Source organism: Crinia signifera, chromosome 9 (assembly GCF_055691185.1).
Source record: "Crinia signifera chromosome 9, ASM5569118v1, whole genome shotgun sequence".
NCBI lineage: Eukaryota > Metazoa > Chordata > Amphibia > Anura > Myobatrachidae > Crinia > Crinia signifera.
In genome coordinates, this window is record NC_139225.1 from 120702285 (window position 1) to 120990642 (window position 288358).

A 288358-nucleotide genomic window follows, 5' to 3' on the forward strand; every position below is an offset into this window, starting at 1 on the left:
CATGTGTCTAAAATTGGCCATATTAATTTTAGACACATGATCATAGATCATATCCCAGATGACGGGAGGGGAGGGGATAGAAACAGAAGGTTACTTCAGTGTGAAACTAAATGGATCCATCTTTTGGGGACCATGAAACCACGGGGTCTCAATGATCATCTGAATTTTAACATCTTCCTCTAAAATAACATCAACAATAGTGGGATTGCCAATAAATAAATATTGCTGTATCAAGATGAATTAAAATAGAATATACTGTAATAATATTTTGCAATCTGTTAGGCAGATCCAGCACCAATACACATGTATTTTACATGTTTTTAAGGATAAGCAGAAATGCTCTATATCTGTGAATGTAACTAATTGTTTGTAACATTGTATGTATTTATTGTTCACTTTTGTTTTGTTTCAGTGTGGTGTATTTGTAACATGGTCATCTGCACGGCAGCGGACCTCTCCTACGTCACCAGCAGTTGAGGGGAGAGTTTTTGCGGTACACAAACAGGAAGTACCATTGGAACGGGACGGGGGAGGGACACGCCGGCCGAGCAGATACCGTGAAGGTATTTAAGGTAAACTGTATTTGTGTTTCATTGTTCACTTGTATAAGTCTGAGGACCGGAAATAAAATCCCGAAACGTTGCTGATAACCTATATGGTTGGCTGAAATTATTTCATTGAGACAAGTCCGGTGTGTGCAGCTTGATCGTGACTACATATCCCTATACTGAAGCGGGCACCCCGGCGGATGAAACAGAGAGTGTGTGCACGCCACTTTGTTTGCTATATATATATATATATATATATATATATATATATATATAGATAGATAGATAGATAGATAGATACACATACATACATATACACATACATATATATACACATGCATATATATATATATATATATATATATATATACATATCTATATATATATGCTCACTGTGCTCTGGCACTCTGCGGTCCCCCCTGCACTCACTTTGCCCTGGTGCCCTCAAGAAGGATTGGCTCGTCCCAACAATAGGAATTTGTTGTGTGGCAAGTAGAAAACGTACTTTCATAAAAGACTCAACGTTTCGGGGAGCTGGTCCCCTTCGTCAGGATATATATATAAACCGGTTTCCTGTCTGGTTAATATGCGGGGAGTGCCACACCACCAAAAATTTTTATATATATATATATATATATATATGTCTATTGTCCGAGAGTCTCCGAAACACTGCCATCTGCTGGCAGAGAGTGAAACTACATCTCTTTCTCACACATGCACAAACACAGAAGACTAGCTTTCGAAGGTTTTGCTTCGAGCGGGCTTACTAGTATCTATCTATATATATATATATATATATATATATATATATATATATATATATATATATATAGAACTTCCAAATAAAGAACGTCACTTCGGGTCTTTTTGTAATCAAAAGTGCGGTTTACTGATGCCTACGGTGTTTCGGGCCAAGCCCGTCTTCAGGACATACTCCCGAGTATGTCCTGAAGACGGGCTTGGCCCGAAACGCTGTAGGCATCAGTAAACCGCACTTTTGATTACAAAAAGACCCGGAGTGACGTTCTTTATTTGGAAGTTCTGCATGTGGCCAGCAATTCAAGCTGACAGGTGGACGAGCACCCGGGCAGGTTTATTCGTGTACATGTAGAGGCAGTGCCGGACCTCGAGAAGGAATATATATATATATATATATATATATATATATATATGTATTCTCATAATGGATTTCTAAATATCTTATGAGTATTCAGGACAATGATGCCTGTTCTCATGCTGCAGTCTTTAGAATCAAACGTGGTTGTACAGACTCCTAAATGAAAGAGTTTACTATCTAATGTGTGCTATTTTTTACGTTTTTCCAAATGATCATACTGTATTTTATGGGCTGAGATCAATTTATGACCACTGACGAGATTCTCCTGTAACACATTTGAGAAGAAAGCATCCAGATAGCCTCACATCGTTAAGAAATAGTCATTTCTCTGAAGCAATAATGAAATGATCTGATCTGACTGCAATCCATGCTAATATCCGCAGAATGACTTCTGTTACCTACAGCAAGAACAGAGACAAGCGTTTGACTCCCTCTACTGACGCTGCTGTGTGATGCTGACTTTGGCAGGCAGGTAATAAAAGGGCACTTTAATTAGCAGCGAATGACATTCTTGTGCTTTACTGTGGACCAGACAGAACGAGAACTACTATACAGAACAGGGCATGAGTTCCTGTTCATCTGCGAGCCATAGATCAACTTTAAGATCTGGTTTGCTATTGTGATCATATACATTCTATAGTGGCAGGAATAGTCAGTCAGCGGCAGAGAGCTGCTTTGTTCTCCATACAATGTGACATGCTGTTCACCAGGGTTTTCACACTGTGCTGTTATGCCAAGGTATTTCTCACTGTGCTCTCCGCTACCCAATCACCTGTCACAGTGTCTCTCCCTATACTGTACCTGGTGCAACCTATAGTGACTGTTACCGTAACTACACACTGCAGCGCAGCAGTAACAGTAATAACATCAGTGTGGAGGCTGCCCGGAGCCATCAGACAGTAAGCAATATTGTAAGCACTTTACGCTGTATACAGTGCAACATGCTCTCAAATTATACAAATTCACAGATTATATATATATATATATATATATATATAGATAGATAGATAGATAGATAGATAGATAGATAGATAGATAGATATAGATATATAGATATATAGATCTACTGCAGTGGTGTCAAAATCATGACCCTCCAGCTGTTGTGGAACCAAACATCCCAGCATGCCCTGCATAGGATTTTATATAATGGATTGCTAAAACTAGTAGGGCATGCTGGGACATGTAGTTCCACAACAGCTAGAGGACCATGAGTTTGACACCATTGATCTACTGTATATACATATATGAAAGGGAGAAAGAGAGAGCTATATCAATATCTATCTATCTATCTATCTATCTATCTGTATATATATATATTTTTTTTTAACAGTTTCTTATATAAAGCCCAGTAAATTCAGTTGTGCTGTACAATTGGAAATATATAGATAGATAGATAGATAGATAGATTCAGATTGCAGCACAGGATCCCTAAATAAAATCTCTTCCTCCAAGCAATCTGAGCAGGGATATTCTTGACACAATAATACAAGTGATAAAGTTAACAGCAATCATACAGTACTACACAAAGTGACAGAGCTACAGCACAGTGCAGTACAGTAAACGCCTCTGCAAAGTGAGTTGAACTATTCGTGTGGCCCCATAGTGCTGCCAGTGGCCCTTTAATAAAATAACACATCCTAATTTGAACCATCCAGGAAAGCGGAGCTGGCAGTCCTATGTCAGTGTCATCACATCATCCCTCCTATAGAATTTATCCATAAAGGAAACTAGAAATAGAAATGGACAGTTTTCTGCAGTCCATAACCATTTACAGAATTACTAAAGAAAAGGAAACTTTATAGCAGGTGACTATACCAGAATGAAGCAGGTAGATGGGGAAAGGAATGGCTGATGTACTGTATAACTCCCAATACATGCTATATCTATGTATGTTGGCATACAGGTGAGCCTGGTGCTATTGCAATAGCTGATAGAGCGCTGTGCCCTGCAGTGTACCCCTCACACATTGTCAGGAGTGATGCACCATCCAGCCCCAGCTGCAGTTAGCTGATTGTGTGCCTCCTGGAAATACAGCACTGGATTTTCAGGGAAAAGAGGGACTTACCTGTAGACACCCAGAAAGTGAGCCATGCATCCATTCATCACACCTGCCTCCTCATCCTTCCTCTGAATGGAGTCATTCCTGTTCTCTCTGAGTACTCCAAAGCTTCTCTGCTTCTGATACAGTGCAGACTGTAATCCCTCTGAGAACAGCCCAGTCTAGTATCTTGTATCCTGCACACAGAGAAATGCAGCTTACCCGGATCTCATCTCCCTTACACTTCAGTCCTCAGATCTGGTGTGAATTTGGGATAACATGGGAGAGAGGGGAGACATGCTTCTCCTGCAGGCTGGAGACAAACTATAGGGGGCTACAGCTTTCATGCCACTAGCCCAAACTGCCCCCTCCTGCTACCAGCTGCTGATTTGCTCTAGTCATTCATGTACTGTATCTATCTCTGCAGAATAATCCTCACCGAGTGCTGCCCCACTGAAAAGGCAGGTACTCTATCTATAACCTTCCCTGACATCAGCTCAGCCATGTCCACAGCTGGAACAAAGGGACCAGGGTCCAACTGGGTCTTCTGCAATCAATTTTGATAAATATTAATGTCAGGTTTTTTTTTTGTGTGTTTTCAGATATCACTAGCTGTGAACCTAAGGCAATTCCAATACTCTCATGCGTTGGGTGTATTCCAAAACTAGCCATGACAGGAAAGTGATTTAAAAGCCATTGTGGAGCTTGCTGCTTGCATACATAATATTAGGAAATTTAGCTCATCGGAGACGATTTCAGGATCACACTTCCCGGAAAAAGGTGGGGAACGTGTCTGTACTGGGAAAGGAGAGAACAAGTACTGCATTAGCGATTCACAAATCGCATATGGCAATACATGTGCCTTACATAGGGGGTTATTTTGGTTCAATCTTTCTGACAAAACCAAGTGCACTGAGGGTGGGGCAGATATAACATGTGCATAGAGAGTTAGATTTGGGTGAGTTATCTTGTTTCCGTGCAGGGAAAATACTGGCTGCATTATTTGACACTGCAATATAGATCTCACTTTGATGTAAAACCCCACCCAAATCGAATTCTCTCTGCCCGTTACATCTGCCCCACCTGCAGTGCATATGGTATTGTCCATCTAAGAAGGAATTTGTCAGAAAGAGTGAACCAAAATAACCCAGGGTTGCCGACTTTAGAAAGCTCCTCTCCAGGAGAAGCCCGGAGAGGAGACTTTTCCGCAGGTGTTCGGGGGATGTGGCTTAAACGTTACACCATTAAGCCCCACCCCCATGAAGGAAAGTACATCAATTTGACGATCTCCGTGGAGGGGCGGGGCTTAACAACGCGATGATGACACTTTGGCCCCGACCCCTCTCCAGAGATCGTCAGAGAAGGTCATTTAAACGCCGCGGCTGAGGGGGGGAAAGCCGCAATCAGGGGGGAGTGGGGGTCCCCCAGAATCCGGGAGGGTTGCCCACCTTTCTGGGGGGCCGGGAGGGTGACCCGATTTTTGGGACCCTCCCGGCCATTCTGGGAGGGTAGGCAACCCTGAAATAACCCCCATAGACTCTTCATTATGCGTTAATTGTTATTACATATAAACATAAAACTGATATAAGAAATAACACTGACTTTGCTACATTTCTTGCATGACTTTCTACCACTGTAAACCTCTTCTTCATTATTTGCCTAGATCAGCTTTATACTTCCAGTCTCTGGCATCAGAACAATCATCTAGTGGTCTATTTACTAAATGGCGCTTTTACAAACCACATGGATTGCCTTAAAAATAAAAATCACTGCTTCAAATCCTGTGGCTCTTTGTAAATGTGCTTTTTCAGAGAATACATTGCCCAGTATTTTTGCTGATATCAGAGCACCAGAGAAACAATGTTGTTGTATTTATAGACATTATGGGGGACAATGCAGAATTGATCATGCACCCGTTTGCGCAGTAACTGGCATGATTTCTCACTGCGCGAGCTCAGAATGTGAACCCGCGCAAGCGTGAGGACATAGATTTAAATGTTTTGTGGACGCAACCATGGTCACGACTGAAGAGGGTTTAAAGAGATGAAGTTCAGAAAGGACTTGTGCATGCAAACTTGGGCCGTGCAGACCAGCATGCTGGTGTATGTACTCGGACTCCTTGAAGATAGCATTTTGCACAGCATATAAGATACGTGCAAGTACACTGATGATACTGACAAGTAGTAATGATGTAATAACATTGGGGAGTGATAAAGTGCAGAGAGATAAACTGCCCACCAATCCTAAATGTCAATTTTTAAACATAGGGGTCTATTTACTAAGCCTTAGTGAGAGATAAAGTAAGTGGAGATAAAGTATACAATCAGCTCCTATGTTAAGGCTGTGACATGAGCTGGTTGGCTGGTACTTTATCTCCTCCCACTGTAGCTCTCTCTTGGGATTAGTATATAGACCCCCTTTCTGGGAGATGTATCAATCCCAGGGCCAGTGATGCGCAGACGCTGCATAAAGGAGGGTGCTCTAGTTCAGCTGTGTCAGCAACATACATAAAACCAGCATATCCTTATATGCCCCATGTGCAGCATCTGCAGGGATAATTTCAGAGCAGACAGTTGGGATGGGATTGTCATGATGGGCTGGAAGGGGAGATCCTAGTTCTAGAATCTCTTTATATTTTGTGTGCAGATAGACTCTGGATGCATGGGCAGAGGGGCTTAGATGCAAATGGAAAATCAAGATTTTCTTAACATTAAATTTCTTTCTCTGATGCCACAGGAGTCTGGAGTTCTGCCTTACAGAGGGATATAGAAGTGTTGTCACTGGGAACTGGCGCTTTAAGAATTTAGAAGTGTGATTGCTCCTCCCCTTCTATATCCCTCCCCAAGCCTTAGTAAACATGCCCAAGGTGAGCTAGAAGAATACACATCAGAAAAGAGAGAAATCACTCCACACTACACGAAAAACACACAACAGGTGTGAAACATAAAGAACAGTGTAGGAAAGCTGAAAACAGTTTTATCACACACAGCAACAAACATGGCAGGAAGGAACAGGACAGGGTGGGTGTCAAGTGTCCCCTGTGGAATCGGAGAAAAGTATTTAACGTTAAGTAATTCCTGTTTTCTCGTTTATCCACTAGGGGACACTGGAGTTCCTCTTTACAGTGTGGACGTTCCAGAGCTCCTACCACGGGCAGGAGAGCGCTGAGAACCCTGCAAAACAGCGCAGCCATATTGTGAAGCAGAGGTCGCAGATCTATCAAACCGTTAGAAAAGCCAGAGAAATGTATGCCAGCCAGACCAAGTGGCTTCCCAGCAAAGCTGATTCATGAAAACCCCATGAGCAGCTGCCCATGAGGGACCCACCGATCACGTAGAATGCACCATAATGGAAGCCGGAGGCTCCCTGGAAGAGACCACATAGGCCTGCCTAATAGTCAGGCGGATCCATCTTGCAAATGTCTGGTTTGATGACGGCCACAAAGGATATGAAGCATCATATAGAACGAACAAGGAGACATATTTTCTCAGCAAAGTGGTCCGATCAACATAGATCTGAAGACCTCTGACAACACCCAGACATCTTGAAGCTGGATAGTCTTCAGGAAGAAATGGAACCACAATAGGTTGGATAATGTGGAAACCAGAAACCACTTTTGGAAGAAAAGACAACTTGGTGCACAGTTCAGTTCCATATTTATTTTAAGGTCAAGTATGGAGGACGACAGGATAAAGCACCTAGTTTAGGTATTCATCTGGCTGAGGCTAAGGCTAGCAGTAGTACCACTTTCCATGAAAGATACTCTAATTTCAAAGGCTCAAACAGAGAGGACCACAAGATCCAAATCCCCAGAGCTGTGGGCGGTGCAAATGGTGGTTGTAACCGTAGATCACCTTGGAAAAAGGTGTAAACATCTGGAATCAAAAACTTTTTTTCTGGAATAAAACTGACACCTCCACCTTCAATAATGAAGATGTAATCATGGAGAGAAATGCGATTGTAGGAAAAGGAGTTTCTGAGATGCCTTAAAAGCAATGGATTACGTACCGCACCATATACACCAAGATACATAGGCCCACCAGATGAGATGGTCATTTTTGGAAGTCACCTCCTTTTAGGCTCTGAGCATGGCAGGTATGACCACCAATGGAGTACCCCTTTATCTCAGGATTGCCCTCTCAACAGCCACACCATCAAACAAAGCTGCCATTAACAAATGTTGTAACAGATCCTCCCTTGGTGGAAGAGGCCACGGATTGTCAATGAGAAGAAGATGAAGGCTGGATTACTACACTCTGTGGGGCCAATCCGAGGCCGCCAGAAGAACTCTGACTTTCTCCCTCTTTATGCGTTGAAGAAGTCGTGGTATCAGAGGAAATGTAGGAAACAGGTAGACAACCTGGAACCCCCAAGGTATCGAAAGTGCATCTATCACCACTGCCGGCTGAAGACTGTGTTCAAGAACAAAACTGCGGCAGCTGGTGAATTTATCTTGGCGCAATAAGGTCTATTTGTGGAAGGCCCCACCATCGGACAAATTGCTGAAAAACCTGAGGATGGAGAGCCCATTCTCCCTGGTCTATGTCTTAGCGACATAGGTAATCAGCCTGTAAATTGTCCACACTAGTTATGAATATTGAGTGTCATTGCGTGTTGTTCTGTCCAGAGTATGAGGCGACTTCCCTCCCTTATGGCTTGACTTCTGGTGCCACCCTGTCAATTTATGTAAGAACTTGCACAAGTGAGAGACTTCTTGGATGCCTTAGGACCCTTCCCAGCCATGGTAAAACACACACTGACACCGTATAATAATAAAAGAGAGGACAGGCAGATAAGGCAGGAGAGAGGAGCACCAGAGGAGGATAATCACACTTTTGGCCGTACAACAGCATTAAAACAGCATTATCAGAAGTACAAACACTAGCTACAAAATATACAGTAACTAAAAGTGAAAGAAATTCCATTACATGTGCTCATGAACTCTCCTAACTTGCTATAGACCATTGTAACTCATGGTTATGGTGCAAGCCTTTAAGACTCAACACTGCCTGATAAGGTCAGCGCAATCCCCAACAACAGCAGCTTCTTTCAATGTACTCAGTCAAGCACTGCAGAGTGTCTTTCTGCTGGAGAAAATGGACACTGGCCTCCACATGACATGCTGGGGCCGCTGGGGGAGCAAGGAGGTGTATATGGGCTATATCTCACTGCCCCCTCACTTAGGAACTATTTTTTTTAAATGCTCTGAAGACCACCACTGGGACACCCTGAATGACCGCCACTTTTATTCCTGGTGTCCCTCTATTCGGGAGCCAGGTAGTAATAACCAAACTGCTTTTCATGCTGGTCAGTGGCGATGTAGGCTAGGGATCCATGATTCACACAGCATGCAGCAGCATCTAACAACCCCAGAGACAGAGGGCTCTGAGCCGTGGACCCCTGAAAGAACCGCTTGCAGTAGGGTCTCCCCCAGTAGATCCAATGATGCAGAGAGATAGGAGCAGCACTGCACTAGCTATTATAAAAACTAAAACTATTTGGTCTTTGAGGAGAAGCCAAGCATGACCAGCTCCCAAGGGCACTTACTGTAACTAAGACTGACTTGGCAAGGGGTATAGAAGGGGTAGAACAGTCATACTTCTAACTTCCTAACTGCCAGCTCCCAGTGACTACACTTCTATACCCCACTGTAATGTGTGTCTCTTAGTGGATGAAGGAGAAAGACAAAATTCGCTCCACTGAGTCTGACATCAACAGTGCGTCTGACTCAGAATCAAGGGCCTAATTCGAATTTGCCCAATTATCCTCAAATGGGCAAAACTATGTGCTCTGTATAACATGTACATTAGAGTTATTTTTTTCTGTGCAGGGAATATACTGTCTTCTTTTTGTTTTTACACTGCAATTTAGATTTCAGTTTGAACACGCCCAACCCAAATCTAACTCTCTCTGCACATGTTACATTTGCCCTGCCTGAGGTGCAACATGGTTTTGTCCATTGGAGAAAAAATGTGCTCTGCGATTCAGTCTGAATTATACCCTAAATCTGCAATTAGGATTGTTGAGACCTTGCACAAATGAAACTGACCCTCATTCAGATCCTGTTAAAGTTGCGGGTCATGCAGCAAGGAACCGATGTTCAGAACTTTGCACAAACGCTGAACATATACTACGCATGTGCAGTATGGGTCTGTGTTGGCGGTCGCACTACTGCATTAGACTGTCAGTGATTAACAGTCTGATGCTGTTTCAGGACAGGGAGGGGGCGAGATGGCCTCCATTCCTACAGAGACATGTTGCCGCCATTGTAGGGGAGGGACAAGGCCATGGTCTCTGTTTGGGGATGGAGATCACCTGGCCTTAAGGTGGTCACTTGTGTGACCACCTAGGTCACGCAGCATCCAAAGTGCATCCCTGAATGCAGATTGGATCAGTTAGCATTAGCATAATAGAGCTGCAGCATCACATCGCTACTGCGATGGCTCCTACAGCCAGGGCTATTTTTCTGCAGGCTCCAGCAGGAACTGTGGCCCTTATTCTAGTTCACTCTTTCTGACAAAATATGTCTTAGATGGACAAAACCATGTGCACTGCAGGTGAGGCAGGTGTTACTTGTGCAGAGATAATTAGATTTGGGTGGGGTTTTACACCTGCCTCACCTGCAGTGCACATGGTTTTGTCCATCTAAGAAATATTTTGTCAGAAAGAGTGAACTAGAATAAGGGCCACAGTTCCTGCTGGAGTCTGCAGAAAAATAGCCCTGCCTACAACCATATCTGAATGTGTAGAATATCAGTGTAGTAAAACCTTGCTTATTTTTGCCATATCCCATAGAAGGTTTTCCTAACAACCAGAAACATACTGTACACAGCTACACTGTCTGCATGAAGTGTCAACATACAGTATTCATCATTTCTATAGCCTGGCATAATGGTTAAAGAGTGTTCCCGTTTTTATATCTTATCTGCTTCAAATTTATTTCTATAATATTAGTGCTATTCTCTACTTTCTAGTTTATTACATTTTCTGGATGTATTTGGATTATCATTTTTTCTCTTTCCATTTCATACTACTTGGGAGACAGATATAAGAAAAATCTGTTCCTGATGTATCCAATAAAAGGAGTTCTAAAGACTTATTGATATGCCTGAGATGCAACAAAATTTTGGCGGGGTAGGACAACTTCTTCACATGTACACATGGGCTGCCCCTGTATCCGGTTGATAGATGTACAGTGTCTAGGTCGACAGCAAAAGGTTAAGAGGGTCAAAGGGTCGATAGGGTCAAAATGTTGACATTCAAAAGGTCATCTGCTTTGAGAGGTCGATATGGTGAAAAGGTCGACATCATTTTCCAATTTTTTTTTTTTTATTTTTGGACTTTTTTTTTTATACTTCACCATCCATGTTTGCATAAATAGTGTGCCAAGCATAGGAAGGCACCATGCCCAAAGAATGGCGAGGGTAAGCATTACACTAATTGAGTGTCCATGACGACATTGACACCCCCCCAAAAAAATTGGAAAAACTCATGTTAACCTTTTGTTTGTTGACCTTTTGTTTGTTGACATTTTGACCATGTCGACCTTTTGATACTCTTCGCCACCAGTGCCATTGTCTTGTGGTGTCCCACACGGTTCTATACTCTCTCCCATGCTTTTTGCAGTATACATGCTCCCACTGGGTGACATAATCAGATGACATGGCCTGGTCTACCACTGCTATGCAGATGATACACAACTGTACCTGTCCTTTGCTCCAGGCATTGATAACACAATAACAACCTTAAATGGCTGCCTAGCTGAGCTGAAGGAGTGGATGAGTGCCAGTTGGCTGAGACTGAACCCCAATAAAACAGAAGTCCTGATGATAAATCACAGGACAAGACGACAGCATAGCCAATTGACAGGTCTTATGCTGGGGGTCACAGCACTAAAAAACTCTAATTATGTTCTTTGTGTTGTCCTGGATAGTGGCCTGACACTTAAACATCAGGTGTCAGCCACAATCAAATCCTCATTCTATCATTTAAGGAACACTGTAGCTAGAATCAAGCACTTAATTCCCTCAGAAGATCTGCCTAAAGTCATACATGCATTTATATCATCAGACCTAGACTACTGCAATGCTCTCTACCTGGGTCTCCCATCAAAAGAATTGCACCGCTTGCAGCTGGTACAAAATGCAGCCGCCAGACTATTAACTAACCAGCCCCGCTCCAGCCACATAACTCCCATTCTCTACGCCCTTCACTGGCTACCTGTAAAATGGCGAATCGTTTTCAAGATTGGCTTACTCACTTTCAAGGCCCTACATGACCAGAGCCCAAGGTACCTGCAGCAGCTTCTGATTTCTTACTGTCCTACTCGATTTACTACGATCTGTTGAAGAAGGACTACTAACAGTACCCAGAATCTCCCTGAATTCATCTGGGTGTCGAGCTGTCAACTTTGTTGCTCCAACTCTATGGAACTCTCTTTCTCGCACAATATTTATTTTTCTGCAGTTAAAGAGTTTCTGGTACATTATGTGGCATCAGCGCTTCTCTCTGGCAATAGTGAACCAGCAGCCTGTCCTTGGGAGCCAGGATAGAGGCAGTGTTAAATATATTCATGCAACCACAGCTCCAGCGCAGCATGTATGTAAATTCTGCTGTTCTGTTACATATTATAACCTTTAAAATAATAAATTGGCCTTACACATTTTTTCATGCCTATCAATAATTCATGACAGGTTAAGGATACCACTAAATACCATTTGTCTTACATAATAATAATGCAAACCAGAATGGAACTCGGGTGCATTGAATTGAGATTCATGCTGTATCATAAATGAGCTGAAATACCAAATGAATTGGAGTGCCAAGTGAAATTATTATTGTATGCCAAAGTTAATTAAGTGTTGAGTTTTGCATTCCAATTATTTATTGTGGCTTCTTATAGATGGTATTGCTGTGGAGAACAGACAGACCATTGTTTACATGTAAATACAGTATTATAGTGTTTCCCAGACAATTATTTCATTTTTACTCTGTGCCTCTTAACACCACCCTGATGTAACTGATGTGACTCCTATTTACGGTACCTTCATTTGCTGTACATTCCCCTGTATAGCCTGGGGGGAAAGGCACGCTAAAGACACAATGGGCCTGATTCAAGTTCATGTGCATAACTGCAAAATCGCAAATCTAATTTGTATGCAGATTTGTGCATGCGCAAACGTGCTAGCATGGACCTTAAACTGCGGTGCAGGGGCAACGATGTGGTGGCAACAGACCACTGTGGGGGTGGCGATGCGGCATGCAGGGCACAATGGGCCTTATTCTAGTTCACTCTTTCTGACAAATTCCTTCTTAGATGGACAAAACCATGTGCACTGCAGGTGGGGCAGATGTAACTTGTGCAGAGAGAATTAGATTTGGGTGGGTTTTACTTCAAAGTAAGATCTATATTGCAGTGTAAAAATAAAGCAGCCAATATTTACCCTGCACAGAAACAAAATAACTCACCCAAATCTAATTCTCTCTGCACATTTTACATCTGCCCCCCTGCAGTGCACATGGTTTTGTCCATCTAAGAAGGAATTTGTCAGAAAGAGTGAACTAGAATAAGGCCCAATGCGTGTGTGACCATAGCATATGCAGGGCGGGCCACGGTGGCTGTGTGTGACGAACTATGGCCAGTTTGCGCCTGGATTTACAGCTAGGCTGTGCAGCCAGGAGGCTACGATAATGTGCAAGCGCTTTGCTGTATAGCAAGGTTCAGCCTTGCCCTGTATTAGGCAGCCCTCCACAGGGCAATTTGTGGTACTTGTGTATTATCACGGCGCCCATCGCATCGCATACCATAAGGCATGCGATGCGATATCGCACGATGTTCTACAATGTCATACAATTTTAAAATTGTATGGCATTGTATATGGCATACAATGCACATACAATGCGATGGAATGCGATTATAACTTGTATAAGAACCCCCCCCAGTATAAACGTGAACCCGAAGCGTGGCGAGCGGCGGTGGTACGCGTCCTCCGACCTTTTCATACCCCCACTATCCACGTCGGCGTGGAGTTGATTTTATAAAGTGTGGCGAGCACAGTGAGCCACCGAGCCCGAAGCGTGGCGAGCGCAGCGAGCCCCGTGAGGGGACGCGCATAACTTCACAGGTATACGCGTCCGCTCGCCACACTTCGGCTCGGTGGCTCGCTGCGCTCGCCACACTATATAAACTCAACTCCACGCCGACATGGATAGTGGGGGTATGAAAAGGTCGTAGGACGCGTACCGCCTGCGCTCGCCACGCTTCGGGTTAACGTTTATACTGGGGGGCGGCGTGGAGGTGCATTTAACAATGTAAGCACCCATTAGGGTGCTTATACAATTTTTCATCGCATAGGGGGCTAAAATCTCATCGCATCGGGTGTATGGCATGCGATGAAAAATCGTGCAATCACATATCGGGGGCGCCGTGATAATACACAAGTACCCAATTTTTATTGCAGTCCCATAGTGCCAGAGTCTCTCAAGTCAGACTTCAGACAAAAAAAAAGTGGGGTAGGGAATAGACTCACATGGGCATTAAAAGGGAGGCAGGAGGAAACTTTAAAATGTCTGTTTTACACTTGGTTAAAGTTAAAGTTATTCAGTTTAATTTTTTGTTGTTGAATTGGTCAAAAGGGAACTTTTGACCTTGGGGTGCCCTCTATAAAATTTTGATATTCTAGAGCGTAGTAATTCAAAAAAAGTGTGGGATCCACAGAAATAGAGCAAAAAAAAAAAGAATGAAATAAAATGTGAATTTCTGTAAATAGGCACATATTTGAGGCAGTTTATTATACCTGCACTAGTATTTATGGTAGACAGTAATTGCTTAATCTCCACTTTTATAAAATTGGATAATGAAAAATCCATTAGACTTTAAAACAAGTTTTTTTTTTAAATAGTTTGTCATTCTCTGGCAAATAACGTATCACTGAATAAACTAAAATCCTAACCTTTCAAAATGTCATCTAAACATACAGTATAACGTTATTTGTGCACAGGATGAATGGTATCCGGACCCTATGTCTACAGTTGGAGCCTTCTTCAACTAGCGTTCTCTGGATAGCCATGGCTCACCAAGGCCTATTGTTCTCAGCTGCAACACAATACATAGAACAATGCAGTAGGGGATTATCATAGGATTACGTCTGACAGCTCTGGCTCACTCAGGGGGTTATTTTGGTTCACTCTTTCTGACAAGTTCCTTCTTAGATGGTCAAAACCATGTGCACTGCAGGTGGGGCAGATGTTACTTGTGCAGAGAGAACTAGATTTGGGTGGGGTTTTACTTCAAAGTAAGATCTATATTGCAGTGTAAAAATAAGGCAGTCAGTATTTTCCCTGCACAGAAACAAGATAACTCACCCAAATCGAATTACCTCTGCACATGTTACATCTGCCCCACCTGCAGTGCACATGGTTTCGTCCATCTAAAAAGGAATTTGTCAGAAAGAGTGAACCAAAATAACTCCCTTAATCCTATTAAAGGGCTAGATGAGGATGGCTCTATCTGTAGGTTTACATTTATTAGGTCGACACATTATGGTCGACAGTGAGGTGAAAACCTTGTGTCTACCTTTTGACTGTCGACCTTCCCATGGTCGACCTAAAGCTTGTGTCAACCTTTAGACCCTTTCAACCATGGGTATGTCGACAATTCATCGGTGTCGACCTACTCACTGTCGACCAAGTAAATGTTGACCTAGACCTGATTGATCTAGCATACGGATGAATTGGCATTGAAACTTTCTATGTGTAAGTGAGTGAAATGATTACTGTGACCCCTTATGCCCCTTTCCCACTGCAGCTAAAAAACAGTAAATTGCCGATTTTCAGCGCAATTTACCGTTGTAAGGCTGCAGTGGGAAAGTGCCAGAGTTGAAATACCGTTTAAAGCTAAATGGTATTTCAACCTGTTTTTAAAGTTGAGTCCTACACGTTAAAATAACATTTAAGAGGCAGTGGGAATGCCTCTTAAACGTTATTTAGCCTCCAGGCAGTCCCAGTGCCTGATGAGACCTAGTAGTTCTCACTTTGTGCATGTGTAATGAGTGCACGTGCATAATAATGAGCCGCTCATTACATATGCGCATATGTAATGAGCGGCTCATTAGTATGCACGTGCACTCATTACATATGCGCAAAGTGAGAACTACTAGTTCTCATCAGGCACTGGGACTGCCTGTACCCTGCATGGACCCCCGCTGCCTCCCCACTGCCCAGCATCCCCGTGCAGGTAAGTACAAGGGGAGGGGAGGTGGGGGCACAGGGCAGGTACGGGGGTTAGGCACTCTTTACACTTGGGGGGGGGAGGGATTAGGCACTCTTTACACTGGGGGGGGAGGGTTAGGCACTCTACATTTTACACGGTTCACTGCAATGGGAATGGTACTTAAATGGTATTTAAAACGGTAATCTGCTGCAGTGGGAATGCTAATACCATTTTAAATACCATTTAAGATTACCAGTACTTTAAACTGGTCTACAATGGGAAAGGATATATTGCACTGTTATAATGTAGAATGAAATGTATAAACGTAAACGACTATTATAGAAAAAAATTATATTGATGGTTTCTCTAGCATTTTTGGTACTTGTTACCTAGAACGGCGCCGACTATTTTGATTCTAGGCATCGCAAGGAAAAAAATTGCGCCAGTCGCATCGCATGCGGCCAAAAAATCGCATGCGATGCGACCGACGCGATTACCGCGATTTTACATAGGGAACAATGTTAAATGGCCCAATTGACCCGATTTCACATAGGCTCCAATGTTAAATGGCCCACAGACCCCAAATAGCCACCCTGAAGTGTGAAATGGCCCCCCCTTCACAGGTATCCGCGTCCCCTCGCGGGCTTCACAGGTATCCGCGTCCGCTCGCCACGCTTCGGGCTCGGTGGCTCACTGCGCTCGCCACACTTTCTATTCTCAACTCCACGCCGACATGGATAGTGGGGGTATGAAAAGGTCGGAGGACGCTCGCCACGCTTCGGGTTGACGTTGATCGTGGGGTGGCGTTAACAATTGGGGGGGCCATTTCACACTTGGGGTCTGTGGGCCTTTTAACATTGTTCCCTATGTGAAATCGGGTCAATTGGGCCATTTAACATTGTTCCCTATGTAAATCACGGTAATCGCGTCGGTCGCATGGCATGCGTTTTTTTGGCCGCATGCGATGCGACCGACGCGATTTACCTTTTACCATTCATTTCTATGTGAAATCGCGGGCATCACATCGGTCGCATCGCATGCCATTATAATGGCATGAGATGTCCATGCGATGCCCGCGATGGGCGCCGTTCTAGGTAACAAGTACCGAATTTTTTTAATAGGGAATTTCGACGTTCAATTTATATCAGATGTAATAATGCCTATTTTCTTTAATGTTTTTGAGAACATTTCTCCGGGTTTGAGTTCTATCAGGGAAATGAGCAGAATAAATGTTAATTCTCCAACATGTAAGATATGCATGTGTGTCTCCTGAACTAATTATATTTGTTTTCCGAGAGAGAAAGTCAACATCAGGTTTGTATTCATTTCATGTCCGATGTGTCAAGTTTTCAATGTTCTTATTCCATTGGCAGACCTGCATGTCAAATGAGCCTCTCCAGATAAACTGCAGTCTGATGTCCAATTCCTGGCACTTTTCCGGACGTGGAAAGAAGACGCTGGGATACATCTTGTCCAGAAATACAGCATCTTGAATTTAGGTGGGGGTATAATAAGTACACTCACAAAAGGGTGTTTAGTATCCAGGTCCGCAAGCAAAGGCCAGAACTACTGAGTAACCCCCTGTATCCATGGAAACAACCAGTGCATCCCACAGTATTATATATCCATATTTATAGATGTTGCTAAAAGCGCAGTGTTTACAAACCTGAAACAAAACCAATAGCTATATGTTTCTGAGTTTTAAGTAAGGGATTTCAGCATTAATTCCTACCGCAAGCACCAAGATTCATGCTAGTAAATTCTAGTGCGTGGCAATTTTATATTTTATAAGCAAAATCACTTTTGAGTGTAGTTACTCTATAATGGTTGCTGTGTAGGGGCATCTAGGGCCGGTGCTAGGATTCTTGGCACCATAGGCAAAAATTCGGCCTAATGTCCACCCCCCTACCATTTTTCATACTCACCTAGTCTCCCTGCATCCATCTTCAGAGGCATTCCCGATCCCAATAATGCATTGCACGGGTGCACTGGTGATGTCATGATGTCACCCACGCAATGCACTTTTTGGGAACAGAGATGCCTCTCAGGATCAGCAGTGCTTCAATCTCACTCTGAGGCTAGACTCAGACTGTGCGGACAGCTGGGACAGGAAGCAGAGGAGGCAGGTGTGAAGCGACATTCTTGCTAGCTGGATACCTGATATAATGCCATCTGTGTTCGGCAGCCGTATTACATCCCACTAATAGATTGAGAGAGGGTGTCAGTGAGAGGGAGAGAAGGTGTCAGGTAGAGAAAAAGAGAGAGTGAGAAACATAGAGAGCGAGGAAAGTTAGAGGGGAAGTGTGAGGAAAGAGGAAAGGAGGAGAGAGATAAAGAGGTGAAACAGAGGGGAGTGTGAAAGTGTTGAGAGAAAGAAGGGTCCAGGAGGAAAAAAAGATGGGGGGTGAAAAAAAGATGAAGAAGATGGGGGGGGGGGGGGGTGTTTGAGAAAACAATGGGGAGATAGGTGACAGAGGGCAGGAGAGAGAATGTGAGGGTAAGAGAGAAGGTGTGGGAGGGGGAGAGAGAGATGAGGTGTGAGGGTAGGAGAGAAGGGGTTTCAGGAGAATGGGGGAGAGAGGGGGTGTGATGGTAGGGGAATAAATGGGAGTTTATGGGAGTGGGGGTAGGAAGGAGAGCAGAGCAGGGGTTTGGAAGGGTTTAAACAGGCATCAGTTTCTCGAATCCCCCACCCACCAGTAAAATATTTGCTGTATACATTTGGCAGCGGCAGGTGTCCCATTCACCAGCTATCCTGTGTAGCGCTGGGCCAACCTGTGTGGTGGCTGTGGGTCTCTGATGGGGCTGTAGGTCTTCTTGTATTTTGGCGGCTGTGGGCCTTTGATGCTGTGTGGGTCTCCTTGTGCGGCCGCTACTACCTGATACGACGGCGGGTCTCCTCGTGCAGCCGTGGCTGTGGGTCTCAGATACGGCCACCTGTATCCTTGTGTGGCCGCTGCTGCAGGTCTTTGATGGGGCCGGTCTCCTGTACGGAGGCGCATCTTAAGTACACAGAGTCTCCTCTCCTGTGCACAGTGTGGGTACAGTCACTGGTCATTGGCAGCAGCATGCAATGCCGCCCTTCAATGGCCGGTGTCCATAGGCAATTGCTTGAAGCTGCCTAGTGTTGGCACCAACACATGTCAAACAGGGCCTGTTTGACATGTGGATGTTTTTGGCTCACCACATTGAGGTGACCCTTCTAGATATATTTCTGTAGTATTTTATTGGAACAAAATACATTGAGAGGCCCCGCTTATTTTCAGGGATGTTTGTGTATATCATAGTTATGGAATAGACAAGTTTTTGACATATATTCTGTAATTGTGTATTAGCTCAGGGGACGTCTCTGTGGCCAAGGGTGCATACCGTCTGGGAAGTGTGATTGTACTGACATGAGGTAGATAAGAGCAATGCTGAGAGAATGAGCAGATTATCTAACACTGTTCATGGTTCCTCTTGAATTATGATTGACCTTTAACACTAGCTTAACGCTATTTTACCCCTAGAAATAAATCACCCGCGCACATCTTTTCACTAAAAATAAAGACATGGACAACAACTGCATAAGATAAAAGGTCATGAATATTTATTAACTGGTATGACCATAATCGTAAAGGGATGGCAAGGAAAGCGATAAACTACGCTGTGACGATCTCACTGCGTCTTCTATGGCATGCTGAGGACACTTCCAGGAAGTGCCCAACGTCACCCCGCAGAGGCAGGACTAATCCGCCATCCTGACAAAGGGGAGCAATGCCTCACAGTGACCACCAATACCTCAACATGACCGTTGTTCGAAAGTGCTTTCCCTCGACTGCCAGGTTCTAAAATTACCCCTCTGGGTAAACACTGCAGAACCACAGCTCGCCAACCCAAACAAATATCAACCTTTGCGTCTAATTAAACTACCCTAAACAAGAAAACAAATCCTGTAGCAAAACTGCTATGCCGGCATCAGACAAATGGACACCGACCTCCCTGTAATATCAGGGAGCATCACAGACTAGGTATGGGTGCCGCACAGCAGTGCCATCCAAAGATGTCACAACTTTGGAAACTGCAAAATTAACTTACCTGCTGACAAATCACAACAGCCTCTCCATAGGAAACAAGGTACAATGTCATACCACACAACATGCATCGCTGGCCAGTACGTAACTATCCTCTCCAAGTCGGCCCCACTTGCAAAATGAGACCTACATCGGTCACCTGGCCCAAATCATTCCCACTAAGGTGGATAAATAATACATCTGGGTGGTCCCACGGACACTCCTTAGCACAGAGCAAAATCCACAAACCACCCCAGCTCAGGCCCATGGCACCAAACCAATGCACCATCTGCGCTCCTAACAAAACAGCCAACCTTGCAGCTAAAGGATGTTTTGAAGCCCAGAAAATAAAAGAATGCCCAATGAACCAAACCTGAGTGCGTGCCATTGAGGACTGGGGGGCTGAAAAAGAGAACCTTAATCGGTTAACATCCACAAAAAAACTTAAACGGTAATGTTAGTTACAGAAAAAAGGACCCAAGTGAAGGTGAAAACCTTAAAAAACCTCCGGCGGACTTTTGTAATTAGTCCATGCCTCAGAGGAAAAATAAAAAGATTCCCTTCACACACCCCAATTCCGGAAAACTGGCCGTTCCAAAACTGGGCATAAACAACTGGTTTTGAGTCTGCACAATGGGCACCTTATCTAAGCGCACATAACATTTCAATGCGTAGGACTTCCAACACCCCATTCTTTGATTGGAAGACGCAGCAGGCATGGGTGCTGCCACGCTGGTGGCCGCCCCCCTCCTCTGCCGAGATAAGAGCCGCCTCTGTCAAAATGGCAGCTTGTGTTGTAATTATAATGAACATATTTAAGTCTCTGTGCCACACTCACACACAGATGTGTTTCAGGTACATTTTATTTGCATCATTTCTAACTTGGAACTGGAACAAAAAATACTGTAAATAGTGAAAAATACTTTTATGGAAATTACTTTGTTTTTAACACAAATCCAGTAATCATTTATAATTAGATAGTTAGCACTTCTAACCATACTTGTATCATAATGCAGCCATTGACGTCACTTGACAGAATCATTTTACATGCATTATACTGTTATGGTAATTATTCAAGTGTTAATTCGCATTATAGTTTAATTTACCCTGACATTATGGACTACTGAGAGAAAATCTGGAGAGGAAAGCACAGAAGATGAAATCGCTTATTTTTAACATAATTAGGAAGAAACTGATTTTCTTTCAAGGCCCTGTACTCATGGGTGGTTACGTCTTTCCAACACGCACGGAATGCTGAGCAGACTGTGGGCAGCAGCACAGCTTTCTGTATACAGTATATAGATTGATCAATTAAAATGCAGTGCGGAGTAAACTATCATGGGGTCTATATGTAAGCTTGCAGCAGGGCCCTCCTACCTCCAAGTCTGTCTGTTGTTACCCAGTTTGTCTTATCTCTGTCTACTATTGTAAAGCGCAATGGAATCTGCTGCGCTATATAAGAAACTGTAAATAAATAATAAATAAATGGGGTCATATACACATGTCACATGTACGCATTATATAATATCTTGGTACTTGTTTCCTAGTAGGGCGCTCACTTAGCTATTTGCTTAGTGGGCTATTCTGCGTAGTGAAATCACATCGCACATCGCATCGCATGGCATTTTGTGCCTTGCGATGTGTGCGATGCGATCTTAGTAGTTAATTTAGTTAATTTATTCACTGCACCCTGAGTGAAATCGCATCGCAGATGAGATGAGATCTCAGTAGTTCATATGGTAAAACACCTAAAACAGCACCACTCTCCACATCACCCTGAAGCGCGTCGAGCGCAGCGGAACGCGTCCTCCGACCTTTTCATACCCCCACTATCCACGTTGGTGTGGAGTTGATTTTATATAGTGTGGCGAGCGCAGCGAGCCACCGAGCCCGAAGCGTGGCGAGCGTATGCGGATTACTTTACATGTATTCCGCGTCCCCTTGCTGCGCGCGCCACACTATATAAAATCAACTCCACGCCGACGTGGATTGTGGGGGTATGAAAAGGTCGGAGGATGCGTTCCGCCGCCCCTCGCGGGGCTCGCCACGCTTCCGGGTGACGTGGAGAGTGGTGCTGTTTTAGGGGTTTTACCATATGAACTACTGAGATCTCATCGCATCTCATCTCACATCTCACGCCACAAAAAAGGGCCATGCGATGCGATTTCATTCAGGGTGCAGTGAATAAATTAACTAAATTAACTACTGAGCGTACGTAGGAAATCTGGGCGCCCTGCTAGGAAACAAGTACCAATATCTTTCTCAATTGAAGTACTATACCTAGTTAGATATCTCTCCAAGCCATTATCATACAGTTTTCAGTGAAGATGTAAACTAATCAAAAAGTGTGTGTTTTCAGAAGTCAAAGATGTTGCCCATACCAAACCATCAGATTCTATTTATTATTTATCTAGCAACTTTTAAAGGATTACGTGCCAGATGCACTAAGCTTCAAAAGTGATAAAATGGAGAGTGATAAACAGCCAGCCAATCAGCTCCTACCTGCCATGTCACAGACTGTGTTTGAAAAATATAAGGCAGGAGCTGGCTGTTATCACTCTCCATTTTATCACTTTTGAAGCTTAGTGCATCTGGCCCTATAGCTGGAATTTGACTGGTTGCTTTAGGCAACTTCTCTCACTTTGAAAACCTCACTTTTTAGTAAATTTACCCGTGACCTTGAACGAGGCTTGGTAGTACATTCCAGAGTAGTAGGTCATACCATTTACGAAATGAACCTGAAGTTGCATTTACATACGCAACAATTTCAGGTGTGTACTTCAACTACACAACTTCAAGAATGTGATCCAGAGCGTAGCATTGCTGTGGCCAACAAAAAACTGGCACACATTGTAACATCTGACAGCCATCTGTCTCACTGTCACTACCCTCAGGGCCGTAACTAGGGGGGGCTGGGGGGTCACGCGCACCGGGCGCTGGAGGGGGGGGGGGCGCTAGTGTGAGGTCCTGGCAGCGGGTTCGGGGACGGGCAGAGGGGTCCCGGGGACGACCAGCGGGGGTCCGGGGACTGGTGGGTTAACTCCAGCTCCTAGTGCTGCCGGGTGGTGGGCGGGAAGCAGATTTTGAAAAGAGTTACCGGACGCTGATTGGCTGAATTCAGCCAATCAGCGTCCGGCAAGTCTTTTCAAAGTCATCAGCGCTTCCCGCCGCCAGTCAGATAGCGCTAGGAGACGGAGTGAGTGGAGGCTACACCAGTCCCAGGACCCCTGGATGCTGCCTACCCCCGTTGGCTGCACACATATATGTTGGCAGCGGGGGTCCAGGGACTGGTGTAGCGGCAGCTTTCACTCACTCGTCACTCCGTCTCCTAGCGCTATTTGCCAAAAGTAGTTAACAAACTTCACCTGCAACAGTGTACTACACAGATATCTTGTCTCTGATGAATAGCTGTGACACTTCTTGAGATTCTTAAATAGATGCTGGATAAATTGGTCAAATCCATTATCTGTACCATAGTAGTGTATTTTTTTTTAAGCAATGCTAAATTATAGAACACAGAACAAGCACCACATATTGGCTATAAGGTAGAACTGAACATAAATGCAATTTGCAATATCTTTCCACTAAAAAATTGCACCTTCTACTACTGCACAATCACACTAAATGTTCTTATCTCCATGCAGCCATGGATACTGAGATGCATTTGGTATTTATGACTCCTTACACTTAGAGTGCCAGAAGCAAGTTTGGAGTGGAACTGTAAGTGCAGCAATGTACAGGAAGGTCAACGTTGACCAGAATGATGCCTTTGTGTCTTCAGTAATAGCAACGAAAAAAAGAGTCAAACAGACCTAGCAGCGGAGGCTCTTGTACTGGCGAAGAGAACTACTGTACAGTATGTCTTCATCACTCGTGGCAGTATACCACCCATGTCTCATTGGAGAAGAGGTCCGCATCTGCCTTAATCCTGGTTTAGAGGCCAGTGGACCCAAACCCTGGCCAAGAGGCCAGTGGATCAAAACCTTGGTATAGAAGCAAGTGACCCAATCAATGATAGACAGGCCAGCGGTATATCACAGATGTAAAGGCCAGTAGCCCATGGCCTGATAGATAGACCAGTGACTCATGCTCTGGCACAGAAGCCCAAACTCCGTCAGAGAGGCCAGCAGCCTTAACCTTCATGGACAGAGAGTGGATAAACTAATGGAGAGGCCAGTGCTCACGGTAAAGGTGTAGAGATGATCGCACTCAGCCTTGGTAGAAACACTAGTGCTCTCACCCTTTGCAGAGATACCAGCTCCAGGACTGCCACCATCAATACAGAGACCAGCACCCCAAGCACAGGTGAAGAGACTAGCACTGGCAGTGTGAAATGTCAATATGTCCAGCAATGGTGGAGAGGCTAGCACCACCACCGGTAAGATTACAGAGGATGCATTAGATAGGTCAGATATTGAGGAAAAAATCGAATAAGCAAAATGGGAAATGCAACTAAAACTGAGGGATGTCTCGCTGTTTCAGATCCTTTTCCGGCACACTGCGGGTGGTCTCCTGATTTCAGTGGTACCAGGGGTTTCCATAGCTTGTTCCCCATGGCATTCCATGTGGCACATGGAGTGGGTCCTACCATCTTGGTTTTCCTTACCCGATTGCTACATCACCAATGCAGCAGGTGGTGCAGACAGAATGCCAATCCATGGACAGTATAAAGGAAGCTTTATGGCCCCCATGCAGCCAGCACATGTGTGCTTACATCTGTCTCTCTGCTGCAAGTATCTGCCCAGCAGTTCCTGAATTGCTGGTTCAATTCCATTATCTTCCAAGCAGTTCTTCAATAGCTGGTTCAGTTCCATTATCTGCCCAGCAGTTCCTGAATAACTAGACAAGAAAAAATGAACTTTAAGTACCCTTGCGCACCCCCTTGCTGCTAAGGCTTTTCTTCTTGGTGTTTCCCAAAACACCCAAAATGGAAGCAAGAAATGGAGTAGGTAGAAGAAGGCCCTTAGCGCACTGGGTGACACTTTAAAAGATGTTTATTCCATACATATAAAACGAAAAACAACAGGTATGATACTTGACAAGCAGTTGATTAAAAACAATTGAAAACGAATCCCTCCTTACCCAGCTGAAAAGGTGGAGCCAGGGATGGTATAACAGAGTGTTTCCAAAAGAGGGCTCACCCTGTAGGCTCCACAGATTTCTGGGTTAGGATAGGTCCTCCTTGGTAAGTAGCAATCCTGGGCCAACGCATTTCGAGTCGTGGAGACTCTTTATCAAGGCTACTAGATTGCTGCCTTGGTTCATTATTTATAGAAGAAAATGGCGGGAAAAGCGGGGGGCGCGGAGCGTGTACATCATAGTCCATCCCCGGAAGTTCAAGTTCGACATCTATCTATGTGACCCGCAAGTCCTATTAATCTGACGGATCCCAGGCGCTACTTCCGGTTCCGGTACCGGAAGTGCGCATCAACGATTCACTAAGAAAAATGGAAGCTGGCTGATGGAAGTTTCCGCCAGAAGGTGAGCAATCGGCAACTCAGGTGTCAAGTGGCGGAAGTTGGCATCCATATTCCGCAGCCATCTTGGATGTGGAATCGCGGCAAACTAAGATGTGGAGTTGCCATCTTTGATGTGGTTCAGATGGAGTCGGAGCTAGAGCGGCCATCTTAAGTGTGGTATTGAGGGACCACTTGATTAAACTTCATTGGTAATATGTCTCAGAAAGAAGAAAAGGAGGAGATTAGGAACATAATATCATCACATTTGTCATAAAAAATGATTTAGGGAAAAAAGGTTAAAAAGATTAGAGAAAATTACCATTACAAAAACCATTTAAGTTCAAAGTCCTTGTTGAGACCATGTGGGACTAGCGTTTTTAATTTGAAGATCCACTCAATTTCTTTTTTTGCTAACATGGTCTCACAGTCTCTATGTTTCCACGTGGTCTTGATATTTTCTATTGCCATAAAGTCACGGATATGGTTGCTCGAACAGTTATGTGTGGTACTGAAGTGCTCCGCCAGGGAGTGGGTTTGTACGCCATTTTTTATGTTGCACAGATGCTCCATCATTCTTGTTTTTAAAGCTCTGCTGGTTCGTTCAATGTATATCAGACCACATGTACACTCAATTAAATAAATAACGTTGGGTGTATGGCAAGTTATGAACTGTGAGATTTTGAATTTTTTATTATTTATTTCAAAAGACTCTCTTTTAGATTGTTTAGATTTAACTGCTTTGCACATCCCGCATGTGCCACATCTGTGAAACCCTTGTGTTTGTATGCGTGATGTTTCCGTACCGGGGGGGGGCACTTTGGACCAGTTTCTTTTGTAGATTGTCTGATCTGCGGTAAATGAACTTTGATTGGGTGGGAAGAATATTCACCAAAATGGGATCTTTTTTAGGAGAGGCCAGTGCTTTTTCAAAATGGCTTTGAACTTCTTTTGATGGTTCCTGAATAACTGCTTCAGTTCCATTATCTGCCAAGCAGTTCCTGAATAGCTGTTTCAGTTCCATTATCTGCCAAGCAGTTCCTGGATATCTGTTTCAGTTCCATTATCTGCCAAGCAGTTCCTCAATAGCTGGTTCAATTCCATTATCTGCCAAGCAGGTTCTGGATATCTGTTTCAGTTCCATTATCTGCCAAGCAGTTCCTGAATAGCTGGTTCAGTTCCATTATCTGCCAAGCAGTTCCTGGATATCTGTTTCAGTTCCATTATCTGCCAAGCAGTTCCTCAATAGCTGGATTAATTCCATTATCTGCCAAGCAGGTTCTGGATATCTGTTTCAGTTCCATTATCTGCCAAGCAGTTCCTCAATAGCTGGTTCAATTCCATTATCTGCCAAGCAGTTCCTCAATAGCTGGTTCAATTCCATTATCTGCCAAGCAGTTCCTCAATAGCTGGTTCAATTCCATTATCTGCCCAGCAGTTCCTCAATAGCTGGTTCAATTCCATTATCTGCCCAGCAGTTCCTGAATAGCTGGTTCAATTCCATTATCTGTCAAGCAGTTCCTCAATAGCTGGTTCTTCAATTCCATCATCTGCCAAGAAGTTCCTGGATAGTGGATTTATTCATAGTAATCCTAATATTTTCTCAACCTGTGTAACATATTGCCATTCATCGTTGCTACTACAAATCTCGCTGCCCCAAGTCTGCATGAAGAAGAGTTACATGAAACCTCTCTGTTTCCTATCTAGCCTCACCAACCAAGTTCCTATTACAACACCTACTGTAGATCAGATCTATTATCATGTGCTGCACATGCATTAATGCCGACATTGCCGCCACTACCTCCATCCGCTTCCCCCACCTTCTGCTGCTCATACTCACCACTCTGGGATCTTTGATAGGAGCCTCCTGTAGGGCTGCTGGTCATCAGGGCTCTCTGTTTAAGAGTCCTCTGGAGCTGTAAAGTGAGTTGCCACTTTGCAGCATCACTTAACTGCACTAGGTGTCATAGGAGCAGCAGGGAGCCCTGGTGACCGGCAGCCCTGACTGGAGCACCGAACAGCGACCATGGGCAGGTGGGTATAATTCAAATTTTTTACACAGTGATCAGCCTGCGTGTTGGACACACCCAGCTGATTTGGCGCGGTGCCCGCGCTATCTCTCTATGGCCAGAGAACGCTGTGCCTGGGTAGGGAATTCACAGTGAGCTGTGTGTATTTGTCAGCTTCGGCTGCCGTTATTATCTCAGAGCTCACTGCATTTTTTTTAATAATATGGGGAGAATAAAAAATGTGAACGAAAGGGTTTGGAGTCATTTTTCACTACGCTAAAAAAAAGCCCTTTAATGCATTCAGGTAATAATAAAATAATCTGAAAAGGGTGTGAAAACAGAGTATTTGTTTCTTCTATAGGAGGTGTTTTTCTATGATACGCTGTATCAGTTCTACAAAGCAACAGATCTACGAGTTGAAGCGAAGTGAAAGGACTGAGATAATAGAGTATGTCATGCTTTAAACATTAGTTTCATGATTTTATATATGCTTGGTAAGGTTTTACATTTAAGCTGGAAACACACACTTTGAGCAGACCTGTTGCAAATGCCAAGAGACAAGTTATCTCAACTGTTTCTGACAAGACGCTGCATAACAGAGGAGAAACAACTGACACAATCAGAGGCATGATGCAACGAGTATGGAACATACAGCAAAGCAGCAAGTCTTTCATGTATTCTAGAACTCATACAATCTGGATCTGGTCTTTACCAAACAGATCTATGGGACTGATTAAGGTTGGATCGCATAAGCGCTTGAACACTCAGTTTCCCAAGTGCCCACCTGACACTGCCGGCCCTGGGCAGGACGCGGGACTGTCCCAAAATAACAGGATGGTCCAGCGAAAAATTGAACTGTCGGGAGGTATGGTGCTAGTAAGAGGCAGGAGTCGTCTAATTCAGCCAGATAGTTTCCAAAGATTGAATTGGTCATCATTGAATTAGGGCAGACTGTGCTGCATTCTGCTACCTGTTCTAGCAGTTCTCAGAACAAGCAGCAGGTTGTTCTAAAGGTGCCCGTACATCAGAAATCACAATTATCCATTTCAGTGGTAGGCTTTGAAACACTATCCACAGAAGGTGCACCGCTGCAGCCACTGACTTCTGCAGCAGCCCTTGCTCCCCTGCAGCTGCTGCTGATTCTGGCGGGGCCTGGTGTCAGCGGGGGACAGCCGCAGGCCAGGGGAGCCCCAGTGTACAATCCCTGGGGTGGTAAACATCTGGGGGGCGACGGGCACGATCGGGTGTTCGGGCGCTCATGTGTTTGGACGCCCGAACACATGAATGCCCAAGGGCTCCCGCGCGGCCACAAACTTCCGGGGCGGGGCCTGACGTCGGCGGGGAGCAGCTGCAGTGGAGCCAAGGCAATCCGGTGTAGATTGCCAGGGAAGGTATGCACAGGTGGGGGGGGGGGGCAGGTATGCAACGGTGGGGGCCAGCGATGCGATGGGTGTGTGTGTGCCAGTGGTGCTCAGCTGGAAATTTCTCAGGAGATTTTTTCCATCATGAGATTGCATCTTCACATCTTGAAAGTGCCCATAGATCACGTCAATCATTTTTCTAGTCACATGAAGAAAAAGATAATTAATTGGCGGTACTACTATAAATACTCACTCCCATTCTATTCTTGATTCTTGAATTACTACCACAATGAATCATTTTGTTAACAGCTCTAAATTAGCGGGGGGGGGGGGGGTATATGGACATCCACCCCCAAAGTATAACCAGAGCCAGGCTTTTGGAACCAGCTCTGATTCTAAAAATACAGGGGGAAAAGTGAGTAGGGGCCCCCCATATTATTAGAACCAGCACTGGGCTCCACTAACAGGGTGGTTAATGCTACAGCCAAGGGACACACTTGCCGATGGGGTCTCACACCAAGGGGACCCAGGACCACCGCCACCACAGATGTGGTTCCAAACCAAGGGGACCCCAGACAACCGCCCCAGCTAGCCTACCTGCCAATCCTCGCCATACACCTACAAAATGTAAACCCAATAAATCAGATTTTTTTTTTTTTTTTTTTAAATTCGATAATTTTTATTGAAAATTTTTTGTTCGTATAACAATAACACCCCATAACAGTACTATAGATAGCCAGAGCATTTAAAACAATAGCATATATAACAGGAGCAGAAATAGCTTTGACATGTATATATATAGGGACATTTTTCCAGTAGTAATATAGACAGTGGTATTGCATTATATCGGTAGGTGTATAACAGCCTTAGTATTGCATGGAGACATAGTCATGTATATCAAACATATGTATTTTCAGAAGCAAATAGCAGGGTTTTATAGGATTCTCGTCACTTCAGGAGAGAAAGAAATGTATACCAGTCAAGATACCCGGAGGCGCCATCCGGGTCCCTGGAAACGGATGGGTAAAGAGATACACTAATATAGATATATATTGTATAAGGTTCACTGCACCCCACCAACCTGCAACACAGAGTGGTTAGTTGCCACTGTCCACATGCAAATAAATATAAATGTATCCCAGAATAAATCATGTCTATGCATCAAAAGAAAACCCCAAACGTAGCCCAAATCAAACCTCCCTATAACCCCCCACCCTGTATGTCCCACCCCCAACCTGGGAATACCTGGAGCCCTAAACCTAACAACCTACCCTCTAAACCCCACTAAACTACATTAACTAGCCTAGAAAGTCCCCCCCCCCCCCAACCCAACATGTAGAGGATATTCAATAAGGATGGTTAAAACAGGATATGCCGAGGGCTATTTAGAATGGCAAAGAAATAATGACCTAGACTGGGTGAACCCCATCTCTCCCACAACAAGCAAGTATGAATGACCTTTTGGTTATAACATTAGACAAACATATAGCATACAGGAGGCAGAGTTAGGATGCAGTAAAATATAGAGTAGGGTATGAGAGACTTTTCCAACAGCGATTTTGAGGTAAGTCCTGAAACATTAGTCCGGCCAGGCCTCAGTGTCCAAAAATGATAGAAAAGGGCTGACGAGGTGCTTGATCCCAGCCCCTCCCGAATACTCGGGGCAATATTCAGGGCACACACACATGACAGTACAGGTATGCAAAGCGTCCAAGGCAAGTTTTCCAACTGACAAAGCCCCAAAGGTGTATGCATCCGGAACTGGTATAGGAACAAATAAGTGTCTGTCCCCAGCGTCTTGGGGACAATCCAGCCAGCGTTCAGGACATGCGGGCACAGCCTCCCAGAAATTTAAAGTGTCCCATACAGGTTCCACAGCAGACAGGGCCACAGGGGAATATGAGTCTGGGGCTGGCATAGGAGCAATAGAACTCACATAAGTAGTATGCATAGGCAGGCTGCCCAGGATGTCCCCCGCATCCTGTACCGCACTGTCAGGAGAGGAGGCAGGAGTCAGACCACAATGTTTAATAGCATCAAGCTTGTTTAAGAGCCTGGAAGCCGAGGCTTGAATCGCCAAGATAATTTTTTGAGTGGAGATTTCCATAATTTTGTATAGTCCTCCTTGGAAAGGAATATTATAGCTTCAATAGGACCTCAGGTGTAATGATCAGATTTGCATCAGAGGGAAAGTCCAGCATGTGCCAATTGAGACAGCAGCTCTGAAGTTTTAGCCCACCTTGCAGGTACCAGTAGGTGTGTGGCAGAAATAACCGCTGGGCCCAGCACAGGATCAGTTCTAGTATAGGTGCCTCACAGCTAGCCTAGAGACAGGCAAGCAAGATGGCGCCCGCCCCTCCGCGCGGCATGAGCGGCGCGTCTCAAGCGAGACGACTCCCACTCTCCCCCGCTACTTTACGGAGAGCCACCGGACGCCACAACCCACCCAGTCACCTGGCCAGCGGCAGCAGCACAGACGGTCACCAGGATCTCGCACACATCCAGTGTTCAGGAGGATCCAAGATGGCGGCCGCGTACGGAGAAGATATGCAGGGCGCAGCAGTCTCCGCCGACAGGACTCCACAAGCCGTCTATCAGAGCCGTAGGCAGCCCAGGGGAGACAGGAGCACCTCCGGACACAGCGGGTATATGTATTTGCCACCTGCGGGACCCGGGGCAGGATATATGGTCAGGATATGCACGGAGCTCACACTCCCCGCGTCCGCTTTCAGTGCTGGCCAAGCCACGCCATCAATAAATCAGATTTTTAAACATGTTGAAATTGATTGGGATCACCAGTAGGGCTAGCCAATTTATTATAACAATTATCGCCAGAATAGAGAATTTATCACAGGTGTATACTGTAGGTCCATCTATTAAGTTGCTGTTTGAATTAACATTGTGATGTTGGGACCCTGTTTGGAAAAAGGAAATTGACTTAAAATGTGGTAATCTGAGAAATTGCTGAACACACATTGTGTACATGCACAGCAGAAGAATTACGTGCAAAATGGCACCCGGAAACCTGCATATGAGCAGTAGACTGGCACGGCACCAGTAATGGGCATATCTATATATTGGGTGCAGAGTGCCCCCGACTGCACACATTCAAAATAATTTCCAAACAAAGGCGTCATCATTTGGGAGATCTGTGCCTACACACTATAGGACACATACCACTGCTTGGTCCATGACCTAGCCCTGTGCTCGATCACCCATCCTAGACCATATATGTAAATGCCCCTAACTGTCACCGGATATATCGGTTTGTTGAACAAAAGCCATATGCTCGCTCAATCAGGCCTTTCTTTCTATGTGGATGAATAGCTTAAGCCTGTTGCTTTTAAGTGTACAGAAGATCAGAGCAAGAAATTATGATGCACTTCACATGAAGCACTATCTGACAGCTTTCTGCAAGTGCCACCTCTAGGAAATAATTTACCTCGCCTCATTACAAACGTTGAATGTGCAACACTAATTCTGTTATCCTTTCCCAGTAAAATACTGCCTGACTGGGTTTTTCTTATGCTGTATGTGCTGCACTAAATTTATTGGTTACTTGTGACATTCATTTGCATTCTGCTGCCATCTCTATGCAGTGGTTGAAACAAATCTGTCCTGCAACCATCGCTATGTTAATAAATCAGCTTGTGCAATTCAGTAAATTACAAACAACCCTAGTCGCAACACAAGGGGTGCTTCTGGTTCCTGATTAAAGCATGATAATATATTTAATAATACTTATATACAAATGATAATTTTAACAACACAAGTGTTCAATTTCTTAAATATAGCAGGCACAGTAGACAGATGATGAACAATTCCTGTGCCAAATTGCAGTTAAACTGAGTTTATGTACGAGCAATGGTTTGCACAAAGTAATATGCCTTTTAGTAATATAATTTATATATATATATATATATATATATATATATATATATATATATATACAGTTGTACGATAGTACATATTAGAGCAGGGGTCCTCAAACTATTTTGCTCTGGGGCCTCATCAGGTAATGACAGGACCCCAGCAAGTTACTTCAGGTCATCACATCAGCAGACAGCACATACATGGCAGCATTGTGGAGGCATAAAATGATGGGAACAGTCTCTAACATAACAGACAATTCAACTGATTTTTCAGACTCCTTGAATCACTGACTGAGATTAGAAAAGTCATCAGCCTGATGGTCAGCAACATGGAGTCGCGACCCCATGCTGAGAAGGTTGGGACCCACAGTTTAAGAACCACTGTATTAGAGTACATCAGTGTATTTCTGCCTTTTTTTGTTATTTATTGGAATATTTATCAAAGCTTGAACAGAGATAAGGTGGAGAGAAAAAAAGTACCAATCAGCTGCTGTCATTTTAAACACAACCTGTAAAATGACTGTTAGGGGCTGATTGTCTGTACAGGTACTAAACCTTGGAGATAGCTAAAAATGGGTGGAATTACAGTAACAGCCAATCAGCTCCAAACTGCAGTGGTACAGGCTGGGAAAGCATACTGTATGGCAGGTGCCAGTTGGTTGGAACTTAAGGTGCCCACAGGCGCATCGATCCCGGCGTGCGTTCTGTGCTTAACTAGCACACATAGCATCGCATCGTATGCCTTGTGCATACGATGTGCATGCGATGCGATGCTATGCGATAAAAAGCTAGTACAAAAAGTATGTGCAGCACATACTTTTTGTACTGTGCGATGAGGTGCCGCGGGAGAGCGCACCCCATCGCATAGCATCGCACCGCCGGGATCGGTGCGTGTGTGGGCACCATTACTTTACCTCCATCTACTTTATCTCTCACTGAAGGGCTTAATACATTGGCCCGTTTATATCTCTCCACTTTATCTCTCTCCAAGCTTTGGTAATTTCCCCCCAAAGCATTATTTCCATATAGAGGTTTGGATTTATTTTGCATGATGCCTGTATAAATGGAATCATTATTTTATTTATATAGCACTCTTTCTTTAACTAGGACTCTAGGGTGACTATGAGCAACACTCTCAGAGTTTTTTGCAAACTGTTCCATAAACCCATTTGGCTTATGTACCCCTTGTGCAGTCTCCTGCATAAACTGCACCAAGGTTGATTCCCCCTGAGATGGGGTAATGGAGCCCAGTGAAGTCTGGGAGGAAGAAAAATGGCCAGGAGACTTTTCCAAGTCCTCTCTATGCCTATTTAAAGCCTTAACCAAGGCATCCATAGACCTCCCCAAAGCAGCTGTCCACGCAGGCTCAGATTGCTTAGACCTCTGGGCTTGTGCACCGCTGGGCACAGACTCACATGAGGGGCACAAATCCCCTTGATCCATCTGTTCACATGTTAATTTAACCCCACAGAATTTGCAGTTAACCAACATGGTCGTCACTCTCTCCCCTAAGGCAGCAGTGGCACACCCTTCAGTCATAACTAAAGCACAGTGCACAATGTCAGGCAAATGTACAGAATTGTGTAACAGTGTACGTATCTGTCTGCAAAAACGCCACCGGAGATCCTCTGGGATCAGCGGGTGGAAGTGCTGTCCAAGGAGAAACTTTTCCTCTGTGCTGTATCTGAGAAACCCTGCTTCAGCTCCGCAGCCTGGAGAGAAAAGGGCCCCAACACACAGAGCAGGAAGAGACCAAGTCTCTGCATCCGCAGATAAGATCAGCCTTTTGGCGCCTTACCCCCTTCAGCCGCTCCCACTGGTATATTCTCCTTCCTTCCAGTGCCTCTCCTTCTTGTTGGGTTGACTTAAAAGCGTCCAGCCCCACTGGACTCATGTAAAAGACTTCACCTCCCCTAGGGGATTTCAGTCTGTAAGCCCTGCAAGATAGCGGCCGGCATAGCGGGGAGCCCATCCCCCATGATCCCCCTCTACAAAGGGAGCCAGTTCAGGACCCCCCAGAGCCCAGGAAAAACCTCTTCCTAAGAGAGGTTTAAGTGCTGTGCAGAGGGAGCAGACCCAGTGGCGTAGCTACAATAAAGGCAGCCCCCGCGGCTGCTTGAGGGAGCCGCCTGCGGTGGGCGCCCAGCGTACTAACTAGTGTGCAGGGAGGGATGACAGGCAGCAGCGCCGGCTGTGATGAAAGCAGCAGCGCCGGCTGTGATGAAAGCAGCAGCGCCGGCTGTGATGAAAGCAGCAGCGCCTGCTGTGATGAAAGCAGCAGCGCCGGCTGTGATGAAAGCAGCAGCGCCGGCTGTGATGAAAGCAGCAGCTGCTGCTGGACGGGACTCAGGAGCCGGGGCTTACATAGGAGGGCAGCAGCAGCAGAGGAAGTCACTTTACTTTCAGTTTCCATGCTGCAGTTCTGAGCCCTGCCTCCTCCCTCCAGTCACTGCAAACTGAGAACAAGCATGGATTCCTGGAGCCGGAGCTGCTGCCTCTTCTCTGCCCTGGACAATTAAGCTGGCCCCTGCAAACACCTGCTGCTGGTCTCCCTAGAGCTGCTGCTGGCGGGCCCTCTACCCAGCGCCAGTGGTATGTTACTATTATTAATAATATATTGGGATATATGTATAGATGTCATTTTGGGGACATATGGATGTATGTATGTATGAGGGAGGCAGTGTATGTATGTATGCATAAGGAAGTCAGTGTATGCATGTACTGTATGTATGTATGTATGTATGTATGTATGTATGTATGTATGCATAAGGAAGTCAGTGTATGTATGTATGTATGTATGCATAAGGAAGTCAGTGTATGTATGTATGTATGTATGTATGTATGCATGCATAAGGAAGTCAGTGTATGTATGTATGTATGCATAAGGAAATCAGTGTATGTATGTATGTATGCATAAGGAAGTCAGTGTATGTATGTATGTATGTATGTATGTATGTATGTATGAGGTACGCAGTGTATGGATGTACTGTATGTATCAGGGAGACAGTGTATGTATGTATGTATGTATGTATGAGGTAGGCAGTGTATGGATGTACTGTATGTATCAGGGAGACAGTGTATGTATGTATGTATGAGGGAGGCAGTGTATGTATGTATGCATAAGGAAGTCAGTGTATGTATGAGGTAGGCAGTGTATGGATGTACTGTATGTATCAAGGAGGCAGTGTATGTATGTATGTATGAAGGAGGTACAGATATATATATATATATATATATATATATATATATATATATATATATATATATTTAGTTAGTGGGGGGGGGCGCCACAACTTTTTTGGCTTGGGGGAGCAAAATTTATAGTTACGCCACTGAGCAGACCACTTCCCTCTGCACACAGAGAGCGGACAGGACACGCTTCTATCAGCCTCTGCTGCGCTCTCAGTGTGTGGGAACTATTGTTAAGAAGTAACACACTGGTAAAAGCCTAACTAGTGCATTATTAAAAAAATAAACACCTAGCTATACTAATCCAATAAAAAGAACGGCTGCAGTCAGCAGCCAAGTCAGCAAAGCACCCACTCCGTTGGGCACCTAAGACGAACTGAAGCATTCTGGGATGCAGAAGGGAGGAGCCTGTGTCCAAAAGAAGTCAGCATAGGTGCCTTTGCTCCTGCGGACCCTACTACATCCCCAGGTTAGCTGTGTCGCCAGGATGCACGAAAGAGAAATGGAGTACAATTCTGGGCCACGCACTATAAAAAGGACATCATAGAACTGGAAAAAGTCCAAAGAAGAGCAACAAAGCTTATTAGGGGAATGGAGAATTTAAGCTACAGGGAGAGATTAAGCAATTTGGGACTATTTACATTAGAAAAGAGACGTTTAAGGGGGGACATGCTCAACATGTACAAGTATATCAAGGGCCAATATAAGGAACTGTCACACACCCTATTTTCTACTAGAAAGGAATCTAGGACGCGAGGGCATGAGTATAGATTAGAAGAAAAAAGATTTCATTCAGCTAGTAGAAAGAATTTCTTTACAGTCAGAACAGTCAAACTCTGGAACTATCTTCCCAGAGAGGTGGTAACGGCTGGCTCATTAAATGCGTTCAAGGCAAAGTTGGACAAACATTTACTGGAGAAAAACATCCATGGGTACAAATAAGAAATATAATTTGTCTGTAAAATACCAGAACCTACCAAATCAGCAATGGATATCTATACCAGGTTGAACTAGATGGATGCAAGTCTTTTTTCAGCCTTACCTACTATGTAACTATGTAACTATGTAAAACTAATAAAGGGAATGGAGAATTTAAACTATGAAGATATAACCATTTAGGATTGTTTACGCTAGAAAAGAGGCGTTTAAGGGGGATTTGCTTAACATGTAGTCAGGGCAGCCAAACTATGGAACTCTCTTCCTGGAGATGTGGTGTCGGCAGACACAATAAATACGTTTAAAATAAGGTTAAACAAACATCTTTTGGTTAAAAACATACAGGGGTACAAACAATAATCATAATCTGTCCTTGAACATATCAGTATACACTACGTATCAGGGATGAACTGAATGGACGCAAGTCTTTTTTCAGCCTTAAATTCTATGTAACTATGGGCCTTATTCTGGTCTGTGCGTACTTTCCCGCACTCTTTCGGATGGCGTTTTTTAGCCGTCTGCGCATGCGTGGGCAACGCTATGCGCATGTGCCACGCATGGGCTCCGTACTTGTTCGCACTAATACCGTACAGAAATGTGCACCGCAATCACTCGGGAAATATGGGCGTATTATGGGCGTCATTCGGAACTACACAGGGGCTTAGTTTCAAAGTGGGCTAAACTGGGCGTAAACATGGGCGTACACGAGGGAGTGCGCTCATTCTGGTAGGCGTGCATTCGGACAGCACACCGAATGCATCTTTGCGGACACCACTCGGTCATGCGCTAGGCAATCGGAACGCCCAATCACTACGGGCGCACCTAAACCAATGTCAGCTGAACACAATACAATCCACTCCTTTACTCATTACTCATTAATTACACGCTTCTCATTGCTTCAATTGGAACCATTGCAGCTTAAATGGACCATTACTAAACACACAAATATATGCTGCATTTTTATATCACTAATATAAATAGACATGTCACTTCTACATTTACCAATTATACCACACATTTGGGGATCAAAATATAAATTTATTACAATAAATTCAAAAAGAAAATGGAAAGCATGTTATTTGACACATGCAACAAATTAAAAGGTACCATGGCAGGAATGTACAAAAATAAAACAAAATAAAAAAATGTATTTTTGACATACATAGATACATACATAGCCACAGCAGAATCATTAGGAACACATCAGGTGGCTTCACAACAAAAGTATAGCACCAACACTTCAAGTACAGCAGACAGTAATGGCAGCCGAAAGAGGGCAACAGGGGAATCAAACAAGACATTCGAACCGAGGGCAAATGTGGGTACCCTCTGCACGGGATTGGACACAGGAAGCTGACACACACAGCTAAATGAAAGATTTGGGAAGACATAAGGGTGGAGATTAATGCGGACACAAGTTCATTTGCGGGCACGTTTGGCCCTGGTAGGCTCCTTGCCACGTGCAGCAGCTCTTCGGCCACGGCCACGTTGGGATGGTGGCCCAGGTGGAGCAGATGCTGGTGAAGGGGGGGATGGTGTTCCCCCTCTGCCAGCAGGGAGTGCTGGTGGTGGAAATGCACCAGAAACGGATGACAATAGGGCCCTATTGCTGGAAACTAGCTCCACCATAAGCTCATTATGGTGGAGGAGGAGGTCATTTTGGCGCAGAGCTTGATCTGCCAGCACCTGCTGGCTTGCAGCTATTGACTGCTGGGTGCCAGCCATGACCTGCTGGGCCTCAGCAATAGCCTGCAGGCTCCCAGCTATTGCCTGCTGGGTGCTGACCAAACCCTGCATGACCTCCTCGGTCCTACGCATCCGCTCTGATGCTAAGTCTCCCTGCTGGTGAATCTGCCCAAGCACCTGCACCCACCTGTCGTAATCCGGTTCGGCCGGTGGCTGCTGCTGCTGCACATGCCTGCCACTGGTGGCAGGTGGCACAGACTCCTCCACCTCCTCAAGAGATTCTTGACCAAGCGGTGGGGATACTGGTGAAATAGAAAATTAAAATTACAACACATTCCAAGCAAATTAGTACCAACTACTTATGCCATGCCAAATAATTACCTTCAACAAAAGCAGCAAAGACTTCCGCTGGGGCCTCGCTATCCATGTTGCTCACCCCCCGGACCTCCTCTACTGCAATACAGCACTCGGCCATCTCCTCCAGGGGAGTGAGCTTCAGGCGGCCTGGTATGGGGCCAGCCCCAGAGGAGTGGCTGTGTTCCCACCGTTTGGTCAGTTTCTTCTTGAGGTTGGTTTTGAAGTCGTGCCACCTGCAATCAAAGTTTACATATTACTACATGTCACTCCTGATGTTTGCTGTAGCAGCCATTGCAATCTGCAACAGATTACAACATGTGCTTCATTCCACATAACTTACATTATATTAAACTATAAAACCAACCCTTAAAAGATACATTCACACTCACCCTACAATAACTATCGACTAAGTGACATGGCAATCATGTCTGTGGCTCCTAGCAACGTGACCAACCATTTACCAACTCCATCTAATATCTAATTAAAACATTACTGGTCTTGTATTGCTCAAATGTAACACACATGAACTTGCCTCTTCTTGACGTGCTCCGCCTCACGAACTTGTAGAGCTACCGCATTAATCTCCACAGTTATGTCCTCCCAAATCTTCCATCTCCTTGTGTGTGTCAACCTGTCCTGTGGACACTCTATCCAATCCCGTGCATGGGGTACCAGTATGGCAAGCTCCTGTGGTTCGAATGCCATGTTCCTGCTGCTTGGTTCCTCTGTTGGCCTCTTTCGGCCACGGCCACGGCCACCTGTCGCTGTACTTGAAGTGCTGGCCAGGCTACTCTGTTGGGAAGCCACCTGCTGTGTTCCCAATGATTCTGCTGAGGCAGAAGATGGCCCAGCTGCAGATTGGGCTGATGTTGATGGGTCAGCTGCCTGCTCTTCTCCCACTGGCTGGTCTGTGGTGAGGGGCACATAGGAGGTGCTGGAGTCCAGGCGAGCAAAGAGTTACTGGCACTCCTGGTCTCCCTCAGATTGAGATCCAGCCATGTTTGCAACAACTTTTTAGTTTTCTAGCACACCTTTATATACTATTTCTGTAATTGGCGTACATCAGCGACACCCTGCGTTCCGTGCGGCAGCGTTTTGTACGGCAGCATTCCGTACGGCCGCGTAGACCCTGCGGGGCATAGGCCACGCCCATACCAGCGGACAAAAAATAGTACAAAACCAGGCATACTTTCAAAGTCTGATTTTGTACTTATTGGCAGATTTGAACACCAATAAACACTTACAACTGGTGCCAGACATGAAATCTATATGTGAATGTTCATTTGTACTGTGCACTGGTTTGGTATGTACAACAAATGACACTAACCCATTCCATATGTTAATCCAGTCCACCACTCAGGCAATAGTAATTAGTGCTTGCATCCAAATCACATGTGAAAGGTCTCTCAATACTGCCTTGCTGCTAGGTACATTTCATTCCACATATCTAGTGTGGCTCGGTAGAAGGTAAGTGTTTACATGGCACCATGGCCTAATTTTGGGAAAAGGTCTTGCACTATTTGCTATGTTTCTGGTGTATAGCTTTCACACTAATAAAGCTGTCTATTTTAGTACCTTGATGCACACTATTTCACCTGTTGTTTCCAGCCATGTTTGGTGAGTACAATGGTTTCCAAAATACTTTCACCCTGTCTGTTTTGGAGATACTAAGTAATGCCAAGGTCAGCTCAGCGATGCAAACCTACAGCAAGTGTTTGCGATGCAATGGTTTAGCCGTCTGTTTTGGCGCATACACGCTGTTAATGTAAAAATGAACAATAAAGTTAATACCAAATATCACTCAGAACAACCAATTACAGGACATGATTGCTTGAATTATGCCATTGCTAAGATGGCGGCCTATGGGAGAGCAGCCCCATTTTCGCCCGCGGAGCTCAGGGCACTGGTCTCCGTTATGGAGACCAGGCTGGGGCGTGCGGGCCCATTTATAACCAACCGCCAGAAGCGGCATGCTTATGCGGCGGCCCGACACCGCATATTCGCTCGCACCCAGGTGCTGAGGACCATCGCTCAGCTGGAGCGGCGATGGTCAGATCTGAGGCGACGACAGCCGATTTGCTCCAGCAAATCAGGGCCAGCATTGCGCGATGTGAGTGTTTACACATTAAATGGGCAATTGTACATTATTGCTTACATGACCTTTATTAAGCCAATAAGGTAACCTGGCTGATCATGAGTTAAACATGGCATACACTATATGTGTGCTACTTCCTGTTTGCAAGGGGGTTTATTGTGTGACAGAGTGGCACCAAAAACAGGGCTTTCTGGGACACAATTCCTGGTGCTCTGCAGTTCAAGATCTACTTCTTTGAAAAAATGTGTAAATATATAGATAATTAGCAGAATTTGCTACAGCTGCTGCAGTAACTCCTGTGGGCCCGTCAGACCCACAAAAAGAGAAAACTAAAGAAGAGGGTTGGAGTAAATTGCGCTGCTGTTTAGATGATTTTAATTTCTGCAACACATTGGCTGTCTAGAAAAGAATGAATTATGGACACACTGTTGCTTTTAGAAAAATATTTATCACAAATAAATAAAATATATTACATACAAATATACAGCATATAAAACAAGACAATTTTAAAAGGAAGAGAATGGGATCCCAATCAATTAATTATAATAGCTTTGATGTAATATCAGCAACAATTTTTCCACTGATAGAATTAGTGGATGTTATTCTCCTGCCATTTGATGAAGAGTATGTATAAGAAATCGGGCAATGAAACAAAGTTCCAGTTTGGGCAGAATAATATCACATTAGAAGCTGGTTGGTAACTTATAATAGATACAGTCACAAATTAGGTAGTATGCTCACCCGTATGGCAGACCTCGATTCCCTAGATGTATTATGGGGAGAGGAAGGTAGTGTGCAGCAGCTGATGGCCGGCAGCTCGGATGGAGGGAGAACTGCACTTCAGCTGGGATGTGTAGGTGCACCTTGCAGTGTGCCAGATTAAGTTTAGCCCAGTAGGGAATACTCAATCAGCGTGGAGCGTGAGATAGCTGACAACTTGTCGGCAGATGAAATTCTCTGCTCCTACTGTGGGCATACACTGGTGACGATACACCGCGGAGGTCTCGATCCCCTTGATGTGGCGTGGGGAGAGGGGCAAGGTGCAGCTGCTGATGTCCGGCGGCTCGGGACAAGGGAGATCCGCGACTTCCTGTTTGACATCCTGTAATGGGGATAAAATATGTAATTGTGTAGGATTATTGTTTGTGATGCATACAATGGGCCAAATGTCACATCATAACTGGCATGTTACAGCCTGTGTTTGATAAAAGCCAGTAAGGAGCTGATTGGCTGGACATTTATCTCTACTTATGACATTTGCATTTTTTGCTTGTTAAGGCTTAATACATCTGTCCAAATGACCCCTAATTGGCACTAATGTTTTTTTTTTCTCCAACACAGCACGGGATCGAACACGACAGGCACGGGAGGAGGCAGAGGCGGGCCAGGCCCAGGAGGAGGCCACTGATGAGATGGCCGAGGAGGCGGTGCCACAGGAAGGGGAGCAAGTGGAGGAGGAGGTGGTGGCACTGGAAGAGGAGGAGGTGGTGGCACTGGAAGAGGAGGAGGTGGTGGCACTGGAAGAGGAGGAGGTGTTGCCAGCTGAGGAGGAGGTGTTGCCAGCTGAGGAGGAGGTGTTGCCAACTGAGGAGGGCCAGGAAGAAGAGGAGGATGAGGAGGCCTGTGAGGTTGTGCAGGCGGGCGAAAGTGGTATGTATACATAAAGAATCATTATTCCTTTTCTCATCTACTATTTGCTATGTAGCACTGGTTATTCAATTGTGTTTTAAAATACTATAAAGTCATACAACAAACAGGGTAGCAACAGACACACTTAGGGGTTAGATAGGGTGCCCAAACCATCCCTTTCATCCTGGACACATATTAATGACACAGGTTGTGGGGATGGCTTTCAGGTTGATTTTAAGTGCCACTGAACCTGTGTAGTTAATCTGTATCCTGGAAGAAAGGGATGACGTGCTCATCTAAGGGTTACATGTCCCTGCTGCAAGCGTACAATCTGTAGCCTCATATAGGTGAATTGAGTTTACAGTTGATTGATATTTCTAAACTAGATTAAGTATGGCATAAATGGAGTATGGACAGGCGTGGCTTAGAATGGAGTCACAAGTGGTCAGTGCCCCTGGGCCCTCCTCTAGCTAACCACCCCCTGCGGTCTGCATGTATTGTTGGCACCATAATTGTTGGTTGATTTTGTCTTAATAATGATTTTGTGCATGGGAGTGGGTTAGTGCTGCAGCTTCACCTACCTGGCATTATGACAATGATTTATGACAATGATTTATGGAGCAGACCATCAGCAGGCAAGCCATGCTTGATTGCACAAATGTACTGTGCATTCCTGAGAGTTGACTAAGTCCCATGCCACGTTGCATCATAGAACAGACACTGAGCGCTTTTTGATGAGTTGCTATTGGTGGAGCTCATGACATGCTTCTCAGAGCTTAGTCATGGGTGGGTTTGGATTCAGAAGGAGCACTATGACTGTGAGGTGTTCTACAGAGTAAAGGGTAGAGGGAAAAAAACAGGCTTTCCATCTAGTATGTATGCATGTATGTATAGATGTATGTGTCATATATATAGTTATATATGTCTCTATATACATATATATATATATATATATATATATATATATACACACACACACACACCTGTCACCTTGCATTTATTTTATTTATGTATGACTATGTTAAATGTATGCATGAATATCATTACTAATTGTACCCTTTTTAACATGCCCACAGATGAGCCAACCCAAGCAGATGAGGGTGTCAGTGGGGCCCTCCTGCGATTAAGGGCCCACATCCAGCTGGTCGTGGCAGATCTCCAGGACCTCACGGACCTGCTAATGTTAATTTTTTTTTTTTTTTTTCATTTAAACAATTTTGTTAAATTATTAATAAATAGTTGAAAACAGTTAGAAGTTGTCTGTGTGTTTTTTTTACATTACACAGTATATGTGTAAATTTTTTCGAATATTTTTAATTAGCAAAAGGTACATACTGCATATAGATGTATGTTATGTTCACATGATGTAAGGGTTAATGTGTGTAATGAATGTAGTAGTAATGTGTTTAAGTATGTATTAGGATTTAATTGATTCCAATAGGAAACAAGCACCTTTTTAATGAGGTTGCCTAATTGCATAAGTGGGTCATGTGATCGATTTCTGTGTTCAGATAATAGTGTTGAATTGTGCGTAAATACACCGCATCGGTGCGTACGGACAGGTTCCCGTCCGTTCTGACGCGGTAAGACCGTGCTTACGCTGTAAGACCGTGCAGAATATGTGTGTTTCCACTGCACACGCAAGGTTTGGATGTCGTCCGTAAACACGCCCTGGTCTTGCAGTGTGAGTCCGTCCGTATGCGGAGGTCCGGTGGGCCGCACAGCGTGGCGTGCGGCCCGCTCCGAAAGATTTCGGAAATGTACGCACCGACCAGAATAACCTCCAATGTGTGCTGCCTTTCCCGCGTTCTAGGCCTCAGCACCCACTGCCCGGATGCAAGGTGACTTGCAGGGAAATCTACAGCATGAGCAAACAGGGAGGTTGGACATTATGTTACTGTACGTGCTGCTCGTCTGGCCTCCTGATCCGATCCGATTGTGGGCCCAAAGTGCCGAAATCAGGTGAAATAGGCCCAAAATCGCATAGTAACCTTTAGAGACACCTTTATGAATAGGATACAACTGATCATAAAGAAATAACCAAGTTTACTTGAAGTTCTCACTTTACAGGATGTTCTCTGAAAAATTGGGAAAAATATATACAATTCATATTGGTCTTGTTATAGTAGAGTCCATAGCATGGTAATTTAACAGAGAATAATATGTCACCTTATATGATTAGAAATCGCGTTTGAATAAAATAAGTTGACACCTTAATTATTTCCAGATAGCTACATTTTTAAATGATACGTACCTGCACCTTAACAACATCTACACAATAGAGTATCTAGTGTCAGCAGATTTTGAAACACATCATCCTTCACCCTTCTAATCTGTCATATACAGTACACAATCCCTCTTATTCCTCAAAGGAATGTTACAAATTCACGACATTTAGCACATTCCTTCTCCACCTTTTCTTACTTAACTAGTTTATGTCCTAGAGCAGGGGTTCTCAAACTCGGACCACGGGACCCGCCAACAGTTCACATTTCCCAGGTCATGCGTCAGTTGCACAGGTGCATTCATTACTCATTGACACATTTTAAAAGATCCACAGGTGGAGCTAATTATTTCATTTGTGATTTCTGCAAAATATACACTGTGTGGGGCAGCGGCGTAACTATAGCACCGCAGCCCCCGCTACCGCAGGGGGGCGCTGTGCATGTGGGGGCGCCGGGGGCTGCGGTGCTACAGTTACACCCCCCCCCCAATCCCCCACAGATTTACCTATCTCGCTGGTCCCGGCAGCTCCGTTCTTTTGCTGAGGACCGCCACAAAATTGCCGCCCCCATATAGCATACAGTTCTCTGAAACTGTCTGCTGTATGGGGGCTGCCATTTTGTGGTGGTCCTCAGCAGAAGAACGGAGCTGCCGGGACCAGCGCAAAAGGTAAGGCTGTGGGGGATTGGGGGGGGGGGGGGGTTTGCATGGGCAGCGGGGTGGGGGGTAGGGGTGCTTGGCAGGGTGGCGGCTGCAGGGCCCCCCCCCCCTAACGGCGGGGGGGCGCCCAAAACGTAGCTACGCCACTGGTGTGGGGTCCTGAGGACTGAGATTGAGATTGAGAACCTGTGTCCTAGAGATATGGGTAATAAACTTGCACTGTTAAATCAGGGAAACTTGCTGTTTATCTCTTTTTGGTAAAGCATTCCCCCTCATTGAAAAATGGTAATAGGGTTTATTCAGTTCTGATTGCTGGGCTGTGAATTCGCAGCCCAGCTGATTATCGATTGACTGCGTATGCAATCCAGGGGCTTTTTTAATCGCAAGCCGTTCACAAGTTGACTGATGGGGGTGTGACTTCATTGGTCCTGCCCTCAGCTGAGAAGTGGGTTACAGTGGATGCAGCTTCAGTGCAGTGTGCAGACTCCACTCCAAAGAAGGTTGAGGAGAGGACACCCTGCGAGAATGTGACTTATGATGTCACACTGTCTGATGGCCCTGCCGTGACGGCCCAGGCTGAAAAAGTGAAAACCAGCAGTAACGCTTGCACTGCGTTTACTGCTAGCACCACCAGTGTTGATCAGTAGAATGTACCTGCTCGAGCAAAATGAAGATTTCATGAATCCCTAAGCAAGATTCTTTGGGCAGACTTACCAAGTGCCAAATAGCCTACCCCGCTGAATACCCCTCCCCCCCATGCCGAGTCCCATCGCTACCATGTGAGGGGATGTGTAATGTCGCCGACCATCAAATGATTTTGCCTGCCTTCTTAAATAAAAGTCAGTGGACGAAGACAGGGCAGGCGGCTGATGTCATGTGATGTCAACCGCCCACCCCTGGCACACATCGTCCTGCCCGTGTACCCATGGGAATGCCCAGCATCTGACCCTTCCACCGTCCACCCCCATCCCACCCTGATCCCTGCGAACGGCTCGGCGACTGTGCAAGTTGCCAAAGCCAAAAGAAAAAAAAGGGATAGGAACCCTGCACTTCCTATTGGGGTAGATGAATAATTGAATGGTGATGGTCTCTTTCTGTGATGGATGGTTCTTGTTCCTCGGATTTGGTCCTCTGGTTTTTTACCTCAAAAATAAGATGGAGATAATCTCATGGTGCAGATTTCCCTCAGATATTTAAAACACACACGTCACAAGGCAGAACAAATGTGTGGGTACTCGTATCGTATCTGGGCCTCTCCTTTAGGCCAAGAATTTAGGTGTAGATCGGGGGTCACTTAGTAAATTCAAGGACTTTTTTCCACGTTCTTCCTAGTTTCCTCAGAAATGCATAAGGGAAACACTCATTTCGTAACCAACCAACCAATTTATTCACTTAAAAACAAACAATTTGAAAATATAAGAACAAAGCCTGGTACCGTATCTGGCCTTTCACCAAAGGCTGGTTATGGAGCATATGTGGGGGTCAGATGAAACAACCCGGGTGGACCCCTGCATAGATTCTCCAGAAGCAGATCCCAGTGTTAGGTTTCCAGATAAGGTTCCTAGGTGCCTCAAAAACAGCAACGCGTTTCGACTGCAAAGTCTTCCTCAGGGTGTGTGGAGGCAAACACACTGTGCCCATTTATATACCTAAGTTAGGACCTCCCACCCCATTTTCACTTCCTGGGGCGTGGGATTCCCATTTTATAACAACCTTAAATAAATGTCCAAGTCCATCTCTTATTCATTAAAAATATGGATTACATAATACGATTGTAATAAATGACCTTATTTTACATTTTCGACAGATAAATATAAATCGTTCCAAACCTGTGGAACGCACGGCCATTACAATTTTTTTCCTAAAATCAACAAAACTGCAAATATAAATGTGCTTTGCAGAGGTGTCCTTATAATCTCTATGTGGACTTAGATTGTAAGTCCGTTCGGCCATTCAGGGAGTCCCCTATTGCCGATACACGTCTATAACAGTCTCGGCAGGGCCGGAAGTGACAAATGCGTTCCATACATAGTAGTCCCTGGAAGGCATCCTCCCCCCACTGCCGGACATGATGCTACGTTGCCTGTGTCCATGTCAATGGAGTGCCGCGTCCCTGTATAACTCCGGGCTGGAAATTAAGTGTGCGGTCCACGTGTTCTAACATGTGGAACGCACTGACTACCTCTGCATAATTCTAATTGCGTTCCATCGCAGGTCCACCATTTAGTACAGCAGTGCATATATTATCATCACAATTTGTGCAAAATACTAATAAAGTGCTAAGTGCGTACATAAATAAACTTGATACAGATTATAAAACAGGATAACAGGATTTAAAGGAACCATTTTATCTCATAATCGGCGTTTAAGCCGTTTGGTTCTAGAGTGCCAATTTCATATATTAATTTCATTTCACTTTTTGCTAAGAAATGTTCACTTCCTTTTACTCTCCAATTACCTTCCACTTTTTTTATTCCTATTATACTCTTTATTCCCTTTATGGAACAATGATGTTTATCTTTAAAATGTTTGGACACAAAGTGATTTTCATATCCTTTTATAATGTTTCTGAGGTGTTCACCCCATCTGTCTTTTAATTTTCTACTAGTGCGGCCCACATATTGCAAATTGCAGGTACATTCTAAAATATACACACAGTTGGTGCTATTGCACAGAATAAAATCTAAAATTTAAAAATGCTGGCCATTTGAGTTTGATTGGAACTCCTCTACTTTAGTTGGGGTTTTTTTGTGTGAGCGACATACTAGACAATCTATACAGTGATAAAAACCTTTTGTTTTAATCCTATCCGATTTATTTTCTGTGATGGCACTTTTGACCATCTTTTCGTTTTTTTAGATTCGGTGCCCTCCTATATATATATATATATATATATATATATATATATATATATATAAAAGATGGTTTTTCAGGTAAAATCTCCTTTAAAATAGGGTCTTCTCTTAAGAGGTACCAGTGTTTTCTAAAAATGTTTTTAAACTGCTTTAAAATCGTTATTAAATGTAGATATAAAAGGAAGAGGTGGTTTCTTTACTGCCTCTTTTACCTTATATTTTAACAGGTCTTCTTGGGGGATGTTTTTCAAATTCATTAATCAATGCATCTATTTAGAATTTATTATATCCTTTGCTAACGAATTTCTACTTGTTCCTTAAAAGTTTTTTTCTCCGAACAATTCCTTCTTATTCTTTGTATTTGCCCTTTTGGGATGTTCGCCAACCATTTTGGGTGGTGGTGGCTGTTTATACTAATATATGAATTACGATCAGTGGGTTTACTGTAGTTTCTAGTCTTCACAACCGGGCCTTCAACATAAATATACAAATCTAAAAAATTGACCTCTTCTTTACTTTTATTAAAGTGAGATTGATATTATAAGGATTTGGATTTAAAATATCACAGAAATTGTCTAAATGCATGTCACTCCCCTTCCATATAAAAAAGATATCATCGATAAAACGTATCCATAAAAGAATATCATCTGTATGGGAATTATTTTGCCAAATATTCTCGTCCTCCCACCATCCCATAAAGAGATTGGCATAGGATGGAGCAAAACGAGTGCCCATTGCTCTACCCTGTATTTGCATGTAAAATTGTCCATTAAACCAAAAAAAAATATTATTTAGAATAAAATCAATAGATTCTTTTTGATAAAATCAATTTTAAAAGAATCAAGAATACCTCTTTTCTTTAAAAAATACTCAGTGGCTTGAATTCCTATATTGTGTTGGATAATTGTATATAAAGATGTGACATCTGCCGTTACATGAGTACAGTTCATAGGTAGACTAAGTACTTTCAGTTTGTAAATCACATCTATAGTGTCCTTGACATGGGATATAAATTTTTTTTACTTCCGGTTGGAGGAGTGAATCCACAAAATGGCTTAAATTTGCCGAGATTGAATCTGTGCCAGCAATAATTGGACGCCCAGGTGGATTTTGGACGTCTTTATGTATTTTTGGGAGTATGTACATCACCGGCAATACAGGATTTTCTTTAATGATGTATTTACTTTGTTGTTCGGTAATTGCACCTGTTTTTAAATGATTTTCAATCATCACTTTTTATTTATTTTCAATCTTTTCAGTTGGATTTCCTCTTAAGACTTTATATGTCTCCTTATCACCCAGGAGACGTAGAACTTCCTGATTATATTTTTCCATGTCCATTTCCACCTCTGCTCCTCCCTTATCAAGTTGCCTAAGCCGCTCGCAAAGGGGACATGCTCAGTCCCCCAACCATCTCGACTGAGTCGCCCCATTACGAGGGACTTAGAATCGAATCACCCCCTTTATACCTAGGGTCCAGGCTCCCCTAAGTCCCTGGTACCTTTAACAGTGAACCTCTCCCCCGCCCCACTGTAGTTACGCCCATGTGTGGAAACCAACCCACAACCCTATCTACAAATATACAGTATACAGTATGTTCAACCACACTCATTCACCCTTATGCTGGCCTCACGCAATCTCGCCTTTATGTTGGAATACCTATAAAGTTACTCCAAAGCCTATGAAGTTTGTAAATAAATATGTTAGATGGTAGGTAATGAAGGTCATGTAGCTCTTCCTCTTAAAGTCAAACACAACTGCTTTTTTATTTTATTTGGTTTTTTTTTAAGTGTTTTATATTGTTTTATAATAAGATAGAGTGTAACATTATAGAAAGCACACAAGCATTACTGAAAGCATACTGTATTGCACAAAAAACATTACACAGCAAAATAGGTTTTCATTTTTTGAATGTTCTATATCTGATCGCATGATACATTTATTATCACAATGGACAAAACCATGTGCACTGCAGGTGGGGCAGATGTTTCATGTGCAGAGAGTGTCAGATTTGGGTGAATTATTTTGATTCTGTACAGGGTAAATATTGGATGCTTTATTTTTACACTGCAATTTAGATTTCATCTTGAACTCAGCCCACTCAAATCTAACTCTCTCTGCACATCTATTGTACACCTGCAGTGCACATGGTTTTGACCATTAGAAAAAAAAAAGTGGAAGGGGATTTCACAGAGTGGCTGCAGCCAGAAGAAAGTCCTGTAATCATGAATGGGAGTGAATAATGAGTGTGGATGAGAGACGCAGATCTTGTGGAGTGAAGAGGTTGAATTGGAAGATATTTTGAGATAAAAGAACAGATGTAAGTTGGGGTAGTTTGGTCTATGGCCTTGTGTGTAAGTAAAAGTATTTTATATTGAATATGGTCAAATACAGGTAACCAATGGAGGGACTGACAGAGCAGTTTTGCAGATGATAAACCCCTGGCAAGGCAGAACAGAATGGATTGTAGTGGTGAGAGTCTGTATTGGCATAGACCAGTAAGGAAGCTATTGCAATGCAGAAGATAATGGCAGCATGGATTAGAGTTTTTGCAGTGTCCTGTGTAAGTTATGGTGTATTTTGGACGTTTTATGTTTTGGACATGCTTTTAGATGCATGTAACTCATGGTCGGTGCAATTTTTACTTGCATCCTAGGCAAACTGTCAGCCCCTATGCCCCCCTCCCCAACCCCCCATACCCTCCGTTGCACTCTCCACTAGATACAGAGGCAGCATAAGGGTTCATACAGGCTGGCGGGTGTGCGAGCAGGCAGGGGGCAGCAACCGACGGTGTCTGTGCCTGGTAAGGGTGGCACTGGCTGGAAGGCAGCAACAGCTGCTGTTGTTTATGTCCGGGACATTCGGCAGAAGCGGGCGGATGTATGGGCGGGCCGGTGTATGGGTGGTTGTGGGGGTGGGCAGCAGCCGCTGGTGGTGCCAGTGTAAGGCAGCGGCGGCACTCACCCACCAAGATAGGAGCTAGGGGAGCCTGCGGTGGAGGTCAGAGCAGGACCTGTTGGTGAGGGCTAGACTGGTTGACTGGAGTCACGTAGGGGGAGAGGCTACTTACTTTTAACTGATATTAGTGTCCTCCTGTTTGGGCTGCTGAGTTTCTTCCCTGCTATTCACCTCCTCAATACATTAACAGTGTATAGTGCTGCCCTCCAGTGGCCGGCGCCCAAAGACAATTGCCTAAAGCTCACAAAGCAAAAAGGGGGCTTAGGTGGATCCTCTGCGCACACTGGGAGCAGCAGTTTCCACTGAGTACGGCGTGAACACGCAAAGGGTCAATAGTGACAAGCAATAGGTTTATACAGAGTGAAAAAGCAGCGCTGTATAAACCTATTGTTTGTATCAATTGCCTTAAGCTGCCTAGTGGTGGCGCCGGCCCTGATGTAACGTGATTAACAGTTCCAGTACTCTGGCGTGATCTTTATATTCAGGACACTTGATGAATAAAAGTCACTTTATACTGGAACTTGTAAATAAGTTTATCTGAATACTGTTGGATGGCAAGTATGAAGGACAAGTGGAACCTTTTCTACATTTCCCAACTGAGCAGCGGTATGGTCTGCTTCCTGCTGCCTTACTCCCCTGCTGCTGTCTTCGTCCTCTAGGTGCTCACACTGCAGGACATCAGGAGAAATGTATAGGAAAAGCAACCCAGTTATCGAGGAGGAACATCTACCCATCTGAAAGTATGAAACTCCTGCAGCTGACAGAGATACCGTTTTACCTTATTTTCCAATGTATCAAAAATGATACCGCACTGAAGGGTATCGCCCCCTTTGGATGGCGATACCCTATAGAAGCCTATGGGCTTCTTTTCGCCGCCCGCCGACGCAAACCCACTGCCTCGCCGACCCCCCCCCCCCCCTCTGGCTTACCTTCCTGAAGTGTCCTCCTGGACCCCGGAAGGTAAGCCCTGCCTCCCCCTAGTGAAGCAGCCGGACATCCTTCCGGCTGCAGGGGGGAGGAGGAAGCGCCGGGGACAGCATGCATAGCTGTTCCCGGCGTGAGGGGAGAGCGTGGCGGCAGGGAGGTGACGAAGACCCCCGCACACCGGTGTACAGGTATCGCGGGGGGCCTCCGTCACCACACCGCGATGCCAGCCGCATATGTTAGTACATATGCGGCAGCATCGCGGCGGGGGGGCGGCGAAGGGCGGCGATGTATTTTAAACCATCCCTTCCCCCCTTTCTGTGTGCGTGCCTGCAAACTACCAATGAAGCTTTGATGCTTGCAGTTGTTTCATTTATTTATATTAATTAAAAGATGCACAGTTCAAAAAAACAAAAGGTTCTCAGAGTGGCTGAGTCACAAGGGATCCGGTGCTCTGAGAGGGGCTGATTTGCGATACTGATGCCATAGCAGATTTACTGACATAAAGGACACATAGAAAAAACCTCTGGAATTCCGAAATAGCTGATAACAGAGAACACTTCATTGTGTTCTGTTGCTTTTATGTAAAACAATAAGCTATATTACTTACACACTGGGCGTTAATGCCCCATAAGCTATGCTATGAAAATCGCTGGCCGATAAATCAATTTGTGCATACACACTGGGAGATTTTTACCCAGCCCAGTGATATTCCTGTGGTGTGAACCACTTTACATAATATGAGACTATGGGAAGTGGTTCACTCGGCCTCTAATACCAGCCCACAGACAGAGGCCGCCGGCGATGTGCATCAGTGCTCACCGCCCATAATCACTAGGCGAGTTTGAGCTCAAAATTGCCTAGTGTGAATGGGCCTATAGCCAACTAAATTGTACCACTTAACACCCCATACCAACAAGAAAAAGTAGCCCTCAACCTGCTACTATGTTGATGGAGGCTTCGCTCTGAATTATGCACCAAAACAGTTTCCAGGGCATCTATGTTAGATGAATGCTATAAGAATCTGATTTACATAAGGTGATATTTGTTAACTATTCTTCATTTTAATTGTATGTACCTATATTTGATCATTAGGAATGTTGGTGGTATAGGCGCCCATGAAACCTCCTTGGACATCGTACCTGTATATAAATCTGTGGTTGTTCAATAACGCTGTTATCCATTTCTTCTATTTCCCAGCTTACATTAGAACTCTCTATTAAGACATGACTTTATATTGGATGTATAAAAAGTTGTGTTAATGTTATCTGAAATGCAAATAAAGTATAATCAGAGAAACAGACGATGATGTGGCTTAGCAATAAAGAACATTCCCGCTGCCATTAGGTGTAATCATTTTCTGCACACGAAACACCTGATGAATATATTACAAGTGATCTTTTTATTTGCACTCTCTAGTTACACAGAGATGTTTTACATAAGCTGTGCTATTTCTTTTTCCTTAACAATGTATAAAATTAAGTAGTAATTATCTAGTAAAGCCGGGCAATTAAAGAATATTTCCATACACAAAGCACATTTTTATTGAACAGTCCCAGATTCCATACTAGAGGCCTAAACAGTTCAGTCACAACTTCTGCACTGACTGCTCTTCCCTGGCTGCAATTTCTGTATTGTGAGTTTACCTTGGGGGAACTGGCGCTGTTAGGGCGCATTGTCGCCGCAGACTCGTCCAAAAATGGCGGAGGAGACAGATGCTAGAGGTCCTACTAGGTGGTGTTTCTGGGTAGAGATGGAGATATATCTATATCTATATTTATAAAAGAAATGGGAGGAGGCGCGCTTGTGAGTAATAGGTATAACAAATGTACTAATTCATAAAAGCTCACGTACACAGAAATTGAAAAATATCAGTATAGTGTCACCAGCGTCCGTCATCCGGCACACTAAGGTTTTCCCAGACACAGCGGCTTCTGCAGCTTCTGTAGCTGTAGTTGGCAGGACAGTGTGAACTCTGCACGGTCAAGCTCCGTCACGTCTGGGGATGGGACCACCGGCTCAACGTCAAACATTAACACACCCTATATATATATATATATATATATATATATATATATATATATCCCCTGGACATGGGCATGCAACTCCCTGGCAGTGAGCATGTAATCCACTGTTAACAAGCAAAAAAACACTGGAAATAGATAAGAGAACCCTGAAAACTAGCATGATATTCATGGCTACCACCATGTAACCCCTGGCAATGAGCATGTATCTCCTGTCAATTAGCATGTAACTCCTGTCAATGAGCATGCAATCCCTGGCAGCCAGTAGTTACAGTACCTGTAAGTAAAAAACATATAATAAATGTATGGGGGGGGGGGGGCGCGTACCAGAATTTTTAGCAGGGGGATGCCACTGTGTCCTACAGGCTTGCTTTTGGGACATGGAACCTAGTGACTAAGTTATTCTGAATGTTTCTATATGATGCAAGAAACAATGAGATGTATTCCACCACCTGCAATAAGGTGCAGCTATACACTATGTTACAGTACATTCTTCTTAAGCTCAGAGATAGCTACATGCCTTAGTGAAGTTATGATTTCTGGGTTTATGCGCCAGGTGATGTTGTTGCAATATCTAGTTGCTACTATCGAAGTGTTACAGAACTGGAAGGTTAAAAATTATAGGATCCATGCCGCCTCCCCAGGTGCCCCTCGCTGCCCCGCTGTCCACCCTATCCCCGCCCATCTCCCTAAAGTGGAGACGGGCAGGGACCCGCAGCGGTGCCGTCCTGAAACTGAGAAGCACGTGCTTCCCAGTCATGTGGAGCACCTCTGCCCCGGCAATCGCCGGAGAGGACATTCTGGCGATCCCCGACCAAGGAAGAGAGGCGCTCCATCTGTATAGCTTCATACATATATGTGTACCTTCATACAGTCGACCCTATGACCCATACCCCACATATTGGCTATCTTTTCTATTAGAACAGGGCTGGGCAATTGCGGCCCTCCAGATGTTGAGGAACTACACATCCCAGGATGCTTTGCATTAGTTTTGCTATGTGGCCATGCTGAAACGGATGCGAGGCATGCTGGGATGTGTAGTTCCTCAACATCTGGAGGGCCGCAATTGCCCAGCCATGTATTAGAAGCTTTTATATTGTTATTCACTAAGATACAAGAGTGGAGAAGACATCTTGGATTTAATGACTTAAGGTGCCCATACACGCTGCGATTATCACATACGATTTGTACTTTTAAAGTACAAAACGCATTGCATGTGCGATAATTGCAGCGTGTACCTGCAGGGATGCGATGCGCGTCCCTGCAGTTACAATATTGTAAAGCGCAAAAAGTATCTGCAGGCAGTACTTATTGTGCTTCATTGCATCGCATCAGTACAGGAGTACATGCGATGCGATGTCCATTAGTACCTATTAACTTAAAAAATAAAAGTGGCTAAAATCACATCGCACCCACAAAGTACATTACATCGCATCGCATCCACTTCAAGTGCCAAAATCGCATGGCAGCTTGAAGTACAAAACGCACAGCACACAAAATCGATGCGTGTATGGGCACCTTAAGGTGACTACTGTAAAAATGAAACTGGGTCAGCAATGTTCCGACTGTATATTGCTCTGAATAATTTTCTTGCTTGCCCCTGTAAAGTCTTTGGACAAAGGGGGGGCCCTAGACTGAACACCCTGTAATGAGAGGTGCTACCTTGCTGAGATTTTTAGCTATATGCAAAACAGAGGGGGGTTGCAGGTGCACTATGCAATCATTACTGCTAACATGTATTCCTTTTATAATTAATTTCTGAGGATGTTAGCATACATTTGGCCAAATATATCTACCTGCTCACCACGTTAAGGTTTCCTCATTAGAGCAGGTCCCTAGCACTATGGGGTTCATGCCTGGGGCACAGGGCACCCCCAAGCCAGTCCAGCAAAACCACCCCAGGGCATCACATAAATAAAATATAGTTGTGAAGTGTAATAGAGTGTATAGTGTCATAGAATGTAGGGTACGTGTAAGCAACTAATAGTGATAAAGGGTGTGTCAAAAAGAAAAAAAATTGTGAAAAAATACATATAAATAAGACATACATAGAAAAATGATATGTTTATGTGAGCCTATGTGTAAAGTAGCGATGCCCTGGAGTGGTCCAGCCAGACAAGCCCAGGGGGGCCCAGCACCCAGACAATTACCCCAAGAAAACTGACATTTGTAAATTATTAGGACTTGGAATTATGCCTTCATCACAGTTGTGCAGTCATTGCTAGTCCCTGCTTAAAAACATTTGAGGGTGGTGGGGGAGGGGTGCTAATCTAGGCAGAAGCAATCTTAGGCTTCAGGTGTGTACGGATACACAATATAGAATATGGACAAAGGGGGGGCCCTAGACTGCACACCCTGTAATGAGAGGTGCTACCTTGCTGAGATTTTTAGCTATATGCAAAACAGAGGGGGGTTGCAGGTGCACTATGCAATCATTACTGCTAACATGTATTCCTTTTATAATTAATTTGGTCGGCGACCATCGAATGATTCTCCAGCACTTGCAGATCTGAGACACCTTCAGTGGTGTCTCAGATCTCTGAGCGCCCTGTGCGGTAAGCGGGCGAGCAGCTGACATCCGCTGACATCAGCTGCCTCACTGGGCCATTACCATAGGAAAGCCCAGCATTTTCATGGGAATGCCCATGAAACACTGGGAGTTCCCATGGGCTATGCCCCTCACCGCCACCCCATGCACCCCGCCCGCACTACAAGGTGTGAGCGGGACGGTGAACATGCAGTTTGCCATGCCTGCTCATACCCAGCATCTGCACATGCGCAGAAATGCTCATGTGCTGAACATCAGTCCCTTGTGCGATCATGCCGGGGACCGATGCAATTAGAATAACTCCCTTACATAGTTCCATAGTTACATAGTAGGTGAGGCTGAATAAAGACTTGCGTCCATCTAGTTCAACCTATGTTTATAGTAGTTTATCCCTTGTTGCATAGTATGTTCTAATATTTTAAAGACAGATTATGTTACTTTTTCGTACCCATGGATGTTTTTAACGAATTAATGTTTATCCAACCTTATTTTAAACGTATTTATAGTGTCTGCCGACACCACTTCTCCAGGAAGAGAGTTCCAAAGTTTGACTGCTCTGACTGTAAAGAAATTTTTTCTACTAGATGAACAAAATCTTTTTTCTTCTAATCTAAACTCGTGCCCTCGCGTCCTAGATTCCTTTCTAGTAGAAAAAAGGGTTTTGATAGTTCCTTATATTGGTCCCTAATATATTTATACACTAGCTGACCCGCCCGGCGTTGCCCGGGAAACCCTTGGGGTTTCTTTATTTCCAAAATTGCTGAAAAATGTAATCTTACAATATGCTGTGCCAAAGACCTAAGATTGTAATTTGTTATAGATTCCACCATAATGTTAGAATGTGTTAGCATTGATACTTAATGACGGCAATGAAATCAGGTGTGGTGTTGTTGTTGTTTGAAACACAACACTCCTGAGTTGATAACTTGTATGTGTTGATGAATTCCACATCCACTCCTGAGATTTAGCACCTACTGTATGACATATCCTCCAACATCTGAGGGTCAGAAATCGTTACAAAATCAGAAAGGGACGTGGCCACACCTCCATTTCTATACTTTCAAATTGTACAGTTTCTAGGGTGTGTAATTACAGGCGCTGAGTGCGAAGGGACCGGGGTGGGCATAATTAATTAAAAATTCACTGCTCCCTGCCACTGCCACTCCCCTCACCGAACCTGCAGCAGTCTCTGAGGTCTGGGGATCTGTAAAGCACATGCACCGGGCATCTCTACCAAACAGTGGGGCAGCCCCTGAGTGTGGGAGCAGGTCCACGGGCCTGGCCACATGATGTCATGACGCGACGCATGCTACCCGCACCACTGTAATGCCCCACTGGGAATGGGTGCAATGGGCCAAATTCTTCCCTACACCCGCCGAGCCAATCCACTGATCCAGCCATCACAATCATCAATGGGTGCATTGATAAGGTTTGAGTGTAAGAAGTTGAAGAATAAGACTGAGAAAAATAATTGCCATGTTACAAAGTGTACAATTTACTCAATAAATCGTGAGAAAAATGTAAGTGTACATAGAAGTACAATCAAGAAATGAAAGTAGGATTAAAAAATAAGTTCTGATTCAAACTGATAATTGTTTGGATGGGGTGGGTTGTGAAACCAATCTATAGGTGGGGGTATGGATATTGTGGGCATAATTGGTGTTTGTTACACCTACATGGGGCCCTCAATTGATGGGATTTTCACTACAGTGTCACGGTCACATTGTCACCATAGGGGGATTCCAAATTGGGGTCCAGGTGGTCTTTTAGGGACCCTTTACAATCCTGTAGGTCTCTTCTCCTTGAGCTTACGGTCTCCCTTAATGATAGTCAATCACTGAGGGAGACCATAGGCTCCAGGAGAAGAGACCAACGGAATTGTAAAGGGGTCCCTAAAAGACCACCTGAACCCCAATTGGAAATCCCCCTACGGTGACACTGTAGTGAAAATTTCTCATCATCTGGGTACCCCCTGTAGGTGTACCAAACACCAATTATGCCCACAATATCCATACCCCCTCCACCTATAGATTTGTTTCGCAACCCACCGCCATCCAAACAATTATCAGTTTGAATCATAATTGATTTTTTAATCCTACTTTCATTTCTTGATTGTACTTCTATGTACACATATTTTTTTCATGATTTATTAAGTAAATTGTACACTATAACATGACAAATCTTCATCTCAGTCTTATTCTTCAACTTCTTACACTCATAACATTCAAACAAATGCATGCAGCGCTCATGCCCATCAACCAAACATTATCTATGAACCAAAAGAGTCTGGGAAACCCTTAAGGCAGAGCAGTGCCTGATATCCAACTAACAGGGTGAGTGCAGTGTACCCACTTTGTATTGATCAATGGGTGCATTGGCCAGGACAAAGATTTCTCAGTGCAACTGGAGGACTGGAGAGACGGATATGGGGAACAAAGTAGAAATGGTACATTAGGTACAGCTTTTATTTGCCGATACAGACTGTTAAATAAACGGCAAATTATTTTTTATGTGTTCTGGGTGTTTGTGTGTGTTGTACTGTTTTTGTGTGTGTGTTGTAATGTATGTGGTTTTGTGTGTTATATTGTATGTATCTGTCCAATGCGTAAGTGTGTGCGGTGTGCTATGTATATACAGTATGTGTGTGTTGTGTCTTTGTGTATCTGTGCAAAGTTTAAATGTGTGTTTTGTGTGTGTTGTACTGTTTTTTGGGTGTGTGTGGTGAATGTGGGTGTGTGTTGTGCTGTTAGAGGTATGTTATGTGTGTGTATCTGTGCAATGTTTAAGTGTGTGTTCTGTGTATTGTACTGTTTTTGGGTGTGTGTTGTAGTGAATGTTGGTGTGTGTTGTACTGTGAGTTGTGTGTCATGTGTGTGTGTGTTGTGTTGTGTGTATATCTGCCGAATGTGTAAGTTTGTGAGGTGCACTACGTATATATGTGTGTGTAGTGTGCTGTGCATATCCTGGCAATGTTTAAGTGTGTGTGTTCTCAGTGGCGTAGCTTGGTTTGGGGCGCCCCCCGCCGTTAATGGTTTCCCAGATCGTCGATCTTTTCCCCAGATCATCAATGAAGGAAAATTATAACTTGGTGTTTTTTAAAATTCTAAGTGAAATTTCCCAAAAACGGCTTTGAGGTGCACACCACCGGGTCCAGAGGTATCTTGTTGCCAAATTTGGTGTCTCTGAGTGCCACGGTGTGTCCGCAATGCGACGGACACGCACACACACACACACACACACGCACACAGACTCTTCAACTTATTATATAGAAGAAGAAAAGATGTTGAGCATATCCCCCCTTAAACGTCTTTCTCTAGTGTAAATAGTCCCAAATTGTTTAATATTTCCTCATAGCTTAAATTCTCCATTCCCCTAATAAGCTTTGTTGCTCTTCTTTGGAAACAAACTAACTCACCCAAATCTAATTCTATCTACACCTGTTATATCTGCCCCCCTGCAGTGCACATGCTTTTGTCCATCTGAGAAGGAATTTGCCTCTAAGAATGAACTAGAATAAGGCCCTTTGTTCTCTATTACACAGCCAGTTCCCTACCCATCTACAGATATTTGCCCCTAATCCCATGTCATCCATTTTATTTATCAACCTCTTGTGTGGTACTGAGTCGAAGGCTTTAGCAAAAGTGTACTCCATGAACTGCTTTTCTCTGTATAGTAGCATTGCTCTCCCCTGGTAACATTTATGTATTGCAGTATGTGAAAAGGTAACAATGTCAATATGGGATCGATGAAAGAAAGAAAAGACTTACACTCAGGGGGTTTCTTTGTTTTGTACTTGGATGAAGTCGGTTTTACAGTTCTCTAGCCTAACATTTTATGTGTAAGGCAATAATGGGATAAACCAAGGCACGACCAAAAGAAAAAACGCTTCCTAAGGCAATCTAAATCCCCAGCACATCCCAATTCATTCTTAGAACGGAATTCCCAAGTCTCACCAGTGAGGAATGTACAAGTATTGTCATGTGGAAGATTTAGTACAGCTTTTATCACCCAAATGCTAGATGGCATGCACAATAAGCTATTACAGCCACTGATGCATGTAGACTTGCCTGTAACAGCCAGTGGTCGGTTTTAATAGTAGAAAATGTGAGGTTTTTGTGAGGTTTTTATTCATTCTTCTTCTGTCAATTATTATTGGCTAGGTGTCTATTATTGTGTTATACTATATATTTGTTATTATACTGATCACTCTGACCAACAATGATGTCCCGCTATCTATATTCTGTCTATCGTGAGAGCAATTTACTCTGGCTTCATCAGATAGGAGACATTGCTCTGACCATGGGGCTGATTGTGATCGGCATGGGTACAGCCCACAGTAAGCATGCACCAGCCGCTCGTATGAGGGGAGCTTGCGATGGCTAGCCATGCTGGTGTTTGAGGATGGAAATGCAGCGTTTTACAGGAGTGGCTTGGAAAAGGCAGGCATTTTCTGGCTGTTGGGTCGGAGGGCCGCTGGCGCCATCAGCTGTCTCTTTCTCCCCATGGCCATCACAGTGCTGAGAAGGCTAAACTTACACAACGCTGCAAGTAGGGGGGAAATCACTTGATGGTGAGTGATTTTTCTGTGTGCACAACTGCGAACGCGTTCATAGCCATGCACAGAGGCGAGGGGCGTGCGATTGGTGGGGCAGCAGGGTGGCTTTTACCAGATCTCTAGGCTAGGAAATCCCAACTGATCTGCTGTTTTATGGGGTTGCTTTTCTTGGTGGTACTTAATTTTATAAAGTTTTTTTAGGGTTTGATTCAATCAGCCACATGTCGTACAAGTAAAGGACCATACACACTGAGTTTACTTTTACCATTTGAGCTGCTTTCAGCTCAAAAGCCACCCATTGTGTACGGGCCATCACCAGTCACCGCCACTCATTCTTCACTTTCTGGAATGTATGGTTTTCTGAATAATTCGGATAACGGATATTCGGATACGGGATACTCGACCTGTACTACATACTGCAGGCTTTCCCAACCACGGTCCTCAAGGCACACCAACAGTGTAGGTATTATTAATATCCAGGTTTCAGCACAGATGGTTTAATCAGAATCCCTTAGATACTAATTAAGTCACCTGTGCTCAAGCCTGGATATCTACAAAACCTGCACTGTTGGTGTGCCTTGAGGACAGTGGTTTAGAATGCCTGGCATACTGTATCCTATTTCCATTTTTTTTCAATTCATGGATTAAAAATAATACTACAACAGACAGCACAAAACAGTGACATACAGTAGTACAGCAGCTAAAGTGCAGTGACGTGCGGTGAGATCAGTGGTTGGTGAGGCACTGGCAGCAGCATGACTTGGCGCAGGGGAGTGGCGGTTCCTACAAACATCAATGGTGCCATAGCAGCCGCATCCCCTGCACCTGTGGTAGTAATGCCACTGCACTCAACCTCCACAGTGAAACCCTTATACGCAGTACGCAACACTAATACACCTTATACACAGAATGCCTCACACTAGTAATGTCCTTATGCACATATTGGCACACAATAAAGCCCTTACACATATGGAACACCTTATTAATGCATTTTTACACATTATGCCACACTTTATTAATCCCCTAATACAAATAATTCCCGTTTGCTACACATTATTAATGCTCTCTCACATAATGCACCTTACACATATGTCCCACATTATTAATGCCCTTATGCACATAACACATAATGCCCCCCCCCCCATTATTAAATTGACATATACACACAATTCCCTTTACATATAATATTAATTGCCCTTATGCATATAATGCCTCTTACATACAGTATGCCCCACATTATTAAAGGTCCTTTTACACAGAATGCCCCTTATACTGTACATATCCCCCGGCCCCTACATAGCTTCAATACCAACTACTCTACCTTCCCTGAACAGCACAACAGTGACAGCTCCTGCGTGCAGTGATCTGAGCCAACAGTAAAAAGCCATTTGTCCTTCAGCCCCCTGCCACATTGCATACCCCCCCCCCCCCCCCCCCCCCCCCCCCCGCTCCTCGGGATCCAACTTCCAGCATACGGCACCCAGTACCTGATGCTGAGTTTCCATCTGCCCAGTCCCTGCCCTGGGGCTGTCACTTACTACTCATCTTTGCCCTCAGGCTCCCAGGCACGGCTACTGGGTTCTCCAGATGGATGCATGTCCCCTGCGTGTAGCTGACAGCGGACCCCACTTGGTGCACACAGAGGAGGTGTCCGTGCAGCCTCCGGGTGGGGAAGGGGGGGGGGGGGAAGGTTGCGGAGGTCCGTGCAGTCGCCGGGCGGGAAAGGGGGGTACAGACCTCCACCCCACAGGGGGTGTGCAGACCTTCACTCCGCACAGGGGGTGCGGAGGTTTTATCATGCGCACGTCGGTGGAGGTGTCGGTATTATCCGTGCAGCTGCCGGGTGGGAAAGGGGGATGGGGGTGCGGAGGTCCGTGCACCCGCCGGGTGGGAAAGGTGTGGGGTGGGGGGATGTGCGGAGGTTTCCATCATGCCCACGCTGGGGGAGGTGGAAGGTGTGAGTGTCCGTGCAGCCGCCGGGTGGGTAAGGGAGGGGGGGGAGGTCTGTACCCAGTGCAGCTGGTCTGGGTTGGTTGCTTCTGCTGTGCTGACAAATCGCAGCTTCCTCTCTGACAGGGGCGTGCTTTGAAAGCATGTCCCTGTCACTGAGGCACCGCTATAGGTGCCGCTTCGAGAGGTTTTTTTAATGGGATTTTGCAGTCTGGTGCTTGGCCATACCTCCTGCCCGCCCCTTGTTCCTTGAACCGTAACATTAACTGCCGGAGGCACTGCTCTAGGTGCCTCCGAAATAGTAAAGCAACCAATTATGAAGTCAAAATGAATAGATTAATATAAAGCAGATACTTATGACACATAATATGTGTCATAAGTATATTCTTTATATTATTTTATTATGTTTAATCACTAATGACAGGGGAGGCACTGCCTCCCCTGCCTCCCCTGACTGCACGTCCCTGCTAAAGTGATCTTATTCTGCCAAGGAACCTCCACTTCGGATGACATCCAATAGTCCGCAAACATGTCACGTACACCAATCACTGATTGCCACTGCTGATTCCTGCACAGATAAGGTTCCCATGTCTCTTGTCTCTGACAAACTTATGTATAGCACATGATAACAATAAGCACCTTTCCCCATCCATCAGCGTTGTTATCAGGAGAGACCTCCAGTTCTGTTGTGATTATGGCAGACACTAGAGATATTTAAAAAAATATATCTAAAAGTGTTCTTTGTTGCTGTCCATAGTAATAGTAATTCGCTCTCTGCTTAGCTTCAGGCTTTCGCTAGACTCAACTATACAAAAAAAGTAATAGTAACTGTGCACTAACTGAGGCTGGAACAGAATTGAAAGCAAGTCCATTTTGTATATAAATCTTGGTATTTTTTACATTGCATATATGGCTATAAGCAGCTACCCGCAGTTAAGAATAGTATATATCGAGGTAAATTTACTATCATTCCAGTTCATTCGAGACTGCATTCTCTGGCCAGTATTCAATGCCCCCGATTACAGTTTTTTTCGGCGAATCGGGCTGTTACATATGCAGGATCGGGACCAGTGAGTGCAGCGGCTCTTTATCCCAGCCCCCTGCCAGCCCTTGGGGGGCTCTCCCTGTGTCCCTGCAAGCCCTCCTGATCACCCTCAGTGTCTAGCGCAGACAGGGAGGCTTCCATCTCCCTGCCTGCCGCCGTCCCCCAGCTCCCTGCGGCATTCGTCGCAGGGGTTAAAATTCGCCTCCAGGGGCTCGCTGCCCCTGACGCATTGAAAAATGTGACACAGAGGGCTGGCAGCGAATGCTCCAGCCCTCTGGAACCCTGCGAATGTGCAGCGAATTCTAAACAGGATTTGCTGCACATTTCGAAAACCAGCATTGAATACTGCACTCTGACGTAAAAAGCTCAACGTAATTTACAAAACAGGGGAGAGTTTACTCATAATACATCTGAAAATTACTATAGAACACACATGTGTGAATCAACACATTGCTTATCAATCTTGACAGAACGTTCTATAGGCACCACTACAACGTCTTGAACAGTTCTGTTTCTGCAAACACTGCTTTCAATCTTCTCCAAATGCACTTTTCATATAGAATACCTTTAGGACAGCATGTTTGGAAAAGCATACACCTATCAGTCAGTCAGATACAGTACTGTACGTGTACGTGCAGTGCTGCTTTTTGTAAAAGTAAATAAAGAGTTAAATGTATATTTTAAAAAAAACTGCATGGGGTCCCCCTTCCTAAGCATAACCAGCCTCTGACCTGGTGCTGGGTCTAAAAACACATGGGAAAAATTACATAGGGTTCCCCAGCATATAAAGATTTGAAAACCCAGCACCTGGGTCTTAGACCCAGGTGCCCTGTGCGGGAAGCAGGCGGGCAGCTGACATCAACTGCCTGCCCCCCGCACCCGCAAAATGGGTGCATTTACATGGAAACGCCCAGTGTTTTCATAGAAATGCCCATGAAACGCTGGGAGTTCTCATGGGTTCAATCCCTCGCCGCCACTGTATGCCCCCTGCCAGCACTGCTAGATGTGAATGGGATGGCAAACTAGCGGTTTGCCGTGCCCGCTCACACCAAGCGTCTGCACATGCGCATTAATGCGCAGATGCTCGCCATCGCTCCCCGGTGCGAACACGCCGGGGAGCGAGGCAATTAGAAAAAGGGCTTTTATATCTGTCCAAGGTTTGATACATATCCTTTTTATTTATATGTGTAAAGTCATGTGTGACCATACATGGTGGCTTGCCTACTGGCCTCAATCAAGTTGTTAGAACAGGTCTACAGTAATATTCATTGTACAATTTGGATCAAATTAATGTCATTTTCCATGCAATTCAGAAACATCGATTCTATTATAACTCTCCCATTCATCCTGTCCTTCATTTGAATCAGTCATCTCTCCCGTGTATAATGATGAAGCAATATATTTATTTCATACCCATCTGCTTTATCCTTAATAGATTCCAATATTTCCCTATTAACAACATGTGTTTCTTTTAAGTCAGCTATTTCCTCAGACACTTTCTGGCAGTCAGATGGTATTTTCTTTCTCAACTAAGTCATCAAGGACCTGGAACGCAGTTACAAGCATGAATCCTAGCTCACCTGCTGCTGTGTCAGCTGTAGTCATACTCATAAGTGTAGTACTGTCCTCTGTCCCCAGCCATACTGCTGGCATAGACCATTGATATAACATTTCAGGCCATGGGCATCCAAGCTCTGGAACTCAGCCACCCTGTGATGTGGTTTCCATTCACTAATAAATACTGAACACTTGTTACTTATCACAGCCCTGTTCGCAGATGCTGATTTTGCAGCTAAGTAACATAACGCTGCTTTTCTGGTCCAGGCCATGAAATGGTAAATCCATGTGGTATTTCCATATATATATATATATATATATATATATATATATATATATATATATATATATATATATATATATATATATATATATATATGTATGTATTTATGTATGTATGTATGTATGTATTACACCAGCTGGTGTGTGGTGCATCACCAGTAGAATACTATGTTATCCTTTTTAACATGAGTTCATAATTGCACAATTATCAAACATACTGTATGTAGATTAGGAAAAAACATCTGCGAGAACTGTGCAATGAGCAGGTGATGATGAGCAGAGCCACCAACACTAGGAAACTGCTTGTGATTGGCTGTGTGACATTGCTCCGCTGACATGGACTGCTGATTTTATGAGCATTTATTGTATTTTGTTGACTTAGTTTCTTTTTTTGTTTTTGCATATGCCACATGTCTGGCACTGTAGCAGTTTATACTGTATGATAGATTTATGTAGTGTAGTGAAAATGCATTTATTGTATAGAAAATATTGTATAAACTGGGTGGGATGTGGGAAATGTCTAAGACATGGACCTTGAGTAAACCAGATGCATATTCTACTATTGCCAATGGGAATGCATTTCAAGGCCTGCATATGGGGAAATATGGTATTGTGTTGTGAAGATGTCCTCATATTTTAAGCACTGACAGCATAATGCCAAAAGGACACTGAAATGGGAACACATCCTACTGTAGTCTCTGTTAAAGCAACTGTCTGGGTTAAAAAACTGACATTGTAGGTCTATATAGGGGTATGATATACAGTAACTCTCCGACACTTAGGATTCCGACGGTCATTTCTCCGTCATCGGAATCCGACGGTCAGGAGCACAGCAGTTGGATGAGCACATTCAAGACTCTTGACGCACTCACTATGCTGCAAGCCCACAAGGGGCTTCTCCCTCCATGCGAGTCATGGACACCCACGAGGGTAAATAGCCCGTGTAATTCGGGATTTCAATGTTGGAGAGATGACAGTCAGAAACCACGACTGTCGGTGAGTCATCCGGCACCCCTACGTAGACATTGACAATTCCCCTTGTCTTTGGCCGTTTCCCAAAAGTTTGCATATACAGATGTGTCCTCCCTCATCCTTGCTGCCATCATGTTAAACAGTGCTTCTACTCATCTACTCATCCCTAGTTGCCGGGTATCTTTTTGGGCATTTTGTTTCCTGAAAATGCATCTTATTCTCAATTGCAAATGACCATTCTTGTCCTGGGTTCAGTGACTTTTAGTAATAGACGTTCTACACTGTGTTTCAGAAGCCAACCAAAAATCTAAATAATTCCTCGTGTTTGGTCTCTATGAAAGATATGACACAGTGTAGTAAAAACTCTAATTGAGGAAGCAAGAAAATACAAATCACTTGTATCTACAATATATGAAGTATACGTTTCATTTATTCCACTTAAAAATGTTCTTTCATCAATGTTTCTAAGCAATAACAGTTACAGTATTTTGTTATGTTCGCTATATAGACTTGGCATTGACAAACAGGTGAATTTCTTTGGCATATTATAAAAAGGTGTAAAAGAATGTAGAGTGGCAAAAATGTAAATTAAAGGGTTACTACAGTAGCAGCATTTCTACGCATCTGGGCTAATTTCCAAGAGAGCAATATAATCAGGGAAGTCAAGATTATTTAATATAGTTGCCGAACACTTGGATAAAAGCCTAGCTTAAGTACTGCAAGAAATTAGCTTGGGTCACAAACTTTATACAGCTGATGTAAAATAGACGGAAAAAAAGATATAGTCCAGGACTGTGTCTTCTTAGTTTGTGCTGGCTACAGTTCCTTCACTACACTTTTGATACAAATCAGATATTTTGCAAAACTTTAATTGATTTACATAAATAGCTCTTTAAAGTCTATAAAATATCTTCAGATGATATGAACATTGCAGATCAAAGAACATGGAAAATGGTATGTCACACTGTGGTAAAGCCAGTGATCCTCCACTTAAAAAACCATTAGACTTTGTTGCTCCGTAATGAGCTAATCTTGAATCACTGTATCCATCTCCTTCCTTTTCCTTTGAACTTAGGAATCATAGACATCACTGAGAAGAGTCACGCAATTCTTAACTCTGTGGATTCCACAAACACCACTACTGTACCATGCTGTGTTAGTCATTCAGAAGTGCACATCCTAATATATAATGAAAATGCCTACATGTACTAAGGAGTACCTTCACCTGTAATATAAATAAGCATTAACTTGTTATCTGAAGAATCTAGCTTCTGCTGTGTGTTAAAGTTATATAGTTCTGTGTTAAAAGCTCTGGAACTCATACAAGCATTCTTAATGGACTCATGAGAACGTGTTTTGTCAATAAACTGCAGCAAAGCCGCAGATCTTCAGAACATTGGACCAAAATGGTTATATACTGTAAGAGGGTAACTCTAGGGTACATAAAAGTAATGAAAACAGTGGAGAAGTGAGCAGGCTTTTAGTATGTATTATATAGAATTCACGGTACTCTTTACCTAGAACGGCGCCCGCGATTGTAATCGCGGGCGTCGGGGGTAAAAAATCGCGGCCATCGCGGGCACATTAAAAACGGGTGCGACGCGATGCCCGCGATTTTCCCATAGGGATCAATGTTAAAACGGTGATTGGACGCGATTTCACTGTTAAATGCCTCAATGCCCGCGATTTGGCCATAGGAAACAATGTTAAATGGGCCACAGAGCCCTAATAGTGCCCTTGAACTCTGAAATGGCCCCCACAATTGTTAACGCCACCCCACGATTAACGTCAACCCGAAGCGTGGCGAGCGCAGCGAGCCCGCGAGGGGCGGCGGTACGCGTCCTCCGACCTTTTCATACCCTACTATCCACGTCGGCGTGGAGTTGAGAATAGAATAGTGTGGCGAGCGCAGCGAGGCGAGCGCAGCGAGCCCCGCGAGGGGACGCGGATACCTTCACAGGTAAACGCGTCCCTTCGCGGGCTTCACAGGTGTCCGCGTTGCCACGGACACCTGTGAAGCCCGCGAGGGGACGCGTATAACTGTGAAGGTATCCGCGTCCCCTCGCCACGCTTCGGGCTCGGTGGCTCGCTGCGCTCGCCACACTATTCTATTCTCAACTCCATGCCGACGTGGATAGTAGGGTATGAAAAGGTCGGAGGACGCGTACCGCCGTCCCTCGCGGGCTCGCTGCGCTCGCCACGCTTCGGGTTGACGTTAATCGTGGGGTGGCGTTAACAATTGTGGGGGCCATTTCAGACTTCACGGTGACTATTTGGGCTCTGTGGCCCATTTAACATTGTTTCCTATGTAAAAATCGCGGGCATTGAGGCATTGAACACTAAAATCGCGTCCAATCTCATTTTTAACATTGGTCCCTATGGGAAATCGCGGCCATCGCGGCCATCGCATCGCACTTGATTTTTAGTGCATTCGATGGTCGCGATGGGCGCCATTCTAGGTAAAGAGTACCGAATTCACTTGACAAACGTTATTTAAAAGCCAATTTTCCGCTGACTCACTTCTTCACTGTTTTCACTGCTTCATACATCTACCCTCTGTTTGCCTTGTGGTAAGTGTAAGTGTATTTCTTTATGCAACTATAGTGTTGGACTGGAGCATGTATAGAATGCAGTGTAGAATGCAGTGGTAGGGGCCCATTTGTAATGGCTGGGCCATACACTGCAGAGTGCTGCTGACCATTAGAGACTGCATGGTCTGAGCCCCATGATGAATATACAGTATTTAATAAGTACTGCTAGGGCATGAATGATAATGTACCAGGTTAATTACAGAAATGCACTGTAAAAATACACCACAGACGTGCAGTGAAATGTAACATATCTATATTTCAAGTCTGCAACTTGATGGCTAGAGAATGAAGAGGACAGAGGTATGCTAGGAGCTGTCAATGGATCCTCCAGATTGCTTTCCAGACTGCAAGTCAAATGCAGATGTCCTGGGACAGCAATTACACTCCCCCTAGTTGCAGACCTGTTTGAGGTCACACCAGTCCACTCTCCAGTACTACTTTTGCCATACACAGCCATGTCTATGTCTCAGTACAAACTATGACCATGATCAAAACTACAACTACTGAGGGATCTCTACTCAGCCCTTGGTATGTGTATATGTACAGTATGTATAGCTGCATGTGTGTGCCAAATAAGTGTATGTCAAATGTATATATTAGGGCTTTTTTTCAGGTGGAAAGCTCCAGAATGCCTGTCCTAAAGGGCTTTTTTAAAGATTATGAAAAAACATTAGGGGGTCTGACTTCCAGTACCTGGTGAGTGCTGGTGCAGTCCGTATTTATGCGGTCTTTTCAGAGTGTCCTCATTAATATCTGTCCTGTATGTTAGCCAGCAACGATCACCGTGGCCCTCTACGCGTTTCTCCACCTTCTGTGTCCTCGGCGGCTTCCTCGGGAGGTGTGTCACACCTGTTAAACCCCTATAACAGTAATTAATTAGTACCAGAATGCAAACTCAACAAATATAAGGCTCTGATTTGAAACAAATCTATAGACAAGGGTTAAAATTGTATTGTACAAACTATTCAAGTTGTGAAGTCACTAGTTTAATACACAAGCTAAATTGTGCTTATGGATTCTAGAGAAATCTTAACCAGGGACCTCTCCACAGGTCAGCTAAACCTGCAGTGCAAGAAACATACATGTAAGGGCCACAGGATAGGCTCATTATGCAAAGGATTATGATGAAAACAAACAAAAGAAGTTGACAAGCTAGGCATTGGGGAAAAGGGAAAGTTACTAAAATAGAGATCGATGAATTAATCAATGAAAACTTTGGCATCCAAGAGGCTCTAATGACCCCTGTTCAGGTTTCCCTGTTCAGATGTCCCGGGTTACCCGTTTACAATGCCCCTGAACCCAGATCTCACCCGTATTCCACCCATAATATTTACCGGGTACAATTATTTATTTATTTTTGAGACCATTTACCCCAAGCACTGACCCGTGTTGACTCGACAACCCGGGTTATTGCTTTGGCATAATAAGTGATAATAAGTGATAGTAACTTTCCTTAGTTGACAATAAACTGATTGGAAATATTTAAATTTGCATTAGCTTACTGGACATCCAAAAAGACATTCAGTTTTATGTAGGTTTTCTCGTAAGTGGTTTTTAGTTTAAGATTTTTTCATTTTAAAAACACACAGGAAAATTGAACAATTTGTGGGACAGATAACACTATCAGTAAGGGAACATGAACCGGTAGAAATTCATTACATTAGTTAATAAAATTAGTAGGATACATTGTCAAAATATGTTTAATCAGTGGTGAGAAAGTTGCTTTCAAGTGACAATTTTTAGGTTCAAAGGAAATTAATAGAAGGCAATCGGTTGGGCTTCCATACTGTATTCTGTCTCTACACTATTTTTAAATCTATTTATTAACTAAGACATTTTGATGTCCGATGCTTGTGACACCCAAGCAATATGACCCTTTTGTCCAATATTAGTGGGACAAATCAATGCCAAGTTCAATAAATGTTCTTATAAGGTATGGACAGCAGTCATTCCAAACACAGTGACCACCATTATCATTTATATCATTTGAATACAGATAACCCACTTGCCATTTCAAATATATATTCCAAAAAATGTTTTGAGGGAGAGGCAGCCATATTTCTTCTGGTAATGAAAATGTAAAAAAACACAAAAACTACACATTATACTTTATATACTGAAACCTAGGAGATTTTTACAGAAAAAAAGTGCTTATTGTTGTTTTCTTCCAGATCTCCTGAGTGACCATCAAATATTTCAAGTAGAATTGAAGTTTATTGATCTGCTGTCAAGGTAAAATTGCTCTCTGTTGGCAAAGCAGTTATATGATTCTGTTGTTATACTTTGTTATGCTTGCTGCTTACCCTCAAGACTTTGTTGTCTTCTAAAAACAAACTGCAGTCATTACTGTATTTAAGTAATTATGATTTCCAAAATATAGTAGATAGAGTGTGTGTGTGTGTGTGTGTGTGTGTGTGTGTGTGTATGTATGTATGTATATATATATATATATATATATATATATATATATATATATATATATATATATATATATATATACTCTATCATCAAAAAGATACATGCTGGAAAAGCTTAAAACAAAAAGAAAAATAAGGAAAAAGTGTTTCTGCAGCAGGACGAGATAGCTAAGCATTTGTGTAAGAGTTGAGATCCTGATCGTCAAAGCCGTCAAGCCGGCATGCTTTCCAAGCAGTGGGAGAGCAAAAGTGGGTAGCAGAGACAGTAGGGGCAGCAACCAGAAACAAAGATGGCCTCTGATCTTGAAGGAGGGAGAATTGTGCCTTGGGCATCAAATTTGTTTGGATCGGCTCCACTGATCCTGATGGAGAGATAAAAAGGTGAAAATCTATGGGAAAAACAGTGTGGCCAAAAGTAGATTATATTAACACACAGAAAGTCCAATTTCTTATCTGCCCTTCTGACCCTGCATTAGAAGAATATGCACCAGGTTTATGGCAGGCATATTTACACTGTCTATTTACCATAGCATACTGTAGGATATATAAGTTGCACATTGTGATTCCATAAATAATGTATATAAATATAATCCCTTCATCACACAGTTAGTGAAAAATACCTTCACATAATTTGAATCAATCCACACTAAATATTTACAAAGAATAAGCCGGTTACATTTTTTTTTTATTTAACAAAAAATATTTTACTTGCATAGTATCATTATTTGCCATTCCCATTGTTACGAGCCGCGTCTGGCGGTTCTGTGTAAATGCAGCCTGACGCTTGTAGTTGTTCTGTGTGCAGTTCACCTGCTACATAATTAGGCAATTAGCACTCTGCCTTGTGTGTCTAGCTGCTCACCTGCAGTTACTTTCCTCATTTAGGGGGCTTGTCCATTTTAGCTGTTCTGATTGGATATTGCTCCCTATATTACCCAGCCTACATTAAGCTCTGTGCTGGTTATACTGCTTGTTTCTAGCTATTGCAGCAGATCATATGCAGTCTTTCCTGACCCGCCTGCATACCTTAAGATATGCTAAGCTTGCTATTTCCCTGTAAGTGTCTGATCCTGGGTGTTCCAGCCTATACTGGCTCTGTTAGGAGCTTCTGTTTATGTACCTGTGTTTTCACCCATTTGTCTGTCTGTAACTAGAACTGCCCCACAGTCTGGTCCTGCTGAATGTCTGTGAGTGTTGCTAGTAGCGTCTATTAAGCTATATAATATACATACTGTCTGTGTTACTACTAGTGGCTACTACGCTACTGGAGCATGTCTGTATGCTTGTTTGTTTACCAGTACTGTGTCGCTATTAGTGATTACTTCTGCCTATTGGCACTGCTTGTCTATGTGTCTGTAACCGGTATTGCTTTGCATTCCGGTTCTGTCCGTTGGTCTTCTCATATTGTACTCAGGCACTACAGTGACTGCATCATTAAACACTCCTTGTCATTGCAGTTTACTACCCTGTACTTATATTATAACCTCTATTGTACAGTGACTCTGGTGTGCACCATCCGCTGCAGTGGTCCGTGCCAGTCACACACAGTAGTGTTCTTAGTGTCTATTGTTTGCCTTGTTGTGTGTCTGGTCCTTTTCCCATTTAGGTTTCTTGCACAATTTTATTTTACAGCATAATGTTAGTATTTTGTGTACATTGGTTAGGACATTGACAGTAGGTAAATCATGTTTTGTGGCTAGATATCTGAAAGATAAATAGTTATTCAATCCAGGATTCCGACTGTTGGAATGTTCCAGCAGTCAGAATCACAGACATTTTCTACGGCTTCCGACACTAATTTGACTGTTGGTACAAACAGTTGAGTGTGAGAATGTCCTGAAATCATCAAAAGTGGTCACGAATTGTGGGAAAACACTGACAATCCACGGTCTTTTCCGAACAACACAGATCTGACAGCCTTTAATGTTGTCGGTAATGGCAGCATTGAATAGGCGAGTGCCAATATTTCCCTTGTCAGGAAATATCAGCACAGATTAATTACCCCCAAAGAGCATACCTTATGCCAGAAAACTGTAATTTAAAAATCAATAAGCTATACTCACACTTGGAGAAGGCAGATGCCTTTGCCTAGGAAGTACATCATACTGTCTGTAGTGTCCACTGAAGGAGCATAGCGACACAATTAGCAGCTTTGTGGTCATGAATGAATAACTGATATAGGTTTGGTGGTAATAATTGGTTGGTCAGTTTGATGATTTCTGGAGTTTTTGCTGAGCAGATTGAATCTTGTTCCAAACTAACTTGCCTGAAATTAATTTTGCAACTATCTTAGAATGAACCCCCTATTAACAAAAAGAGAGGCTTTAAAACTTTTATTTCAGTTATGGATAAGAGGGAACATTGGAAGACATTCATTCGTAATGACTTTTACACTCTAAAAAATAAACTGGATTCACTGTGAGTGTGGGTCCCACCAGATTCTTTATCCTGAACCGAGTACTGTATGGGGATGATCGGATTGGAATGGCATTCCTACTAGCTGGGAACTCCTTCAGATACACAGTTAATGCTTCTCAAATATGGAGCTTCCATTAAACATTTGTTTGAAGGCCACAAGATGCTACCTGTTCCTGGAGTGTGGTACTCTCAACATAGAAAAACACCTGTGATTCCAGCTCTCCATGCTGGCCACTGGACTCTAGCAGGTGACTAGGAGGTGTAGGATGGGTGGCCCGCATGATCCAAAGGCAGTGGAGAGGCCTGGTGTCTAGGTTGTGTAGGTAAGCCGGTGCCGCCATTTTGGTAAAGGACAAAATGTTTTTGGCCAGCTGGAGCTCAACTCAGCCTTCTTCCAGCGACAGCCAATGTAGGCACCATCATGGTATTTAGAGGGGCTGTCTCGGATATTTGGTGTCAGTGCAAATGTCTTTTGAGTGGTTGGTTCTCAGAGTTTCCTGGCATATTCAGTCCTCCTGCTTCATATCTGTCCAAACACAAATGGAGGGATAACCAGCGCTTGGTGGAAACTTGATCGTGAGCTGGAGATCAGAGCACAGCTGATGTTGTAAGTGGGCTGATAACCACACTTACTTTATTGTTCTGTCTCGAGTTCACGTAACAGTTTCTTTTAGCAGGGAGGTATAATCTCCTGGACACTTACATAATGTTTCTATCACGAGTGCACTACAAGGTATCTTTGTTCTTCAAACATCAAATAGCAGTAGGCGGATCGGTACATATGGAGTGTAACTTACTTTTTATTTCTGACCCGAGTTCACATAACGGTATCTTTGAAATCACGGTCCAGTCTCCAAACAATGGTCACAAGAATTTATTCACAGAATACACACACGATGAAAAAGCAGAAGGAGATCCGGGGCGCTGCTGCGGGTTGGAAAGTTCTTCTCTCTGGCGCTGCAGACGCTAAGACGGATAGAGCCGCAGACGGTTCCCATTCACCTTGTCTGACGTGCTGGAATGAAGTGAGCCAGCAAGCAGTACTGACATCAACGCGTTTCGGATTCCTCCTTTTTCAAGACGTACTGCTGTCCTTCTCAGTGTCTGATTTATACTAGACGGCGGAATCACATGATCATGTTTCCACCTCTCATGTGTCACACCTGTAACCTATGGGACCCGGCTCTTATATATATAGCAGCATGTTACTACACTATTATTGTAAACAATGTACAACAAATATAACATATTAATAATACACAATAGTACATAAAATACATGTATAAAATTGATATATAAAATTGATGAAAAAACATCAAAAGAGCCAAAACATCGATTTAGTAAAAACATCGATATATAAGTTAAAAAATATCACAATATATAAATAGGGTAAAATATTCTCATATTTATACATCATAGTAATATATAGGTCCCATAGGTTACAGGTGTGACACATGAGAGGTGGAAACATGATCATGTGATTCCGCCGTCTAGTATAAATCAGACACTGAGAAGGACAGCAGTACGTCTTGAAAAAGGAGGAATCCGAAACGCGTTGACGTCAGTACTGCTTGCTGGCTCACTTTATTCCAGCGCGTCAGACAAGGTGAACGGGAACCGTCTGCGGCTCTATCCATCTTAGCGTCTGCAGCGCCAGAGACAAGAACTTTCCATCCCGCAGCAGCGCCCCGGATCTCCTTCTGCTTCGTGTGTGTATTCTGTGAATAAATTCTTGTGACCATTCTTTGGAGACTGGACCGTGATTTCAAAGATACCGTTATGTGAACTCGGGTCAGAAATAAAAAGTAAGTTACACTCCATATGTACCGATCCGCCTACTGCTATTTGATGTTTGAAGAACAAAGATACCTTGTAGTGCACTCGTGATAGAAACATTAAGTAAGTGTCCAGGAGATTATACCTCCCTGCTAAAAGAAACTGTTACATGAACTCGAGACAGAACAATAAAGTAAGTGTGGTTATCAGCCCACTAACACCGTCAGCTGTGCTCTGATCTCCAGCTCACGATCAAGTTTCCACCAAGCGCTGGTTATCCCTCCATTTGTGTTTGTCCAGTGTTTCCGTTGTTTGGAGGAATTGATGGCCTCCATGGGATAGTACTCAGCTGCTTCCTACTAGCGTTAGTTCCCTATCAAATTTTTGCCAGTATTGATATCTGTCCAGCCAGCCTCCATTTTCTGTTGCCTATTGGATTCCTGGCTTGCACCACAGTCAGATCTCTGATATGCAATTACTGCCACTAAATAATTTTTTTTTAAAAATACCATGTCGACCTCATGCATGTGTCAACATCATGCATGTGTTGACCTAAGCCCATGTCTACCTTCAGGTGTGTCAACCTTGATGCATGTCAACCTTAAGTGGTCGAACCAATGCATGTCGACCTTACTGCTGTTGATCCTATGACCCATACCCCTCTCCTCTGGGCTCCTCCTCCTCACATCTTTTCAGTAACCACCTCATCCAGTTCTTCACCTCTTGATTGTCTTCATCATTTATTTACAGTTTTCCAGCATTTGTTCTTCGTCATTCAAGGCTCTAAATATGTATTCTTCAATATCTTCATCTTCATCTATACCAGGAAGTTCAGAAAAGGGGAACTATATCAAAGATGTTTATTTGTAATTTACTCACAAACATTTATTATTTTTCACTATTTGGAAAATTGTATTTGCTTTTGTTGTCATCTATGCAAAAAAGAATTATTAAACCAGCATGGTTTTCCCTGCAGCTCTGGGGTCAACGATGGTTCCTACATGTTTCGAGGACCCAAGAAATTCCGGAGAATCTGACAGTAACACGCAAAGGGAGAAAACGTCTGCAGCGAGTTCTACACTCAGTGAGCCGTTCGCTCCGGGAAGGGAGGACAGCGGGTGGCAGCAGGGGAACGCCTAACGTTTTATGGGTGCTCCCCTGAGAATACAGGCAATGCCTGCTTGGGGAGAGCGGAGGACATCACATGACATCAGCGGCAGCCCCGAAAACAACAGATAGCGGCTGGAATAAAAGTCAGTTTAACTTTAGATTGACTTTTATTACCGAAGGCGAGAAAAATTATTCAATGGTCAGCGGGTGTTTGGCCTGGCGCTGTTCACCTAGCGAACAAGTCTGAATCAGGTCCTGCGTTTGAAAAAAAAAAACAGGAGCTGATTGGTTGGTACTTTTATCACTCTCCACTTTGGATCTTATTCTGATTGCTTTGCTCCCCTGCGCATTCGTACAAGGGGATCGATGTTTTGCAACTGCGCATGCACATAAACATTTATGCGCATGTGCAGCATCTTTGTGGCCAATTGCATGGAGCAGAGGGGAGCATGCTCCTCCCAGCTAGTGAAGTCTTCTTTGAACAGCTTCACCCCTGTCAGAAGGGGAACATTATCAAATGTAAGGAGATTTTTGAGTGGTTCCCGCACAGGATTTTCCGCTTTGACCTCAAAGATAATTTTCGTTGTGATAGGTGGCGGATACAATTCCAAAATTATCCAAATCCCAATTTAAATAACCTGAAAAGTTAGTCAGTGTTATGTTTAACGAGGGTTGGAGGGCTGTGAGCGCTGCCTGACCGCCTCCTGCGCCGAGCGACCTGCGGGATCCGCATACACCTAGCGCTGCGGGCAGGGCCGGCGCCACCACTAGGCAAGGTTAGGCATTTGCCTAGGGCGCCGGCCACTGGAGGGCGGTAGTGAGCTGGCCAGCAGCAGCAGCAGGAAGCTACTACGCACGCTACCGCGCAGTCCGCAGAGGAGAGGAACAACTAGAGGAAGCTGCTGCACTGCAGACTCTACAGCAACAAGTGCAGCTATTATGTAATTATATTAGCGTCAATCCTCCGTCTATGGGGGGGGGGGGGGCTTGCGTAAGGCTGGCAGCCCCGGCTACTGCTTGTGGGAGCGAGTGGGTGGCAGTGTGGGCGCTGGGCTCCAGCACCCACCCGAATTGGAGCAATCGGGCAGCGTGCTTCTGCACATGCAAAGTCCGGTGGTTAGACTGCCAGACGAACATGTCACCGGCTCCCGAGTCCCGCAGTGAACCACACTCCAGCCACAGCATCAGCTTCCCTTCACTGGGGCTGGCTCCGCCTACCATGCCTCAGCCCAGCATTTACTTCCTGCTCCTCGTCGTATTCTGTCTGGCAGGGCTGAAATGAATGTGCTCAGCAAGGCAAGCTGCCTTATCTGAGTCATCTTTCACCACAAACTGGGCTGGCAGGCTGTCTCTGCTCTGCAGAGGAAGAAGCACGGATGTCAGGTGGGAATTGTTATTACGTGGGGGTGACATGAGGAGGGGGCTTGTGTATAGTAAAATGTGCACTGGGTGGGGTGACAAATGGGGTAGGGGGCCTGTGCATAATGCAGTGTATTGGAGGTGACATGGGGGAGGGGGCCTGTGTACTAGATGGAGTGACAAATGGGGAAGGGGTGTCTGTGTATAATGTAGTGTACTGGGGGTGACATGGGGAGGGGGCTCCCTTGTGCATAATGCAGTGTCTTGGAGGTGACATGGGGCAGGGGGCCTGTGTACTGGGTGGTGTGACATGGGGGAGGGGGCCTGTGTATAATGAAGTTTGTTCAGGGGGGGTGGTATGGGGGGTGTGTGCATAATGCAGTGTCTTGGAGGTGACATGGGGGAGGGGGCCTGTGTACTGGGTGGTGTGACATGGGGGAGGGGGCCTGTGTATAATGAAGTTTGTTCAGGGGGGGTGGTATGGGGGGTGTGTGCATAATGCAGTGTCTTGGAGATGACATGGGGGGGGGGGAGGCTTTTGCATAACACAGTGTGTACTGGGGGCTCCATTTGTACCCAAACCATTTGTACCCAGCCTATAACTCTTGCACCACCCAGCCTAACCCTGTTCCCCCAATAGGGCCAACACCTACCCCTTCCCTGGCCACACACTAGCCTGCCCTAACTGATTTACCAGTCAGAATGCCGGCTGCCTGTATTCTGGTGTTGGCATCCTGATCACCCCCACAACCAGCTCTTTTCAAGCAAAACAGGGAAAGATTAGTAGCGACCACTGTGGGGGCTAAAACCTGCAGGGTCATCAGGACCCCTTCCCCCCAGACACACACACAGCCTATAAACCAAACCACACACCCACGCACCCTATAACCCTAACCACACGCACCCATGCACCCTATAACCCTAACCACACGCACCCTATAACCCTAATCACAGGGAGCAGGGATCCAGCAGCTGCCGGCATAAAGACCCTTCTCTACAGCATCAGCGGCCTTGGACGGATTTCTGGTGAGAACAATGTTACTGCATACCTCCCAACATTACCCTCTCCAGGAGGGACACATTGCCCTGTTCCTGGACTTCCCTCTTAATTATAATTGCCCTCACCTGTGGTGAACAGGGTAATTGATGAGAAAGATGTTTCACCACAGGTGATGGCAATCAATACTTAAGAGGGAAGTCCAGGAACAGAGCAGGGTAATGTTGGGAGTTATGTTACTGCACCACCTCTCATTTCACCCCCTTTCATCTTATCCCACATTACCTTAGCTCACCATGCCCCCTGTCACCTCACCCCCCTCTCTCTCCCTGTCACCTCGCCCCACATCCTCTCACCCCCCTGTCTTCACACCCCCTATCATCTCACTTCCTCTCTCCAAGCCCACTGTCACTAATAATAATGTGAATTTTGGTTAATTCTGTGGGAATTATGCAACATCCCTTGTTTATATTGTGGTACATTACACTTAAGGACACCCAACCGTTTGCATGACCACGCTCATTTTATGTGGCCACGCCCTCTTCTCCGGAGCATACCCCCACTACAAAATTTCCACTTTGACCACTGTATGTATGTATGTATGTATATATATATATATATATATATATATATATATATATATATATTACATACATCTCACACTCTATATGTATGTATATGCATATATATATTATATATATATTGTTCATTCTAGCACCCTCCATCTTTGAAAACCCATGCAGTTCCTCTTCCCTGCCTGGGTTGTCGCTGTCTGCTGTAGTGCTACTAGCACAGTGTGGTCTGTATATCAGCATTGATATGCAAACCAGACCTGTGTATATATATAATTTTCCATATATGCAGTGGAGGTGGGGAGGGGGGCCCCACAAACTTTTTGGCAGGGGGGAGCAAAATTTATAGTTATGCCACTGATGGTGGCAGTTATTTTTTTACAAGGTGGTGCTTCCTCCCTCTATGGGGGGGGGGGCGGTATCCTGTAGGTTTGCCTAGGGCGCCTAGATGCCTTGCACCGGCCCTGGCTGCGGGGACATCTCACAGTGCCCCGGTCTTACCCACAGAGCCGGGCATTACATGCAAATGATGAGCATCTGAGCCGGCTTCTCCCGGGGTGACATTGCGGGAGCTTTGCTACACATCCCGGGCCGCACTATCCCGTCCCTGCTGCCTCTGCACTGTGTGCGCCCTGTCTGGAGTCTTGGCCGATCATCCGCACTGTCCTCAGTTTTCAGCTGCTCGTTCCCAGCAGTGCAGTTAGAGGATTGTCCTCCTGGACATATAATTGGACCCACATCACCAATCACCTATTAATCAGTCAATTAATGGCTGGGATTGAGCTATAAAATGACTACGAAGTGTGTGACTTAAACAGGATGTGATCAAGCCCAGAGGAGGGGCGAAACGCGTCTTCCTTGGCACCTGGCAGCTTCACTAAACCCCTGACAATCTAAGCAAAGCAGGGACCGACTTTATAACAGACCGCTTCCATGAAAGCCACTTTGAATACCCGGCGCTTGCCGCCCGGCCACTGCTGCACTCCGCACACAGTGAAGGAGCGAGCAGCCTATCATCCCTGCGCCTCCTGTATGAATACCCGGCACCTGCCACCCGGCCACAACTGCACTCCACACACAGTGAAGGAACGAGCAGCCTGTTATCCTGGCGCCTCCTGTAAGGCAATACGCCAATAAGAAATCTATGTCTATGACGATATCCACCGGCAGGACAGGTCCGCAGCAGACTGCGCATTAGATATAAGACACAATATTGTTATTATTGCATTTAACCAACCAAGTATTTTGTGTGTAAATTCTCTAAAAACTGTATCTTTTACTAAATCCTCTCTCACTCACGGAATTGGCCATAAATTCACTGCACTGTCTTTAAGGAGCAACAGTGATTTTCAGGCACGTTTCTTATGTGAGCAGCAGATGGATTCTTTTGGCCAAACCTTTATTTAAATCATGATTCCTTTCTTCCCCTACCCTTCCTAACAATCATCCTCTGGTTCACGATGTTTGGGGTTACAGGAAGTGACTAAAGGTAATCACTGACACTTTAGTATCCAACTCCTAATTTGGATGCTTCTCCAACCTATAAATGTGCCCACTTTATCTCTCTATGATTTTATCTTTCTATGCTAAACTTTCTATTTAATATTCTCTCATTCGCTGGTACGGTCTGGCAATGGTTGCTCTGACTTAATTGTGCAACAGCCACAGCTTATATTATAAACAGTAGTCACCACTACTATCAAGACAAATTGTCGGTATTTTATCTCTGAGACACTGAACTCTAGATTGCCCATTGGGATTAATTTCTCTTCTCTTACATCTGAGTTTAGTTTCGCAAATAACAGTTATTCTAAACTGCTAAAAATAAATTGTTAATTGGTTATTTTTGATGAACTGAACTCGGGAATTATCTGTGAATACTATTGATATTTTCTCTAAAGTCTGAGTTTAGTCACAATTGAATTTTGTTACCTCTGAGATCATACAACCATTCTACTTTGCTGTGATATCCTCAATTTAGGGATTATATTCAGGGGTGTAGTGGAGTATCCCCGCTTTTAAGGCGGGAGATTTTGCCTTTTAAATTTGTGTTTGTACGTGCTGTGTGTCTTTCAACGTATCTTATGTTCTGAGAATACTTTATCTTACAATTTGAATCTAATTAAAAGTTAAGTTTTAAACCATTAATTGTCCATTGAATCTACAGTATACATTTGACACATATGCTATTTGTTTAAAGTGTGCCCCCCAAAAAAGAGTCTTCTTTTTCTACATGTGTGATAGAAGGGGAACACTGTCAGTGCCGGAGCTGCATAACAACAAAGAAAGAGCCGAATGCGGCTCAAGAGCCACGGGTTGGTCGCTGCTGAGATAGGGAGACTATCCCCCATTCCTGGGCTTCATGATCTTTCTGCACTGTAGATGGTAAATAAGCAAATGGATAGACACAGTGCTACTTTGAGGAATAAATGAAAATAACCACCATGGGATAAAAATCACTTTTAAACATTTATTAATAACAATCTCTAACTTAAAAATGTAAATATAAATAAAAAGTATAAAACAGAGAAAATAGATTGATACTGGCAATGGTTAAGTATTAGAGCCACAGTCTCTATCAGTACAAGTATTTAGAGTGACCTTTTGGTCAGTTGCAGTCCCGTTCCTATAGTGACCACCCATATTGGCAACAGTGTCCTTACTCCAATTTTGTACACTCACTATTGGTGGATCCTCACTCGCTTGATGTTGGATTTGCGCGAAAACCAACATCAAGAGAGTGAGGATCCACCAATAGTGAGTGTACAAAATTGGAGTAAGGACACTGTTGCCAATACGGGTGGTCACTATAGGAACGGGACTGCAACTGACCAAAAGGTCACTCTAAATCTGGGGTAGCCAACTCTAGTCCTCGAGAGCTACCAACAGTGCATGTCTTCTCACAGAATCACAAGTGAGCTAATTAGCTCCATCTGTGTATCTTTTAAAATGTGTCAGTGATTAATGAGTGCAGCTGTGCAGCAGCTAGGTTGTCTGGAAAACGTGAACTGTTGGTAGCTCTCGAGGGCTAGGGTTGGCTACCACTGCTCTAAATACTTGTACTGAGAGAGACTGTGGCTCTAATACTTAAGCATTGCCAGTATCAATCTATTTTCTCTGTTTTATACTTTTTATTTATATTTGTATTTACATTTTTAAGTTAGAGATTGTTATTAATAAATGGTTAAAAGTGATTTTTATCCCATGGTGGTAATTTTCATTTATTCCTCAAAGTAGCGCTGTGTCTATCCATTTGCTCTTTCTTTGATTTAGTGGGAGTGACTTCCCCACATTACGCAGCAGCTGGATCATTAACCCCTATCAGCGCCTGTCTGTCTCCGCCTGGGGAATACTCTGTTTTGTAGATGGTAAATGTCTGATGATCAAACCGCTCATTAGAAGTGAGCTTTCAATGGGACGCCAAGCTTAAAACAATGACTGCAATCTATCTAGGTGTCTGTTTGTGTAGTTGATGATGGCACAGAAGCACTTTGAAGTCCATACCCGGAAAGCAGCCCCGTAGCTGCCCGTGGACAAGTTATTTGGTACAGCAAACCCCTCCCTGTCAATGCAAACCCCTCCCTGTCATGTGTTGTTTTCATGTACATGCAGGAGATATCCCACGTGTCATCCACAGCAAAGGAGTTGAGGTAAGTTAGGAGATTTGAAGATGAAGCCATCACGTAAAGAAAGTAGAATTTTGCCCTTTAAGTACAAAGACAAAAATATCATTTTTGTAAAGCATTTTAAGCTAGTATGACTTTTATGAACGCTGACAGAAGAACATTGTGTTTCACACAGCAATAAATAGTTCCTGCATGAAGAGCCATCATCAGCATGAAGCATCTGTTGGTTAGCTATAGCAATGTCTCCCTTGAGGCATTCTTTTTAACTATCATGCTTTATACTATGCATTACGTACCATTTACAAACTGAAATTGAAGCTTCTGAGTGAACTGTATTTTAACTGCACTGACTTTCATTAACCTTTTTAATGCCAGCATCTCTGTGACATATGTTCAAAATATGCAATAAAAATACCAGTCGCTCACATTTGTTAAATAAATTCAAATAAAATATGTTGTGTTAAAAAAATAATGATATTTCCTATATATATATATATATATATAGACGGGCGTGGGGGCGGCGGCACTCGGAAATAAGACACAGCAGGCAGTTGAATAACATGCACCTTTGATAAAGGGACCTAGAGGTCTCGAAACGTCAGGAATTCAACTGCCTGCTGTGTCTTATTTCCGAGTGCCGCCGCCCCCACGCCCGTCTGCATATCTGACAACCTGTCAGTTCGGAGGGCACCGGATTGTTTGCTGACTCCCTGGGTGGGAGAATACATTGCTGCCATCGGTGTGGAGTGCCGTCCCAGGACACTCTATATATATATATATATATATATATATATATATATATATATATAGATTCCAAGACTGCCGGCACTCTGTATAAATGGCAATGGTCCCCGGTGCCCAAATAGTGAGCAATACAACTTCCAAAGGAATGTTGGCACTCAGGAGGCAAATCACGGTGTGAAGAAAGCAGATATAATGTCAAGCTTTCGGGGACTTGAACCCCTTCTTCAGGACAAAACCTACAGCACAGAGACATACATAAAAATGACATTTATACTCACAACCTGAACGCTCCCACTGCGTCCCGCGCGGCACACGCCGTCAGACTCAGCAGGCGGACATCCGCACACATGCTTCCGGCTGGGGCTAGAGGTCCGGTCGCTAAGCAACCACAACCGCTTGCGTTCCAGCGTGTCATACAGCGGTCACTTCCTCCAACCAGCCTGCATAGCGCTAGCCATCGCTGACACCTAGGAGCAAATACAATAAAAACACGTAACATGAATACTTCAGCAAATACATAACACAGAATACGTATAACAAGCGGACTATGAATGGCAACCAATAAAGCAGCAACTTTACACTACAGCATTCCAATTTATTTTATCATTCAGACCATAGGGGTGGATAGTATTTAACCTAAAAATCCACCTGGACTCAGCTATCAGTAGCTTCTTAGCCCTGTCACCCCCACGTGGAGATTCAGGGATATGGTCGATCATAAAATATTTCAAAGATGCTAGTGAGTGACCTTTGGCCTTAAAGTGGCGAGCCACAGGCTGATCAATAGATTTACCCAAGAGGGACAAATCAATTGCAGATCTGTGGAGACCCATCCGCTCCCGAAAGGTTCTGGTGGTCTGGCCCACGTAATAGTAGCCACAAGGGCAAACTATCACGTAGACCACATGGTCGGACCTACATGTGAGTACCTGTCTGATCTGGTACTCTTTGGTGGTGTGAGGGTGTTTGAAGGTTTTACATGGTTTAAGATACTTACAGGTAATGCAAGACAGGCAGCTATAACAGCCTGGGGGCTTCACATAAGTGTTCGGAGCTCTAGGAATGCCCATGCCAGTGATGTCTGTCTTCATGAGCCTGTCCTTCAGATTGCGGCCTCTACGAAAAGCTGCTAGAGGGCGCACTGAATTAAAACACCTCAGGTCAGGGTCACTCTTCACAATGGGCCAAAGTGCTTTGGATGCTAAATGGATGACAGGGCTGGCAACAGAATAGGTACTAGTCCAAGGTAGTACTTTAGATTCCTTGGATTTCTTAGGCTCAAGTAGAGCAGATCGGGACATAGACATCACCTCTGCCTTCTGACTGCTCAGTAGGCCAACATCATAGCCTCTGGCTGAAAATTTAGCAATAAGGTGATCCAGTCTGTCGGATAAAACAGAATGGTCACTAACAATGCGGGCAATCCTCATCATTTGGGACCGAGGGAGTCCCCTCTTCAGGGCCGGAGGTTGGTGGCTGGAGGCCATAAGGAAGGTATTCCTGTCGACATTTTTATAATATATATCAGTGGACAATATCTGATCCTTGATACACACTGAAACATCAAGGAACTGCATCACCTCTGTATGACAGGAGTATGTAAATTTAATGGGTGAGTCCCTCGAGTTAATGCTCAACATCAGTGTCTCAAATGCCTCCTGTCCACCCGTCCACAAGACAAACACGTCGTCTATGTAGCGGGTGTACAGGAGTAAATGCTGATTGACCTCTGGGTTATTGAGGAATAGCTCCTCCTCTTGTTTAAACATGTAGATGTTAGCATACGAGGGTGCTACCGCGGAGCCCATGGCACACCCCCGCAGCTGTAGGTAATACCTACCATCAAATAGAAAGAAATTTCTTTCCAGGGTCAAACCCAGCAACTTCAAGAACAACTGATGATTGAACACCATATCATCCAGATATTCAGATAGGAACAACCGAACAGCCTCAACACCTCCATCATGAGGTATGGAGGTGTATAGACTAGCCACATCCAAACAGCACATAATAGTGCCTGGAGGAACTACAGATAATGTGGACAACAATTGCAAAAAACTAGTGATATCTTTCAAGAATGATTTTTTAAGCAGCAAAAGCGGCTGTAACACATAATCCAGGAGCTGCGACACAGATTGATACATAGAATTACGCGCAGCAATAATGGGACGCCCAGGTGGATTCCTGGCGTCCTTATGCAGCTTGGGGAGAGTATAAAGCACAGGGACCACAGGTGCCACCACACTAATTTTGTCCCGTACTTTGGAAGGCAGTACACCCTCCAATACTGCTGTAGACAAAATCGAAGTCAGTTCCTTTTGAAACCTTGAGGTGGGATTGCTGGGCAATTTCTTATAAACTGCTGTGTCGGCAAGTTGACTGTAAATCTCAGCTCGGTAGTCACCAATGTCCTGAATGACAATGGCCCCGCCCTTGTCGGCGGGCCTGATCACGATGTCGTCATATTCACTGAGTTGTTTTAACGCCAGGGACTCAATCTTTGTCAAATTCTTAGACACTTTACCCGGAGCTGAATTAAATTTAGCCACAGAATCGTCCAGCAATCTACCAAACGTTCTAATAGAAGGGTTGGTGGAAACTGGATCAAACTTTGAACCAGAACTTGATGATAAAAAATTATCAAATAGTCCCCGTGTAGCTGTGGCTGGCTTGTGTTGAAAAAACTCTTTCAACCTGAGTTTTCTCATAAATCTGTGTTGATCACATCTCCATTCAAATTGATCAAAGAAATTTGTGGGCACATACGTTAATCCTTTATTCAAGACAGCAAGCTCAGTGGTAGAGAGGCAGCGTTTGGACAAATTGAAGATTAGGGTTTCATCTGCACTTTGCGAGACGGATTTCGCCTGGGCTCGCTTATTTTGTTGCCCCCTACGGGTGGCCGGCCTCTTACGCCCTGGTGTGTACCAGGGGCTGCTTGGCCTAAAGGGACATGGGACTCAGTGGTATCATCAGACTCTGACACAGCGAAATCGCTGTCACTGGTGGCATTAGCATTATGCTGACGGTCCCTGTTCTTCCCTCTTTTATATTGCCAAGGTTTGCGACAGCGGGCTCCCGTGTCGGCATTACGCTCAGAGCGATCTCCAGTCAACCAACCATAAACCTTGTTATCGTCGTAATCAGCTTCAACGATCTGCCTCTTATTACGTTTGAACTTGAATCTCGCGGCGTCTTAGTTTGAACAGATGATTATGCACTTCATCGATGCTCTGTTCAGCGTCGGATAGTAGCGGGTCAGCTGCAAATAGGATGTCATTAATCTCCGCAGGTGTATACGTAAACTTAGTACCAACAGGTACAGAAATATTCCGGCACCCAGGTGCATCCTGGGATGCCCTCACCTCTGAATGGTCCATACTAACACCAGGATCCAATCAGTCAGGGAGCAAGAGCAAATGTCCTTTAAATGAAGATCATTCAATAAAGTAAACAGTCAAATTCAATGGGTGCCCTGCAACAGTACTTTGTGGCGATGCCACTCAGATATGAATAGATTCCAAGACTGCCGGCACTCTGTATAAATGGCAACGGTCCCCGGTGCCCAAATAGTGAGCAATACAACTTCCAAAGGAATGATGGCACTCAGGAGGCAAATCACGGTGTGAAGAAAGCAGATATAATGTCAAGCTTTCGGGGACTTGAACCCCTTCTTCAGGACAAAACCTACAGCACAGAGACATACATAAAAATGACATTTATACTCACAACCTGAACGCTCCCACTGCGTCCCGCGCGGCACACGCCGTCAGACTCAGCAGGCGGACATCCGCACACATGCTTCCGGCTGGGGCTAGAGGTCTGGTCGCTAAGCAACCACAACCGCTTGCGTTCCAGCGTGTCATACAGCGGTCACTTCCTCCAACCAGCCTGCATAGCGCTAGCCATCGCTGACACAGGTAATGCAATCACACCGTGATTTGCCTCCTGAGTGCCATCATTCCTTTGGAAGTTGTATTGCTCACTATTTGGGCACCGGGGACCGTTGCCATTTATACAGAGTGCCGGCAGTCTTGGAATCTATTCATATCTGAGTGGCATCGCCACAAAGTACTGTTGCAGGGCACCCATTGAATTTGACTGTTTACTTTATTGAATGATCTTCATTTAAAGGACATTTGCTCTTGCTCCCTGACTTATTTGGATCCTGGTGTTAGTATGGACCATTCAGAGGTGAGGGCATCCCAGGATGCACCTGGGTGCCGGAATATTTCTGTACCTGTTGGTACTAAGTTTACGTATACACCTGCGGAGATTAATGACATCCTATTTGCAGCTGACCCGCTACTATTCGACGCTGAACAGAGCATCGATGAAGTGCATAATCATCTGTTCAAACTAAGACGCTGTGAGATTGACTTTCTGCTACATGGATCCTCGTTGTCCGATTATTATCGGGCTAACAAAATTCTGCGAGGTTTTCGCATTAAGAATACTCCTACGATCGGGCGACACAGCCCTGACTTTGTCTGCAAATGGGTGGGCATACTCAATCGTGCCTCCATGGACCTGATGGTTTTAGTAGTCGAAGAATCTGGACGTGAACTGCAGATCACTAAGGCTAAAATTGCACAGTTTCAGATGGATCATCAATCCACTCTGAATGACCCAGCAAACGCGAGCTGGCTCCAAAAACTGGAAGCACAGTGCGAAACATACAAAAAGGACTTACTCAAGTTCAAACGTAATAAGAGGCAGATCGTTGAAGCTGATTACGACGATAACAAGGTTTATGGTTGGTTGACTGGAGATCGCTCTGAGCGTAATGCCGACACGGGAGCCCGCCGTCGCAAACCTTGGCAATATAAAAGAGGGAAGAACAGGGACCGTCAGCATAATGCTAATGCCACCAGTGACAGCGATTTCGCTGTGTCAGAGTCTGATGATACCACTGAGTCCCATGTCCCTTTAGGCCAAGCAGCCCCTGGTACACACCAGGGCGTAAGAGGCCGGCCACCCGTAGGGGGCAACAAAATAAGCGAGCCCAGGCGAAATCCGTCTCGCAAAGTGCAGATGAAACCCTAATCTTCAATTTGTCCAAACGCTGCCTCTCTACCACTGAGCTTGCTGTCTTGAATAAAGGATTAACGTATGTGCCCACAAATTTCTTTGATCAATTTGAATGGAGATGTGATCAACACAGATTTATGAGAAAACTCAGGTTGAAAGAGTTTTTTCAACACAAGCCAGCCACAGCTACACGGGGACTATTTGATAATTTTTTATCATCAAGTTCTGGTTCAAAGTTTGATCCAGTTTCCACCAACCCTTCTATTAGAACGTTTGGTAGATTGCTGGACGATTCTGTGGCTAAATTTAATTCAGCTCCGGGTAAAGTGTCTAAGAATTTGACAAAGATTGAGTCCCTGGCGTTAAAACAACTCAGTGAATATGACGACATTGTGATCAGGCCCGCCGACAAGGGCGGGGCCATTGTCATTCAGGACATTGGTGACTACCGAGCTGAGATTTACAGTCAACTTGCCGACACAGCAGTTTATAAGAAATTGCCCAGCAATCCCACCTCAAGGTTTCAAAACTGACTTCGATTTTGTCTACAGCAGTATTGGAGGGTGTACTGCCTTCCAAAGTACGGGACAAAATTAGTGTGGTGGCACCTGTGGTCCCTGTGCTTTATACTCTCCCCAAGCTGCATAAGGACGCCAGGAATCCACCTGGGCGTCCCATTATTGCTGCGCGTAATTCTATGTATCAATCTGTGTCGCAGCTCCTGGATTATGTGTTACAGCCGCTTTTGCTGCTTAAAAAATCATTCTTGAAAGATACCACTAGTTTTTTGCAATTGTTGTCCACATTATCTGTAGTTCCTCCAGGCACTATTATGTGCTGTTTGGATGTGGCTAGTCTATACACCTCCATACCTCATGATGGAGGTGTTGAGGCTGTTCGGTTGTTCCTATCTGAATATCTGGATGATACGGTGTTCAATCATCAGTTGTTCTTGAAGTTGCTGGGTTTGACCCTGGAAAGAAATTTCTTTCTATTTGATGGTAGGTATTACCTACAGCTGCGGGGGTGTGCCATGGGCTCCGCGGTAGCACCCTCGTATGCTAACATCTACATGTTTAAACAAGAGGAGGAGCTATTCCTCAATAACCCAGAGGTCAATCAGCATTTACTCCTGTACACCCGCTACATAGACGACGTGTTTGTCTTGTGGACGGGTGGACAGGAGGCATTTGAGACACTGATGTTGAGCATTAACTCGAGGGACTCACCCATTAAATTTACATACTCCTGTCATACAGAGGTGATGCAGTTCCTTGATGTTTCAGTGTGTATCAAGGATCAGATATTGTCCACTGATATATACAGTATTATAAAAATGTCGACAGGAATACCTTCCTTATGGCCTCCAGCCACCACCCTCCGGCCCTGAAGAGGGGTCTCCCTCGGTCCCAAATGATGAGGATTGCCCGCATTGTTAGTGACCATTCTGTTTTATCCGACAGACTGGATCACCTTATTGCTAAATTTTCAGCCAGAGGCTATGATGTTGGCCTACTGAGCAGTCAGAAGGCAGAGGTGATGTCTATGTCCCGATCTGCTCTACTTGAGCCTAAGAAATCCAAGGAATCTAAAGTACTACCTTGGACTAGTACCTATTCTGTTGCCAGCCCCGTCATCCATTTAGCATCCAAAGCACTTTGGCCCATTGTGAAGAGTAACCCTGACCTGAGGTGTTTTAATTCAGTGCGCCCTCTAGCAGCTTTTCGTAGAGGCCGCAATCTGAAGGACAGGCTCATGAAGACAGACATCACTGGCATGGGCATTCCTAGAGCTCCGAACACTTATGTGAAGCCCCCAGGCTGTTATAGCTGCCTGTCTTGCATTACCTGTAAGTATCTTAAACCATGTAAAACCTTCAAACACCCTCACACCACCAAAGAGTACCAGATCAGACAGGTACTCACATGTAGGTCCGACCATGTGGTCTACGTGATAGTTTGCCCTTGTGGCTACTATTACGTGGGCCAGACCACCAGAACCTTTCGGGAGCGGATGGGTCTCCACAGATCTGCAATTGATTTGTCCCTCTTGGGTAAATCTATTGATCAGCCTGTGGCTCGCCACTTTAAGGCCAAAGGTCACTCACTAGCATCTTTGAAATATTTTATGATCGACCATATCCCTGAATCTCCACGTGGGGGTGACAGGGCTAAGAAGCTACTGATAGCTGAGTCCAGGTGGATTTTTAGGTTAAATACTATCCACCCCTATGGTCTGAATGATAAAATAAATTGGAATGCTGTAGTGTAAAGTTGCTGCTTTATTGGTTGCCATTCATAGTCCGCTTGTTATACGTATTCTGTGTTATGTATTTGCTGAAGTATTCATGTTACGTGTTTTTATTGTATTTGCTCCTAGGTGTCAGCGATGGCTAGCGCTATGCAGGCTGGTTGGAGGAAGTGACCGCTGTATGACACGCTGGAACGCAAGCGGTTGTGGTTGCTTAGCGACCGGACCTCTAGCCCCAGCCGGAAGCATGTGTGCGGATGTCCGCCTGCTGAGTTTGACGGCGTGTGCCGCGCGGGACGCAGTGGGAGCGTTCGTGAGTATAAATGTCATTTTTATGTATGTCTCTGTGCTGTAGGTTTTGTCCTGAAGAAGGGGTTCAAGTCCCCGAAAGCTTGACATTATATCTGCTTTTTTCACACCGTGATTTGCCTCCTGAGTGCCATCATTCCTTTGGAAGTTATATATATATATATATATACTAGGTGATTCATCGCGCCCTACGGGCGCTCTTCACACCGTCGTAAGGGGCTGCGCCCCCTTAATTTGTGAACATTTGTATATGAGAAATATGTTTTTTTTTTTTTTAAATTCAGTATTTCTTTATTATATTTTCATCAAGACAAACATTATCATATCATATCATACAAAACATTCAAATACTTTGATACATACCACAGGAGCTATACTATCGACTATTGCACAACATGAAGATACTCATTTTCCAATACTCCTGACACCCTAAAAAACATTCCCACCCTTTCATCCTCCCCCCCCACCCCATCCCCCCGCCCCAAATCACTGTTACCTATATCTCCCATCTATCGGTTATATTTGCTGGCTTTCTATATCCTATATTACCTATTCCCTATGCCTATCCTCTTTCTATTCGTTATAGTATTTACTTTGTGTCCATTGTGACCATATATTTTCAAAATTATTTGTGTTTCCTCGTCTCCTGATGTGCATGTGTCTCTCGTGCTCCACCGTGTCATTCACTAATTTTAGCCATTGTCTCACCTCCGGTTTTTCCTGTGACAACCATTTCCTTGCAATTATCACCTTTGCCATTGCCAACAATTTTTCAAGCAACTGATTATTAATATCCCCCCTTCCCATATCACTGTTGATACCTAGTAGGCATATTTTAGCCCCATACCTCCTTACTGGGCCTCCCAACTTATTCAATATCTGACCTATCTGTCCCCAAAAAGCGTTGACTTCCTCACACTCCCAAACCAGATGTATAAAGGTGCCCGGATATTTTTTACACTTAGGGCATATATCACTCCTACGAGGATCGTACTTCCGCATTTTAACCGGTGTGACATATGCTCTATGCAAAATATAGAGCTGAATCTGCTGATGTCTAATGGCTTCTGTTGCCCTCGTAGGAGAGGCCAATGCCCTCTTCCACCCCTTGATTGTTCAAGCCCCCCACATCCCGCTCCCAATCCTGTCTAAGCTTCTCTATTTGAGGGTTTATCAATTCATTCACCAAAATTTTATATATTTCAGACACCTTCATCTTCTTTTCTCAATCCATCATTTTCTTAATGGGGGAATCTACCACCATCAGTCTTTCATTTCCATACCTATTATTTAGATTGCTCCTTAATTGCAGGTAACGAAAAAAGAACCCTTTCGGGAGTTTATATTCTATTTCCAATTGATTGTAGCTTTTTAACAGTCCTGCTTGGTACACCTGTCCTATATTATTTATTCCCACCTTACCCCACGGGACCCTAATCTCTTCTTCACTTATGTCATTCTTTCCCTTCTTATTTGTTCCATTGTTCCCTTTATTCCAGATTGGAGTTTCAGGGTCAATTCCCTCATTTCCCATTATCTTATTTGCTTTATCCCATGTACTTCTTGCTTGATTAATCAATGGGTTTCTTGTTTTATTTTGATTTCCTATTATTATTGCCTGCCTAGGTGACATGTTTCCACAGTTCTCAGCTACTATTTTTTTAACCAAATTACTCTCTTTCCCGCTAATCCAATCCTGGGTATGGACCAGCTGTGCAGCTATATAATAGATCTGAAAATTTGGTAATCCCAATCCCCCCATTATTTTTGGCCTATTTAACGTTTCTTTTTTTATTCTAGCCCTTTTGCCTGCCCATATTAGTGAGGAGGAAATACTATCTATTTTCCTAAAAAATTTTGTTGGTATCGGAACAGGTGAATTTTGGAACACATACAAAAATTTTGGCAGTATCATCATTTTTATTAGGTTAATTCTCCCGGTTACCGTTAAGGGTAACCTAATCCAGGTTTTTGCCTTATCCTGATATAATTTAATTAATGGATCTATATTTAATTCCAGAAACTGCTCTGATTTATTAGAGATTATTATTCCCAAGTATTTAGTGTCATCCACCCAGCTCAAAGCTCCTTCCCTTCTCTCCTTTACTTGCCCATTTTGTGGAATAATATTAGACTTTCCCCAGTTAATTCTCAAGCCTGAGAACTTCCCAAAGGTATCCACTATTTTTAAAACTATTGGTATTTCTTTTTTATAATTGTTCAAGTAAATCAGCATATCATCTGCATACATTGAGATAATCTCCTTCCTGTCCTCATTCCCTTCCAGTTCCTGAGTGGTTCTCAATAAACAGGCCAAAGGTTCAATTGCCAGATTGAACAGAGCAGGGGACAGTGGGCACCCCTGCCTCGTTCCCCTGGCCAGGTCGAAGGCCTCTGTCGTATACCCATTTACTTGGACTCGTGCCCTAGGGTTCCTATATAATAATTTTATCCAGCTGATGAATTTTGGGCCGAAACCATACTTCCACAGAGTCGCCCATAAATATGGCCACTATATGCAATCGTAGGCCTTTGCGGCATCCAGTAGCATAACTGCCTTTTTTTCCCCCTCCCCCTGTTTTTTTTGGGCCTGTAAGTTTGTATATAATCTCCTTATATTTTCTTTTGTGCTCATGCCCTTTCGGAACCCCGTTTGGTCCGGGTGGATGACACTATTCAGAACAGTTTCCAATCTTTGTGATAGTATTTTTGCCAACAGTTTTGCGTCTACGTTGATTAAAGAGATTGGTCTATATGCATCAGGTTTGCATGGGTCCTTGCCTTCTTTTTTAATTACCACTATTGAAGCTTCATCCATTGATTCAGGCAACCTACCCTCTTTTAGACTATTATTGAACAGATCCGTTAACCGTGGGGCTAACTTCTCACTATATTTTTTAAAAAATTCTGCTGGTATCCCGTCACATCCCGATGCTTTATTTCCTGGGAGTTTCCTAATAGCATACATAGTCTCCTCCACCGTTATGGGTAGTTCTAATGTTGCAGACTGTTCTTTATTTATTTGCGGGGTTGGTATCCCCATTAAGAACTGTTTGATTTCTGCCTCCCCCTGTCTTAATGAAGATGAATACAGTTCTTTATAGTATTTAACAAAAACTTGAGCTATTTCTGGGTTGGATTCCACCATCACCCCTGGTTCAGCCTCTAACTTTATTATGTGGTTTTGGGGTGTTGAATTTTTTATTAATTGGGCCATATAACTCCCGGGCCGATCGTCATTTATATACTTCCCATGGGCTAGGAACCTTTGCTGTCTTACTGCTTCTATTTCCAACTCTTTTTTCCATTCCCTATTTACTGTCAGCCATTCTTCCTTGGTTTTTTCCATTTTATCCAGACAATACAACCTCTCTAAGGCATTGTTTTTCTTCTCTAGTTCCTGTTTCTTTTCCCTAGTTACCCTTTTTATTTGTGCTATTTGTTTAATTAATGACCCTCTCATTACCGCTTTCCCTGTATCCCATACAACGGAGTCCGGTGCAGACTTAGTATTATTATAGAAGAACTCCTCCCATTCCTGTTCCAACTCTACCCCCGTTCCTATTTGTTCTAACCAATTTGGGTGGCATTTCCACATATGCTGTCCCCTATCTATTTGTTGGCTAACCTGTACCAAAATGGGGGAATGGTCTGATATACCATGAGGGAGGTATTCTATTTTTTCTATTTTGGGGAGCAATCCGTCATTGACGAAAATCATGTCAATTCTTGACAATGCCTCTAATGATCTGGAGTAACATGAGAACATCTGGCTATCAGGGTGTTTTTCCCTCCAGGCATCTCTCCACCCGATGTCCATCATGAACCTATTAAACCCCTTATTCCCTGCTTTGCTTCCACCCCCTCCCCGGTTCCATCGGTCCATGCCTGGATCCATTACATTGTTAAAGTCGCCAAGACACATAATCTCCGTCCCCGTTGCCCTGGCCGTAAATTCAACAGCTTTTTCCAAGACATCATATTGAAAGGGTGGAGGGACATACACAGCCAAGATACATATGTCCATGCTATATATCTGACATTCCAAGAAAACGTATCTACCATATTTATCTATAGCCTTTCTTTTACAGTTGAAAGGCACATTTTTATGAATCAAAACTGACACCCCCCTTGATGTGTTCGTAAAACACGAATGAAATAGTGATCCAACCCACGGTTTTTTTAACACACCACCTCTTTCTTCTATTAAATGTGTCTCACTCAGACATATAATTTGTGCACCGTGCTTCTTAATTTGATTCATTACTGTGGTCCGCTTTATCTTATCATTAAGACCGCGGGTGTTCCAATATAAAAACTTCACCATTTATATTTATGTGTACATATTCGTTGCTTCCTGCTTATAACCCTACTATTTACCATAATGTTGTTCTTCTTAAATAGGCCAGTGATTCCCGCCCCCCTCCCCCCTCCCACCCCCCCTCCCCCCTCCCTGTATACCTTCCCACAAGGATACTTTATACCCATTCCACCCCTCTTCATACCATGCTCTCACTCCCCGATCACCACCCTTACCCCACACTCACTCCCAATATCCACTAGGGATATTTCCTTCTATTCGCAGGGCGAAAAATGGAATCTTCTTCCTTGTAATCACCAATACAGTGAGCTCTCTGACATATCTCTTATACGTCGTATTTACTGTGTATGCACTACTCTTTTTTTTTTTTTTTATGATTTTATATATTAAACCCCCAATTTCCCGCCCTCGACCGCCCCCCCCCCCCCCCCCCCCCCCCACCCAACATCTCCCTTGAAATTCCTCCTTCCTATTACCAGGCCACAAGCCATCATCATTATACAAGCCAATACTAGGTCAAGCCATCATACAAATTAACGTTCCAAATCATGGACTTTTGATTTTGGCCCACCCATGGACCGTCTGCCAGGGCCTGGCCCCCCTCTATACCAGGGGTCATCAATCTAGCCCATCCATCAGTAAGTCAGCCTTCTACTATTTCTTTTTAACTTTATAGTTCTCCAGCCATGCAGAAGCTTCCTCAGCTGAGGAAAAGAATTTTGTCTCTTCATCAATTATGATTCTGAGTTTTGCCGGGAACATCACAGAGTACTGGATCCCTGCGTCTCGTAACCTCTTCTTGATGTTCACGTATTTCAAACGTTCCTTTTGTACATCTCTGGAGTAGTCTGGAAAAATCATGATTTTAGCACCATTGATTTCCAGCTGGCTTTTTGACCTAGCCTGGCGGATAATCACATCCCGGTCTCTAAAGTTCATTACTTTTGCAATCAGCATCCTTGGTGGGGCCCCCGGTGGCAGAGGCCTTCCTGGTACCCTGTGGGCTCTTTCAATGCAGAACTGTGGGGACAGTACCTCTCTCCCAAAACTTGTTGCCAGCCATTTTTCCACCCACTCTTCCGGGGCACCCCCCTCTGTTCTCTCGGGAACCCCCACCAGCCTGATATTATTCCGCCTCAGCCGGCCCTCCATTTCGGAGACCTGGGACTGTATTCCTGCCATCGACCCAGGCAAACAGCTGTGTCTCGGGGTTCCGGGCCGCCACTTCACTCCCCGCTACTTCACAGTTATGGCCGCTCAGTACTTCACTGCGTCTATCGGGGGTCAATCTCCAGGCGCGGGATACGGGATGTGCTGGGAGGGAGGTTCCAGATCGCCATTTCACTTTGCCTGTCGTGCGGAGTTTCGCAGCATCTCTCTTAGAAGGCAATCGGAGGGCAGTCTCCTAACGGAGGACGCGGGATACGCTGGGAGGGAGCCGGGCAGACTCAGGCTTCCTCTCTCTCAGCCGCGTGCATTTCCTCGGCGTCTCCTTCCTCCTACGTCAGAGAGCTCCGGACTTCCGTCCTACGTCTGACGCGTTGTGATCACCAGTGATGACTTATGAAATATGGTTAGAATTGTATGAAAGATGCCCTGTATTGCAACTTAGGTGTCCGCGAATCGCGGGAGGGGGGGTCGCGGAGGGTGCCGCGAATTGCAGGAGGGGGGGTTGTGGGGGGGTGGATGCTGCGAATCGCGGGAGGGGAGGGATTGCAGAGAATCGCGGGAGGGGGGTTACGGGGGCGGGGGTTGCGGCGAATCATGGTTGGGGGGGTCGCGGGGGTGTGCCGTGAATCACGGGAGGGGGGGTCACGGGGAGGGGTGCCGAGAATCGCGGGGGGGGTGTGTGTGCCGTGAATCGCGGGAGTGGGGGTTCAGGGGGGGTGTGACGCGAATCGCCACAAGAAAAAATCAACACAGAAAGGTCAACACATGTAAATGTTGACATAAGTGTGGCACTTCATTGGTATCCATGTCGACACATGAGAAAGAATATGAAAATATTCAAAAAATGAAAAAAAAAACTTCAAAAACTCATGTCAACCTTTTTCATTGTCGACCATAGCCATGTCAGTGTTTTCCATGTGCAATTTAATTCTGGAGCTGCCGCGAATCACGGGGGGGTGCTGCGAATTGCGGGAGGGGGGGTCGCGGGGGTGGGTGCCGCGAATCGCGGGAGGGCGGGGTTCACAGGGGTTCCAGTGGGGGGTTGCCGCGAATTGCGGGAGGTGTGGGGTCACGGGGGTTGCCGCAAATCGCGGGAGGGGGGGTTGCGGGGGGTGTGACGCGAATCGCCACAAGAAAAAATCAACACAGAAAGGTCAACACATGTAAATGTTGACATAAGTGTGCCACTTCATCGGTGTCCATGTCGACACATGACAATGAATATGAAAAAATTAAAAAAATTAAAAATAAATCTTCAAAAACTCATGTCAACCTTTTTCATTGTCGACCAAAGCCATGTCAGTGTTTTGCATGTGCCATTTAATCCTGGGGCTGCTGCGAATTGCGGGGGGGGGGTGCCGCGAATCGCGGGAGGGGGGTCGCATGGGGTGTGCCGCCCCGAATTGCGGGAGGGGTCGTGGGGGGGTTCTTTTTGCAGCGAATCGCGGGAGGGGGGGTCGCGGGGGGTGTTTTTGCTGCGAACCGCGGTAGGGGGGTCGCGGGGGAGCGGGTGTTTTTACCGCGAATCGCGGGGGGGGGGGGGGGGGCGTGCTGGGGGGGGAGGTTTTGCCGCAAATCACGGGAGGGGGGCGCTCACCTGGTGACTGTGGAGTAGCAGTGCTGGGCAACATGGGAAGGCAGTGGGTGTCTGGCACTGTCTGTGGGCTCACTGGGCTGGTTCTCTGTCACATACCTCCCAACATGACCCTCTCCAGGAGGGACACAATGCTCTAGACTTCCCCTTAATGTATGATTGCCATCACCTGTTTTAAACAGGTTAATTTCTCAGAAAGGTGTTCAGCACAGATGAAGGCAATCACACATTAAGAGGAAAGTCCAGGAACAGAGCGTTATAGACACAGACACCCACTTTGAGTGACAGATGTAGCCAAATATATAAGAGATATATATATATATATATATATATATATATATATATATATATATATATATATATATATATATAGAAGATAAACATTACAGGTCACTATGATGAATAAAAATGTTTCCTTGGCAATTTTCACACCTATTTTTACAAATTCACTTAGCAATCAAAGGGTTAAACATATGTTATTAATGTGCTATGATAGGGTAACACACTGCATGCCCTGCAGCAAGGCTGCATAAGAAAATGTTGGGCCCCAGTACTCCACATGCCCCACAGACTTCCCCACAGAGCAGGAGGGAGCACTTCCATGTGCCCCTATTATAGTAAACCACAGCTTATCCCATTGCATCCATGAGGATTGTGGAATGCAATGTCAGTAATATGCTAGGCCAATGAAAACAGGGAGGAGAGTAGAAAAGACAGTGATATGGCTCCGGGACACATGTTGTGGCAAAAGTGGTACCCAGGCTGTCATGAGCGATCATTCGACTAATGAGACTAATGCTGGCCACACATCAGACCAACTTTCATCCAACTAGTTGGTTGAATGGAATAAAAATCTGGTACTGGATGGGAGCAAATGTAATTTGCAATTCAGTAATTTGCTCCGAAAATCTGGAAATGGACAAAACCTGTCGCTCAGACAAAGTATAGCAGTTATATCTGTTTGATTTAAATAAATTCACTGAATGTTTTTGTCCATTTCCTGGGTTTGTGAGCAAATTGCTCTTTGTCATTTGCTCCCATCCAGTACCAGATTTTTATTCCATCCAACCAACTAGTTGGATGGTTGGAGGAAAGTTGGTCTGATGTGTGGCCAGCATTACATAATCCCACTTTACCCAACCGACAGAGGCAAGCAGAAACCGACATACCATGCTACAAATCACAGATACCCACACCCTCCAATTACTCTATGAAAAATCATAACAAGCTTCCTAATAAGCTACAGCCTTAGAGTTACAAGACCAGATGTATCAAGCTTCAAAAAGTTATAAAATAGAGAGTCATAAACAGCCAGCCAATCAGCTCCTACCTGTTATATTACAGGTTAGGTTTTAAAAAAGACACGTAGGAGCTGATTGGTTGGTTGTTTATCACTCTCCATTCTATCACTTTTTGAAGCTTGATAAATCTGACCCTAAATCATTGTAGGTTAGAATTAAGCTGTAAGAATTAAGTAACACTGAAGTAATGTGTAAAGGATGTGAAAACATTGACATATCAGTAAAAAAAAAAAACATTGGTAAATATACTCCTTAAATGAGGGGAATGCAGTCATTACGTTGTCAGTATCTAGGTCAACAGTCAAAAGGTCTATAGCTGGCCATACATCAGAAAGATCGATCTTAAGATCGATTGCGCTCATGATTGTGTACAATTTCCCTTGAAATCCCCGGCAGTCCTTTGTGGTTTTTGGACACACAATCTGCACACAATCGATCTTACAATCAATCATACAATCCATCTACTGCATGATTGTGTACACAAGATGTGCACACAATCTGCATACAATCCATCTTACAATCAGTCATACAATCCATCTGCTGATTGATTGTATGATTATGTACATAAGATGTGCACACAATCTGCATACAATCCATCTTACAATCAGTTGAGATTGTATGATTGGGTACAATATCTTTCTGATGTATGGCCACCTTATCACTAGTGGTCAAAAAGAGCCCAAGGTACCTGAAGTAGCTCCTAATTCCTTATTCCACTCTCGATTACTGAGATCTGCAGATGATGGACTACTGTATTAACTATACCTAGGATCTCCCTGAACAAATCTGGGTGTCGAGCTTTCAACTTTGTAGCTTCATCTCTACGGATCTCTTTTCCACACACAGTGCGAGAGGCCCCCACTGTAAAAATGACTCAAGACTTTCATGTTTTCTCAAACATTTCACTAACATCCACCGTTATGTTATTAAAGTGCTATTTAAATAACATTATTGTATTATTTACCTCTCCGGCTAGGTCCAGTGCTGTCTAATGCTGCCAGCAATGGGTGGCTGAGTCAGATGCATGTGCATGTGAGGAACTCCTTCACCCAGCGGAAACCCAGCAATGTCTGGAAGGCTTTGCTAAAGCCGGGAAAGCAGCTCTGGTTCCCCATAGATGGCACTAAGGACAGTACCGCTTTCGTCATCAGTAACTGGTGAGAATGGTACCGGGGCAAATACTTTTTTTGCTTATTTTATTTATTATATCTATTTATTGTAGGTACAAATAAAATAAAGCAATTAGATATATCTAGAGCAAAGATATGTCAAACTTCATTCTCATTGACAGTATGTCCGGTCTTAAAATAAATCTGTAGCAAAATTGCGACAGTCCTCATAATCAACTTTTATTTTTGATTTTCTAAATTTGAAAGGACAAAATCAGTGTGTAAACCACTTTAAAAGTCCTATCCAAAGCCAAAAGAAAAAAAATACCAAAAATGTGTTCTTTTTGAGAACATTGAATAATTTTAAAAAGCACTTTACAAATTCAAGCTTCCCGTAATTTAATAAATCCAAATTTGCTATTACTAACCTCAGTGCAATCCTGTGGCAGGACTGCTGTGACTTTGATGTATTTAAAAGTATGGTTTTTATATCCAAGCCAGATTGTGCTTTAGTCAATGTAGCCCGATGAGAATACTGAAAGACAGAAATGCAAATGAGAAAGTGTATTAAAGACACAGAGAGAAGCGCTCTATACAAAGTAACATAATGAACACTAAGGGGGAGGAGAAAAATTACTCTATTTATAAACAGGGAAATTGAATACACATTTATTAAAAAATTCTTGGGTTCAATGTCGCTATGGTAACTATTACACATTAATTTTGATAATGTAATAAAATGCTCCATGCTATGGAATTTTACATTTAATTTTAATGGACTATTTAGGTCCCTGTCAGTCCTACCAGCACACACACACAGCCAGATGCAGCCCTTCGTAGAGATCTGAATGGGCCAAAAATCCGACCTGTCTTGGTGAGCACAAAACACAGGTTAGACCTTATTCTAAGGCTACATTTTATTTATTTAACTTAAATTATACAAAATACATTACTGTACATATTCTATTACACTCATTCATTTTCATGTAATCTGATTATTATTATTAATTTATTTTTAAGGGACACAAATGGTCCACAGCTCTGTGCATAAGGGGTGAAGTGAAAACACATTTAACAGTATAAATGCACAGTCAACAAAAGAATAATACATAATTATAAAATCCAAAATTATACAACAACCAATGAACAGTGAGGTGTGGTGAGGTCATCGGCTGGTGAGGCGCTGGATAGAATCAGTGGCTGATCTGAGGATCTTTACTAGACTTTTTGGTCTTATGTGCCAGAAAGGGGTTTGGGCCTTCCTACCTCTACCTCTATTCAATTCCATGATTTGGGCCTTCCTACCTCTATCTCTTTTCAGAGCCGGTGCTAGATCACTTACCCGTGCGATGCTGGCCGCCGCGACACTGCTCCCCAGGGAGGGGGGGGCTTGCCGGGTCCAGCGATGCGCCGAGCGGCGCCGTGACGTTCCGGGGGGGCGCTTGCCGTGCAATGCGGCGCTAGCCGCCGCAACACTCCCCAGGGAGGGGAGGGGGGCTTGCTGGGTCCAGTGCCGTGACTTTCCAGGGGGGAGGAGCTTGCTGGGTGATGCATGTCGCCACGCCACAACGGTCCCCGGGGATGGGACTGCTTGCTGGGTGGGGGGGACCAGCTCCAAACTGCCGCCCTCCAGCGGCCGGCGCCCTAGGCAAATACATAAGGCTGCCTAGTGGTGGCGCCGGTCCTGTCTCTTTTCAATTCCATGCCAGATTTTTTGACAATTGAAAAATCTGCACTTTCCACTGTTTTTAGTGTGAATTTTCAACCTATTCAATTATAATACAGGTTTTTTGATAGCCGCAAAATCTTGCATGGTCAAAAAACACATGGATTGGCGAATTACTCTCCGACCCTCGTTAGTTTTTCAACTGCTGTTTTATCATTACAGTCAATTTTATAAGGAAGATGAGAGGCATTTGCAAATTGACCTATGCAAAGGTCCAGACAAATTTGTTAAAAAAAATAACAAAGCAATAGGTAGACTGGGAAAATGCCTACAAAAAAAAATAAGTATTAAAACATACAGTGTTAATGCTTGTTAAACATAATCTCATCTAATTTTACATTTTATATAAAGGAGAATAAAATATAGAAAATTAGATAAAGAGAACAAAGTAAAACAAGAAAAGGAAGACAAGAAAAGCAAGGAGGAGGGAAGAGGAGGCATCTCGACTGGTCAGGATGGCAATTAAACCAGTGGGCAGCCTAGTATTGGAGTCAAAAATTCTTAGCGATATAAAGGATTTTTTTATAAATGCAGGCTGAGTATGAAAATATGAGGGCCAGTCCAGGGATCCTACACCCTGAGAAACTTTTTTTGCAGAGATTTTAGGTATGCTAGTTATATATTCCTAGGTATGGCTATACCATATTTTGGAAATTATTTCCCCATGGTGGGAACCTCTGTTGACTTCCATGCTGAGGCCATGACGCATCTGGCCGCCAAGATCATACAGGTACTGTAAATCATTTATTCTGATATTGTAATGCCTCAGGTACATCTATTGAGAGAAGAAAATATTTAGGGCTAAGAGGAATCAGGATTTTCAACTGTTTTTTAATTCATATTTAGCTGGTGCAGTTTGCCGTTAAATAAAAGTGAAAAGGCATAGGTGAAGCATGACTAAAAATTGTCCGTCGGCAATTGAATAGTAAAGTTATCCCCTACAGTATGTCTTTTAATATTCAGTTTTGTTTTATCACAGTTTTTTCCAATTGTAAAAACTAAATTTGTTGCACAATATAAGAAACTATTGATGAGAAATAAAATATATATTTCAAAGTAAAATATATGGGGTTGATCCTATTAATTGAGAAGGGTGCGAGGTACTGTTGCCGTGGCATTTAAATTCTTGGCACCCGATCTTGCACCTTTCACAGGCTGGTTTCAGCCTGAATTTGCTGAAAATTGCTCGCTACCCAGCGAGCAGCGAGTACTCTTCTGTGAATTCTGGCCACCCTAAAGTGCAGCTGCTTCTGTGACGATTAGCATTGCTGAATAATTCGCAATTAATAGGATCGACCCCAATGTGTACATTTTTTCAAAGTTTGTTTTAGGTGAAATATTAAGGACATGATCTGGAATATGACACAAATAATTCCAAACTTTTTATTTTCAGCTGTATTTTACAGCGTGGTGCTCTTCCCAACCGGGCCCTATTTACAAAGAAACTGAATCATTGGCAGCCTGTGGTGATCAAACAACCAAACAACATAGAAACTGTCAAGCTCATAACACTTTAAAGATTCATGCTTTGTTTCTGCTAGTTAGTGCAGTTTCAGTGGAATAAAAAAAAAGTTTTTTTAAATTTTTCTCTTTTTTATCACATTAATGGGAACAGACTTAGACTTCCACGGGAGGCTCTTTGATGAGGAACTCAGTACAGTAACATCCTGTACACCTCTTGTAAAAAAAACGATTTCTCTCCATTTCTTTGCTGAAAAAATGTATGCAGCTAAACAAAGTAAGAATTGCATACAATAAATGCGCAGCACCTTTACATTTTAAATGACTCTCTTACCCATACTTACCTGACTTCCCGGAAAGGAGGGCATGCCTCATGCATTTAGCAGGGTCCCTGCATCATCACCCGCACTCCCTCCTTCTGACAGTCAAATACCAGCATTCGCGGCATTTTAGGAAGGGTCGGGGATAAAATGACGCAAATTGTACCATCCCGAAGAGCTGTGAATCACAGTATTTGCAGGAATGGGGGCAGGGCCTAATGATGGCAAGCTCCATCGCCACCCCCCAGGAAAAGATGCAGAGAGTCTCCTCTCCGGCTTCTCCTGGAATGGAGACATTGAAGTACAGATAGAAGATAAGTCACCAATGGCCCACCAGGATGAAGTGCTAACATTCTAAAGGCCCATAGGAACTGGGCGATTTTGTGCTGAAAGCAGCTCAGTTTTGTCATTTGAGTCATCATCGCAGACTAAATGGCTTTCCATAAAGACCTGCTATGGAAAGCCGTTCACTGTGGCGAAAATCGCTGGGCAGGGGGGATGTTGCTCAGTGTGTATGCACTTAGCGATTTTCAGCCCAGCAATTTCAGCGATCATTGCTGTCTATACGCGCTGGGCAAAATGCCCATTGTGTATGGACCTTTACATGTTGACATTTTATCGCTTGCATATAACCGCGGATCCCAGCTAAACTGTCCAATGTGCTAAGGTGAGAATCATTTAAATGGGAAAGCCGGGATAGTTTTGCCTTTTAAATGACTGCTACTTTAAAACAGCAGGCAGACTCGCTGGGATCTCACTGATGTCTGCAAGTTGCAGGCTATTACATTTCCCCCATTGACTTCAAAAATAACTTACTTTTATATAAGCCCATCATTTTCAGCAGAATTTTCATCACCTCTCGTTATGCCATACAAGGCATCAATGAGCACAGCAACAGAAAAAATATTTCATTTTCAAAACATATATTTTTGCAATTCTTTCTGATAAATGTACAAACAAAATTAATAGTAAATTCATGGAAGGTATAAGAATCTAAACTCTCCTATATACGGACACACAGTACACAGGTACCATGTTTAAGATGCACAAACATCTTCATTATTAGATATCTCTTATATATTTGGCTACATGTGTCAATCATCCGGACACTGGGCCTTATTCTGATCGGTGCGGCCGGATCCGAATATGCGGCCAGGACCGTGCGTGCGAAACCCCGCCTTCCATACGGATCGCCAACTCCGTCCGTACGCGGTAAGAAGCTGGCCGAACGGACCGCACGTGTATTTCTCATGAATACACCCCCTCCATCTCAGGGAACCTCCCCCATCATTCGATGGTCGCAGACCATCGAATGCAGGGCCGAGTGGTCCACCAGCTCCCGCAACCTCAGACCACACGGGCATTTCTCCGTGCAAAAGCAGGGATCTGGGCGGGCAGCTGACATCCGGCGATGTCATATGTCCGCCCCCTACACGTGCGTCACGGCCGCATTACCATACGTACGCCCAGCATTTGCATGGGAACGCCCATGAAACGCGGGGCGTATGCATATGGTAATGAGCCCAAATAGCCCTTCACGCCCCTCTCCACCCCCTGTTCGGAGTGTTCACATTTCATGCGGGATTTGGGCGTACGCACCGCTCGCACATGCGCAGAGACAAAACATCGGCGGCACGTACGCACGCGGATATTACCGCACCAACCAGAATAAGGGCCACTGTGTCTGTAACGCTGGGCGGGGTCACACACCCCCTCCCAGCTGACACATGTAGCCAAATAGCTATACAGCACGACGTCATGGAAAGAAGTGCATCAGGACCAATTAGCCAACGGCAGCAGGCCGGGGGGGCGTGTCCGGCAGGGCAGGCGCGGGCAGCGCACACTCCGGCAGCGCCTACTCCAGGGCGTGGACCTATGTCGGGCTGGGCCGAGGGGCAGGGTGCCATATGCCCGCCGGCACGCTTACCCAGTCCCTGTCTGGGGCCCGCGCTGGACCTCCTGCGCTGGCAGCGGCTTCCAGAAGCAGAAAGCGGCCGCGGCTACAGGAAAATGGCCGACAGCCCCCTGCACTGAGGACATGTACTCAGTGCAGGAGGCCGGCGGCCATTTTCCTGTAGCCGTGTCCGTGTTCTGGAAGCCGCGGCCAGCGCAGGAGGGCTGGAGGAGGTCGCAGACAGGGACTGGGTAAGCGCTCCCCCCCCTCCACGCTCCCCCCAGCAATATCTAGCACTGTGGGGGCATATCTCCCCCCCTCCCCCCAGCAATATCTACCACTGTGGGGGCATATCTGGCACTCCACGCTCCCCCCAGCAATATCTATCACTGTGGGGGCATATCTCCCCCCTCCCCCCAGCAATATCTGCCACTGTGGGGGCATATGTGTCTGGCACTGTGGGGGCATATGTGTCTCTGGCACTGTGGGGTAATATCTGGCACTGTGGGGGAATATGTGTCTGCCACTGTGGGGGCATATCTGGCACTGTGGGGGCATATGTGTATCTGGCACTGTGGGGGCATATGTGTATCTGGCACTGTGGGGGCATATGTGTCTCTGGCACTGTGGGGGGCATATGTGTCTCTGGCACTGTGGGGGCATATGTGTCTCTGGCACTGTGGGGGCATATGTGTCTCTGGCACTGTGGGGGCATATCTGGCACTGTGGAGGCATATGTGTATTTGGCGCTGTAACGGATTATCTGGCACTGTGGCGGAATATCTGGCACTGTGGGGGCATATCTGCCACTGTGGGGGCATATCTGCCACTGTGGGGCCATATGTGTATTTGGCTCTGTGACGGAATATCTGGCACTGTGGGGGCATATCTGGCACTGTGGACATCACATTGTGCGGTGTAATGGGCATCATGGTATGGGGCGTAATGGGCATTACGGTGTGGGCAGCATTGGGTAATTGCCATCACAGTATGGGGTGTAATGGGCATCAAGGTGTGCGGCATAATGTGTCATTAGCATCACAGTGTGCTCTCGTTTTAATGGGGCGTAGCCCCCTACAACAGTGTGAAGCGCGCACCTAGTACAGTATATATATGCAGTAAACAAATACCCAAAGGCTAAAATAATCCGCTTTTTTTAATGCATTTTGCATTGATTTCTGTTCTAGAGAGCCCAACTAAAGCCACATATGATGGTGCCATAGAGGGGAGGAATGTGCGTCATCTGCTAGGTGCTGCTTATTGGATTGGATTAAGACATGAATGAGGATAGGCCAAGTTGGACAATAGGAAAACCATACTTGCCTACTTTTGAAAATTAGTTTCAGGGAGATTATAGTTGGTAAAAGAATTTTGCGCAACACCCCATTGAGGGGGGGTGTCATGCTCCACCCAAAGGGCATTCCATAAATGGAGAGATTGTGAAAAGTGATTGTGAATGTGGCACCTAGAAGCGTGGGTGTGTACTGCTACATCTGAGAGGAATTTTGTAAAATGACTTATATCCAAATGTAGATAAGCCCCAAAGAAGTTAGCAAGAGCTACTATACTTGGTATTGTGCTAGGAAATGGAGAAATTGTGCTGATGATTCAATGTAAATGTATCTGTCTCATTCCTTTTGTCCCCAAAAATGTAACAGTGTAATGTGGGCTAGGTGAAATGAGGGAGATTGTAGACTAATGAGGGAGAGAGGGAGATTGCTGCTATTTCAGGGAGTCTCCCATATAATGCAGGAGGGTAGGCAACTATGAGGAAAACTAAACATTTTAATTAAAAAAGGGTCAAAGAAACATAGAATATTATGACAGATAATAACCACTAGACCTATATAGTCTGACCCTTTTTTTACTCCTTTTGTAAACTTCAATCTTATTTGTTCATTAAGGTCCATACAGACAGTTGATTTTGAGGTAAAAGCTGTTTGAGCTGCTTTCAGCTCAAAACCGGCTAATGTGTATGGCGCGCTCCCGCATCTTCACTGGCTGTCGCCCTGTTTGACAGGACGAGTAGTCTCCTACTATGGAAAGTCATTCACCCCGGTGAAAATGGCTCAGTGTGTATGCACTGAGTAATTTTGGGCCAGCAATGTGCAATTCATCACTGGACATATACGCTGGGCAAAAACGCTTAGTGTGTATGGACCTTTAGTGCTTTGTTTTCTTCAAAGATCACTCCAGTTCCGTCACATGACCTTGTGTTCTATTCACTGACTTTGAAGAATGATTTCCTCTTGTACCTTATTAAAAAACTTGGAATATATGAAATTATATATTATATTATATGCTATCCTTTCCATTTTCTGCTCCAAACTAAACATAAGATCTTTTAGTCTTTACTGGTAGGTTTAGTGCTGTAGGCCATGCCGCATTTTAGTTGCATTTCTTTGTACGCTCTGTAATGTATTTATATCCTTCTGGAAATATTGGGGTAAATGTACTAAGATGGGAGTTCTATTGAACATGGGATGTTGCTCATAGCAACCAATTAGATTCTACATCTTATTTATATAGCACCTTCTAGGAGATAATAGATAGGATCTGATTGATTGCAATTCCCATTTTAGTAAATTTACCCCATGGTCTCCAGAACTGACCACAGTACTCTAGATAAAACCGTACCGATGACCTATACATGGGCATTATTACTTCTTACCTTCTGCTAGTGATTCCTCTCCATCTGCAACTAAGCTTACCAGGTTGTTCTTAAATTGCTAATAGGCAGGGTTCTGAAGTCACTTTTCACTCTTTGGGCCAGGTGTATCATGCTTCAAAAAGTTATAAAATGGAGAGTGATAAACAACCAGCCAATCAGATATTGCCTGACATTTTTTAAGCCCAGCCTGTAACATGACAGTTAGGAGCTGATTGGCTGGTTATTTATCACTCCCCATTTTATTACTTTTTGAAGCTAGATACACCTGGCCCTTTCAAACTTGTGCACTTCCAATCAAATCCACAGTTCCATAAAAGAAGATTTTGTAGAGTGATTTTCTAGGGCAGTTCCCAAGGCTAGAATATGTGTCCATACCTGTATGTTCCCACTTCCCAAGTTTCACATTTAAATCTGGCTTTGTGTGGTGTGCACTTTTCTCTCTCACTTCCTCCTAACCTCTCAAATGTTTATATGAAAAGTAAAAAAAAAAGAGCACAGAGGGGGAGATTCTCTTAACTAAAAATGCGGTAAGAACCCCGTTATCTGAGTTTTTCCGCATTTTGGGATACTCTAAGCATCCGCCGCCGGGTTACCGCGACGGGGGGCATCGCCAGAAAAATCTGGCGATGCCCCAGAAGCCTATGGGCTTCTAACGCGACCCACCGCCGCCCCGCACCGACCCCCACCGCCCCTCACCGACCCCCCCTCACCTGTGTTCGGGCAGCACAGAGCTGTGCTGCCCGGACCTGTGACCTCCTCCTCCCTGCACTATGATCCTCTTCCAGGTGCAGGCAGGAGGAGAGCCTGGCGCAGCAGCAGCAGTGCCGTGTAAGGGAGGGAGGGGAGAGCCGCCGGGTCCCGGTTGGACCCGCTGACTCTCACCGCAAAAGGACAGCTCTTAACGCAAGAGCTGTCCTTTGCCATAATTATCGCATATGTTAGCGTATATGCGATAATTATTTATGTGATGAGCGGCGAAGGGGGGCGGAGCTGGGCTGGGTCCAAACTGCACAACTTTAATAATAAACACATTTTAGTAAGAATATTAATAACAATGATAATTTTCCTTAATGGAATTTTTATTAAAAAACAATTTATAACAATTTATACATATAATAAAAATTCATAGAAGTGCACTTCAAACATAGATAGGACAGACAGGACAAACAACATAAGACAAACGGATGCTTGGCATATGAGGTAAACTAATATGCTTATTTCCCAATACAGCACTGACAAGTCAGATTTATATGCATAGTTACCAGTCCTGCTCTTTAAATAGAGCTTCAAGCTGCATAGAAATGTCCCCACTCTATATGTGTGGTCAGGGCTCAGTCCTTCCTCTACTCAGCTGGATATTCTCAAATGCTGAGGAGGGATGCAGCTGCAGCCAAAGAAGTGTACCCACTTTGTAGACAGATTTTTAGCAGCAGTATCAAACTGAGGAAGCCGCTGATGACTGCTGAGAGGCGGAGAAACGCGTTTTTGGAGCTGTGTTTGATGCCAGGATATCGCCAAGTGACCCCTGTATACTGCTGCTAAAAATCTGTCTACAAAGTGGGTACACTTCTTTGGCTGCAGCTGCATCCCTCCTCAGCATTTGAGAATATCCAGCTGAGTAGAGGAAGGACTGAGCCCTGACCACACATATAGAGTGGGGACATTTCTATGCAGCTTGAAGCTCTATTTAAAGAGCAGGACTGGTAACTATGCATATAAATCTGACTTGTCAGTGCTGTATTGGGAAATAAGCATATTAGTTTACCTCATATGCCAAGCATCCGTTTGTCTTATGTTGTTTGTCCTGTCTGTCCTATCTATGGGGGTTATTCTAGTTCATTCTTTCTGACAAAATCCTTCTTAGATGGACAAAACCATGTGCACTGCGGGTGGGGCAGATGTAAATTGTGCAGAGAGAATTAGATTTGGGTGGGGTTTTACTTCAAAGTGAGATCTATATTGCAGTGTAAAATAAAGCAGTCAGTATTTTCCCTGCACAGAAACAAAATAACTCACCCAAATCTAATTCTATCTGCACATGTTACATCTGCCCCCCTGCAGTGCACATGGTTTTGTCCATCTAAGAAGGATTTTGTCAGAAAGAATGAACTAGAATAAACCCCTATGTTTGAAGTGCACTTCTATGAATTTTTATTATATGTATAAATTGTTATAAATTGTTTTTTAATAAAAAAATTCCATTAAGGAAAATTATCATTGTTATTAATATTTTTTTCTGAGTACAACTGCGCTCCTTGGGTATGCATGCAGCATAGGCAGCATGCAATTTTTTTGAATTGCTTCATCTGTACAGAGGCACACAACCTCTGTTTTCAAGGAGCTGCAATAGTTCTCAGAATGTCCCTATAAAATATATTTTATATTTTTTATTTGTTACTAGCACATATTCCTTTTATCCTACCAGCGCTCCTAGGTGACCCCAGGGTCACACTCCTGTTCTATTGTAACATTTTAGTAAGGATGTACACTTACAAAGTAGAGGTGAATAAAAGCATGTCAAATAAAGGGTTAGGCAGACAGCTTGGATCTCCTTATAGCTGGGAGAATTGGTTCCAGTTCCGGATCTGGTCACTCATAGCCAACAAGATCCATTAGGCCTGGAATCCCTTTTGGCTGAATAAATCTCAAAGAGGGCAGCCTCAAAGTCACAGCAGCATATACCTGACACGAGCCCACCCCTTCTAAAACACTGACTGACCAGTCAACTATACTGTGTAAGTTTAGTGCAAGGTACACTATCGTTCAAAAGTTTGGGGTCACTTAGAAATTACCTTATTTATTAAAGAAAAGCACTATTTTTTCAATAACATTAACTTATTCAGAAATACACTCTATACATTGTTAATGAGGCAAATGACTATACAAGATGCAAACGTCTGGTTTTTAAAGGAATTTCTACATAAGTGTATAGAGGCCTATTTCCAGCAACCATCGCTCCAGTGTTCTAATGGTACACTGTGTTTGCTAATCGAGTTAGAATATGAATGATTAGAAAACCCGTGAAAACCCTTTGGCAAATTATGTTAGCACAGCTGAAAATGGTTTTGCTCATTAGAGAAGCTATAAAACTGGCCTTTCACTGAGCTAGATGAGTATCTGGAGCATCACATTTGTGAGTTCGATTATACTCTCAAAATGGCCAGAAAAAGAGAAATTTCATGTGAAACTCGACAATCTATTCTTGTTCTTCGAAATGATGGCTATTCCATGCAAAAAATGTATAGAAACTGAAAATTTCTTACAACGTTGTGTACTACTCCCTTCAGAGAACAGCACAAACAGGCTCTAACCAGAGTAGAAAGAGATGTGGGAGGTCCCGATGCACAACTGAGCAAGAAGACAAGTACAATAGAGTCTCTAGTTTGAGAAAAAGGTGCGACACAGGTCCTCAACTATCAGCTTCGTTAAATGGTACCCGGGATGCTGGCCTTCTAGGCAGAGTGTGCATGTTCTGTTCATTTTGCAACTCATTTGACAAATAAAAGTCAGTTTTCATGTAAAACACGAAATTGTCTAGGTGACCCCCTCACTTGAACTTGAACGGTAGCGTATTACAATAAAAACTGTTTAGTTTATATGAAAGCTGTCTTACAAATAAAGCAGACAGTTAAATGAAAATGACATTTTGTAGGTGTCCATATTGCAAGCATAATCTGTATTTTCATTTGTTTCTTTATTCCATCAGTAAAAAGGTCGGCTCATCTCAATAAAAAAGATATTCTGGACGATCATTGAATTTCATTCAACAAGAGTTTATACAAGTAAAAGAATATAATGTTCTTTTCAGAATTACAGCAAATATTCAATATCACCATAAAAATTCTCTGAATCAAGTGTTTCAAGGCAAGCAATGCAAGTGTGTGAGATTGGCTGGGAGCATTTACAGCACAAACTAATGTTCATACTGTATTTCTTATTTAGAATTTTGTTCATCTCACATAATCTAATGAAATGTGCTCCATGTCTCAGAGAAAGTGATGTTCCTTCCAGCACTTTTGTGAGTCACTTTTCAGTTTTCAAGTCTCCTTATAATTCTATTAAGCAAAGCCCATCTCTTCCTGAATTACTTTCTTTCTCACAGTAACAGAGTTAAACTCCAACACCCATAAGTGTTCCTTTGATCGTTCCTAACTTTTCTTTAACTTTGATAGTTTGACGTGTCTGGAAGCAATGCCACCAAAAGTCTGCCTTCTTAATGGTGACTATTGTGAGACGTTTAATACTAATTCTTCCTTGTGAATATTATGTACATTTATAGGGAATATTATTTCAAAGACATGTGCATGTACTCTACCATAGGTTATCTTTATAGATTATAATAAACTAGACAGTCATCTCATAGTAGGTCTGATTCAGAGTTGGAAGCAGAGGCAGATTTAGACCTCACGGGGCCCTAGACAAGATATTGGTTTGGGGCAGATTGCGTATGGCATCATCGATAGAGTACACTCTACGAATAATTACTCAGCTGCACGAACATCAGCAATGTGTACCAATCTGAACCAGACTGTAAAGGAGCCCATACACGCTCCGTTTTGCCAGTCCATTTTGTACTTTTAAAGTAAACATCTTATCGGATCACATGCCTTGTGCATGCAATGCGATCCGATACAATGTAAAGCTAGTACATACTTTTTGTACTGTACTATGAGATGCGCATCGCATAGTACAAAACGGAGCCGCCGCAAAACAGAGCGTGTATGGGCTCCTTAAGTCTTTTGGAAGTAGACTAAATACCTGTGTCAAGCGACTTCCCGCTTACAGTGGATAAAACCATTTTGTGTGTCCAAACATTTTTTTTATCCTGTCGAAGGACATTGGGTGCATGCATGCAATGCCACATTGCTTCTCAGAGGCAAAATTCTTCCAGTTTTTTTTCTGCTACTGAGACTGAAGAAGCTTCTTTAAAGAAAAATGGGTACTTGTGTATTATAGCGGCGCCCCCGATTCCCATCACGCGATGGCATGCGATGCAACGCGATTTTTGCCCCCTATACGATGAAAGATTGTATAAGCACCCTAAAGGGTGCTTTTAAGCACCGTAATGGGTGCTTACAATGTTAAATGCACCCCCCGCCGGGGCGTGGCTTCGCTGGATATGTGAGCGGTAGTGCCCGGCTGCAGCTCCTGCTCAATACATCCTGCTTAAAATCCTGCATACGCTCGATACCTGATACAACTGGCGGCACAGGTGTGGGAACCTTCCAGCATCCCTCCGGTATCCTGAGAACCCCGTTACGCCCGGCAGCTGCCCTCCTGAACGCCGATTTCCACACCAGCGGTGCTGTGACGGGCGCCATCTTGCCTGCGCCTCGTGAGATGAGACGGGATGCGTGAGCTGACGGCGGCATCGGTGAGTCCCAGCACAAGCAGCACGGTCTCCCCGCTTGGCCACACACGTCCAGACACTAGCGGACCATCCCTAAATAAGAGGTCGAGGTGGTGGGAGTCCACGACGGGAATTGGGGAGCGAGAGGGGAGACGACGCCGCCATTTTCCCCGCAAGGAGGGACAGCCATCCTACTGTGCACATAGTGCACTGGTAAAGCAGCGGGCGCTGTCAGTCACACCTGGCTGCCCATTCCGCCCAGCTCAGTCTACCTGCCTGGCCACATTTACCCTGACCCCAGCGAGCCCAGCATACACCAACAGAGGGGGTAATAAGCTCCCACAGCAGGGAGGGTGAAGGAGGACGCTGGCGCCATCTTCCCTACAGGGAGGGTCAGTCCCATGAGAAGAAAAGCATCTTCCTGACCAGCAAAAGGTACATAGCCGGTCTCAGCGACACCCAGGTGGGACAGGGGACCCAGCGAAGGGCCATTGAACCAGTAAAGCAGCAACATATACCCCCTGGGTGCCATATAGGGGTCTGGCTGTGTCTCCCCACTGCATCCTAAATACACCACCCACTGGTGCTCCCCTGCAGAAGCCCAGGGCTCTGAACTGTGACACTAACAGCCCTCATCAAATTCCATGAACTCTTCTCCTCAGGCCTGACACACTGAACCCACAAGTCTACCAATCTGCACTGCTCCCTTATACCTATAAAGCATATATCCTTTCCACAACTAACATGGGAAAGAATAACCGCAGCTCTGCAGCTACGCAGCTGGAGAGATTTGCCAGAACCCTACGTTCAGCCGCGGAGACTCCTGATTCTGATGTGACCTCCCAGCTCCCATCACGGGCCTCATCCCCGTGCAATCCCACACCCCCGACACCTGAGAGTCCGACTGAGGCCCTGCAACGAGTATTGGAGGCCGTGACCTCTAGTGAACAAAGGCTGACGGATAAAATAGGGCAGGTGCAGGCGGACTTATCCATCATACATCATGACCTGCAGAGGGTCAGAGAAAGAGTGGGAGAAGTGGAGACCCGCACGTCCACATTAGAAGACAAACTCTCGCCCCTCACAGACAAGGTCTCCGACCTCTCCTCCCAGGTCACTTCCATCCAGACTAAACTCCAGGACATGGAGGGACGGCTGAGGAGATGCAATATCCGCATAGTGGGCCTCCCGGAGAAAGAGGAGGGCCAACATCCAGAAGAATTTGTTGAGAAGTGGTTACGGGACACATATGGAGCAGATGCGTTCTCCCCCTTCTTTTCAGTGGAGAGGGCACACCGGGTACCCACACGACCCCTGCCCCCTGGGGCCCCCCCTCGTACCCTGATTGCAAAGCTCCTCCACTACAGAGACAGAGACACTGTTTTAAGGGTTAACCGTAACAAGGGTCCACTAAAATGGAACGGCCACCGAGTGTCTATATTTCCGGATTTCGCGGTGGAGGTGCAAAAGAGTCGAGCCCAGTATGCACAAGTCAAACGGCGACTGAGGGAGCTTAATCTGCCATACTTCATGCTATTCCCATCGCGATTGAAGGTGATTGTGGATGGGGAATCCAAATTCTTCGCTATCCCGAGGGAAGCGTCAACTTGGTTGGACACTACAAGACCGGCCAGGCGGGCCGTGCTGGATGACTCTTGAATTTACTGGCTGTTCATCGTTTATATGCCCTAATGGAAAAGTTGCTGCTGGGACTGTATATGTTTGACTAAATATAGGGATCGGGACTTCTACATATGTGTCGCAACGGAAACAACCATAAGACAACAGAGCGTATGTATAAATATGAGCGGGCAGTATCTGCTAACTGTCCCTGATAGTCATTGTATACTTTGCCCACCGTTAATCGTTTGTGTTCATTTAAAATTGTTAGTATTTACAGAAGGGGTGGATAGGCTTCTCCTGTCCACATAAGGGGTTTTGTTAAGTTAGGGATCCAAGTATGTCGCAGTTCCGGGAGGCATGCAGGGAGGGGGGTGGTTGGGTTAGATGCAAGGTACTTCCTATGCATCATGTGTTTTTCTTTTTTTCTCTTTCTACTGGTGTTCTTTTATTTTTCTTTCTCTATTTCCTTTTGCTTCTTTTTTCTCAAAGTATTGTGTATATATACAGCTGGTGGAGTGACGCTGTGCTACATGCAGTGGTGGAAGGCGAAAGATTATCATGTGCAGGGTTATTATGGATCTATGCTTCTTAGTTAAAATATGGCTCCTAATCTAGTTAAAATTACATCCTGGAATGTCCGAGGTCTTAACGACAAAGTCAAGCGCACCCTAGTGCTCAATCAAATCCGCAAATACAAGTCAGACATCATATGTCTGATGGAGACGCATTTGACTGGCACCAAGGTCCTGTCCCTAAAAAAACCATGGGTAGGCTGGCTATACCACTCCTCACATACACCATCATCAAGGGGGGTGGCAGTGCTCATACGCAGAAATGTCCCTTTTAAAGTGGAGCGAGTAAAGACGGATAAATGGGGCAGATATGTGCTAATGCTCTGCACTATACACTCCGTTCCCTTACTTCTGCTAGCTATATACATCCCCCCTCCATACTCAGCCGAAGTCCTCAAACAGGCCGCAGAGTTCGTTGCTGAATTCCCAGATGTGCCCATTATAAGTGTGGGCGACTACAATAATGTGTTAGATCCAACTCTGGATACTCACCGGCAGACAGGAACTCCAGTGAGGGCTGGTCATAGACAATTCAGGACACTAACAGAGGGTATGGGTCTGGTAGACGCCTGGCGCCAGAAACACCCCGCCACCAGACAGTTCTCTTGCTTCTCCCCCTCACACTCCTCTTTTTCTAGAATTGACCTGGCTCTGGTGTCTCAGAACCTTCTCCCCAAAATTCACTCCATTACATACGAATCCAGAGGCATATCAGACCATTCTCCCTTAACTCTGGATGTTCAGATGGGTGGAAATAGGGGTCAATCATTCTGGAAATTGAATAAGTTCTGGTTGATGGGCCTGGGTGAAGGGGTCGAATTAGTGTCTGCCTGGAGAGAATTTCTAGAGCTAAATAAGGTTACCGCCCCAGTCACAATAATATGGGACGCCTTCAAATCCTATGTTAGAGGCTCACTGATTCAAAAAATAGTAGCCCTTAAAAAAACCTATAAAAAAACAGAAATTGAACTGGAAGATGCCTGCCGACAGCTTGAGGCTGCTTATTTAGAAGACGGCCTTGACTCGTCTAGACGAGAGTGGCTCTCGGCCCAAGAGGCGAGGTTGGAATGCCTCGGGGACAAAGCCAAATACAAATTATTATATACTAAACATTCCCAGTACGCTTTCGGTGATAGGCCTGGCAGTTACTTGGCCCGCTTGGCAGACGCAGAAAGAACTAACAACACTATATGTGAGATCCTTTCTCCACAGGGAGTCTCATACACTGAAACCCAGGAGATAGCCGGCCAGTTTGTAGAATACTATCAGACTTTGTACAGCTCTAAATTGACACATGACACATCTGCTATACAGCGCTATTTGGACAAAATTGTTATGCCTATCCTGACCCCTGCAGATAAGGAGACCTTGGATATGCCCCTCAGAGTAGAGGAGGTAGAAGTGGCCATTAGGGCCTTCCCGGCTGGTAAAGCACCAGGCCTAGATGGTCTCCCTATAGACTTGTATAAAAAACATATTTCCTTTTATGCCCCTATTCTTTTAAAACTGTACAATGAACTATTTTCCCACGGTTCCCTGCCCCAATCTATGATGGAGGCTGCCATAGTGGTTCTCCTAAAACCTGATAAAAACCCATGTTCAGTAGAATCCTACAGGCCTATATCCCTCCTACCCATAGACATTAAAATCCTCGCCAAAATCCTGTCACTCCGCCTCAACAGTGTGATTACCAAGATTATACACCCTGACCAGACCGGCTTTATGCCGGGTAAGTCGACTACGATCAACCTGCGTAGACTATTTACCCACTTGCAGAACCCCCGCAGGGACGCCGATACATCCATAGTGGTCTCGTTGGACGCCGCCAAGGCGTTTGACTCGATCGAGTGGGAATTTCTTTGGCACACCTTGGCAAAAGTGGGTATTGGCCCTACCTACATCCGATGGGTTTGCCTACTCTATGCCTCCCCGCGGGCCAGGGTATCTGTAAATGGGTACATGTCATCTCCGTTTGATCTAGGAAGGGGAACCCGGCAGGGTTGCCCACTGTCACCCACCTTATTCGCCATCGCAATAGAACCCCTGGCCTGCCTGATACGCGAAACAGCGGTGATTGCAGGGTTTAGGGTGGGTCACTTAGAGGAAAAAATAGCGCTGTATGCAGATGACATTTTACTATTTATCTCTGAATATGCTACCTCCATGCCCCCGCTTCTAGATGTTATTGACAAGTTTGGCACGTACTCCGGCCTTAAAATAAACTGGGACAAGTCCTGCGTGCTCCCATTCCAGGGCGATATCCCAGATTCCCCTGCGATCGCGCTCCCACTGAGATGGGTAAACTCCTTTAAATACCTAGGGATTCATATATCCAATGTCCCATCTCAGTACATTCCCCTAAATATCCAGCCACAGCTAACGTACCTAAAATCTAGGATCTCAGTGTGGGGCAAACTACCCTTGACAGTCACAGGAAGAGTAAGTCTTATTAAAATGACAGCCCAGCCTAAGCTTCTATACGCACTACAACATGCACCGATATATATACCCCTTCAGACGTTTAGGAAAATAGACGGCCTACTCTCCTCTATTATCTGGGCCGGTAAGAGGGCCCGAATCAAATTTAACACACTAACGCGGACCCGAGAAGATGGGGGTTTGGCGGTCCCTTCGTTCCGGCTATATTACCTCGCAGCGCAGTTGGCGCATCTTTTGACCTGGGTGGGAGAGGGTTCAACAGACGAGCTCCCCTCGCTGCTTGTCACACATAGACTGCCTGGACTGACCCCACTCCATGTTCTACTAAGTGACAACGTTAAACTAATAGACATGCCACTGTTTAAACAAGCAGTAATGATTTGGCGACAGGCTGGCCGCTTACTGTCAACAACTGGGCTTGACCCAGACACCCCCCTTGATGGCACCAAGATACTTCCCGAGCTACTAGGGCTCCAACTCCGTGAGGCCTGGGGTACGTGGGGTGTCACCACAATCGGCCAAATATATGCAGATAATGTATTTAAATCATTCCAGCAAATAAGGGACGAATTCCAGGTGCCCAATGCGCACTTTTACCGCTACCTCCAGCTCCGCCATGCGTGCCAGGCACAATTCCCTACGAGCCCCCCAGAATTCAAGGCATCACCGGTCAAAAATCTGCTGGTGTCGGGTGGACCCCCCCGGGCGGTCTCTAGGTTCTACGCAGCCATCCTAACAGCACAACATGCCCCCGGTCTGCCTCATCTCAAGGCCAAGTGGGAGCTCGAGGTTGGCCCCATTTCCGAGGAGGATTGGGAGTCGGCCCTGGGGAGCCCATGCATCTCTACCACCTCATCCAGATACCAGCAGATCCAACTATACATATTGCACAGGGTCTACCTGACACCCACTAGGCTATGTAAAATGGGAGGTAGAAGCGACTCTATGTGTCCTAAATGCAAGTCACATGAAGGCTCATTCTGGCACCTGCTGTGGAGCTGTCCAATATTGTCTGCCTTTTGGCAAGACGTAATTACCTCAATGGTTTCCACAGGCATACCCCGTAACATCTTTACTCCAAGGTTCTGTGTCTTGTCATTTATGGATGTGGATAGTCTTGACAAAAATATGATGAGATATGCGGTCAACCTATGTGCTCTGGCTAAAGTGTGCGTGGCTAGGAGATGGATGGCCTCAGAAGGCCCTACACAGAGGGAATGGCTCTCTTTAACCAACTCAGTGGTCAGACACGAAAAATTTGTGTATATATCCAGAGCTTCTGAGAGAAAGTACCATAAAATATGGGACCCATGGCTAGACTCACCCCTTATGCAACCATGTGTCTAAGCCTTAATGTATATAGCGCATGTCCACTCACGGTCCGACCATATATGGGAAAGATGAGGAGGGAGGAGAGCTGGTACCTGGGTGCAACACCCCAATCATACACAACCAAGAAATAGAGTCACACTCTTGATGCTCCATTTTAACTTTTCTTTCATCTTCTTTATTTATATCTATTGTAGCCAACAATGGTAGCCCTTTATTATAAGATATGTCAGATTGGTCTACCTGTATACATGATTATTTGTAACAATTGTAACATCAAGCTACGACGCCTCCACATGCTCTTGTAATGTTGATATTCGGGAACAGAAAGTACTCCACCAACATAAGCTGTAACTTGCACTACTTTCATATGTCTTCTTTTGTTTCTTTATTTTTATGTCATTGTTTTAATGTTATGTTTAAGATTTAAAATGCATTGAAAATCAAATAAAAATCATTGAATTTAAAAAAAAAAATGCACCCCCCCACTTTAAACGTGAACCCGAAGCGTGGCGAGCGCTATCCACGTCGGCGTGGAGTTGAGAATAGAAAGTGTGGCGAGCGCAGCGAGCCACCGAGCCCGAAGCGCGGCGAGCGCAGCGGATACCTTCACAGGTATCGGAGTCCCCTCGCGGCCTTCACAGGTATCCGCGTCCCCTCGCGGGGCTCGCTGCGCTCGCCACGCTTCGCTCGCCACGCTTCGGGCTCGGTGTCTCGCTGCGCTTGCCACACTTTCTATTCTCAACTCCACGTCGACGTGGATAGTGAGGGTATGAAAAGGTCGGAGGACGCGTACCGCCGCCCCTCGCGGGCCCGCTGCGCTCGCCACGCTTCGGGTTCACGTTTATAGTGGCGGGGGGGTGCATTTAACATTGTAAGCACCCATTAGGGTGCTTATACAATGTTTAATCGCATCGCATTGTATGGCATTGTATGCCATATACAATGTCATACAATTTTAAACTTGTATGGCATTGTACAATATCGCGCGATATCGTGTCGCATCGCATACCATCGTATGCCTTATGGTATGCGATGCGATGGGCGCCGCCAAAATACACAAGTACCGAAAAATTATCTTCTATTTTATTTTCCCTTCATGCTTGCAAAGGGAAGTTTCAATAAGACTCTTAACCCCTTGGGTGGTATGCCCGGTAATATTCCGGGCTCAGCTGTGCTGCCGTAGTGGGCTGTCCCGGAAAATTTCTAGGCATACTACTAATGTGGAATAGGTGCGCGTCAGTGGTGTCCAGGTGTGCACCACTGGCGCACCACTGCAAGAGCCACCCGTAACTCTCCCCAACCCTCCAATCACCTTTGCTCCGGCAATCATACGTCGGAGCGCACTGGAGCTCCCTTGACCCCCTCTTCCCCAGCCGCCATGCAGTTACAGCAATTATGTAGGCGACAGGCTTGGGGATGTTCGGGGCAGCTCGGGGGGGACACCCTAGCTGCTGTGAACATCCCCAAGCCTGCTGCCTGAGGTCACTGCAGTGCCTGGTGGCTGGGGCAGCGGCGGCAGGGGATCACAACCTCCAGCGTACAAACACCGGAGCAAAGGTTAGGTGGGGCTGGTTCCTACGATAGTCTAATAGGGCGTACACACGGTTCGATACAGACAATTTTTCTATTCAATATTGCTTATATAAGCAAAATCAAATCAAAATTCAACGGAATTCGAATGCAATATCTATTCGATCCTGATGCGCGGACCCTCGAATAGAAAAATAGACTGTGCAAGCAAGACTATATAGTAGAGATCTGTACTATACAGTGTCTGATTTTATTTCTACCAGCTATACCCCTATTGATGCTGTATTTTATCAACACACCCTGTACGTTACCTTGTAATTTGTTTTTTGTTTGCTATGTACGGCGCTGCGGACACTTTGTGGTGCCTTATAAATAAACATACTACTACTACTACTATGTGTACACGGTGCTGTGCAATTCAATCCCGATTCGATCAGGTTCGAATAGAAAGTACATTGCATCGTGTGTACACCCCTTAACTCTACCAACCAATATTTTTTTCTATTACTATTTAATTGCTTTGAATGGAAAGTATATTAATTGAGAAACAAATCTTCTTAATTTTACAATCAGCTCTAATCACAATGGAGATATTGTTGTATTGATGTTGAAATCCATTGTAAAAACATGCTGACAGAGCTACTTTAAAAAGTAAATTTCAATATGTGGTTCAAAAGAGACACCAGTGTCCGCCCTTGTATTGTTTTTTATCTACTGCAGGTAAGCTTTCCATGTATGTTATTACAAAGTTCTCTGAATTTCTAATCTTTATTACTAAAGTTATCTGGGAGAATTCAATTTGATCTGCCCTTTGTATCCCTCTACAGAAAACACTTTATCAGATACTGTAACTTCTGTAAAAGCCACTTACTATTCAAAAGACCAATTTTCTCTGCAAAATGTTCTGCTGCTCTGCTGTTTGGACCCAGTATCGGTTGTTACACAAAGAAAAAAAAATACATTCTTCTATAAACATACCAAGCTATTAACATAACTGCACCAACATAAACCTCTACCCTTGAATCAAAATATGTCCTATCTCTACTGCAGCATTCTACCTAGGATTTGTGCTTCTTATCTCATCAGCTGCTACCATTCCTGATAGCAGAGTTAACTGTAGAAAATCGCTCGCATTTGTGCCCGCAATTTTTTTTATGGCACATCGTGGGGCGGGCATGCCCGGTGCTGGGTGCCTAACCCCCCCCCTCCAAAAAAAAAAAACTGCCACTGGGTCTGAATCATGTCCATAGTACGCTCAATTTATAACCTTAATGCATTTCTCCGTCTATAGAAGTTGACGTTTTCTTCTGCTCGGAAGTGTTAGCTCTTGGGTTGCACTAAGAAATAAGATTGGGTCAACAAAGAGAAGAGTGGTCTAGGCTTCTACAGTAAGTGTTACACACAGATTTGTGGGGCAGCAGAAGAGAAGGTGAGGTAGAAGGTAAAGAGCTTGGGTTTGGAGAGCAGAAAAACTCAGTTTGAGAAGCTGGAGATAGAACATGAGGTTTAAGGAGTGTCCATAGTGATAGAAAATGTCCAATGACTTTGTATTTAGACCCATCTCCCAACCCCCCCCTCCAATTTACCTTGAAGATGAGGTCTCCCAAGGTTTATGTTTAGCCTGCTTTTCTTCACTCTTTACATGTCTTCATTCAAAAAGCTTTTCCGTTCCTTTGACCTTTATTACCACTTATATACAGATAAAACCCAGATTTTCGGCTCTTGACTGTATCTCTCTCACTCACCCTTGTCATCACTTGTCAAACATGACATCATGGATGTCTTGACATTTCCTGAAGGAACTGGTCTCACAGTCGTTTCGCTATTACCCAATTCCTATTTCTAAGGGGTTTATTTACTCAGGTTGGAGTTCTATTGAAGATAGGATGTTGCCATGGGCAACCACTTAGCATCTACTTAAGCACATAGCACCTTCTAGAAGATAGGTAGAAACTGATTGGTTACCCACAGTAAAATCCCGTCTTTAATAGAACTCCCATCTTAGTAAATAAACCACTCACACTTGATTCTCCCCTTTCCTTTGTGTGACACATACATTCAACCTCAACAATCTTTACTGAATCAGACCCTTCCTTAACCTTAAAGCTACTAAAAATTGTCTCCCCATCATTCCCACCTCTATTACTGTAATCTGCTCCACTCTGGCTTTCTTAACTCCCACCTCACAATTTCCTGCTGGCCGCTTCATTTTAATCTCTAATTTCTCTAACTCTGCTGCCTCCTCTCTGTCAGGCACTTTATTGGCACATGTTAAAGTCAAAACTCATCTCTTTGGGCCAGATGCACTAAGCTACAAAAGTGATAAAATGGAGAGTGATAAACAATCAACCAATCAGCTCCTACCTGCCATGTCACGGACTGTATTTGAAAAATGTCAGGCAGGAGCTGATTGGTTGGTTGTTTATCACTTTTGAAGCTTAGTGCATCTGGCCCTTTAACCTTCAAACCTCTAAATCTCACATCTCCTTTGAACATCTCCAGCCTCATATCCACAAATATATTCCATGCCCTTTTCACTCTGATAATGACTGAAGCCTCACCTTCTTCTCCCAAGCTGCTATTAATCCCTGGCATACCCTCCCGTGCTTTATTAGGCTTTCAACGGTCCTTCCTGCCTTCAAAAGTACCTTTAAAACTATATTTTTTTCCCCACTCTAATAAGCCATTACCAATTCTGCTACCATATCATTGTCATGAACCCCGGTTCTCGCACTGCTCGCATGCGCCCCTTACCGGCACGCTGGGGTAGTGTCCTCCGTAGATCAGCTGCCGGCACAGTCGGCAATCCCTGGCGTGATGTCTTTTGTTTCCAAGTCGCCCCTGCATCACTGTGAGCTCCAGGTGTATTCCCTGAGCAAGCTGCGGGTCACATGATCCAGGTAAGCTCCAACTTACTTCCTGGTCTGTGTGCTGCTGCTGCGGCTAATTCCATCACCTGCGTCTGATTCCCTAATCACCTGGAGGGATAAAAGCCCAGCTCACAGTCTCCTCCTTGTCTTGAACAACTCGTCAGTTTACCTGTGAGTTCTCCAGCGTTAAGCTCCTGTCAAGACTCCCCACGTGCTCCAGAGGTCCGGTTTCCTGAGTCCGCTGTCACCTGTGTTACTCTCAGCGTCCTGGTCATTCCACTCCTGCCAGAAGTCTCCACGTGTTTCCATCTGCCGTGTGATCCTGTCTTCTTGTGCAGCCCAGGTTATTCACTCAGTGTCCGGTTAGCAGTGGGTTCCGTGCCCATCTCCCCTCGGCTCCCAGGCCGCTCCAGCGATCCCCAGCGATCTCCAGTATCGGCTCCCTAGCCGCTCCAGCGATCCCCAGTGATCTCCAGTATCGGCTCCCTAGCCGTCCCAGCGATCCCCAGTGATCTCAAGTATCGGCTCCCTAGCCGCTCCAGTGATTCCCAGTGTCTCCAGCGTCTCCCTGTGTTACCTCCGTGTCATCCCCGGCTTCCAGGTCGCATCTCACATTCCTCAAGTACACTCCGTGTTGCTGTATAGCAATCAGTGCCATCGATCACCATCGATGGTTTTAGTACCCCTCTAAAGACTCTTGTTATCCTAACCCTGCCAAAGCCACAGGGGAACCTGGGCAGAGGGCCGCGACCTGGTCGGCAGTTGCAGCGAAGTCCATATCCCCTTGCGGGGGTCCCTGGTGAATACCACTGTCGGCTTAGACCCCGCGCCTCTGCTTTAGGTCTCAGCCAATCCTCTGTGTCCCCGGCAGGTCATCTCCTTCCAGCCTCCGTGCATGAGCTCCAGCTACCTCAAGCCTCCTCGCTTCCAGTTCCCTGCGCCCTCCACTGGCGCACCCAGGTCAGTGCCGGGAACACAGACAGTCCAGGCCGTGACAGATTGTTCAAGACCGAAGGACTCGGCACGCGACCATAGTGTGGGGCCAGCGGCTCTCCAAGATGTCACCTCGCGTATAGAAACACAAGAAGTGACGCAGCAGCAGGTGATTACATACCTCCAGGATGTGTCCACTCGTCTGGATTCCCTCCAGCAGTCTCTCCGGCCACCTCCGCCACCAGTATCTAATCAGCCTGCCACTCATGCCCCAGCATATATTCCTCGTCTTCAGCTGCCTACTCCTAATAAATATGATGGCAATCCCAAAGGTTGTAGAGGCTTTCTAAACCAATGTGACATCCAATTTGAACTTCTACCGCAGAACTTCCCGACTGCCAGAACCAAGATAGCATATATTGTCTCCTTGCTGACTGGTTCTGCCCTAGATTGGATATCACCCCTCTGGGAAAGATCTGATCCAATTCTCACCGATTATGACAGATTCGTCTCTACCTTCCGACGGATATTCGATGAGCCAGGAAGACCTGCATCAGCCTCTACAGAAATTCTCCGCCTTAAACAGGGCTCTCGCTCCATGGGCCAATTCGTGGTTCAATTTCAGACTCTTGCCTCCGAGCTCAAATGGAACAATGAGGCGTTAACAGCCGCCTTCTGGCTGGGCGTCTCAGAACGCATCAAAGATGAACTTGCCACCCGAGATCTCCCTGAGCAGCTTGAAGAATTAATTTCCTTGTGTGTCAAAATAGACCTGCGCCTAAGAGAGCGAGGTTTAGAAGGATTAAAGAAAGTAGTTCCCCGAGTTCCGCCTCCGCCTCAGCACCGTCCTGCGACAACCGCTACAGAAGAACCTATGCAAGTAGGTAGATCCAGGTTATCCACAGAGGAACGGTCCAGGAGGCAAAAGGAAAAATTATGTATTTACTGTGCCGCCCCCGGCCACTTCATTGGGTCCTGTCCCGAGCGTCCGGGAAACGCCAAGCCCTAACCTGCAGTGGGGGAGTCAGGTTAGGTTGTCTCAGTAAAACTCCTCCCACCACTGACTTGATTCTACCTGTTGCCCTTGTGTCCCCTATGGGTACCCTGCAAGTCTCAGCCCTGGCAGACTCCGGGGCTGCAGGGAACTTTATCTCAGCCGAGCTGGTAAAAAAGTGCAAAATTCAGATTCTGCCTCTTTCCCAGCCTCACTACCTAACAGCGGTGGATGGAAGCAGGATTCCCGGAAGTGATATTGTGCATCGGACAGTTCCTGTCTCATTCCACGTAGGGGTACTTCATCAAGAATGTATGGATTTCCTAGTCATTCCTAAATCCTCCTATGACCTTGTGTTAGGGTTGCCGTGGCTACAACTCCACAACCCCCGTATCGATTGGAGATCTCTCCAAATTGTGGAATGGAGCGAATATTGCCAAAAACATTGCTTGACTGAAGTAACTCCGGTTCGATCTTCTGCAGTTAAAAGCCTTCCGGGTCTTCCCTCTGTGTATCAAGAATTCAGCGATGTATTCAGTGAACAAGCCGCTGATGTGCTGCCTTCACACCGCCGATGGGATTGTCCCATCGATCTCCTCCCTGGGAAGTCCCCTCCTAAGGGGCGTACCTATCCGCTGTCAATCCCTGAGACCAAAGCGATGTCTGAGTATATTCAAGAAAATCTCCAGAAAGGTTTTATCCGACCCTCTACCTCCCCTGCTGGTGCAGGATTCTTTTTTGTAAAAAAAAAAGATGGAGGGTTACGCCCATGCATAGACTACAGAGGTCTCAATGAGATAACCATCAAGAACAGTTATCCTCTTCCCTTGATCACTGAGTTATTTGATCGTATCAAAGGTGCAAAATTTTTTACCAAGCTTGACCTCAGAGGGGCGTACAACCTAATCAGAATTCGCAAAGGCGACGAACGGAAGACTGCCTTCAACACTAGAGATGGGCATTACGAGTATCTAGTGATGCCCTTCGGTCTCAGTAATGCACCTGCCGTCTTTCAAGAATTCGTCAATGAAATTTTCAGAGATGTCTTATATAAGTATCTTGTTGTGTACCTCGACGATATTTTGATTTTTTCTTCAGATCTCCAGTCCCATTGTTCTCAAGTCAAAGAAGTGCTATCCCGTTTACGTGCTAATAAATTGTACGGTAAACTCTCTAAGTGCACGTTCGAAGTTCCCCAGATACCCTTCCTAGGGTATATCGTGTCTGGCTCAGAGTTGCGAATGGATCCCGCAAAACTTGAAGCCATCAATAGTTGGTCCCAACCAACCACTCTCAAAGCAGTCCAACGTTTTATTGGCTTTGCCAACTATTACAGAAAATTTGTCAAAGAATTCTCTACCCTCATCTCTCCCATCACAGCTCTCACCCAAAAAGGTGCCAACCCAGCTGTCTGGTCCGAAGAAGCCTTGTCCGCATTCCACCTGCTAAAGCAAGCCTTCATATCTGCCCCCATCCTCTGGCAGCCAGATACAGATAAACCCTTCCTCTTGGAAGTCGATGCCTCGAATGTGGGTGTTGGAGCTGTGCTCTCTCAAGTTACAGACGATGGCAAACAGCACCCCTGTGGGTTTTTCTCTCGAAAATTCCTCCCTGCCGAGAAAAACTACTCCATTGGCGATCAAGAGTTGTTGGCAATTAAACTTGCACTGGAAGAATGGCGATATCTGTTAGAAGGGGCCAAGTTTCCTGTGTCCATCTTCACAGATCACAAGAACTTACTGTACGTCCAGACTGCCCAGTGTTTAAATTTCCGTCAAGCTCGTTGGTCCTTATTTTTCTCACGATTCAGTTTTAAAATTTTCTACCGTCCTGGGTCCCAGAATGCAAAAGCCGATGCACTATCCCGTTCTATGGAAGATGACACAGTGCTGCAAGAACAGCGTCCCATCATCAGTCCTACAGCTTTTGCCGCCACCCATGTGTCACCTGTGCCACCTCGAGGAAAGATGCTGGTTCTACCAGAGCTCAAGCCCAAAATCTTATCCTGGGCTCATGCCTCGTCCTTCTCCGGTCACCCAGGCGTTCACAAAACCCTGGAGATTCTTCGCCGGTCATATTGGTGGCCTCACATGAAAAAGGATGTCCAGGATTTCGTGGCCTCATGTCCTACTTGTGCCCAGCATAAAGTCCATCGTCAATCCCCTGCCGGTGCTCTCCTTCCGTTGCCCACTCCCATGTGTCCCTGGACGCACATTTCCATGGACTTTATTTCCGAGCTCCCAAAGTCTCAAGAATGTAATACCATCTGGGTGGTGGTAGACCGGTTCTCCAAAATGGCACATTTCATCCCGTTGACTGGTCTGCCCTCTGCTCCCAAGCTCGCTCAGATCTTCATCCAACATATCTTTTGGATTCATGGAATCCCTGCAGATATTGTCTCCGATCGTGGAGTGCAATTTGTAGCCCGCTTTTGGAGAGCTCTCTGTTCTGCCCTGAAGGTGAAATGGAACTTTTCCACAGCGTACCACCCGCAGTCTAATGGGCAAACAGAGAGGGTTAACCAAGATCTGGAAGCATTCCTTCGCCTGTATGTCTCCTCGTCACAAGATAACTGGGTCAGTCTGCTGCCTTGGGCAGAATTTGCCCACAATTTCAGATACCACACAGCTACTGGCTACTCTGCTTTCTACGTAGTGTACGGTCAACACCCTCGACCACCGATCTTTGAGCCTTTACCAGCCTTGGAAGTGCCTGCTGCATCTTCCACACTCAAGCATTTCTCACAAGTTTGGAAAAATGTGCATGTTTCTCTCAAGAAAGCCTCAAAAAGATATAAGTTCTTTGCTGACCGTAAAAGGAGGGCAGTTCCTCAGTTAAAACTTGGCGACAAGGTATGGCTCTCCACTCGAAATCTTCGCTTACGAGTCCCGTCCATGAAATTCGCTCCACGATTCATCGGGCCATTCCCTGTGATCCAAAGGATCAATCCTGTAGCTTATAAACTGAAGCTACCACCATACTTGAAAATCCCAAATTCCTTCCACATATCCTTATTGCGACCTCTTGTTCTCAACCGGTTCCAAAGTGCTACTCCTGAGCTCCCCAGAGTTTATACCCATCGAGGGGTTGAATTCGAGGTCGATTAGGTGGTGGATTCTCGCAGAAGATATGAAAACATCCAATATCTCATCGATTGGAAGGGCTATGGCCCAGAAGAAAGAAGCTGGATCAATGCTGCAGATGTGCATGCTCCCCGTTTGATTGCAGCTTTTCATAAAGACAACCCGAGTAAGCCCAAAGGGTGTTCGGTGCCCACCCTAAAAGGGGGGGGTACTGTCATGAACCCCGGTTCTCGCACTGCTCGCATGCGCCCCTTACCGGCACGCTGGGGTAGTGTCCTCTGTAGATCAGCTGCCGGCACAGTCGGTAATCCCTGGCATGATGTCTTTTGTTTCCAAGTCGCCCCTGCATCACTGTGAGCTCCAGGTGTATTCCCTGAGCAAGCTGCGGGTCACATGATCCAGGTAAGCTCCAACTTACTTCCTGGTCTGTGTGCTGCTGCTGCTGCGGCTAATTCCATCACCTGCGTCTGATTCCCTAATCACCTGGAGGGATAAAAGCCCAGCTCACAGTCTCCTCCTTGTCTTGAACAACTCGTCAGTTTACCTATGAGTTCTCCAGCGTTAAGCTCCTGTCAAGACTCCCCACGTGCTCCAGAGGTCCGGTTTCCTGAATCCGCTGTCACCTGTGTTACTCTCAGCGTCCTGGTCATTCCACTCCTGCCAGAAGTCTCCACGTGTTTCCATCTGCCGTGTGATCCTGTCTTCTTGTGCAGCCCAGGTTATTCACTCAGTGTCCGGTTAGCAGTGGGTTCCGTGCCCGTCTCCCCTCGGCTCCCAGGCCGCTCCAGCGATCCCCAGTGATCTCCAGTATCGGCTCCCTAGCCGCTCCAGCGATCCCCAGTGATCTCCAGTATCGGCTTCCTAGCCATCCCAGCGATCCCCAGTGATCTCAAGTATCGGCTCCCTAGCCGCTCCAGTGATTCCCAGTGTCTCCAGCGTCTCCCTGTGTTACCTCCGTGTCATCCCCGGCTTCCAGGCCACATCTCACATTCCTCAAGTACCCTCCGTGTTGCTGTATAGCAATCAGTGCCATCGATCACCATCAATGGTTTTAGTACCCCTCTAAAGACTCTTGTTATCCTAACTCTGCCAAAGCCACAGGGGAACCTGGGCAGAGGGCCGCGACCTGGTCGGCAGTTGCAGCGAAGTCCATATCCCCTTGCGGGGGTCCCTGGTGAATACCACTGTCGGCTTAGACCCCGCGCCTCTGCTTTAGGTCTCAGCCAATCCTCTGTGTCCCCGGCAGGTCATCTCCTTCCAGCCTCCGTGCATGAGCTCCAGCTACCTCAAGCCTCCTCGCTTCCAGTTCCCTGCGCCCTCCACTGGCACACCCAGGTCAGTGCCGGGAACACAGACAGTCCAGGCCGTGACAATCCTCTATAATTTGTAACCATTAATTATTATAATAATCAATCCTGCAAGGAAGGGAGTAGATATCTGTGATATTGTCTGTGTATCTGAGATCATACTTTTCTACTTTCCCTGAAGTTGTAGGAGGTAGTCTCTAACACACACCTGGAATAGTAGGCCACTCTACTGCATTCCGGCAGCATCCCCGGCAGGATTGAAGTGAATCAGACAAGACTGTGGCACTGTATGGAAGGTCATGCTTAATAATGTGATTCTTATTATGAAGCCCTGCCTCTTCCCATGGACCAACAAATGACTGCTTTTTGTCATGGTGTGGGCGAGGCCTAATTACATGGTAGTCAGGCCCCACCCCTTGAAGTGGCCAGCAGCATCTCCTTACAAGGCTTCTCCAAGAGAGAAGGAGAAAGTCTAAGTATGCACAAAATAATGAATACAGTAGATACATTTCTTTATTTTGATATAAACTTGTGGAAACAAATTTTTCTTCATGTACTGTATAATACAATAATGAGCAGAACCCAAAGCCAGTTGCTTTATAAACTTATACAGTATATGCATTTGATAGGCCAAACAGAAGGCACAGTTTGGATTAGTTTTTTAATTAAGTTGACATTTTTGAACCATATTTCATGTTGAATGATAACCTCTATACTCTCATTTGATAGATTTTTTTTTCAATTGGAAAATTAAACTACCTAAATCAAAAGTCGGGAATAAAAATGCTACATAAATAAAAACATAAATTCGTGAACACAACATTTGGAAAGAGGAAATAAAATGTAACTGCACTATTATTTTAAATTCAAGTGTTTCATCAAACAAAGCAACATTTTGAAGGAGCCTCTATCCCAATACTTTAGAGAGACCTATCTGCAGAAGTTCCTAATGTTATGCCCCATAATAGTACCCTAGTTCATTTTCTGCCTCAAAGTAGACCCCCAGAATACATGGTGCCACATTGTACGGCTACTGGTACATATTTGGGGTGATTCTGCTTTGTTTGCAAAAGCAAACCCCTTCCTTAGTGGACAAAACCATGTGCAGAGAGAGTTACATTTGGGTGGGGTATTTTGTTTCTGTGCAGAGTAAATACTGGCTGCTTTATTCTTGCACTGCAATTTAGATTTCAGTTGGAACACACACCACCAAATGTAACTCTCTCTGCACATGTTACATCCAGTGGCAATAGCCCTACAGACCCGGCGGTCACAGGGAGGTCCTGAGTAAATATGGGTGCCGGCGGTGTGCGGGGCTATCAATGCGTTGCACTGCTATCGGTTACGCCACTGGTTACATCAACCACACCTGCAGTGCACATGGGTTTGTCCATTAAAGGAGGAGTTTGCTTTTGCACCCTATTCAATACAGTTCTCCCAATGCACTTTATGCCACACTATATGCCACTTCATATTGTGCAACATTATAAGGGGCAAGTCCGAGGGCATAAATAGATACATTTCAGGCCCCATGGCAAAAGTAAAGGCCCATATGTATCTTCCAATAATGAAAATTGTATAGAACACATCTAACTTTGAAAGGGAAGGTGGCCTCCTCTCAGCACCAGTCCCCAATCAGCTGCACTATATGCACCTTGGTAGCTATACAGATCGGTAATATCTATTCTATTGTCTTTCTAAAGCCCAGTGACAAGTGACCAATCTGTCACCGTTTTCATTTATACATAGATACGTAACATTAGCATTAATGAGTTTGTAAAGCCAGAAAGACCTACCAATGGATGCTTTTCTTCATAATACAGAGATACTGTATAAAATCCAATCAAGCCAGCAAACTTACCTTTCTGCGCCCATGGTTATAAGTTTCCACCACCCTGCATGATTGTACTTCCAAACAAATAAAACTGCATCTGGATAGATTGGACTTCCTACTCTAAAACCAATTACCATATATACTCGAGTATAAGCCTACTTTTTCAGAACATTTTTTTATGCTGAAAAAGCCCCCTCTTGGCTTATACTCGAGTGAGGGTCCCACTTGAGTCAATAAGTTTTCCCAGTTTTTTGTTGTGAAATTAGGTGCCTCGGTTTATATTCGGGTCGACTTATACTCGAATATATACGGTAAACCAATTAGTTCCACTTCAACATACAACTGAACATAGGGCCTTATTCTGATCTGAGCTCAGTACAAATTTGTTTGGAAAATTGGCAAAACCATGTGCACTGCAGTTGGAGCAGATAATACCTGTACAGAGAGAGTTAAATTTGGGTGAGGTGTGCTGAAACTGAAATCTAAATTGCAGTGTAAAAATAATGCAGCCCGTATTTACCCTCCACAAAAACAAAATAACACAAATCTAACTCTCTCTATACATGTTACATTTGCCCCACCTGCAGTGTGCATGGTTTTGCCCATTTTCCAAACAAATTTGTACTGAGCTCAGATCTGAATAAGGCCCATAATCTCCCCCCCCCCCTCTATCTAGTTCTAATTACCATTCTTGTCCTTTTTCCCTTCTCAATGAAAACCATCAAGTCAAAACCCTTGTTTCCACTAGATTCAATTGTAAAATGCAATGGAATATGCTGCACTATATAAGAAACTATTAATAAAGGAACTGTTAATAAATAAGTTCTACCTTTAGGCCTGTCACCTATTTATGCTTCAAGTTTTATGTTTCAGCATTTTTTCTTCTATCTTTTCAACTGTTTGGGTACAAAAATTCTGATCCCAAAAGATCCCAATTATTACAATGCCAACGTGAAATCCTGACATATTCCAATATACGGAAACCCAGACCCGGAAGCAGGACCACGCTACTGCACCACACAGCAGCAATGAGGACAGTGGGGGACCAGGAAGACAGGTAAGAGTGCACCGCATGTTGGACGGGACACCAGCCTCCCGCGACACCTACCTGCTCAAATTCAACCTATAGGGTGAGATTTAATAGAATGAGCAATCATTTACATTGCAAAACCAGTTTGATTTTGCAGTGTAAATGATTAGCGCTTTAAAAAAAACCTGGAGATTTCTTCCCAAATCTCTCACTTTCTGAATATCTCATCCTATTAAATCTCACCCATAGTTTCAAATGGGGAATGGGGAATGGGACAGAATATCTGTGCACTAGCTCCACATGTATTTTGATTATTGATTACACAAGAAATTGATTATAGATCCACAATTTGTCATGTTTTGGTGCCTCAGCACTGGTAGGTAGTGTGGAGGTGCTCCCCTGAGAGTAATATATGATATAGACAGGTGAAGTCCCAAAAAAGAGAGTGCTTTCTTCTTCACCTGTCTATATCAAATCCATCCTAGACTGTGACTTTTTGCTGACCCCTTCCCTACCTGCCACAGCCCTGAAAACTGCTCAATCCACCCCCAAGAGACACAGGTCGCAGTAAGCCTGACTCCCCCATCCCGACCTTACCGTATACCAACCCTCACCACCACCCTTCTTTGGATAATAAAGAGTTTACTTTCACCTACAACAATCATTTGCTAGGCACAAGTCACTGCCATTTAGCAGCAGTTTCTTTTTTGACATTGTGTAGCAAACACATATAGTGTAATTTGTTAATTGGGAGCGCAGGTTACAAATCCACATTACTTTATCAAAATATGGAAACATCCGCTATCCAATATACTTCTTATAATATAATATTATGTGTGTTATGTGGCAGTGTGTGTATGGGGGAGCTGTGCGTAATGCAGGGCTCGACAAACCCCGGGGCCAGGTCGCCATGGGGACCAGAACCTGCGGGTGACCAGATTTGCCAGGTATCAGATCACACTGGGCAGAGTGGTGGTTTCTGTCAATGCAACAGCCGGGCAGAGTGGGGGACAATCCCCCTGGCTCCGGCTGTGTCAGATCAAGTCCGCAGTGTGGAGATGGCTTGCGACCAATCGGAGCTCGCACGTCGGGAGCCAAGCAGGAGCAACAGTGGTGGCTCCTGATTGGCTGTCAGACCACAAGCTCCAATTGGCCCTTAAGCCACCTTGAGTTTTGAAATAGCCACGCCGTGGACCTGATCTGATACAGCCAGAGCCAGGTGGATTGTCCCCCACAGCGTTTGTCATTACCGCGCATTGTAGCGGTGGGTAGGGAGAGAGAGGGAAGAGGAGGAGGGGTAATCCCTTATGGCAAATAGCATGTTACCCCTGGCAAAGAGTATGCAACCCCTGGCAAAGAGTATGTTACCCCTGGCATCAAGCAAGTGGTATAATATGTAATGGGTGTGTAGCATGTATAATAGGCATTGCAGTTCCCACATTTTCATCCTGGCTCCTACATTTTTAAACATTTGCCAAGCCCTGGTGTAATGTAATAGCATGTATGTACTGGGTGTAATGTGGGGGAATGTGTGTAATGTAATATAGTGGTGTGTACTGCAATATGAGGGGAGGGTTGTGGGGTAGATGTGTGTAATGCATACTTATATATGTATAGGCAGCAAAAGAGGCAGAAGTTTTCTTTCACATGTTTAGTGCAGTGTTACAGGAAGCAACATCCGTAACTGAATCAGGCCCAAAGTGTTCCAGAGTTTTCTTCTGCCACTGCAGGAAAACCCCATAGTGGCCATAGGTGCACCCATAGGTGAAGTTAGACATGCCCTCTGGGCAGAGCATGATACACCCTCTCAGTGACACATTGCGTTCTTTTAGCAGCTCAAATCTCCCTGAAATTAGTTTTCAAAAGTAGGCAAGTATGATTAACCCTTTGGCAACAAGCTAGAACCACTGGCAATGGAAAATAACCCCCCTTGGCAACGAGCATTTACCCCTGGCAAAAAATAACCCCTTGGCAACATCCAATAACCCCTGGCAACGCATAGTAACCCCTTGGCAACGAGCAAGAACCCCTGGCAACAGACATTAACCCCCCCTTGGCAACGAGCAAGAACCCTTGGCAACAGACATTAACTCCTCTTGACAACAAGCAATAACCCCTGGCAATGCATATTAACCCCTTAGTAACCGACATTAGCCACCTTGGCAACAGACATTAACCCCCTTGGCAACGGACATTAACCCCCTTGGCAACAAGCAGGTAATTTATAATTTATTAGAAGCCTTACTGTGGGGGGCAACTTGGTGTGGCATAGTCAGTGTGTATCGATTTTTGTGTGACATTCCATTTTTTGGGGACGGTCCTGTGGGAATTAAACACTGAATGCGTCTAATAAGGCGGGGTGGCTGAGGGCATGGCCAGCAGTTCACACAGCACTGGCCATGCCCTAACAGCGACAAAATGGCGCCCACAATTTTTTGCAGTGTGCCTGCGGCACGCACATATTTTCCTTTGTCCGCTGCCAAAGTTGGGAGGTATGCACCTCTTTTCTGTAGCTCGCCACTCCAGGGGGGCCCCGTGACGCTGTTGTACCGGGGCCCAGGATTTCTCTTGGCAGCCCTGATTGTACCATGTTTAATACTGGGCCCAGATTCCTCTTAAAGTGTGTTCTTCAGTTCTCAGTATTCAAACAAATTAAGGTGTAACCTGTCAACAGTAAATTCACATACCTATTATACAACTATAATTAATTATAAAAAAAATAATTTTGCAGTTCACAATATTCTTTGTTTTGCTGCATCCGAAGCAAGCCACTTAGAAAATATGAATCAATCATAAAACTTTGTAAACATGACTTTCTTAAAGCTGACAATCATTCAGGAATATAAATAATTTAAATGTGTCAAAGTATTTATTCTGAAAGACTGAATGCAATCACAGCAATTCAACTGCCATCTATCTTTCTGTCTTATTCAAGCTGTTGATGAAAAACACTGGGCAAGCCCACATATATCTGGACAACTGAAGTGCCTCATTGAATCCCAGTTTTAGCTGACTGGAAGAAACCTTGGTGATGTCTGAACAGTTCTATGCTATAAGCAAATTATTGGTGGTTTAGACAGTTTAAAATGTTTAACAGTTCAATTTCCATACTTATTCTTAACAATCACACACATATATTAAATGGCCTCTGCCATCAAATGGACCGGTTATGGGTAGTTACGGATGTTACATTTTTTTTAATAATTAAAATTCTAAAACATACACAAAGATCAAAAAAATATATTTTTTTCAGTGCATTAACCCCTTCCCGACATTTGACGTACATTTACGTCATGGTCGGGATGTACTTCCCGACACATGACGTAAATGTACGTCATGACTTGAAAGTGTCACCGCGTCTAGAGACGCGGTGACAGAGGGACGATGTCTGCTGTCCCTGACAGCAGACATCTTCCCTCATTGCCCGGGGGGGCAGCGATGCCCCCCCCCGATCAGTGATCGTTGCAATTGGCTGTTCAAATGTGAACAGCCAATTGCAGCGTTTACTGTGTTATGTATATAATTTTGACTCTGCTGCCCCCTAGTGTCCAAAAAAAATAAAAGAAAGTTGAAATAATGAATGAAACATAAAGTTTACATATGGTCTATGTTAGTTATGAACTATTTTGAGTGGTATGATTATTTGTCTCACAAGCAGAAAATTTAACATTTTGCAAATTGCAAAATGTTCAATTTTTTTATGACATTTTGGTATTTTTCACACAAAAAAAAAGACTGTATCGACCAAAATTTACCACTAACTTAAAGTACAATGTGTCACGAGAAAACAATCTCAAAATCACTGGGATAAGTAAAAGCAAAAAAAAGTTATCCCCACTTAAGTGATACATGTCAGATTTGAAAAAAAGGCCTCTGTCAGGAAGGCAAAAACAGGCTGCGTCGGTAAGGGGTTAAACAGATTCAGAAAATACAGAATATTGTATAATCCAAGGATATCAAATTGCATTTGCATCCTCAAAACCATTAAGAAATGATCAGAACATTTATGTTGCATTTGTTACATCCTATATATATATTAAAAGGCAAATGCTGCTCCCCACCACAATTGTTCTGCACACCAGCTGCCACTAGGTGGCACTTGACGTAGCAATTCAAGAATTGTTCAGTGAGGCCACACACAGCATCCGGCGCTGACATTACTATATGTTCTGTCATTTTGACATGCTGGTAACTAGTCCAATATAAAGCTTGGCCATTAACATTTAGACATCTATGATACTGTATATTATGTATCTAACATTTAATTTTAGTGGGTTTTTTTTTTGTCTTTTTCTTTCTGTATTTCCAGCAGTTTTGGAGTCCTAACCAGACATTTGGTGCTCTGGGCCAGAAAAAGAATTGGTGCGCCAAATCAAACATTTCTTAGCAGTGATATCCACAAACTTCAGTCACTTCATCCTTTATTTAAAACCCACGTTTCACAATTGTGTCTTACACAGGATTCAAACTCCTGACCTTCAATATTGTCGTCAGATTTCTTACAGAGATATTTTTTCCTGTGTGGGAAGTACAGCATGATAGTGTTTTGAAATTGCTGCCATAAATAAAGAAGTGTGTGACTGAAGGTGCAGAAGTATGTGAGGGGAAGATGGAGGTGGCCAGGTGCTGATCTTATTCTCCAACTGGCTTAAGTCACTGTTCTGCTTCTGCACTCAACGTGATACTGTATACGACCAACATGTTTTCTCCCCTTCGGAGGTCTTTGTCAAGGTCCAAAAAGCAAGTGGGTCAGTGCTTCCTTAGGATGTTGTCTATCCTTTGATTCCTGAGGGATTACTTTTATGATGGGTTTTAAAATGATCAGATAATGCGTAAATGAAGAGGCCCTTTGCGGATATTTCTGATGTGTTAACTTATACAAATTTTTATTGTTCTTGCCGTCAGTCCACAATAGTGAATTCTTTTTTTTTTATTCTTTTTTTTTTTTTAACCAGTGACAATCGTCTTTCTTTTATTCCTGCAGCACAAATACATTGTTTTGCTTTGGATTAATGGTTGGGTTTTAGAAGGTGAGTCTTCAGGTCTTGGTATACTGTGCCTACTTCTGGTGTTGCAGACCAGTTCATATCATTACTATGAGGAGAGAATTATTGTACACAAATACACTTCTATAATGTGACCATTCAGTAACTGGAACCATGCCAACCTGTCATTACTCTGAACTCTGACCATGCTTGTGGTGTTGCACATTAAGTCTTTAATTGGTATCATTAATTTCCAATTCTGTGGTTTTATTTCCTTCCCCTGTGATGTTTCCGCAACCTAAACACAACCCGCATTGGTAGAAACTTTGTTATTTTACCCTTTGGTTGGGTTATAGGGGTACTGCAATGCATACCAATTTGTAAGTTAGCTTAGGCACTTTCCTGTAAATACATTTAGGTTTTCATGGCAAATGTCCTATCACAGGATCTTTTATTATAATTCCCCAATGTTTATTCAGGGATTTCTCTATTGTTTTATGTTGACTGCTTTAGGTAGTAATGAAAGACCATTTAAAGAGCAAATTTTGGGGGGAATGTTTGGATATTTCCTTCAGTAAATCCTCTCATTATGGGCCTTATTCTAGTTCACTCTTTCTGACAAAATCCTTCTTAAGCAGCCCATACATGCTGCTATAAGGGCTGACCCGATGTGTGCTTTGAGGTGCGCACTCCCGCGGCACCTCATCGCACAGTACAAAAAGTATGTGCTTGCACATACTTTTTGTACTTAGGTTTCATCACATTGCATCGCATTGCATGCACAACGGATGAACATGCAATGCAATGTGATCCGTGCTAGTACAGCACGGAAAGCACGCTCACAAAGCAGCGTGTATGGGCAGCTTTAGATGGACAAAACCATGTGCACTGCAGGGGGACAGATGTAAAATGTGCATAGAGAATTAGATTTGGGTGAGTTATTTTGTTTCTGTGCAGGGTAAACACTGGCTGCTTTATTTTTACACTGCAATATAGATCTCACTTTGAAGTAAAACCCCACCCAAATCTAATTCTCTCTGCACAAGTAGCATCTGCTCCACCTGCAGTGCACATGGTTTTGTCCATCTAAGAAGGATTTTGTCAGAAAGAGTGAACTAGAATAAGGCCCTATATGTCTTCTTCTGTTTTGGCCAACTCATACCCCGAGGCTATAAATGAACTTTAAATTTTGTTACTCTGTTTTATGCTTCTGTATCTGAGCAGTTACGTATATCTCTCTGAAATTGGCTGCTTGTATAGATCACAGCCAGTTTGGGTGATGACAGCTATCTGCTTTCAGACATGTTTCTGAATCAGTTGTTTTAATTAAAAAAATAGTTTTTATTGTGCCAGATCAATAGTCAAGGCCAAGGAAATTCACCATGTCTTTGCTGCTTTCAAATACAACTCTATATTTAATAAAATTAATATTTGAAAAAGTATAAAACGCTTGGAGGCACCCATTTCCCCTCTTCCAGATAAAAAGTATATTGTCTATGTACTGTATCTAGACCAGGACACCAGGTTTGCTCCATATACATTAGGTTATTATTCCATATTATTTAGTTTTCCCAATGGCCCATAAAAGTATTAGCATAAGTTGGAGCGAACCTAGTGCCCATTGCAGTCCCTACCTTTTGTACATAGAAGACATTATTAAAATCAAAGTAATTGTTAGTTAATATAAAATGTACTCCAATACAATAATACATCTTGGAGTATATCTTTTATCTTTTCAAGTGTGCTCTTAGATAAAAAGGCTGACATGACTTTGATTCCATCATTATGTTCTATCACCGTGTACAATGACTTGACATCGGCGGTGACCAGAATCCAACCCCAATATATATTCCGAGAGGTTGGCTGTCACTGAGCCAATGCCTGAAAAAATGGGCCTTCCTGTGGGGTTTACAGGGTTCTGTATTGTATAGAAATGTATATTCACTTTAATTTATAGTTTTTCTACCTTTGTATCTTTTAAGTAACTTCTGCTGTTTCTCCATTATGTGCTTGGTGAGACCAGAATGCAATTTGTGATAGGTACTTCGGTCATCTAGTAGTCTTAATACTTCCTGATCATTTGCAACTTTATTGTCATATAATATTAATAACTCATGATTCTATGAAATCGAACATGGTCATATGACCTAATTAAGGCATTTATTAGTAGTAGTATTTTAATAATTATTATTAGTCATGCACTAACCCCTTAACAACTAATTTATTAAATGTTTTATAGGCCTAGGATTTAAATGGAGTCTGGACTGATTGAATTTCTGATGAATTGCAGGACAATCTCTAAATGGCAGCCTCCCAATCCAGCATTCTTGAATGCTGGATTGGGAGGCTGCCATTTAGAGAGTGTCCTGAAATTCATTTTCCTTTGAATAGACTGAAAATTGTTAAATTATCCCGGAAGTTCACCCTCAGTAAAAAAAATCAGAATTAAGGTGAGTACACACGCGTGCAATTTCATGTAAAATCGCTGGGAATATGGTCGCTGAGCGACCATATTGCCAGTGATTTGGAGCGATAAATCGCCAGCTGCGCGCTCCCCTGTGCACTGCCTAATGGTCACTGGTCGCAGGAGCATGCTCCTGCGACCAGCGGCTTTCCCCGGTGATCGCTGTGCCGGGAGGTCAGCGCCGGGGAGATCAGTGTTGATCTCCCCAGCCCCGTGCCGCTGCTCCCTCCCTTCTCCCATCAAAGTGACAGCAGCAGCGTCTGCTGCTGCTGCACTCCCCCTCCGCCCCGTAGCAGTGTCTCCTTTTCATCGCTGATGAAAAGGAGACACTGAGCAATATGATTGCTGGGGATATATTGCTAGCAATATATCCCCAGCAATCATATTACCCCGTGTGTACACAGCATTACCCCATATTGATGGATCATATCCAGAATACCATACTGATATGTTTTTAAATGTTGAATAAATAAACCACAGTGATCAGAAAAGATTCTGCCAAGGATAGCTGTTCATACAATCTTTCGATTAGTTCTACCCATAATGAAGTCTTAGAGACGAAACGCATCGGGTTTATTTCTTGCAATAAAAATACCATTCATCCTGAAAAGGACTGTGCATTATTATTGCGTACACATTCAACATTGAACACAAGGATCTCCAGAATGTATTTCAGATTTTACACATAATTTGTAGATTATATGCATAGTCAGTATCCATGCAACCAACCTATTTGTAATAGGTTTAATAGCTATTGAATTTGGAGGACTGCAAAAATACAGTCTGTACTATACAGTTTTGCCTGCGGGGCCACGCATCGGGATTGAATCCAAATTAAATGCGGTTTCCGTTTGATTTTGATTATATAAGCAAAATTGAATACAAAAATAGACTACATTGAACTGCCTGTACACCCTATAAGGGAAATGAAAATGTTCAATATTATGTAGCAAGTATTTGTTTGATTACTATTGCAAAAAGGACTAGAACATATTAAATTGGATAGAAATTGGGTTTATTACATGCATCACGGGCCTGTAGAATTAATATCTACAATATACACTTTAAAAGCTTGAGATATAGAAAACGTGGAGAACCCTACCGCAAATTGCTGCTATTATAGGATTTCAATAGTTATTATATTTTAGTTTTGATTTATTTAATTTTGTTTTTATTTATTTATTTTATTTGTATTGTATCTTGTATTTTATGTGATCATGTTTTTTACAATGAACTAAAATATAGTATATAAAATTTGATATTTTACTATAAACAATGTGTCCGGGTTCATTTTGTATTAACAGAGGTATTCGGAGTTACATTTGATATACTGTATTATACCCAGCAGCACAACGCTCACCACTGTGCTCTCTCTTTTGTATGTTTTCTTGTGGGTAAAGGCATACTCACAGGTGATGCATGCAGCAGCGGGTATTTTAATATTGCAACTGATTATTAAATTAACACATCTTTATTGAAGCGCCAGGTTTTTTTTTGCAATCTGGTTAGGGGTTTCTTTCTTAACCCATTCCCAGTGAGCAAAGTTTGTTTTTTACAATGCAGTAGTTAGCCAAGTTAACAATCTTAGAAATTTTAACTAAACTTATATTTACAACGCAACGTTAAATATATCACTGAGAAAGGACAAAGACCTTTAGAAAATTAGAAAATTTGATTTTTTTTTTTCATACTGGGAATTATAGGAGATACAATCACCTGTGGATCAAGGAGAAAAGTTATGGTCACAGAAGATCTCGGTACAACTTGAGTGAGCCTACGAAAGCATCTCGCTATTATACCTGCTTTTGTTGAAGATTCCATCATCTGTGGCTTCAAGTTCAAATCTCAAAAATGTAGAGCCTCAAAGCAGGGAACAACATCCACTCTCCGGCTAGACAGGGAGATTTAAATTCTGTTTTAGTACATTGCAGACCAATTTGTTTTATATGTTTCTCAGATATAGTCTTCAAAGATAAACAAACTCCATGACCTCAATTATATTAAATTGGTTTAACCAGCAGAGAATGGATTTGAATTTAAATAACCTATTGAAGTCACTAAGGAAATGTTTAACCACATGAAATAAAATGGAAATGAAAAGCTGTGTTGTAGGAGAAAGAACCGATTTCACATTTATTACACATATGTGCAAGGACGAGATGGTGCCAACAATGTGTTGGTGATCATAGTATTACTCCTCTTACAATAATGGGTTTGTAATTGAAATGTGCTTTAGTTGTTCAATAGTTACTCTATGTTTTATGTTGATTCCAGCATTTGGATTGTCATTCTGCTGTCTTGGACTGCTATTAATGCAAATTACCAATATGTGCTATAGCACAGTTAGCTACTAGAACATGGCCGCTGTTCAAACACAATATTGATTAAATATTAATCAAATATTGTTTTAATGCTAAAAATAAATTGATGGAGCAATTAGTGCAAGACATATAAGTATGCAGCTAGTAAGAATTTAGCAAAACAGAATTAAGAATCAATAAAAACTACTATTTGTAAACAAAAAAAATCTGGATTGTATTAGGAGCAAAAGTAGCTCTGCTTCTGCTCCTAATAAAATCCAGATTTTATTTTAGTTTAGAAATATCAGATTATTACCTGGTAATATGTTTTCCTCTACTCCACCATGGCAGCCATTACTATGGGTTCCTCCCTTCTGGGTAGTCCTTCGGAAAAGAAAAAAAGACACCAGCCCCTATAAGAAGGCTCCACCTCCCTGCTCCGGTGTCTTGTATTCTCCAGCTTTAACACATAAACAGAAACAATTATTTCACATAACACAATACACAACAATTCGTAAGGGATGGGAATATATGCTGCCATGGTGGAGTAGAGGAAAACATATTACCGGGTAATAATCTGATATTTCCTCTACCTTCCCCCATGGCAGCCATTACTATGGGTCATACCCCAGCAGTTATTATTTTCGGGAGGGCATACTCACAACCAGCACCGAATTGTTGCCTCCTCGAAATCATAATAATCGTAAATCATAGTTTTCAGAAAAAAAACTTCTTCAAACTTTCACAGAGCTGCGCTAAGAACTTTCCTTCCGAACTTAGCGTCTGCTGAAGACATAACATCCAGTCTGTAATGTTTTGTAAATGTATGTATCGACGACCATCCTGCCGCCTTACATAATTCTTCCACTGAAGCGGATCCTTTCTCCGCCCAGGAAGCGGCCATTGCTCTTGTAGAGTGTGCCTTCAAACTCACAGGTGGCTCTCTCTGCCTCACTTGATACGCTTTAAGGATACAGTCCTTAATCCACCGTGCCAATGTCGCCTTTGAGGCCATTTGTCCCTTTCTAGCACCACTTGTTAGAACAAAAAGATTCTTGACTGTTCGAACTTCTTTTGTTCTCTGAACATAAACTTTTAGCGCTCTCACAATATCCAAGTTATGCAAACGCTTTTCCTTTTCGTTTGTAGGGTTCATACAAAAAGAGGGCAAAACAATCTCTTGATTTATGTGAAACTCTGTCACAACCTTTGGTAGGAATTGTGGATTAGTTCTTAGAACTACCCTATTCTCAAAAAAATTTAGAAAAGGCTCTTCCGCCCACAACGCTTGCAATTCTGAAATTCTTCTTGCAGACGTAATTGCCACCAAAAATAAAACTTTCCAGGAAAGAAATAATAATGAAATTTCATGTAAGGGCTCAAACGGAGGTTCCATAAGCACCCCAAGCACCAAATTCAAGTCCCAGGGTGCCATGGGAGATCTAAATTTAGGTTTCAGTCTTCTCACTGCCTGAATAAATCTTCGGACATACCTGTCCCCTGCCAAGTCCCAGTCCAACATTGCCGACAGGGCTGAGACCTGTACCTTCAAAGTACTTAAGGACAGTCCCATCTGCAGTCCTACTTGCAGTAGTACTGATGTAACTTCCCTCGGCGACTGCATTTTCTCCTTACACCTTGATACGTATTTTTTCCACACTTTGTAATACGCTGCAGAAGTGGACCCTTTCCTAGCCTTGAGCAGGGTTTGGACCACTTTCCCTTCAAAACCCCTTTCAGTCAATGACCTGGTTTCAACCGCTAGGCCGTCAATTTCCAGGTCAAAGGTTGTGGCTGACATATTCGCCCCTGAACTAGAAGATCGGGTCTTGACGGAAGCGTCCACGGTTCTTCCACCGCCATCTGGCGTACTGAAGCAAACCACGCCCTCCGTGGCCAATAAGGCAGAACCGCTATCACCTCTGCTTTCTCCCTCTGAATTTTCCTCAACAATCTCGGAATTACCGGAATCGGTGGGAAAACATAGGCGCGCCTCATCCACCAGGTGGCCGTCAGCGCGTCCCATTGCTCTGCTTGTGGATCCTTGAAGCGAGAAAAATACACTGGTACCTTGTTGTTCTCGGCTGAGGCCATGAGGTCCACTTGAGGTAGACCCCATCTCCTCACTAACATGGTGAAAACTTCGTCGTTGAGCGACCATTCTCCTGGTAGACAGGCCTTCCTGCTTAATTCGTCTGCCATGTAGTTCTCTTTCCCTGCTAGAAAGACCGATGTTATGTTTAGAACATAAGACTCTGCCCAGGCCAACAATCTGTCTGCCACTTCCATCAGACTGCGACTCCTTGTTCCGCCTTGGCGATTTATATAGGCCACTACAGCCCGATTGTCTGATCTGATGATGAGCTCTTTGCCTTGAATCTGCCTCTGGAACTAACGACACGCTCTGACCACTGCCTCCATTTCTCTCACATTGGAGTGTGCCTTTCCCCAGGATGGGGACCATCTTCCTTGTGCAATCTCCGGACCACAAGTTGCCCCCCAGCCTTTTTGACTGGCATCTGTAGTCACGACTACTTGTTCCATGGTGGCGAACGACCTTCCCTGCTTTAGCCGATCGTCATCTGACCACCAGGCCAAATCTAATTTTGCCGCCCTTGTCAAAACTATTCTTTGCATCAGATTTTTGCTGTCCTTGTTCCATTGTATGAGAAAACAAGCCTGTATTTTCCTCATGTGAAACCTGGACCATTGCACTGTCTCCAATGCGGCCGCCATGAGACCCAGCACCTTCATACAGTCCTGTGACCTCACTGTTGATCTTATCCGCATCATATTGGCTTGTTGTATCAACTTCAACCTCCTGTCAGCGGTTAACGCTACCTTCATTTGACTGGAATCTATTATCACTCCCAAGTATTGTATTTTCTGAGTTGGTTCTAAATGACTTTTCTTTCGATTTATAAGCCACCCATGTTGGTCCAAACATTGAATCACTCTTTCTGTGTGACGTAGCACAATGTCTCTGGAGCTTGCCACTATAAGTATGTCGTCCAGGTAAGGCCATAGCTTTATGCCTTCTTGCCTTAGTCTTGCCACTAGTACTATCAGTACCTTTGAGAATGTCCGTGGGGAAGTTGCCAACCCGAATGGGAGGGCCGTGAATTGATAACTCACACCTAGAATTTTGAAGCGTAGAAATTTCCGATGTCCCTCGAATATTGGCACATGAAGATATGCATCTTTGAGATCTATTGAAGTCATAAAATCTCCTGGACCTATCTCTGGAAGTATGGACTTGATTGATTCCATCTTGAATGGCCTGATCCGCACCTTTTTGTTGAGACGTCTGAGATCCAGAATGGTACGGAAACCTCCGGATGCTTTTTTTATAACAAAAAAACGAGAGTACCACCCTAGAGGTTCTTGTCCTCTTGGTACTATAGTGACCACGCCTTGGGCCATCATCTCTTCCAAACTCAAAAATAAAGCCTCCCTTTCCTCTTTGTCCCTGGGAATAGGGGATTCTACTACCAGATTTCCTGGCCACGTTTTGAACTCTATCTTGTAACCTGACTGAATGATTTCCAAGACCCACCTGTCTGTGGTGGACCTTTGCCAGACCTGAGGAAACTTTAACAGCCTGGCACCTACCCTTTGAGGGTCAGCGTCATTGCTGTTCCTTTTTGGAAGGGAATCTATTTTCTCTGCCCCTTTGGGCCCGAAAATTTGCCCTGGATATCCAGGATCCTCTTCTATAGGCCCTACTAGGCCTATAACTTCTGGCCTCCCTATAATCCTGTGGCTGGTATCTGTTGAACTTACTAGGCACATTCTTCTTGGCAGTTTTATCCTGAGGCAACCAAACCGACTTGCCCCCAGAAATTTTTGTCACCAGATCATCCAGTTGCTTCCCGAACAGGTAGTCACCCTGAAATGGAAGAGACATTAACTTGTTCTTTGACTGAACGTCTGCAGCCCATGGCTTCAGCCACAAGGCCCTCCTGATGGCTGCTGTAGTGGCCCCTGCCCTTGCAGCCAGACGTACTGAGTCCAAAGAGGCCTCACACAAGAACTGTACTGCCAGTTGTATGTCCTGAATCATTTTGATTAACTCAGACCTCTTTATGCCATCCAATACATCAGCCTTTAAGCTGCTGACACCAGCCTCTGAGAACTCTGGAGGTCACCGCCATTGCTGCAGCAGGCTTTAACGCCGCCCCTGCTACCAAGTGTTGCCTTTTAAGGCCCAATTCGATCCTCCTTTCCATGGGATCCTTAAAAATGTTTGCGTCCTCTAGTGGAAGCGTAGTCTTCCTGGATATCCTAGAGACCGCTGCATCCACCCTAGGGGCCTCATCCCAGGACGAAACTTGCTCCCTCTCAAATGGATACATTTTTGCAATCCTACTTGGTATAGCAATCCTTTTATCTGGGTGTTTCCATTCATCAGCAATCACCCCTTTTAAAGTCTGTGATAATGGAAAAACTTTACTTTTTTTCCTTTTATCTTTAAACAGTAATTCTTGCAAATTAAGATCTTCTGCTGGATCCTCTATGTTCAAAGACTTGTGAATCAGTCCCAATAAGTTATTAATCATGTCTGCACTGAAGTCAGACTCAGACTTATCCTGTAATTGATCCTCATCATCAATGTCAGGATCTTGATCCAGCATATGCACACTGCCAGCTGCTTCCACTGATTCATCTGAATCACTTAATACAGCATGTTTCCTTTTAGATCTCATCTTGGAAAAATCCTCCTTAGTCATAAAGGTATCTGACAGTGATTTTCTCAGCATATCTACCAGACTGTTCATCTGAACCATAGGTATTTGCAGCGGGGTCTTACAAGCCTCACACAGGCTGCCCACATGCTTCTCAGGCAAAGATTTGTCACAAGAACTGCATTTAGCTTTATGCGATCTCTTCTGCTTAGCTTCCTTTTCTCTGCTGGTCTCAGACCTACCAACAAAGAATATCACCTAAGTAACAAAACACAGTGGTGCCACAAAAATAAAAAAACTAATGACCACCACCATTAACAACAATTCCTCTTTTAGGGCTTACCCTGACTTCCTAACAGCCTGCCGGTTTTCCTCCTCCATAACTTTAAGGTGGTGCGCTGAATAGAAGCATATACAATTTTAGCTTATGCAGAAAAAAACACCGCACATTCAGTAAGAGAGTACTGTATCCACAATCACCTCTTCAATCCGGCAGAGAAAGAGTTACCGCCTCAGTACTGGCTCCAATACACCTGCTTCCCCGCAGACAAAACCTTCCACAGAATTCTGACAAAAGCAAATACAATAGGCGCTTACTTTTCTCTCTCTCCCCGGCAAGCATTGGTGATGCAGTGGATCAAAAATATCAGACTCTCTTACCCGTACAACCGCGCTCCGTGCAGCAGCCGCAGCAGCGTCCACGCGACCCGGCGTCTTCCGGCTTCTTCCTCCAGCCGGCTACTTGTTATGCACGCGTCATCTGCCCGCGCCGCGCACCACCTGACACCCGCCTGTTCTCTGCGGAGATTAACACAGGCCAGGAGGTACACTGCAAACGCTATCCCGCGCCGCTTGATAGTGCACTCCTGAGGATGCCGCCGACTCAGCTTACCCCTTCATGGGTTTACATGCGGCACAAACTCTGGGACCAGACCCCACCAGCTGCAACAAAGTCCTCACACCTGAGCAGCGGTATCCAGGCAGTACTTCACAGGGTAAGCCCTTCCAAGCCGGAAAAGAAAAAAAGACACCGGAGCAGGGAGGTGGAGCCTTCTTATAGGGGCTGGTGTCTTTTTTTCTTTTCCGAAGGACTACCCAGAAGGGAGGAACCCATAGTAATAGCTGCCATGGGGGAAGGTAGAGGAAAGAGTAGTTTTTATTGATTCTCAATTCTGTTTTGCTAAATTCTTAGTAGTAGAATCTCCTAGAAATGGATGATTATCTTATTATCTATATAATTGCTGTAGACCAAGGGTTCTCAAACTATTTTGTTCTGGAACCACGTAAGGCAGGCATGTCCAAACTGCGGCCCTCCAGCTGTTGTGAAACTACACATCCCAGCATGCTTCGCCATAGTTTTAGCATTACCCAATAGCAAAACTGTGGCAAGGCATGATGGGACTTGTAGTTTCACAACAGCTGGAGGGCCATAGTTTGTACATGCCTGACGTAAGGCCATAAAACTTATTACCGGACCCCAGCAAGTTACCGCAGAATGGTTACGACACATGTGTGACCAGCAGACCATACATGCATGGCAGCTTTGTGGAGACACAATATGATGTGAGGATTCTGTAGTAACTGCTTTTTCAGACTCCTTGGAATACTTACAGAGATTAGAGAAATCATCAGCCTGACAATCAGCACCATGGAGTCGCGACCACATGCTGAGTTGGTCAGGACCCACTTTTGGGGTCAGAACCCACAGTTTGAGAATCCCTGTTCTCAAAATTCAGTTGTGACCAGGGCCCAGACCACAGAGACCGTGGCAAGAGTGATGGAGCCATCAGCCTCCAGTCTTTAGATTAAGCAGGTTCTCCTTATCACTTGTGCTCTCTCTTTCTCTTTTCCTCTTTCCTTTTTGGATTTAGCCACCTTGCTGACATTGTTATGTAATGGTTTGTACTGTAAGTCATGTCTTTTTGCATTTGTGTTTATACTGCTCTTATTTATGTTCACTGTAAGGCACTGTGGAACCCTTGTGGTGCCACAAAAATAAATGATTATGATAACAATAATAACAATAATGATAATAATAATAATAATAATAATAATAATAATAATAATAATAATAATAATAATAAATAAAGAGCACGTGTGGCCTAGGGCTTCATTTTTTTATGGAGTTTGTGTCTAAGCAAATGTGAAAGACTGTATCAGGGAGGTGCTGTACCTATTAAAGGGAGAACCTTCCTTTATATCTGAGCAGTTCCTTAAAGAGCAGAGTTTTTACAACTGTAGTAAACAGACATTGCCATATAAAAACAAATTGTACATGCCCATTTAAGACCATACTGTATATGTAGTGAATTTCCTGCGCCTAGGGGAGCCACGTGCTGGGGGTAGGTGACATTCATATCAAGTTACCATTATGCTGCTGCCCAGAGGCCGGTGACTCCTCCTTTTTTGTCATAATGAATTAAAGCAAATTGTGGGCTGACGAGAGTGGGAGATAAGGTTGGCACTGCCTTGGCTTAATAGACCCAAATAAAGGGGCATAATGTGCCTAGGAACAATCTGGAGCCCAAATCCACCTCTATATTTAAGGACAGCTGATATGAACCTTTTTTGGTCTTCTCGACTGCAATTCAACAGTCAGAATTCAATGCTCCAACTGTCGAGTGTCAGAAAGTCCAAGAATTGGCGAAAAGGGCTACGGATTGTTGAGAAAAGTCGATGAATTCGCCAATGCACGGCCTTTTCCAACTTTTTTTTTTAAGTCTGTTAAACTGCCTTCAATGCTGTTGGAAATGAAAGCATTGTATAGGGGATGTCCGCTATTTCCGCTGGCGGAAACAGTGATCATGATTGAATACCCCCAATAAATGATGTTTTGTTACGTCAGTGCCTCAATAGCAGTTTTCTGTATAGTTCTCCATCTCACCATTTATAAATAATATAAATATGTAATTGTATTAAAACAATTTATATTACAGATTACAGCAATACAAACAAAGGGCTTATCATCCTATTCAGCCGCTCTAGAAGGTAAAGTCAGATGACATTTACCGTCAGACGAAACAGACTTGGAGTTAACTGTTTACAATATTTAATGCATTCAAGTATAAAAGCTTTAGTGAAGCCAGTGAACCAAAAAAATGCAATAAAATAATTGATTTAATGTTTATCAAGCTCATTTATAATATAGATAGATAGATAGATAATATTGCATAATAAGATTACATTTAAATATATATAATGTTTATAATATATAAGCATTATTATATATGGATTTGATTCAGTATTTACATGTTGAATTCAGAAATAACCATTTCCCAATGAAACAAAGATAGAATTGAGGCATACAGCGATACTGGAGACAGAGGCCTTTCTGCTTAAATCAGTTTCAGCAGATAAATGAAGGTGTTGCTGCTTTCTGTCTGGATGGATAGCTGCAGTTTTTCAGGCGGAAAATAGTTTAATAGTGTATGAAATATCAAAGGGTAGAAATTAATGTGGAAAAGTTATGTAATTATATTTGTGTGATTTCTTTTCCCTTTGTGAATTGTACATTATATTCTGGTGGCATGCATTTTTTATAATGAAAAATTGAGAGCTGTCTTTACGTTAATGAGATGTGCAGTACATAATTATTTGTAATGTGAAAACAAGTTATATATGTTTTTTCTATGTTACCTGGGAAATAAAAGCAGATTATGGTGTCATTTCACTAACCTACAATTCAGTTGATTAAGAAATGGCCCAAAATATCTTCGAATGATTCTCGAAGGGGGAAATTTACTAAGATGGGAGTTGTATTTCACATGGGATGTTGGGCAACCAATTAGAATCTACTTCTTATTTATTTAGCACATTCTAGAAGATAATAGATTGTATCTGATTGGTTGCCCATAGCAACAACACATGTGAAATAGAACTGCCATCTTAGTAAATTTTATTTCCACCAATGTATCTGATTGGTTGACTTCTGCATCAACCTAACAGGGTGGAGAACAGATTACCATTTAGGGGCCTATTCATCAACATTTGTATTAAAATAATGTAGAAAAATATGTTCACACCCTTTTCACAATATTTTAGATTCACTGATATTTATTAAAGGGGTTCTGGAACCGTTTTCATTAAAAAAAACACTACTGTATAAAAATTATTCCGAACCCGTTAATTCACATTTGCCATATTTGCAATGAGAAATGCGATCTGGTCGAATTTACTTTACAAAATAAAAAATAAATAAATAAATAATACCTACTATGAAAATAATGCTACTGTATCTTCACATAGTGTAATCATAGGGCTCGCTGTGGTTCCTCTACCCTTGCACAGCTTTTGCTGCCCACTGATAGTTAAAACTGTGCTGGGATCCAGCCAGTGTGATCATCTATGTCTCTGATGTACAGTAGTCACATCAGTTATTTCTGTGTAGCACAACAGCAGAAGAAAGGAAGGAGACCATACTTGCCTACACACCCTTATTGACCAGGAGGCGACCAAAAATTAGGTGGCCCTCGGAAAGTTAGGGAAGTCTCCCGCATGCTCAGTGGACCCTCACATTCCTTTTGGCCACTGAGACGAAATTCCATGAATTTGAGGCACTTTAGGGAGGGGGTAGGGCTAAATTGATGCACACCATGCCACGTGCCGAAAGATGTTGATACATCTTGTCGGTGTCCCCTCCTGTTTCGCCTCGCTAATGAGGCAAAGCAGGAACTGTTATAGCGGTGCGTTTAGCCTCAGTGTGGTGGGTGGGGCCAGCATCAGGGAAGTGAAGTGCTGGCTGCATGCTCTCTTCCTCCGGATATGGTAGTGACTATTTCCCCTACAGGATATGCCCCTGACAGCGTGCCCAGATATGGTAGTGGCTAGTTCCCCTTCAGGTATATGCCCCTGACAGCGTGCACTGTATAGAGTCGGCCACCACTGTGTTGTGGATAGTGGTGGCCTGCTCTGACGTCTTCCCTGCATGCCCCGCCCCCGACACTTTCATATGCATGCATGCGCAGTGAGTGCATCGGTACTTGTTTCCTATCTGGGCGCCCAGGTTTTCTACGTACGGCACCGTAATGAAATCGGATCTCATCGCATCGTACACATACACGATATTGAACGATGCGATGCGATCCGATTCGATTTCCCATAGGAAACAATGTGAAATGGCTCAATTTAGCCAAATTATCATAGGAACAATAGTAAATGGGCCAAAAACACCCCTGAACATTGAAATGTCCCCCCAAAAGTAGTTGACGCCACCCCGCCATCAACGTGAACCCGAAGCGTGGCGAGCGCAGCGAGCCCGCGAGGGGCGGCGGTACGCGTCCTCCGACCTTTTCATGCCCTACTATCCACTAGGGCGTGGAGTGAGAATAGAATAGTGTGGCGAGCGCAGCGAGCCACCGAGCCCAAAGCGTGGCGAGCGCAGCGAGCCCCGTGGATACCTTCACAGTTATACGCGTCCCCTCGCGGGCTTCCCAGGTGTCCATGGCGACGCGGACACCTGGGAAGCCCGCGAAGGGACGCGTTTACCTGTGAAGGTATCCGCGTCCGCTCGCCACGCTTCGGGCTCGGTGGCTCGCTGCGCTCGCCACACTATTCTATTCTCACTCCACGCCCTAGTGGATAGTTGGGCATGAAAAGGTCGGAGGACGCGTACCGCCGCCCCTCGCGGGCTCGCTGCGCTCGCCACGCTTCGGGTTCACGTTGATGGCGGGGTGGCGTCAACTACTTTTGGGGGGACGTTCCACTGCTCTGTGGTTTTTTTGGGGGGTTTCTGGCCCATTTACCATTCTTCCCTATGCTGATTTGGGTAAATTGATCCATTTAACATTGTTTCCTATGGGAAATCGAATCGGATCGCATCGCATCGCAATATCGTGTATGTGTACGATGCGATGCGATCAGATTTCTCTATGGAGAATAGCATGGTGCGCAATTAACTTAGCGGGCGCCCAGATAGGAAACAAGTACCAGTGCATCTGGGTGCTATGTTATGGTGGTACCGTATGACCCCGTACTGCCACACTTGCACCCCTGATTACGGCCCTGCTGTATCTAGCTCCAAGCATGAAAGTATATGCCCCTATGACTCATCCCTAATCACATGTTATTTACTACCACTCATTCCTAAAGCTGGGTACATAGTGGAGCAGCTTGACATTGGTCTCGCCATTACTCCTACAGAGCTGCCAATTCAGGACACAGTTACTAAGTATGTAGTGCCAAGTATGTCATGGGTACGTTTTCAGGGGTACACCCAAAGTTTGGCCATAAAATGCTGCCCGGTCCCCTGCATCATCCCCCAACCCCAAACATTGACCGGAGTAGCAAATTCGGCCTGCACCGTGCGGGTGTGAATCACACTTTCTGGACCTTATTCTGGTCCATTCGCAGGCCTGCATGCGTTCTCATGGGGCCGATGTTTTTGCATTGCGCATGTGCATTTCTGCGCATGTGCATGCGCTTGGTGCATGCATCCACTGCAACCAAACTGCTTGCGAAACGGCAGGCAGGGAGTGGCAGACTGGCCTATCAGCATATTTATTTATTTATTTATTTACAGTATCTTATATAGCACAGCAGATTCTGTTGCACTTTACAATAGTATAAGTGATAGAGACATTGATAAAACAAACTGGGTAACAACAGACAGACTTGGAGGTAGGAGAGCCCTGCTTCAAGCTTACAATCTATAGGGACACAGGAGGGAAACACAAGGACAGGCATCAGTAATAGTATAGCAGTCCCAACAAGTCGCAGGTCCAGAAGGGAAGCTATATTATACATAAGTGCCTCAGAGGGTTATGCATGTAGCAATTAACTATGATAAACTTGCCTGAAGAGGTGAGTTTTCAGGGAACGCTTGAAAGTTTGGAGACTAGTGGAGAGTCTTATTGTGCGTGGAAGAGCATTCCATAGGATGGGAGCAGTCTGATGAAAGTCCTGTAATAGTGAATGGGAGCTGGTGATCCGTGCAGAAGAGAGACGCAGATCATGTGCAGAGCGGAGTGGTCGAGATGGGGGCTATTTTGTGATAAGTAAAGAGATATATGCTGGTGCAGTATGGTTAATAGCTTTATATGCGAGTAGAAGTGATTTATATTGAATACAGTAAGATACAGGCAATCAATGGAGGGACTGGCAGAGCAGATCAGCAGACGATGAGCATCTTGCAAGGCAGATCAGCCTAGCAGCATTTAAAATGGATTGCAGTGGTGAGAGTCTGTTCTTGGGAAGACCAGTTAGGAGACTATTGCAATAATCAATGTGGGATATAATGAGTGCATGGATAAGAGATTTAGTAGTGTCTTGTTTGAGATACAGTCATATTTTGGATATGTTTTTTTGGATGCATATAACATTATTTGGAGACAGATTGAATGTGGGGAAGAAAGGACAGTTTAGAGGCGTGGATGACCCCTAAGCAAAGAGCTTGTGGGGTAGGTTAGACTGTCGAGTTGTCAACAGTGATGGAGATATTGGGATGGTAACTGTTCTTAGTTGGCGGGAATATAACTAATTCCGTTTTGGAAATATTGAGTTTGAGGTGGCGAGAAAACATCCAAGATGAGATGGCAGAGAGACATTCAGAGACCAAAAACCACTGAAAAACCACACTCAAAACCACTGGTGACAACTCTGAGGTTGATAGATAGATTTGAGTATAATCCGCATATAAGTGATATTGAAATCCGAAAAAGCTGATTAGTTTGCCAGTAGAGGACGTATAGATTGAGAAAAGCAGAGGACCAAAGACTGAGCCTTGCGGAACAACTGACAGAGGTAGTCAAGAGGAAGTAGAGTCAGAGAAGCGAACACTGAAGAGCGATCAGATAGGTAAGATGAGAACCAGGAAAGGGCTGTATCATTAAGACCTAGGGAGTGTAGTGTTTGTAAGAGAAGAGTTTGATCCACACAGCTGAAAGATCTAGAAGAATAAGTAGTGAGTAGTGGCTTTTAGACTTAGCAGTTACCAGATCATTCACCACTTTAGTCAGTGCCGTCTCAGTGGAGTGTTGAGAGCGAAAGCCTAACTGAAAGGGGTCTAATAGGGTGTGAGGGTTAAGAAAGTGTGTGATGGGAGAGTAGACAAGTCTCTTGAGTAGCTTGGAGAAGCATGGGAGCTGAGAGATAGGACGGTAGTTAGAGAGAGAGTTAGGGTCAGAATTGTGTTTTTTCAGAATGGGAGTAATCACTTCATGTTTGAGCAAAGAAGGAAAAGTACCAGTAGCAAGAGAGAGATTGCAGATTTTAGTTAAGGTTGGAATAAGCAAAGGAGATATATTTTTAATGACTTGAGCAGGTACAGGATCAAGAGGAGAGGTAGTAGAGTAGGAGGAGGAGAAGAGTGTGGATACTTCCTTATCATTTGTTGGCTCAAATGAAGAGAAAGTGCCAGAGGGTTCAGCGGGGGGGGGGGGGGGTTAGAGGTTGAGCAATAGCATACCATTTCATCTCAGATGTTATCAATCTTGTCCTTAAAGTAGGAGGCAAGTTCTTGTGCACTGATGGTAGCCAGTAGGAGAGGAGGGGGAGGGTACAAAAAGGTTTGGGTAAAAAAAGGGGCAGACTAGATGGGCCAAATGGTTCTTATCTGCCGTCAAATTCTATGTTACATAGTTACATAGGAGGTAAGGCTGAAAAAAGACTTGCGTCCATCTAGTTCAACCTGGTATAGATATCCATTGCTGATTTGGTAGGTTCTGATATTTTACAGACAGATTATATTTCTTATTTGTACCCATGGATGTTTTTATCCAGTAAATGTTTGTCCAACTTTGCCTTAAATGCATTTAATCAGCCAGCCGTTACCACCTCTCTGGGAAGAGAGTTCCAGAGTTTGACTGTTCTGACCGTAAAGAAATTCTTTCTACTAGCTGAATCAAAACTTTTTTCTTCTAATCTATACTCATGCCCTCGTGTCCTAGATTCCTTTCTAGTAGAAAATATGGTGTGTGACAGTTCCTTATATTGGCCCTTGATATACTTGTACATGTTGAGCATGTCCCCCCTTAAACTTTTCTTTTCCAATGTAAATAGTCCCAAATTGCTTAATCTCTCCCCGTAGCTTAAATTCTCCATTCCCCTAATAAGCTTTGTTGCTCGCCTTTGGACTTTTTCTAATTCTATGATGTCCTTTTTATAGTGTGGGGCCCAGAACTGCACTCTGTACTCGAGGTACAGAATAGACTTAAATGTGTTAAATGTCCAAAGCATTGTAGGAGTGGTAGCTAGTCTTATATGTGAGGAAATCAGTCATATAACGAGATTTACACCATTGGCGTTCTACTTTACATTTTACGCGACTGATTTCGTAGTTGTCTTGTTGTTTTGGAGTGCCACAGCTGGCATCTAAGCCTGCGGGGGGGGGGGGGTGTAATGGGTAGCTGGAGCCACTTCATCAAGGCCTGTTTCAAGGGTCTGGTAGAGGTGGGAAACAGCTGAGTCAGTAGAGGCAAATGTAGAAAATAGTGAGAGCTGTTGTTGCAGGGAGGTGGAAAGTTGTGTAAAATGAATAGCATTAGTATTAGTTCTGCAGGTCAGAGTAGGCCTGCATGATTTCAGTTTCAGTGAGCTTGGGGTAATGGAGGAGAGTAAGAGGGTAATGAGATTGTGATCAGAGACAGGGCAGGGAGTGTTAGTAAAATCAGAGAATGAGCACAGCCTGGTGAAAACAAGGTCAAGGCAGTGGCCTTCCTCATGAGTAGAGGAGTCAGACCACTGGGAGAGGCCGAGAGAGGTGTTTGGAAGCAAGCAAAGATGGTGAACTGTCAATAGCAATATAGAAGTCATCCAGGATGATAGTGGAGATGTCAGACGATAAGAAATGGGGGAGCCAGGCAGAGAAATTTGCCAGAAATTGAGGTTTGGGAAGCCCGGGTGGGTTTATAGATAGCAGCAGCTGAGGTCACATTACCAGCTAATCAGAGGACATAAATTAGCCTGTGTTAAGTAAACACTGGCCAACAAATATACTTCAATAAATTATGCCTCAGTGACCAACAGCTTCAAACAGGTACAACAAAGACTAGAAACACATCATTAACAATACAACACTGGTTATAGTGATTTGAAGATACAAATTTAAATCACATACATTGTATATTACTGCAATGGGCTCATAGGAGTTTATGCAGAGCAGACAGCTGGGACTTGTATATGGCATATGGGAATGCCCATCATTTCATGGGCATTCCCATGGGCATTCCGCTGGGCATTCTCATGCTAATGGAGCCGTGATGTACATGCGGGGGAAAGGCAGCTGGATGTCAGCTGCCCGCCCACTTCCCCTCGAGCATATACACATATGTAAGGCTGCTCAGAGAAACCTTACATACAGATGGGGCAGGTCTCATCATTGCAGGGGATGGCGATGGCGACGCCAGCCGCCATCTGTACAGCGAAAGGGGACGTGAGCGCACGAGATGCGCGCGCGTCCCCTACCGACAGCGCTTCCCCCGGGTTACCGCCAGCTTGTCGGCGGTCACCCGTGGTCCCCACCGCCTCCCCGCACCCCCCCTAACCCTGTCCGTCTCCCTGAATCGGAGACGGACAGGGTTCCCGTCGCCCCGCCGACGGAAACTGAGACGCGCGTGCACGTGAGACGCACGCTCGTCTCAGTCAGATGGCGAGCCGGGCTGCTGGCGGTTCGCAAGCGGTGACGTTCTGGCGATTCGCCAGCAAAGAAGAGCCCGGCCCCATCTGTATGCATGCACGTTACCACATCATTCGATGGTCGGCCACCATCGAATGATGTGGGTGTTCCCCTGCAGGCTGCAAATGGATGTTTATGTAAAATATCCACTCGCAGCCAGTCCAAACGTATGCACCTTGCGAATGGTGGGCCAGCATACCACTATTTACAAAGGTGGGATCTGGGTCACTCAAAAGGATGCAAATTTGCATCTGAGCAAATGAAACCCCCTATATCTCTTAATATTAAACCAACATTTATGTTAAGATCAGTGCACAGTTACAGAATACTACTTTCTTTAGCCATGTGTAAGAGAATGAATGGATGTATTAGTAGGTAGCTCACTGCTGAAAGGAAAAGTACAGTATTCTTTTTCTGCAAACTTGAAAAAGTAATAAAAAAGTGGTTACATACGGTATATATTTGGAAGTGATAACTTCTCTCCCCTGATGTGAAACAATAACAGTTTTTACTTTAGGCTCACCACACACTTTAGCAGGATATACAGGATTTGGAATATACAACAATATAACTTGGACAGTAGAATTATTTCACAAATCTAGCGCCATGTCGGGAAAGTAACACTTTGTAATATGATATTCAGCGGCGGATAATAATAACGTGTCTGGGGGAGCGCTAAGCAGATAAATTGCTTCTCTGTGAAAGTTATTAAGTACAGTAGTAATGTGTAATCGGCGAGCAAACAAATATTGTAGATAACACATTGGGCGAGAATTAATGCCACCCGAGTTCAGCGGCAGTGCGAGATGTCCACCAAACGCTGAGGGTTTTTTTAACAGGGAATTAACACGGCTTGGTTTTTGCCTTGTTAGGTTATTCCCCTTTAAAAAAAGTCAGAGTTTGGCGGACATCCCCCACTGCCGCTGAACTCGGGCGGCATTATATCTCGCCCATTGAAACTATGTTTAATTAAAAACATTTTCATTACTCGGCCTTGTAAATAATTATTAAACTATTGCTTAATATTCAAAAGGGGTAGGATCACAATAGTTAGAATACTGTACACACCTACTGTATACTACTAATCATAGTAGGCAAGCCATTTCATGTAATATCAGTGATATACAAAAAAAGCAAATATTTAATATATGTTAATTTTAATAAAATATCTTATCACCGCTATTCATGGCAATAAGAAATTAAGGTACTTGTGTAATAGCATGGAGCCCGGCTACGTTATCAGCGTAGGCTAAGCTACGCTGTCAGTGTAGCCCAACGGCTGCCTAGCGTAGTTTTAGCGTACTTAACGTAGTGACTACGCGGCAGCCCGGGTATGTCCCTGGCGTCCATGGCTCTGTCCCTGGCGTCCATGGCAAGCCTAGTGAGCGCCTCTCACACATCACCGGTAACCACCAGAACCTCTGAGCTGGCGGATGCCGGCAGAGAGGGGATCATGCGAGCGTCGCCTTAGAGGCGCTCCAGCTGGTGCAGGTGCTTCTCAGTGCTTCTCAGGTGCTTCTCAGTGCTTATTGCGGCAGAGTACGGCAACCCTGCCCATGTCCGCTTCAGGGAGACGGGGTTAGGGGGTTTGGTAGCAGGTGCGTCTCGTGCACAAAGGGGGTATGCGGGCGCAAGTGCGTCTTATGAACAATAAAGGAGGCATTTGCCAGTGCTCCATGTTACATACTGCCAAATGCCTCATTTTCAAACCCCCACTATCCACGCCAGCCCGAAGCGTGGCGAGCACAGAGGCCCTGCGAGGGGATGCGTTACGCGTCCCCCTGACCTGTTCATACCCCCACTATCCATGTCGGCGTGGAGCTGATTGTATAAAGTGTGGTAGCGAGCTACCTAGCCCGAAGCCTGGTGAGCGCAGCGAGCCCCGCGAGGGGATGCGGAATACATGTAAAGTAATATGCGTCCGCTCGCTACACTTTATAAAATCAACTCCACGCCGACGTGGATAGTGGGGTATGAACAGGTCGGGGGGACACGTAACGCGCGTGCTCGCCACACTTCGGGCTGGCGTAGATAGCGGGGATGTTTCAGGAACAAAGTCACATCTGCCATATCATAGATCTGAGACAGTAATGACGACATGTGTTAACAGTACGCTGAATCTGACAGGGACGCTGACTACGCTGGCCGCGGGAACACTACGCTACTTCTGACAGGGGCGCTGACTACGCTGGCCACGGGAACACTACGCTACTTCTGACAGGGGCGCTGACTACGCTGGCCACGGGAACACTACGCTACTTCTGACAGGGGCGCTGTCCTTGGAACATGGCTGTTCTGTGCATGCAGGGCCAGAGACGAGGTCACACGACTTGACTTCCCTTAAAATGCTTAAGCACGCCTGCGTATTATCTGACACTCCCAGAAAATGGGCAGTTACCAACCGCAGACGCCGGCATTCTGCCACTCAATTTGCGTACAGCCAGTGATTAACAGCACTTTATCGCACTACAAGCCATACTCATATGCAGTCATTCAATCATCAGCAAGCCTGCAAATGTGTAGCTAGGCAATCAGGTCTGGATAACCCCCAACCTCACCACACCTCACTGATACAATAGCAGAAGCCACAGGTTACTTCTACACTTTACCTCTCTCTAATGCAGGGATTCTCAAACTCGGTCCTCAGGACCCCACACAGTTCACATTTTCCAGGTCACCCGGCAGGTGCACAGGTGTATTCATCACTTCACACATTTTGAAAGATCAACAGTTGGAGCTAATTATCTCACTTGTGATTCTGCGAGGAGACCTGCAATACATGCACTGTGTGGGGTCCTGAGGACTGAGTTTGAGAACCTGTGTTCTAATGCATACTAATGCATACATTTGTTAACTCCTGTCTGGAAGATGCCTGGAGAGGAAAAGCAGGTGGGAGGTGATGTAGGTTGGGCTGGGCTCATTATGCCTTTAGGCCCCACCCATTCATGGAAACTTGTTATGATTGGATAGTATATGCAAAGAGGTGGGCCCAAAATTAAGCGCTTAGCATATGATTGAGTAACAAGCAAGCACCCCCCCACCAGAATGACAGTTTTAATGTATTTGTTTCCCTTCTCTGCCCACTTCACTAGTAAGTGGGTAGAATGCGGGAGGGGTGCCTGGTCTTCCTGGGCTGGGGGGGGGGGGGGCGCAAAAACTGGGTGTCCACCGCAGGATCCAGGAGAGTAGGCAAGTATGCACTAATGTTTGATATTTTCCCTTTTAAAAAACTGTTGGAAACTTTAGAGTGGTCGAAGCATAGAAATATACAAGTAGTCAGTCTCTAAGCTCTCACAGATCAATGCAGATCAAAGGACATACAGTAGGGCTTTAACTACCAATCCGGAGATCAACAGCACGGAACTCATTAACTGGAAATGTACAGCATCTACAACCCAAGTGATCGTAAAACGTCATCACATTACATGGTGTGCAATCCTATTGAGCTGAAAGTGAAACAGATATATAAAACAGGTAGTCTGTTTATAAAAAGATCAATCTAAGTAGACACAATGGGACTGCAAGTCCCCAAATCACTGGCATACGTTCCAGAATATTTGATTCCTTTTAGCTGCAACATCTGCTTTGCACAGAGCGGATCTTACTGCAAGTACATGTACAGTCTACACACTTTCCTTTATATAGTTTGTGTTTTTATTAACCCTTTGAGTGCCAACATCCGTGAGAAATGTTCAAAATATCTGCTAAAAATGCCATTGTTTCACACATTTGTTATATAAATTCGAATAAAATAATGTTGCGGGAAAAAAAAATATTCTATTTCCTATATAAGGTAACTATTACAGGTCATTATGATGAATAAAAAAATGCTTGCTTGGCAATTTTCACACCAATTTTGACAAATTCACTTGGCACTCAAAGGGTTAATCCATTGGCCTTTTTGAACACCTAAATATAGCAGTGTACTTTGCACATGGAATGAAGCAGGATCCAGTATTCTCAAATCCATTTTCCATAATATTATCTACATGACACCTGTGTGCAATCATTCATTTCATTTGAATAATCACATCCCCAGCACAGGTCCACCAATCATACTACATGATAATCCAACAAAACAACATACACATAAAATGTACATAACGATTACCACTTTAATATAGTCTATAAATAATTAGACTATCTCCCGATGGGACTTATTCATTATCACTCAACTGTTTTTTGTTTGTTTGTTTGTTTGTTTGTTTTTTACATAATTATTGTATTCAATTGTAAAACCTTTGTTCAGACAAACTCATTAAAGAACAGTAGTACCGCCGGAGAAATCACTGAAATCTCAGTTACAATTCTCCCGCAATAACTTCCACAGTCACCTTACTTTAGTCTGGGATGAAGAAATTATGGAATTCGTCGTTTCCCCCTCCTAATTTTTATTTTTTACTTTGCAGTGTTATTGTATCCCAACTAAAAGCCGTTTATGGCCCAAAGGTCTTCACAAGCTCCTGTTTACATGGCTGTTGTTCAGTTGCTGTTTTTTCACTGCTAACGACATATCCACTCACCAATAAGGATTCAGGCATCTGATCAAGGGTTACCACCTTTTTGTTGAGAGATTCCCGGACAGTGGTACGCCCCTTGAACCACCCATTGACCGGCCCTCAGCCCCACCCCTTGACCCCCCTTTTTCATGTTTTTTTTAACATTTGCTTCAATTCTACTCTTGATTTTGCAAACCATAATGCCCCTTACATGTTACGCCACACACCGCAATGCCCATTACATGTTACGCCACACACTGGGATGCCCATTACACGTTACAGCAGGGCTTGACAATTTAAAAAAAAATCTAGGAGCCAGGATGAAAGTGTAGGAGCCAGACAAACTTAAAATCGGGACAGTGCGCGCCTAAGACACGCTTCAAAATTTCCACCGTAATGCCTTTTACGTCTTACACTCATTACATATTATACCACATGACATACAGTAATGCCCATTACACGTTAAGTCTCACACAGTGATGCCCATTACACGTTACATCACACACAGCGATGCCCATTACGCGTTACGTCAAATACCATGATGCCCTTTACACATTACGTCACACACCGTGATGCCCATTACATGTTATGTCACACACCGTGATGCCCTTTACACGTTACGTCACACATCGTGATGCCCATTACAGGTTACGTCACACATTGTGATTCCCATTACAGGTTATGTTTCACACCGTGATGCCCATTACACGTTATGTCACACATCGTGATACCCATTACATGTAATGTCACACACCGTGATGCCCATTACACATTATGCCTCACATCACGATGCCCATTACACGTTACGCCTCACACCGTGATGCCCATTACACATTATGCCACACACTATAATTCTCATTACATATTATGCCACATGCTGTAATGCCCATTACACATTATGCAACACACCGTGATGACATTTACATATTATACCACACACAGTAATGGCTACTACATGTTATGCCACATAAGTGCCGCTTACCTGCATGATAATTGCTAGGGGTTTCTTACTTGATGCCAGGGCCTTCATGCTCGCTGCAATGGGGGCATGATTGTAGGGCTCAGGGCCCAGGCAGTACCAGTCGGGCACACTCTGTTTATTATCAAGCAGCCAGTCCAGGACAGGTCCAGAAGGGCAGGAAGGCAGTCAACAGAAGAAGACGGCAAGTCAGAGGAGAGGCCTCAGGAGCCAGCGGCCAGTCAGGAGCAACAGCTGCAGGAGTCACCAGAGGGCTCTTCGTAGACCTTGGCTCAGAGTCCAGAGTCTGCCTCACCACTGTCACTGCAGTTGACCGTTACTGAATCGGTGATCTGAGGGAGGATGAGCTTGTCCTGAGCTGCTGGCTGCCAGGCTGCTACTTGCTCCAGTCCAGACCAGTCCTCTTCTCCAGTGGGGCCACAGCCTGGGCCTGTACTAGGCAGGGGAGAGCGGAGGGCACACACACAGAGACACACGGGTGTAGCTGCGGCAGGGGACTGCGGGTGCGGCTGGCCAGGCTGTGCAGCCTACTGTACTGTCCGGCGGGAATACTGCGCTAGCTGAGCCACAAATCACTCATCTCTCGGCGGTCACGTCAAGCTCACACTCAGGCGTCATCATCAGCACCATAGGAGGAGCCGTAGGGGGGTGGGGGGGCACATGACACACTGTCCCTCCTCCCAGTGAACTGTCCTGAGTAATCCCGGACGGGTGGTAACCCTAGTCTGATCTCCGGACTCTGCCTAGGCCTGAATCTGCTGATTCAGTCAATCTCCAATTCAAAATGAGATACGTCAGCAAATCGACACTATTGCATGACAGGCCATACTTCGACACATGAAAAGGGTCAACATTCCTTAGAGTGACATAGTCAAAAGGTCTACGCAAGCAAAACGTCAACATGGAAAAGGTCGACATGAGTTTTTCACTTTTTTTTTTTATAAGGGACTTTTTTCATACTTTGCGAACCGAGTGGACATACCGTAGAGGGAGAATATAATAGAGTGCCGGGCGTAGTGAAGCGAGCCATGACAAGTGAGCCATGAGAGGGGATGCGGTACACTAATACTGTGTGCATGTCGACATAGACACAAAAAATGTAAAAAACTCATGCCAACCTTTTTCATGATGACCTTTTCCATCTCAACCATTTGCATGTATCGACCTTTCGACCATGTCAACATTTTAATTATTTTCTGTCTATCTTATTACTGTCGACCCTATGACCCACACCCTTCAGAGTTGCCCGCTGATGACTTCACAATCCTTGGATGGGCCCCTTTTGCCCGGTGACTTCTAGTTAAATGATGGCAGATGAGTCCATTAGACTAGAGACAAGTTATAGTAAAGGTGTAACTGCCATTGTGCACTCCTGTGCGATGTGGTGAAAGACACATGCTCTGTAAATGTCAACACAACAGCAGCAGAGAGGGAGATGAGTATCACATACTGTATGCTGCAAACACAGCAGCTTTTCCAAAGTGATAATTAGGTAAATGGTGCATAATGAATTGGCACAATTTTAAAAGCAATATTGCTATTTATCAACAAGAGTTTAAAAAAAGTTTTCACTTTTCAAATCTTGAAGAGCATAGTACAGTGTAAATAACACCATAGACTCACTGATCCTACAGCCGTACTTTATGTAGTATCAGCATTGTGCATACACATGTCATAATTCATCATGTTAGTAGTATTATTAGTCACATTAGTCTCTTTACATTTACAAAGATGCAGGCTAAATACTGTACACACAAAATCATGAAACAAAATAAATAGCTCATTACTCACCTATAAACAACTACAGTGCATGCCCTCTGCTGGTGAAAATGTGTAATGTGTTGCTGTGACTTTTTACGTTAAATAAAAAAATGTATTTTTTTATGTTATGTTTATGCTTTATTATTGTTTTAACATATTTTGTGCTGGTTTTTCTACTATTTTTTTTATATACAATACATTTCCTTTTCATACGGTCTATCATTGTGAGAGTTTTATTATCCAAGGTAATACAATTTGTATATATTTATTAATGTACAGATGAAGCCACCTATATATCTATACTGCATGTGTGCCTCTGTCGCTCAGGTGTAGATAACACCAGGCATTAGCCTATACAATTAAAGGCTAGAACTGCTCCTCACCTCTATGAGTGGCGTAATGTATAACGGGGGCTCTACCTGGCATGATGTGTAAATGGGGGCAATACCTGGTATAATGTGCAAACGTGGGCTCTACCTGGTGTAATGTATAAATGTGGTCTCTACCTGGAGTGTGTGTGGTATGAGAGCCCGACCGCGGGTATTTCGACAAAGGAGGCAAGCGCAATGAAGCCCCTTGTGAGCTTGCTGCATTCACCATGCTGTGGGCTAAGTTCTTTTCTATTGACCGCCATGAGGGAGAACAGCCCCTGTTAGTCGGGATCCCTACGGTCAGGCATTTAAACAGTCAGGATTCCGATATCGGCATACTGACCATTGGAATCCCAACTCTCGGGACATTATCCGCCACCCATGAAGCTCTATATTTTATAAACATGTCTTCGCCGCGCATTGCCTTATTTTGAATATAGGGAGAGGGGGCACCAATTATCTTTCTGGCACAGGGCAACAAAATGATTGCATTGGCTTCCATTGTGGTCGTAAGCAGTTCGTATGTGCTTTTTATGTGCTTGTTTGGCTGCTCATTCCACCGCTCTTACAACCAGGCCATTCTGAAGTATGGCCAGCTTAAATGAGGTGTATTATATTCTGTATTACAGTTTGTAGTATTTATTTATCTTTATTTATTAACAGTTTCTTATATAGCGCACATATATTCTGCGTGGTTTTACAGAGAATATTTGAACATTTACATCAGTCCCTGCCCCAGTGGAGCTTACAATCTATATTCCCTACCACATGTACACGCACACACATTCATTCTAGGGTTAATTTTGTTTGGAGCCGATTAACCTACCAGTATCATTTTGGAATGTGGGACGAAACCGGAGTACCCAGAGGAAACCCACGCAAGTACTGGGATAATATACAAACTCCGCACAGTTAGAGCCATGGTGGGAATCGGACCCATGACCTCAGCGCTGTGAGGCAGTAATGCTAACCATTACACCATACGTACTCAGGGGCGTAGCTAAGGGTTCATGGGCCCTGGTGCGAAAGGTCAGCTTGGGGCCCCCCTACATACAACAAAATTAAAATCTCGGTCTGTTTATATTTTAATACATCAAGTATATTATGTTAATAATAGAACTAACATTTAAACATAGGAGAGTAGTTTATTTAAATAAAATATTAAAAGAACAAAGATGATAAAACTGGAGAGGCCCAGGTTACTGGAAGCTCAGATGGTGGCAGAACTAGGAGCAGTAAGAATGTTTGTTGTTAGGAGTGGGCACCACTCCAAATCCTGATTGATCCAACAGCTATCTGGCTGAGACGATACTACAACAGAGGAGACTTACGTGTAGACGGCGGCGGCCAGTGAGCACTGGGACACACGCGAATACGCAGCGCGGCAGCGGCGACTGTCCTTCCTCTAACACCGCTCTATCTGCAGCATCAGGGGGAACCGGAGCCGCTGCAGCCAATCACAGCTCCGATCAGGGTTGCCGACTTTAAGATTCTCCTCTCCGGGAGAAGCCCGGAGAGGAGAGTTTCAGCAGCCGCTCAGGGGGCGGGGCTTACGAGTGACATCACTAAGCCCCGCCCTCATGTTGTTAATTCAGTGATCTCCGTGGAGGGGGCGGGGCTAAAATGACGCGATTTTGCCGTTTTAGCTCCGCCCCCTCCTCTGAGACCCGAGGATTGCGGCACTTTAATGCCGCAATCCGGGGGTCAGCGGGGGTCCCCCCTGAATCCGGGAGGGTTGCCCACCCTTCCGGGGGCCGGGAGGGGGTACCCGACTTTCGGGAGACTCCCGGAAATTCCGGGAGGGTCGGCAACCCTGGCTCCGATACGGCCACCATATCCCGTCCCCAGCCGCAGGCAGCCAATAGGAAGGGGACCCCTTGCCGCGTGACGTCAGCGCGACGCACGCTGGCCGGGCCCGCAAAGCACCACTGGGAACGGGTGCTGTTCGCTACCCTCTTCCAGGACGGCCGGACAGTGGCGGGGGTTGGGCCCCCCTGGCTCGGGGGCCCGGTCGCAGTTGCGACCGCTGCGACCCCTGTAGCTACGCCACTGTACGTACTGTACCAGTATATTAATCATCAAAGACTAATTAAGCAGTAAAAATAGTGGAGAGATGGACCCAGTGGCGCCGGAACGGGGGGGGGCGAGGGGGCAGCTTGCCCCCCCCCCAAAATTACTGAGGCGCTAAAGTACCGTTCAGGGCCGTTTCTAGAGGCGGACAAGCCGTGCAGCAGCCCGGTGCGCTGCACGGCTTGTCCGCCTCTGTTAAACAGCCAGGGCGCCCGGCAATGTTCCCTGCAAGGTGTGCGCACAAACATTTTAATTGTGCGCACTACTGTCCGCCGCCCGCCGCTCACTCCCCTGTCAGTGCAGTGGAGCCTGCCCTGGAGCCGGGAGCCAGCTAGCGCTGTGTGCTCTGCCTCTGGGTATAAACTATAAAGTGCTGCGCCGGCGTCTGACGTCAGACGGAGACGCTGGCGCCGCACAGCGCGCAGAAAGAGCTACACTCAGGACGGAGCCTGCCCGCATGCCTGCCCACCTTCCTAACCCAGTGCCCACCACATAACTTAAGGCACAGACAGAGCCCTACCACCCCAGACGGTATGTTTAGAAATAAACTCGCCCCCTGAAAATGTTGCACACTGACTATATATATACATATTTCATTAACTATCAGGGGGTAACATATAGCAATTTAGGGGGCGCCAAAATGAGATTATATCTTGCCCCCCCAACCTAAAAACGTTCCAGCGCCCCTGGATGGACCAGTGGAGAAGGTGCCATAGCAAGCAATCAGCTTCAAGGAAGCATTTATCAATTAAATATTATAATATCATACATAGATGCCGATTGGTTGCTTTGGGCCTATATGTCTTTTTGCCTGATATCAATCTCAATGTGAGACTAATGCAGCGATCCTTACTATTTTATTCTCTTGTACACAGATGCAGCATTTACAGATATTGTCAAACAAGCCATTAATCATTTCAGATGAATGGAACCTTCTCTTAATTACTCGTATGTGTTAAGTTATTAACACATTTAATGAGTTATGGATTTCAATAGCGAACTTACCTTTTGGCTGCTTTGCAACACTTTAGATTAATAATTTGCTTCTAATGGAAAAATATAGCTTTGGTTGCACCAAGCATTCCGACACATACTAGAGCTGCTGTATACTTCTGCATTCTGATGAGACTCGTAAGTCTTAATTAGCGGACGACCTGTGAATTTTGCTTTAAGTGGGAAATTTTCAAGAACATGAATTTTGGAGCGTATCCAGTTGCTTTTCTTTGAAAGGTCACATTGCTGAAAAATGATTAAGACTTGCAAATTGCTAAAGTTTAAAGATGAGGTTTTTTAACCTCCCTCGTTTTTTAAGCAATTGGTTTTATATGCTGAATAATTCGACTTCCATAACTACTACTGTACGTGAGTCGCATTTTAAAATTCGTGCATCAAATGTATAATGTATCAATATATTAAATAGGGAATATATTGATATGATGCATAAATGCATCTTGACCTGCAGGCTGGTCCAATTTCACAGTGTGATAATGTTCCGCTTGTGTTTTTCTAATTCTAAATAGCATGGGGTGAATTAATTATGGATTGGCGTTCTTGATTTCATTATTTAAACATTGGTTAGTGAATTTGTACAATAACTCACGCTTACGGCTTTGATAGATTCAACGCTCAACATATAATTAGGAACCTAAATTTCTATGATTAATAAATTAAGATGGAAAACTGTGATCTTTCATTGTTATTTGTGGACACAGATAAGTGCCCTAACATTAATTCTATCACTAATTATCCCAAAGGAAGGAGGAACTGCGCTGATATAAATTGCATTCTAGTACACCATGAGTGAATGCACATACACAATAAAAATGATGAAGATATGAACTAGGCGGCCACCCATAAAAAATATTTATAAAACATGAATTGTATTAATATTATGAAAAATGCATATACATACACACTAAAACAATATTACATATAAAGAAAGCTTTTGATAAAGCAGCTAGATTTAGTTCAGCTTCCGATCTGAGCCACTAGATTTTGGACAAATTGATAATAAATGTAAATGTTTGCCATATAAATTAGTTATCCGTAGAAAGACTGTAATAGCCAGCCTGTACCCGTAATGATGCTGGGCCATGGCACTCACAACAGGGAGTCTGTTAGAGATAGAATGCAGCACCAAAGTGGCCCGGCACCCGGACGGGTAAGTATACTTACAGTAACTGACCCTTGCCAGGATTCATTCCTTTGGGAATGCCAGTGTTGATGTAAGCCGAATGTACCCCATTCACCAGGATAGGTGAGAGACTGTAGGAGATGGTACCCACCTGCCATAGCACTGAGGCAACCCTGGAGAACCAATGCCACCACCGCCAGTCCTGATAATCCAGAATTGGGCTATTTTACACATAGAGCAGTATTCAATGAGGATAATTTGCGAATTTGTGCTATTTTCGCGTTGGAAGGTGATTTTTGGGGTCAGAAAGTTAATGACCCTATTCAACGTGCACTTCTCGCCGTCTTTCTAAGTGATTTTCGCCGTGTGTCGCCGTGTAGCAAATAGCCATCTTTTCATGGTGAAGTGGAAAGTGAACTTTTAAAATAAAGTTGTTGTTGTTTCACATTTGGTGTTAAAAAATCAGGAATTTTATTCTGTGAAGGGGCATGCTATTTTTATTCATGTGCTTATAGCACATGAATATATATTTAATTAAAAAAATATAGATATATTTTTTACACATAGCAGCCAGCAGGGGGCCGGGAGACGAGAGCCGCTCATTAGATATTCATATATTCACTGCTCCCGATCATTACATATGCACGATCGGGTGCAGTGAATACCCGGTCCCCTGCTGGCTCTCCCGGGGGGCAGCCTGTGCTGCCTGGCTCCCGGGGAGCCCACCTCCCCCCCACATACATTCTGGGGCAGGCAGGGAGACTTCCATCTCCCTGCCTGCCGCCATCCTCAGGCTCCCAGCAGCGTCAGCCGCAGGGGTTCACATTCGCGGTCAGGGACAGCGACCCCCTGCCTCCTTGAATACTGTGTCAGCGAGGGCTGGCAGCGAATGCTGCAGCCCTCCGGAACACGGCGAATGTGCAGCGAATCCTAAACAGGATTCGCTGCACATCGCGATTAGGGACATTGAATACTGCCCTTATAGTGTGGAAGAAGCAGGTTTAACCATTTCAGGTCCGACATCTATTCGGGCTTAACAGCCCTAGCGCTAGTAGCAGATCCATTGCAAAAAAAAAATTGGGACTGCAAAGAGTTAAAGATCTGCCGGGTAAAGGCGGGCCTGGGATTGTACACTGGCCTGAGCATTATCATCATTTGCATTCTTTCTTTATTCTGTTGTAGAAAAATGCTCTCTAAAAATGTGTTTGTCACTAGGATACTCTGCATTAAACGTAGGTACCTAGAATGCGCTCTATATGGGAGATCAATAGATGCTTTCACTATAGATCTTTTACATTTCTAAGGAGAACTATATTTAGCACAAGTGATATGGCCATGTTTACATGGGGGCCACTTCCAAGGCCACTCTGCTTTCCCAATCTGCCCTATACTATTTCTTCAATGTTTGGGCTCGAAGTGTGTGTAGGGGTCTATACAGGGCAGTCGAGAGGAATTCCGGGCCCCGGTAAAATGTTGGGGGCGTGGCCTGTGTGGAAGGTGTGGGTGCCTCCCACACTTAGGCCACGCCCCCAAAATGTTTAGAGGAGGGTGAAAGAAAACTCTAAAAACTGTAATCTCAGCAGCAGCACACCTACAGTATGTGCTGTGCTGACAGTAGGCTCAGCATGACCTCTCACGCTGTCAGTGAGACACTCATGCTGAGCCTGCCGTCAGCACAGCACATGCTGTAGGTGTGTGCTGCTGTTGCTACCCGGGAGGGATGGAGGGGGAAGGGAGGGGTCGGACCAGGGCCCCTGTGGGGCCCCTCCAGCAAGCCTGGGCCCGGGTAATTAGTACCCGCTCCCCCCCCCCCCCTCTCGGCTGCCCTGGGTCTATACAGTATATACGGCTTGCAATGGTGGTATCTGTGAATCACAAAATGTAATAGGCTTTGCAACCTCTGCAATAAATGAGTACCAACGTATGATATCTCTGTGCAATATATAACTGGCAATGCAGTCTGTGCAATTATTGACTACTTACAATATGTATAGATTTACAACCAATAATTAACTTCTATACTGTTATCCTACGTCAGTTTAGTTTATTTGGGGTACAGGCAGATATTCCAAATTTCACATACACTTATGCAATTTTTGCTGTCAAGAACTATCCCACAAATCCTGTTGTCAATAGCATAGATGTGAAAATGGGGTGTGTATACTCATCGGAAGTGTTTTGTTTTTTTCATGGAAACCATCACTTTCAAGCAAAAGATGCGCAAATTACGCTTGTGATACATTATTGCATTTTCGGACCTACAGTAAGTGGAAAACCCCTAAATATCACTCCAAGAGGAAAGCAAAGAGAAAAACAATGAACCTAGTTGTAAAACATAATGAACTCGGGGCCTAATTCAGACCCGGTCTAAATTGTCCAAAAATCACAGATCGTGATTTTTGCACATCAGCGAGCAACAGTTAAACTGCATTTACCTCACAATCGCAGTTAAAGTACTGACGGAGGGCAACGACGAAGCGACGAGGGCGGCAACACGGCATTAGGGGGGCGGGACATATTTTCTGGGAGTGGCCCGGAAAAAGCAGGTGTGTCTGGGCCTGCGTGACATTACACCCCAAACATGGCCAGCATGAACCATGCAAGAAACTAAGACATATATGGGTGACTAAAACATGAAATAATTTATGTGTGGCATCCCTAATGTTCATATATTTCTTGAAACAAAACATATTTCAAAGTGTAGGGCACTAAATATAATCAAAATGTCTCCTGAAAGCACCCCTCTATAGAGATTGTGATAAATATAGGAGAATCCAAAGCATCCAATAGTAATTGGAACACATTTAAAATCCGGTAATTCTTTATTCCCTGGAAATGGTGCTTTGATGGAGCAGCAAAAACCAAGATATTTTCCTAAAACGCACCGCTTATTGGCCTCTTGTACTGATTAACCCCTTCAGTGGTGGGTTTTTTCTGGGGCAGGAGTACCTAAATAGGACAGGTTTTTCCTGTCCCAGAAAAACCATTCACTGATGGGTTAGAGGAGTCCTAGTGCTCCCCTCCCCTCCTGTGACCCCCCCCCCCCCCCAGCCCCTCTGCTCCAGTGATCTACAGCGGAGCTCCCCTGCCGCTGCGGCCGCTGCCAGTCATAGCAGCACACTAGCAGGCAGCAGGTGGCAGGCGGCAGGCTCGGCTAGGCTCGGGAGGACTCAGACGCCTAAACACCCGAGCGATCTGAGTCCCCCGAGCTGTGCCGAACATCCCGAGCCTGCCGCCATCTCTCCCACAGTAGGGGAGCTCCGGCGAACGAACGCCAGAGCGAAGGTATGGGGGGGGGGGACACAACACTGGAGGTGGGGAGGGACTCGGAGCGGCCTAGTGAGGGTCGCTGCTGAGGTGATGCGCTAGTGGTGCACACCTGCAGGCACCACTGGCGCACACCTGTAGATTTGTGGCATGGCCGGAAATTTTTCGGGACTGCCCGCTGCGGCACCGCAGCTTGGCCCGGAAAATTTCCGGGACTGCCACGGAAGGGGTTAAACCTGCAGGACAAGCAGCAACCTCACAGATTCCTCTAGAGCTTTATTTTGACTCCAGCAAGGCCGGTGCTAGGGTGTCCAGCGCCCTCCTGCAAACCATAAATTTTGCGCCCTTTCACGTTGCCATTGCAACAAGCTGCAGCCTGATTGTGGGAGCATATGCATCATGCGATACTATGGAGGATCTCGGGTGCATCTACATATATGAACACACCATCTCAGTGCTGTGTCCGCAAAATGTCGCAGGCACTAAAGGTGGCCATACACGCTGCGAGAATCGCATATGTTATGGGCTAGATCGCATCGCACGGCATGCATGCAATGTGTGTGTGCGATGCGATCTGAAAGCAGTAAAAAAAGTATGTGCAGCACATACTTTTTGTACTGTGCGATGCGATGCCCACAGGAGTGCACATCGCATCGCACACTGCTATTGCAGCGTGTATGGCCACCTTTAGGCACATAACCCAGCCCATTATTTAAAAAGTGTCTAAATTAAAATAAAAAAATCTACAAGTATTAAAAAATTTGTTATAAACATGCATAATAAAAGACTCACTGTTTTTTTGCTGTTAAACTCTTGTGCAGTCCCTCCTCTTCTATCTGCGTAGGCAGGACGCCATTACACCCCTCTCGTGACTGAGGGGGAAAGGAGGGGAGAGAAGGAGGAGATGGAAGAAGAGGGGAGGAGATAGAGGGGGCGGAGTGTTAAAGACTGGCAGTGGCATTGGCACAGCACACTGAGAAAAGGGAAGTAAGGGGAGGCGGCGCTGCTGCCTCTTCGTCATTTGATTGACAGCTAACAAGCGTAGGGAGCAATGGGTAGGGGGCGGATCCGGACATGACATGGAGGACAGTTTGTGCGCGGTGCAGCCTCTCCATATTGCCGCCTGCTGTCAGACAGACAGTGCGGGCGGCGTGCAGGCTGTGTGCACTTGTGATGGAGGGAGCATCTCTTTTTACTGCCACCCACCCGCTGTCAGACAGGCGATGTGGGCGGTGTGCAGGAGGCAGTGACAGTGAGGGCTGAGGCAGCTCTAGCAGAGCAGGGAGGGAGACAGCGCCTTTTCAGATTGGCGCCTCCCTGCTGTGCAGGAGCTGCTGAGTGGGTAGCGCCGGCCCTGGACTCCAGCATACAATATTCATAGATGCATGGCAAAATAGAAGTAATCTCATAGCCTGATACTGCTATAACAATTTATTAAAATATTTTAAAACAGCAAGGAATATTTAAGTAATGAACACAAAAAAAATCTGCAAGCCTACCAGATGAAATATGGTCTGAGCACGGTCAGAGAGGCATCCATATATAAAAGGCTAACTACTCCTCACCTCTATGAGGTGAAGTACAGCCACTGACCACTGGAGGCCACTCGACAGACCAAATTACTCTTTTGTGTGCTAAAAGATGGCATAACAGAAAGTGAAAGCAATTTTAAGCAGGGACACTGATCTGTTTCAAACTTGCTGGATGTGGAGAGAGGGGGCTGTGAAGACAGAAATTGGAGGTAGAAGCAGATAGGGACTGGGGGTGGGGTGGAGAGTTTGTGGACTGAAAACTGTCACAGCTCGAAGTGAAAGTAAAAACTGTCACAGCTCAAAGTAAAAGAACATTGCAGAAGACGTAATTTTGAAGGGCTTTTAGACTAGTATGTACAGTATATAAGAGTCTTGATTACTCTCCAAAGTCCCATTCCGACCGCTCACCATGCCAGAACACATTTTCAGTTTCCCTTCCTCGTGTAGGGGATAGTCAGAATAAGGGAGAGCTGGCACTTAAGTCTCTTACTATACTGCGCCTTAAAGCAGGCATTGTCTAGCAGGGGAGCGGCTCAATGATGCAATTCTGTGCAAATTGTGTCATCAAGTCTTTCTTGGTCCACGCACCTGTGCTCTGTAGGTGGGCTGCCAAAGAGGGTGTGGGGCTTTCCGGGATGGTAAAGCCCCACACCCTCATGTGCTGGAAGTATCCCTCCTCATGTGCTGGATGTATTTTCTAATTGCTTAGGTAATACCCAACACTCTACATACTTGATCTGGCCTTTAGATTATTCCACCTCCTGTCCTAGACTGATTTTATATTTGCATAGGTAATACCCAACATTTTACATAGGCTGTGGGCAGTATAGGCTGTGTGTATGGTCTAGCTGTGTGCATGAGAAAGTATTTTTGAAGTGCATCATTTTTAAAGTGCGCATCATTTAAACATAATTACAGCGTTATACCGAAGTGAAACAGATGGACAGAAAACAACAACTACTCTGAAAACCAGACTCCAGCTGCTGGCCGTGGCTACTCACCGCTCTGGTGCCATCGTTCTTGGCGTCCAGTGGGGTCCGGCCGATGGGGGACAGGGGGCGGTGGTTGGCAGCAGGTCGCCAGGCTCCGGTGGTCTCAGCAGCGGCGGTGCCAGCTCCGGTGACTGGGTGCGACCATCTTGGTCAAGTCAAGTGACCCGACAGGGGCGAGGGCCATTAGGCCCTCTGTCAATTAGGCTGTCCTATCTCAGCCTGGCTCAGATGATACATGCTGGCTGAGATGATAAGCTCCTGTGCTAGTGTAACTTCTAAGTTGCAGGCACGCTGCTCTGGAACTGCTGTCAGATTTACCAGTGTATCCTGATTATAGCCTGCGCCAGTTCTGGGTGCTCCCAGCAATTCTGCATCTGTCATTCCCAGTATTCCCGTCTGCCAAGTTGGTTCTTTGAGTTACCCTCAGTTACACTACCCTCAGTTTCGTCCTCCCCGAAGCCAGTTAGGCCCAGTTCCAGTTATCTCCTACCCGGAGTTCCTACGCCAAGTCGGCCCTTTGAGTTCTCCTGCTACTTTAAGTTCACGTTATTTAAGCCAAGTCGGCCCTTTGTGTTCCTGTTTCTAGTCCTGAAGTTATTCGCCAAGTCAGCGATTTCAGTTCTCAGTTACACTTTCTCCGGTCCCTGTGTCTCAACTTACCTCCAGTCGCAGTCAGTCTCTGGCCACCAGTGAGTGCTTCTGACGAGGAGCTGCAACCTGCTGTCCAGATGCAGCAAAGTCCATACTCCCTTTAAGGGGTTCCTGGCGAAGACCGCTGGGCAGTTAGACTCCGCGCCCTCGTCCAGGAGTTCTGTCAACTCGGTCGGAGTGTACATGTGTGTATGTCCTATATTCTATCTGCCAAGCATCAAGCGCCCCCAGTGCAGCCCATTTAGGGACTGCAGCCTGATGTGGATCCTCAAACACTGCCTGCTGTGACATAATGCTTGTATTTGCACGGTCAGTTTTGAAAATGCACAGCTGTACCTCCAATGACTCCACCCAGTGGTAGAACTACCGTGGCCGCAGCTGCTATGGGGCCCGGCAGCTGGGGGGGCCCAGGCCCCATGGAGAGCAAGCCAACACTCTCCTGCACCATGACCACCAATATAATATGAGCCACCGCCGCGTCCGCCATTAAGCAGCTCGCACCTGAGGAGAAGCCAGGCAGAGGACGCCGACATGCACTTTGACCCGCCGCTGCTGGTATTAGCCACAGGCCCGGCCGCACAATGTCCTGCTGCTTGGGAGAAACTCACGAGATGATGACATCATCATCTCACGGGTCAAAGAGCAGCAGCACAGCGGCGTCCTCTGCCTGGCTTCTCCCCCAGTCAGCCAAGCACAGGCAAGCTTCTGCTCCGCCTCCGAGTACTGCTGCTTGTATTAGCCCCTTCCCAGGCCCGGCCATGTGATTTAGTGGGAGGGAGAGACTGCCTGGCAAGACGGACACACGTGATGCTGCCTGGCTGCCACAAGGGATCTGATCTGGATCCATCATCTGGCTGTTGTTGCAGACTTTGATTGCAGTGTGGTCAGCCGAGGGAGGACTCCTGAAGCAGAAGCAGCAACTAATAACTCTGGTGAGCTGGGCAATCTATTTATTACTGTATTTTTTTGAATACATGGGTCGCATAATGTGTAATGGGGTCGGGATCGGGGCACGGGTGGGGTGGGGGCATTATAAATTTTGCTATGGGGCCCACAAAGTTCTAGTTACACCTCTGACTCCACCTCTCATTCTCTTCCACTAACAGTAAGTGTCTCCGAAGATTCTGTTCTTGGTCCTCTTCGTCTCTCTCTCTCTCTCTCTGTCCTCTCTGGATGAGCTCATTCGCTCACTCGACTTCCAATACCACCTCTATGCTGATAATACTGAAAATCTACCATCCTGATCCCTCGATACTCACCGTCTCGCTGCGATCTACTCTTGAATGACCCATCGCTTTTTTAGACTTAAAATATCGAAGACTGAGCCAATTATCTTCCCACCCTCCTGCATAAAACCCAACCATCTCTGATCCTAAACTTCTGTTTCTGCTCACTGCTACCCCTTCTGTGTCACCCCTGTCTGTCTAACGCTCCCCTTTAGAATGTAAGCTCTCACGAGCAGGGCAATCTCTCCTCATGTGCTTTTCTTAGAATATACTGTATATACTATATATATCTGCCAACATGATAATTGCATCAGTGTCCAGTCCCTTAATGCAACTATCCTTATTTACGATGTACTGGTCTTAAATTGTCTTGCACTGTAATCCGTTATCTGTTTTTGATCATTTATGTATTTGTAGACGCTGTGGAACCTTTGTACTCCATATAAAAAAATGATAATAATAAATGGTAGGCAAGTTTGGTGTATGTGACACTTCATATAAAATATCTTGCAGCCCTACCTGAAGTCACCCCAACCATCTTAAGATGGCATATGTGGTGAGACTAAAAGGCTGAGCAACCACATTGCAGACCCTTCATAGCGAATCACTCAGCTCCGTTTGCTGAGCTGCGGCTGAACTAAAGTAGCACCTTTGTAAAAGTCATTCGTTGTCCTGCTATTGAAGCCACATTGTATTTACATTAAAATTTTACTATATAATTAATTTGGATTTCGTCCCAGTTTGTTGCATATAATAGGATGATTTTTCTTACACCCTTACTTTGTCTCTGTTTGTTTGGCCTTTAGAAATTATTTGCAGTTTACCAAATGGATGAGAGATTTGTAGTATAATCAATGTTCAAGTGAGAGTTTTATTGTTTCAGCTATAAAACTAATTTATTGCTTTATACCAATTTTTATTATATAACAACAACAATATTATACGTGCCAGCCAGGTGATAAAGATGATAGCATCAACCTCAAGGCGGCCACCATTAAATCTCGCTAGATCCTGGACCTGCAGTATTAGGCTGCTCCCTGACTGATGTTTTTGTTTATTTTCAGACCTAAAAGCAGCATTAGATTGCGAGGGACCAAAACAATGAGGCAAAAATAGCTTCTTTTTTTTCCTACCAACTTTTTTCTTTCCTACCAACCACAATGCTGACTAACTTCGCACCTTTGCATTCCCCACAAATTGCCAGATGGATTGAGGCGTTCTTCTAAAAATTCTGTAAAAACAGAATAAATGTTTGCATACGGTGCAATGTGGTCACAATGCTGATGCAGCAGCAACTCTTTTGTTGACAAAACTGTGATAAAACGTAACATCTGTCCACAATGAACAGAGACGTTCACTGGAACTGAAGAGTTCACTGTTCACGTTCAACTGTGCCCTCCATCGCAACCAGGATGTTGAGGAACATCGACATGGACACGCAGAATGGGCGTGGAAGCAACGACACGGTTATGAACCCAAATGGTTGTGACATGCCTTTGATTTTGCACCCCCGCCCTCAAATAAGGACTGATTCCTTAATGAGGGGTAGATGTATTATAGCAGCGCTTATCGCGCCACTATAATACTTCTGCTTTGCCTCATTAACGAGGTGAAGCAGGAGGGGAAACCAATAAGATATATTAACATATTACCTGCCAAAGCGTGAGAGCGCTAACTCCCCCCTCTAGCGATGTCCTCTCCTGGAGACAGCGCCATAGTTCACACTGGCGCGCCGTCTCCTTTCCCCTGGCCGGCTGGACTGAGCATGCGCGGGATCTCGCAACTCCCGAGAGCGGCAGGGGGGGCGGAACAGTCAGCGCTGCTGACTGTTCATACTTTTTCCCTACATATTGGCCTGCTATCATTTAGAAAGCAGCGCCAATATAAACATGGGCCCCCTGTCATTTAGCGCACCCTGGCTGCTTCTTACATGGAGGAGAACAGGTATCAGTGCACATCGAATAATTTCCCCATTTACGCTTTCCTGCGAATGGATGTTTATGGTAAACATCCATTCGCAATGCGTTGGGGGGCGGGCATTCGCTCGCCCGGCGGCATTAGATGGCTCGCTAAGCAGCAAATGTATGCTGTCAACCAGAATCAGGCCCTAAGTTCCGTGGGAACAGAGTTTCTTTACGCTCTGGTCAAGAGCAGCTGTTATAACTTGACGAGAAAAATTAAAAAGAAAAATGTTACACACTCGTAAACCTAAATCAGTCATGGCCAGATTATTATTAGGCTTTTTATTGAAATTCTATCCTGAAATATACTATAATAATTCATTATAACATGATTTTATGAAGTACAGGTCATGCCTAGTATATATTAATAGTTTTTATAATGATGCATATTTCCAGCTGGATTTTTTGGATTGAAGTTTTTATGATAGATTTGAAGTTTGAGAAAATATTCAATACTGTTTAATATAGATGAAGAGGAGATTACGGCACCAGGTTTAAAAGTCACTGTCATCTAGCCTGCCTATGGCGTTTGCCCCGCCAACTCACCACAGCGTGCCTAGTCGCATGGCAACTGTCACAAACCCCAGTAAGCATCCCCATTTGAGACCACGATCTTTACCTTCCCGATGGTCTGCGCTGCGGTTAAGGTCCCTGGTCGGTGCTAGTGCTTGGTGCGATGTCCCCTGTGGGCCCGCGGGTGACCGCCGCTGACATGCCAGCTCCGGGCGGCACGGACGCCACCATGACACCTCTGCTCACCTGACTAGGTTGACCAATCCCGCTGACCGGCAGCCTGACCCTTGACCCACGCACACCTGTGCAGTAATCAGGTGTGCTTGTCTTTCCCCAGCTTTGATTGGTGCTGCGCCTGGCAGCCAATCACAAACCGGCAAGGGGGATATAACTCAGGCCTTGAGCCTTCCTTCCTCGCCTTGAACAATTGCTTTACCTGCTCCAGAGTTCTCCTGTGTTCCGTGGAAGTTCCCAAGGCTCCGGGATATCCAGGTTCTCCTGTGTCTCGATCTCCAGCGTTGCTCCCAGCTGCTTTACTTACCTGGCTCTTACCATCTCCAGAAGACTCCTGCAATACCATCCCTGCAGTCGAGTAACAGGTGTCTCGCTGAGCACCTCTCTGGCTCTTAAGCCAGCTATCATCATCAGAGACTTATACCACCTTGTCCTGAGCCTGTCGACAGTCCCCATCAACACCTGGGTTGACTACCGGCTATTGTGCTCCATAGAGACTATTCCACCATTGTCCTAGCCAGCCAATACACCTGTCTACATTCCTGTCGACATCCCAAGTCGTCACTCCCGCAGTTCCCAGACTGCCCCCAGTCACCCTGGTCTCCCAAGGCCGTTCCAGGGTTCAGCCTCTCGAGTCCCAGCCTGGGTCCAGAGGACCAGGGCAGGGGGCCGCGACCTGCCTGTCAGACGCAGCTAAGTCCAAGTTGCGGGACTCCCTGGTGAACACTGCTGGCAGGTTAGACTCCACGCCCCTGTTCCTGGTCTCCGCCAACACTCTGGTTCGCTGTGCTCCTGTCCCCTTGTGTATGTCATACATCAAACCCCCAGCATTCCGCTACGCAGCGTCCTCCACTGGTCCACCACGGTCACAGCCGGGAACACAACAAACCCCTGAGCTGACAGCAACGCAATAAGTTGCACAGCATGGTGTAACCAGATGAGTGCAATACCAGCAATCATCCACCAGATGTCGCGTTTTTTAAATCACCACTGCGCATGTGTCAGATGTCTAATGCAATGCTATAGCGAAAGAATCAACATTGCGCTTACATGAAGTGTCCATTGAAATGCACTATAGTGCTAGAACTACTTTACTTTACAATACTGTTCTGTACCGTATGTAAAATCAACATTATTCTCAAAAAATACTATTGCATAGACAAGTGTCTCCATACAATTTATAGCAGGCTATGGGGATAAGTGAGCGAGTATACAGTATGTCCGAAGTATGTACTGTAGCAGGCCAGACTCAGATTTACAAAGTGTCTACCGGGATTCAACCGGGGCATTCTGTGAGCTTACATCTATGGAGCTAATGACCACACAGTTTAAAGTTGTGTAAGGGTACTTCTGTATGTGTGTCTTATAGGCAATCACAAGGGATGGGGATTTGGTTGCCTGGAAACCCCCTCCTCTTGGCAAGTGCCTTAAATTATGACAATAGCATTGGTATATAATATCATCAATATAGCTGCCACCACATCATGCAGTGTAAGGGACAGAGCAGAGCTGCTGCACATACCTAGTGTACCAGCTTCTTCTACCACATTTACTGTATGTGTGGATCTGAGCCCTCAAACATCACAATGGACCAGAGAGTAGCTGCCAGGAGAAAGAGACAGGAGCCTTACCATGTAGTGGGAGATTGTAAGATTAGTGCAGTACTGGTTCTGTTATGTTTGTGTATTTATTTATTGATTGATTTATTATATGTTTAACCTTTTCCTAACCACTTATCTTATTTAAAAGTTTGAAACAGCCTATACTATAAACCATCATTACCTTTAATACTGAATATTAATACTGTATTCCATGCAGTATCTATTGTATTAAAAGACCAATTTTCAGGGCTGTTACTGCTTCCTCAAACTCCAATGTGCTGCAGAGTTGGAGAATTTGGATTACATTTAGAAAAACCACCCTCTAAAAACCCTGTGTTTGCCACTGTGTCTCATTATGCTACACTGGTTAAAAACAGATTTATGCTACATTATGAATGACATACAGTACGAGCAGGCCAGACATGAGCACCGAGTAGGTTAACAAAATGGCCACCAAGCGTGAACCAGAGTTTCATGGATGCCCACATCTATCAAACGAGCAACGGCATAGGTTTTACAAGTCTATGGGGAATGCTGACGGTGCGACTCATTAGGCTAGTTAAAACACGCAGGGGCTGCTGACAAAGGCACAGACGCTGCAATGATCAACTCACAGTTCTGGTCCCCTAACCAAACTGCTGTCCAGGTTTGGGTACAACTGGCAGAAGCTGACCCACTTGAGTGCAGGATTGCTCACGGTGACCTCCCTGCAGACTGGCGATGGTAGCCTGGCTGCAGAGGAAGCCAGAAGCCCCTGCAAGCTGGTGTAAAAAAAACTATAGGCATTACTACAGTGTTTGGAATAATTTGAATTGGAGATACTATTTTATGGACACACCATTTAGCGTGCTCTGTTTCTATTCAGGGTATGGGGAGGGGGATGTTATCCTTTATATGTATACAGGCCACAAAAACACGCAGTTATGGCTCTGCTTTGGTGAGCAAGAAATGTGTCCTCTTCTGTGATTAGCACCCTTGAACAAATCAGGAACAAAAATGTAGTTCTTAAGTGGTATCTTGCCTACGACTCCATGTTCGGTATAACCAAAGTAAAGACATGCAAAATGTTAATGGAACTTAGCTGTGGTGGGCTACTTAACTCAGAACAGGTTCAACATTTACTGCAGCAAGCTTTAGACAACATGGTAAATTGGACATTACATTTAATGTAGAAATATGTAGGGGTTTGCATTGTGGACGTTGTAATCCAACTGAAGAGAGTATTTATTTGTTTATGTATAGATGCATCTATGTATTTTTACACATTTGCAAGGTCCATGCTGATGATCTTAAACACAAACCTTACCCCAGTGGTCAGTAACCTGCAGCAGGTACATCTCTTGGAAGGTGTACTTTCTGATACTGTGGGGTGGGTAGTCAGTCGCACAAGACCAGATAGTTTTCAAATTAATACTCTAACGTGTATACCCCTTTATTGCTTTTACTATTGGCTAGTCATAGTTCCAAATCTATTATGGTGTGCTACCACTGGACAAAAATCAAGGGCATAAAACAAGAAGAGAAAAGCTTTGGCACATGGTGTGCATCAATAAAAATTCACATCAATATAACCTTTATTGATTAATGATGTAGTGTTCATTCTAGCACCCGCTATCTTTTAAAACCCATGCAGTTCCTCTTCCCTGCCTGAAGTGTCACTGTCTGCTGTAGTGCTTCTAGCACAGTGTGGTCTGTATATCAGCACTGATGTGCAAACCAGACCTGTGCTAGAAACACCACAGCAGACAGGGACACCCCAGGCAGGGAACAGGAACTGGAGAGAGATTGAATCACCACCAGGTGATAAAAGGCGCTAGGGAGATGGGGTGATTTGTTGTTAGGCAGCTCACACGTAGGGGGGGTTCAAGCCCCTAAGGTGGGTACAGGAAAAAACAAAAGGTTTGTGTAGAGCGCCAAGTACAATTAAAACACTAAATATTTGGAAAATAAGTGAATTTGATCAATTGGGTATCACAAAGTAAAAAACATTTAATTATCACAACAAATTAAAAACATATACAGTACTATGCACATTGATTTTACATCTATAAGACTGGTGATTGAGCTTTAAGTAAGATATTCATACAGTAAACCACTTGTCGTATAAATGAATGAATATTAAGGATACTTAAGTGAGTCCCGCTTGTTCCAAAATCTTGCTACTCGATGATTTGGGTTTAATTGAAGTCCTAATATGATGGGGGCAAGGTGGGGTGGGGAATGGTGGAAGTCCGGATTGACTTGTACTTGTAGGGATCCAGTTGGTCCTGCTGGATGCCTTTGGTCTTTGATTCCACTAGTGGGCAAGATGTAAATACCTCACTGCAGGGATGATAAGGCTCCAGAAGTTAGCAGGTGGGAATTCCCAAATTGTACATCCAGATTGAGATTGAGGTATGAGAAAGTTGCCAAAGCGCAACGAAACGCGTCAGGTTTACCCTTGTCTGCCTTTTTGAACACCATCTGGATACCCACAAATACCCTTTGAACCAGCTACCAGCCTCTATTTACGGACCCAGCAATCCATGCTGACCTTTCCAATCTGGATGTACAATTTGGGAATTCCCACCTGCTAACTTCTGGAGCCTTATCATCCCGGCAGTGAGGTATTTACATCTTGCCCACCAGTGGAATCAAAGACCAAAGGCCTCCAGCAGGACCAACTGGATCCCTACAAGTACAAGTCAATCCGGACTTCCACCATTCCCCACCCCACCTTGCCCCCATCATATTGGGACTTCAATTAAACCCAAATCATCGAGTAGCAAGATTTTGGAACAAGCAGGACTCACTTAAGTATCCTTAATATTCATTCATTTATACGACAAGTGGTTTACTGTATGCCTATCTTACTTAAAGCTCAATCACCAGTCTTATAGGTGTAAAATCAATGTGCACAGTACTGTATATATTTGTTGTGATAATTAAATGTTTTTTACTTTGTGATACCCAATTGATCAAATTCACTTATTTTCCAAATATTTAGTGTTTTAATTGTACTTGGCGCTCTATACAAACTTTTTGTTTTTTTCCAGGGAACAGGAACTGCATGGGTTTTAAAAGATGGCGGGTGCTAGAATGAACACTATGATGTAAGAATGTGAAGTATAAAAACACACGTACACACATAAATGGAACAAACACAATAAGAGAATGGTAAAAATGCTGAAGTGGGTGTTTCAATGCAATGGATCTTCTTAAGTAATAAATCAGCAAATAAGATTGATTGCATTTATTTATATTCAAAAAACATGTACAGATAACAATCATTTGTGCTTTCCAGCAAAATCATAAATACATGTTAAGAAATTTTCTTAGAAATTGTGATAAACAGCCTAATAAATAATATATTAAAGCTAAGATGTGGTCTTACGTAATGACTTCAGCTGGTGAATTGTAACAGTTCTGTTGGTTAAATTAGTAACTTATGTAACAGAAGTAGGCAACAATTGTTGCAACATATAGAAACTCCACTCATTAAAGTGTACACATGCATAGGCAAATGCAGGGGGGGTGGTTCTGTTTGCCCAGAAACCCCCCTCCTCTTGGCAAATGCCTTAACCCCTTCCCGACATTTGACGTATATATACGTCATGGCTGGGAAGTACTTCCCGACACATGACGTATATATACGTCATGACTTCAAACTATCACTGCGTCTAGAGACGCAGTGACAGAGGGACGATGTCTGCTGTCCCTGACAGCAGACATGTCCCTGCATGCCCAGGGGGGGCTGCGATGCCGCCCCCCCGTCGGCGATCGCTGTGATTGGCTGTTCAGTGTGAACAGCCATTCACAGCGTTTTCTGTGTCACCGGCGAATAACGTTCGCTGGTGACACGGGATCGGAGGTGATTGGTGCTGTAAAGTACAGCACCAATCACCGCGGGGTGTAAGGGTGACACTGGTGTCACCCCACCTCACCCCGCCCGCCCCCAAAGGCCGTGATTGGTTCGTCGGACCGACGGACCAATCACAGCCATGGAGGGGGGTTTAAACTAACGGTGACTGCACTGCAGACGCCATTCCGGTCTGGAATAGCGTGCAGTGCGGTCACCGTGCCCAGCTGTCGCCATTTACTGACCAGAACCTTGCTAAATACTTACCTGATCACTGCCTGGATCTTGCTTCCTCTTGTGACATCCTGTGCTGTGTTGTGCTGTGTTGTGCTGCTGCGAGTTATTAGATAGAGAGATAGAGAGAGAGAGATAGAGAGAGATAGAGAGGCCTAGTGACAGAGAGTGCTATATTTTGTGCTGCTGCAGTGTAATAGAGTTATAGATAGAGAGATAGAGAGAGATAGAGAGAGATAGAGAGAGAGAGATAGAGAGAGATAGAGAGATAGTGACAGATTGTGCTATATATTTTTTATATAACTGACTGCTGCCCCCCCTTTTGTGCTGATCAGTATAAATTAACTGATCAGCAACTTTTTGGGGGCGCAGGTTTTTTTTTATATATATATATACCTGTCAGTGCTGCTGCTGCAGTGTCATAGAGTGATAGATAGTGAGAGATAGAGAGATAGAGAGAGATAGTGACAGAGAGTGATAGAGACTGCTATATTTTGTGTCTGCTGCCCCCCTTTTGTGCACCCCCAGCAACTTTTTGGGGGTGCAGGGGTTATTTTTCATATATATAACTGTCAGTGCTGCTGCTGCAGTGTCATAGAGTGATAGATAGTGAGAGATAGAGAGATAGAGAGAGATAGTGACAGAGAGTGATAGAGAGTGCTAAATTTTGTGTCTGCTGCCCCCGCCTTTTGTGCTGATCACTATATCTGAGGTGATCAGCAACTTTTTGGGGGTGCAGAGTTTTTTTTTTTTTTATATATACCTGCCAGTTGCACTGTCAGTTGCACCAAAGGTTGTGCACCTGCTGCCCCTCACAGGTAATCAGTGTCGCATCACTGATCACCTTTTTTTTTTTGTGGGTGCTGTGGGGTCTTTTTTTAATTTTTTTTTACACACACTGTGATTTTGTGGGTGTCCTATTCTATTTTTTTTTTTTTTATCAAATTCCTGTTGCCTTTGAGCGCTGTTCAGTGACGGACGTCAATTTTTTTTTTTTAACCCCTTCAATTTTTTTTTTTTTTTAACCCCTTCAATTTTTTTTTTTTTTTATAAAGTATTTTTTTTTTCTGCACTACATACACACTACACACTACATACCCCCCGGGTTGAAATAAAGTTTGTACCCCCCCCCTACACTATACACGTGTTGAAACATTTCACTACCAGTAACACAAAAATAAAAATGGCATCCCAAATGTCATCCCAAATGTCATCCCAAATGTCATCCCAGTCATCCAGAAGAATGTATTCAGCGGAGGAGGCATATGCCATGCTTGCCTCTGACTCTGACACAGCCAGTGATGCAAGCGGGGAATTTGAAGGATTCGTCTTAAGCTCCTCTTCCTCCTCTGGTGATGAGGGACCCCCTCAAAGACGCCCCCGTAGAGGAGCTGAGACCCACCCCCCAATAATTGATCTCGTATGGACCCCACCACCAGACAATTTTGAGCCCCAGGTTCCTGAGTTTTTGGCCATGCCAGGAATCCAATTTGATTCCACAGGTCTCAGAGAAATTGACTTTTTCAAATTATTTTTCTCTGATGATTTTATAAATTTAATGGTGGACCAAACTAATTTATATGCCCAGCAGTTTATTGCTCAAAACCCCACGTCATCATTTGCTAGGTGGACCCCTGTAGATGCAGTAGAGATGATGACGTTTTGGGGTCTGGTGTTTCATATGGGCATAGTAAAAAAGCCAGAAATTAGGCAATATTGGAGTACAGATGTTCTGTACAGCACCCCATTTTACCGTATGGCCATGCCCCGGGCTCGATTTGAGACGATCCTTAAATTTTTGCATTACAACGATAATGCACAGTGCCCACCCAGAGATGATCCCACCTTTGACCGGCTATTCAAAGTCAGGCCGGTCATTGATCATTTCAGTGCCAAATTTGAAGAGATGTACATCCCAGATAAATTCATTTGCATAGACGAGTCCCTTATACATTTTAAAGGAAGGGTTAAATTCCGCCAGTACCTTCCCAGTAAGAGGGCAAGGTATGGCATAAAAATGTATAAGCTGTGTGAAAGCACCTCAGGGTACACTCATAGGTTTAGGGTATATGAAGGGAAGGATTCAAGAATTGAACCGCCAGAATGCCCCCCCTCCCTCGTAGGTGTTAGTGGAAAAATTGTCTGGGATTTAGTGCACCCCTTCCTGGATAAAGGTTATCACCTCTATGTGGATAACTTTTACACTAGCATCCCCCTGTTTAAGGCCCTTGGTTCAAGAGGTACAGCAGCTTGCGGTACTGTGCGCAAGAACCAAAGAGGCCTCCCAAAAACGCACATTGCCCAAGTAATGAGAAGGGGTGAAAGCAGGGGAATATGCACCGAAAATATGTTGTTGGTCAAATATAAGGACAAGAGGGATGTCCTTATACTGACAACAATTCACGGAGACAGTACCACCTCCGTCCCTGTACGAGGTACCAGTACCCACACCTCAAAACCTAATTGTATCCTGGATTACAATAGGTACATGGGCGGAGTGGATCTTTCAGATCAGGTACTGAAGCCGTACAGTGCCCTGCGGAAAACAAAAATCTGGTACAAGAAGCTGGCCGTGTATATCATCCAGATGGCACTGTATAACGCTTACGTGCTATTCCGTTCTACCGGCCAGAGGGGGACATTTATGCACTTTCAAGAGGAAGTCATAAAGGGCCTAGTATTTGGGAACCAGCAGGCAGAGGGCCCCAGTACTTCTAGTACTGGCCCCCGTATTGTACCAGGGCAGCATTTTCCGAACGAAATCCCCTCCACTGCAAGAAAGGGCAGGACACAAAAAAGGTGCAAAGTTTGCTATAAAAAGGGAATAAGAAAGGAAACTATTTTCCACTGTGAAACTTGCCCCGACAAACCCGGCCTATGTATAAAGGAGTGTTTTAAAATATACCACACATCTATGGATTATTAGGTTCATCATTTCACCGTGCTTCGGGGGTCTTGCTAATGCCACATAGCACCCACCAACATTCCACCAGAATCTGAGCTGCAAAATCCAAAAATCACTCCTTCCCTTCTGAGTCCTGCCATGCACCCAACTGGTATTTTTTGGTCACATATGAGGCATTGCCATACTCGGGAGAAATTGGGGCACAGATTTTGGGGTGCTTTTTCTCCTTCATACCTTATGAAAATGAAAAATTTTGAGCCAGAACTGCATTTTTGTGTAAAAAAATTAAATTTTTCATTTTCACTGCCCAGTTGTATCAAAATTGTTGAAACCCCTTGGCGTTTGAAATGTACACTATACCCCTAGATGAATTCCCTGAGGGGTGTAGTTTGCAAAATGGGGTCACTTGTGGGGGGGTTCCACTGTATTGGTGCTTTGGGGGTCTTGCTAATGCGACATAGCACCCACCAACATTCCAACAGAATTTGTGCTGCAAAATCCAAATATCACTCCTTCCCTTCTGAGTCCTGCCACTTTTTGGTCACACATGAGGCATTGCCGTACTCGGGAGAAATTGGGGCACAGATTTTGGGGTGCTTTTTCTCCTTCATACCTTCTGAAAATGAAAAATTTTGAGCCAGAACTGCATTTTTGTGTAAAAAAATGTAATTTTTCATTTTCACTGCCCAGTTGTATCAAAATTGGTGAAACCCCTGGGGGTTTGAAATGTACACTATACCCCTAGATGAATTCCCTGAGGGGTGTAGTTTGCAAAATGGGGTCACTTGTGGGGTGGTTCCACTGTATTGGTGCTTTGGGGGTCTTGCTAATGCGACATAGCACCCACCAACATTCCACCAGAATTTGTGCTGCAAAATCCAAATATCACTCCTTCCCTTCTGAGTCCTGCCACTTTTTGGTCACACATGAGGCATTGCCGTACTCGGGAGAAATTGGGGCACAGATTTTGGGGTGCTTTTTCTCCTTCATACCTTCTGAAAATGAAAAATTTTGAGCCAGAACTGCATTTTTGTGTAAAAAAATGTAATTTTTCATTTTCACTGCCCAGTTGTATCAAAATTGGTGAAACCCCTGGGGGTTTGAAATGTACACTATACCCCTAGATGAATTCCCTGAGGGGTGTAGTTTGCAAAATGGGGTCACTTGTGGGGTGGTTCCACTGTATTGGTGCTTTGGGGGTCTTGCTAATGCGACATAGCACCCACCAACATTCCACCAGAATTTGTGCTGCAAAATCCAAATATCACTCCTTCCCTTCTGAGTCCTGCCACTTTTTGGTCACACATGAGGCATTGCCGTACTCGGGAGAAATTGGGGCACAGATTTTGGGGTGCTTTTTCTCCTTCATACCTTCTGAAAATGAAAAATTTTGAGCCAGAACTGCATTTTTGTGTAAAAAAATGTAATTTTTCATTTTCACTGCCCAGTTGTATCAAAAGTGGTGAAACCCCTGGGGGTTTGAAATGTACACTATACCCCTAGATGAATTCCCTGAGGGGTGTAGTTTGCAAAATGGGGTCACTTGTGGGGGGGTTCCACTGTATTGGTGCTTTGGGGGTCTTGCTAATGCGACATAGCACCCACCAACATTCCACCACCAAAAATCACTCCTTCCCTTCTGAGTCCTGCCATGCACCCAACTGGTATTTTTTGGTCACATATGAGGCATTGCCATACTCGGGAGAAATTGGGGCACAGATTTTGGGGTGCTTTTTCTCCTTCATACCTTATGAAAATGAAAAATTTTGAGCCAGAACTGCATTTTTGTGTAAAAAAATGTAATTTTTCATTTTCACTGCCCAGTTGTATCAAAATTGGTGAAACCCCTGGGGGTTTGAAATGTACACTATACCCCTAGATGAATTCCCTGAGGGGTGTAGTTTGCAAAATGGGGTCACTTGTGGGGGGGTTCCACTGTATTGGTGCTTGGGGGGTCTTGCTAATGCAACATAGCACCCACCAACATTCCACCAGAATCTGAGCTGCAAAATCCAAAAATCACTCCTTCCTTTCTGAGTCCTGCCATGCACCCAAATGGTATTTTTTGGTCACATGTGAGGCATTGCCGTACTCGGGAGAAATTGGGGCACAGATTTTGGGGTGCTTTGTCTCCTTCATTCCTTGTGAAAATGAAAAATTTTGAGCCAGAACTGCATTTTTGTGTAAAAAATGTAATTTTTCATTTTCACTGCCCAGTTGTATCAAAATTGGTGAAACCCCTGGGGGTTTGAAATGTACACTATACCCCTAGATGAATTCCCTGAGGGGTGTAGTTTGCAAAATGGGGTCACTTGTGGGGGGGTTCCACTGTATTGGTGCTTTGGGGGTCTTGCTAATGCGACATAGCACCCACCAACATTCCACCACCAAAAATCACTCCTTCCCTTCTGAGTCCTGCCATGCACCCAACTGGTATTTTTTGGTCACATATGAGGCATTGCCATACTCGGGAGAAAATGGGGCACAGATTTTGGGGTGCTTTTTCTCCTTCATACCTTATGAAAATGAAAAATTTTGAGCCAGAACTGCATTTTTGTGTAAAAAAATGTAATTTTTCATTTTCACTGCCCAGTTGTATCAAAATTGGTGAAACCCCTGGGGGTTTGAAATGTACACTATACCCCTAGATGAATTCCCTGAGGGGTGTAGTTTGCAAAATGGGGTCACTTGTGGGGGGTTCCACTGTATTGGTGCTTGGGGGGTCTTGCTAATGCAACATAGCACCCACCAACATTCCACCAGAATCTGAGCTGCAAAATCCAAAAATCACTCCTTCCTTTCTGAGTCCTGCCATGCACCCAAATGGTATTTTTTGGTCACATGTGAGGCATTGCCGTACTCGGGAGAAATTGGGGCACAGATTTTGGGGTGCTTTTTCTCCTTCATACCTTCTGAAAATGAAAAATTTTGAGCCAGAACTGCATTTTTGTGTAAAAAATTTAATTTTTCATTTTCACTGCCCAGTTGTACCACAATTGGTGAAACCCCTGGGGGTTTGAAATGTACACTATACCCCTAGATAATTCCCTGAGGGGTGTAGTTTGCAAAATGGGGTCACTTGTGGGGGGGTTCCTAAATTTTAGCATCTTATGGTGCCTAGAAACCTACATGGTGCCTAAAAAATAATCTCATAAAAAGGAGGCTCCAAAATCGAGTAGGTGCTCCTTCTATTATGAAGCCTGTGGTTTGGTCAACGTGCACACTAGGGCCACATATAGGATATTTATGAAAACAAAAGAATTGGGGGAATCAATTTTTAGTCACATTTCTCTAGTAAAATGTACTGTGTTCCTTAGAAAAATGTATTAAAATTGCAAATCTGCAAAAAAAATGAAATTTTGAAATTTCACCTACACTTTGTTTTAATTCCTGTGAAACACCTAAAGGGTTAACAAACTTCCAAAATGCTGTTTTGAATACTGTGAGGGGTGCAGTTTTTGAAATGGTATCATTTATGGGGTAGTCTCACATACAAGTCCCTCAAAGTCACATCAGAACTGAACTGGTCCCTAAAAAAATCAGTGTTTGAAATTTTCTTGAAAATTTGAGAATTTGCTATTCATATTGTAAGCCTCCTAGTGTCCAAAAAAATTAAAAGGAAGTTGAAATAATGATGGAAACATAAAGTAGACATATGGTCTATGTTAGTTATTAACTATTTTGAGTGGTATGATTATTTGTCTCACAAGCAGAAAATTTAACATTTTGCAAATTGCTAAATTTTCCATTTTTTTACGACATTTTGGTATTTTTCACAAAAAAACACAGACTGTATCGACCCAAATTTACCACTAATTTGAAGTACAATGTGTCACGAAAAAACAATCTCAAAATCACTGGGATAAGTAAAAGCAAAAAAAAGTTATCCCCACTTAAGTGATACATGTCAGATTAGAAAAAAAGGGCTCTGTCAGGAACGCACGGAGAAAAAGCACCGCAAAATCTGTGCCCCAATTTCTCCCGAGTACGGCAATGCCTCACATGTGACCAAAAAATACCAGTTGGGTGCATGGCAGGACTCAGAAGGGAAGGAGTGATTTTTGGATTTTGCGGCTCAGATTCTGGTGGAATGAATGGTGGGTGCTATGTGGCATTAGCAAGACCCCCGAAGCACGGTAAAATGATGAACCTAATAATCCATAGATGTGTGGTATATTTTAAAACACTCCTTTATACATAGGCCGGGTTTGTCGGGGCAAGTGTCACACTGGAAAATAGTTTGCTTTCTTATTCCCTTTTTATAGCAAACTTTGCACCTTTTTTGTGTCCTGCCCTTTTTTCCAGTGGAGGGGATTTCATCAGGAAAATGCTGCCCTGGTACAATACGGGGGCCAGTACTAGAAGTACTGGGGCCCTCTGCCTGCTGGTTCCCAAATATTAGGCCCTTTATGACTTCCTCTTGAAAGTGCATAAATGTCCCCCTCTGGCTGGTAGAACGGAATAGCACGTAAGCGTTATACAGTGCCATCTGGATGATATACACGGCCAGCTTCTTGTACCAGATTTTTGTTTTCCGCAGGGCACTGTACGGCTTCAGTACCTGATCTGAAAGATCCACTCCGCCCATGTACCTATTGTAATCCAGGATACAATTAGGTTTTGAGGTGTGGGTACTGGTACCTCGTACAGGGACGGAGGTGGTACTGTCTCCGTGAATTGTTGTCAGTATAAGGACATCCCTCTTGTCCTTATATTTGACCAACAACATATTTTCGGTGCATATTCCCCTGCTTTCACCCCTTCTCATTACTTGGGCAATGTGCGTTTTTGGGAGGCCTCTTTGGTTCTTGCGCACAGTACCGCAAGCTGCTGTACCTCTTGAACCAAGGGCCTTAAACAGGGGGATGCTGGTGTAAAAGTTATCCACATAGAGGTGATAACCTTTATCCAGGAAGGGGTGCACTAAATCCCAGACAATTTTTCCACTAACACCTACGAGGGAGGGGGGGCATTCTGGCGGTTCAATTCTTGAATCCTTCCCTTCATATACCCTAAACCTGTGGGTGTACCCTGAGGTGCTTTCACACAGCTTATACATTTTTATGCCATACCTTGCCCTCTTACTGGGAAGGTACTGGCGGAATTTAACCCTTCCTTTAAAATGTATAAGGGACTCGTCTATGCAAATGAATTTATCTGGGATGTACATCTCTTCAAATTTGGCACTGAAGTGATCAATGACCGGCCTGACTTTGAATAGCCGGTCAAAGGTGGGATCATCTCTGGGTGGGCACTGTGCATTATCGTTGTAATGCAAAAATTTAAGGATTAACTCAAAACGATTCCGGGTCATGGCCATACGGTAAAGTGGGGTGCTGTACAGAACATCTGTACTCCAATATTGCCTAATTTCTGGCTTTTTTACTATGCCCATATGAAACACCAGACCCCAAAACGTCATCATCTCTACTGCATCTACAGGGGTCCACCTAGCAAATGATGACGTGGGGTTTTGAGCAATAAACTGCTGGGCATATAAATTAGTTTGGTCCACCATTAAATTTATAAAATCATCAGAGAAAAATAATTTGAAAAAGTCAATTTCTCTGAGACCTGTTGAATCAAATTGGATTCCTGGGATGGCCAAAAACTCAGGAACCTGGGGCTCAAAATTGTCTGGTGGTGGGGTCCATACGAGATCAATTATTGGGGGGGGGTCTTAGCTGCTCTACGGGGGCGTCTTTGAGGGGGTCCCTCATCACTAGAGGAGGAAGAGGAGCTTAAGATGAATCCTTCAAATTCCCCGCTTGCCTCACTGGCTGTGTCAGAGTCAGAGGCAAGCATGGCATATGCCTCCTCCGCTGAATACATTCTTCTGGATGACTGGGATGACATTTGGGATGACATTTGGGATGACATTTTTATTTTTGTGTTTCTGGTAGTGAAATGTTTCAACACGTGTATAGTGTAGGGGGGGTACAAACTTTATTTCAATGTAGTATGTAGTGTGTAGTGTGTATGTAGTGCAGAAAAAAAAAAAAAAAAGGTCCTGCGCCAAAAATTGAGCACAGATGTTGGTCAGTAACGTCCGTCACTGAACAGCGCTCAAAGGCAACAGGAATTTGATCAAAAAAATTTGATCAAAAAAATAAAAAAAAGACCCCACAGCACCCTCAAAAAAAAAAAAAAGGTGATCACTGATGCGACACTGATTACCAGTGAGGGGCAGCAGGTGCACAACCTTTGGTGCAACTGACAGTGCAACTGGCAGCAACTGACAGGTATACTGTATATAAAAAAAAAACCCTGCAGCCCCAAAAAGGGGGGGTAGCAGACACAAAATATAGCACTCTCTATCACTATCTCTCTATCTCTCACTATCTATCACTATCTATCACTCTATGACACTGCAGCAGCAGCACTGACAGTTATATATATAAAAAAAAAACCTGCAGCCCCAAAAAGGGGGGGTAGCAGACACAAAATATAGCACTCTCTATCACTATCTCTCTATCTCTCACTATCTATCACTATCTATCACTCTATGACACTGCAGCAGCAGCACTGACAGTTATATATATAAAAAAAAACCCTGCAGCCCCAAAAAGGGGGGGTAGCAGACACAAAATATAGCACTCTCTATCACTATCTCTCTATCTCTCTATCTCTCACTATCTATCACTATCTATCACTCTATGACACTGCAGCAGCAGCACTGACAGTTATATATATAAAAAAAACCCTGCACCCCCAAAAAGGGGGGGTAGCAGACACAAAATATAGCACTCTCTGTCACTATCTCTCTATCTCTCTCTATCTCTCTATCTCTCTCTCTATCTCTCTATCACACTGCAGCAGCAGCAGGAAGTCACAAGAAGTCAGATCCAGGAAGCATCCAGCACGCTACAAGCAGTGATCAGGTGATCAGGTAAGGTATTTGCAAGGATCAGGTAAGTATTTGCAAGGATCAGGTCAGTATCACGGCAGATAGGCACGGTGACCGCTCTGCACGCAATTCCAGACCGGAATGGCGTCTGCAGCGCAGTCACCGTTAGTTTAAATGTCGCGCCTTGGCTGTGATTGGTCCGTGGGTCCCACGGACCAATCACAGCCTTGGGGGCAGGTGGGGTGAGGTGTCGTCGTCACCGATGACCCCCTCATGCCCCCTGACGCCCGGCGGTGATTGACACCTGTGTTACCGAGCGTCTGATTCGCTGGTAACACAGGAAAACGCTGTGAATGGCTGTTCACACTGAACAGCCAATCACAGCGATCGCCGACGGGGGGGCGGCATCGCAGCCCCCCCTGGGCATGCAGGGACATGTCTGCTGTCAGGGACAGCAGACATCGTCCCTCTGTCACTGCGTCTCTAGACGCAGTGACACTTTAAAGTCATGACGTACATTTATGCCATGTGTCGGGAAGTACATCCCGACCATGACGTAAATGTACGTCAAATGTCGGGAAGGGGTTAAGGCATACAATCAGATGCGATGCGATGCGATTCAATGCGATTTTGCATAGGATTCAATGTTAAGAAGGTCCTGTTCATTTCCCCACTATCCAAGTGGGCATAGAGTTGATTTTATATAGCGTGGCGAGCGCAGCGAGCCACCGAGCCCGAAGCGTGGCGAGCCCCGCGAGGGGACGCATATTTCTTAAAAAGTATTCTGTGTCTGCTCGCCACGCTTCGGGCTCGGTGGCTCGCTACGCTCGCCACAGGTTTATATCCAACTCCATGCCCACTTGGATAGTGGGGAAAGGAAAAGGACCCCTTTTTCCCATTGAATTCTATGTTAAAATGGACTCAGACCATTTTAACATTGAATCCTATGGAAAAATCTTGACCATCGCATCGCATACGATTTGGTCGCATGCGATGCGATGCAATGCGAACCGATCCGATTTCTAAATCGGACGCCCAGATACTACATAAGTACCGGTATCTTTTTTTATGGGTTCACCACAGGTGCAACATCAAAGGTGGAGGATGCGTTCCATACTCACAAGTGAATGTGTAGTTACAGACGCATCTCGGTATCTTTATTTTAAGAAGGTGGGTTCCTCTCATAAAGGTGTCAAACTCCATATAAGGGTATAAAGAGACAGATCCCACTTTCAATGTTGATAAATTTATTTTAAACGGATACATAAACTGGGATGTGCTAGATGGAAAAAAACACGGTACCTTGTGGCTGGGGTATTGGCCTTATACCCCAGTCCGTCACCGTCCGTAAGCAAAAATCCCAGTGGTAATACAGCAAGTACACTCCTCTCCTGCCAACGTGTTTCGACAGGCTGACCTGTCTTCCACCCCATTTGCCACCCTTGACTTGTGGATTAGAGTCCGAACCAGCCCAGTGAGAGATTCAGTTTTAAACTCATCAAATCATCAGGACATTTACCCGCTCCAGGATTGCTGCTCCATTCTTCAAAAGGTGACTTATCATTGTCCTCCAACCATCTCCAGTGGCATCGGTTATTTGTGCCAACTTGGGCCGACCACTCGGATACAAGGACATTTCTGGACATTCCTCACCATCAATCGATCCACCCTAACTCCAACTTGGAGCGGTAATTATAAAACCACATTTCCTATCCTGGGCTTACTAGGAACGGACTCTCCACAGTACTCCCTACAGTGTGGAAGTGGGCCATATTGCTTTGCATTTATGTTTTTAACCTTGCTGCACACCTAGATGTGCTGTTTTAATTGTATGTTTTGTATTTGTGTCACATTTTGAAGTAAATAATTATATGTAAAGATCATCCAATTTCTCACTTTCAATTGTCCACAGCGCTGCTACCTTTTTCTTTGTTGCTTGACCTGTCTTCTTCAAGGCTTGGAGAGGAGTGATTCAAAGCCCATATTTATACCTGTGCACATTCAGCTCAATTAGGCTTACAGTACTTCCGCCGGAAGTGATGTCCAGGCGGAAGTCCCCTTGAAAATACCTTATGTTTCATTAGGATATAAAGACTCCTTAATCTTAGGTAGTGGTTATACATAATGCCTGCTGATTAAGCAGGGGAGCTGGGAAATATTAAATGGGGTATACTATAGCGTCCAGCACCGATCTCCGAGCGCCGTGGAATGCATCGGTAGTCTGTGCTGGAACGCACGATGTCTTGCGGAGTGTATGTCACTTCCGGGAGCGGGGTTATTATAGCATCCGGCTCCTAGCACTGTGGAGCGCATCAATCTTGGGCGCTGGACCGCAAGCGTCACTTCCGGGAATAAGCTTCCTCAATCCAGCGCTGAGACGTCAGTGCTATGGAACGCACCGGCCTCGGCAGCTGGAGCGCAAATAGCCAGCTAGCTTACAACAGATTTATTACTTCTGGAAAGGGCCTAATTCCGCTCTTAGAACATTACAAGTTCAGCGCAAATGATTCAATTTAAAGTTTATGTATCCGTTTAAAATAAATTTATCAACATTGAAAGTGGGATCTCTGTCTCTTTATACCCTTATATGGAGTTTGACACCTTTATGAGAGGAACCCACCTTCTTAAAATAAAGATACCGAGATGCGTCTGTAACTACACATTCACTTGTGAGTATGGAACGCATCCTCCACCTTTGATGTTGCACCTGTGGTGAACCCATAAAAAAAGATACCTTTATGAGCACCATTTGCCTGTTCTAACCGTGAGTGAGGGTACGCCTGTGGTTACCCACTTCGTGAAACCTATTAATATCCCGTAGACCTGACGGAATTATTGCTGATACCTGCTTTCATTTATTTTGTATATCTCATACTTCTGAGAAAAACATTGGAGATCTGTGTATACAACCCTTCATCGCCCAGTGGTCCATTTCTCCAAACTAGCACAGAAGGATGGTAGCACTATCTCTTGGTTCATGAGGAAATTTGAAACTACCTTTGGCAGAAATTGGGGGTTTGTCCTTAGCACTACTTTGTCCTTAAAGAAGGAACGGTTCTTTCGCCCAAAGGGCCTGTATCTCCAACACTCTTCTAGCTGAGGGGATAGCTACTAAAAATGCTAACTTGATAGTAAGCAACTTAACTGGAACCTCCTCCAGTGGCTCGAATGGAGCTCCTGTCAACACGTTCAGGACCATATTCAGACCCCATAGGGCCAAAGGGTTGTGAAATGCCGGTCTGATTTTCTTAATGGCTTGGACAAACCTTTGCATGTATTTATTCTCTGCCACTTTCATATCTAGCATGGCCCCTAGAGCTGACACCTGTACTTTCAAAGTGCTTGCATGTTACGGGAGCAAGCTTCCCCCTTGCTGCCCCCCTCCCCAAACACTGCTGTCACTGTGATTGTGGAGTAGGGTGATATACGATTGCAGCAGCAGGAGTAGGACGCCAAACACATCTGACTGTGGCGGCCGGCACCTCCTCACTGCTGCAGACAGCAAGGTAAAGGCGCGCTCGCCGGGGCCCCACCTTTAGTATCCTGTGCTGTGCTTCCCACATCTGATGCTCTGCCCGCTTCCAGCTGGAGGTTGCGGGCCGCTTGAAATGACAGCACGGGCCGCAATTGGCCCCCGGGCCTGACTTTGGACATGCCTGTACTAGAGTGTCCAGTGGTGTATCTAGGTGCCACGGCGCCCGGAGCAAGGGCATGTTTCGCCCCCCCCCAATATGTAGTAGGTGAGGCTCCTGCGCAGTGAAAAGTGGGCACGGACCAACGTTATACCACACACCGTAATGCCCATTGCACATTTTAGTGAACTTTGTAATTCCAATCACACATAAGCCCACACATGATGCCCATGACATACTATATAACACTCCGCAATGCCCATGACATACTATATAACACTCCGCAATGCCCATGATATACTATATAACACACCGTAATGCCTATTACACACTATATAACACACTGCAATGTCCATTACATACTATATAACACACTGTAATGCCCATTACATACTATATAACACACTGTAATGGCCATTACATACTATGTAACACTCCGCAATGCCCGTGACATACTATATAACACTCGGCAATGCCCATGATATACTATAGAACACTCCGTAATGCCCATGACATACTATATAACACCGTAATGCCCATTACATACTATATAACACCATAATGCCCATTACACATTTGACACAAAAGTGCCACTTACCTACATGCTCAATGCCAGGGGCTTCATGCTCAATGCCAAGGGGCTTCATGCTCAATGCCAAGGGGCTTCATGCTCAATGCCAAGGGGCTTCATGCTCAATGCCAAGGGGCTTCATACAGTCACTAATGCCACATGGATGCGCTGCTGCCCTCCACATACAAAGTATTCGCATTGGTGGGGGGTGAGCGGCATATAACTTGTATGGAGTTCGCATTCATAAATGAAAATAGGCGGCTATGATTTTAAACAAACTGCCGCAGGATCCGCTATCAGCGGTAACGGCTGCTCACACTCTGCGGCAGTCTGTTTATAACCATAGCCGCCTATTTTCATTTATGAATACGGACTCCATATAAACTTTTTAGCTAATGGTGGGGAACTCACAGTGACGGTCGGGCGACCAGGGCTGGGGGCTGTCGGGTAAGGAGTGGCCGCTGCTGCGGAGTGATGACCTGCAATATGAAAATGACGCGGCGGGGAGGTGCACAGTGATTGACAGGGAGGCAGCGGGCTCAGGTGCACAAAAAAAGCCATCCGTCCTGTCCTGTCCTATGCACCCATCCCCCCGCTCCCCGATGTGTCCGGGAGAGAGCCGTGCTGGCTGCTATGTAAAATTCATATCTCCCACTGGCTGGACCGCTAGCCAATAGGCACTCGCGGTCCAGCAGCCACCAGTTGATTGGCTGCTGGACCGCAAGCGCCCATTGGCTAGCGGTCCAGCATGAGACGTGAAATTTACATAGCAGCGCCTCTTTAGTCTCTCCCGGACACAGCGGGCACGGGAGCAGGGGAATGGGTGAGCGGGGGAGAGGGCGAACGAGCTGGCTGTGCCTGTGCCAGCACAGCTCCGGTGCCATGCTATATACCTGCACCTGGAGCAAGTGCTCCGCCCTCGCTACGCCTCTGAGAGTGTCAACACCCATTGCAATAGGGAAAGAATTCTCATTGGAAGAATCTAACACCTAGACTGTAACATCCTGATACACACTCCATTGATGTGAGTAGTCTGGGATTTGTACCAGACAAAAGAGCTACCAATTGGCAATATAGCCTGAAAGCTCAATACTCAATTATAGAAGCTATAAAAGCTGTAGTACAGCAACACAATCAATTATAGCTTCTTCTCACATCCTGATCACAGTCAGGGACAACACAGGTTCTGTCATTTTTAATACACTACTTCTTCACAAATTTCTCTAAAACTATCCCTGCACAATATATGTCATGTGTTATATGTGATATTAGTATGTCCTTTTAATCTCTTATTTCACCATGTCTAAAGGTGGCCATACACACGCAGATTTATCTTCAGATCTGGCTGGTTGGAACAAAAACATGCTTATGGATGAGAGCAAATGACAGATGACCATTTGCTTGGAAATGCTGGAAAACTGACAAACTGTCACTCATCCATAACCATGTTTTTGTTCCAACCAGCCAGATCTGAAGATAAATCTAACTAGTGTATGGGCACCTTAACTGTTCAATGACCCGGAGTTTCTGTGAATAAAATAAAAACGAAGGGACATTTTTAAACAAAACTTTATTAAACATTAAAATTGATCATTAAAAGTGCGACAAAAACAGGTGTGCATCGAATTACACAACCGCTTTTCCTCTCCTTTTTTAGCTAGCCATGTAGCCATGCTCATCAAAGCTGCATGAGGTGGCCTGCTATATATTGGAAAAGTCAATAAACAAGGTTGCGAAAATGGCACAGGCACTTGCTGGCAAGCGCGTGCATCACAATGCTCATTATATTGAATGAGAAAAAGTAGACTCCTGTCTCAGAAGTAAAAGGGTTGGTACTTCTTTACTTTCACGGCGCCACTAGATAGGACAGATAGGATATCACGGTCATCGCGGGCATTGAATGCACTAAAAAATCGGGTGCGACGCGACCGACGCGATGCCCGCGATTTCCCATAGGGAACAATGTTAAATTTCTCAATTGACCCGATTTTACTGTTCAATGCCTCAATTGACACGATTTTTCCATAGGAAACAATGTTAAATGACCCACAGAGGCCAAATAGGCACCCTGAAGTGTGAAATGGCCCCCACAATTGTTAACGCCACCCCACGATCAACGTCAACCCGAAGCGTGGCGAGCGCAGCTCTGTAGGGAGTACTGTGGAGAGTCCGTTCCTGCGCTCGCCACACTATTCTATTCTCAACTCCACGCCGACGTGGATAGTGGGGGTATGAAAAGGTCGGAGGACGCGTACCGCCGCCCCTCGCGGGGTCGCTGCGCTCGCCACGCTTCGGGTTGACGTTGATCGTGGGGTGGCGTTAACAATTGTGGGGGCCATTTCACACTTGAGGGTACCTATTTGGCCTCTGTGGGCCATTTAACATTGTTTCCTATGAAAAAATCGTGTCAATTGAGGCATTGAACAGTAAAATCGGGTCAATTGAGAAATTTAACATTGTTCCCTATGGGAAATCGCGGGCATCGCGTCGGTCGCGTCGCACCCGATTTTTAGTGCATTCAATAGCCGCGATGCCCGCGATTTCTAGTGGCGCCGTGAAAGTAAAGAAGTACCAAAGGGTTAAAAAAAAAAAAAGAGCCTGATTATTTTACTGTTCCTTTTAGGAGTCCATTATTGTTCTCTGCTGCATAAAGGTCAAAGGGTATGTTAATCACTTTATGTCCTGATATGAAATCATTAGTGTAAGCCTTGACCCTGGATAGTTTGTGACCTTTGACCAGCAAAGGTCTATTGATATATGTAATTCTAAAGGGAAAAAAAATGGAAAAGATTTCAAATTTAAATGTTTAAAATAGCCTGATTAATAGTTTGACTTAAAGAGGTAGATGGGTATGGATCATACTGTCACCAGCATATTGGTCGACAGTCATTAGGTCGACACCATTAGGTCAACCTGCATTTAGGTTGACATGGGTTAGGTCGACAGGGTCATTAGTTCAAAATGGGGGTAGGTCGACAGTCAAAAGGTTGACGTGGGGTTTTTTACTTTTTTTGTCACATAGTCGACATGGACACTGAAACAAAGCACCTTGCTATGCTCGGCACACTATTTTACTCTCCCACTACAACCTAGTGGATGGTAGGGCTAGAATGCATTTATTTTATTTATTAACAGTTTCTTATATAGCGCGCACATATTCTGCAGCGCTTTACAGAGCTTAGTTATGAGCAAAAACACATACCGAATTACCTCACAAGACAGTTTAGGACAAGTACATGGTAAATAGAAAAGATCTTAAGATCGATTGCGCTCATGATTGTGTACAATTTCCCTTGAAATCCCCGGCAGTCCTTGGTGCTTTTTGGACACACAATCTACTCACAATCCATCATACAATCAGTCATACAATCCATCTGCTGTATGATTGTATACACAAGATGTGCACACAATCTGCATACAATCCATCATACAATCCATCTGCTGATTGATTGTATAATTGTGTACACAAGATGTGCACACAATCTGCATACAATCCATCTTACAATCAATTGAGATTGTATGATTGGGTACAATATCTTTCTGATGTATGGCCACCTTTAGACAGACTGGGGTGACACAGAAGGGGAAGAAGTGAACATAAACAGGTTAGGATGAGAGCTGGTCAGGTTTTATGCAGGAGGGTGGGAAGAGGTCAGCTTCATGATAGCTCAAAAAAATTTGAAAAACTTCATGTCGACCTTTTGACTGTCAACCTAATGACCCTGTTGACCTAGACTTATGACTTATGGGTGACCCAATGACCGCATCCCAGGAAGAGTTGGTGTACAAGCTTATATACACATCTAACAGGCAAGTGCATATATAGGCAAGACTATTACAAGTTTAACATAAATTAAACAAATTTATTTTTCCCTAGCAGTTACACTTAGTTATGCATTATGTGCACACAGCCTCTAACCATGTCATTTCCCTTTAAAGCAGCTCAAACTAGGTGCAGGCAGCCTTGGCTCCAGTGGCGTAACTATAGAACCACAGCCCCCCGTGGTGGTGGGGAGGCGCTGAGAAGGTGTGGGTACCGGGGGTCTGCGGGGCTATAGTTACCCGCTGCCTCTGCCGCTGGCCGGTACCTCCTGCCGCCGGCGCTTCTGTCGGGTCCCGGCTCCTGGAGCTAATAAAAAGTGACAATCAGAAAATGGCTGCTCCCATACAGCAGACTGTTTTGAAGGTTGCTAGAGGAGGCCGCCGCCTACTCTAGCATCCTCAAAAACTGTCTGCATTATGGGGGCAGCCATTTTCTGAGAGTCACTTTTTATATGCTGCAGGAGCCGGGACCTGACAGAAGCTCCGGCCGCAGCAGGAGGTACTGGCTGCATGGGGAGGGGGGTTGTTAACCCTAGGGGTTAAATTAACCCAAAAAGGCGGGGTCGCTGCCCGAATTTGTTGCAGGGGGGGGGCGGAAAGTTAATTGTCATGCCACATGCCACATAGTTAAGACATTGGGGGTTATTCTAGTTCACTCTTTCTGACAAATTCCTTCTTAGATGGACAAAACCATGTGCACTGCAGGTGGGGCAGATGTTACTTGTGCAGAGAGAATTAGATTTGAGTGGGGTTTTACTTCAAAGTGAGAGCTATATTGCAGTGTAAAAATAAAGCAGCCAGTATTTACCCTGCACAGAAACAAAATAACTCACCCATATCTAATTATCTCTACACAAGTTACATCTGCCCCCCTGCAGTGCACATGGTTTTGGCCATCTAATACCCCTTTCAGACAGAAAAAAAGACCCGGTAATTTCCCTGCTCTTGCCGTGTCGACACGGGTTTTTCTTCTGTCTGAAAGGGTCAACACGGGTCTAAAGTTCCGGGACTTCGACCCAGGTATTTACCTGGGTTTTTCCCGTGTCAGACACGTGTTTGCGGCTGTGTGAAAGGGTCCGACCCGTGTTTTTCTCCCGACTATTGAAAAATCATGCTGATTGGCTGTGCAGCATGGCGCTGCGTGATTGGCTGATCTTTACAGGTTCCCTGATTGGCTGAGCGCACGTGGCAGAGGCGTGCAGCGCAGCAGTAAATGGCCATGGCACACTGGAAAGATGAGGAGATCCGTGAGCTGCTCAGTGTCAGAGGGGAGGAAGAAATCCGAAAACAGATTACTGGCACAGTGAAGGACGCTGTAGTCTACACCAATATTGCCAAGGTCCTCACTTCAAGGGGCATTGTGCGTACCCAGCAGCAGGTGGTCAACAAACTAAAAGCTCTGCGCAGGTACTACAACAAAGTTTGTGACAACAACAGGAGGAAAAGTGGTGCTGGGAGGATGGAATGGGTTTACTTCGACCAATGTAACGAGGTCTTTGGCAATTCTGCCCTGGTGAACCCTGTTGCCATATCATCATCCAGTGCAGCTTCATCACGGAGCATAACTCCAGAATGCAGCCCATCTTGCCCACCTATAATGGAGTTGGAAGACACCATAGACAACAGCATCCCTGATCCTATTGCTGCCATGGAGGACACAATTGATCCATTAGAGGCTGAGGTTGAGGACAGTGGAGCCAGCACCATTACTCCATCTGGGACACCCACTCCTGCACAGACTGAGACCCCAACGTTGCGTCGCAACAGTAAGTTTTTCAAGTATTGTTTGTGTATCTATTTTAATAGATGTACAGGGGGCTATACGTATCAGCAGGCCTTTAATGCCCCACATGCTGGTACCTGTGGTTCTCCCAAGTATCAGCATGTGTTGCAGGCTTGCTGGGACCTGTAGTCCCACTGTAACACAGGTAACAACCCCACACCCACTACTACAGCACACGTGTGGTGTGCCCTGGAGAGGGGTATTGTGGGAACCAGTAGTAGTCTCTCTCTCTCTCTCTCTCTCTCTCTTTTTCTCTCTCTCTCTCTCTCTCTCTATATATATCTATATCTATATATACACTGGCATGCCGCTATTGGATTGTAATGATTTTTCCTTTATTTTTAGTATTTGATGTACCTGCAAGGAAGAAAAAAACGTCAAAGATGGAGCTTGCTACGCGCTCAATGTCAAGAATCCTGGTAGATCATCTCCGAGAGTCCGATCTTGAATTTCAAACTCAAGAGGATGCCCGACTGCAGCGCTTCTTTGACAACGAGAGACAGTTGCAAGATTCCTTTCTCACACAGTTGGTGGGTCTGCACGAACGCATAGCGCTTGAAAATCGAGATGCACAGATGACCTTCCTTACCAATATGGTGTCTACATTACAGAATCCGCAGCCTTACAAGCTGTGTAGTCCGTACGCTGAGGGTGATTATTGTAATCCTCCACACAGAGGCCATACATTTATGCCTTCAAATTCAAGCCAAACTACTGTGCAGGGCCAAGGGCGTAGTTATACTGAAAACATGGGCAATAATTTTTCACATGCCACACAGCCAAGTAGGCCACATGCCAATACCAGTCCACAGGAGACAGTGCATGATACTGTCAATGGCACAGGATATAGTAGGCAATATGGCAATGTGAAAAATTATGCTGATGATTCAGTGAATGCCAGTAATCATAACACTCCTGTTAGCACTGTAATCAGCACTGCCTACAGGCATTTGTAGTAATGTTGCTATATGGTTGTTCTTTTTCTCTTTTTTCTGGGCTCGTTCAATTTTTCTTGCTTAAAAAGTGGCACTTACAAGGCCCGTTAAATGCTGTGTTCCATTTTGATGTACACAGTAGAGTATTATGGTTCTTAGTTTATGAGCCTCAAAAAAGCTCATTTGGTTCTTCAGTTTGGAGCTGAATCAAAGTTCTCAAACTTTTTTTTTATTTAAATGTGTACAAATAGAGTATACTCTAGATATGTGGCTGAACATAATCTATAATGTGTACACAGTATGCCTTCTTTATCTTTAAGGCAATAAAAAAATTCCCTGTTTGGGGCTTATATTTATATATTTATATTTTTTTTGGGGTGTACTAAGGGCTATTTCACACACTCTGACTCCTGTCGGATGGCGAAACCCCGCACGGCCAGGAAGCCGTGCCACACACCGTAGTTAATAATGGGCACAGATGTGACCATTCACCCAGGCCGCCTGGTTTCAGCCGGATCCCATCATTGTAAACTGCTGTGTGCGGCACAGATTCCTGGCCGTGCGGGTTTTCACTGCCCGGCAGGAGCCAGAGTGTTTTGAATTGCCCTACAGCACAGGTCTTCAACCTGTGGCCCTCCAGATGTTGTGAAACTACATGTCCCACCATACATTGCCACATTTTTTCCTATAGTAGGATGGCAAAAAAACTCAGGGCATGCGGGGACATGTAGTTCCACAACATCTGAAGGGCCACAGGTTGAAGACCTGTGCCCTACAGGTCCCAAAAATTGCAAATACAAGTGTTTATCTATATATACAGTGCCGGATGAAAATGTGTGGCTGCTGGACAGTCAAGTGTGTCTCCCCTATACAATACCAGCTTGGATGGCAGCACAACCTATTCACCCACCACTGATAGTAGACCTATGCTAAATACATATTCTACCTCGTGTTGCAATAGTTCAATGTTGTTTCAGTGTTGAAAGGGTATTTATGACCACTAAAGATTTATATTTGAAAACATTTTATATTTAAAGTGAACTGCATAAAACATATTTTGTGAAAAATAAAACAAGTTCTTTCAAACATACAACCAATGTGTCCTTGTACTTTTACTGTGTCATAGTATTTAGGTTAATAGAGAGGGTGTTCTGCAACTTGTCAGCCATGTTTAATGCAATGCAGTGAGCAGTCACCTCCCACTTTTCATGACCTCATCTCTGTGTGCCTTTAAAACTGTCCTTTTCTTATGACACACAGAGTTTTGCAGGAAAAATCCGGCTTCTGTGTGAAAGGGGTCTACACGGGAATTACCCGGGTTTTTGCTCCTGTGTGAAAGGGGGTCAGCCCCTTGCTGTCTAGTTGTACCCGGGTTTTTGTATCCGGGAAATACCTGGGTTTTTGGGATTTTTCTGTGTGAAAGGGGTATAAGAAGAAATCTGTCAGAATGGGGGTTATAACCCCCATTGTTATTGCTGTCAGCAGCAGGGTTATAGTGCACAAAACCATTTAAATGAGAAGATTGCACCACAGAAGATTTAAAGGGCAGTACGGATGGTGCAATGGTATGCATTAATGCCTCACAGCACTGAGGTCATGGGTTCGAGTCCCACCATGACCCTAACTGTGTAGAATTTGTATATTCTCCCCGTACTTGCGTGGGTTTCCTCCGGGTACACCGGTTTCCTCCCACAATCCAAAAATATAGTGGTAGGCTAATAGGCTCCCAACAAAATTAACCATAGAATGTCTGTGTGCGTGTATATGTGGTAGGGCAGTGGTAGCCAACTCCAGTCCTCGAGAGCTACCAACAGTTCACATTTTCCAGACAACCTAGCTGCTGCAAAGGTGTACTCACAGGTGGAGCTACTGTAATTACTTCACTTGTGATTCTGTGAGGAGACCTGGAAAACATTAACTGTTGGCTACCCCAGTGGTAGGGAATATATATTGTAAGCTCCACTGGGGCAGGGACTGATGTGAATGTTCAAATATTCTCTGTAAAGCGCTGCGGAATATGTGTGCGCTATGTAAGAAACTGTTAATAAATAAATATTAAAGGAATGGGATCATTTGGTCTACAGCAAGTTGGTTGACAGTCATTAGGTTGACAGTCAACATGGGTTTTTCACTTTTTTTACCTGAATGTCGACACAGTCGACATGGACAATTGTTAAAGTGCGCCGCTGCGCTCGACATGCTTCGGGCACGGTGCCTCACTATGCTCAGCACACTATTTTATTCTCCTATCACGCCCTAGTGGATGGTAGGGAATGAAATACAGCCTGTAGGCACATATCGAGTCAAATAAACAGTCAAAAACCCCATGTCGACCTACTGACTGTCGACCTAGACCATGTCGACCTAATGCTTGTGTCAACCTAATGATCTGTCAACCTAAAACCATGTCCACCTTGACCCATGTCGACCAACTTGCTGTAGAACAAATGACCATATCCCGATTTAAAAGTTAATGTCCGTGAACAAACGAATGGTGTGATGGACCGGGCTGGATGGGCATTACAGTTACTGATGGACGAAAGGAGAAATAGCAACTCTGGAAAAAAGAACGTACTGCCATGTTAAATGCATCCTAGTTTCACTGACACTGATCTTAAGTTTGCCCACCAAAAGTGGGCTGGCATTCTAATATGTCCAATGCCTCTTATAGGAGCTATTATTATGCAACAAACATTACTACTCTTTTTTATACCTTTTATCCATGCCAATATACAGTATGCTGACATTGAATGACTTAAGGATATAGTGAAAGATATCGCTCACAAAGGATTTTCTGAGGGATAACTTTTGCTATATTTTCCAGTCTGTACTGTCACAACATTCAAGTTTGTTGGGTTCTTACCTGGTTTGTGATTTCTCCTGTCAGTTCAGCTCTGCTCCATGCTGCAAGGCAGTTCTGTGTGGCCTGAGCTTTGCAGACTGATTACAGCACCTGAGTGAGACATGCTCAGCTCTCACTGGTTGAGGAACATGTGAGATTCCAGCAATTATCTCCCTATATAAAGCAGTCTCTGGCAGTCAATCCCTGCCAGAGTGTAGGTTCACTAACCTGCTCCAGTGGTCCCAGTGCTTTGTAAGATATCCTGTGCTTCCTGTGTAACATTCCAGCTATTTATCACTCCAATCTCCTGTCTTCTCCCTGTGTACTGCATCTGTGGTTTCCAGTGTATGATTCTGGCTATTCCTCTGACCATTCTCCTGCTTGCTCCAAGTGTACTACGAACCTGTGATATCCAGTGCATGACCTCGGTTTTCCTTGTGACCATTCTTTTGCCTGCTCCCAGTACCGCATTCCGTGACTCTCTTGAATGACCCGGCTAGTACTTGGACTCTTGCTCGTGCCTGCTTCTTGTTACCTATATCTGTCCGCAAGTTCCTGACCTAACTAGTTTGACCATGAGTACTCCAGAGCTTACCCTACCTTACTCCCAGTGTTTACCAGCACCATGAGGAAAACCTGACCAGGGGACCATGACCGGCGTACCGGGTGCAGCCAAGCCCAAATGCCGCTTAGAGGGGTCACTGGCGAAAACCACTGGTACAGTTAGACTCCGCAGCCCCGAGTCAGGTCAAGCCAATTCCCGATCTAGTATCCACTATTCTGAGCCCAAGACTGTGACATGTACACTCAATATTGATTAACGAAGCATGCTTTTGCGCATCAATAATGACCCCCTCCCCTTCAATAGCACCTAACCCTCCAGTCGCTACCCCTTCCTCACCAGCATCAGCAAGTGTCAATATCGGTGTCAGCAGGGATCAAATAGTATATATGAGGCATAAAACATTAACCTGTTCTCTTTCTCTCCTATGGTGAACCCAGCATCTTGAGTCAAAAGTCTGCCTCCTTCGTTAAAAACTACTACTTATACCCCTTTTACACCACACCTCAGACCCTGGTTATTGCCTGTTCAACCCGGGCTGAGGTACATTGTGAAAGCACTAATCCTTATAACCTGGGCCGACCAACTCAGCAATTCAACTCCGGATAGAAGAAGGGTTAAACTCTGGTCACCCTCTGTATAATGGGCAACCCGAGTTTAATGTGAAAGCAGCGGAACCATGTCGGACCCGGGATCGAGCCTCATGGTCTGACCCAACTTTGCGATGTGAAAGGGATATTATTGTGCAGGGACAAACGTCACAGCAAAGTGTCAGTTTCCAATTCCCTTTATTCTATACCTTTTAAATAAAAATGTAACAAAACAATAAAACACACAGACATACAGTAGTCTCTAGTTGCCACAGCAACTCAATGAGCAAACATTTTTGTAACCCCACCATTCAACAACCAATCATCATATGAGAACCAACTTTGTTATCTAGTCACAGGACTGAAGCTTGTTGAGAGAATCCATCTGTTCATCAAAACTTGAATCCAATTCTGCTTCCTGTTGTCAGGCAGCCTTTGCATGTCCTTCCAGGAATCTGGAAGTTACAGGATGTTAGAACCAAGTTGGGAAGCTGTTTGGCTTTTTTTTAGAGGGGGCTTTCCAAATGTAATCCAAAATCTCCCACTGCATTAGAGTAAGAACGGGAATCTGGGGGGGATGGTAAAAGCCCTAAAAAAATATACTTTTATACACTGGATACTGTATGAAATAAAGTATTATTATTTAACAGCACAGATGGTCAAACATTTATATAAAATACATTGGTCAGGAAAAGGTTAAACATATAATAATAAATAAATACACAAACATAATAGAATTAGTACTGTACTTTCTAAGCTCACAGTCTCCCACTTCATGGTAAGGCTCCTGTCTCTTCCTCCTGGCAGCTGCTCTCTGGTACATTACAATGTTTGAGGACTCAGATCCACACATACAGTAAATGTGGTAGAAAAAGCTGGTACACTGGGCATGTGCAGCAGCTCTGCTTTGTCCCTTACACTGCATGATGTGTAGGCAGCTCTATTGATCATATTATATACCAATGCTATTGTCATATTTTAAGGCACTTGCCAAGAAGGGGGGTTCCTTGCAACCAGAACCCCCCTTCCCCCCCTTGCCTATGGGTACAGGTGGAGTATCCCTTATCCAAGTTGGATAATGGATTATTCTGTATTTTGGAACATTTTATTATTTGAATGAGGTATCTTGAGGTATTTTGCATTTATGTTGTACAAACACATGAAATACACACAAATATATTTTATTTGTGCATGAAACAAGGTTTTAAAACATGAAATAAATCAGACACTGAATTTGAATGCCAAACAATCATGCCCTTGCACATATTTAGTGCCAGTTACATATCATGTTCCCAGTAGTGCCAGGTACAGATGTACCCAGTAGGTTTTTAGCAAAGAAAAAGGAAAAAATAAACATTTTGGAAACTGTAGTTTTTGTAATAATTTGAATAATGGATATTTGGACAAGGGTTACTCAACCTGTATAACACACTACTTTTTCTAGTAGCTGCATTGCCTAGCTGGATGTCATTGTTACTTTGCAATAGAGAATCCGAGTTTTTGCCTTAGTTTCCAAAAACTATTTTTGGTTTTAGCAAAACCGCCCATTTTGCATCTGTCTTGCCTTAAATCATGTCAACTATAGCAGCACCACAGAGACATACAGTACAATTGACCTGCATACTAGAAGAGGAAGTTGTCGAACACAGGGTATGGAAAACATTTACTAATAATAATGTGTGTGTGTGTCGGGGGGGGGGGGTGGAGGGCTGTTAGCATCCCTCTGAATCCTCCATTGCTGGTCCAGGGTTCCTTTGAAAAAAACATGCATGGGTAATCATTATTCTCCCCACCCTTGTGTATTTTAATCTAGTAAGAATATCGCAGGACATCTACTGCCCTATCCCATGAAGTGGGGTGAGACCTAAGAAATTCACATCACTTATTTAATTATAGGAAACTCCATCTACTCCAATATCTGAGAAATAAATGAGAATTGAACTATTGCAGTGTTGAATTAAAAGAAAATTAAAATCAAGTGCTGACCAATTGTATGAGATCTGATCATATCAGATCACAGGGGATCACTGGGACCCAAGTATTGTTACCAAAAAGAAAAAGAAAAGAAAAAACTGAAGGCGTTACCAATATAAAATGAAATTATCTCCACACACAGACGGTGTAATTGGTGGCGTGTAGAGGTAATTAAATTTTATACTGGCAGCACCTCCGTTTTCTTTTTTTCGCTTTTGAATTAAAAGATATCAAAGTTTCTACTATCCATTATAAACTATTCCCTTTATATCACAAAATGGAAGCAGACATGATCGGTTATCTCTATTCAGAAGAGTTGCAAATATTATATTTCTAACAATGAAGCCTTTGGACAAATGCTACCACATAATCTTGAATTAAACTTTTGTCCATAAGGGGTACATTTATTAAGAATCATGTCTGAACAAGATTGCATTCTCATGCAAGTTTGGTTATTCTTTCAAACAGAGACTTATTAACCCCTTCCTGACAGAGCCAGTTTTTGCGTTCCTGACAGAGCCCTTTTTTTCAAATCTGACATGTCTCACTTAAGTGGGGATAACTTTTTTTTGCTTTTACTTATCCCAGTGATTTTGAGATTGTTTTTTCGTGACACATTGTACTTCAAATTAGTGGTAAATTTGGGTCAATACAGTCTGTGTTTTTTTGTGAAAAATACCAAAATGTCGTAAAAAAATGGAAAATTTAGCAATTTGCAAAATGTTAAATTTTCTGCTTGTGAGACAAATAATCATACCACTCAAAATAGTTAATAACTAACATAGACCATATGTATACTTTATGTTTCCATCATTATTTCAACTTCCTTTTAATTTTTTTGGACACTAGGAGGCTTACAATATGAATAGCAAATTCTCAAATTTTCAAGAAAATTTCAAACACTGATTTTTTTAGGGACCAGTTCAGTTCTGATGTGACTTTGAGGGACTTGTATGTGAGACACCCCCATAAATGATACCATTTCAAAAACTGCACCCCTCACAGTATTCAAAACAGCATTTTGGAAGTTTGTTAACCCTTTAGGTGTTTCACAGGAATTAAAACAAAGTGCAGGTGAAATTTCAAAATTTCATTTTTTTTGCAGATTTGCAATTTTAATACATTTTTCTAAGGAACACAGTACATTTTACTAGAGAAATGTGACTAAAAATTGATTCCCCCAATTCTTTTGTTTTCATAAATATCCTATATGTGGCCCTAGTGTGCACGTTGACCAAACCACAGGCTTCATAATAGAAGGAGCACCTACTTGATTTTGGAGCCTCCTTTTTATGAGATTATTTTTTAGGCACAATGTAGGTTTCTAGGCACCATAAGATGCTAAAAGTTAGGAACCCCCCCACAAGTGACCCCATTTTGCAAACTACACCCCTCAGGGAATTCATCTAGGGGTATAGTGTACATTTCAAACCCACAGGGGTTTCACCAATTGTGGTACAACTGGGCAGTGAAAATGAAAAATTATTTTTTTTACACAAAAATGCAGTTCTGGCTCCAAATTTGTCATTTTCAGAAGGTATGAAGGAGACAAAGCACCCCAAAATCTGTGCCCCAATTTCTCCCGAGTACGGCAATGCCTCACATGTGACCAAAAAATACCATTTGGGTGCATGGCAGGACTCAGAAGGGAAGGAGTGATTTTTGGATTTTGCAGCTCAGATTCTGGTGGAATTTTGGTGGGTGCTATGTCGCATTAGCAAGACCCCCCAAGCACCAATACAGTGGAACCCCCCCACAAGTGACCCCATTTTGCAAACTACACCCCTCAGGGAATTCATCTAGGGGTATAGTGTACATTTCAAACCCCCAGGGGTTTCACCAATTTTGATACAAGTGGGCAGTGAAAATGAAAAATTACATTTTTTTACACAAAAATGCAGTTCTGGCTCAAAATTTTTCATTTTCAGAAGGTATGAAGGAGAAAAAGCACCCCAAAATCTGTGCCCCAATTTCTCCCGAGTACGGCAATGCCTCACATGTGACCAAAAAATACCAGTTGGGTGCATGGCAGGACTCAGAAGGGAAGGAGTGATTTTTGGATTTTGCAGCACAGATTTTGGTGGAATGAATGGTGGGTGCTATGTTGCACCAATACAGTGGAACCCCCCCACAAGTGACCCCATTTTGCAAACTACACCCCTCAGGGAATTCATCTAGGGGTATAGTGTACATTTCAAACCCCCAGGGGTTTCACCAATTTTGATACAAGTGGGCAGTGAAAATGAAAAATTACATTTTTTTACACAAAAATGCAGTTCTGGCTCAAAATTTTTCATTTTCAGAAGGTATGAAGGAGAAAAAGCACCCCAAAATATGTGCCCCAATTTCTCCCGAGTACGGCAATGCCTCACATGTGACCAAAAAATACCAGTTGGGTGCATGGCAGGACTCAGAAGGGAAGGAGTGATTTTTGGATTTTGCAGCTCAGATTCTGGTGGAATGAATGGTGGGTGCTATGTGGCATTAGCAAGACCCCCGAAGCACGGTGAAATTATGAACCTAATAATCCATAGATGTGTGGTATATTTTAAAACACTCCTTTATACATAGGCCGGGTTTGTCGGGGCAAGTGTCACACTGGAAAATAGTTTGCTTTCTTATTCCCTTTTTATAGCAAACTTTGCACCTTTTTTGTGTCCTGCCCTTTTTTCCAGTGGAGGGGATTTCATCAGGAAAATGCTGCCCTGGTACAATACGGGGGCCAGTACTAGAAGTACTGGGGCCCTCTGCCTGCTGGTTCCCAAATATTAGGCCCTTTATGACTTCCTCTTGAAAGTGCATAAATGTCCCCCTCTGGCCGGTAGAACGGAATAGCACGTAAGCGTTATACAGTGCCATCTGGATGATATACACGGCCAGCTTCTTGTACCAGATTTTTGTTTTCCGCAGAGCACTGTACGGCTTCAGTACCTGATCTGAAAGATCCACTCCGCCCATGTACCTATTGTAATCCAGGATACAATTAGGTTTTGAGGAGTGGGTACTGGTACCTCGTACAGGGACGGAGGTGGTACTGTCTCCGTGAATTGTTGTCAGTATAAGGACATCCCTCTTGTCCTTATATTTGACCAACAACATATTTTCGGTGCATATTCCCCTGCTTTCACCCCTTCTCATTACTTGGGCAATGTGCGTTTTTGGGAGGCCTCTTTGGTTCTTGCGCACAGTACCGCAAGCTGCTGTACCTCTTGAACCAAGGGCCTTAAACAGGGGGATGCTGGTGTAAAAGTTATCCACATAGAGGTGATAACCTTTATCCAGGAAGGGGTGCACTAAATCCCAGACAATTTTTCCACTAACACCTACGAGGGAGGGGGGGCATTCTGGCGGTTCAATTCTTGAATCCTTCCCTTCATATACCCTAAACCTGTGAGTGTACCCTGAGGTGCTTTCACACAGCTTATACATTTTTATGCCATACCTTTCCCTCTTACTGGGAAGGTACTGGCGGAATTTAACCCTTCCTTTAAAATGTATAAGGGACTCGTCTATGCAAATGAATTTATCTGGGATGTACATGTCTTCAAATTTGGCACTGAAATGATCAATGACCGGCCTGACTTTGAATAGCCGGTCAAAGGTGGGATCATCTCTGGGTGGGCACTGTGCATTATCGTTGTAATGCAAAAATTTAAGGATCGTCTCAAATCGAGCCCGGGGCATGGCCATACCGTAAAATGGGGTGCTGTACAGAACATCTGTACTCCAATATTGCCTAATTTCTGGCTTTTTTACTATGCCCATATGAAACACCAGACCCCAAAACGTCATCATCTCTACTGCATCTACAGGGGTCCACCTAGCAAATGATGACGTGGGGTTTTGAGCAATAAACTGCTGGGCATATAAATTAGTTTGGTCCACCATTAAATTTATAAAATCATCAGAGAAAAATAATTTGAAAAAGTCAATTTCTCTGAGACCTGTGGAATCAAATTGGATTCCTGGCATGGCCAAAAACTCAGGAACCTGGGGCTCAAAATTGTCTGGTGGTGGGGTCCATACGAGATCAATTATTGGGGGGGGGGGTCTCATCTGCTCTACGGGGGCGTCTTTGAGGGGGTCCCTCATCACCAGAGGAGGAAGAGGAGCTTAAGGCGAATCCTTCAAATTCCCCGCTTGCATCATTGGCTGTGTCAGAGTCAGAAGCAAGCATGGCATATGCCTCCTCCGCTGAATACATTCTTCTGGATGACTGGGATGACATTTGGGATGACATTTGGGATGCCATTTTTATTTTTGTGTTACTGGTAGTGAAATGTTTCAACACGTGTATAGTGTAGGGGGGGGTACAAACTTTATTTCAACCCGGGGGGTATGTAGTGTGTAGTGTGTATGTAGTGCAGAAAAAAAAAAATACTTTATACAAAAAAAAAAAATTGAAGGGGTTAAAAAAAAATTGAAGGGGTTAAAAAAAAAATTGAAGGGGTTAAAAAAAAAAATTGAAGGGGTTAAAAAAAAAAAAATGGTCCTGCGCCAAAAATTGAGCACAGATGTTGGTCAGTAACGTCCGTCACTGAACAGCGCTCAAAGGCAACAGGAATTTGATCAAAAAAAAAAAAAAAAAAGATCAACCCTGTGCCGAAAAAGATGATCAGTGATGTACGTCACTGATCAGCGCACAGCGGCCACAGGACACCCACAAAATCACAGTGTGTGTAAAAAAAAAATTAAAAAAAGACCCCACAGCACACACAAAAAAAAAAAAGGTGATCAGTGATGCGACACTGATTACCAGTGAGGGGCAGCAGGTGCACAACCTTTGGTGCAACTGACAGTGCAACTGGCAGGTATATATAAAAAAAAAAAAACCTCTGCACCCCCAAAAAGTTGCTGATCACCTCAGATATAGTGATCAGCACAAAAGGCGGGGGCAGCAGACACAAAATTTAGCACTCTCTGTCACTATCTCTCTCTATCTCTCTATCTCTCACTATCTAACACTCTATGACACTGCAGCAGCAGCAGTGACAGGTATATATATAAAAAAAAACCTGCGCCCCCAAAAAGTTGCTGATCAGTTAATTTATACTGATCAGCACAATGGGGGGGCAGCAGTCAGTTATATAAAAAATATATAGCACAATCTGTCACTATCTCTATCTCTCTCTCTCTATCTCTCTCTATCTCTCTCTATCTCTCTATCTATAACTATCACACTGCAGCAGCACAAAATATAGCACTCTCTGTCACTAGGCCTCTCTATCTCTCTCTCTCTATCTCTCTCTATATCTCTCTATCTCTCTCTATCTCTCTCTATCTCTCTCTCTATAACTATATCACACTGCAGCAGCACAAAATATAGCACTCTCTGACACTATCTCTCTCTATCTCTCTCTATCTAACTAACGCTATTACACTGCAGCAGCACAAGTTCACAACACAGGAAGTCACAAGTAACAGGATCCAGGAAGCATCCAGCACACTACAAGCAGTGATGAAGCAGGCAAGATATTTGCAAGGATCAGGTAAGTATTTTGCAAGGTTCTGGTCAGTATATCGCGGCAGCTAGGCACGGTGACCGCACTGCACGCAATTCCAGACCGGAATGGCATCTGCAGTGCAGTCACCGTTAGTTTAAACCCCCCTCCATGGCTGTGATTGGTCCGTCGGTCCGACGGACCAATCACGGCCTTTGGGGGCGGGCGGGGTGAGGTGGGGTGACACCAGTGTCACCCTTACACCCCGCGGTGATTGGTGCTGTACTTTACAGCACCAATCACCTCCGATCGCGTGCCACCGGCGAACGTTATTCGCCGGTGACACAGAAAACGCTGTAATTGGCTGTTCACACTGAACAGCCAATCACAGCGATCGCCGACGGGGGGGGCGGCATCGCAGCCCCCCCTGGGCATGCACGGACATGTCTGCTGTCAGAGACAGCAGACATGTTGAAACTGTCACCCCGTCTATAGACGCGGTGACAGTTAAATGCCATGACGTACATTTATGCCATGTGTCGGGAAGTACTTCCCGACCATGACGTAAATGTACGTCAATTGTCGGGAAGGGGTTAAAGTCAAACATGGGAGTAAAATCACAATTTGAACCGCCTATGTATATGGATGTAACGCCGGAGGATCAGGTGGACAACAGGTTCAACCTACATCAGGGAAAGCTTAGTGGACAAGGAGACTGACCTGCATTACAAAGAGCGAGTGTGAGTGTGAGTGAGTTTTGTGAGTAGAGCGAGTGTGAGTGAGAGTGAGTTTTTATTTTAATATTTCCTCTATGCAGGAGGCTTATAGTGCCGTGCATGCTGGCACTTATTGTTCTCCAAGTGCATGCATTCATTGGACCTATAGCCCTCTATAACAAACATTAATACCTTACTATCTGAAGTACTTTACAGTCAACTTGACTAAGGTCCGACCTGTGCCAGGGAGAAGGAGTGGAAAGTGAGTGTGAGTGGGGCGGGTGTGTATTAAAGAACTCATACATTCATTTGTCCACTGTTTTTTTTTAACAGTTTATAATATTGAAACTTCAGCAAGTGACAACATATTTAATAAAACATCACAGCACAAGTGTATACTGTATTTCCTTGAGATGGGGCTGTAGGTGCCAGTGGGGTTCTCTGAAAGAAACAATATTACTTTACAATCTAAGGGCCAGATGCACTAAGCTTCAAAAGTGATAAAATGGAGAGTGATAAACCCCCAGCCAATCAGCTCCTGCCTGACATTTTGGCTGGTGGTTTATCACTCTCCATTTTATCACTTTTAAAGCTTAGTGCAGCATAGTGCATCTGGACCCCAAGCTGTGTACACATGGTTATATTTGGTGGCTGTCGATAATGATTCAATATCAGCCCCTGGCAGGGTACCAGCATCTGCTGGCAGGGAAGGAGGGATGGCGCTGGGGTGGGGGGAGTGGGGGCCATGCTGCATTCCGAGATAGTAGAAATATACTGTGCTACAAAGTCTATTTGTACATTCCATTGGGTTAAAGTGAGGGGGAACGGGGTGGTGGAACATTTTAATCTCCACATTGGCCCTGCACAGTAATTCTTACTGGAAAGCATTCTAGTTTTTAGGGGGAGGCCCAAAACCCTACCACTGGCCCTGTCTCTGCCTAATGGGGGGAGGTGATGGGGTGTGATTAGGTGGCATAAAGAAATGAGTTCGCCCACCTTCGCCATGTACATTCCATTCTGATGCTGCGGGGCCATGCATCAGCTTCGAATCGGGATTGGTTGCTGCATATCACGGCGAATTTGCATAGTCAAAATTGACAGTGCAAATTACACCGTGTGTACACAGCATAACTTTCACTGCTATCAACTCTGCACCAACCGCTCAGTGGTGTGGTTGATAGCCCTGGACTTTATTCCAGGCCTGGCGTATACTCAAGAGGATGGTACCCTTAATTCAGGGGGAGGGGGGCATCTCTTGCCTGTGCTGACTAGTTAGGGGGGGGGAGTAATGCTTTGGCTGGAGTGACCCCATTAGGTGTATCATTGGCTTTGGCATTACCCCTCCACATGGAGCCACCTCTTCAAGTGGCTCCAACACACAATAAATCCATACTTTCCCCGAAAATTAAATTTTGCCCTGTTTTCAGTTCGGGATTTGGTGAGAGCTGGCAAAGCTCTTTTGGCTAATGACTCATCTCTACTTTGCCATTATTTCTGATTGAGCTTATTGCTCAGGCTGAACCACTAGTGAAAATAAATTACATAAAATTTGAGGAACATAAATAATTTAAGTTAAGAAATGGCAATATGTTGAAATCAATTATTTTTGTCCTGATTTTAGGCAATTTTCAAGATATCCGATTTATCAACACACGAATATCACTGAGAAACTGATATTTTCAAACTGGTCCTACTGCAAATTGCTATGCACGTTGAGTATCCCATATCCTAATATCCGTTATCCGAATTATTCCGAAAACCATACATTCCAGAAAGTGAATTTTTTTTTTTTTTTTTTTTGCTAAAAACCCACTGGGGACATTTGTAACAGCACTACTGAAGACATGATATGTAACTGGCACTATATACAGTATGTACAATAAAATGATTCCTTGGCATTCAAATTCAATATCTGAGATAGTACACAAACTTTCATGTTTTGAAACCTTGTTTTTTTTAAACAAATAAAATATATTTGTGTCCATTTTATGTGGTTGATGTGTTTATACAGCATAAAGGCAAGATACTTCAAAATACATAATTGAAATATTGAAATATTCCGAAATACGGAATAATCCGTTATCCAAAATTCTCCTGGTCCCGAGCATTTTGGATATGGGATACTCAACCTGTATTATGTTTATATAAAATAACCTGCAGTTACAAAAAAGAGGCTACTGTGACAGAGATAGCTCAAAAGCAAAACTTGTATTTATTTAAATTAGCAATTGTATTATTTGAATGAGACCACTATTAATATTTATAATTACAAATTGGGCACATAATATTTATTAAAGCAACTGGGGCACAATTATATTTATTAATATTAAGGGGGCACACATTAGTCAACTATTGAGGCCACTTTTATTTTCCTTTTCATCCTGGTACCAATTAGGCAAGGGTACCAGAGAGAGCAAATGCTACTTACAATGACCTTGACATTCATAGACGTGGGGGCCAGATATACTGTATTTTTCATGCCTTCAAAAGAAAGGTGGCCGTGTGCCTGAAATCTTATGGGCTTTAGGTGTATGAAATCACAGCACCTTGTCACCATCACTGCCAATCTTAGTTCAAATCCCCCAACTGCTTCATAACGAATCCGGCTGTGTGGGGCACAAAGCCACCAGTGATGTGCGACTAATTCAAAGCTATCAGGTAGATTGTAATTTCATACTGTACAGTAAATCATTCCAAAGTCTTTGTTATTAGTCTTCCTGCTAATTGTTATCTTATCTTGGTGTAACATCCAATATCTTGATGTATTCCTTTTAGTTCAGTAATGCCAAGTATACTGTAGATGAAGAATTATCCCTGGAACAATTTTGCAACTGCTTGATTAGTCCATGTCCCATAACCTTATAAAACTCTGGCTCTGTTGTTCATGAATTGCATCTTACTGTCCATAAGAATCAACTGTGTATACCATGTGCAGAGAATGCATGTCATCATATTAGAACTGGTGAGGTTTGTATGTGATCCATCTGACTCTAACTAGAGTGGAAATCCACAGGTACCAATGTTCTTTCACCCTTCAGTCCACAATAGTAGTGGTGACAATGGACCAAGGCAGGTCAGGTAGTCATGCACAGTATTCTTGGCATTGCAAACATGGGATGGCAGCCAATGGGAAAGAGAAGTCTATTTTGCATAGAATTGGGCTGGTGCAAGTACCATTACTAATGATTATGGTTGTGGCAGCCAGTTTAAATCAATGGGCAGGTTGATGCGGCTTTCCACTTGCACTCACAAGAACACGTCCATTAGTTGAACTCTCTTTGAAAACAATCTGAGACAAACATGGACACAGGTCATCTAAATAGGCCTGAAGAAGTTCTTCCATACAACTGGAGTTTTTATAACACCCTCTTGGATGATGCATACATCGGTGCCTACAGTAAACAATCCAAGTCCCATGCTGTCTGGTAGACCTTCAACTACAGTACTTGAAACTTCGGTGGTGCACTTTTGGAGTTATGTTCTATGTTGTGCACTATTGTTTTACAGAGTGTTGCAGCTCATTATATGAATTCTAAAGATGTGTGCGGTTTGATTCTAAATCATCACTGTGTTTTCTTTTTGGCAAAAAAACACCCTCAAGTATTTTGGTTTAGATTTTGAATCTAGATTTCTTTAAAAATTGATAAAAACCCACTAAATTCATGATATTTTTTTACAGTATTATTAACATCAATATCATTTCCTGTCATTAATGGCACCTGCAATCACAATGTAGGTACTTACATACCATCCAACATGCAAGATTTGGTTTTCAGATCCAAAATCGGAACTTACCAGGATAAGTCGAGCCAGGACTCGCTTTGACTTCCCCAACATTCTGGTGTTTTCTCTTATATGAAAAAACCAAACCACGCATCTGTAGCATCATTGTTACTATTTGCCATTTTCATGTTGCTACAATGTGCACCTCTTACACCCCACCAGCTTTGAGAAATATGAATACATTTGTGCCTTTAGGAGCTTATAGCACAACATAGTTTTGATCCAACAACAAAACCAAGCATTGAGTCCGTGAGCTGACGTTACTGCCATTTTAGACTTTGATGTAAATATTCAATTTCTGGTATTGATTGCTGAATACATGTTATATTGATCCCAGAGAAGCTCAGCAAATGCAGTTTTCATTCAGGGACTAAGTAAACCAATCTAAATGTTGATTTATGATGTAGCTTCCAGGTAGTGATTACATTTCAACTTGTATTCGGGTTACATGTATTTTCTTTATGTCCTATGGCATTTTTCATAGTTATATAGAACAGGTTGAGTATCCCTTAAAGTGAAAGACTCATTTCGACCTTTCTACTATTGACCTTCCCATTGTCGACCTAATGCTTGTGTCAACCTTTTTACCATGTTGATCTCAGCCATGTCGATATTTTTCATGCGTCGACCTAACGCCTGTCGACAATCCATGGTTGACCCAAATGCATGTCAACCTTAATTTGGTCGACCCAATGACCCATTCCCTTAAGACTTGTTACTTTATCTTTGCTGTGGTCTCTAGTCAACTGTCTTGGGTGCCTCCTGCTAATGCACAACAGACTCATTACCTAGCAGTCAGCTCCTATGTCTGTGGTTATCTCCAGACAGAATATGACCACAGCCCTGACATAGTGGCTCTTTCCTTGACTAAATATATGAAATGAATATGCTATTAAAATAAAAGACCAAATTCCCAAGCTTATGTATTGGAGCCATTGCTAACTACTCTGCAATGTATTCAGAGACCCCCAATGGTGCATTGTCTTCTGCTGGGTGTAGGCACATAGGCACTACTGCCTATGGCTCCAATGGGATCAGATCGGAAAAGTAATGAATTTTCCGAGGAAGCCCACTGACGTGAATAAAGAAAACTCTCATGGGCGTGTCATTGACAGCGGCTGCGCTCATAGACTTATAGCTACAACTGTCTAATGCTGTAATGTGTACGGCATTTGGAATGCTTATGGGCATAAATTCCAAGCCTATCATCGACTCTGCTTGACAGTGGGCAGCAACAGGACAGGGTGGTGGCTGTTTGTTGAACACTTGGGGAAGGCAGCGTTGGAGGCTCTACTATGGCTACTGCTGCATTACAGTGATCAGAGCTCTCAGATCTGATCAGATGGCAACTCCAACAGCTGAGCCAGTATCATGAGCAAGGAGCCATTAGGAGCTTACCATCATCCCCTCCCGACTCCTTCACCCCAAATAGGGCAGATACATAACTGAACTGTCGACTGGCAGGGGATTCACATTAGAGAATGGAGTTAATCCTGCAAGATATGCTGCTATTAAGATGTTCAGGAGCTGGTTCCTCCTGTAACAGTCTCCCGGTCACAGATGTGTGCACAAGAGGGTGCCTTGTGTGCAAACACCCCTACACACAAGGTGGGACGCTGAGCCAATGTGCAAAGCTGAATCTGCCCAGGCCATTCACATAGTATGGCTTCCCAGAGGCGTAACTCTGGAAGACAATTGAGTCATCTGCCACCAGGCTCCTACTCCCAAGGGGGCACCTCTGCTCCACTGGTGGTTTGAAGCAGTTCATTGAAAGCTGACAAATATTGCTTCTCTGGCTGACTCTCCTTCCTAGCAGGACCTTAGATGTGACACTCTTTATTTACAGTAAAACATAATATATATATATCATGCAAACATACATACATAGATTTATATAAGGTGCTATGTGTGGGTGTGGGGGGGGGGGTAGGGGCACACACCAATATTTATCTTGCCTCCGGGCAACTTACTGAAGCCACTGTGGCTTCCTCTCATGGCTGACATATTGGTGACCACAATCTAAGGGCTGACAGGGGCAGCAGTGTTGCAGAAGCACTGACATGGGGGTTGGTGGTGCCAATGCTGTTGCTGGCACAGAGCAAAATGTGGATTGCCATAAGTGAGGGGTAATGAGTGTTGATGGCTGCTGCTGTGATCTGTACTGCTGGGTGATGGATGCTGTGCTGGAAGGAAGGTGCTGTGTCAGAGGCCAAACTTGTGGTGGTGCTACGGGGGGGGGGGTTCCTTTTGCCTGGGTCTGCTGGAGGGGCCCGGGTCCTGCTTCCCCCTCCCCATTGCAGGAAACCGGGTAGTGGGGAGAGCGATGACAGGCTGCCGCCACAGCACAACCTCTCTCCTCAGCTCAGTACACTATGCTCAGTGCCATATGCTGAGCTGGGGAGAGAGACAGGGGCAGCGGCAGCCTCTCCTCTCTCTCCCTCTTGTTTATTGTTTTTTCACGGGGGCAAAGTTATGGCTCTCCATTTTACCGGGGCCCAGCCGTCATGTCTCCAATACCGTCCACAACTTATATATACAATTTACTTATTGTAAATAACACTCGGACACTCATTCTAATTATATCGGTCTCCACTGACTTATATTAGTGAGCCCCAGAAAAATCTTTCGATGGTCGTCGACCAGGGCCGGCGCTACCCACTCAGCAGCTCCTGCAAAGCAGGGAGTCGCCATGCTGAAAAGGCGCTGTCTCCCTCCCTGCTTTGCTAAAGCTGCCTCAGCCCTCACTGTCACTGCCTCCTGCACGCCGCCCGCAGCGCCTGTCTGACAGCAGGTGGGCGTCAGTATAAAGAGCTTCTCCCTGCACCGCGGGCGGCAGTATGGAGAGGCTGAGCAGCTCCCTGCAGCGCACACACACTGTCCTTCTTCTGCGACCTGACCCCTATTCCTCACAGACACTTGCGCTGAGGCATGTAGCGTTGTCTGTGAATGCCTGGATTACATGTCCTGTCCTGATCTGCCCCCTACCCATTGCTCCCTGCGACTGTCAGCTGTCAATCAGATGACATCCAGGCAGCAGCGCCGCCCTTCCTTCCCTCTTCTCAGTGTTCTGTGCCAGTGCCACTGCCAGTCCTCAACACTCTGCCCCCTCTATCACCTCCCCTCTTCTTCCATCTCCTCCTTCTCTCCCCTCCTTTCCCCCTCAGTCACGAGAGGGGTGTAATGGTGTCCTCAGCGTCCTGCCTACGTAGATAGAAGAGGAGGGACTGCACAAGAGTTAAACAGCAAAAGAACAGTGAATCTTCTATTATACATGTTTATAACAATTTTTTAAAATAATGGGCTGGGTTATGTGACCAGAGATGGCCATAAATGCTGCAATTGCAGTGTGTGCGATGCAATGTGTGCTCCTGCAGGCATCGCATCACACAGTACAAAAAGTATGTGCTGCACCTACTTTTTGTACTGCTTTCGGATCGCATCGCACACACATTGCATGCATGCCGTGCGATGCAATGCGATCTAGCCCATAATGTATTCAATTCTCGCAGCATGTATGGGCACCTTTAGTGCCTGCAACATTTTGTGGACACAGCACTGAGATGGTGTATGCATACATGTACATGCACCTGAGATCCTGCATAGGATCGCATGTTGCATACGCTCCCACAATCAGGCTGCAGCTTGTTGCAATGGCAATGTGAAAGGACGCAAAATTTATGGTTTGCAGGAGGGCGCCGGGCACCCTAGCACCGGCCCTGTCGCGGACCATCAAATGATTTCTCCTGCTGCTTTCTTAACACATCCCCTTGCATGGTTGCGAGGGGATGCAGCGGTGGCGGGGACTCTGAGACTTGGTGAGCTGCGAGCTTCGAAGCTTACAGAGTCAACCAGAATCAGGCCCACTGTTTGCTTGATCTTAAATAACAGTTAATTGTTAGATTAGTGAATATTTTTAAAAATATAGTTCTCTATGTTACTGTATGCACAGTGGGGGGGGGGGGGGGGTGGCAATTGAGGATACATAATACCAATAGCAGTGTGTGGCCTTTATTACACATGTACAGCAGAGTCCTTGTTCATGCTCTCCGTAGTTTCCTTTGCAGTTGATTTCTAGGAACAATAAATAAATGAGACCATCACGTAATCTTAGCAGGCATCAACTTGAAAGAAAAGATCTAATGAAGCCACATAAGGTGACATGAGGAGAATGACACAGTGTCATGCTGCTGGCGATGAATGTGCTTTAGCTGCCTCTTACTGCAGCATCGGCCCTGGCCACAGTCCAGGTATGTGCCACTGGAGACCGTAACAATAAATCCCCCATATGTGTATTTGTATGCGGATCACCGAAGAGGGTTCTGTTCATACAGATTACTAAATAGCTTTCATGAGGTAAGGATTTTCTGTCACTCTAAATCAGCCAACATGGAATAGGTGAGGAAAATCCTACGTTTGCCTTTTCAGTTCTGTACTTTTTTTTATTTTTTCTTGTCACAACCTAAACACTTTGCTAAATATATCATGATGCTCAGTTTTTCTGCTAAGCTCTACTGGCACAGAAACAGGGCTGGGATGCTGTGTCTTACTGAGGAGCCGTGAGAGGCACTGAGCATGCTAAGGGATTCGCTAAGGCGGTGTCAATAGGGTTCAGTAGAAAGATTATGGGGCCCATTTATCATTTAATATTTGCAGCTAAATGGTTGGCCACAAATATTAAGTATCGCCTGAATGTATCAAGAGGGACCACAGTAGGAATCTCAAATCCCTGCTGCGATCCCTCCTGCACCGCCGCCGGCAGTATCGTTTCAGTTCCATTTGCTACTGCCATTTTGAGAGGGTGGTAGGCGGTAGCTCATTGTAGCCTATGGGGCCTGTACAATACATCCCCACAATAGGATTGCATATTACAATGCGATCCTGGGTGGTAATTTTCCACCCTGGTCACATTGTAAATGCGATGCTTAATAAATGGGCCCCAATAACTGACAGGTAGTAGTGTGAATTGGGCAAGTGCAAAATCCTCTATGGTGTTGAGAGATCACTATAGAACCACTGGTCAGGAGCACCTACATGTTCACTCAGGGGTATCGTCATACAGAGCAAGATGGAATGTTGGGAGGATTGAAAATGTTCTTTAACTATAAAGTACTTAGCGCACAGGTCCCCAAAGGCACCCCAACGTTCCAGGTTGTAAGTGTATAGATTTCAGACCCAGTTCGCGATATATGATTTTTTGGGGTATGATCATGTTTTTAACACCCTATTTTGTCACTCTGAGGGATTGCCCAGTGGATCTGAAAGCCACCATCGAATGATGGTTGAAGCTCTCGCTAATCTAGGTCACTCTTTGGTGCCTTAGATTAGCGGCACCCTGCTCCATTAAGAGGGTGGGCAGCTGACATCCGGTGATGTCAGCTGCTCACCCATGGAAGCCAGGTAGCCGCCCCCAGGGCGCACCCAGCGTTTTCGTGAGAACACCCAGGAAACGTAGGGCGTTCACATGCAAATGCCCCCTGCCAGCCTCATGCACACCCCCCCCCCCCTCCGCTGTCCACATTAAAGACCTGAGCATGCGCATAAGCGATTATGCACAGGCAGTACACCATCAGTTGCCATTGCAAATTCGCAACGCAGCGACCAGATCAGAATGAGGGCCAATATTATTCAATGTATATACACTATATCGTTCATCCGGGAGTTCAGAAGGAAGTGTTAATGATGTCGCTCGCGATGACTATCTTCTAGTGTGTACCGGCTTCAGTCTTTCATTTAGTGTTCATTTTGTCATAACATCCCATAATTCTTTTTCTATGAATTTGACCATACTTTTGTTGCTAACTTATTGGGTTTACTCAATTATGTGTGTCATTCCTCGCCCGGCGAGTCCGAGCGGCGACAGCCACACTTTACGGTAGCCCAAACTTGCACAAGCTTCATAGGGCTCCATTCAGGCTGACATCGGGCCGCGAGGGGTGCTAGTTAGTTTGCCGCTGCCAGTGTTGAAACGCGGCAGCAACTTTTACTCTACAGATATAATTTACTTGACCCCTAAGAGAGCTGGTGAGAGACGTGCATTAGTTAAATTCTCGCTATGGCATTCAACAAAATAAGATCAAACTGTGGGGGTTTATTCTGGTTGATTCGCAAGGCTGGGCCACCCATTTGTAAGGACAACTTGCTCACAGGGGTTTGCGAATGGATGTTACCCAGTGACATCCATTCGCAGGGCAGGGGGAACCTCCCACATCTTTCGATGGTTGCCGACCATAGAAAGATGTGGAAGGTGCACGCATACAGTATAAAATTGACTTTCAAGTCCCTTACATATGCGTGCATGCTGGGAAGGATATGGGCGGGCAGCTGACATCCGGTGATGTCAGCTGCCCGCCCCCTGCACCCACGTCCACAGCCAGCGTTCCCATGGGAATGCCCATATGCTAATGCTCACTGCCCCACACCACTCATCGCCCCATGCTCGCTGTCCTGGATGCGTGCACCCAGCAATCGGGCTGTTCCCCAGGTGCACGCACCCTTCGTATGCACATGTGCAGAAATGCACATGAGCACAGCGCCACCATCGTCCTCGTACAAATGCATTCTGGTTGCAAAGCATTTGTGAAGCAACCAGAATAAGGCCCTGTGTGCAGAAACCTGAGCACTCTTGCCTTAAATTTGCCATGAACCTCCACGATGTTGAATGGACCAGGGGAACAGTTTTCAATTTGTGCATATGGCCTGATTCTGAGCCACACGGAATGTCAGTGATCACATAGTCAAGCAATTTTTTGCAACTGGGCATACACAAAAAAATCGTAAAACCCCTATGCCAAACCGTATGCTATACAGAGTATACACAAAATTGCTGTTGAGCCGTGTTAGACGGTATCATTAAGTTGATGGAAAGGAGATGGATGTTTCTGGACGATGACTAGTAGTGCTTGCAAGCATGAACAATTCAGTGGGCGTGTTATGGGAGTGTCAATGACACCGGCTGCATTCCCAGACACAGAGCTGCAGGACCAGTAGGCTATGGTCAGATACGAAACTGCACCTGCCCTAGTGATAGTGCAACTGATGCTGGCATATAAGGATGAGTCAGTCAGTATTACAATATGGATGAGGATTAAAGTCCTTTCACATTTGGCCAATCGGATGCACACAGTGAAGGCATTTGCATCAAGTCGGAAACCGTCAACTGCCAAGAGATGTTGCCGAGGGCACTTTTGCATGTGACTCAGAATAACCAAGAATTATTTAGAATGGGCATAATTAGTCAACATAAATTGCTAAATATCTGGGCCAACTTATCGTATAGGCACACTGGGCATCTGCTCAGGGCCACACAATTCTAGGGGCCTTTGAAATGGGATGGGAGGTGGCCACACAGAGCAGCAAGGCCCTGCCCTTCACAGCCTGCAGCCAGCCAGTGAACAACAGTCGGCATGCTGATTGATGGATGGCTGGTATAGAAGCATGTGGAAGTGCAAGAACGCAGGAGGGGCATTTTTTAAATTGGTCCCTGTGAGAAGGAATGCTGTTATGCCAGCCCTGCCCCTGCTCATAAGTTCCCTTCCCTGCAATGGTCACCAGAAAAATCTAATTTAAAAAATCAATTATAATAATTTTATTGCCATTTATTAATCAATTTCATGTGACCAATATCTAAGATAATCCTATGGTAAATATGTTATTACAAGCTGGTTAAGTTACGCTGAAAGCCTGAGATCTCATTATCTTGTATATTTAGAGAAATTCATTATTCATGCGGGTCAGAACAGTGACAGCAGAAATCACTTTGCTGTATCTTCATTATGTAGGAAAATGTGTATTATAATTTTAATATAATTATGAAAGATGGGTTTTATAATATTAGAGTTACACTATTTTCCAATGGAGTATGTAATTTGCTGGCCAGCTCAGGTCAGTATTTGATGTAAACAGAATTGAAAATGTGTACAAAAATAAATTGCATTTGGACAACTTATTTACAGTGCAAAGTAGGAGCATAAAAACCTAACCTGGGGTGCAAGAGGGGAGGAGTTAGGAGGCAGGAAGTGTTCTAACAGCCCTCTTTGTGTGTTTTCCCTCAAATCCTTATGCTTTATGTTTTAGCAGGGACGTGTGGTGAGGTAAATGGCTCAAGAGTCCCTGGCAAGTACTAGAGCCTGATATTAACACAATATATGAGCCATGGGGTACATGCCGGCATTATATACATGTGCAGTATACACTGCTGGAGATTTGCTGAGTTTTGATAAGAGATGTGCAGAAAAGGTAGCCAGGTGAGGCACTGCCTCACCTGCCATAGACTTTTTACTCCAGAGTTTTGACTATAAAAATTATTAGAATAATAAAAATAAGATTTTTTAAAAATATTCTTTGTATTTTTGACATACTTTATAAATTCAAAACTCTGGCATATACCCTAGTATTACAGGAAAGGCTGTGTCTCACCTGCCTCACCCCACTGTGTTTTATGATGCGCGACAGTAAAGAACAGTCGCCTGTTTATATATACAGTATTAGTTTTAAGTAGCTAGTAGGTGCGCTCTCCCAACATGGATATATGTCATTAAACCCATCATACTGGACAGAAGATGGGTTACATCACCTGCACGGGTGGGTTGCCAGTTGGAGAGTTCACATCTGACATTACTTTGAAACGCCTGCACTTGTGTCCGTGTCTTCTTTTAGTGGTTAAGTGTTTAAAGTGTTAAGTTATTTTGAAGTGTCATGCATGAAAGATATCTGATGGTGAGTTTAAAGTAATTCCTAATACTGTATCTATGCTGTAAACGTTTGTTTGCCAGGACCTACAGTATGTGTTCTTGTTTTCTTCTTGCATGAAAACTTACAGAATAGTGACGGAGTTGGACAATTTATAACTTCTGTTATTGCTGATCCTGCTCACTGTCAGGCAAGAACACATCAAATAAAGTTTCAAATATAAAGCAAAACAGAAAAGCAATTCTCGTGGCGGATGATAAAGGAATATGTTTTCTATAACCGCATATAAATCTGCTGTGTATCTGTAACTCAGTTATTAGATGGATGTACCAGTTTTGCTTAGAAATACAGAGAAATATAAGACTATTCTTCACCAAGCTTATAGTTAGACACTAAGTTAAAAATCCAGTTACACTGGCACATGCCATATATATGTAATATGCAATAAATCGAATTCATCAATTAACAGGTTTGAGTGTCTAATATTATTGCTTCATACCCTTCTCCTGTCCCTGCCACGCTGACATGAATTTGTTTGGGTTTGGAAAATACTCCAGTGCTACACACAACAGAAGCATTGTTTACCCCCGCACACACAAACAAACTCCACCACCACCCCCTGTCCCCCAGTGGTGCATTTATAATGGGTGCAATGTGCATCCTGCAATGAAGGCAGCAGCACTGCCAGAATCCCTAAAAAATACCCTTTTTCCGGAGTTCCGCACATGCGCATTTGAGTGTGAGCCCCTAGCGCTCATACTTTACTGCAATGTGCACTAGAGCGGAGCTGCGGCCGGAAGAGAGGAGGAGACCCGAGCAGAGGAGGCTACACATGGGCCTCCTCCTCTCTTAAAGAGCCTCTGCTGTCCCTATTGCATTTAGACATGGTTAATGTTGGGATTTGTTCTCTTTGCTACGGTCCACACAATATTTGTGACAAATATGGCTTAAACGGAAACATGCCGGTAGAAAAACACATGCATACAGTACGCAGGAGTACCGGAAGGACATGTGTAAACAGATACCAAACTACTGTACATGCATACACAAATTACACACTCACACACAGTATTTGTAGTCAGCTTCAAACAGTTATTATCTTAAAATGCCTACAAATACAATGTTTACATGATTGCACAGAAAATATACAGACGGGTGCTGGATGACTCACCGACAGTCATTGGCATGCGTAGCATATTTTATTAGGAGGTGCATCATCAAAGAGGTGTGCCTAGTACCATAGGCGCCAAAACTGTGGGTGCTCCGGGGCCCAAGCACCCACGGAAAGTGAGGAGCACCCACGGGCCACAGAAGCGGGGTCCCAGCAGCGGATATGTTGTCAGCAGCGGGGGTCCCTGCGGGGGATGGAAACTAGTAGCTGTATTAATTCCCATCTTCCGCAGGGACCCTGGTGCGGCGCTGCAGCTAGGATCCTGGACCCCGATGGTTTTAATTTTCGAATTCCTCTGTATAATAGCACATGCAAATAAAGTCTAAAACATATATGGATGACACAGGTATGTAGAGACAATGGTCTAGTACAAGTAACAATGCAAAACACACATAACTAGTTGACGGGCGCTTCTTTTAATGGAATACAGTTCTAAAAAGCAAAGGTCTTTGGTAAAAGTTATTGCTGGTTTTGATAGCGGCAGGGAGGTGTTCAAAAGGGCGGGCACAGCATTAGGGGGTGCCTGTGCACCCCAACACTCAATGTGCGAACGCCTATGCCGACGGTCGGGATTTCGACGGTTGTTTCTCCGACATCGGAATCCCAACTGTCAGGAGCCCAACTTACACGGCTTATTTTCCCTCATGGGTGCCCATGACCCCCATAGAGGGAGAATGGAATACTGTTGGTGGCGATTGCAGCAAGCCTGCAAGGGGCTTGAATGTGCTCAGTCTCTTGTTGGGCTCCTGACAGTTGGGATTCCGATGTTGGAGAATTGACCATCGGAATTCTGACTGTCAAAGAGTTATCACTTTGAAAAAGCCGCAAAGCGAAACGCGTTGGTGACTCCTCACACGGACACCCACCATTTGGATTACAATTCTATATTTACTGCCACGACCAGACCAGCCTTCCTCCTTCCCTACAGCCATATTGACATCATGATTTTAACAAGCCAGGTTTCTAACAACGGAACCTCCTAATACAGACGTCCCTCTGGCTGGAGAGCGCAGTCTCCTATAATAATCCATATTTTGGCTCCTAACTTTCGGATGTAAAAAATGAGGCATTCTAGGAATGCACATTTGGCATCAATTCCATCTGGACCTTTGGGTGACTATATCCATATATTCATTCATTTATTATGTGGTTTTAATGACCCTGCCATAAAATCTTTTTAATCATGATTTAATAAATTCTATTTTAATTGCTTAGTTAAACCTGTTGCATGTGTTTAGATATAGCGTGGTTATACACCTTTCTTTGTACCAGTTGTTACCATATCCGCACAGACCTACAAATACATTGTTGGATGTATCGTTGGATGACTTGCTGAGTTGGTTTTTAATGATATATTTTGAGAAGTAGAATCATCATCAGCATCAAAAATGACTGTTGTAGCACCATCTTATTAAACTTACCCGACCACAGAATGCAGAGATATTAAGTCCAGATAAATGGTTCACTGGTTATAGGCATAGATGTTCTACTGTAAGGTGTGTACCCACAGTGCAATATGGTCGCTGAGCAATTTTGGCTTAATGTTTTAATATTTCTCAGCAATATATTGCTCAGTGTACCATTTTTATCAGCGACCAGTGACATTGGCTGAAAATTGCAAGCATCGCGCACCAGCAACCAGCAGTTTTTAGCCATACTTGCAGAAGCCTGCGACCATTAAGGGCTGACTGCAGGACATAAAAACACACTGGCGATATGGTCGCTCAGTGACCATTTAGCCAATTATAATGGCTTAAATCGCCACATATGTAAAGGGCTATACACTGTGCAATTATCTGCCCCATCAGCCAATTATTACATGCGGGACAGATGTGATGATTTGTGCTGAGATCAGGGCCAATGCAAGTCACCTGGAGCGCCCCAGGTGGGGGGGTGGAGGGGGCGCTCACCCGCTCCAGGGGGGGGGGTCTGATGCGGCCGCCGCTACACTCCGGGAGGGGGTGATGCGGCCGTAACATTGCTCTCCACGGGGGGGGGGGGGGGGGGGGGGCATCTCCGGCCAGGCTCCAGGGGGGAGGGGTGTTGGAGGGAGATGTGGGCTCCAGGGGCGGGGGTAGAATAACTCACCTCACTCTCAATGCTCCCAGGTGTTTTCCTCCTGGCTCCTGTAGCTCGTTAACGCCCTCCAGTTAGCCAGTGCCCTAGGCAAATGCCTAAAGCTGCCTAGTGGTGGCGCCGCCCCTGTTTGGATTGCCCACCATCAATCAGTCAGACTAATTACTGCATGTTGCCTGTTTTTAGCATGTCAGATAATTGGTCTGTCTGTCTGATGGTGACTTATCTGTCAGTGTGTTGTCATTTTAAGATGATACTGGTACAAAAAAGGGATACAGCATTGGTCCAATTGTTCCTTTATGGATAATACATTTTTATCATAGTAAATCTGTGGCTGCAGCTTTCTTCTGGAGCTTGCCCCCAGCAGGACGCGATTTGGGATTAGCCGGACTGGTCCAACATCCCTTATTCATGCCAGTTTTAGTTTCTATCTCCAAATAATTTTCTTTAATTTTGTATAACTTTGAAGACATGTTATGACAGAGGATAGTTATCTTGATACATATGGAATCCCAATGAATTTGACATCCATCAGTTTTAAGTCAGATAACATAAAACAGCCTGGAACTGATAATGGAACTTTATCCCATTTCTCTTTATTTCCTGTCAGGATTACGCTCACTTTGTTATTAGCGGATGTCATTGTCAGTATCACAAAGCATTTTATCCCTTTACCACTACTGAATACAATGTCTCTTTCCTCTTCTGTAGATTCTGTCCAGCTTTCAGACACTTGTGAGAGGGTGTTGCTGGAACCTAAGCATAATAATTGGTAATTATAAGAAGCATTAAATTATATTTAATGCCGCCCGAGTTCAGCGGCAGTCCGAGATGTCCGCCAAACTCAGGGAATTAACTTGCAAGGCATGGTTTTGCCTTGTAAGTTAATCCTGGGTAAGAGCAGTTTTCATGGCTTGTTACCAGAGATTTTTACCTTGTAGCTGTTTCCACTAACAAAAATCCCGGGTAGGTGCGCATTCATGTTCAAAAACCCAGGATAATTCATGTCGATGTTAAAGTAGTATTAGAGAATATTTTCATCTTTTTCTCGAAGAGGGATAATTATAATCGCACGCCCTGCACCCATTACATTATACTCACCTCTACATTGGTCTGGTGCCAGCTCGGCAGCTGCAAATACCACTGGGAAAATGGTCACCCTGCGCAAAAGAGAGGTCCCCAGTGACTTGGAATGGACTCACTGGGGCAGATGTATTAAGCCTGGTGAAGAGATAAACTGGAGATAAAGTGGAAGGAGATAACGCACCAGCCAATCATATCCCAACTGTCATATTTCAAACACAGCTGATTGGCTGGTGCGTTAACTCTTCCAAGTTATCTCCACTTTATCTCCAGTTTATCTCTTCTCCAGGCTTAATACATCTGCCCCAATGTTCCTGGAGACCGGTGCATGCATTGTAGACTCTGGCACAATACTGGAGTCTACTGCACCACTGGAGAGAAGGGGGCTCAATTAGATCCTGCAAAAGGACCATCTCACAGTCCGGCAGCGAGACCATTACTGGGTGCAGCACAGGCTGACCAATACCAGATATGAGCTGTCCTGTCCCCTATTGCAGATGCTCCTGGTATAGAGCCAATAATCTATGTAGCAGCAGAAGCAGCTGTGCAGCAGAGAGCTCCTTTAGAAGAGCAGCGGTCACACTTGGATCCTGCTTTGAACAACACAGGTGCTGCTGTACATGCAGGTGCCCCATCAGGGCTTGGAGCCCAGAAGCAGGTGCCACCATTGCCTCTGGGAGCTATGCTTCTACTTAGAATTCCTCTCTGAGAGCTTATGCTTGCACCCACCTGGGAAAATAGCCACATATAGGCATATTCCTGAAACTCTTCTCTGCTGGGGAAGGGGACAAAGCCAGTTTTTAGGATTTTTGGCAGGACTCCAAGGGAATTGCAGATTGATAAATAGGAAACTTAAAACATTTCAATTTGCCAAGATATGAAGCAATGATGAATACTCTTTTTCTTTGGTATAAATGCAATATTAATAAATAGGCTCCTTAACCACATCCTGGACTTGGCCTTTATGGACAGTTTCACTCCACTTCTTTAAAGACTTTTGCCTTCTCAGTTCTGCATTGAAGAGCATTTGTACCTATAAATCATCAGATGCTGCATTTATCACATTGATGTGTTGTTGATGTCTCTGAGCTTGATCTCAAAGATTACATCAAAGTCTCTTTCCACACAAAGCTAATTCTGCTTACAAGGTGGGCACTTCTATCTCTTACTGAACATTTCTCTGAATCCATTTTTCCTGTTTCCGTATTCTCCTTCCCAGTCAACTAAAGCCACCAACAGCTTTAAAATAAACAGTCTGACAGTCCAAACAAGGAACCTTTCAGTACAGAACTCATTTCCAACATTTCTCACTAATCTGAGTATTTACTAAAGGTTCTAAATATGAAAAGAATGACGTTGCCCATAGCAACCCATCAAATTATTGTTAGGAGTCCTATCGGACTGCAAGACTAGTGGAAAGTAATACTTGCTGGAGTAACAGACAATGGAGGCAGGATTGATGTTAACTCACTGTATTCTTAGGATAATAAATCAGGTACAGGTATCAGGTAACAAGGATGCAGGTACAGGAACAAGGATTCAGGTTTCAGACAAGGCAAGGTACAGGACTTCAGACCAGGCTAATAGGACTGCTAGTAAGACTATAACTGGCCCTGAGCTCAGGGCAAATGCAGCTTTTTAAACCAGAACCAGCCAATCCCTGCAGCACACAGAGACAGGCCCCTCAATCATCAATATGTGCTGTAGCTGGGAATGGCATTCCGAGAACAGCCAAGTCCAGCTGATTACACCAGCTGGAACTGCTCTCAGTTTTGCAGGCAGAACCCAACAGCAGCACCTCTGGCCACCATAGGTACTGCAGACCAAGCATGACAGCAGCACCTCTGGCCACACAGAGGTACTGCAAGGTGAATATAACAGCAGCACCTCTGGCCATCCACAGGTACTGCAGTCCAAACACAACAACAGCACCTCTGGCAAACCAGAGCTACTGTAAGCCAAACAATGGCCGTCCTGACATAATGCCCCCCTTGAGAAGGCGGAGTCCAGATGCCTCCTGGAAATTCAAATTCAGGCTTTTCTCACTGGACAGAGCAACAGTCGATTCTGGCAGCAACAGGACATCAGACGTTGACAAGACCTCCGACATGGCAGACACAGGCTGGATCTTGGTCAATCTGAAAAAAATTACCTCAAGATTGACAGCCGTCACGGCGGCCCTCAAGACATGCCTAATGGAAGGCGCAACCACGTCCACATACCCAAAGGCAAGGGCAGACAGAAACTCATGCCCGAAGGCAAGGGCAGACAGAACCTCATGCCCGAAGGCAAGGGTAGACAGAACCTCATGCCCGAAGGCAAGGGCAGACAGAACCTCATGCCCGAAGGCAAGGGCAGACAGAACCTCATGCCCGAAGGCAAGGACAGACAGAACCTCATGCCCGAAGGCAAGGGCAGACAGAACCTCATGCCAAAAGGCAAGGGCAAACAGAACCTCATGCTCGAAGGCTAGGGCAGCCAGAACCTCATGCCCGAAGGCTAGGGCAGACAGAACCTCATGCCCGAAGGCAAGGGTAGACAGAACTTCATGCCCGAAGGCAAGGGCAGACAGAACCTCAGGCTCGAAGGCAAGGGCAGACAGAACCTCATGCCCGAGGCTAGGGCAGACAGAACCTCATGCCCCAAGGGAAGGGCAGACAGAACCTCATGCCCAAAAGCAAGGGCAGACAGAACCTCATGCCCAAAGGCAAGGGCAGACAGAACCTCATGCCCAAAGGCAAGTGAAGACAGATCCTCATGCCCAAAGGCAAGGGCAGACAGAACCTCATGCCCAAAGGCAAGGGCAGAAAAAGCCTCCTGGATCTATGATACATGGACCCCCTTCTGAGTCTGGACCATCAAACACGGCAGTTGGAACCTCACAGACCTCTGGCACATCAGGCGGACCCTTGGAGACCTCTGGCACATCAGGCAGACCATCACCAACCTCTGGCACATCAGGCGGACCCTCACCGACCTCTGGACCATCAGGCAGACCATCACCGACCTCTGGCACATCAGGCGGACCCTCACCGACCTCTGGCACATCAGACGGACCCTCACCAACCTCTGGCACATCAGGCGGACCCTCACCAACCTCTGGCACATCAGGCGGACCCTCACAGACCTCTGGCACATCAGGCGGACCCTCACGGACCTCTGGCATGTCAAGCGGACCCTCATGGACCTCTGGCATGCCGTGCATAAGTACACTAAAAGAAAAGTCATTGCGACTGACAGCCGGCACAACGGCCCTTAATTTATGCCCAATGGCGTGAGCAAAAATTTTCCCAGGCCCAGAGGCCACAGAGGCACCAGACTCAGGCCCGGAGGCCACGGAGGCACCAGACTCAGGCCCGGAGGCCACGGAGACACCAGACTCAGGCCCGGGGGCTACGGAGGCAACAGACTCAGGCCCGGAGGCAACAGACTCAGGCCCGGAGGCCAAGGAGGCAACAGACTCAGGCCCGGAGGCCACAGATTTAGGAACAGAGGCAACAGACTCAGGCTCGGAGGCCACAGACAGCGTTCTCTGACCCGGAGGCAAGGGCAGTAGCGTCCTCTGACCCGGAGGCCAGGGCAGTAGCGTCCACTGACCCAGAAACCAGGGTAGTAGTGTCCTCTGACCCGGAGGCCAGGGCAGTAGTGTCCTCTGACCCGGAGGCCAGGGCAGTCAGAACCCCCTCCTGGGGCTGGACAGGACCCTCTCCTGGGGCTAGACATATAGGACCCCCTCCTGGGGCTAGACAGACAGGACCTCCTCCTGGGGCTATGCCATCGGCTGAGGCATCGGCCACCCCTCCTGGTTACACACCATCGGCTGAGGCATCGGCCACCCCTCCTGGGTACGCGCCATCAGCTGAGGCATTGCCCACCTCTCCTGGGGACACACCATCGGCTGAGGCATCAGCCACCCCTCCTGAAGACACGCCATTGGCGATTTTAAAAACACGTTGCCCACCACATCCAAGCCCAGGAATGCAGCCAAAACTCAGAAAACTGCATTCTCTGAGGTTTGGCCGCATTTTTTTACTTTTTTGCTGCATCTTGCCCACTATGTGTAAAATGAGTGTGCAGCCCAAGTCCTCTGTCCCCCACCCACTCCCACCACCCCCACCCCCAGATATACAGTCCATTTCAGCCAGGATCAGCAAAAATTATGATAAGATGGATCTAAATGAATGTTAGTTATAATAAAAAAGCACTGCAATGGGTGCAAATATATATATTCAAGAAATTAGTGTAAATACATGTACAGTATGCAAAAATACTGGACAGATTTATTTTAAAAATATATATATATATATTTTGCAATGGGGCCCGGCAATTGCAAGTTACATTCCTGGAGTTTTTATATAATTAAAAAGTTCTAAAGGAATTTCATAGTGTATTAGTGCTGTAATGATTGAGAATTTTGATTTATTATTTAGTTTTTCTTTTCTTTATGCAAGATGGTTTCCCGCGTTACACAGCATGTAACAAACAGGCCTTAAGCCATTTGGATGTAAATGTGCATGCAAATCACCTTTTATCATGCAGAACAGTGTGATCGGAGATGACAAAGTACTAACAAGACTGTGGAGCAAGAGGCCAAGTCCAGTGTCATATTTAACATATTATAACAAAATACAATTATGTAATGTTTAATCAGCTTTGATATAAATTAGTATTGACTCATTAGGAAACTCTGAGGGAAATGTAATAGGATAAGAGATTCAGAAAGAAAGAGATTTGGTGAGAAATCTCCAGGTTTTTTAAAGCGGCAATCATTTACACTGCAAAACCAGTTTGATATTGCAGTGTAAATGATTGCTGCTTTAAAAAAATCTGGAGATTTCCCACCAAATCTCTCACTTTCTGAATCTCTCATCCTATTAAATTTCACCCTCTATGTGCAGGCATGGATGACTTTAAAGGATTCCCTCCAAGCTACAGTAGTATGACTTAAAAGTCAGAAAAAAATTAGTTGGAAGCAGAATTGCCTACTCTGAAGGTAAAGTGCTTGATTTTTCAGGTATTCCCCTCAGGCCCTGTAGAGCCGGTGGATTTCCCACATCCTGTCTACGTCCTAACGAAGTGGGGAGGAAGAGAGGATTATAACATTAACTCTGCATCATAGGCAGATGGGAAGGGCTAAAAATAGCACAATTGCATTCATTTAGCCCCATCCTTTATACACAGACCTGCAATTCACACATTTCAGTGGGGTAAAATGCTGTGTAGAGCCCCGCCCCACCCAACAAATGGATAACTGCATCTCTTCAGGCTTCTCCAGTAATAATGAAGCACAGTATTATAAGCATTCCTCTCCCTTTCTACTTCCACAAGGTGCAAAGACTACACATTGGAGGTTATTCTGGTTCACTTCTTCTGACAAATTCCTTCTTAGATAGACAAAACCATGTGCACTGCAGGGGGCTGTCTAACTCTCTAACTCTCTCTGCACAAGTAACTTCTGCCCCACCTGCAGTGCACATGGTTTTGTCCATCTAAGAAGGAATTTGTCTGAAGGAGTGAACCAAAATAATCCCCATTCAGAGCTGGGGATACATTGTGTCCTTGACAGATCAAACCATAGATGCCGGAGAATCAGTGGTGGTAAAAACATTAAACACCGGCCTTAAGCCATTAATGTTTGTTAGACATTGGTAACAGATAGTTGGCCCTACCTAGAGCTCCTGTATATTAAAGAGAAGCTATTTTTATCAGTGTGGACAACAGAAAGCCCTCTAAGGCGACCCCACTGCATTAGTTCTGACCCACTTGATCTGCATTTGGGTAAATTTTTGGTATAGATAGATAGATAGATACGGTAGGTAGATAGATAGATGGATAGATGCAGGATACCACCATACTCGCCATTCCTACGAATGGGGTGAAAACAGCCCTCGCCATTCCCAGGTTGGGGTGCAGTGACCTGTGACCACACACTCTAGTAAATACAAATACAGGGGATTAATACTCACCATAATAAACTAACTCACCTTAATATACAAATAATCAAATAAATAAATAATGGGGTTTTGTTCATGAATTGATCAATGCATTTAAGCTTGCAGCCCATCGCCAAGGGACCCCATTTCACTGCAAGTCCTACACTAACAACTGGTCTCTTAAGAACTTGGCACCTACTAATTCAGGTGCTGTGTTGAGGATTGTCTCACCTTTAAAAGCCATAAAGTACTTGGCTGGTGAGCTCTAAACCAAGAAAAACACATGTTCAATTTAGGTATGATGTGTCAGCAGTTGCCAGGTTCTTAAGAGACCAATTGTTAGTGTAGGACTTGCAGTGAAATGGGCGTGGGTAGGTGAACTGTATTATAACTTTGCAGACCATATAACTTGTGGAATGTCATTTTGCCATGTGTAGTGTACTACATACTGTATATTATTGTTGCTCCAGCAATCAGTTCTACAATTGTAATACTGGCTTCAGTTCATATTTTATTGACTGCATGTAAACATTACTCCAATCTTTTACAGAATCAGACTCAACTGGTGAGTGACAGACTCAGCCATCAGGTTTAGCCTGCCCAGCCCAACTAGCTGTTCACCTTGTGGTTTTAGTTGTGACAGTCTTCTGGAAGTTGGGGTGATAAAATAAAAATGAAGAACAGTCAGTGGCGGATTTTACCTATGGGCTGCAGGACTTCAGCTGCCGCAGTAAAATCCGCCACTTCAGTGATTCAGCTGAGTCATTTGCAGTCTGTGTTACCGTACTGGCTCAGCGGCTTCACTGTGGCTGGCAGTAATTTATTATTGGAAGTCCTACCTGCCAATCACCCATGTGACAGACAGTCCTGTTGGCAGGTGTTCCTGTGATATGCAAAGAGCTTGCTTCCTATTGGAAACCACTGCCTGCCTGGTTATCAGCCCTAACTGGCTGCTATGGGCTACAGCCGATGCAGACTATTGAAGGCAGAGGTTTATTTATACATGCGCACTCCGCTACAGTTTATGCACATCTCTATTTAAGCCAGGGGTTAAAGTGAGGGGGAATGGGGTGGAACTGAGTTCCACCACCTCAAATGGTGAGGTGTAACATTTTACCCTCCACATTGGCCCTGTGCAGTAATTTTCATAGAAAATAATTCTAGTTTGCAGGAGGATGCCAAATACCCTACCACTGGCCCTGTCTCTATCTAATGGGGGGGAGGGGAGGGCATGTAATTAGGTGGCATAGAGAAATGAGTTCCCCCACCTCTGCATGACCACTTTATGCTCTGGTGACAGCCTCGCTATCTACAAAAGGTAGGAGCCACCGCTGAGAACAGGTATTACATGTTTGAAATAAGTACCAGGCACTGGAGTGTTAAGTGGGACTACTGTAAGAGAAAATGTGAAAAACAACAATAAGTGTAACAGGCAAGTAAAAAGAAGATTTCCATTCTTCAAACAAAATATTTGTTTTGGTGCCATTATTTAACAATATTATAGTATTGAGACCTAGCACTAAAGCTCATTTCAAGTGCAATATATATGAAGAAGCAAAGTGATACCTCATGTCATAGTATAAATCAATGAACCCATTTGTGAGAATGAAAGAATATTTTTATAACAAATGTTCAGTGGTTTGAATATTTTTTCTCTGCAATATTGGATGAAGTGTTTTTCAATATTTATAAACTCATTACAGCATGTTAAAAATCTTAAAAAAAAACAATATTGTATACAGTATGTACCAATGTTCGCTGTCTGCAATCTTATTCAGAACACTGTAATTCGTGTGCCAAAGGAAGTTCTGTCCATAGGACAGTGAGGGCTAACCTTGACACTCCAGCTGTTGTTGAACTACACATCCCAGCATGTCCTGCATCAGTTTTACTATTTGGCCATGCTAAAACTGATGCAGGACATGCTGGGATGTGTAGTCCAACAACAGTTGGAGTGTCAAGGTTAGCCATCACTGCCATAGGAGATGATAGCGCAACATGAAAATAAAGGGAACAGTACTGTAAATAGTGTAGTATGAAACTTGCATACCTCCCAACAGTCCCGATTTTAGCGGGACAGTCCCGATTATCAGGGCCTGTCCCGCTGTACCTCCCACGGCCGGCAGTGTCCCGCGGTGAGGGGGGACTGTTGGGAGTCCCCCCTGTCGGCTGCTAAGCAGCGGGGAATAAACGCTGTGTGCATGCGCACAGCGTCTATTCCCGCAGCCAGGGGGCTGGGGGCATGGCTAGAGCCTCTGGGTCATGCCCCCATAGCGTCAAAATGGGGGCGTGGCCTCACAGAAGAGCTGCGTGTATAGGCCATGCCCCTGAAATTATGCCACACCCCCCAGTGTCCCACCTCCTGGTCCTGCAAAGTTGGGAGGTATGAACTTGAATAACACTGGAAATACCGCTCCCCTATGAGATAGCATTCCCCCTATCTATACAATTAATCAGACTTCTCCATGTGTATGGATAGGATGGATATATCGCCTTAGATATGCAGCCTTTCTAAATGTATGGGCTTAGCGTACTCACATAGCCTTGTGCAGGTAACATTTTGTACAGATGATTTTTCTTTATTGTCCTCTATTGTATCTTACTTCTCATGAAGGGGGGGGAGGGGTTGTTCTCAAATGGCCAATACCATGTGCACTGCAGGAGAGGCCATATGTAACATGTGAAGAGAGAGTTAGATTTGGGTGGGATGTGTTGAAACTGAAATCTAAATTGCGGTGAAAAAATAAAGCAGATAACGCACCTAAATCTTATGCTACCCATACACAGGCGATCGGATTTGATGCGACATCGAAGTGCGATGTCCGTCGAATATGATTGCATCTTATGGTGAAAAACCTGTCCCCTTTCAGCACCCAATGTCGCATGCCATCTTGGGATCAGAGGGCTGCCCAGTGTTTTAAACAATTCTGCTTAGCCCCGCTGCCCGCCAGCGCTACACTACTCCTCTGCCCCTCCTCTTCCACGCTGCTGGCGGTCCCTCCAGCTTCCTATCCCCAAACCTCACACTGCCAAATGCGTTACCGCCGCCCCCCACCCGCGGATTGCATTTGAGCGATTGCATGTGGTTAAAAACCACATGTGATTGCTCCTGCAATTCGATAGATATTATGTGCAGCACATACCATCTATCGTCGCAACAATCGACGGCGTGCCTGCGCATCGCGTCAAATGGTCCCTTAAAAATGCATCCAATCATTCGATTTATTGGCCAGATGGTTGAAATCGAATGATTGCATGCAATTTCTCACAAGTGTATGGGCAGCATAACTCTCTCTGCACATATAGGGGGAAATTTATTAATATGGATTCGTAGAAAAAAGGTGTATTCGTAGGGAGAAATACACCTTTTTTTTTACGAATTTGTATTTTCGGGATTTTCTATCCCCAAAATACAACAATTCGTAGTCCTAGGGATGGAACATTCAAATTTGTATTTACAAATACGAATGTCTACACCATCGTTAGGATACGACAGAAATCACCATTCAAAAGAATGGTGGTTCCTGATTTACTAAGCAGCCGTATAGAAAATACGGCTGCTTTTGTCCACGAAAATACGGCAGAAAAATAGAACACCATTTTCCTGTCGTATTCTCGTTTTAGCCTGCACGGATCAGTCAGATCCGTGCAGGCTGTGGTGTAAAAATAAATAAAATAAAATAAATAAAAAAACGGCGTGGGGTGCCCCCCACAGCCGAAACCAGCACCAGGCTGACAGAGCCTGGAGCCGGTAATTAAAAATCAGGGAACCCGACAAATAGGGGTTCCCTGATTTTTAACAACCAGCCCCAGGCTCCTGCTCTGGGGCTGGTTCCCAAAATACGGTGGACAAAATGAGTAGGGGTCCCCCGTATTTTAAGAACCAGCCCCAGGCAAAACCAGCCAGCAGGGTAATGCCACAGCCGGGGGGAGACTTTTTATGCAAGTCCTCCTGGCCAAAGCATTCATCCCTACCGACTAGTCAGCCCCCCCTCCAGGACTTACCTGACCAGGCTGAAGCCTGGTGCTGTCCCCGATGCCCCTGGGCGGTGGGCATCGGGCTGATTCAAGTGTAAAAAAAAGATTAAACTATTGTTTTTTACTGTGGCACTACAAGTGCCAGCAAGCTGGGACTTGGAGAACCACAAGTCCCAGCCTGCTGGGCATTAAAGGGCCCGCTGGCACTTGTAGTTCCACAGTTAAAAAAATAGTACACAAAACACACTGACACAAATTTTAAATAAAAGTTTAATACACACATCACACACACACTGATACTTAACTATCTTGATCCCGTCGGTAGGTCGCTGGCTCCAGTGTCGGCAGCTCCGGTGTTGGCGGCTCCGGGGTCGGCGTCCTGTCTGAAGAAAATCCATGGTGGACCTGTGGAAGGAAATCCTACTCACCAGGTCCTCCATGGATGGTCTTGTGTCTTCTGTCTTCTTTTCCAGGGCTTATTTCTTTATCTTCTTTCTTCTTCTTTACGCTGCCGGGCTCCCGGGACTTTCAGAGCTTCAGAGATGTTTCCTCCTCGACGTCTGGACTAAGAATGAATTCTAGCCAATCAGGAGCCGACTTTACTGGCTCCTGATTGGCCGCTAGGCGGCTCCTGATTGGCTAAAATTCATTCTTAGTCCATGGATGGTCTTGTGTCTTCTGTCTTCTTTTCCAGGGCTTATTTCTTTATCTTCTTTCTTCTTCTTTACGCTGCCGGGCTCCCGGGACTTTCAGAGCTTCAGAGATGTTTCCTCCTCGACGTCTGGACTAAGAATGAATTCTAGCCAATCAGGAGCCGACTTTACTGGCTTCTGATTGGCCGCTAGGCGGCTCCTGATTGGCTAAAATTCATTCTTAGTCCAGACGTCGAGGAGGAAACATCTCTGAAGCTCTGAAAGTCCCGGGAGCCCGGCAGCGTAAAGAAGAAGAAAGAAGATAAAGAAATAAGTCCTGGAAAAGAAGACAGAAGACCATCCATGGAGGACCTGGTGAGTAGGATTTCCTTCCACAGGTCCACCATGGATTTTCTTCAGACAGGACGCCGACCCCGAAGCCGCCGACAACGGAGCCGCCGACACCGGAGCCAGTGACCTACCGATGGGATCAAGATAGGTAAGTATCAGTGTGTGTGTGATGTGTGTATTAAACTTTTATAAAAAATTTGTGTCAGTGTGTTTTGTGTACTATTTTTTTAACTGTGGAACTACAAGTGCCAGCGGGCCCTTTAATGCCCAGCAGGCTGGGACTTGTGGTTCTCCAAGTCCCAGCTTGCAGGGGAGGCTTGCTGGCACTTGTAGTGCCACAGTAAAAAACAATAGTTTAATCTTTTTTTTACACTTGAATCAGCCCGATGCCCACCGACCAGGGGCATTGGGGACAGCACCAGGCTTCAGCCTGGTCAGGTAAGTCCTGGAGGGGGGGGGACCCCTTTATTGGGGGGTCCCCACTCCCCCAGGGCCCCTGGCCAGGCTGACTAGTCGGTAGGGATGAATTCTTTGGCGGGGGGACTTGCATAAAAAGTCTCCCCCCGGCTGTGGCATTACCCTGCTGGCTGGTTTTGCCTGGGGCTGGTTCTTAAAATACGGGGGACCCCTACTCATTTTGTCCCCCGTATTTTGGGAACCAGCCCCAGAGCAGGAGCCTGGGGCTGGTTGTTAAAAATCAGGGAACCCCTATTTGTCGGGTTCCCTGATTTTTAATTACCGGCCCGGGCTCCTTCAGCCTGGTGCTGGTTACGGCTGTGGGGGGGACCCCACGCTGTTTTTTATTTTATTTTTCTATTTTTTTTACACCTTGCAGCCTGCACGGATCTGACTGAACCGTGCAGACTGCCTGTACGAATTCGTATTAGCGGCCGTATATATGGCCAGCTAATACGAATTCCTATGACATCGGTGGGTTACAAAGCAGTCGTATATGACTGCTTTGTACATTCCCCTCCGGAACACGACTTTGCATACGACTGAAACAGTCGTATGCAGTCGTAGGGGAAATACCAATACGAAAAACTAGGTTTTTCATATTGAGAAATTTCCCCCATAATATGTGCAGAGAGAGTTAGATTTGGGTGAGTTATTTTGCATCACCTTCAGAGAACATTTTTTTTTCCCATTTTAAGAACAAATTTGTCCTGTGATCAGACCTGAATTAGGCCCCTTTGAACATTAAGCCGATCACCATTGCCGTGCATTATTTTTCGGGTTTTTTTTCTCTACATTTACTTTAGGATTTTGGTGGTTCTTTTTAATGTTAAGGCGGCATAGACATATTTACGCCTTGGAAATTTTTTTACTATTTATTTGTCAAAATCTTTACCTGCCAACAGCTTATAGATCCGTGTGCTATGTATAAATGCATATAGGTAAAAGACGTCTATGGGATGTGTTTAAAGGCAGTTTGGTTACAGAGAATATGTTTTCAGGATGTCAGTTATAATTCAGCTTAAATGGGCTGTTGTACAAGTAGAATGTACATTTATATTGTCATGTCATTCTCTGCTGCTTCTGCAATATTTCACCAGTTGCATTCGCACTAATAACAAATGAAGGTCAGTTATAGAATCGGGTTGTGTTTGCCAGTTCTCATCTTCTGCGGTTACTTAAGCCAAGCTTCGAAGATCTATTGCAAAATACAGATAAAGGAAAGATTATTAATTTGCTTTGTTTGCACCATTTAAACATTTATTTAATTTAAAATGAATGTATAATAAGACACCGCTTGAGGTTTTTTTTTTTTAAGTGCTTTAAAAATGGGGATCTTTGAGTAAATAATTTTTGAGCACAAAGCCATACTATTAATCAGCTAGCGATACTGGGGGAAATTTACTAAAGAAAATTTGTAAAAAAATAGGTGTATTTGACATTTACTATCCCGAAAATACGGCAATTCGTATTCGTATTGATAGAACATCAATACGAATACGAATTGCCGTATTTTCGGGATAGTAAATGTCAAAAATAAGTGTATTTCTGGATACAAATACACCTATTTTTTACAAATTTCCTTTAGTAAATTTCCCCCTCTGTGTCATGCTCTAGATCAAGACAGTAGGTATAATTACTGTAGGTGTTTTATAAAAATATGAATACCATTACTGAAAGTAACGTGACTAATTATAATTGTAATCTTACCTAAAGGCTCATCTGTTCATGTCATCAATGTGTGTGCAGGTGACCCTCTGTCTGTGGTGCAATTAGAAGAAATATTACTTTAGCTTCATTCCAGTCACTTGTTAATTGGTTTAATAATTAAAGACTGATGTCTATAACTAGATTTATTAATAATAAGTAGTGTTGGTACCTTTAGAGTTGCTTATTTTATATAACTGCAGCAGGAATATATCAGGGTTGCCTACCCTCCCGGAATGGCCGGGAGGGTCCCGGAAATCGGGTCCCCCTCCCGGCCCCCCCGGAAAGAAGCGCAACCCTCCCGCAAAGCTGGCCGGCTCCCGCGACCCCCCCCCCCTCAAATGACGCAAATTGTGCAGTTTTAGCCCCGCCCACCACCATGCAATGCCTTTAAAATGGCATTGCACAGTGGTGGACGTGGCTAAAATGACATGACTGATCTGGCCATGCCCACAAACAAGTCGCCACACATGTGGCTCCGCCCCCATCCCACCCCTTTTCACTCCCCACAGCCCCGCCTGAACTGGCTGCCCTCTCCCGGAAAGGGCAGACAGAAAGTAGGTAAGTATGGAATATATAAGCATTTAAAAGAAAAAATAATAAACTCACCATCGGGTATCCTTATGCATACACTTTAACAAACTTAACCCTTAATCAACTTAAACCTTATAACTCTTAACACTAAAATAAGACACGGACACAGGTGCTTGCGTTTTATAATGAATGTCAAATTTATTGATTGACAACTTTGATTACGATCTGACTATAAATGGTGGCGGCACTAAATAACGGATATAGGAAAGGTTGGACTGAAGGTTGTCTGTGCTGGGTGTGAATCACATATGTTTCTATGAGCGAAAGGGTATCACCTGACCCGACAAATTTCTAGAATACGTACAGTTATCTCACTTAAAACAATAGCGCTTCATTTAAATTAGTAATCCTTAGGAATACTCCCCTGTAAATGTGTTCTTACAGCGGTCCCTTTCTGAGATTCTCAAGGTGGTCCCAAGGATGTATGTAAAATAAAAGAGAGAATACACACTCCTCTTGTGCAATACTGTTAAGTTATACGGTAATTACACTGCTTAAAAGAACAATTATTTCATAGGTGAGATTCTGAGCACTAAATAACGGTCAGGAGAAAGGGGGTAACATCGCCACACACAATTCACACACCGCTGGTGATCAACTCTCCCTTCACAACACAGCCCGTGCAGGTGGTATAAGCCATCTCCCGTCCAGGAGCATGGGCTAATGACATATTGATGTCGGGAGAGCGCACCCACTATCTACATACTACTAAATATATACAAGTGACCATTCTTTACCACCACCGAGAATAGAAAAATAGGAATTGGAGGGGAAACTTCACAATGAGGTTGATCACATTACTTCCTGCCCTCTCCTAGCCTGGCTACTCCTCCCCTTTTACCCCCATTGGCTATTCCCTATCTCATCAGATCTCCTAGCAACTACACAACATGCTACTTAAAGTGACAGCAACCCAGAACCCTTCAGTGGTTTATGTCACCTCTTGGCCTATTCAGCCATCTGTTTTCTTTATCTCTACAGTATTTATAACGCTTTGGCATACTTGCCTACCTGACCCTCTCCATAAGGAAGAAAATGCTCTGTTCCTGGACTTCCCTGGTAATGTAGGATTGCCATCACCTGTGGTGAAACACCTTTCTTATCAATTACCTAGCTCCCCACAGGTGATGGCAATCCTACATTACCAGGGAAGTCCAGGAACAGAGCATTTTCTCCCTTATGGATAGGGACAGGTAGGCAAGTATGCTTTGAGTACTAAGATTTATTAAGCTCGGTGAAGTGATAAAGTGTCTGGTTTTTATCACCGGCCAATCAGCTCCTACCTGTCATTTTTCAAACCAAGCCTGTAACTTCAGTTAGTAGCTGATTGGCCGGTGATAAAAACCAGACACTTTTTCACTTCACCGAGCTTAATAAATCTGCCCATACTCTTTGAGCTCTAACTTGCTCTGCTCCATGCTGTCAATCAATCCTGTGTAGCTCATAAGGTGCCCATATGATATGGGTGCTGTGCATTTTGAACTTCATTTGTGCCGTGCGATTTTGGCACTTGTAGGGAAATGCGATGCGATGGGTTCTACTGTACTGTGCTACTGCGGTGTGATGCGATTTTAGCCTCTTTTTTAATGAGTTTATAGTTACCTAATGTACATCGCATCGCATGTAGTACAAAATTGATGTGATGCGATGTAGCACAAAAAGTACTGCCTGCAGATACTTTTTGTGCTCTACAATATTGTACCCGCAGGGACACACATCGCATCCCTGCAGGTACACGGTGCGATTATAATTGATGCGATGCGTTTTGAACTTTAAAAGTTCAAAACACATGTTAAAATCGCAATGTGTATGGGCACCTTAACTGATTGCAGCACCTGTGTAAGTTCAGCCTGCAGCAAAAAAACTCCAGTAACCCTTTGGTTCCCTGTTCCTGGTCTCACATCTGTTTAGTTCTAGTAACATAGTAACATAGTAATTAAGGCTGAAAATAGATGTTAGTCCATCGAGTTCAACCTTTCTAACTTGTAACTACTGACTTGAGTAAGTCATATCTATAGGATTCCCTTAGTGGCCAGAAATGCATGCAGTTTTGATTTAAATTCATTAACAGCAGTTGCTGTAATCACCCCCACCATCTGCCTGAGGTATTCTGGATTATGAATTACCCTCCTTCCTGTCAGCCAATCCTTGTAACACAGGAAGGATAAGTATCCTGCATGCCAGACCAGACATTACCTTCAGCAACTTTAGTTTTTTTTAATGGAATTCTTGCGCTAAGTTAAAGCTGCTCTTATAATTTAAAACGGTATTAATGTGTGAGAAAGAGCGCTTGAAGGGATATATAAGTGGAAATAATGGGGTGTGAATAGGATAAATTATATCTGATCGAGTGGTACCTGTAAAAAACTTGTAGGTTAGTAGATAATGTTTACACCCTTTTGGGGAAAAATTATATTGTGAGGGGAGGTCCAGTACTACTGTCCCTGGCTTACCCTACGATCCGGTGCTTGGGTTTAAGCTTGATGATTTTAGCACACTTTGCACGGCAGTTTGTGATGGTAATTATGCCATATCCATACCGCTGGAGCCGATGCGGTCGTCAAACTTGCTGAAGATGGAATGCTTGCAGTTGAGAGGACCGTGGCCGTTGCAGGGTAATGTGGCGTCCTGTGCTTGGTGTTATTCGCACAGGGATTAGGTAGCTGCCGTGCTGGTCAGGTGGTATTCACCGCGTGTAGCGGGTGCCGGAAGTGAACAAAAGTTACCGGAAGTGTCACGGAAGTCAGCGCCGGTCGCTGTGGGGATCGTGGACGGGTCTGTAAGGGAACAGAGCTGGAGGCTTCTCCTTGTCTCCCTTTAAGGCGTTTCGTGCGTCCTGCGCACTTTGTCAAGGATAGTGGTTTGTTAACCAGGATGAGTATTTATAGAAATAACTTTATTGATAAAACCGGAAGTGATGTCCGCAAGATGGCCGAAAATGGTGGGAACCACATGTTTTTTCAGCCAAAGAATAAAATATTGATTTAATTCAATAGTTCGAAGATAAAAAACAGATTTTTGTTATTAAAAATAGGTACCACTCATAGTCTAAAGAAATGCATTTAATTCAATATCTATATTGAGTCCTAAAGGTTCTAGTGTTTTCATGTTAAATATCCACTTTGTTTCAGTCTTCTTGAGTTCTTTTACCAGATCGCCACCTCTCCAGTTCTTATTTACTTTTTGTATGGCTATACATTTCAGACCTGCTGGGTTTTTTCCATGTTTTTGAAGAAAGTGGTCAGATACACTATGAGTTTTGAGGCCTTTGCAGATATTGTAGATATGTTCGGCAAACCGGATCTCACTTTCCTTTTTGTCTGCCCAACGTACTGTAATCCGCATTGGCACTCAAGTAGGTAGATTGCCCCCTCTGTGTTACATGAAAGTTGATCTTTAATTTTATATTCTTTGCCTGTTTGATTTGATTTGAAAGTTAATATAGGTTTGATGAATGTTCTATTGTTTTTACATGCTTTACAATTTTGGCAGCTAAAAAAGCCTTTGCTGCCTGTTGGTAAGTTATCTTGTGAGTCTTTGGTATAGCTGGATACTAAATGTTGCTTCATGTTTTTTGCCTTGCGATATATGATTTTTGGTTTTTCTGGCAGCATTGATAATAAGGTTTCATCTAATTTTAGTACATGCCAGTGTTTTCGGACCATTTGTTCTATTATATTTGAGTGGCTTGTATATGGTGTGAAAAATGCCAAGTTGAAATTTTCCTGGTTTGTTCTTTTCGGTTTATATGAAATTAGTTATTTTCTGTCCATTGCTTTGATTTTCTCTAGCTGTTGGTTTAGTTTTTATTCTTTATACCCTTTTGCTAGGAAGTTGTTTTTCATTTCTTTACTTTGTATCAAAAAAGTTGAATCATCTGTGCAGTTTCTTTTTACTCTGCGGAATTGGCCCACTGGGATGTTTTCAATCCAATTTCTGTGGTGATTACTTGTTGATGGAAGAATATTGTTTCCATTCACCTCTTTTGTGTGGGTTCTTGTCTTGAAATTCTGATTTTCAACAAATATCTCCAGGTCTAAGTATATGACTTGTGTTTTGCTTGAAGTTGTGGTGAACTCTAGGTTTAGTTTATTTGAGTTGATGTATGTCTGAAAGCTGTTGAGTTGTTCTTCTGTCCCTTGCCATACAAAGAACACATCGTCTATATAACGATACCAATGGACGGAGACAAGGAGAAGCCTCCAGCTCTGTTCCCTTACAGACCCGTCCACGATCCCCACAGCGCCCGGCGCTGACTTCCGGTAACTTTCGGCACCCGCTACAAGTGGTGAATACAAGTCAACCTGACCAGGACTGCAGCTACCTAATCCCTGTGCGAATAACACCAAGCACAGGATGCCACATTACCCTGCAACGGCCACGGTCCTCTCAACTGCAAGCATTCCATCTTCAGCAAGTTTGACGATCGCATCGGCTCCAGCGGTATGGCTATGGCATAATTACCATCACAAACTACCGTGCAAAGTGTGCTAAAATCATCAAGCCTAAAACCAAGCACCGGATCGTAGGGTAAGCCAGGGACAGTAGTACTGGACCTCCCCTCACAATATAATTTTTCCCCAAAAGGGTGTAAACATTATCTACTAACCTACAAGTTTTTTACAGGTACCACTCGATCAGATATAATTTATCCTATTCACACCCCATTATTTCCACTTATATATCCCTTCAAGCGCTCTTTCTCACACATTACCTTCAGCAACGTTGCATCAAAACGCCTGTTTCCAGTCACTCCTGCCTTTCAAGTTACCTTGTTCCCATGTGCTGCCAGCATGTGTCTATCATCTGCTGCTGCTTGGCTAGCACCTGCGCTACCTTTTCCTGCCCATCCTCCAAGCTGCATCTGGTATCCTGCATCTGGTATCCTGGCCATTTCCCAGATGCTCACCAGGCATTGTCTGGCTATCCAGCCACTCCCCGGATGCTGGCCACCACCCGCCACTCACCAGATGCTGCCTGGCTTTCCAGCTGCTTACCGGACATTGTACGCCTCCCAGTCGCTCATGTATTCACTAACCTGACACAGTCACCATTAGGGAATTATTATTTTCTGGATTCTGTCTGCTGCTGGCGAGTCACCTGCAAAACTGCACCAGCCACTATTGGTGTATCATCTGCCATTCTGTTACAGCCGGAGCTTAGCTGCCATGTGGACTCGGTCATTCATAATCAGCCTCTGAAGCCTCCTAGTCTCCTGCTACCTTCCTGTCAGAGTGTGTCTGTATTTATGTACCCTGCAAAGTTGTTTTGTCACCTTGTGCTTACTGCCAAGTCAGCTATATCCTGAGTTCATTAAAGTAATTTCCAGTATCCTTGGATTCTGTACCTTAGTTATTGTATCTTTTATTCCGGATTCCGCTATACTCAAGCATCCCTGAATACCGCCCTTTTGTTAAATCTGCTATCAGCATATCTCTACAGGACCAATCACTATTCTCCACGGCTCAAGTCATAACTGGGTCCACAAAACTCACGGGCGTGACCATGTCTAATGCGGTCTTCATATATGACATCCTATCCAATGCACCAAACAATAAAACAGAGGGCATTAGAGAGGGTAATAGCTATGTATAAAATTACACATAGAACCAAATTCTACCGGCCGGAATTAATAATTAAGCATATGCAGAAAAAGTTTAAAAACCTTGATTCATAAGATAAAGCATTAAAGCAAAATAATAATAATTTAGACTCCTGATAATATTTCCTATATCAGGATTCATAAAATGCCTACAGCTATTGATAAATGTAGCTTTGTATTGTAGTTGTTAATGAAGCAGGGTTAGTTCATGCTCTCAAATATGAAAAGACACAAGGCAGTCAACATGCGTTGATTAATCACTCATATCAATATTTGTATGCCAATATGAGACACCAAGCAAGGTAGACTAGTCAAAGCTTTTTATAGTTACCGCTCCCAAAATTACAAAGGCAGCTTTAATACGCATTCATCATTGATTTACACTGTTACTGCATGCAGTGTGCCACTCACCAATGGCGGCCAAGAAAATTCCTGGGCTTTTATACTCCAAAAGGGGTTCACTGCTGGGTTATCATTTGCCATAGTTGGTGCCGCTAAATTGCTTGTAGGCAAAATGATTCTCAAACTGACGCGTTTCTCCACCTGCGTATATCAGCAGCTTTTTAAAAGCTCTTACCTGTTAATAAATAGGTAATCTTCTCTAACACTGTCTGTTTTTGTTTGTTGTCCCATTATACGGCAGCTGATAGGGAGATTCCACTAGGACTCCTGTTAGAGCTCGACTACCCACTTGTTCCTTTCCAATACACCTCTTTCTTTAAAAACAAACTGAAAGTCACATGAGGTGAGTTCTGGTGTTCAGAATGACCAAGATGTCTGAATATACCCAAGTATTTACTTAGCAATCGCATTATTCAAGTGATTTTTTTATCACCATATAGTATTGCCACCAGTTGGTATCAAAATAAAAGTTTTTTAAGTTTTTCAATAAATAACTAACATTCTTTAATATACATGGGCAAAAATATAATAGGGTCCGATTTTGTTGGAGGTGCAGGATGCTGACCAATCTTATACTGTGTACACACAGGTACAATCAGCATGAGATTTTGACAATATAGTCAAAATTGCATCGGGATTGCATGCAGATCGTATGCAGATCGTACAGATTTTTTACCTTGCGCTCCCGATGCGCGCCAGTGTGACAGCACAAACCCAGATAGACAGGGCTGCAATGACTATATAGTGCAAATTGAATGTAGATAGCATGAATTGTATGTAAATAGTACAGAGATAGTAAAGATTGTATAGCAGTCGAATCTTAAGTTGAATAGCAAGGGAATCTCAACATGTGTACACACCATAAGCATGTGTAAATTGACTCATTTGTATGAAAATAATGGACTGAATTTTGGCAATTTTATCTTCCTAAATCATCATAGTTGTAACTGTGCTCATTTAAAAGCTACTTTATTTATTACAACAATACTAAAGAATGCAACAATGCAATTACTATGGCCTGGAATAAAGTTTTTGGCATTGTGACAATTAAAAATCAGACACAACTGCTACATTCCTGTAGTAATGTTGAACAGCTGCTGCTGCTGCAGTAACCTCTAACCTTCTTTAATTTTTAAAGTGTTTTCTTTCTGTAACAATATTTTTACCATTTAAAATAAGCTACTTATTCTGGTTTCATCAACGTCTGACTCAGCAAATCCGTTTCTAAAAATAAAAATCAGCCATATCTATGACTCACATATTGTTAGTTGCTATCACTTTCCCATTAATAGCAGTCAGATCAAGATTGTATTTCTTTGCTGTATTTTGGAGATTACAGAATGTCCGTTTTCTATCACATCTCAGCAGTGCGTGAGAAAACCTCCTGCATTTGCTGGAGTACCATTTGTGCCAGAGGCTTTTTCCTTCATGTTGATTAAAAATAGGCTTGTTATGTGACATCAATGAAACATAGATGACAGGTCATTTTGAAACTAAAAAGTGGTAATATATAGTAAAATATAGATCTCCTAGCTATCCTGAAAAGAATGTTAGCAATTAAAAAAGCAAATACTCTTTAATCAATTTAACATACAGGACTACAGATAACTGGTTTATAGATAAATATGCAAGATGTTACATTTTAACATATTGGTATATCACTGAATGTTCAGAAAAAATACGTTGAAAACTTAGGTAGAAAGATGGTTTCTAATTTCAGTTCTTAACAGAGTCAGAGGAGTTAATCTGAGGATCCACCGTAATACCAGATGTGGATGACAGGTGGCAGTGCACTTTAAGCAATGACAATTGTAGTGTTCTCATCTGGCATTCTATCACTAAAAATCTTGGATGTTAAAAAAAGACCATAAATATCACCAGGGATGAATTTAGGGGTCAAATCACCCCTAGGCACAACATTATCGGTTGCCCCCATCACAGAACTGCCCTCCTCATGATAGGGTTTCCTGATGACCAAAGCAACACTAACCTCCCCTCCTGTCAACCACCATAATTTATTGATAACTGTCCCCACCCCTCACCCACCAGTTAATAAAAAAAATCATTGCTAAGCAGGCTTGAAACGCGTCACTTTTCTTCTTTTACATTGGAGGAATTCCATTATATATCTGAATTTGAAAGACTGGCTAGTTAGAAACGATATCTCAGGATTGGATCGTGTCCAAAAACCCGGATGCTACAGGTGTGTGGGTTGCACTACCTGTAGCTATCTGGAGACGGGTGCCAATTTCCTACACCCTCACTCTGGGGTTCGCTTACCCATTAAGCATGTTCTTACGTCTTCTAGCACACACGTGGTGTACATCATCCGTTGTCCTTGTGGTCTTCTCTATGTGGGGAAGACCACAAGGACCTTTAAAGAAAGAATGGGGACCCATAGATCCACCATTCGCCAATCCATTGAAGGCCACCCGGCGGCCAACGAGCATCCTGTTCCACGTCACTTCAGGGAAAATGGCCACAGTTTAGCTACTCTCCGTTATAAAATCATAGATCATATACCCAGTACACTGAAGGGGGGGGGGGGGGGAGATCGTGGTAAACTTCTGCTGCAGTGTGAGACACGCTGGATACACCACCTCAATATGGTGTATCCGGCGGGTCTCAACGAGTACTGTAGTTACAACTGTTTTTTGTGATGCCTTGACCATATTCTTGTACTTTTTGCAGGTATTCTCATGTATAAATTATTGAGTCGACACAGCATGTCGACTGTACTGAAATGATTATGCATTTGGTGCCATTGTAATTTTTTCTTTAGGTGTTGCACACAGATGTCATCTTCCCGCAGTAAGATGCTTTTTTTGACATCGGGTCATGATCATTTGCTCCAGTTTTTTCTTATGATAATACAGCAGGCTTATGCTGTTCTTGACATATGTTGTTATTTAGGCTGGTTCCGTCTGCTCAAATTACCTGTTTCCAGCTTTTCTGTTTTTTTTTATGTCATTATGATCTGTGTGACTCATTTTAACTTATGTATTGTGCACTTGTATTTTTGTTGTTAGGGGTTGCAAGGCAACCGCTCAGCTGCACGGCAGACTGAGCTGGTGAGTGTTATGTGGGTGATGACGTCATCGTCAAGGGACGCCGGGTGGACGAGCGGCAGCTGCAGCAACCCAGAGCACGGTGGAGGAAGGTGATATAGATAAGATGTTTGTGTTTGTATGTTTGTGCCTGAGGACGAGCTAATAAAGAGCTCGAAACGTTGCTTTATCAATTTTGACCTCCGTGTCAGTTTTTACTGTATGCTGTTAAGACCCTTTGAGTGCCTGCCGGAACTGTGTATAGCTTACCTGGACCTGCCGTCCATGTGTGGCAGGGCACCTGGGCATCATTGACTTTTTGGAGGATCATAGTGAGTGCCAGTCACAATCGATAGATAGATAGATAGATAGATCTATATATATAAAAACAAAATATGGTGGAGCAGCACCTCTGAGGGATCCTCTGTTAGACAGGATCCAAGGGATAGAGATACAAAATAATGGGGTTTCAGAGGGCGCTCATATAATAGTTAAATTTTAATTATCAATTGATATTTAATGTATAAAACAAGTAAAAAATGTACAATCACATAAAAAAACCATACTAGGGTATTACAAGTATACAGATTCTGATAGATGACAAACGCATGTACAACTCTGGTGGGTTGATCAGTTTGGTCAGTAGAGAAGGCCCAACGCGTTTCGTCATGGTTATGACTTCATCAGGGGCAATAAAGTACTGATACAACTATGTGTGTCCAAACAAAGGGAATCCAGAGTAGTATTCTCAAAGTAATTCTGTAAAATCCCAAAACATGCAACAGCTCAGATTTTCTTCAAATAGGATTAGCAGACTGGAACCCACAAATATAGATTGTTCAGGGTAATAGGTGCATACAGCTTGAGTCCACCACAGTGAAACCAGTGACATTAATGAAGGCTGTTATAGGAGGTAGCGCTGGGAAGCAGTATTCTATCACCATTGTATACAATACAGAATTTCAGTTATCATACAGACACCAGTTTTTCCCAAATGGCGTCATGAACACGCCCCAACACTCCAGGTTTTAAGGCTATTCATGCTATAGCACAGATCGTATAATCAAACTGACTGATGTTATTATAATGTAAGGGGGAAAATATATTAACGCTCTACCGTACCAGTGTGTAACGGACATTCACTTTTTGTAAATTACATAAAATTCAAATTTGTAGGAAACCCGTTTATCAAGATTATATCGAAATTGGGCTTTAATATTACTCAAGGGGGTGTAACCCAAAACAGCAACAGATCAAGCAAAAAAGAAGATAAAGAAAAAGGTTGTCTTAAATGGGTGCAGACTTGTTTAAAATGAAACTTTATACGAGCAACTGTGACATAAAAAGAAAGTATTGTAAGTGATAAAGCCAGAAAACATATATGTTTTAAAATCAGGTCTGAATCAGGCCGTAAATCATATGGATGGATATTTTAAAAACCTGGATTGTAAGGCTTCATTGAGGACCGTACAAGGAGAGGGAACCCAGAAAGTTGCCAAGTATGTATTAGCTGTTGTAGGCCACACATGTGCCGTTACTCCCAGCTGGGCAGCTAAGCTACAGATGTGTCCTCCTACATCTATTGGATCTTATTGCTTCCCAGAAAATGATAGGCAGCATCTAATTAGTTGCTATGGGCAATATCACTCTTTTTAATTTTGAAAGCTTTAATAAATGTACCTCCTAGTCTCAATACGCAACTTACATGCATGGCGCGAGTGAGCCATCCGGTAACTTTTCATCCTTTTTCATAAACAATCTGTCTCACTGTCCCATTTTTACTATTCCTGCCTCTTCTTCATATCTGTGTCTCTGCCCCCTTCCCACATCTATATATCTGCTCCCATCATATTTGTGTCTCTGCCCCCTTCCCACATCTACTGTATATATCTGCTCCCATCACATCTGTCTCTGCCCCCTTCCCACATCTATATATCTGCTCCCATCACATCTGTGTCTCTGCCCCCTTCCCACATCTATATATCTGCTCCCATCACATCTGTGTCTCTGCCCCCTTCCCACATCTATGTATCTGCTCCCATCACATCTGTGTCTCTGCCTCCTTCTCACATCTATATATCTGCTCCCATCATATTTGTGTCTCTGCCCCCTTCCCACATCTACTGTATATATCTGCTCCCATCACATCTGTCTCTGCCCCCTTCCCACATCTATATATCTGCTCCCATCACATCTGTGTCTCTGCCCCCTTCCCACATCTATATATCTGCTCCCATCACATCTGTGTCTCTGCCCCCTTCCCACATCTATGTATCTGCTCCCATCACATCTGTGTCTCTGCCTCCTTCTCACATCTATATATCTGCTCCCATCATATCTGCGTCTCTGCCCCCTTCCCACATCTATATATCTGCTCCCATCACATCTGTGTCTCTGCCCCCTTCCCACATCTATATATCTGCTCCCATCACATCTGTGTCTCTGCCCCCTTCCCACATCTATATATATGCTCCCATCACATCTTTGTCTCTGACCCCTTCCCACATCTACAGTATATATCTGCTCCCATCACATCTGTGTCTCTGCCCCCTTCCCACATTTATAGATCTGCTCCCATCATATGTGCATCTCTGCCCCCTTCCCACATCTACTGTATATATCTGCTCCCATCATATCTGCGTCTCTGCCCATTTCCCACATCTATATATCTGCTCCCATCACTTCTGTCTCTGCCCCCTTCCCACATCTACTGTATATATCTGCTCCCATCACATCTGTCTCTGCCCCCTTCCCACATCTATATATCTGCTCCCATCACATCTGTGTCTCTGCCCCCTTCCCACATCTATATATCTGCTCCCATCACATCTGTGTCTCTGCCCCCTTCCCACATCTATATATCTACTCCCATCACATCTGTGTCTCTGCCCCCTTCCCATCTGTGTCTCTGCCCCCTTCCCACATCTATATATCTGCTCCCATCATATCTGTGTCTTTGCCCCCTTCCCACATCTATATATCTGCTCCCATCACATCTGTGTCCCTGCCCCCTTCCCACATCTACTGTATATATCTGTTCCCATCACATCTGTGTCTCTGCCCCCTTTCCACATCTATATATCTGCTCCCATCACATCTGTGTCTCTGCCCCCTTCCCACATCTATATATCTGCTCCCATCACATCTGTGTCTCTGCCCCCTTCCCACATCTATATATCTGCTCCCATCACATCTGTGTCTCTGCCCCCTTCCCACATCTACTGTATATATCTGCTCCCATCACATCTGTGTCTCTGCCCCCTTCCCACATCTATATATCTGCTCCCATTACATCTGTGTCTCTGCCCCCTTCCCACATCTATATATCTGCTCCCGTCACATCTGTGTCTCTGCCCCCTTATCACATCTATATATCTGCTCCCATCACATCTGTGTCTCTGCCCCCTTCCCACATCTATATATCTGCTCCCATCATATCTGCGTCTCTGCCCCCTTCCCACATCTATATATCTGCTCCCATCACATCTGTGTCTCTGCCCCCTTCCCACATCTATATATCTGCTCCCATCACATCTGTGTCTCTGCCCCCTTCCCACATCTATATATATGCTCCCATCACATCTTTGTCTCTGACCCCTTCCCACATCTATATATCTGCTCCCATCACATCTGTGTCTCTGCCCCCTTCCCACATTTATAGATCTGCTCCCATCATATGTGCATCTCTGCCCCCTTCCCACATCTACTGTATATATCTGCTCCCATCATATCTGCCTCTCTGCCCATTTCCCACATCTATATATCTGCTCCCATCACTTCTGTCTCTGCCCCCTTCCCACATCTACTGTATATATCTGCTCCCATCACATCTGTCTCTGCCCCCTTCCCACATCTATATATCTGCTCCCATCACATCTGTGTCTCTGCCCCCTTCCTACATCTATATATCTGCTCCCATCACATCTGTGTCTCTGCCCCCTTCCCACATCTATATATCTGCTCCCATCACATCTGTGTCTCTGCCCCCTTCCCACATCTATATATATGCTCCCATCACATCTTTGTCGCTGACCCCTTCCCACATCTATATATCTGCTCCCATCACATCTGTGTCTCTGCCCCCTTCCCACATTTATAGATCTGCTCCCATCATATGTGCATCTCTGCCCCCTTCCCACATCTACTGTATATATCTGCTCCCATCCTATCTGTGTCTCTGCCCCCTTCCCACAACTATATATCTGCTCCCATCACTTCTGTCTCTGCCCCCTTCCCACATCTACTGCATATATCTGCTCCCATCACATCTGTCTCTACCCCCTTCCCACATCTATATATCTGCTCCCATCACATCTGTGTCTCTGCCCCCTTCCCACATCTATATATCTGCTCCCATCACATCTGTGTCTCTGCCCCCTTCCCACATCTATATATCTGCTCCCATCACATCTGTGTCTCTGCCCCCTTCCCACATTTATAGATCTGCTCCCAACATATCTGTGTCCCTGCCCATTTCCCACATCTATATATCTGCTCCCATCATATCTGCGTCTATGCCCCCTTCCCACATCTATATATCTGCTCCCATCATATCTGTGTCTCTGCCTCCTTCCCACATCTATATATCTGCTCCCATCATATCTGTGTCTCTGCCCCCTTCCCACATCTACTGTATATATCTGCTCCCATCACATCTGTGTCTCTGCCCATTTCCCACATCTATATATCTGCTCCCATCACATCTGTGTCTCTGCCCCCTTCTCACATCTATATATCTGCTCCCGTCACATCTGTGTCTCTGCCCCCTTCCCACATCTATATATCTGCTCCCATCACATCTGCGTCTCTGCCCATTTGCCACATCTATATATCTGCTCCCATCACATCTGTGTCTCTGCCCCCTTCCCACATCTATATATCTGCTCCCATCACATCTGTGTCTCTGCCCCCTTCCCACATCTATATATCTGCTCCCATCACATCTGTGTCTCTGCCCCCTTCCCACATCTATATATATGCTCCCATCACATCTTTGTCGCTGACCCCTTCCCACATCTATATATCTGCTCCCATCACATCTGTGTCTCTGCCCCCTTCCCACATTTATAGATCTGCTCCCATCATATGTGCATCTCTGCCCCCTTCCAACATCTACTGTATATATCTGCTCCCATCCTATCTGTGTCTCTGCCCCCTTCCCACAACTATATATCTGCTCCCATCACTTCTGTCTCTGCCCCCTTCCCACATCTTCTGTATATATCTGCTCCCATCACATCTGTCTCTACCCCCTTCCCACATCTATATATCTGCTCCCATCACATCTGTGTCTCTGCCCCCTTCCCACATCTATATATCTGCTCCCATCACATCTGTGTCTCTGCCCCCTTCCCACATTTATAGATCTGCTCCCAACATATCTGTGTCCCTGCCCATTTCCCACATCTATATATCTGCTCCCATCATATCTGCGTCTATGCCCCCTTCCCACATCTATATATCTGCTCCCATTATATCTGTGTCTCTGCCCCCTTCCCACATCTATATATCTGCTCCCATCATATCTGTGTCTCTGCCCCCTTCCCACATCTACTGTATATATCTGCTCCCATCACATCTGTGTCTCTGCCCATTTCCCACATCTATATATCTGCTCCCATCACATCTGTGTCTCTGCCCCCTTCTCACATCTATATATCTGCTCCCGTCACATCTGTGTCTCTGCCCCCTTCCCACATCTATATATCTGCTCCCATCACATCTGCGTCTCTGCCCATTTGCCACATCTATATATCTGCTCCCATCACATCTGTGTCTCTGCCCCCTTCCCACATCTATATATCTGCTCGAATCACATCTGTGTCTCTGCCCCCTTCCCACATCTATATATATGCTCCCATCACATCTTTGTCGCTGACCCCTTCCCACATCTATATATCTGCTCCCATCACATCTGTGTCTCTGCCCCCTTCCCACATTTATAGATCTGCTCCCATCATATGTGCATCTCTGCCCCCTTCCCACATCTACTGTATATATCTGCTCCCATCCTATCTGTGTCTCTGCCCCTTCCCACAACTATATATCTGCTCCCATCACTTTTGTCTCTGCCCCCTTCCCACATCTACTGTATATATCTGCTCCCATCACATCTGTCTCTACCCCCTTCCCACATCTATATATCTGCTCCCATCACATCTGTGTCTCTGCCCCCTTCCCACATCTATATATCTGCTCCCATCACATCTGTGTCTCTGCCCCCTTCCCACATCTATATATCTGCTCCCATCACATCTGTGTCTCTGCCCCCTTCCCACATTTATAGATCTGCTCCCAACATATCTGTGTCCCTGCCCATTTCCCACATCTATATATCTGCTCCCATCATATCTGCGTCTATGCCCCCTTCCCACATCTATATATCTGCTCCCATCATATCTGTGTCTCTGCCCCCTTCCCACATCTATATATCTGCTCCCATCATATCTGTGTCTCTGCCCCCTTCCCACATCTACTGTATATATCTGCTCCCATCACATCTGTGTCTCTGCCCATTTCCCACATCTATATATCTGCTCCCATCACATCTGTGTCTCTGCCCCCTTCTCACATCTATATATCTGCTCCCGTCACATCTGTGTCTCTGACCCCTTCCCACATCTATATATCTGCTCCCATCACATCTGTGTCTCTGCCCCCTTCCCACATCTACTGTATATATCTGCTCCCATCACATCTGTGTCTCTGTCCCCTTCCCACATCTATATATCTGCTCCCGTCACATCTGTGTCTCTGCCCCCTTATCACATCTATATATCTGCTCCCATCACATCTATGTCTCTGCCCCCTTCTCACATCTATATATCTGCTCCCATCACATCTGGGTCTCTGCCCCCTTCCCACATCTATATATCTGCTCCCGTCACATCTGTGTCTCTGCCCCCTTATCACATCTATATATCTGCTCCCATCACATCTGTGTCTCTACCCCCTTCCCACATCTATATATCTGCTCCCATCACATCTATGTCTCTGCCCCCTTCCCACATCTATACATCTGCTCCCATCACATCTGTGTCTCTGCCCCCTTCCCCTATCTATATATCTGCTCCCATCACATCTGTGTCTCTGCCCCCTTCCCATATCTATATATCTGCTCCCATCACATCTGTGTCTCTGCCCCCTTCCCACATCTATATACAGTATCTGCTCCCATCACATCTGTGTCTCTGCCCCCTTCCCACATCTATATATCTGCTCCCATCATATCTGTGTCTCTGCCCCCTTCCCACATCTATATATCTGCTCCCATCATATCTGTGTCTCTGCCCCCTTCCCACATCTATATATCTGCTCCCATCACATCTGTCTCTGCCCCCTTCCCATATCTATATATCTGCTCCCATCACATCTGTGTCTCTGCCCCCTTCCCACATCTATATATATGCTCCCATCATATCTGTGTCTCTGCCCCCTTCCCACAACTATATATCTGCTCCCATCACATCTGTGTCTCTGCCCCCTTCCCATATCTATATGTCTGCTCCCATCACATCTGTGTCTCTGCCCCCTTCCCACATCTATATATCTGCTCCCATCACATCTGTGTCTCTGCCCCCTTCCCACATCTATATATCTGCTCCCATCACATCTGTGTCTCTGCCCCCTTCCCACATCTATATGTCTGCTCCCATCACATCTGTGTCTCTGCCCCCTTCCCATATCTATATATCTGCTCCCATCACATCTGTGTCTCTGCCCCCTGCTCACATCCACAGTATATATCTTCTTCCATCACATCTGTGTCCAGGGCCGTTTCTAGACAATTTAGGGCGAGGAAATAAAAATGAGGGCCCCCCCCCCCCCTTCCGTTCCAAATACACAATATGGGAATGAAGAAATTGCACGCGCCGAAGGCGCGTGCTGAAAATAGGGGCATGGCTTAATTTTAAAAGGGGTGTGGCTTAATATAAGGGCATGGTCTCGCAGGAAAACAATTACCTTACATCACACTTTTGCATCCTGCATGACCAGACATTGGTTACCGCAGGAATTGTCATTGTCCTCCCGCACTTAAGTTGGCCGGCTGAAGGCCACACAGTGACATAGTACGCCTCACAGATCAAGGCCAAACAATGACAGGCTATTTAAATCATTATACACTATTTATCCGTGATGACAATTACACATTACGCCGCACACCGTGATGACAATTACATATTACGCCGCACACCGTGATGACAATTACACATTATGTCCCACACCGTGATGACAATTACACATTATGTCGCACACCGTGATGCCCATTACACATTATGCCCCACGTGCCGCTGACGCACAACTGATGCCGTTTAATAATATGCCCCCACAGTGCCAGATATGCCCCCACAGTGCCACAAATATATGCCCCCACAGTGCCACAAATATATGCCCCCACAGTGCCACATATATATGCCCCCACAGTGCCACAGATATATGCCCCCACAGTGCCAAATATGCCCCACAGTGCCACAGATATATGCCCCCACAGTGCCAGATATGCCCCCACAGCACCACACATGGCCCAACAGTGCCAGATATGCCCCACAGTGCCACACTTATGCCCCCACAGTGCCACAGATATATGCCCCCACAGTACCAAATATGTTCCCACAGTGCCACAGATATATGCCCCCACAGTGCTCATTGAGAGGGAAGCTTGCAGACTAAAGTGAAGCTTGATTACTTAAGTGACTTGTGAGTTGAAAACTGAAGCAGGTGAGTTATCTTGCATTCTGTCTGTCTTGTATTCTTTATCTGTCTTTCTATATAGAGACTGTAATTCTGAGGGAGAAATCTGAGTGTGATTTTGGTTGTGCATGTATCTGTATAGTGTATTGTTACTAGGTGTGAACAGATACTAGGAGGAGGAGCTAAATCTAGGTGTCAAGGAAGATTAGGGGGAGGAGCTGAGTGTAACAGGGGCCTGACATACTATATAAGGAGGGACATCACTCATTTGGGAGCGTGCTCATTGAGAGGGAAGCTTGCAGACTAAAGTGAAGCTTGATTACTTAAGTGACTTGTGAGTTGGAAACTGAAGCAGGTGAGTTATCTTGCATTCTGTCTGTCTTGTATTCTTTATCTGTCTTTCTATATAGAGACTGTAATTCTGAGGGAGAAATCTGAGTGTGATTTTGGTTGTGCATGTATCTGTATAGTGTATTGTTACTAGGTGTGAACAGATACTAGGAGGAGGAGCTAAATCTAGGTGTCAAGGAAGATTAGGGGGAGGAGCTGAGTGTAACAGGGGCCTGACATACTATATAAGGAGGGACATCACTCATTTGGGAGCGTGCTCATTGAGAGGGAAGCTTGCAGACTAAAGTGAAGCTTGATTACTTAAGTGACTTGTGAGTTGGAAACTGAAGCAGGTGAGTTATCTTGCATTCTGTCTGTCTTGTATTCTTTATCTGTCTTTCTATATAGAGACTGTAATTCTGAGGGAGAAATCTGAGTGTGATTTTGGTTGTGCCTGTATCTGTATAGTGTATTGTTACTAGGTGTGAACAGATACTAGGAGGAGGAGCTAAATCTAGGTGTCAAGGAAGATTAGGGGGAGGAGCTGAGTGTAACAGGGGCCTGACATACTATATAAGGAGGGACATCACTCATTTGGGAGCGTGCTCATTGAGAGGGAAGCTTGCAGACTAAAGTGAAGCTTGATTACTTAAGTGACTTGTGAGTTGGAAACTGAAGCAGGTGAGTTAGAATACTGAAAAAGGTGAGTTTGAACACAGTCTAAATCTTCATATTCTATTATATTGTAATATATTCATCTTCTTTCTATCTTATTGTAACCTGTTGCTCAATTTTGACATTTAATTCATTTTATCTATATTTTTTTTCCAACATTGTATTTCATTTTACTCACTCACTGTTATTTTCTCTTATCTTTGCCACACATTTATTGCACTCTGTTTCCCTCTTCACGCCTGCTCACATTTGCCTCACTTCTGACCTTCTCTGTTCCCTTCATCCTCTCACTTGTTGTTTCATACTTAATTGGATTACTCAATCAACCTGATTTTACCCACTTGTCTCCTCTCTGACAGTAGTTCCTTGCCTGTTACCTTCTCTCTCACTCTGTTTTCTACCACATCCTCGCAAATCTACTACAGACGCCGTCTGTCCCCCCAAATCCATCTGTCTGCTTTCACTAACCTACCCTCTCACCTCTGGTCCTCATGGCTGTTAATCTCTCAACTTCACTTTCTCCAACCGCTCCTCCCCCCTCCCATCCCTATCCTGACCACTCGCACCCCCACCCTCCCAACGACCCCCCCTCGCTTCTGCAATCCCAAAAACCTTATCCACATAAATACACAACCCACTCCCCCTTTTTCCTGTGCACTATGGAATGCCAGATCCATCTGCAACAAACTCCCTGCCATCCATGACCTATTCATCTCTAGAGCATTCCACCTCCTTGCTATCACCGAGACCTGGCTCTCCACCTCTGATTCTGTCTCTCCAGCTGCTCTCTCCCACGGTGGCCTCTTTTTCTCTCACACTCCCAGGCCTGACGGTCGCCAAGGTGGCGGCGTTGGTTTTCTTCTCTCAGCCTCACGCACCTACAGTGTCATTCACCCTGAACCCTCTCTCCTTTTCTCCACCTTTGAGTCTCACTCTATCCGTCTATACTACCCCTACCACCTCCGTGTCACTGCAATCTACCGCCCCCCTGGCCCTATCTCCCAATTTCTTGACAACTTCTCCGCCTGGCTTCCACACTTCCTCTCCTCTGACCTGCCATCTGTCATTCTTGGTGACTTTAACATCCCCTTGGATAACCCCGCTGATCCTGGCACCTCCAAACTCCTCTCTCTCTGCTCCTCTCTTGGCCTATCTCAGTGGACTACCTCTCCCACCCACATCCAAGGACACTCCCTCGATCTCGTCTTCTCTCGCTCTTGTTCCCTTACTGACTACACTATCTCGGCTTTTCCTCTTTCTGACCATCACCTCATCTCCTTCTCCCTCACTGCTTCCCCCTCTCCCACCCCCCCTCCCAAGCGCATTGTCTCACGGCACAACGTCAACACACTTGATCTTGCTGCCTTCTCAAACACGCTGTGTCCTCTTCTCGCCCCAATCGCCCTCATGTCCTGCCCGAACCTCGCCACCTCCCTCTATAATGACACCCTATCTTCGGCATTGGACTCTGCCTGCCCTCCCTCCTCTATCCCCCTTCGATGCTCCAACCCCCAACCGTGGCACTCGCCTATCACCCGATTCCTTAAAAAGTGCTCTCGCACTGCTGAGCGCTTCTGGAAGAAATCACGCTCCCTTGCGGATTATCTCCATTTCAAATTCATTCTTTCCTCCTTCAGCTCTGCCCTTGCTCTGGCCAAGGAATCCTACTTTAAGTCCCTTATCCTTTCCCAATCATCCAATCCCCGCAGGCTCTTCGCCACCTTTAATTCCTTGCTCTCCCCCCCTCCTCCAGCTCTTCCGTCCTCCATCGTAGCCGCTGATTTTGCTACCTACTTTTCAACCAAAATCTCCTCTCTCAGGACTGCCATCACTGCTGCCATGACCTCACCCTCTCCCTCCTCCCCTCCTACATCTCCACTCCCCTCCTTCCAACCCCTGTCCTCATTTTACCCCACCACTGCTGCTGAAGTCCACTCTATCCTTCAATCCGCTTCTCCCTCCACCTGCCCGCTCGATCCTATCCCCTCCAATATTATCCGTCGTCTCAGTCCGTCAGTCTGCTCTCACCTGGCTCACCTCTTTAATTTTTCCCTATCCTCTGGGATCTTCCCTTCCTCCTTCAAACATGCTCTTGTCTCCCCAATTCTCAAAAAACCAAATCTGGACCCCAACTCTCCATCCAACTACAGGCCCATCTCCCTCCTCCCTTTTGCCTCCAAGCTCCTACAACGTCTGACCTATAATCGTCTCCTAAGCCACCTTACTGCTAACTCCTTTCTAGACCCCCTCCAATCCGGGTTCCACCCTTTACATTCCACTGAAAGTGCCCTGACCAAAGTCACTAACGATTTACTATCGGCTAAATCCAAAGGCCTCTTCTCTATCCTCATCCAGCTTGATCTGTCGGCAGCCTTTGATACTGTTGACCACCCTCTCCTGCTCAACACCCTCCGCTCCTTTGGCATCACTGGCACGGTCTTCTCCTGGTTCACCTCATACCTCTCCGATCGCTCCTTCTCCGTCTCCACTCCAAGCTCCTCCTCTCCTACTACCCCGCAGCCAGTCGGTGTTCCCCAAGGGTCAGTCCTTGGCCCTCTCCTCTTCTCCCTCTACACCACCTCTCTGGGCACCCTCATCAGCTCCTATGGTTTTCATTACCACCTTTATGCTGATGATACCCTAATCTATCTCTCCTCCCCCCACCTATCCCCATCACTCCTGTCCAAGGTCTCCGAATGCCTCACGGCCATCTCAGCCTGGATGACCCAACGCTTCCTGAAACTAAACATGGCTAAAACTGAACTTCTAATCTTCCATCCCCCGAACACCCCTCTTATCCCACTATCTCCATCAGCATTGGTGAAACCGAGATCACCTCCACCGACCAAACGCGCTGCCTCAGTGTCATCATTGACTCCTCCCTCTCTTTCACCCCCCACATTCGTGCTCTCTCACAGTCTTGCCGCTTTCACCTACGCAACATCTCACGCATCAGACCATTCCTCTCCACTGACGCGACCAAAATTCTCATTCACTCTCTTGTCATCTCCCGCCTTGACTACTGCAACATCCTTCTCTCTGGGCTACCTCTCACCCGCCTCGCACCTCTCCAAACCATTCTTAACACTGCTGCTAGGCTCATCTTCCTCTCCCGCCGCTCTACCTCCGCCTCCCCCCTCTGTCTATCTCTTTACTGGCTCCCCATTCCTTTCCGAGTTCTCTTTAAACTCCTCACCACCACCTACAAGGCTCTCTCCTCCTCCACCGCTCCTTACCTCTCTTCACTGATCTCTATCCACACTCCCTCCCATCCTCTTCGCTCCATCGCTGACCGCCGACTGACCTCTCACCTAATCACCTCCTCCCACTCCCGTGTCCAAGACTTCTCTCGCGCTGCCCCCCTGCACTGGAACAACCTCCCGCCACCCATCAGGCTTTCTGATTCCCTTACCTCCTTCAAGCGCTCCCTCAAAACCCACTTTTTTCGACTAGCCTATCCCTCCTCCTAACCTCTTTTGATCCTCCTATCCTGCCTCCGTTCCCCTCCGTTCCTACTTATCCTGTTGTTTTTTGTTCGTCCACCCACCTATTTTTAGCATGTTAACTCTTATGAGTAGGGTCCTCCTGCCTCACGTACTCACCCTACCTCTTTACCTCACCTGTCCTCCTGTCCTGTTCTTCCCTTCCTCTACTTCATCTTCAGTCTCCTCGACAATTTCCACACCTACTTCTGAACTGATGCTGATTTTATTTCTACCAGCTATACCCCTATTTATACTGTATTTTTCAACACACCCTGTACATTACCTTGTCATTTGTTTGCTATGTACGGCGCTGTGGACACTTTGCGGAGCCTTATAAATAAACGTACTACTACTACTACTACTACTACTACTACTACACAGTGCCAGATATGCCCCCACAGCGCCACACATGGCCCCACAGCGCCACACATGGCCCCACAGAGCCACACTTATGCCCCCAAAGTGCCACACTTATGCCCCCACAGTGCCACACTTATGCCCCCACAGTGCCACAGATATATGCCCCCACAGATATGTGTCGCTGCACCTACTTAGGCTGGGCGCCCACTTTTCCTGATCAGGAGGTTAGGATCCAGATGGGCTGCTAACACAGCAGGGGGATGGGCACATGTGGGGAGCACACTGGGTGCTGGGGAAAAGTATAGCCCCACCGGTACCTGGGGTGCTGTGGGGTGCCAGGTAGGGTCCATTTCGTCAGTGGCAGGGAGTGTACGGGAGTCTATCTGGGGTGGCAAATACAGGAGATACCTGGCGTCTGGATCAAGTTGCGGGCTCCTGCCCGTCACGATAGGGTCCCCTGGTGTCCACCCGGCTGGCTGTTGTGTCCCTCTTCTGCAGGGGGGAGGGGGGGCACTAGTGCCGCACTCAGTCGCACCGCTCCACTCCCGCTGTGTCTCGGGCTGCTCCCTCGCCGCCGGCTCCTTGTAGCCCTAGGCTGCCTGTCTTCTGCGCCGGACGGCCTCTCCAGGCCCCCCGCCGGCGGCTTCCATAGTTGTGCTGTCGCCCGATGACAGCGTCAGCTGTGTTGCTCGGCGGTGGTCAGGCTCCGCCCTGGACGCGCCGCTGGGCTCTTACTCTGCTCCACGCTCCTTCTCCTCACCACGCTGCTTCACCGCGCTCCTCTTCTTTCCGGATCACGCGTGCCCCAGTCTGCACCTCTCGGGAGTCGGCCTATGACCTCCCCTTACTTCCTCCCTGCTGCCATACGTCCTCCAGGGCTGTCACTCAGCCTGGGGACGCTTCCTCACGCCCTCAAATGGCATGGGTATTAACCCTGTCCCTGCCAAGAGGACGCGGCTCAGACTGGGGTGCCACACAGGGCGCCCAGGCTGTTACACAGAGGCGGACAAGCCGTGTGGCGCCCCGGGCTGCTGCACGGCTTGTCCGCCTCTAGAAACGGCCCTGTCTGTGTCTCTGCCCACCTCCCACATCTATATATCTGCTCCCATCATATCTGTGTCTCTGATTCCTTCACGACTTTGTCGGGGGAAAACTCAGAAGGTTAGTGCCCTGCCCTTTTCATTTTGCTGTGCCCCACAATTTCCTGATCGTATCATTTTGAATACAGGTGAGGAGACTCAGGCGCACACATATATACAAGTGTTGCATAATAATTTAATCAGCACAGTCTTCTGCTGCATCCTATTTGTATTGTGTTGCAACTAATATGCATTTTTTACATAAAGTTGCATGATGCTAGATAGCTCTTGCAGGATTGTTTGGTGCGGCTGCAGCAATAATGTATAAGGACCGACCTACAGTATAGGTGGGAAACACCTGGCAATATGGAAAATGCTTAGACAGGACAGACTATTTTACAATGTACTGTTCTGGGAACCAAACTTTAAAAATAGCTCTAAAAATCAAAGCTAACCCATGCAATATGTAATCCATATTTATTGTGTCTTGATAACTAATACAGTACATCCCCTTAGAGAAGTTGCTACCTGTGTGATAATATAGAAAATACAACAAAGAATAAGGTATCACATATTGTATGCGTCTGAAAACAGATTTTCTTTAAACGCCTAAAACAACATCAACCTACAATGAACTCAAGCATAATCCCTATTGTAATATATTAAAGATGCCCAGAAAGCAGTCGTGTTCTTACAAGTGAATAAAACATTATACTATTTTATTTTGGAAAGAAGAAGAAGAAAATCAATATAACTGCTGAAATGGAGCCAAGGAGAAATAAATGATAAATGGTACCTGCAGTTCAGACATTACATTAAATCACAAAGCACTTTAATTTCAACTTGTAATATAATATAAACTGTTATCTATAACAAGTTAACTACATAACTAGGTGTGAAATAAGAGACTGCTATAGGACAATAGGAAAAGGTTATGCCGTCGGCAGTCTAAGATTGGGATTAGGTTTCTGTGTAGAAGCCGAATGATAACATTATAGTCTCTAGACATTCCCGAATTACTTCTCTGATGGAATATACTCTGAAAAATTAGAATACTGCACGGATGTACTTCAAATATGTTTTAAAAGTTGCTAGAACCGTTATCATCCGCAACACATTTTTTAACTGCACTAAGGGGGATATGTATCAAAACTGGGTATGGGTAAAAACCGGACCAGGACAAGACCACCGGACCGGACATAAAATTCTGCAGTCTGGAGCTTGTAGCATCCGGTCCGGGGGGTGTCCTGTCTGGGGGTGTCCTGCCTGGGGGGACTGCCTACAAGCTCCGGACTGCAGATTTTGATGTCCGGTCCGGCAGTCCGGGGTTTAGTCTGGGTCTGGTTTTTACATAGTCCCATTAAAACTTTCAGAGACAGATAAATAATAAAGTATCAGCCTTTAGCTGTCATGTTACAGACAGTCTTCATAAAATGACAGGAGCTGGATGTTCCTTTATCTCTCTATGCTTTCTTCCCAAGCTTTGATACATCTCACCCCACTATTTTTAATAAAATAGCTACATTTTTCAAACTACAATAATGTTGCCAGGATGGAGGGTTGTATGAACTACACAGACAAACAGAACAATACATTAAGTTATAAAATATAAAATAAATGCTCAATTATTGAATACACATACCAATACAAGCTTGGTTACTCCTAAAAAATCAATACTAACACTAGTGGCTAGATCATAATTGTTGGTCCATTTTATACGAGTGTCAAATAGACTACGTGGCTATTGATTGAAATTTCAGCTCAATTGTAGAGTTAAAGTTCAGCAGTAATATAGCTGGCACATCATCCAACATCCAACAATCAAATGCAATCTGCCAGGCAGAAAAATGGCAATAATGGCTCCATAAAAGTGGAACAACTTAATCTACCTTGGAACCTGGGAGAGGTTTTGGACGCAATTAAAACTCTTAAATTAAATAAAACACCGGGCCCAGATGGCTTTATCAATAACTTTTTTCTAAATTACCAGAATGAAATAGCACCCACCCTACTCCAGCTTTTTCTTGAAACAAACAGAACGGGAAAACTCCCAGAAGAGATGCTGGAAGCAAAGATAGTTATGATAGCAAAAGAGGGGAAAGATCCCACACTCCCTAGTAATTATCGGCCAATTGCATTACTCAATACCGACATTAAAATCTTTGCCAAAATGATTGTTAACAGACTCACCCCAATCTTAAAAGACTTAATAAAGATAGAGCAGGCGGGGTTTGTCAGGGACAGACAAGGTACACATAATATCTATAAAGCAATACATATCATGGAGTATGCTGCTAAGAAAGAATTTCAGCTGGTGGTTCTGTCATTAGATGGAGAAAAAGCTTTTGATCGTCTAAATTGGACATTTATGGAAAAAGCTTTAGGAAAATATGGATTTGAGGGGAGTTTTGTGAGGGCTATCATTGCGCTATACTCGGCGCCATCGGCACGAGTGTATTGCAATGGTTTTCTGTCGCAAAAGTTTGGGATCACAAATGGGACAAGACAAGGCTGTCCTCTCTCCCCGGTAATCTATGTGTTGGCGATCGAACCATTAGCGGAAATCATTAGGCAAGCAAAAGAAGTGACGGGTCCCATAATAAATAAAATTCAACATAAAATACTATTATATGCGGATGATGTATTGCTCTTCCTGACGAACCCTAAGCACGCTTTGACTGTCCTTTTGAATATTATTCAAGAATTTTCTAGAGTATCATATTATAAACTAAATACAGATAAGTCTGAGGCTCTTCCAATGAATCTCAACCTTAATGAACGAGATTTCTTGAAAGAAAAACATAGATTCAGATGGAAGGAAAACGCCCTACAATATTTGGGTGTTCAGTTGGTGGCGAACGAGAAGAATTTGATAGATTTCAACTTTGCTCCTCTTCTTCACCAACTGAACACAAAAATGAATACCTGGATGAACATAGAAGTATCAGTAATGGGCAGAATTGCCATGTTAAAAATGTTCTTACTCCCTAAGATATTATACCTATTCCGTGCCATTCCAAAAGTTCTCCCCAAATACTGGATGGATAGATTTAATAGCATATTTAATAAATATATATGGAGGTATAAACGGGCGAAAATAGCTAAGAAATACTTAATGTTCCCAAAAGATAGAGGTGGCCTAGGATTGCCAAATTTAGAAATATATCAATCAGCTACGTTAATTGACCAAATTAAGTCAGTATGTGGACCTATGAATAAAGAGCTAAGACCGGATCCAGAAGTGGATAACAAACTGCCAGTCCCCTTTGAATATTTAATATGGCTTCCACCTGCTGTTGGAGAGTGTTGTAGTGACCTATCGAAAGGTATGAGAGCCATACTCCACAACTGGTATAAATTCCTAGGAACAATAAACTCCTTAGGTTCCCCGATAGGCCATCTACCTTTAGATGCCCTAACTAAAATTATACCAAATTTGGATTTGGAAGCATCGGGAAAACTCTCCATAAAGACACTCGCCGACCTTTTTCAAAATAAACAGTTAATGTCATTCGAACAGATTAAGAATAAATGTGGTGTCCCAAATTCTGATTTCTATAAATTCTTGCAGATTAGGCACTGGTTGCAATCCGACATCTTTGCCTCAAGGGAATTGACAACACTCCCTATAGAGTATTTGCACCATATTTACGGGTTGAAAAAGAAGGGAGGAATCACCTTTTGGCATAGAATCCTAACTAAAGAAAAAGCGGAGTATAAAGCGAAAACGATATGGCAACAGAAGTGGGAAAATGAGCTAAATTTTGAGTGGGACGTAGAGCAATGGTCAAAATTATTCATTACAGTTAACCACATGTCCAAATCCATAGCGCATATTGAAAGGTACTTTAAAATCTTTTACCAAACCTATTATACACCAGCCAAAATAAATAGCTTCGCCCCGGACCACCCAGATGGGTGTTGGAGATGCGGGGAAAGAGCGGATATAAAGCACATCTTTTGGTCTTGTGTGAAATTAGAGAGCTTTTGGGCCGATATTAAAAAGTTACTAGCTGAGAGGTTGGGCTTAGTAATACAATTAACGCCACAGTTGATATTGCTACATATTTCTCCAGCAGGCCTAACAGCCCCGAAGAAATATGTACTGAATCAAATAATATCCGCGATAACCGCGACTATCGCCCAACTGTGGAAACAAGAACAAGTACCATCCTCTCAGAAAGTAATAAATAAAATTGAATACAGCTATAAGATGGAAACCTCAGGAGAAAATTAGAAGGATAGAAAGATAAAATTATGGATAGACTGGGAAGTTTCCCGGAAGAAGATATGAGATAGGAACGTGCAGGAAGGGGAATAGAGAAGAACGCCGAGGGTAGAACCGCCCACACCGTTGCATGGCTAGATTCAGGAAAGCATAATATAAGTAACTCCCCCCTGTCAATAATATGTCTAGTTGTATAAGTGTATAAATGTTTGTATATGTTAATGTTATATGTCTTGATGTAATGTATTTTTTTTAGGACACCCAAAGTTGGGATGGTCCTTACTGTTTGTTAATATCTTTTAAAAAACGCAAAATAAAAATTTATATATAAAAAAAAAAAAAGTGGTTATTTAACCTCTGGAGGTTTCAAAATAAATCACCAATCTATGGCAGCGTTGGTGCCCGCTTGTTTAGAAATGGGAAGGGGCTCCTGCAGGTACGAGCTCCCACACCTCGAGATGTGCTGCAGGGCGTCTTTTTCAATTAGCAGAGCTTTCCTTCCTTCCCGCAGAGCAACCTTCCCATTTCTAAACAAGCGGACACCAACTCTGCAGATTTTTGTTCCCACCAGACATATTGGACAGATAAATCTTTAGGTGTGTATCCTGCTTTACTCTCTCTGGGGGAGATTCTCTAAGCTAAAAATGCGGTAAAAACTCCGTTATTGGGGTTTTTACTGCATTTTGCGATGCTGTAAGCATCCCCTGCCGGGTTACCACGGCGGAGGGCATCGCCAGAAAAATTTGGCGATGCCCCATAGAAGCCTAAGGGCTTCTACCGCAACCCTTTGCCGCCCGCACTGACCCACCGCCGCCCCGCACGGACCCCCGCATCGCCCCCCCTCACCAGTGTCCGGGCAGCACAGAACTGTGCTGCCCGGACCTGTGACCTCCTCCTCCCTGCACTGATCCTCTTCCGGGTGCAGGGAGGAGGAGAGCCTGGCGCAGCAGCAGCAGCGCCGGGTAAGGGAGGGAGGAGAGAGCCACCGCGTCCCCATGGTACCCGCTGACTCTATCGCAAAGGACAGCTCTTAACGCAAGAGCTGTCCTTTTCAATAATTATCGCATATGTTAGTGCATATATGACAATTATGAATGCAAAATGTGGCGATAGGGGGCGGAGCTGGGGTGCGGATGTTAGAGAATCCCCCCCCCTTAGTGCGTTACATTTGCCCCATCTGCAGTGCACATGATTTTGTCTATTAGTGAAAGATTTTGCTTTTGAGATCCTTACTGAATAACCCCAAATGACACAGCGGCTGTGTGCTTACCAAAGATTTCTTAATCTGGCAAAATATTAGAAACCTTTTTATGTATTTCATGTTAGACACTGTCAAACTATTTTTTTGCTGTTCTCATTCAACACAAATTGCAGAATATCAGTTAAAGGAACTTAAAAAAATGTCTTGCTATAAAAATCTTTTTTTTAATTATGTGCTAAGAAAAGATCCTAGTATGAGACATTCATTTTTATTAATGAGTTGAAGCTCTCCTGTGACTTTCCATCTTACATTGTTACACATTACCAACCACTTTATATGATGAACTAACGCTTGTAGCGATGTTTTGCATTTCCTAATTCTCTACGGCCATTACAGTCAAGCAGCGAGAATTCGCTCTTCTCAATATGATGACACCGGAACAAGCGAAATATAATTTAACCTATCTCAACCTGATGTTCATAGTACAAATTAATTACATATAATAGAATGCACTCTAATAAAATAAGCTTTGGTGTCTGTGGGGCTAATAAGTCTCAAGCAGCAACAAAGGGTGATAGAGCGAGCTAACGCAATAAGATCTATAGTAAAATAGCCCTTGTGAATATATATAGTAATTAGATAGGGCTTTTTTTTTAATTGTTTAGCAGAATCTTTTTAAGGGCAACCAGTGGTGGATTTTACTAAGGGCAGCAGCCAGTGGAAACCCACAATCACAGTGACAGCCTGGCAGTGGCGTCTCATTGGAAGGGCTCTCTGCCAATGGCTGTCCCAGGGATACCACCATGGGGATACAGTGGCAGCCCCAGTGGCATTTTAAGAGAGGAGGAGGCCAGTGTGCAGTCTCCTCCATCCTGGCCCCCTCTCCTTTGCCAGCAGCAGCGCCACCATGGGGATACAGTGGCCGCCACAGGGGCATTTTAAGAGAGGAGGAGGCCAGTGTGCAGTCTCCTCCATCCTGGAAACCCACAATCACAGTGACAGCCTGGCAGTGGCGTCTCATTGGAAGGGCTCTCTGCCAATGGCTGTCCCAGGGATACCACCATGGGGATACAGTGGCAGCCCCAGTGGCATTTTAAGAGAGGAGGAGGCCAGTGTGCAGTCTCCTCCATCCTGGCCCCCTCTCCTTTGCCAGCAGCAGCGCCACCATGGGGATACAGTGGCAGCCACAGGGGCATTTTAAGAGAGGAGGAGGCCAGTGTGCAGTCTCCTCCATCCTGGCCCCCTCTCCTTTGCCAGCAGCAGCGCAGCACTGTAGAAACTGAGCATTAGACGTCTTAGACTCTACATTGTATGTGCAGATTTTTGGTAAAAATAGTGCGGCGGACATTTTTATGTTAATTTCCACAGTGCTGCAACAGTGGTCACCACCGATCTCGGGGGTGCGTGTGCACCACAAACACTGCACCAATTATAAATAAGTCACTGGGCAGCCTGTACTAAACTCCTGGGCCAGGATCATAGGTGAGGTTCAACAGAGCCCAGATAATCATGCATGTGTCTAAGAAGCAGCTTGCGGACTGAAACTGATGCAGAACAAAATATAAATGGGCAGTGCAGTTTCATGCCTAACTAACCACAGCACAGGCCACCAGATTTGCCATCAGTGTGAAACCCTCTGCTAGTCTACCACAAAAGCCATATAAAAAGCGTTTTCGAGTACAAGGCAAAACCATGCCTTCTGAATGATTGCCGCTTTAAAAAAAACATTGACTTTGGCCAGAATCCCGCAACTCCTGTGAACTTGTATGTTATATATATGCCCCTAGGGATCTGTGCAGATTTCTCTAAATAATTATGGCAACATTTTTTTTAATGGCAGATTGTTAACTAATACTAGGCCTAGGCTTAGAGGACATTTGGTAGTAGAAAAATCAGGAGGCTATAAGAGATAGACAATGTCTAGGTCAATAGTCACAAAGTTGACCACTAATGAACGACAGTGACACCTGGAAATGGTTGAGATACCATAGCTCGACATTGACAGAATGTCAACACAAGCTTAAGGTCAACAAGCTTAAGGTGGATGAAACCCACACAGTCGACACAAGTTTTTCACGTTTTTGTATCTATATCGACATATGTCAACAGGGACACCATATAAGTGTACCACATCCCCGGGCATGGCTTGCTGCGCTCGAGATGCTTCGGCACGTTGCCTCACTGTGATTGGTACATTATGGAGGTTATTCTGATCGTAGCGGCCAAACGTGCGTACGTTCCAAATTAACGTACGCTCTCCGTACGCGGCCGTTGGGGTTAAGTCCACCCACAAGTCAGCCGCATACGTACGGCCAGAAACAACGTCAAAGGGGAGTGGCGTACAATTGAGCGTACGCCAACGTACACGGACGGACCAGCCCTTACACTCCGACAACTGGCGTACAACAGAGCGTACGCCACCGTTTACGGACGTCTCTCGTCCGTCTTCCCACCGACTTCTTGCGGCTATCTGAGCGTACGCCAGCTTGCACGGACGGGTCCCTATTGTTTTCAATAGAAAACTCAGCTTATGCCACCGCTCGTGAGAGTGAGCGTACGTCCGTGCACGCTGGCATACCCTTCACATATATGGACCTGCAAATCTTGCCTTTCAACTACAAATCAGACAATTAATTAATTATTCTAATTGTTATTCAATTATTGTTTTCTATTAACTCAATTGTCTACCTTAATAAAGACCCTAATAAAACAACATTTTAACCCTCATTACATGTATATTTGTTATGTTCTAATGTGGCATTTTAATCACTATCTATGTGTCCCCATATTGCTGTTACTTTTAAATCAAGTTATGTTGGTGTTTCTGTATATGTACTAAATTATGTCCATAATTAGTTTGTCCAAAATGTGTAACATGTATACCTACCCTGATGTTATGTGTGATGTTTTAATCTAACAACATTAAACATTCATGCATTTTCACTATGTGTTATTTTACTCAAAAACACACACATTCACACATCAATCATTACCCCTCACCTCAAATTACAAATATAACTTACATTACACATCTGTATGTACCTACCCTTACAAGCCCTCTAACATATTTATTATTAAAAACACAGGCAATTTCTAACAGAATATAAACTTTTATTTTGAACAAACATAATAAGGGGGGGGGGGGATAAAAATAAATTAAATGAGGGCCTCCAGTTGGCCAAAAAGAATATATAAATATAGGAGGGTCAGGAATATTTCCCTCATGATCCGTGCCACCTCCTCCTGGTGCTGTTCAGTGTCTGTAGTGAAGGGATAAAAAAAAAAAAATTATATATAACATAAACAAATGTTTGTTGTATTTGTACATAATAAAAAGTTGTGAGTTATGTGTGAAGGCCACATACATTTTTAAACTACATTGAAGATGGGTCTGCTGTAAACACAGTACTAAAAAATAATATGTTAACACACACATACTGTACATAGTAAATAACATTAATTAAATTACTCCTTCTTGGATGAATGTATGCTGTATCCCAATTGGTAGTTTGGTTTTGGGGGACTCTCCTCTAACCTCACAATTAGGCTGTGCTATTTAAGGGTTCTGACATTGTTGCGGCTTAAGCACTCCTTACTATTTTAAATTTAGGACATTGCTGTACAAATTATAGGCCTAAAGCTATGTTTGTAAAGCATGCATCTGCATGGCCTCACACACTATTAACAAAACAATCTATAAATTTATGTTGCACATCATGCTGGGAAGTGGAGTTACCCAACACCTGGAGCCACATAACTACAACACCACTAATGTCGGATATCTCATTGGATGTACTGTTATGTCAATTATTCAAGGGGTGAGGCATGGCCACACTCCAAAAAACCACCAAGGGGACCCTTGTTCCTGGAGAAGGACAGGCCACACCTCATGGTCGCCCTGCAGTGATATGTTGCAACTAATGTTGATGTTGGATACACATATGTGGTTGTTGTGATTGTTTATGTGTAGAAATGTGTAGGTAAACATTAGACACATTATTTACTTACGGCTAGTTGAGCCATCCTGCTCGCCGCTGGTTGGGTGTGCGGTGGTTGGGGGGGTCAGGAGCAAGGGGGATGGGATAGGACTTGGGATACTGGTAGTGGGTTGGAGTGGGGATTGGAGAGGTTTGGGGGTGGGTGGTGGAGAGGTGTAGGGGGGTTGGAAATGGGGTGGGGAGGGGGTGGGGGAGGGGGTGTGGGTGGGGGTAGGGGTGTGGGTTGGGGAGGGGGTGGGGGTAGGGGTGTGGGTTGGGGAGGGGGTGGGGGTTGGGGAGGGGGTGGGGGTAGGGGTGTGGGTTGGGGAGGGGGTGGGGGTATGGGAGGGGGTGGGGGTGGGAGTTGGGGAGGGGGAGGGGGTGGGGGTTGGGGAGGGGGTGGGGGTTGGGGAGTGGCTGGTGGAAGGGGATGGGGAAATTTGGTGGGCCCCAGCTTGACCCATTGTCTCCTCCTCTTCCTCCTCCTCTTCCTCCTCCTCTTCCTCCTCCTCCTCCTCTTCCGCCTCCTCTTCCTCCTCCTGGGCTGCCTGCTCCCGGGCTGCCTGCTCTCGGGCTGCCTCCTCCCGGGCTTCTATGCGTGCCCTTGCCCGTGCTGAAATGTTCATGTTGATGGTATAGAAATTGAAGATTGGGGTTCATAAAAAAGGGGGAAAGAAAAATTCACATTAGTCATGCTCATAACATTCCAAATTATCATTGCTGTTATATTTCAGACATTTATCATGCAAACTAATTGATATGCTACACCCAAAAACTGAGCAACTACTTAAACCCCCCCTATACACCCCCTATACACCCCCTATACACCCCATATACACCCCCTATACACCCCCTATACACCCCATATACACCCCCTATACACCCCATATACACCCATATACACCCCTTATACACCCCCTATACACCCCATATACACCCACATACTCAGGAACATATTTATAAAAAGTACAGAAAACATTGCAAAAAAACGCAGACATACTAGTAAATAAATACTTACATCGGGCAATATGGCGGCGAAGTGTCGAAAGCAACACTGGCTGCCGCCGGCGCAGGTCAGACCAGCGCCGCTCAACTTGGGCCAGGCTTCTGCGGACGCCGGTCCGGGCGAAGATTAGCTGGCGGGCAGCATTATATGCCCGCCGCTTGTCCATGTTGGACACATATGGGCCCCTGGGCCCCAGGTGACGGTCCATGACCTCAACCAAGGCCAACAGCTCCTGGGTCGAAAACGCCCTAGCCCTGGTTGAAGTCATAGTGGCAATGGCGCAGTTATTAATTGCAGGTACATATATCACTTTTGGTGCTTGCTGATTGGTGTAAAAAATTGTTTGTTTAGTATTAACTTTATTAATCCTTCTTACATGAACAAACTGGATGCGAATAGAAACTTACGCGGACCGTTCCGATATACACACACCATAACCAACAGCATGCATTCAATGTATAGAGAGGAACTGTATATACAGTGTGCGTAAAAGAATACACGCAACCGTCTACTAATAAATACGCTGCTAAAAGGGGCACAATACACCGATTTCCATGGAGAGACGTACTGTATATACAGTGTGCGGAAAAGAATACACGCAACCGTCTACTAATAAATACGCTGCTAAAAGGGGCACAATGCAACATGTTGGTGTATGACAATTTCATACTCATTACATATGTAAGGAAAGCATTATAACGTGATGTTTTGAAATGTGACTCACAAAGCATACACGAACTCCAACAGATACCAGCTGACAACACTCATCATTGGAATGACAGGTGCACACATTTCACAATGTAGCACACAATGCTCCACAACCTGTGTATGTGCATATACAGGTGATTGATCAGGTGCGTTGAGACCTGCGTAATTTAAGCGGCAATTATCGGCGGGAAATATCGGCGTAAATTAGCAACTACATTGCGGGGAAAAATATACGCCCCCTTGTTCATGGCGGGAGATTAACATATAAATATTCAGTCAGATGCAGGCCAGAATTGCTGCAAACATGTCTAGCTCAGAGGATTCCGCAGCTGAGGACGCTCTACAGAGAGCTACAGCAGAATCCCTGCTTGAAGCTTTACAGAAGAGGGAACAGGAGCGGAGAAGGAGGGCTCAAGAGAGAAGTAGCCTGCAAGACCAAGCGGGCCCCTCACTAACAGGCCCTGTTCAACCTCCACCAGCTCCACAAGGGCCAAGCAACCAGCCAGAACAAGAGGTTGCATCTCTCCAAACAGGTGTGACCCAGCAGGTGCATGGTGAGAGAACTGGGGCCACCAGAAAACGAGCTGCAACATCTAGGGTGAGGACTGAGCAGGATACCACCACCAAAAAGAGAAACCCTGCATTTGTAGAGGCAGAATTAAGAATTTGGTACTCTTTACTTAGAACGGCGCCAGCGATTGAAATCGCGGGCGTCGGGGTAAAAATCGCGGTCATCGCGGTCATCGCGGCCATCGCGGGTAAATCGGGATGCCCGCGATGACCGCGATGACCGCGATTTTCCCATAGGGAACAATGTTAAAAAGGCTGATTGACCGCGATTTTACTGTTAAATGCCTCAATGGACCCGATTTGCCCATAGGAATCAATGTTAAATGGGCCACAGAGCCCAAATAGGCACAATTAACCCTTAAATGTCCCCCCCAATTTGTAACGCCACCCCACGATCCACGCCAACCCGAAGCGTGGCGAGCGCAGCGAGCCCGCGAGGGGCGGCGGTACGCGTCCTCCGACCTTTTCATGCCCTACTATCCACTAGGGCGTGGAGTGAGAATATAATAGTGTGGCGAGCGCAGCGAGCCACCGAGCCCGAAGCGTGGCGAGCGCAGCGAGCCCCGCGAGGGGACGCGGATACCTTCACAGGTAGACGCGTCCCCTCGCGGGCTTCACAGGTGTCGGCGTCGCCACGGATTATATTCTCACTCCACGCCCTAGTGGATAGTAGGGCATGAAAAGGTCGGAGGACGCGTACCGCCGCCCCTCGCGGGCTCGCTGCGCTCGCCACGCTTCGGGTTGACGTGGATCGTGGGGTGGCGTTAAAAATTTGGGGGGACATTTAAGGGTTAATGGGCTCTGTGGCCCATTTAACATTGATTCCTATGGCCAAATCGGGTCCATTGAGCCATTTAACAGTAAAATCGGGTCCATCGCGCCTTTTAACATTGATTCCTATGGTAAATCGGGAGCATCGCGTCGCGGGCATCGCGGGTACATTTATGGCCGGCCGCGACGCGACCGACACGATTTCCATGTTTAACATGGGTTTCAATGGGAAATCGCGGGCATCGCGTCAGTCGCGTCGCGGCCAGACATAAATGTACCCGCGATGCCCGCGACGGGCGCCCTTCTAAGTAAAGAGTACCAAGAATTTTAGTGCCCGGAGCACGCGAATGGATCGAATTGCCAACCAGGAAGCCGGGTGCCAGTGCAAGGAGAAACCTTTGGGACAAGATCACAGAGGAAGTGAACCAGGTGTCACCAGTGGTCAGAGATTGGCTAGCGGTGAAGAAAAGGCAAGTGTGTTTGTCCCCCTGATAATGTCATATGTGTCTACATATGTTACATGTATGTTACATGTATGTTTGGAGAATAATAGAAAGGTGTGTTTGTAGATAGTGCTACACTTCAATGTCACATGTGAACACAACCATGTCTAATAACCCACATTGATATATGAAACATGCACCATTGGTGTGATGTGAGGTTATGGGCACAGTTCTGCTCATGTGAAGTATGTGAAGTATGTGATGGGACAAGAGAAAGTGTGTTTTTGAAAGAGTTGTTGTAACATGTTCCATATGATGCTACTGAAACAAGAATGACCAAACTGTGCACATGTAGCTGGTGAGAAACTACACATCCCAGTATGCCATCCCATAGTTAAATTACTCCATAATAACCACACTGTCAAGCTATGGTGGAGTGTGTAGTTTCACAACAGGTGGAGGTGCATAATGTGGCCATGGATGATGTCATTTCTGCATAGTGATCTATGTATGTGCATTTAGTGGCCTAATGAATGAGATGAGACACTGAAATGCCTCCTAATGGAGACATTAATGTGTGTGTGGGACACATATGGCTAAAAAACATAAGATCACCCACACTAGGAAATGTCACGTAGCACAGTGGTGCACATATCTCATGGTGATATTTGTATTTTTAAACTTGTAGGTGGACAGACTTCAAAACGACACTGAAGAGGAAGATGACTGACCGGTACAACCACAGCATGTCCACCGGGAGAGGTCCTATGCCAGATAATTTGGAGTATACCCCCCTGGAGCAGGACGCCTTGGACGTCATTGATGTGGCCGAGGTCAGGGGGATATCCAATATGGATAGTGAGCTCCCGGCGGAGGTCTTTGCTGCTGCTTTTGATGGTAAGTCACAGTAATGCATTGTATTTTGAAAGATATTTTTTTGTGCGTATGTGATGGTGACATTGTTTTCAATTATTATCCTAGAAGAAGCAGAAACCCAGGATGAACCGGCAGCATCTTCCTCTGCAGAGCCAC

General features: G+C 44.6%; 2 protein-coding genes and 1 long non-coding RNA gene across 6 annotated transcripts in view; 1 reads left to right on the top strand and 2 right to left on the bottom strand.

Moving 5' to 3' along the window:
* LOC146035903 (5-hydroxytryptamine receptor 2A-like) overlaps positions 1-4263 on the bottom strand; it is a 556425-nt gene extending 552162 nt beyond the window's left edge. For all 3 annotated transcript variants that reach the window (XM_083159609.1, XM_083159606.1, XM_083159608.1), the window contains exon 1: positions 3731-4263. The gene's annotated coding sequence lies outside the window, so the exon portion shown is untranslated. The remainder of the gene's footprint in view (positions 1-3730) is intronic.
* Positions 4264-68045: 63782 nt separating this feature from the next.
* Positions 68046-211152, bottom strand: LOC146036690 (uncharacterized). 2 transcript variants are annotated; one of them, XR_014460930.1, is made up of 5 exons: positions 211038-211152; positions 144022-144113; positions 102233-102339; positions 70394-70560; positions 68046-68226 (listed from the first exon to the last, which is right to left on the bottom strand). It is a non-coding gene; the product is annotated as an uncharacterized LOC146036690 (long non-coding RNA). The 2 variants fall into 2 exon arrangements; XR_014460929.1 differs by having other exon boundaries at positions 68046-68334.
* LOC146036451 (uncharacterized) lies at positions 206369-208380 on the top strand. The gene is made up of 3 exons (XM_083160448.1): positions 206369-207222; positions 207585-207890; positions 208370-208380. The coding sequence occupies exons 1-3, from the start codon at positions 206670-206672 to the stop codon at positions 208378-208380; spliced, it is 870 nt and encodes a 289-aa protein (XP_083016574.1). The 5' UTR covers positions 206369-206669.
* Positions 211153-288358: the final 77206 nt, after the last annotated feature.

Coding starts and splice junctions, on each gene's coding strand:
- LOC146036451 (XM_083160448.1), top strand. CDS start 206,670: ATGGCCATGGCACACTGGAAAGATGAGGAGATCCGTGAGCTGCTCAGT. Junction 207,223..207,584: donor CCCAACGTTGCGTCGCAACA/GTAAGTTTTTCA, acceptor CTTTATTTTTAG/TATTTGATGTACCTGCAAGG.